At 44.7% G+C, this 274913-nt stretch overlaps 1 protein-coding gene and 1 long non-coding RNA gene across 4 annotated transcripts; one reads left to right on the plus strand and one right to left on the minus strand.

The window, feature by feature from the left end:
• Positions 1-111260: 111260 nt before the first annotated feature.
• LOC133342441 (latent-transforming growth factor beta-binding protein 1-like) lies at positions 111261-242719 on the plus strand. Of its 3 annotated transcripts, XM_061551630.1 has the most exons (35): positions 111262-112158; positions 114786-114856; positions 122106-122340; positions 142264-142547; positions 146379-146564; positions 151044-151244; positions 158183-158565; positions 161984-162086; positions 174899-174976; positions 181592-181714; positions 185297-185458; positions 186472-186687; positions 187940-187962; positions 189015-189060; positions 193406-193516; positions 198103-198228; positions 200327-200452; positions 203453-203584; positions 206778-206900; positions 208651-208770; positions 209284-209409; positions 209947-210063; positions 210514-210636; positions 213606-213731; positions 214971-215111; positions 215878-215961; positions 216709-216771; positions 218324-218509; positions 221755-221823; positions 224565-224693; positions 229714-229857; positions 230323-230475; positions 238988-239245; positions 240606-240755; positions 241488-242719. In XM_061551630.1, exons 1-35 carry the CDS (start codon positions 111806-111808, stop codon positions 241655-241657), a joined length of 5241 nt encoding a protein of 1746 aa, XP_061407614.1. In that variant the 5' UTR covers positions 111262-111805; the 3' UTR covers positions 241658-242719. The 3 variants fall into 3 exon arrangements, with proteins under 3 accessions (XP_061407616.1, XP_061407614.1, XP_061407617.1); XM_061551632.1 differs by lacking the exon at positions 216709-216771 and having other exon boundaries at positions 111261-112158; XM_061551633.1 differs by lacking the exons at positions 111262-112158; positions 114786-114856; positions 122106-122340 and adding an exon at positions 123145-123156.
• Positions 223586-238712, minus strand: LOC133342442 (uncharacterized). The gene is made up of 3 exons (XR_009755130.1): positions 238615-238712; positions 225899-226020; positions 223586-223722 (listed from the first exon to the last, which is right to left on the minus strand). It is a non-coding gene; the product is annotated as an uncharacterized LOC133342442 (long non-coding RNA).
• Positions 242720-274913: the final 32194 nt, after the last annotated feature.

Here is a 274913-nt window from a genome sequence, read left to right on the forward strand (position 1 = left end):
CGAAGCAAAAAAGGAATGACTTTGGATTGGGCCATCCGTTGCCAGCAGAACTCATCTGAAAAAGGTTTCAATTAATTTCAGGAACTCAAATAATTATTGAAAAAAAAATCGGTGATAATATTTCCTTTTTACAATGCCGTTTAACGTTTATTTTACCATGCTTATGGAAATTGAATTTCCATTAATTGTTTGTTATTAAATACTGTCTAAATTAAAGCCACTCTTTCATAAAAAAATGGTTTTTAAAAGTGTTGTAATAAAAAAAGTTTACTTAACTTTACGTATAAAGCAGTGCACATTTTTAAACGCTAAATTCATCTGTGGCAAAGATAAATGGTTCCTTAGAATTATCTGGCCTTTTAAGTTTTTTAAAGATTTTAAATAGCCCAGACTCAGAACTCCTGTAGGCTTCCTCAAACAAGCCACCGCTCTTGGCACAAAGCACATCCATCATATTTTGAAACCAAAAGGTCCCTTCGGCATCCATTGGGAGTTGGGGTGGCAAGGTTGGTCAGGGCACATCAGCTGTAATGCATGCTTTTCCTGGACCCTGGCCATTATTAACAAGGTCCCCTGGTGTAAAATATAAGTTCAAATAAGCTCTTTTCCCCACAGCCTCGCTTGTCTCCCAAGCAAATCCTGCATAAATGGGAAGGTATCCCTGCCCAGAAGGGGAGATTTCTTGTGACTGCATGACCACTCACTGCAAACACCCCCACGCCATTGCCCTACTGTGGGGATCCTAATGGGCGCCTTAATAATTTACGATTCGCAGTAAATGCCATTAATGGGAATGGATTGCCTCTGTCGCAGGGCAAATATTGCACAGCAATTATTCAGGTGTTGGCGATATATTACGACCCTGCTCAATCACCCCGTTATAAATGGAAAACAAAAGCGAGAGAAACAAACGGATTGGTTACAAATGTCGAGGAGCTGGAATGCAGACACTCGAACCGTTGCAACAAGAGATTGTGGGTGATGATTTAAAACGAATGCGTGAGCAATTTGCTTATAGAGCAGCTTTACCGTGAGGCGGCTTATTGTGCGAGCACTCGTTTATTAAAGGAACCGCAGAGGAGAATAGTGCTGAAGTCAGGCGCGTATCATGATGAGTCGGCCCTCCCGTAAATATACAAGGAATCCGCTTTGGCCCGGATGTGCCGCGATTCTATATTGCTGCGGGGATCCCCGTCCCAGCTGTTACGGGGCTCTGCTCCTCTGGAGTCGCACACAGTGCTTTATAGTTTTACGTGCCAATGGAATTATCTTTCATAATAGAGGTATTATTGGTTAGATCGCGTAAATATATAAATGTGTCGTTAAAACCCGCCACCACCCGACAAAGCCAACTAGTAAGGGTTGTCACGTCAATAGAACGTGGCCAATTCGTCACTGGTACAGCACTAGTGTATAGTGTAGTGTATAGTGTAGTGTGTAGTGTATAGTGTATAGTGTAGTGTATGGTGTAGTGTATAGTAGTGTAGTGTATAGTGTAGTGTATAGTAGTGTATAGTGTAGTGTATAGTGTAGTGTAGTAGTGTATAGTAGTGTAGTGTATAGTGTAGTGTATAGTGTAGTGTATAGTGTAGTACACTAGTACAGCACTACCGGTGTGTTGGAGAGCCAAGCCACAACATTTACAATCTGAGTTCGACGTTTCGCCAGTAATACAACTAGCTTCATCAGGCGACAGACAGATTTGTGGAGAAGTCTAACTGTTTCGTTCGTTATATCGAGGCGTAGATGTGGTGACCACCCTTCTGCGCTCTTGGCGGATTAATGAGTCAACGCACATTATGCATGTGCATTATGCGAGTCTTTCTCGCAATTCACTACGTTACACAAGTAAATATAAGGCAAAGTGCCGATAACCAGACTTGACCCACCGTGCACGCTTGAGTGGCATTTGCTTGTGTTTGTCTCAAACCCATTCGGATTTCTGCTTCGTCCTCAATGTGTGTGTAAATCCAATGCAGGAACTTGGGGTTGTGTGTGCAACGGGAACGCTTTACATCTCTTACATATTCCTTCTCTAACCTAGATAGGTGCCGTGTGCATTTGTGATCAGAGGGGCACACTGACTTGCGTAATGCTGTGCGGTCTGAATTTTGTGAAAGCCTCAAAGTCCAAAGCGCTGACTTCGAATAGAGCCACATCCCCATTTTAAGATGACTCTGCGGTGGAATATTACAGTATACGACGCCTTCAGTTAGCCAGCAAAGCTACCACAACGTGTGTCGCTAGAGCACAATGTGGCCACATTCTGAAGGCTGATGGGTACAGGAGACATCTAAACATATATCATGCGTGCCAAAACAAAAATTCAGCCATTCGCAATCCATCAATGGACGAATCCTTCCCATGCCATGTCGGTCCTGGGTTTTTTTTTACCATACTTCACCAAGCTGGTCAGTGCAGATTGGTGAAGTAGTGGTGGGGGAGGCTGGACCATTTCAGATATCACTGACCACTGATGTTAGCCGTAGCCAGGATTCAAACTCTGATTTCCGGAATCAAAGCAGAGCATGCTAATCACTGGACCACTGCTGCTCCCCTTTCATATATTTATTCCAATAAAACTTATTTTACGATTTGTCTGAAGAATACATTCTATTACTATTTTTTTTAAACACAACATTGTGAAATAATCTCACCAAGGACAGTTTAATAACAGTTATAACTTGCAGCCCTTTGTCAATTCAGTGCTAGGATGAAGGGTTGTCAATTTCCTGGTGTCAGTCATGAGGTTTATTTATTTATTCACTCACCATCTTGCTCCAAGCTGGGTTGGTGAGGGGTGGTGAAGGTTTGGAATGGGGGAGAGCGCTAGATCTGTCAAGGTATCGTTCGCTCGCCACTGATGTTAGCCGTGGATGGGAATCAAACTCAGATCGCCGCATTCTTCACACTGTGCGGAACTCGTCATTAGGACGCTGTCTTTCCGACAGCCATGTTCTTCACCTGAGGATGGCTGCTTGCGTTGTGGCCGAAACGTCGTGAGAATTAGATTGTATTATGTTTGGACGATCTAGCTACAAATCTATATATTTATTTATTTATTTTCCTTCTACGTGACATTACCGAAAGAACCAAGAATATGAATCCATGCAGTCACGAAAGCTTTAAATCGAAATCTGCCACTGTTTCCCAACAAACTCCAGTATAGGTCATTGCAACACATTCGAGTTGTTTCTCTCTGCTCTAAGGAATGGGCATCACCTGCAATGCTAACCTATTGTAGGCCAACATATTTTCCTGCGATAAAACAATGTTAACGATGATGAGGGTTAGTGTATTTATTAATGTAACATTACCTTTATTATGCTATTTGCATCTAAATTCAATGCATTTTGATGCGTTTGTAATGATTTTAACCTTTAGCCTAAATGTGTGCCTTGCCTTTTGGCAAATTTGCATGCACAGTAACGCATAGAGCACACAATTACTTCCACACACGGTCCATGGGTGTTGATCTCTGCAGATAATGAGGATAATATTAAAACTTGATGAACAATTTCTAATAGGTTTCTATATATACGGTGTACAGCAAGGGAGCTGCGCCGAACGGCTTGGGATGTTTCTTCCGCTACTCCTTAGATCAAATATGCAATTGACGAGAAAATCAAATCGTAACAGAAATGATAGCACGGGTTGAAAAACCGTGAGTTTAAAACAGGACCCCAACATGTGCAACATGAACACAGCGTATGTGCATACGCAAACAAAGAGAACTCATCAGCATTTCCTGAAGAATTGCATTGTGGTCCACTTGTCCTAAGGTCACCATCAGTATACATTTGAGCAAATATGACTGACAGACAGCAGCAGCAGCAGCGATAGACGACTGAGGCCTGGATTTGTCATAATTAGGACTCATCAGCATGGTCGAGTCACATCGGGACTTCACACATAAGGTTCCCCCAGTGGTAGACTCGGCAATGTTGAGCATTGGTGACTCAACTCTTCGCACTCAGCACGCCACTGGTATGGCGCTGTCGCGTGACAAACCCTCCCCTCTTATACTCTCGTGTAAAAATGGTAATTTTAAAATCATCATCTTTTTCTATTTGAAGCTCTCACATTTTGCAGCCAGAGGTAAATAGCTTTCGTGTTATAGAAACCATGCAAGTTGTAGATGTCCGGACAAATGAGAACAGCATCATCTCGAGTACAGTAAACACATCTCCCTGTGGGAGAAACTAAAAACGTGCTCACGTAATATGCAGGCATATATCTTTCTTCCAGCCCAAGGGACGTTTCAGAAGATGCATGGGGCTTTATTAAGATTGCTCAACTCTGCAGATTTTCCTGAATGAAATGCAGTCAATTAGCACGTACGATTGGAAGATGTCAAGAGTCAAAAGATTGCACGGCTATATTTGAAGCGTCACGTAGACAGAAGCCATCTCCGCAGATGCCTGTAAAATTGGATGTCTGTCCAATTAAAAATTACGTTTGACTTTTTCCCTCCTTTATAAATGTCTGGGTTTTTTTGGCTTTGCACAGCTGTGCATTCGTGGCTCTTATTGTAGATGCTCGAAAATGGGAGGCATAATGGGGAAAATGTAGCTCCCAATTTTTCGGTGACTCTTAACCCCCCGTTCTTTGGGGACCCCTGTAAGACAGCTCTCATTGTCAGCCGATGTGCTCCATATGTATCTCCATTAGGATGGGGGAGGACCGGTTACTGTGACGGGCATTGTGATGGTCCGCATGAGTGCGGCAACAAAGGGAAAGACCTGAGACCAGATGGTGGAAGACTGCCAGGGTAGATCTTCGGAGGTCGCGTGTCAACCGTGCGGCAGCTGCGGGGATTGGGGAGGTAGACGGCTTTGGCAACGAGGTGTTGTGGTGGCATCAATGGCTTGGCCATGATGACGCCTTGATCTTTATTCGGTTTGCTGTGTACCGAAATGAGGTTGTACGCCATTCAGAAAGAGAAATTGGTGTGTTCGTGGCCGTGTTTGGTACTGCTGCGTTGAAAATGCGAGGGGAGAGATCTGACACCTCCCCAGGCTCCTCCGTGCTGCCCTCGTTCCTTCAGGTATACTGCGCACGGCCCTCGCGCGTGTGCTGCTAATTGGTTATGTGAACACGACACGAAGCTTCATTAATCGCCATCGAAATTGTGTTGAAACATTGGTCGTCTTTCACCACGTTTCACACATTATATAAGCATTTATTTAAGAAAAACTTGTCAAATTTGCTATTGACACCGCCTTGTAGCTGGGGGAATAAAAATATATCATGCAAACTCTCGGGGCCCATGATCAAATTAAGCAGAATCCCATCCGATCTTGTCAGATCTTGGAGGCTAAGTGGGGGGAAGCCTGGACGGTGCTTGCATGGGTGACCACCAAGACGTCGGGTTGTCACAACACGGTGGGGCCACGTGTGGTTTGGAAGAGGGCAGCGCAGAAACCTACGTTGTTCTACTGTACTTCTATACGGCCCCGTCATCACTAAGCTGGTGAAGTATGGCCAAATGAGCCACATGGCCCACACGCTGTGGGGAGGCTCTCCTCCTCCCGCAGTACGTACACACGCACACCTCTTTGGCTCTCGGTCACGTGTCCTCCTTAATTAGTGTGCACCTGCCTTGTATTTGCCGCAATCAAACACTGCCGCTTGAAAAGTTGTTCCGAGTGACCATTAGCAGTGTGCTCACGGACGATTAACCACAGGGCTGTGTGCAATCTGTGCTTGCAAATCGGCATGATGGAGTGTTCGTCATCAGTGTATCAATTGTTTAGCATTCTGCCATGATATTTTATTTGAAGTCCGTCAGTCGCTCTGGACTCAACATTTCAGTCGTGTGGTATGTTTTTTTAAGACGACGACACATTGTAGTCATGTATTTATTCAATACATGATTTATTTATGAGCATACGGTTAAAACGATGACGTAAATATATGTAAAAATATATTAAATGTAAGGCAATAAACTAATTAACCTTTACCGTTAGTGTTTTTTTATTTGCTTGACTATTTTCGAAGGCAAATGATTCACACAAATAACGTGCAGCACTTTCATCGCAATGCATTGCAAACGAATATGCTCTCGCTTTCATATATCTCCGAGGTTTGCGTTTGGCGAGTATTGAAAGTAACAACGCGTTAGACGGTCGTCATCGCAGCCGTTCCCTTCGAACAGGGAAATCACGGATCGGCAAAGCATCACACGATAGCCGCATCGAATCGTTCTTGACGCGTCAAATCTCAGAAGCAAAGGGGAGGGGGGGGGGGTGAGCCTGGTCCGTGATTGTTTTGGCGACCACCAGCACGTGCCTGCCGGGTGCTGTAGGGCCCCGTGGGGCTGCGAGGTCTCCAGTGGATGCGAGGCCAGGAAGGGCCTCAAAGTCTACATACGGATGCAATGCTTTGAGTCCGTCTGTGGATTGAATGTATCTCCCGCGAGGCTTCGTGTGCTATATCCTCGCATGTCTGGGCTTTATCCGAGTGTCCCTGGGTTTCCTGTCGCACGCCAGGGTCCTTCCTGCATGGAGATGTTTGTCCAAAGGAATTAGCCGAACATTGCAATGCATTGGCCAAACTTCCATCCCCATAGCGTTGGTTTTGTTTGGACAAAAATGAGGCTCAACACTCGGTGAGACGTTCCTGGGTGAACAAATGGCATACGAATCGTCAGCAGAAAGGTCACCGCGTGTGCTCGGGCCATACACTCAAATGTGATACTCTTACAAAATGCATAGCAAACCAACTTTGTCGACGAGGCTCTAGTTATCAGGTGACATCTTATACGAGAAGCCCTCGCCATGCCAGCCATCACTGTATTACACTCCCACACTCCCATTCTATATTCAGAGGCGTATAATGAGGTTCACGTGATTACAGGGTGTTGACAGATAACATTAGCCCCCCCCCCCCTCCCGGTTATCGCAGTGGCATGATAAGGACTCGAGGCCTGTTTACGTTGTAGAAGTGTGGGCGTGTGCGCGTACCTATGTTTGTGGAGAGTGGTATAGCAGTGATTTCTCCACTGCTCTACGAACTTGGTAACCTGAGTTAGATTTCTGCTCATGGCCAATAACAGCGGTGCTTATTTGAATTGGTCCTGGGCATCCCTTAGATCGACTCAACCTTAAATGTATACCTGGTGCGGTGTGCAAACATCAGCACTGGGGAGACAAACGCGGCCGGGTATGGTGTTGGCCACCCACCCCCTCGTATGCTCTGCCACCCTTCATAGGTGCTTGCTAACAGCACTTGCCCCAACGGTCTGTTCAATGCTACATGGGGGATCTTTGTCTTTGTGTGTATATATTAAATGACAACTGATTTTGAATGAGGCAGCTTTCTTGTTGGCTAATAAATAAATTGAGTATAATGCATTCTGTGCCCGGATTGCTTAACTGCAAATGAAACTGCACGTGATTGTTATGCATAAATCAATATTGAAAACTCATATATATAAACTCATTTGTGAAATAAGTAAAGGAGAAAAAAATGGCCATCAAAATTCTATACCCAATGTCATTAGTTGGTTTATTAAATGATTTAATTTATTTTAAAAATATTGTGCCTTTGATACATAATTTAAAGCTGCGCACCAATCCATAATTGGCACACAGGAGGTTTTGTACATTCATCCTCTCTCGGTGGCGGTGGAGTAATTGGACTTATGAGTGGGTGCCGTCTTTAACATTTTTTACCAGGGAGTCAGGGAAGCCCGACACGACACACACAGACACATTTTGAATAAGTCAAATGGGAATGACAAAATATACCAACCTTATGGCGCGCGCTCCAGATTGGCTTTGCGTGCGTGCATGACCCGACGTTATTTACGTTAATTGGATACTTTATCCACCTGCAAGTATGCAGTGTAAGACTGTTGCGGACGACAGCAGCATTCATTCTCAATATCAGCTGCTGCCACCGAATCGATGTCTGTCCTCGGCGGACCGCTCCCCGAATGTCGCCGGCAGGTTAATTTGACGACGTCAACCGACGCGCGCTGGCAGCCTTTTTGTGGAGTTTATCGCGAGTGCTTTTTATCGCTCCTTTAATTGGCGGAGACATCAAACGAAAAAACAAGAAAACAACCTCCTCCGTTAGCTCTCTCTGGGGCACCGTTTCCCCGTGCGACACTCCACTTCCAAAAACATAATACAACGGCATCGTAGGTAGTCATCCGTTTGGGGACACCGGACCGCATGGCGACACTCCCGCGAGGACGACCTTCGTGGAGATGGAGCGACGAGACCGAGTTCCGTGTGCGGGAGCCACGTGGGCTGTTGCATCGTGAGTCCGTTAGGGGACGGTGAGCGGCTTTGGGAGGCCTTCATCCGGCATCGATCGTGGCATCACCTCGCACGGTGCTGTTGTCTTGGGCCTCTGCGGATGGCACAGGAGGCAGCGATGAGCGCACAGATGTTCACTTCAACATGGACATATATAAGCGGCGCTCCACATAAGCTGCATTCAAATTCAATCGGTAATAATGCAATTTGCAGATTTCCTGCACAGCTTGAGGAGTTCGCCAAACAGACTAAGTCTGATGCATGTGCGGTGAAGGAGTGGTCACATGATCCCCCCTGTTGCCCGTGAGGAGACGTTCGGCAAGGTGTACTCCAAAACTATAGTGCCTGGTTTCCGTTTATTTCAGAGTTAAAATAATTCTTTTTAAAAACGTAAACTTCTGAAGAACATTGCAGTTGAAATGCATATCCCTCGTGTTCGTAAACATGACTCGCATAGTCTCTAAATTGGAGGGTAACTGACTTAAAGAACTAAAACCCTTATCGAGGACTCTGGGTATATATAACCATGTAAGAGCTTTTTGAGACCTGAGGTCTTTTTTCAAACGGAGATCCGGGTTAAAATTCAAACACAGTCTCGAAAAAGGAAAAAAGACGTTGATCACATCGCAAACACTAACATGTGAAAATTAAACAAAACACATCGGAATTAACATATGCAATCAATAACCGACTCCAGATGTAAAAAAAAGATTACATTACAAAATGTGGGGGAGTGGTCGCATAAGTGTTCTCTGAACCCAGTCACCTGAGTTCAACTCCCAGCCGTGGCTGTCATCAGCGGTGATTGGTATCCGAATTGGCCCTTGGCGCACTTCTGCTTCACCAAACCGAACTCGCTTGGTGAAGTATGGTCAAACAACCCCCGTGACTGACACGAAGTGGGTGGGGCCTTTCTGCAGCAGTGGATTGACAAAGGGGTTTTTAAATGATATTTATAACAATAAAATATAAATAAAAGCAACATGAGATGAAATTTGGAAGTGAAACGAAGCAACAAAAGTTAAATACAATTAACATTTAAATGAGCAGCAATTTAACATTTGATTGCATTTTTAAATGAAGGCTATCTAAAAAATGTGAGCACTCATGTTGTCTGAGTTGTGAATATAGCAGGCAATTATACAATAGAAAGAAAGGTTTTTTTTGCGGGAAAAATCTGCAACATTATTGCAAGGTTACGGAGCATCGTGGAATAAAGGAAAATTACCAAAAATATTTGAGGCAATTTTTATTTAAAAAAAGTATCTTTTTACGGAGTCAAATAGATAAGATTTTATTATAATTAATTTATGAATGCCTTAAAGACAACCGTATTCCCATGCGTGTTCATCATTATTGACAGATGGAGGTACACAGTCGTATTATAAAGATCACACTGGAATAGTTATCATTAACAATAGAGCTTTGGGCAGAATGGGAAACCGTGCACAGTCCGTATACATATTTTGATGTGGCATCGTTAAAAATAATAATTTTAGTTAAATTCATTGGTTGACATGACATGGAGAGGGCGTCATTCCAGCAGTGGATTAACAAAGGGCTGTGTAAATAGAAGAAAGTGGGGTTTGGCTCATGTGTTGCCCCATGGAACAGGATTGCACCCTTTGCGGGTGTGCGTGACTTGGGGAAGCACACACACACAGGCAGCCTCTTCACCAGCGCGAGCACTTACCTGCAGCACGGACGCATCCTCCTGTTTAATGACAATTTCCCAACCGTCCACCTGGAACAAACATACAGATGTGCTACAACAACAACAACAACAAAACCCCATTCTAGCAAAGCCACATGCTGGCAACTCGACAAGGAATTTCATTGGTCAATTTTTTCGGGTTTAACCACAATCGGTGACCGCATAACAAAACGATGGGGAAAGTAGTTATATTGATTTAAAGCAAGTGCCGCTGTGATGTTTAATGAGTGTTATAAAAGCTGCACTCAAAACGTTGTTCTTTAATGCTCATGTAATGTTAGCTGTGGTGATTTGGAATAATGTTGCTATTTTTCTGAAAAATGTACCAATACATTTAAATGATGGCATGATTAAGATTTTTAAAGATGAACTTTTTTTTTGTTCATGCAACATAAATGCAATATAGAAGAAGCATGGAGTATATAAGAAGACTATTTAAATTGTGCATTAATTTAAACTGTAATTGTATAAGATTATTTATGGATTAGCAATGCAATTTAATAGACTTCTAGACTCCTGTAGGATATTTTAGGAATCACGTCCCATAGGCATTTTAGTTGCTGTAGGGTTGGTATAATTTATTTGTATGCTTGTGTTCAGGTCATGCAAGGTGAAAGCTTTGACATTTGAGAAATAATTCTGTTTAAAATGCTATGGTAGCCAGAATGAGTGCCTCATTATCAACTTTGTTACATTCTGTAATAAAGCCGCCGTTGCCAAACGTATAAGTCAAAGGGTTTTTTATGCTTCAAATGTAATTATACATTTTCTAATTATTTTAATTATGGCAACTCCGGTGGTAATTTTGTTACAATAAGATCGCCGTGAATTGGGGCAAATGTAAGGCAAGTAAGAGCAGCGCGAGCACTTGAGGCGAGGTCAGCTCTTGAATAATTGCTCCGAAAAGCCCAAGAGGAGGCGATGATTTTAACTCCCTCCTGCACATTTTTGCATGCCCCCTTGTCAAGCACAATACCCTATTATCACTATACCATTGTGTTCATTGCGTACGGAGGCTGTAGGTGTCTGAGCGCACTGGGTATGGGTATACGGGGGTTGGAGGGTGAAGATGTGGGTGAGGAACACGTGGGATTTTGGGAGTTATAGGATTACTTATGACAATTTATAATTCTCGCAAGAGCACCACTTTGTGGGATTAAACATCGGTTCTTCTGTGGAGAGACTCGCCTCACCGTGGTATTGTAACAATTCCACGACTGGCTCTTGGTTGCCAACAGAGATACGCACCATACATATTCTTGGCTCTTTCGGTAAAGTCACGTAAATAGAAAAAAAATACAATATAAATAATAACATAAAATATAAACAATAAATTGGAGAAAAAAAACCCATGACGCTTCGATCGCAACACAAGCGGTCTTCATCAGACAGAGAGAAAAACAGAAAAAAAGCACCATACAATTTAATAGATTTAACAACAATAAACATCGAATAGATATTTTCTGTTCTTCAATCTTATATATGGCTCACCTCGAGCAATACATGTTTTGATAGTGCAGTGTCTTTGTGCTGTTCGCCTTTTGGCGTTGTTCTCTGGACTGACACTGTTAGTGAGACGAGGCCCTCAAGATGGCTCTCTCTGGTGAAGACCAATCAGTTTCAAGGACAATGCACCATATACTATCAGAGCATGTTTGCATGTTCACCACAAGTATGTGTAGATAATGCAGACTTGATTCCTTGCAAAAGGTTTCTATTTGGTGTTGGAACATCTTAACACCTGTTTTATTGCCAGAAATGATAAAAACGACTCTTATTTTTTCATACTTTGATACTGGCAAAGAGGTCCCATGATGTATACTTATTGTTTCAAGATTTTAATTACTTAATTTCATTCAGTGAATGGGTATACAATACTTCCAATATAGTGAAAATAATTGGTCCTGGGCCTCACCTAGGTCGACTCACCTCAAATTAGTACCTGGCGGCCGGGCCTGTTGTTGGCCACCCACCTCCTCGTGTGCCGTGCCGGCCTTCATAGGTGCTCGCTAACTGCACTTGCCCCAACAGTCTGTTAAGGTTATACGGGAGATCTTTGTCTTTGTATGAATACGGTGTGCCTCAATACATTGTGATGAAGAACCATGGACTTGGGGTTCTTTTGTGAAGTTCACAGTGGTAAGAAATGCAATTTTAGACCACGACGACTAATTGTGTCCCCAAAACATTCTCGTTCTGCAAAATTTGCTGCACCTTGACAAGCTTCTTCATCTGAATTAAGATTTTGGGGTAAGTATATACATATTAATATTTTTCCATGGTGTTCACAGGGGTTTAGCACAACAAACTAAACACGAAACGCAGATTGGAGTGCACTCAACACTGTGCACTTCATGCAAAGGATATTTGCCGACATGTGGTTAACTACAGTATTTTGCAAGTCGTGCATTAGACTGTCTCCGAGTATATTTTATAGAGGATGATATTAAAAGTAAAGCATATTACTTTATACTATGGGGACCTCATTTGCCAGTAAAAATATGATAATTGGTTCTTTACCCTTCTATCTGGCAACAAAACTGACACCTTTTTGCAAGGAGTCATGTTTGCATAGACCGCAATACCTGCAGTCATAAATACAAACAAAAGACATAACTCTGATAATGTGCACTGTCCTTGAAGTTGATTGGTCCACACCCGAGACAGCTTTCCTTCGAGCCTAGTCTCATATGGGTTGGACCAGATGACGCCCAAAGGCGTCTCGGGTGTGGACCAATCAACTTCAAGGACAGTGCACATTATCAGAGTTATGTCTTTTGTTTGTATTTATGACTGCAGGTATTGCAAAAGGTGTCAGTTTTGTTGCCAGATAGAAGGGTAAAGAACCAATTATCATATTACTTTATGTTACAATATTTATCATTTTTTCCAATAAGATTGTTTAAACCTTTACGCAAAGCACCTGCAACAACGCACACTCCCCCCACACAGAGTAAGCCCGGCAGGCTGGAGCCTGCGGCACAATACAACAAGATCCACTCCTTCCACCTTCGCTCGCACTGACCAGCATGGTGAAGTGTGGCCAAAATAACCCTAAAGGTCCACACGGAGTGGGAAGGCTCTCATCTAGCAGTGAATTTATAATATTCGCTTCAAGCATTACAATAAATATATATGTAATAATATATATTTAAGTTTCCAGATCCTATTTTGTAATATTTAATACATTTCCATGGCTATAAATATTTCTTCCTTTGAAATCACTGGAAACAAATGCTGTATTTTAAGTGCAGAACTCCTTTGGGCGACGCGCATCCCGTTTCCCGAGTTATTAGACACCAGGTGGCTAATGGTCTTACGAGCTGCGCTCGCGTCCCCGAGCATGGAGCACGGCTTTCATAAAGCACGGAAGCGGCATTGGGGAATATAAACTCAGACTTAATGCGGACCTGATTGTATCAGCATTGATGCTTCGCCGGGTCACTAGCCACAGGTAAAGCTGTGGGGTGTGGTGCGGTCATTGATGAGCGGTGGGGCTTGACATATGTGATGCATGAGGGGCTGCATCGGAGAGGGCATTGTGGCGGACGCACCGTGAGTGCACTTGCTCGCCTATTTGCCTATTGTTCACGATCGGGGAGCCCTAGAAAATGTCCGTGCACAATTAGGTCTATCGGGATCGATCCTAAAGTAGGAATTTCCCAGGCCCCTGGTATTGTAGCCGTGCGCAAGTGTAGTGACATCGCGGATGTGACATCGCGGATGTCACTGTGTGGTGCCCGCCCTAGAGAGGCACGGCGTGCGATGTACTCACATCGAGGACACCACGTTTGTAGCGACATCGTGGATGTCACTGGGTAATGCCGGCTCTACGTTCTACGTCCGAGAAGAGCCACCAGCACGTGGACCTGGACCCAGGCTGGGGTCTGGTCAGTTGTAGCTATTCCAGTGTGCTTAGTGTAGCTTAGTGGGTGGTCCACCACCAGAGGTTGTTATCTGGTAAAGGGGCAGTTACCCCTTTGTGTGAATGTGTTGGTGTAAATAAATGTGTTGCCTCCAAGAAGTACGTCTGCGACTCAGTTGAATCCACTACACAAGTATCAGAAAGAATGGGAGGCTGCCACCGTGTGATGGTCAAGCGTACAGGACTCTCGATGCCAGAGGTCGCCAGTTTGATTCTATCTCCTGGCACGGGGGGCTCAAACGACGGTGCAAAAGTTTATTAAATCCTACCGCATCTGATCACCCGGCAGTATGACCGGGCATACATCGTAGTTAGCCAATCGGCAGGTTTTGTGTTGGTGGGGTAAAGTGAGGGTACTCTCACCTCTTCCAGGTGAAGGTAGATAAGTAGGAGACACTGTGTATACCCAGTAAAGGGCACCCCTATAAAGCTTGACTCAAAGCTTTCGTGACTGCAAGAATTCATATTCTTTGGGTCTTTCGGTAAAGTCACGTAGATCTCCGTGACTTTACCGAAAGTCCCTTCTGCCAGCAGTGACGTGAGCAAGACATTACAGAGCTTCACATTCATCCTTTCATAACGAAGACTTCATCCCGAGTGTTTATTTCAATGTGTGTAATGATCTCTGTATACTCCACTGTGAAGGATCTGTTAATGGATTTATCAAATGGCTATCAGCATTCTGCCTTAATGCTAGAATCCTCTATGGACTCACCAGGGGCACAAATTAGACTTCTTATATATCCCTGGCATTAAACGGCTCTGGTGTCTAGATATTTACTATCCATGCCAGGGCCCTACGTCATTGCTCTGTAGATGCACAAGTGCCATCGCATGCCATGCGTGGTAATGTTGATTTTTCTCTCCGTGGTCACGTGAATTTTTTTCTCCGGGTCCTCCGGTTTTTCCCTCCACATTTAGAAACGTGCATTTAGAGCATTTGGCTGCTGCTATAGATTTCCGCACGATAAGCCACTTCGGTGTGCCATCACTTCTGAACAAGAGCTACATCGCTCAGTGGGTCTTACCTGATTAAAACATAGTTTAGTCATAGTTTAGTTGAGTACAGATGCCTGTAGGGAAACAGAAGGTTGTCACGACACAGCAGGATTCCAGCATCTGGAAGGACAATGTCACAATGTGGTGATAAATACCTTGCATTATTAAGGCGTTTGCTTGTGAAGGATAGTGGGAACTTTAATTAATAAGGAATGCAGCTGCTGCCTCTGCTGATGTTGCATCATTCAGTGTGAGGTGTCCCCTCAGTGGGAGATTGCTCATTCTTCTCTGCTGCCCCCATGATGTAGAACTTCCGTTACCCAGACATCCGTGCTGTCAACTCTCTGTTGCTGTGCAAATCCAGGGTTCGTGACCTTGTTTCATCTGCCCATAACTGCCTGTCTCTTAGAAAATAAATGTGCCAGCTGTCTCTACGTCTAGAGATATGGTCACATTGAGATGCAATATACGTCCATATTTTATTGTATTTTAATGGTGGTGGTGGCAGTATTCCTGAGAGAGGTTTCGACATGATTGCATGTTATTTAAATGTCTAATTAGTATACATTATTACTGGTGGTGACAGAATTGTAATTTGCTTTGTAAAGAAATCGCCACCAGACTTCTCAGCCGAACTGATTCATGAGACCACCCCAACACTCACATCCCTCCAAGGGCTCTCAGTTTCTTCCTGGATACATTCAAAACCGCACCACTGCCTTCAACATCCTCCACGGACTCACCCCTGCCTACTTTTACCATATCATCTCACAGTACTCCCTCTCACCTGCAATATGTCTTCTTGGTTCTTTCGGTAAAGTCACGTAGAAGGGAAGTAATAAAATAATAAAAATAAAACATAATAAAACAATTCTCACGACGTTTCGGCCACAACGCAAGCAACCGTTGCACGGTGGATAGGTTGATCTTTCTCTGCTGCTGCTCCTACAGTTTAAATATATCTTCCTCCGGTTTTCTGAAATGCCGAGAGCTTAATTCTGCATATGAATGAGAGTGTGTCTGTATAAAGGGTCTTCATTCATACATCGACCATGATTTCATCTCAATGTCCTCACCTACCCAAAACACTCTGCCCTCTTTTCCTGCTCTCATAAAAACCCACCCTCAGTCTCTCTTGGTGCGCGATTCTCCGATTTATAAAGTGGATTTAAATGCACTCACACTTCGACGACTTATCTATATTGAAAAATGTATCACTCTAACTTTCATTGTCACCATTGTCACAAATCACGAATGAGGATTCTGCCTTTGTGTAAGTTATCCGATGGTTTTTTTCGTAAAAAAAACGAGCTCCAAGTAATTCATAATCTGTGATAACATTAGAAAAAAAATAACCTAATGCGAAACATAATCTTAGAACACATTATATTTGCGACGTCCATACCGTGCCTTTGGGAGGATAGGGCCACTCTTTAATAGTACTTTAGCTCGAGGTTGGTAAATTATTTAATGCAATACATATACACTATTCCATGTGGAAAATGGCTTGTCATGGTAGCATTTTATTTTATTTCAGCACTTGAAGAATGAATGGGCAAATGCGTTTTTTATGCATGGAGTTCACAAATCCATGATGCTGCCGGTGCTGCTAAAAGACGCATCTATGAAGGAGCATGGGTAAAAGGAGGCCACATTATTTATAAGAGTACAATGGAAAAACGTGACATTCATTATCATCTATACGTTATAATCATTGCAACGATGCATCCTTAAACGCTGCATTCCGTCTAGGAGTTTTTGATAACCTGGTCAGGTGGCGCGCTCAGCAAGTGAAAGGTTTCATGAACTCTGGTTGGGGGTGGACTCAGCTCTTTCATTCCATCGGGTTGATGGAAATGGGTACCACATTCTGGCAAACATAAAGACTCGCTGTCCTTTCAAAGGACTTGGCCACACATTAGGAATGTGGAATTTTCATCACTGGGTCATCTTATATCTTCTTATTTAGATTTATATAGCGCCTTATTCCAAGGAGCTTTATAACTACTGTTTTATAAAATTGTACATATGATAGTGGGTGGATCAAGGGGTTATTAAAAGTGGTGGTGGAGTTATGGTGACAGGAGAATAGGTGGGAGTGGTGCTCTTAAGAGTAGATGAATACCATCCCATGCACATTTACTGTAAGCATGAAACCACTGAGGTTAATTTGGTTGTTGATCCAAAAAAATGTTTGCAGATCAACGTGTACAGTGTTGACATGTACACTATTACATACGAGTTCACTTATTGGTTATCTTCGTTGCAAAACACAATATCTGTGATTTGTATCATGTATCACCGTCACTCATCATCTTTGGTTATCACCCATTCATCTCTGCACCAGTTAATACATCCCGGAATCCGTTCCAATGCTTCACATTTTAATCTGTGCATACAATATTAAACTCATGCAATTCCATAGAGCCGTGGTCCTAAAAGTGTTTGCTTGATCTCACTGAAAGAATGAGCATATACTTATATTATTGACTTTTTTTACACGTAGGTTTTCGCGACCAATATCATCCATAATAGAAGTTTTTTGGGCTAGAGTGCGTCAATATATAAATATATAAATGTATCGGGTGGTGGTGGGTTTTAAAGACACATTTATATATTTACGTGATCTAACCCCAAAAAACCTCTATTATGGATAATTGACGTTATTTGTGTACTTTTCTTGCTTATATGTACATTTTTTTGTTTACATTTATTTAATTTTTTTTGGTCTCTACCCCATTAGTATAAAACAGCACTGGCATGTGCGGGTTTTTAAAGGTTACATTTGGAGGGGCAGGATGACGCATGATGTGGGTTTGCCGGAAATCGGGACACACACTTTATTAGCAATCTGCTGAGCCTGCAGCAATATTGAAATGTTAAAGAGGACAACAACATTGAGATACCGTCCGTGTCCTATGTAAAATGCCTACGACGCACTTTACCAAAGATCCTTTTTTTGTATGATTCCTAAGTGACCAAAATAGGTGAGAGAAATATCAGGGCCTATACTAACGCTTATGTGCAGGGTTTAACTTCTCACTTGATATTTTCCAGAATGCTCCTGGGCTTGGCTTGGAGGAGGGATTATAGGTGTAAGGCACTACCACTAGAGTACAAGGTCCGCCATGATATCCGTACGTTATTACACCCTGTATATGCATGCCGCTACATTATCACGAGGACAACATTAGGTGAGATAAATGTGACGTGCCAACATTTTTCCCATAACAGCATTCTTGATGGTTCCGGCTGAAATTTAGCCCTACGTATGCCTAAATCTGATTATTATGCAACTGTCTCAATGTTTGTTTTGTTTTAGCTCAGTATATGAGGCCTGTATTTTCACTGTATTTTTTGCCGATTGATGGCCCAGGTCAATCTTGAAAAAGAGACTTGAAGCCTCAGTGGGCTCTCACCTGGTAAAATCAAAGTAATGGGCGACATTCGTGTACAATTTGGTTTCAGGCTTTTGCAACATTCCACAAATAAATTGTTCCTGCTTCACCTCTTTTTTTTCCTAAGTTTTATTTCAATTTACCTTCAATATTTGCCCACCTGCTGTGTTATCCAGTTATCCCTCCAAACTATTATATTTGTTCAGCAAACTAACACGAGTGTAAATATATCAGTAAACTAACACCAGTGTAAACACATCAGTAAACTAACACCAGTGTAAACCTATCGATGTGCTGCCTGATAAACAAAATGACAGTACACATTCTGAGCGCAAATCAGTGAATGTTAACAAGACAGAGACGAGATGAGGTGGAAGGCAATGATGAAAGCCATTTTATTTATGAATACATTTTTTTCTATATTATTTAAGTCTCAGAGAAAAGGTATTTGTAATTGGCTTTTTTAAAAGCTAGCCTCAAACATTTTAAAAACTAAAATTATTTACATCCCTCGGTCAATACACTGCTGGATGAAGGCCTTCCCATGCTGTGTTGGTCATGAAAACGGATTGACCATACTTCACCACGCTGGCCAAGTGCCGGTGAGTGAAACGCTCAGGACTGATCCACATGTCACTTGCCATGCTGTGTTCGCCATCGCTGGGAATGGGGCTCAGGTCGTCGGGTTCACCGTGCAATGCACTAACCACTGTGCCACCGCGCCTCTCCTCAAGATTTTAGACTTTCATAATCTGCGGACGGGCTGTTCCCGGCACTATAAATAAGATGTTCTATATCTCACTACTGTGTTGTGGCAGCCTTATTTGGCAGCTTCTTCCATTACTAATGAGCGCATCAGCATCTCGTTAGCTTGACATTTTGGCTTGGGTAGATTGGTGATGTGAGCTCTTTATTTCGTCTTTTTTTCTGCCGTTCTTGTTGACGCTCAACGTGGTGGTGGTGAAAGAGTCGCCTTGAATGCAATGAATGAATGAATGCAATGAATGAATGCAATGAATGAATGAATGCCAGAGCGAGTAAATATTTCTCCTTATACATAGACTTGCAAAAACAATAAAATGTCTTCAGCCAAATATTTGTCTGATGTGCCTCGTGTGCATTTACCTGTCCCGGACAGTAAAGACATTTATCAGGTAAACACAGGTCGCATTGTTTCCTATTAATTTTGTGAAATTATATATTTTTTAAATGAGGGGGGGGGGGGGAAGCAAAATTAAAAATGTATAATCTTTTCTCAAAATAATTGGCCACTATCATTACCCATTGGTGGTCCTCAGCCAGTGGTAGATTTTCCACAGTTTAATAGCAGGAGTACTACTTTCATAACATAACTGTTGATGCCTAGCCTGTAAGTGATATATATTTTATTCACCTCAGAGGGCTGATGGGCTGAATAAAAAAATAACAATTTAGTATATGAATGCATTTCGAACAGACAGGGTTTACAAGTTAATTCTGAGCACTTGAGTAGATAGGATGGCCTTTGTTTTCATGTCAGTTGGCCCCCACAATTTGGTTCACGTTGTACCATCGCTGTAATGTCCTGAGGCAAAGAAATGGACGTATTGTCCGTATACCGGTGCAGCGTAACACACCAGTCCTCATCAACCAGTCTGGCGATGTCGCTGTTGCCCTCGAGTGAGTTGCAGACTCTCCCCGTCAGAAGTTGCCTGAGATTCAGCTACTGCTTTCCCATTCGAACGTGTGGTGACACCATCATATGTTGATGCCACCGTCCACCAAGACATTATTCTGGAAATGAATCGAGGAAGCGTCCGACCAAGTCTCGGGCACGAGGAGTCGAGTTCGACCTTTGGAGCGTGGAGGCAGCCAAGCGTCACCAGGCCGGGTGCTGTGCGGTAACAGACTCTGAAGATTCGTGTTCAGCTGCCCCATAACGTTCGTCTTCCGACTGCTTCGACATCACGAGAAGTGATTTTGATGTACCAACCCGTAACGTTTTCTGGCCGGGGTTGCGAATCGCGGGGAAATAAAAAAAAATTCGCTTTTCTTTATACCGCCAACCATCGGTGTACTGCCAATACGTTCCAACGTCCATTCTGAACTGTCACTAAACAACCCATCAACTAGAAATAACAATAGAGGCCGAAAAACCACGAGTTGTTTGAAACGTCCAGAGATCTATCTTGCATTGCAATTACAAATACCAACTTACAATGATGTTCATGGTGCAGTGCAGACATTGGGCGACTGGGCTGAGCCACTGGAGAACCTGGTTTAGTCACGTGGTGTCTGGATTCGAACTCAGGATTTTAATGGCGTTCTAAGTCCCGGAGTTACCTGGCCACTTCAAGATGAATGACATGAACTGACAACCAGATATGAGTCCACTAATTGTGACCTAATGAAGGCATGCTATTTATTTGTTGATACTGTGTTGATCGTCATACACAGGCACACATACAAAACAACACACAATGTATTCATCGATAACATTGTGAGTCTTTAAAGGAAACATATATAAGAAGTGACGTTTCAAGAAATGGCCCTTGCTCATAGCACATACATTTCAATAAATGTTGTCCAATGAGGAAGGTCCATTGCCTGAAACGTTGTCTATTACATATTTTACTTTTAAGATAGTGTTGTTGGTGAATGTGCTGAGTTTTTTGGTAAAGGTAAAGGCTGGTTGTGAATGTACCTCAATTGTCCAGCATGTATGAGAGAACAGGTAGCCAACATTTATATTTTTACTATCCAAATCCAACTGGAATTTTTTCCTTAAATCTGGAACTGGTGTTGTATCTTTCATTGGAGCACTTGACATCATGGAGCAAGTTAGTGGAACAAACAAAATACCATATGTTATACATTCCACACAAACCTCTTAAATTTTCAATTTCATTTCAATTCCTGTCAGTTGTGTTATCCATTTAAGATGGACATTGCGGTACTCGCCTGTTATCTGGAACATTGCGGGTGAGGGTTTCTGGATCACACAGATTTGTGAAACTATGTACGTACGTATGTTGAACTTATTCCGCACCGTACGTAGCCAACCATGCGAATCGGAGGTGCGGGGGAAGGACAACAAACTCAACACAAAAAGCATTTTTTTAGAAATTGGTTTTCAATCTCGATAAAAAAAAACTACAAGCCCACTGAGTTTCCAGTTGGCTTAGAGATGGCAGAAGGTCAAAGGGGATTGAATCTATCTTTGCGTAGCTTTGGGAGTTATTCCCTCATCTGAGCGGGCTTCTCTGGGTACACCGTTTTCCTCCCACATGCACAAAATGACTTCATAGACTTGGCCAAATATCCCCATGAAGGAACTTCCTGAAAAAATAAGCTGAGATGAAGACGCTGGTTTTTAATTGACGCTGTGCCTTAAAGTTGCTTATTAAAGTCATTAATTAGTATTGGCTATGTAAACCTGCGTGTAATGTGTACCGGTGCTTATATAGAGGACACTCTTTGCTGATAAGTGTGGCACAAATTATTTCCTTGTGCAGCAAGGGAGTAAAGGTGTGGTTCTGTGAAAGTCCTGATGTGCTGTGCAGTACAACGATGCACGTGTGTACACCAGCATGCGATAACGGAGTTGGGCCTGTAGGGGGCTGGCGGGGTTATTGAAGAACCGCACTTGGACACCAGTCACGTGGTTAATGGCGACTCGGTTGAGGATTGCTGTGTGTGGCACACGTGCTGTTGCATCTTACAAATTAACTACAATAAATGTGTTTGCCCTCGATTCGGAGCACCTGCCCACGTCCTTCATTTTGAGTGTGCAACATGCTGTGCCTAGCGCTACGCGCCGTAGTGACCCATTCTATGTCACTACATATGTCATCCAGAAGAGAGTGAAATGTATGCTCAGGAACAACGGCGTTGCGCTTGCTCTACGTTTGCGCTTCCGCGGAGGAGAGAGAGAGAGGTCGTGTGTGAGAGAGAACAAAGCGATGAGAAGCACCCTTGATATCGCCAGCTCCACACTCTGCGACACTGAAACATTTCTCTTCGACGGAAAGTTGTTCAGGTGGATTGGCAAGCCACCCGAAATGTGATCGTAGCTGTCAACTCCATGTGCTGCTCCTGCCAGCGACATGTGGCTGCAGGGGAGACACGACGAGTTCCCTGCCTCCTCCCTCTGCCGCCGCCGCCATGGCAATCTTATCAACTCACCCATGGACAAAGCAGTTACATTTTTAATTATAAACCATGAAATTCTTAAAATGTCTCAATTTATAATGCGGTGCGCACGATTTAACACGGAGTGATGGTTCCTTAAGTAGTTGCCCAGAATGTTTTGTTCTATTTTTCAATGATTTTTTTAAATAAACTTGCTGAGCAACGCTGTTGCTCTGATGTTTCATTGATTACCTTCGCTCACATCCTATCTGTATATGAGAGGATCTTAACGTCATGGTATGTTTTGCCTCAAGGTAAACTCTTTCAACTCCGGGGTGTTTTTCTTTGTGGGTAATTGATTGATATAGTGGTTGTGTGCGTGCGTGCGGAGCCGTCGTGCAGCGGTCAGGGTGCTGCACAACAGATCCGGCGACTCGAGTTCGCGATCTAACCCAAAAAAAAAAACTCTTTTATGGATTATATCGCAGATCTTTGTCTGTTTTTTTTGCCAAGTATGTATGGGGCCACGAGGTGACGAGGAGATGGCAGTGCTGAGTATTACTGCCTCACATAATTGGTGCATTTTCTTCGGGACTCCGGTTCTCTCATTCATGTCAACATCCCCATGCGAGGTCCTCCTGGAAAATCTTTTGAGACTCATTGAGGCTTTCTCGGGTTTCATAATGGATTTTTGTACTCCTATTGTTACGATGCATGCATGTCAATTGTACTATGGTGAACACACAGAGCATGGCTTCTTGCCTTTGAAGTTCAAAGACCTTCAGAACACGCAGCGAACTCAAGAGCGGTTGGACAGCTAAAGCAATGTGTGTTACCCTGTGCCCCGTTACATTGTAATGCGAGTCCCATGGAAATGTGTAAACAGAATATTTGGCTTCTCAAATGCATTCTGGAACAGCTTTTGCTTTCAAGTACTGTATTAAGAATGGCTAAAAATAAACAAGGAAACTACTTAATACTCATTCGCCGTTTCGTTCCAAAAATCCACTTGAGATCTGATTTGACACCATAGTGTATTTGACGTTTGTATATAATTACTAGTTAATTGCGGTTGTGTTTTGTGTGTTTGGAGAATTGAGCTACATTGTTGCATAATTTCGTACCATGTGTGCGTCTCTAAATGTGACCACATATTGCTGTGTGTGTGTCTCCTCTGCGTGCCGCGTTCCCATTAGTGCAACAGCTTTGGTTGAAATGTGGCGTAGATTGCTGGCTTAGTTGACAATTTGAATGCGGATTTCTCATTACTGAATTTAAGGAGGACATTTGTAAGGGATATTTTCTATTCCTTACGTTGAGGTTTTGAGTGATTATTTTCTTAATAATATACTGCATTCTGAACAAAGGAAGCACATCAAACAGCTGACAAGAGCAAGTGTTATTATTCTCCGAGGGATGCAAAATAATGAAGCTCTTTACTTCAAGTTGACGGGGGCTTTTTTTCATGAACACCTCAACCCACGCGTTACAGCAGAATTAAAATTGACGCATTAGGAAAAGATTAGTCAATCATATTTTGTAAGGTTCTAATGCATTGCTAATGTATGATATCCATAAATATGCATACGTGCCATTAATATTGATGACAGTGGTTATGGTTTATGTATATTATTTATTTAGTTTTAATGGATTTTAGCGAGCGTATTCATTTATAAGTGTGGATTATTTCGATTTCAGTAGCTTTTCTTTGGAAGATACAATTATAGACATATGTGTACAGCAACAATTTTTAAGTAATTACCAAATAATCACAATTTTACATGTGTGCTTTACAACTCTACGTATTAACTTACGGTTTATTACTTTTTAAACGAGACTCTTTATTAAGTAAATATTTCTCAAGGCAGTTTTGTAAATAACATTACGGTGACCTCTAACCTCCGTGGCAAAATTCAGGACTTTAGTTTCTCCGTCAAAAAGGGCATATGTCACGATCGTGATCATCCCTCTCGTCTTTTAATCTACAACCGACAACTTGACCTCCACCGAAGGAAATGTTCATCATGAAAACGCAAGTGTTTACTCCCTTGAATGTGTCGTAGGATTTCTCAGGGTGTACCAGATTCCTTCCAAACACACTCCGTGAATGAATGGCATTGGCCGAACATCTCAGCGTGGGGGCCTTCCTGACAAAGGGTTGCGAGTAGCAGATGTATTCCTGATTTTTTTTTAAATTAAACTGAAAACAAATCTCCAAAATCGGGTCTCAAAACGAGATTTAGGATCATTTGGCTTTCATTTTTTTCATGATTCTGAAAATACGGCGAGAATGGGTGTAGGAATGCTGGGTAACTGCAGGTCCATACAGCAACACAAAGTGGCACATTGAAAAGGAAGTGATGGGAAAAATGGAGGAGGCAACGCATCATAAAGTACACCTGCCATCACATCACCAAAGAAAGTAAAAACTATGGAAAAATTAATTATTTTAATTTCACCAGTTAAGGCCCACTGAGCTATACAGTTCTTTTTCAGAAGCGACCTGGCCACAAATTATAGCTCAACGAAGTGGCTTATCAGGTGAAAATGTATAGCAGTCAAATACTGTAAACGCATGTTTCCAAATGTGGAGCGAATAACCGCAGGCCCTGAAGAAAAATCCACGCGACCACGGAGAGAACATGCAAACTCTAAATATACAGGTGTCAGGGTTGGGATCAAACCCTCGACCTCCTGTATACCAGGCTAGGCAGTTAATATCTCATCATAAGACAGTGCTTGGAGCGCAGTGTTGCCAGCAGACGGCACGAGTCCACAAAGAAGCATTGCCTTTTTGGGGCAAGTGCTGTTAGCGAGCACCTTTGAAAGCCAGTACGATACACGAGGGGGTGGGTGGCCATCACCACACCCGGTTGCCTTTGTCTCCCCAGTGGTGATGTTTACACATTGTACCAGGTATTCATTTGATGCTGAGTCAACATCAGGACCGGTTCAGATAATTATCACACGTTGTTGGTGGGATCATAGCGCAGCGTGCTAATCACGACACCACCGCTCCCCACGCGTGTGTCTCTCTTACGCTATCGGCGGCTGCTGTGTGCAGCTGCTGATGCCCATGCTCCAGACCAGTGTTCTTCACTAATTTCCAGTGTGAGTGAGTGCCACCACACATTTAAAACCATTGGGTTTGACAGCATGATGGAGTTCATAATAGAGGTGTCTGGGGTAGATCGTGTAAATATAAATGTGTCGTTAAACCCGCCACCACCCGATTCAGCTAATTAGTAAGGTATGTCACGTAAACAAAACATGCCAATTCGTTACTAGTTCAGCACACCGTTGTTTAGGATGATGTTAGTTGTAATTACGGTCGAAACGTCGTACTCGAATTGTAAATGTTGTGGGTTTATTCTCCAACACACCGGTTAGTGCTGAACTAGTAACGCATTGGCATGTTTGGTTTACGTGACGAACCTTACTAATTAGTTGGATCGGGTGGTGGCGGGTTTAACGACACATTTATATTTATACGATCTAACCCAAAAAACCTCTTCTGGATAACACTGATCGCGAAAGCCTGCTTGTTAAGCACAATGGGGCTGTTTTCACGTGTTGCGTGTTGTCTGGGGGGGCCGCACTAAAGACGACCAGGGGCTGCCAGGAGCTGCCCTCGAACGCGCCGTGAAGACGGCGGATGCTTCCGCGCGGCCGCAGTGCGCATCTCGGCAGGTGAGCGGTGACGTGGGGTACATCCCCACGGCCCATGGACATGCGAGATCTGTTTTGGTTTGTTGGTACCGATCTTTTGATTACACATACGGACATACATGGCAATGCATCTCTTGCCAAATAATCATCAGCATCATGACCTGCCATGATGTATTGACTGCTGCATATTGCCGCTGTAGTTACTATACACATGTACAACTATGAAATATGCTCTTCCGAGTCATTGCCATCCCTCATGGGCGCAATATGCAACAATCCATCTCGCTCCTGTACCTGAAACTAAAAGTGCAACTAACATTTTTTAGAAATAGTTAACTGAGCTATATAGCTGCTTTCATAAGCGATCTGGCCACAAACGGCGAGACGTGGGGGATTTGAAGGAGCCTGCACCATTATTTCAACCGCGGTGCGGGGAGTTTAAAACGAGGGCTAAAAGCGAACATCTTTCCCCCTGAAACGATGCTGTCTTAGCAATGCTCGCGCAAGGGCACACACAGAGCCGACGTGTCGCATCTCTTCGGGGTAGGGATGGGGTGGGAATGCTTGCACTCGGTGAGAACTTCATTACACATCGGATATCATGTTGTTTGTCGCCAAACGCAAAGCGTACGGACGCTGAAACAATCAGCGCGCTAATTGAAGCCACGGCGCTGTCCTTCGCATTAGGGAGCTCGCTTGGCAGGAATTGGCACTCGTGGGCGGCGCATGTGAAGGCAGAGGAGTTGTCACGCGGCCCGCGGCGACAACGCGGCCCGTGGCAGGTCACGGCGTTCCATGCCGATGGCACCGCGGCAGCGCAACGCTCTCGCTTGCACGTGGCCACGGTGAGCGTTCTCTGGCGCGCGCTCTGCGCTTCCTGCCGCCCAAGGGAAGCGGGGTTTGTGCCGCCGGATCAGGAGCGATGAGTGGAGGTATTTTACTTTTTAATGTTTTTACCTACGTGACTTTACCGAAAAAACCTAAGAATATGAGTGGAGGTGAGCCCCGCCCGATTGTCGTTTGGCAATGGTGGGCGAGACACTTTCCAATGTAGCGGTACACGGCTGTGTACACGGCTTGTCAAGCGATAAGGGAGGTGGAACGGTGGAGCACTTTGATATGAGCCCAGCGATCTGAGTTGAATTCCAGGCCATGGCTAACATCAGTGACAGGTAATATCTGACTGCTGTCACCAACCCACGCTCGCCAGCATAGCGAACCCACGTGACCGACACTGATGTTGGTGTTTAGTCGTCCTTCCACCGCACTTCTGATTAGCACAGTTGGCTACGTACGGTGCGGAAGAAGTTCAACATGCATGTGTACATCGGGGAGGCCTTTAACAAGCAGTGTCTGCGGCGCTGTTAATGATTACATATGTGCGACCTGAGCTGGCACGCGCCTCCAGTCTCGCACTGCGAGGGCGGAGGTTGGTGAATCACACGAATGTTGCGAAACGCCCTTCTTGTGGGCACGAGGTGCCATGTCCTGGCTTGCCAGGACATGGCAGTACAGCAAATGCGGACTTCAGCGGTTCCATCTGTCTGGGATAGAGTGTTGCCCTGTCGCACGCATGGATTTTCTTCGGGGACCGCGGTTTCCTCTCGCGAGGAGTAAACACTCGTCTGTTGGCCGAGAACACCTTCACATGTCGGGGACGGCAGAGCTTTGGTGCCGGCCCATCACGTGGCTGCTGCCATTCCCGCTCGTCTGTGGTTCCTCCTCGTGGCCTCTGCCCGATGGTGCGTTACAAGTTGATCTTATTCCTGTTGTTGTTGTACAAGAGTGCATTCTCTACTGTTGGGTAACAGAAGCCACAAAATGCAAACACTAAAGACACCTCAGTTCATTTTAATTTCGTGATTTAAGATCAGATTCCAGTTTATTGAGACCAGAAGTTTCTTGTTAAATAGAGACCTTGGTAAAATATAAATACATTTGAACAGCCATTGGTTGTTGGCTGCTTGACGTTTGAGTCTCTGCTCAGCAACTGAATAATAAAAACAACCCCATTATAACAGCAAACAGGTTTTAGTGTAACAAATTAGAATGTGAAACATAAAGACAACAAATTTCATTACAGCAAAAGGTTACAGAGTGAAATCAAAACACAAAGTTTAAACAGCAAACCTTTTGCAACAGTAAAGTGTTCTTTTGAGCTACATATGGAAATTCAGAATGAAACATCTTAAAGAAAAAAATATCATAATTATATAAAAAAAACAGGTTTCACAGTGCAATACATTCAAATTCAGAGTTGATCAAAGTAAAAACGGGCGCTGTAAAGTGAATTCTAATATACCGAGTAGCAACACAAACCAGGCGTTAATGAGAACAAAAACAGTGCAACATTACGGCTGAAACAAAATACACAGTGATGTCAAAAATAAGCCTTGAATTTATGAAGTGACTGAAGCTAAATTATATAAATGGGTTCTGTTATGTACATTGGTCGGATTGATTGGTTGGAGTGAAGTTTTTTTGGTGTGAGTGCTATAATAGCTCTTGACTTCAAAGCAGATGAGATATTTGTTTGTTTAATAATGCCATCTAGAATTGTCTCATTTAAAGTAAAATGCTGCAAATGCAATATGTGGACAGCTGCATTTTTTCAAAGTCTAGCGTTTGGTTGGTGGTTGCAGGTTTTATTTAAATATATGTTTAGAAATGTTTTCATTTGTTTGTAGAATAATATTTTAATGCAAATGTTACAATTCGCGATGGCAACCAATTGCACAACAATGTCGAGAGGATGTACAGTGGATCGTTTTTTATTTATACATCTTCTTTATTCAGCTCATTGTCATCTGACGTTGGCACGCTGCCATACGTCGCCCGTGACCTCTGTCAATCTTATCTCGGTCTTGTCTGCCTCCCAACTGTTCCCTAGTGGCTATCGCGAAATGTCGCGTAGCGCTCATTGCTCTGTGGAAAAACCCCTCGCCTTACGCTTCTGTCAAAAACATTGTAACACCATGGCCTCCACCCAACAAACAAGCATATGCAGCTGTGCTGACAAGTGAATACATTTACACTTTTACATTTATTATTTGACTTTCACATCGACGTGCAAAAGAAAGCACCCTCATTCGCGAACGTAAATTGTGCGTGAATATGCAGAATAACACTCGGAAAATGTGATGTCAACTTGACATGCAAAGCATGCTGGGATTATTGTAATGTTTAGCTGTAGAAGACACCTCTTTGCATATTTGTTATAGGTTGTCAGCCTTCAAACTAGATGTGGAACAATTGAGCCCTCTGGAGATTCAATGAATTGCTGCGATGGATGTCACGATTCGATCCTAGATTTGATTCTGCTTGATATTTAACTCCAATTACTTTCACTACCTGAGTGATGGCAACCAATTAAATATATCGTACACGAATTGAAACGAATATATTCTCCCACGTGCCAATCTGGGCATGCATCTTGTGCTCAATAATCATCATTAGCTGATGATTTGATGCATCATTCCATCTCTATTGTAAACATCTTGAAAAATTTAACAATTTTGTGATACTCTAGATAAGATCTCTAGCGCTCTTCGACCAGCAGTGGCGTGAGCCAGCAGTTGCAGGGCTGCACCTTTGCTTGTTCACATGTTGACACGGAGTGTAAAAGAACTATACGCATCCTTATAATCTCTTGTGAAAGAAATATTACCGTTCTAAGTCGTGATTTATTGATTTCCATATGAACAAAACATTTTGAGAGGCATCTGCTACATAGAGATGTCGAGGTACAATGATAAATATCGTGCGAAATACATACTAGGTTGTTGATATTGTGCTGCAATGATTAAAATACCGGTCCTGTATACCGAGCGCGGACAACTTTTAATTGGAGCGGAATAACAATGAACCGAGACGTTGTCTCGCAGAACGGAATAAAAGCCGAGAATTTGCGTTGGCCAGCGATGCAGCGATGCGTCGGTTTGTTTTTCAACTGGGAATCCCCAATCCAGTCTTGCTTTATAAAAAAAATATTAAATAATTTAGCCAGAAGGGCTATTTTTCAGGCCACTGTAATAAAATAAATAAAAACAAATGATTTATTTTTTATGTTTTATATGAACGTCCATAAAGAATAAATGATACGCATACACAGATCGGCCAGTGGGGATTTCAGGGCCATTATTGTAAAGCTCTGATCTTCAAATATGATGCTGAAGGTGGGAAGTCGGTGTACAGGAAGATACAGGGTTTGCTTTACAACAATATCAATCGTGTCATGTAGGTTAAGAAAATAAAAATATTCTATTTTTTAAATTAAATGATGGCCAAAGTGTAGGAATGAAATAATCAATATCCATTCACATTAAGAAAATATATTGCATGCTACTGTGTGCACGGCACTGCGAATGTTCTCATGGGATTCTTTGCGAATGATAATTTTGGTCACAATTCATTTAAAAATGTGTTCATTCTGCTGGTGACAGCCTAAACCCTCGGCAGAATATGAGACACTTCTTGTTTTTCCGTCTTCAGCGTTGCTCGTTGGCTTCAAATTCGGGCAAATATAAAAAAAAAACATCGCAGAGAAAGGCAGAGAGCAAATAAGAAAAACGTGGGAGAAATTGAATTAAATTGTGGAACGTGGAGGGGGATGGCGGTGTAGAGAGGTTGGAGTCGAAGAGGATGCGTCGGTTCTGGACAGTCGTGAGTGGGAGGAGACATCGCGGAGAGTTTGCCCGGGTTGGCTGGGTGGCGGTGGGGGGCAAGAGGGAAGGGGGTGGGGCGGTAGTGAGCGAGCGAGCGAGGATGGGAATCGAGGGGAGATAGGCAGACTTAATGAAAAGAAGTGGAGTGCTTGTGCTGAGCAACCGGAGGTTCCTTTGCTGTCACTCGCTGGTGATTTATTGTAACGGGAGCGAGCAATGCAAAATCAGCCGAGGGAGTACCCGCCTCCTCCTCCTCGGGGACTCGCGACACGTGGTGCGCCCGCCTCTTCTGCCCTTCACACGCAGGCTACACGCGCGCGCGCACGCACGCACGCGCGCAGACGCACGCGCACGCATGCACGCGCGCGGACGCACGCGCACGCACGCGGACGCACGCGCATGCACGCGCGCGCACCCCGGAATGAGCGGAGAGGCACACATGCGCCAGCTGTGGCAGTCATCCCTCTTCACCTAAAAATAAAAAAACCTCGAGCGATGGATTTTTTTCCACGTATTTTCGTCAGCGTTGACCACAGCCCCCCGAAACGGTCTCTCCTTGAAATCGGTACCACCATGGTATTTGTTGTTGTTGTTGGTGCGGGAAGTGTGGGGAGGAGATAACATTTGTGACTAACTCTCTCTCCCTGACCGCACCCCTCCCCTCTTAAAATAAATAACAATAGTAATTAACAATAGTCCTTAAAAAAACCATCCGAATCTTGATATCAGAACTTTCCATACCATTTCGCTTGTCTTTGATCTGACACGAATGGAAATCCTTTGATTTTTTTTCCTCGTCTTCTCAGCTGCCTCGCGGGAATGGTTTTTGCTGTCACCCCACACGCCGTTATGTGAAGTGTGGTGGATTTTTTTTCCCGCTTTTTTGTTGTTGTACCACCATCTATTGTTGGCATTGATGCACAACAGCGAGGAATACATCAACCTGAGCCAAAAGGATTTGTTGAACAATTACATTTTGCGATTTATTTCACCCTCCCCCCCATGCTATCGTCATCGTCAAGCAATATTCTCCAATAATATTCATTCTTTTATAGTTACAATTCCGACAATTTATTTTTCGATTCTTTCCTAAAACTTTTTTTAGATTCATCACAGCCTCGGATGTATCATATTTATATCCCGACGCTGTCTTGCTTTGCCCTGCTATGCCACACGGAAGGAACAAAACGTGGCAAAGGATTTTAAGGCATTGACTGGTGGAGGGAGCAGTAGCGCACGAGGGGGAGCGAGCACGCGGCCGCTTCTGGGATGTTGTCGTGATGCTTCCGTGGAGCTGCCGGCGCTCGGGCTGCAGAAGCTTCCTGCCGAAAACTTCTTCGTTCCGATGGAATCTGCCGCACGGTGATTGCAAGCCAAGTGATGAATAGCTTTCCACCCACAGTTATGTGGAATGCGGTAAGTGTCTTTTGCTGTCTGTGAAATATTTTGCTGGCGTTTTGTTTTTAATGTTGCACCTTTTGTTCTGAATGTGCGCGTTGTAAATTTGATTTGCAACACAAAATTTGATCGCAATAAATCGGAGCACTCGACGGTTTTTTTGCAGCGCTGCTGCTGCATACGTACGATGCTGTTTAATTCACGACCCAGTCGTCAATCATCATCCATTCGTATGATAGTAACTTTACATTAAATGTGTTTACTTCTGTGAGCAATGGATCTGCATTGAAAGTAAATGCCAAGCACATGAGTGCGATTTTAGCTGCAGTTCAACAAAAGGCTGCTGCTGCTGCTGCACGTATTGGCTCCATATGCGTTGCACTCACCCGTCCGAAATTGTTGTACTGTACTGTTTAAAGGTTACAGGTGCATCCCTGTAATTGCTTGCCCACGCTGGCGGACGCTCTCGAGAGACCCTCTAGACGCTAGAGGTTATTTGGCCTACTCTTCCACACTGGTCATATGCCTTGGAAAGAGGTACGCTCACTTTACCCCACCACACGTGATGACCGACTACTAATTGACTCGCTGTGCTGTTCTCATTTATGCTGCTGGGTGGACAGTTTCGGGGCGTGGGTTTAAGAAACTTGTTCAATGTTTAAACTGCCGCACCCGGAAATTGAACCAGTGACCCTCTGAAGCTGAGCTTCTTGGCGCTAACAATACAGCACGGCAGCTCCCATTGTTGTCGTGTTACCAGACCAGCGAATCTAATTAATGTCGTTTATGTTCAGATTGTTTGTTACGCATGGCTGTGGCTCGCAAAGAAAAACTTTGACTTTAAAGGGACTGATTTGTCAGAGTAACCGCATACGGACTTTATAATCCAGGTGCACAGAAAGATAACCAGGGCCGCCTGCATATATATTTACATTTTGTACATATAAATTAATAGACTGCAATGTATCCATGCCAAAAGATTGTAATAAAGTATTTCAGTGTCATTTTAATTTTAGTTAAGTGTGCCATATATCCATTGTTAATCTTTAATTTGATCATTTTAAACATTACATGTATTTTGTTCATTGGTTTAAACTTTGATACTATTCACATGATTGGTTAGCATCAATATTCATTTCCATTTACTGTAGAAGATATACACGTAAACTGTGAATAAGCAGCCAAAGGAAATGCAATTGAATTAGTGTTGTAATTTTCCGAGCATTGGCAGTGAAATCACATGTACCTAAATAAAGTTGAATAAAATCCAGCAAAATGTTAACATCAGTGTCTTAAAATTAGACGTGTTTAAATCATCACCTATGCCAGGAGCTTAGTACACAAACGACACGGACACGCTGCAATTAGAAAAAAAAATCCAATGCCGTTATAATTTGATAAATAAACATAGCTCAGTAGCTTTGAAGTCATGCTGGAGCAGCGCATGATATCAATGGCAATTCACATTCGTGTCGATACGCATCCACTTAATTATGGGTGCAATCAAACGTATTGTGATGAGAAGAACACTTGGATCGGCTGGTCGTTTTTCTCAGGCTGTCAAACATGAGAAGGTCGTGGTGTTCCCCCAAATGAGCTGGAATTTGACCTAGGGGAAGACCACTGTGTGAACAGAGAGTGGTCCTTGTTATTGTGTCAGCTTGGATACGAGATGTGGACGGCTTGTCTCAGAGATATCATTTCCAGCAGAGAGGGATTGATAATGCATAGATATCGTTGGACAATTGTGCCCCATGTGGTCTACAGGTCGTTATTAGGTTGATGACGAGGACAATGCTCACAAAAGCACAGATCCAATAATAAAGCTCTACCGAGTCACCATGGCGCTTATTATAATAATTTTGATCAGCGTAATGCCAAGGATTAATACAAATTATTGTTGGCGTTTGAGAATGTAATGAGATGTTGCAGCGACTGATGATGATGGAGATGTTCATGATGGTCATCATCTTGCCCATTGAGCCTATTAATCATCGCCATGCATCATGCTCACGATCATTGGAATTACTGGCACACAAGCTCAAGCCGAATGTTACACAGTGCGACTGGGCTCGTGTGGTAGAGGTGTAGTCGTAAGGGAATTACGCTATGAACTTGATCACCTGAGTTCGATTCCCGGCCATGGATTACATCATCCGTGTGGAGTGACTATCAGAATCAGTGCTGGGCACCCTTTCAACTGATCGCACTGATCAGCATTGGCGAAGTATGGTCAAGCAACCTCCATCCAGCAGTGTATTAATACACGGTTGTACCTTATATGCGTTTAATGTCTGTGCTGCTCATACATTTATACATTTGATATTTCTTTATGGGTATAATCCCGAGCAAATTTGAGATCGACTTCTTTTTCAATTGCACAGCTGCGCATATGGGTGTGGTTTGGCTGGCTGGCTGTAAGCAACATCAATGTGGGTCAACAAATAAACGATGAATGGTTCTTTGTGCTCACTAGCAATAACAACCTCCGGTATATTGAATATGTACTATTTGTCTGGATGGGTGTCACTGCGGAAGAGGGCCCGATTCAAATTTGTGAGGTTACGAGTTCAATTCCCGATTGGGCTATTTGGCTCAGCTCACGATCCTCTCGGGGTCAATAAAATGAACACAGTTTTGTGTTTAGTCAACAGAGCTTGTGTGCTATGGATAAACTGGCACACGGCATGGGAAGTGGACTTTGCGCCACTGGATGTCGGACATAAATGAGGATTAAAACCACTCCACACTCATTTGCACATGACGACACATTGATTTTGATTTGTGTAAAGACCACAGGGCATGATTAACGTGAGGAATCGTGTCGTAACAGGCGGTGGCTGAGTGGTTGAGGTCAGAGCGCTGAGTCGGCACTGATGAGATCCTGGTTTTGAATCCACGCATTTGCCGGTGATTAGTCTTTCGAGTGTAGGGAGTTGATGGTCTTAAGCCCAGTCACCAATGACTGCACGCAAAAAAAAACATCACATTCAATTTGGTTGGGCACTTAATTAATGTCCAGCTCTGAGAATTAAATATATGTTTGGCTGTTTTGCGATGAATATTCCTCGAATATGCACAGCAGAGGAGAAAGTGTTTTCCTCAACTGCATCGACATGTCCTTTGAAGAGATCTCAGAGGTAGCTTTGCCATATCTGCTTCTAAGGCCCATTCTCTAACTGAAAGATCTGCAATGCTCTTTGAGACATACGAATGGACACTTCATCTGATAACACCGATCGAAACAATCGGGATGACATGGGGGGGGGGGTACCCATAAAGTGCATCACAAACTCAAGACCTCGTGCCGTCACGTTGGCGGTCGTGTCGTCGATGTGCAGCAGGTCACAGGCAGGATGCCCCCAGACCGCTTGGGCACCAGAGAGGCGGACGCGACGGGGAACGCGAACACGGCCCCGCCGAGTGCCGCCGCCACCGCCTCCGCGGCCCACCACGCTCCCCTGCCGGCTCCCCACGCGGGCGCCGGGGCTCGCGTGGGGGAGGGAGATGGCAGGAGAGCGGAGGAGAGCAAAGAGGAGTCGATACTGGCCGCACTCGGGATTGTGGGCACCGTGCTCAACCTCCTGGTCATTGTCTTTGTCTACATCTACACTGCCACGTGAGGTTCTCCGCGCCTTCAGCCCCCGCGCTGTGGACGTACGGTACTGCGAGCGGTGGCCTCGCCTGGTCAGCTGCGACGTCTTTGGCGACGGAACGCTTCGGCTCCTTCAGCGCGTGGATTTGAAACTCCGTTTCAGAAGAGAGTCGGCAGTGCTTATAATGTGTATGCCTTCTTCGGCTTTCCCTGAAAGAAAAAACTCACGTTGTGTTTTTGTCCAAATTTTAGTTTTCCGATCTTTCTTTTGCTTTTTGTTGTTGTCTTTCATTTGAAATGTCAGGCCCTGTTTTGAGGCCAGGTGCATCAACCTACCGATTGCACTCAACACGGGAGCAAGTCCTCGTACGGTCAAATCATCGACAATTTACAAGCACAAAATGAGAAATGTTCCAATTTTTTTCTTGTTTCTGAAATGTATACAACGAGCCATTTGCCCCTCCATGCGCCTCGTAATTGCCTATTGTCGTGAAAACAGTTACAGGATCTCGGTCGTCGGCTTATCGTCCCGACACAAAGACGCTGTGCTCACACAGTCGCGCTTGCTGCACCACGAGGAGATTGCGCGCTTTAAAACAAATGTTCAGCAAATGTTTGGCAAACAGTTGTATTGTAAAATTTAAATCCGTACTATTTTATCAGTACAGAAATGAAGACGCAGTGTTAATGGTTCTGCTGCCAGTGAAACTGTGCTTAGGGCAGGGCCCAGAGCAAACGGGGGTTTTTTGCATCTTAAAATGTGATGATTTTGAACACAAAGTTTACAGAGCTGCCTTTATTGTTTCCATGGAGATGTGTGTCCATCACATGATCAGTCCGAAGTCATTTCCGCCGTAGCTGTGTGGAGCTTGTGAGGACACACTGTCAGCATACACCACGAGGAGTATGGAGCCATTTACGGAAGGTGGCTTTGTTCTTCAAGACCCCAATTAACGAAATGGAAATACTATTAAGATTTTTGTATATCATGTGGTGAAATGTAGCTTTAAATTAGTATCTAGTCTTTATATCCAGTTAATGTGTAATAGGACATTCATGAGAACAATTACTACGTTCATATTCGGTGGGAGACAGTTGTATGACATTGCTGTTTGAAATAAAACATTATGTTTGCTTAATAGCGTTTTTTTCTAATGCAGCCTCACATTTCCAGTGAAATACCAAGTGGCAGAATGCATTTTAACAACTTCACAAACCTTTCCCATGTCATTGTTACCTTCACCAGAAAATGACGTCATTGGATAATCATTAATGTCTGCGGTCATATGTTGTCAAATAAACTTACTTTGTAACGTCTTCTAAATTGAGGTTTCGTAAAAGAACAGACGACATTCAAATGAAAGTCCTTCCAGATGTTTAAGTCTCATGTTACCAGCTCCAGACAGAGGAGACTTTTGTTTTGGATGGGTGTTGTCTCCACTGATCTGAGGATGCACAGCTCACATAAATAAAAACGGGAAATAAATAAATAAATGCGTGCGGTAGAGCTGGGTAAAGTTGTCGATTAAAATGACGAATCTACGACAAAAGTATCATCGACTACGTTGGTTTGTGTTCGGCTATCAAGGCCCTTACAAGCCATGTCGAGCGCGATGCGGCCGATGATATCACCAAGCCCCGCAACTAACCTCCCGTCCAGTGGCACATGTGAGAAACAGGAGATTACACTCTTTCCAGATATTTCATGTTTTCCGATTAGTAACGCAATCGAACTGACAGTTGTGAGAGCAGTCCATTACTTGAATAACCCGAAAGCCCCGCTCTCCACTACGGTGCGTGCATGATGTTTCATTTGACTTTGTTCTTTGGTCGACAGCGTTAACATTCGCCACACGCTCATTATCTCTCAGCAGACACAGAGTGCAGAATATTGCGTTAGTTAGATGGGCCACCAGTCCAGCGTCATTAAACCCGGTGCTGTCTTCAAGTGATACAGACAAGGGCAGGGGTTGTGCGACAGTTCCCCGCCGGGCTTGGCATCCAATGCCCTGGGGCACGGTCCTCCTGGTATGGTGCTGAGAGGTCACCTCAGCTGTATTTATTCACTGGGATGTGAGCTGGTAAGAGAACACACATTTAAAAATTGTAGACGTTCATGAGGTAATTACAGCATCCAACAGTATGCGTCTGCCCATTTTCTCATAATGGAAGGGACAAAAGTGGACTTGGGTCTTTCAAGAAGTCGGCAATGTCCAACATGATTTCCGAAGGAAATTTTCCCAAATAATAGGACCTCTTCTTCCAAGGGTTGTATCGGTTACAAGCTTGATGTGGTGATGATATAATTCAGAGGTTCTAGTGCGATGAAAAAATGTGCATATTTTGGTAAATTAATTTCGACAAAAAAAGCTCTGACATCTGAGATGGGTTAATGGTCTCAAATTGAATACAGATTTAACCCGAAAAGAGATTCTTAGTAAAAAATACTTTGTGTCAATTTCCTGCAATTGAATGTGCCTATTAAAAGTTAGCGTGTATTCGTTAGTACTTAAAAAGAAAAGAAAATATATATTTACGGTTTCACCAAATGTATTATAAACAACATATTGTGCTTGATTAATCGGTGATAAAATATCTGAAGCCATAATACTTGAACGTGTTTATCATCGTCCTCGGCCTTGGTCAACCCACTGCTGGATGAAGGGCGCCCTCACGCCGCCGCCATCTCTCGTGATCCCGTGGTGTAACAATTGATCTCCCCTTGCGAAATAAACTGATTTCATTGCTGCATCAAACATTTATACGTTAGAATATATTTACAAAGAGTTAGAATGAGATTCACTGCATTCTATTCATTAGTGCTAATTAACTCCTGTGTAATTCTCATAGACGTGCGCGGCACTCATTTGAATTCAATATCAGTTCCGCTATTAAATATAAAATGCGCCGCTCACATGCACGCACACCGACGCGCTCGAGAACAAACACCGGCGGTCGGTTTTCATTGTCACTTTAAGAATGCGTGTTTTACATCGGTAATTAAAAACCGCACACGCTACTAATTTGAATGCAATTCCGCGCAGTGCGACATTCATGTTGGTCTTCTTCGCTTTCTACTCTTCCTAGACACGGAGCGGCCGCTTTGAAGGCGTCCTGCCCAGTCCACTCACCTCTGCCTGGCTCGGCTCCCTTTTTTTCGTGTTGTTCGTAAAACCCACTTGGGTGCAGCGTGTTGGCCTCTTGCTCTAACCCGAACCCTTTTATCCGTGGGTACAGACATGTTTGGGTATATTTTCTTTTACCGACGGGGGGGGGGGGGGGGATAGTGGAGGCTGTGCACTACTTCATTTCATTCTGGGAAAAACAACGGTGTGAACCCATCGACACTTCACTCGTTGCCGTGGCGGCTGAGTGCTCAATGGAGATGGCACGTGGCCACTTCCTCGGGCTCTCTCCATCCTCAAGGCTATTCCGCTCGAGGGCGAAGGCGCCGAGTGGCAGTGTTGCGCTTCCCAGGAATGCCACTCTCTGCCTCCGTTGCGCTGTGGACTTGCGTCGAATACTTAGATGACCATTGTGGTGGTCAACAGTTGTTGTTCTTTGGAGCAAGTGACTCCTGTCACGGGAATGTGGAATTTAATTGTGTTTTTGTTGTTGTCAGCATATAACTTTCCCGCTCCCATTTTGTTCCTTAAATTTTCGTATTCAGTGGTGGCCTCCGAACTCTGTGACGTCGTCTCGCTCGCTCCTGACTTCTCTTGCGCCGGCTTCCTCTGCTTCTCTCGCCTTCTCCCGGTCTCCACTCCGTAGTTAGTTGAATCTGTTATTCCTCGTCAGTTGTTTCAATTGTTCTCACGACGTGTCCCGCTCATTTCCACTTGATTTTTTTCGCTTTAACAAAAGCGTTCGTCTCCCCATCTCTTCACGTCTTAACCCGTCTCTTCAGCTTACTCCGCTCGGTGTGTGTGATACTATAAATCTGCTGGGCTCCGAGATGGCCAGGAGATTACAGTACAGAATGTAGTTTTTCACTCACGACATGTGTATTTTCTCTGGGTAATTTGCTCATTAATGAATCGGTCAAACAATCCCAATGCAAGCACCTGCTGCAAAGACCTTCCACACCCCCTGCCCCTGCCCGTGCCCCCCTTCGCACACCCCTCCCCCGCGCCCCCCACCACGCCCCCCTCCACCCCCTAACCCCCCCCAACCGTGCGCCCCCTACCTGCGCAAGGCGACCACCCATGACCCCTCCCTGTTCTGATTGGCTGGCCAGCGCGTGGCCTGCAACCAATCAAAAGTGTTTTGCTGGATGATCGGTTGATCGTTTAACTATTGTATATGTACAGTACTCGCCTTTTGCCAGTCCTAGGATGGGTGTATTGCACTAAATCTGAAACTTGCAAGCGAAAAGCAGATGTGATATTCATTGCATCCATTCGTGTGCAATTTGTAAGGGCGCGGTGACACAAACCTATTTCATTTTAAGGTTATAATCCCGTGTTCATCATGACGTCCTTTTTACTTCGATGTCTCAACAGCGTTACGGAGATCACGTGACGCGAGGGTTCTGCCTTTGTAGTGAGGGTTGTGAGTTGACGCCGAGGAGGGGGGAGGAGGCGCTTCGCCCCCCCCATGCAGAGTGACGTCACCCGCTAATTATTATTAATGGGGGGATCCATTTGGAGGACGTCACCTTATGATGATTATTAATGAGGGGGACTGTTCGACGTGGGGTGACGTCATGCGCGGTACACACAGACATTCTTGGCTTATATTGTACTCTTATTATATAGTACTCTATGGATTATTCTGCAATGAAGTCGCTGCTTCCATCTCCTGTCGTGGCAGTCGAAACAACGGTGGGCATTTCTTAACTTCCCACTGTCCATCGAGCGGTGTAAATAGGCACGCCGCAGTCAGTCGATTCGCAGGTCGCGAGTGGCGGGGGGCAATACGTGGCTCCTCCAGCCTCTTCCAAGACGTCTGGCGAGTGTGGAAGTGAGTCCAGATACCCCCGGGGAGCTGCTCGAGAGCTCACTTCAGTGGAAGCCCTTTTGCTAGCAGTGGCATGAGCAAGAATTGCAGGTCTGCACCTTCACCTTCTACCAAACTAATTGACAAGCGGGTGATGAATGGGGTAAACGATTGAACGGGTGAAGAACGAAACACATTTTCCCATTTCAGATGTGGATACTTACACATTGCAAAGGAAACAAATAAGCAACGGTGCTCAAACACTTATTTTTCATAAGAATCGATTCCAAAACCAATGCTCGTAAATTAGTTGGTAGCGCCACGCTGGTTGAAGGCATCTTTTTTTTTGCTCAAGATATTGATCCCGTAAGAAGAAACAAAGCCTTGACGAGGAGGGGTGGGCAGGGTGGGGGAGTGACCCTGGACGGGGGATCGCGAAGCAATGCGGCTTGAGAAATGGCTGTGGCAGGTGCGTCTTACATCTCCTCTGCACCGCAGGCTGATTTCTTGAGTTTGAAAAATGTGTGCTTACAATTCGGTCGGGAGCACTTACCTTTTTGGGTCGCGAATACACAAAGTGTGGGCGGTGTGGAAGTGATTGGAATTGTTTGGGGGGGAAAGGCACAGCTCTGACATGATATATTGCATCATTATATTATTTACTTATATATTTTTTTATGAGAGAGCCATGCTGTTGTTACACAAGATCATTGTGATTATTTCACCTTCAGGATGTTAATTATGTAATCCATCCTAAAGGAGAATGAATACGATTTATGAGTTGGCCAGTCAAGAACATTGAAATCCTAAAGGAATTATACCGACCGAATGTTATGCTTATTGAGAAGGCACGTTTCTAAGTACGGTGCAACTCCTCTAACCCGAGTCCCTTTAATCCACCGGCTTTATTTCACGTCCACCCTACACGAATCACGTCCACCTTACACGTCCACCCCACGTGATGCACATCCACCCGACACGTCCACCCCACGTGATGCACGTCTACCCGACACGTCCACCCCACGTGATGCACGTCCACCCGACACGTCCACCCCACGTGATGCACGTCCACCCGACACGTCCACCCTACGTGATTCACGTCCACCCCACGTGATTCACGGCACCTTCCCTATTAATATGCGTTCCATTATTCTGGTTATTCGAGACTTTGTGCGGATGTGACTCACGAATATCAGAAAATCCTCCCGGTTATCTGGAACAATCGTGCGGTTAACAGAAAGTGACCGAGACCTGTTGGAAACCCCTTTCTACGACGCACACTTATCCATGGCCAGGGAATGCCCAAAGTCACTGTTCGTGCATGGAACTCCGGAGAGTCCGAAATACGTCATCGCCAATGCGTGAAGTGCCGGCGTGGTCGTGGTGGCGATGATGATTATGACGATACTGCTGGTGATGGCAATAGTGGTGATGACGATGCTGGTGACGATGATGGTGACGACGATTGTGTTTGTGGCGATGATGACGATGGTGGTGTTGGTGATGATAATCATGATGATAGGTGGTGCTGGTGGGATTGCTCCACGGATTGGAGTCTCAATGAAGTTATTGCCATGGCATCGATGGCACAGCAATATGAAGGGGGTAAGGGGAGTAACCCAGAAATAGCGGAAAATTAATCCTATTGTCCGCATTGATCCTTGCCTCTTCATTGGATAATTTGAGTAAAATATGTGGATTAAAACACAGAAAACAGGATCAATGTACCACCTCCTCACATAAAATAATATAAGATGATTTATACTGTGTTATGTAATGTGTCGAGTGTTTTTTACAATTACTCTTGTGAATTTCATTACGTGCACAGCATGTATACTAGTGGTCTGAGTCTGTTGGAAATTCCACATGTCAGGTAACAATCTCTCCATAAGTGCAATCACTGGCTTCGAGATCACCAACAGGGATGACATCCACGATACACCCCTGTCTATTAGGTGGTGGGTGGAAAGACATTCAATTGAACTGTTAGTTAAAAGAACGTGACCAAGCATAGTTTGCAGGCACACTTATTTAAAATCAACAGTGAAATACTCCCTCTCCTAACAATGGTACGTTAAAATGCACTAATCCAATCATCCACCAGATTTGCAGCCAGTATTATTATTATTATTCCCACGTCCTCTGTACGTGGGTCAGGATAATTGTCTTGGGGGATTCGTAGCGTTCCCAAAGTGGCGCTGTTGGCGGTGCATGGTGCTTGACGTGATCGGAGGAAGGGGAGGTGGTGGGGGGCAGTGGGGGAGAGTCGGGGGGGAGTTCCCTTCAAGGCGATTTTACAATTCGGTACAAAGATTGCTCGACTTAGCCGCGCCGCAGCGACGTGATGCAACGGACACCCTCCATCACTCCCCGTTGATAAATCCTCTCCCTCGTTTGCCGGATGAGATGACGAGTTTTTTTTCTGGATGACAATCGATGACAGTGGAGTTAGGTTGTTTTTTTTAAACACAACGTGGCTCCCACATTTCACTGTGAGCGGCATCCGCTCTTTGGGAGCACTCGAAGGGATTGGGGAGCATTGTAATATTTATTTATTGGTGGAGCATTGTAATATTGATTTTGTAATATTTATTTTGTAATATTTATCTTTAAAGCCAATGGTCCACCGTTGGTACAAACGACAAAGGCAATGTGGGTAGCGATTTATTTATTTATTTTAAAAATATTTGTCTCCAGAGGCACCTCCGCACTTTCCTAGAATCCAGTCACAGCGTACAGTGTGGGCTCGATTATTTGACGTAAATGTTTTGGCACGACGCTGTATTATTTATCACGTGTTAAAAAATACCACACACACACACAAGTTGAAATGCAAATTGACTAAAGAAATATCTGTGTCTCCTCTTTACAATTAACGGATGCAATATGAGTTATGTTGACAATCTGCCTGCCTGTCTCTCTCTGTCTCTGGGAATGTCATTCACATTTGCTGCAGAATACATCCCCCCCCCCCCCCAATTTATTAGACTGAAGCCGACGCTATTCAGGATTTATTGTGATCCTTGTTCTTGCATTAATTTGTAATAGTGACAAAATAGCAGTGCAGACGACATTCGGTCATCTGAGATGGATGTTCCGCAAGAAGCTGTTGTTTTGGTGGCTTTTCCAGCTGGCTTTGGGAATCGGTCGTCACGCGAAGCCTTTCATCCTCTTTGAAGATCATTCGCTTTTCGAAATCATTAGCTGTTGTGACGCACATTTCACTGATCTGGTAAGCCTGAAAGTGTTCACAACATGCCGCCAGATGATTGGCACAAAGAAACCCAAGCTGAAGTTTGAGTTCAACAACAGGGCAGTTAAATACATGGCAGCAGCTCTGAGAGTCTTTCGTCCAGCAGTGGATGGGCCTGGGCTAATGATGATGATGAGCACGCATTATTAGCTGATCAGGTCACTTCATGCGACCCAAAGGCAAAACGATCAATGTACATAATAATAATTATGCATATATAGCAGTGATGAAGGCCAATACGTCTACATCATAGATGACATCACGTATGTATGGTGCAAGAAACAGATGAGCGTAAGAGAAGGGAAGTATCCGGTACGAGAAATGTTCAAGCTTTTGAGAGGACGTCTAATCATCCCAGGATCGTGGAAGATGACAGTGGCTTGGAGAGGTCTTCATCCAGCAGGAGACAGATCATGGCTGCTGCTTGATGATGATATTGGAAGTTTTCATGTTCATCACCAAATATGATCTCACCAATCATCCCCGGTATCAACCCCTATTCCAGAGCCATTCCAACGAGCTACCCCAGTCTGCTCTGGAATCGCATCGTTGATGCTCACAAAGACTCGGGGGGGGGGGGGGGGGGGGTGTGAGTGCTTCTCTCGATCACAGGTATGGTCAGTTTGAAACGCAACAGCTTGCCCCAATGCTGTGTGGGTCTGTCCAATGCCAAGCAACATCAATGTCATCACATTCCCTGCCACCAATCGTTTTGTTCACAAGTTGTTTCGTCATTAATTCTATAAGCCACGTTTTATGAATTGGATTTAGCAATACCAATTAATTAAGTTTGTATGCATATTCAAAATAATTTTCACAATGACATCCATGACTGCTGTAATGCATGAGCACACTTGTTTTTTGTAAACAGTGGGAGACTTATGTTGACACGCTGCTGTTAACAAACACACGCGTTGACTTATTAATCATTTGTCGTTGTGTTGATGCCTTGTTACTGTTGGCCACTTCATGTGACTTCTGCTTCACAGAGTTATAAATCATGCTGTTATGGTTCTACAAGGTAATTATTTTTTTGATATCTTGATTAACATAGCAATGATAGATAAACTTTAAATTGTAAACACAATGTTTTTTCATACACTATGTTAAGCCTCAGCCCGATGACCAGTGACGACACAACAACAACATCACAATCAATTTGTTTCCGAAATAAATTTTGGCTAAATTCCACTACTCAGAATTTAAATATAATTGTAACTGTCATGCTACATACATTCCTCTAATATGCAGAGCAGATGGCAAAGTTCTGCCCTCTACCGTGTTGACCAGTGGTGGCTAGTTAGACGGGTCTCAGAGGGAGCTCTGTGGTATCTACTTGTTGTGGGCCATTCTCTACTAACACGAAAGGTTGCACTGCTATACGAGAGATCCGAATGGATTGATGCTGATAGCAAAGTGTGTTATTGTATTGGGGGGAAATTGATATGTCAACACAAATATAAGCAATAAAACACCTGGGCGTCATCAGTTTTTGTTTGAGCTGCGATTTCATTACTTTTGAATATATTACAAATTGCATCAATATTAGAAAATTCAATGTAACGAATTGAAAGTAAGTTTATGATGGTTTGTAAACCACAGATGTGAATTTAAGACCCTAAAATTGGCTGAGTATGTAAGTATCTGACGCGCTTTGCTGCCATTCTCATGCCTTGCCCCCTTGGTCTCCTAAGCCTTTTCCACAGCTGATCAAAATCTTGCACTCGAATCCACAAGAGTTTGGGAGGAGAGACAACGCTGGCCAGGCATGGTGTTCAGCGACCGCCAGCTACTCCACCACACACAAGGTCAGGAAACAAATGCACACCAAGCACCAACTGCTCTGCCATGGTGGGCCCTTCGTGAATTTCTGCAGTGCGTGTGGGTGGCATGCTGAAGTGACGTGAATAATTTACAAGCGAACTTGTAAACAGCTGGCTTAGAGCTTCATAAATTCTGAGCATTTGACGTCAACATGATGTCACCGCCGATATGTGAAACTCCGTCGAGAATTGTCAAGAGTTCGTGTCCATGCAGGGCCGACTGGCGTAAATTCAGAACTTAATTAGCAACGCCAACGTTTATTCGCGCTTTGGGGGGAGTTTTTTTTTAAAACCATGAAACCAGCCTGACGATGTAGGTGAGAAAGACTGCTATTTTCTAACCCTGAGAAAACCTTTCCCAATCATTTGTGCGCGCAACCATCGAGCAACTAAAGCACGCCAATACGTCCGCCACTGCGTATGTTGTAATATTGACCAAATCGGTTTAAGGTATGAAAACCCTGATTTATATATACATATATAAAACCCTGTCACGCGATGATTAGCAGGGTGCATGAGGCTGTTTGTTTCCAATTAATATGATTTAACGTGGAGGGTTACAGAAAGCACAGTGCAGAACCCATGTTTCTCCCCCCCCTCACCCGTAGCATTTCTAAAATTTAATATAAATGCCCCCCCCCCCCGCAACTTAGAAGCTAAGGCAACCTAATGAGGCAGACTGACAATCCTGTGGCGTGGGTATTCGTTGCCCTTCCCTACATCAATGCAAGCGAGCTCATTTTAATCATTCCCCACGTGCAGCCCACTCATGGAATGGATGGGCGACTTGATAAGGTGTGACACAGGAAAAATTGTGGGCCATCTGGACAGTTTTGTGGCTGGCACATGAGATGATGGAACGCAAAGTACTTTCAAGTATCCGACTCGATGCAGACTCTACTGGGAGGTTTGAGTCCCACCTCTAGCCAGTCATGGTGTTGAACGTTATCAAAGTGGACTGCTGCAGAATTAAAAACCAAAAAAAAACTTCTGTGATGTAATTTGTCGTGAGTAGACCACTGTGTGCAAGTGAATTGACTCACGTTTGATTAAATATATTTTATTATCCACATTGGGTAATTTAAAAGTAATACGTTATACATCTTTGTGAAAGCAATGCTGGATGAAGTCCTTTGTTGGCTGTGGGGTTGTTTGACCATATTTCACGCCGGTCGGTGCTGGTGGGTGAAGTGGTTGCGAGGGGGGAAGGTGCGACTCAAATTTCACTCGCCGCTCACGTTCAGCTGTGACCTGGGATTGCAGTCAGTCCACGTGGGTTCGCTGCGCATAGCCCTAACCACTGCACCACCGTTCAACCCCGTTAATAAATACACATGACAGTCGTCTTTTCTGGGCATCGATTGGGTCATGGATAATAGGAGCATCAAATAATAAGGTCTCTATTAAGGGGAACTTCGTTGTGTATTATGTATATTCTATTCTTTGGCATAGACATTGATTTGCTGAGTAGGCTTTATGATATTAGTATAGAACATTTAATATTAGCTTTAATAATAAAACAATATATATTTATATTGTGTTTTATATTGAGGTCAACTTATTTTAACTGGAACTCCTAGCACAGTGCTCTGGAGTGCAGAGGCATCTGGCCATGGGTGCTATTTTGCTGTAGCTTATGTGATCTATGTATGGGTTGTTAACTACCTCTCTTGGTGTACAGGAGGTTGTCGGTTCGATCCCGACCCTGACGCCTGTATATTTGGAGTTCGCATGTTCTCCCCATGGTCGCGTGGATTTTTCTCCGGGTCCTCTGGTTTTTACCTCCACATTTAGAATCAACATGCCTTTAGAGTATTTGGCTGCTATAAATTTTCACGTGATAAGCCACTTCGTTGGGTTATCATTTGTGGCCAGGTTGCTTCTGAAAAAGAGCTATATAGCTCAGTGGGCCTTACCTGGTAAAATAAAAACGAGTTCAGTTTAGTTGTGCAGGCAAACAGGTGCTTGCGAACAACACTCACTCCAACAATGAAATAATATGTTCCTCAATTGTATGTTTATTTATTTAATTCTGGCATATAAGTAGTGCACACCTAGTGTCTGATCATGGCTGCTGAAGAGATGTTGGGCTTTCTGAAAAAGATCCGTGAAGATGGAGTTTTTGTCCTTTACCCAATGGAGGAGGGGGGGGGGGTCACCCTTTCTCACACTTTGCTATGAGATTTGTTTATTGCATTACAGTCCAACCCTCGATTGTGTGCGTCCGATGCTTTAGTTCAACGATTAAGGCGGATTATTACATGCTTGATTTATGCATAGAATAGTGCGTGTAAGAATCAATACAGTTCGGTTTGTATACACTATGGAAAGGAATTACTTCACACACAACTTGCAAGCTACGAAATAGTATTACACCTTTTTACCAAGGAATGCCTCACCGAGTCTCAAAACTCTTGCTGAGGGACCCTTTTCCAGCCCCCTCTCTCCGCCCGCGATGTTCGTTATCTGTCCCCTCATCCTCCCCTCCCAATCAAACTTTCATGTTCCCGCTTGTCGTCCCCTCTTGGATGGGGGCAGAGAGCCCCAATTCCCTCTCTCGTCACGTCCCTGGCACGCCAATCTTGGGCTGTTACTCGCCGAGTTTCTGCCCCCCCCCCCCGCCACCTCTTGTTCTGTGACCCGTGCTTTGTACTGGGCTCGTGTTGATTTGCTATTTAAAAATGAGGGTACTGCTAAGTTTTCGTAGTCCAGAGGGAGGGGGCGGTGGGGGTGGTGGTGGGACTTGCTATGTGCTTCCCAATGAAGTAATTTGCGAGCCCTTATTCAATTTCTGAAAATGTGGACCGTGACACCGGCACACAGGCTCTTCTTCTGATGCCGACATGGGATCTATACCATCTCTTATACGACGTGTACGTTGGAGTTGATACGAGCAAATTGTTATCCAGTGCAGCCTACTGGATTTGAACGGGGCACCTCTGCAACAAGCGGGGAACACACTACAGCTGGGCCATATCACTGCCCCAAAAAGATGCTATTTGTACCACAATGACAAACAATAGTGGACTCTTCAGTTGAATCGCAACCACATATTTGGGAAATGTTACGGTTAGCGAGGGGGGGGATTTAGTTACATTCCGCGTATGTACTGGACGTGAGTACGTGTGGATGCATGTATTCATTTATATATGTACTGCATTTTTAGATGTGTATGTGCGACTGTATTTAAAGACGGTGACATTTTGAAAATGATTTACAATATTCAAACAAAACGTCTCTAGATGCAGGACCCCTACGCTTAATCTATCCTGAGTTCTGTAATAGAGACAAAGGGTCGAAGGGAATTTGTTTTCTCATTAAATTCACGTCATGAACAGGACAGAAAATGTGTACTAAAATGCGTCTATATCTGGGGCACGGTTGCAGTGTGGATAATGATGATGATATAAAAAACTAAACAAGGAAAGGGAAATTATCAAAATTCTCCCTTTAATGCACGTAGACACACTTTGACGATGACATTATGTAAAGTGGTTTAAATAGCAGCTATCCAGTGTGGTATTATGTAAAATTCCATGACGACTTATTATAGAATATTACATAAAATAAATATTAACATTTCATCCATGGCATTGGGTGCTGCCTTGCAGGATGAACAATGTGACATTAGTGAATGCCCTTCCAGTAATTAGAAATGTCATTGTAATTAAAATAGTAATAATTAGTTTTTGATGCCATTGACTGCAAGCTTGGCAGAGACCATACAGCAATATTTTCCACGTCTCATTTCTTTCGAAAGCAATTGCAATATGAGGTGAAAGTTCATGCGGATGACTTCATCTGTCATCATTTAAACATAATTCTGATTACAGTTCGGCATAAATCAAATAACAATTGGGCCATGCCAATGTTGAGTGGAGCTTATGTTCTACAAATACTGATACAAAGATCGCCCGCATAGCTTCTACCAGACGATTGGGCGAGTGCTACAACAGCTCCTACCGTTGTTTGTCCGAACCGGAGACAACCTTAGGGTCAACTTTGCAGTCCCTTTCCCCCACTCCTCAAACGGCCTTTTGTGAGATGCCACAACACTACGGAGAAGGCTCTGGAGTAGACGATTGTGAATTGACGTTGATGTTTATTCATAGGAAGCCTGTAAAACAGACAGCAGATCGTCAGTAGCTTCCCTTTGTTCTCGTAACATCCACTCAGCCTCTCTGTTCAAATCGGTTTAGATAATCACTGATTCTAATAGTGGGGATCGAACTTAGGTCACCAGGCTCATATTTCAGTGTGCTCACAACTGTGCCACAGCTCCCTACTAGAATGACAGGCGACATGCAAATTCTCTCAGGTATTAACATGGTCAAAGTGTTAACTACATCGCCTGATATGCAGGAGGTTCGTGTGTTCGATCCCGACCCTGACGCCTGTATATTTGGAGTTTAAATGTTCTCCCCGTAGTTGCGTGGATTCTTCTCAGTGTCCTCAGGTGTTTCCCTGCATATTTAGAAATATGCGATTAGAGTAGTTTGGCTGCTATAAATTTCTACATGATCAGCCTCCTCATTGAGCTATAATTTGTGACCAGGTCTCCTCTGATCAAGAGCTACATCACTCAGTGGGCCTTAACTGCTAAAACAAAAAGTTTAGTTTTAGTTTGTAATTGAAGTTGAAAGTCAGGGAGTATCCATTCTTAAATCATTATTTGGTGGTGCTCCATTGGTGAACCACATCTAATGGTGTAAATTTCACATTCTTATGGATCGGGGCCAGTTCACGCGTCAAAAAAAGATCAGAGTTGACTTCCGTCACAGTCGCACCCATTTTACTTACCCCAGAGGAGTGGTGGGCTGAGTTGACTACAAGCAGGAATTGTACTCGCAACTTTCTCTATGATGAGTTTAGGGTTCTGCCGAAGCACCAATCACCAACAGGTCTAATCATCAATGAAGACCAGTGGTGTAAATGAAAATAATTCGTTTCCTCGCTTGCATATTGGACACTAGACTGTGTCACAGGATGGGGAGACAAAGCCATCTTGGGAAGTCCGTTGACAGTAACGGGGCTCTAGTGACCAAACTCCGGTGGCAGGGAAATGACAGCTGGGGGCTCAATCATAGCTCACCCTCTCTGTATAACCTGGCCAAACACCGTGGCGCTAACTATATATTATCAGTCTGGCATTGTTTGACAGGCGTGTATTATCGCGAGATCTTGCAATGAACTCAGTAGAGTAGATTCTTTGTTGAAACAGCTGTGGATGCAGATGCTGCTCTTGCTTTTGTTTCACTGCAGGCGCATACCCCGTGCTCCCCCCACGCTCGCCGCCCCCACATCAACCCAGCAACCCACAGCGCTAACCAACCCAAGAATCCAGCAGTGTGGTGCATGAGCCAGCTACTGTCTGCCAAGTTGGCTTGAGCTCCTGACACGAGAGGAAGCCAACTTGAGCCGTTGGGATTAATCCCAGAAAAATTAGAAATCACCTGGCATGCTCGATGAGCACGTTTAATTAACGCACGTGCTGTCTCGCTCATTGCCAATCAGGATGGGGGCATATTGCTGGGCACCGTTATTGGATAGGATCCATTATGGGTGGTTTCACACAAAATGTTCGGCAATGTAACTTTTTGTCGTGATGTGCGACGCAGTTTATTACTCTGCCATATTTTCGATTAGATTACTCAACTATTCAAACAAGACGAACATAGTTGAGGGAAAAAAAGTCTCGCTTTGGTTCCCATGTGTGCCGCTGGACGGGAGGTGATGGGCAGCCCTTGGTGACATCGACAGCCGGGTCACGCTGGGATTGGCTTGTTTAGGGGGTTTCCAGCCTTCGCGTGGGCAAAATGTTGCTTCTATGATATTCTGAGATTGAATTGACAAACAAGAAGGAAAGGTTAGCACTGCTCTGCGTGGCGATCCAAACTAAGTTCGATTCCCACTCACAGCCAACATCAGTGGTGAATATTTGAACCAGTCCTGGGCCTCCCCTAGGTCGACGCAGCCTTAAATGAGTGCCTGGCACGGTGTGCAATTATCAGCATCGGGGTGACAAAGGCGACTGGACGCAGTGTTGGCCACCCCCCTCTCCCCCTCGTGTGTGTTCGTGCCGACCTGCAGAGGTGATCGCTAACAACACTTGCCCCAACAGTCTGTGTAGGCTCCGTGGGGAATCGTTTTTTACGTGTGTGTGTGTGTGCTATTGAAACACCAGCACAGAAACTGTATCGACTGTGCTGAGGCATTAAAACATCAATTCTAGTTCAGGGGTCAGCAACCAAAGTAACAAGAAGAGCCATTTTTTTGAATTCGATAAAAAAGAATCAATATTTCAAGAACCGCAATGCAGGTGAATATGAGAAGGTGGTCCTTAATGAATAAAGTCATGAAGCAGTGCTTAAAGAGCCGCATGCAGGCACAGGTTGTCGATCTCCGTTCTAGTTAACATCATAGACAAACAACACCCTTGTTATCATTCGGGTGATATTCTCATGTACCTGTAAAGTGTACACATGTGGACACATTGGTTGTTTTGTGAATGGTTGGTTGTCATCATGAATGACAAATGGCATTACAGTTTTATGAGACTGTTCGTGCAAGTGGGTTTCTTGTCTACTTTATTGTCTGACTTTTGCCATCTCTCATACTAAAGAAACATCAACTTTTTATAGCTTTAAATGAAATCGAACACAAATAATGCGAATCTCTTCACAGCATGCAATTGAAAGGTGCCTTATCCAGTATATATACCATATATTTTATTTAAAAAGATAGAAGCACATTGAATGTGAAAATACTTGAAAGAATTCTGTCATTGATTTTCAAATTATCATATAAAACATAACAGGCCTCGTGTCACTGCACTGCTGGATGAAGTTTCCTCCCACGCTGTGTTGGTCATGGGGGTTATTTGGGCAAACTTCCTGCTGGTTACTGTTGGTTGTTGAAGGGGGGCCCAGGAGAGGTTCATAAATCACTCACCACTGATGTTAGCCTTGACCGCGGATACAACTCAAGTGGCCAAGTTCATAAAGCAGCGTGTTCTACTATTGCCACCACTGCCGTTTCCAAACATATACGCATACAAAATAATAATAATCCAATACGTGTATTATTACCTTAATAACTGCCATTAAGCAAAGATTAAGCGTTGCACATCTAGGATATCATGGGTGGTAATTCTGGGTAAATGCACCGTTGATGATATGCTTCATCACTCTGTCTTGTCGAACAATCATTTTATCGCTTTCATCAAAATTCCTTCACGTAAAAAAAACACATTTCTGTCCTGACATGTAGTGACATTGCTATAATGACCTGAAATGCCTTGCATCTCTAATGCAATTCATTCTAACATAACATTATTTACCATAGTGTGGAAAAATGTTTTTGGTGACACATCTTGAATATCTCTCCACTCTGTAATCACGTATGACCCTATTCTGCCACTTGTAACAGACTGTAAATGAGATTTTGCATGTCAGCTGTGCATCTGGCGATTTAATTTAAATAAACTGAAACATTTAATCCATATGGAAATAAATTCTGGAATAAAATTAGGCCAATAAATTAATGAAGCAATACGTGGTTTAAATGTAAAATAAAATGTTAAACATAAATAAATTGAAATTAATATATCAGTGAACAATGGCTATACACTCTTGGTTATTTCGGTAAAGTCACGTAGGTAAATAAAATAATAATAAAAATATAATTAAATCACGACGTTTAAATCACGAAAACTTCAAATCTAGAATGGCAATATATTTTAAATGTCACCGATGAGATGTGCTTTCACATATCATCTTATCAGGGTGGTGCCATGGTGTAACGGTGAGTGCATTGGACTTGCAATCCAGGAAGTCACCGGTACGATTCGACTTCCAACAGCGGCGGCTGAAACAACGGTGCAGGTTGTTTTAATCCCCCACGCCGCCTCTGTCCACCCGGCAGAGGACCGCCACAGTTAATCGGCAGGTCGCAACTGCGAAGGGGTAAATTCTTCGTACTCCCGCTTCTTCCAAGTCGTCTGGTCAGCGTGGAAGAGTAGGCCCAAGTGCCCTCGAATGTGGCTCTCTTTAGCTCCCTCTAGTGCATGCCCTTTTGTGGCGTGAGCAAGTAATTGCAGTGCTGCACTTTTACCATTATATTCTCATTTATAACTTTGGAACATGTATTAGAGTTGAGCAAAATTACTCTGGATGATGAATATGTATTGAAGGGCCTTTGTACAATGAATTCATCACTCGTGTACATAATTACAAATTCTTGTTAAGTTATCACCAATACACTCAGTAAATTGCAGTGACAAAAACGTATACTTTCAAAATTGGGTGGGTGTCTGCAAACATTTGTTTCTAATTTTTTTTCACAGCAGAGGTGTGGCTGATTCAGGAAATCGAAATGCACAATGTATGCAATGTATTCACAATGAATGCATTGACGATGTCTGGTGTTGGGGATGGCGTAAAAAAGCATCTTGCAAATTACTTTTTGTTGTTTGGAAATGGATTATAATAACAGCCCCATTGGAAAAATATCACGCACAGACCTGGAGGATAGGGTTGAAAGGTTTATTTTGTGTTTCCTGAGGTAAATGTGGTTTTTATTGACCGACACTTGCCTTTGAAAGTCACTAAATTTTCCAAACTCGCATTTTTGTCATGCAGTCGTTAGCACTGTGAATTATGTTGAAAGAAAAAAAATACTCATAAAGAGTATCCGATATAATTAATTTATTTCGTTAAGAGTATATACTGCAATCAATGAAGTGATTGTGTTTTCTATAACTTTGGCTGCTACAGGATGTTTTCCTCGTCGGGTATATTTACTTGCATTCACCGTGGCCCGTGCTCGACTCGGCTATTCAAGAAAGCTCTCAGTTCTTGTAGAAGAAAGGGCACACGTGTGGCGATGTTCGCAGTCTGCTCCATTCTAACTGCAGGAAGCCTCGCTTATAGTCAGTGTTTTTTGCATGTTAGAATGTTGGACTAGGATACTAATGTGTGAGCAAAATATTTTAGCAATGTCTTTCAAAGTTTAATGCAAAATGTCGGGTTTGTAGAGGAGCATAGATTGGGCATGGATTGGCATGAAACATTCTCAAGTAATGGAACTTCTCGATTTTTGTTTATTGTACCGCCTGTAATTCGGTACAAATGTCAATTTCAATGTACCTTGCTGTTGCCGCAAGAACATTCCAGCATGTGGAGTGAACCTGCGGACATCATACCCACAAAGTACAACCGAAAACACATTGGAGAGCCAAAGAACATCACCGCTGAAAACCTGCCGCATTTGTCCCTGCGGCAGTTCCTGATCTGTCTCTAAGAAAAGCACCCCCGTCTTCTACGAAGTGATGTTCAATAAATGATAAAAAAAAATTCCTGACCAATAAGAGATATGATAGGCTTTGTCAGATTAAACCGGCGGTAATTATGAGAAAAGTATTAATATACTTTGCTTTTACCGCACATTTGTTTAAATCAATGATTTCCCCGCTTACTATATTTAGCTCTGCTCTGTATAGTCCATTTGATTACCAAAATGAATATAACTATTGCCACTCTCGCTAATATGTCTGGAACATGAGACGCAGACAGTAGAAGGGGGGAAACAGAAACGAAATGTTTCCATTATAAATAAATGCAGATCCTCTGTAATCATGGTTTATTTAAATATTGATTGTCCTGGAGCGCGCAATAACAACCAAACACTCAACAACACCAAAGCTGTTGTGCAGGAAGGGATTGTTGACTGCATAGGTTGTGGCGGTCGTGCTGAATAGTGTTTACATCAGTGGAGATTTCCAGCTGCTCTGTTCGGTTCCTGACGAATGTCCCCGCACGTGGAGCAAGACGTGAGGCATAATGTCAAACAACATTGTGACACAACATGAAAATGCATCGTATAGCTATTGGAGGGAAAATGTTTCGACTAAACCCTTGCGTCATTTATATTCAGGTGGGGTTATCGCTAACAATGTATTGATTAATCGATTAATTTCTTACTATGCATGCATCGAATCGCATGTCTGAAATCATTCTTTCAGCCACAAGAGGCCGCTATTGCCATTGCACTTTTGGGACAAAAAGGATTTCTGAATCGCGACACTTGACCACCACCACATCGCCAGGGAGGTGAAGTGCTCCACCCCGAGCTGTTGCGGTCCACGCTGGCTGGGTGTGGAAGAGTCGCAGTGAAACATCAACGGGGAATGGTAAATCCGTGAGAGCCAGCAATAGGACATCCTCTCACAATTACCATCGATATTCATGCGATTGTAAAGTGTAAAACAAGCTTTCCGCACATCTGTTGAGTGCGTTGCTGGTTTGCGAACCGAGTAGTACAATTACTGTATGTGAGATTCCGTACATGCTGAAAGTTAATGGTTGCAACGACAACAAAGAAACATCTGCTCTGGAAAATCAAAGTTTTTTTTGTGTCAACGTCTCCCATACTGTGAGATTGTCGAAACACACCACCCCGTGTGATTGTAGTAACGTGACATGGCACACGATGTTAGTTGTGGAATTTTACACCCACACATGCACACAATGTGCCTACGATATGTTTAGTTGTGTTTTTTTTAATCCATGAAATATTGAGATGCGCATACTTACATGGACAATGCATTTTAAGCCTCCATTGTTCTTGTTTAGAAATCACAATACGGCATTGCTTTTTTCTCTCTCTTTCCATCCGTTAGGCTCACCATGCCAACCATCGTTTTCCTTAATGGGACAACCAACTAATCGACCAATCTAGCCGGATGAAGCAACCAGTGCAGAAGTAACAGTGAAGGTAGGTGCTTTTAATTCAAAGGAAAAATGGGCAGATGTGGTTTCACAAATGGCCAAATAAGCCGCCATACTCGAGCTAGAAGAGTCCTGCACGGCTCTTGTGTCAGTCCAGTGCAAGATGACGGCCTCGCCCGGTGCTGTGCGCATTGTGTGGGCTTATTTGACAATATTTTACATGCTGGTCTGTGTTGGTTGGTGGTGGGTAGCATAGATGCGTGAGCGCAAGTACAGTACAGCAATGGATTGTCATGTCCTGCCCTCTGCTGCCCACAAGGCAGTGTATCACTCTGTTGATTTTGTATCGTTGTGATTGTTCTTGACGTTGTACGTGTGTATGTGGAACTTCTTTCGCACCGCACGTAGCCTCATTATTCAGGACATTTTGCAGTCAGCCAATGTATCCAGGCAGAAGTTAAATTCCTGCATCCATCTGGTAAGCTATATCTGCATCACCAAATCTTGCCATTTACAGTGCACGTCGCATTAGAGACACGTGAACATTGAACTCTATAGTGGCCCCCTCTAGAGGGCACTTTGGCCTACTCTTCTGCGTAGGCCAAACGTCTTGGCAGAGGCGGGAGTTCCCATTGTTCTACTCCACCGAACGCCGCCCTGCCGATCGCATCACTGCGGTGCACCCACTGAGACCGCTAGCTGGCAAGTGGCCCAGGGGGACTGGAGAAACTTGCCTGCCCCTACGCCCTCGATGGACCCCTGACCTCGAGTGTGCATCACATCGAGGTTGTTACCCGTGATCTGTGGTTTTTCCCCCCTCTTTTTGAAATCTACTTTGTATTCTGGATTGTTTTCATGACAATACAAAATGACACACACATATAGATATAAACAACAACAACTTGCCCCCATTGTTGAAACTTTTGCGTCAGGAGATCAAATCGAAGTGGCTACCTCTGGAGTGCGAGTTCCGTGCCCTGGCAGCTACACGGCGGCAACGTCCCCTTGCACGCTCAAACAGATGAACATTATTCCGATTAAAAATGTTTTGCGTCATCGTTAGACTCTCTGGTGCAATGCACAAGAGCGTCGAGTAGAATCAGTAGCTCCTCCAAGTGGCTGTCTGGGGGTAACAGTCTGTGCCAGAAGAGTTCTAAATCGCTGTGCGATGCTGGATGGGGGGGGGGGGGGGCAGTAATCCTGAACTTTGGGGAAAGAAGAAAACACCACACAGATTAGGATATGGTGGAGCATGGCTAAATTGCTTCAATTATGCAATTAAACTTTTTTTTATTCCACCATGGCAGGGTAACACACTTACAACTTGAAATATTGTGCATTTATGAAGTAATTAGTTAATGGCCCTTATTTAGTCGTTGTTTATAAACTTATATTGCGTCGTAATGCATCAGAAAGTGTTTCCTCTGCCATCTGTCTGTGTGTATGTTGAACTTATTTCGCATCGTACGTAGCCAGCCGTGCTAATAAGCGGGTTGGGGGCAAGGACGGCAAACTAACCACAAAAAGCAGTTCTCAAGGAATGAGTTTTCAATCGAGATTGAATCGTGCATAGCTCCAGTGGCATCGGAAGGAAGAGCATTCTAGATGGCCGCAGAAGTACATCTGGAAGTGCGCGATGCAGTGACCATCTTTGTTCAATGGCTAGTCAAAATCTACTGCGAGGATGACCGGAGTTCATTCGCTGTATCCGGAAGTCTGAGACAGGTGCCACGTTGACCTGGAACGAGTGCAACAGGTCAGCGAGTACATCTGCAATTGATCTAAAAAAAATCTTCAGGTACTCACAGCCCCCCTATCAGAGCACTTCACAGCAGAGTAAATACACTTTGTTTACCTCCTCTGCTAACAATTCAACATGAACACTATCCACTTAGAAAGCCTGGCAATTCAACGTTGTGAGCATGCTTTTGTCTTAATAAGCTGTAACAAAAAAAACCTCAACCTTTGACCGGCTCATTTGTCCATTTGCTAATTATTTGACATGGAAATCCATCGTTAAAGACCAGATGCATTTGTCAGTGTGTATTTGGCAGACACTACCGTTGGGTGCCTGACAGAGCACCGCATTAGATGTAAGTCTCACTAAAGTATATCTAATCCTGTAGGAGTAAGAGTGGCATTGGCTTTACTTTGCATTTCCAGGTGGTGTTCAATGCTGGGTGCTGTTGAACTTACTTTTCTCTTTTCTTAGAATATTTCCCTTCTATAAAATGTTTTTTGTTTGTTTCGAGTGACTACCTCACTGGAATTGACTTGGCATGACAAATGATGTACCTATATTACAGGAACCATACGCGACTGCTACTCCTGCTTGATTTTAAAGCAATTATTCCAAACACTTATGAATAGAGATGGACCAGCATCCCAGTGTAGGACCCTCCTGTAATGAGTCTTGACAATTGGTGAACTCTTTGGTAAATAATTGGTATTAAAAGTACACATGATAGCACCGTTGGTCAGGAAAATAAACGTTCTTGTAATAATGATGATGTTGACGATGATGATCAAACACATTAACAACTTCTTTTGCCAAATGCGGACGAAACCACAGCACTTAATATCTCACCACACTTTAAATGAATGGACGTTCCAGGCAATGGGCCTTCTTGAGAGCAAAGAGCTATTATTCAGGACCCTTGGGGTCCATTCATAATCAACAACAAAAATATCACTGTGCTCAGAAGTAAACTAAAAGTTGCATGTGAATATATGTTAATATCACTTAATATCAGTTCCAGAAAATCAGCATGAAGATAAATGTTGTTGGTGCCGAGCATGCATCTTAGTGGTGACCCTGAACTATCACCAGGAGCGCATTATAAATGAGATGGCATGCCTTACTTTAATTAGGCTCGCTAAACAAACTCGCCTCGTAGATTTTAACCATTAACACCATCCGTGCCGGGGTTTCCATGCTAATTTATGAGTGCGCAACCCTCACATTCGGTGAGGCGACCCGTGATACGATGTGTCGAAGGTTGTCGTGACCCGCATACATTTTGCATGGCTTCATGGTCCCAGGAATATGATCAATTAATGAATAAATAAACCAACAAATTAGCACGGTCATTGCTTGCGGCGATGGGCAGAATAATTCTCGATGGTGATATTTGTCACCAGGCGGTAAAAAAATATAATTAGTTATTTTACTTAATAAATTACACAGTGTGCAAGGCGGAGGAGACGGTGGACTGATTGAAAGGCTGGTCAGTCTTTATGGGTGGTGTTTCTCTCCGCCTGATGAAGACTGCTTGTGTTGCGATCGAAACGTCGTGGGTTTTTTGCTTTTATTATTTTCAATGATATTATTTTAATTTTTAATTTAATTGTATTATTTTTATTTTATTTTCTATTCACGTGACTTTACCGTATGCCTAATAGTCCGTGACATTTATTAGCAAAGAAAAAAAATAGATTTTAACTTTGTTTGCACCGCTGTACAAGTATAAACCATTATCGTAAATACATTTTTTGTACGCAAAGTCATTTTAGTTGCCAAACATTCTACAGTTAGGTTGCTTTTCCTCTCAGTCTTACCAGTCAGCACTTCATACATCTCATTGATTTCCCACTCCCATTGTTATTTGGTGTTTGAAAGTTACTTTTGATTATTGATTTACTTCAACTACCTAACAGTGTTTGTGCAGCAAAGTGCTCACTGGCATTTTTGATGTAGTCATGTTTAAGCACTTCACCGCTGTGCCGAGCATGCGAGCCCCGGCAACTCATGTCCAACGTCGACGTTGCGCAATGTGCTCGCCAGAAAATGCAGGCTGTTTGTTGAATAGGCCGCTTTTGTTTTTAATAAGTTCACATGGACCAGAGTCCCACGTAGGCTTGCCTGTCATGCTGTAGTAGTAGCAGCAGTTTATAAGGGGAAAAAAATATATAACCAACAACACAAAGCGTTCAGTGTCACCTTAGAGTGGCAGGTATTGCCCTTAACCACCACTAATGAGTTACACGTGAACAATTTACCGCGTCCCAGCGAGGGCCTGTTTATCGCACAAGGCATTCTTGTTTTCCTGCAAAGAAAACCCCGTCCGCCGTGATGCAGCCGAAGGTCGTAAGGTTTGCGTCATAGAACACGCACATCAAAATGGGGGGGGGGGGATATTAAACAATACTTAAACTGGTTTTCAATACGGGCAGTGATATTCAGAAATGCGCAATCGTATAATGGTTGACAAAGAGACGTTGTGAAACCTTTCCTGCTGGGCGACACGTGGATGCGGTGGCTGCCATCACCCTTGTCAAGTGACACGTCGCCACTTTGTGTGAATTGTCTTGTGTCTTGACAAGTGACACGTCGCTACTTTGTGTGACTTTGTCTTGTGTCTTGTCAAGTGACACGTCGCTACTTTGTGTGAATTGTCTTGCATCTTTTGACTTCTCCGTGTCCAGTGCCTCTTCCTCTCCGGCTCTGTGCGCAGGAGATGCTGTGGCTGATGGCGAGAGCGTATTGCTACCCACGGACACCTCCCCCCACCCCCCCACAGAGAGATATGTGAGAACAACGTTTTTCTTTTTAAATTGGGGAGTGATTACGACCAACTTGTAAGGTAAAGTCATAAATGTCATAGTGTCTGCTTGCTCAAGTGATTCTTAGTAGGGGTGTAATGATGCATTTGTGTCGTCAATAACTGTTGGCGAGATGTTATCTCCCTCGCCTGATATGCAGGAGGTCGTGGGGTTGATCCCGACCCTGACGCCTGCTGTGTGTTTGGAGTTTGCGTGCTCTCCTCGCGGTCGTGTGGATTTTTCTCCAGGTCCTCCGGTTTTCCCTCCACATTTGGAAACATGCGATGCGAGTGTTTGGCTGCTACACATGTCACGTGATAAGTCACTTTGTTGACCTATCATTTGTGGCCAGGTCGCTTCTGAAATAGTGTAGCTCAGTGGGCCTTACCTGGTAAAATACGAAGTTCTGTTTCGTTAGCAATTGGCTTTGTCGGGTGGAGAAGGGTGGACGACACATTTATGTACACGACGACCTAACCCCACAACACAATTATGAATATTGGTAATGGTCGTGAAAGCCATCGTATGAAAGTAAGATGTTTTAATTTGAAAAGAAGAACCGGGCTCAGGGAAGGACTTATGAAACCTTAAGTTAGAGAGGGACTTATTGGCAAAGAAAACGTCCACAGAGACACAGAGCCAGCCATGCATGAACTCAGAACTACATTTTGAATGTTATATATTTTTTAGAAGTTAGAGCAACAATAAGAGAAAATGACAGCAGCATTTGCCCAAGCAAGAAATCTCTTGAGGGGGTTTGCATTTTGGGCTCTCACCAGCAATACCATGCTTGGAATGATTCTAGAAATTGCTTTCTTGAACGCATTCCGAGGTTAACACGATTCTTGAAGGCCAACAGACTAATACTCCCTCTATTCTGCTGTGGCGATGCAGAACGGGACACAACGACACTGCGGTTATTTATTAATACCATAACAATGCCGCAAATCGGTGCACGATGAGCCGCTATGCTCAGGTAGGGGAGTTCGGTGAGCAGATGGGCACACATTCGTCACTGCCATCGCCAGTGACGTGTAACAGAGTGGGGTACACCACGTGCTGGGGCAACCCTGCGTAGCGTGGAGCTCGGTGTGTACGCCCGTTGCCATGCGACGTGCTGCAGAAACTCGGCAACAATATGATCCCATTACCACTTTGCTGATGAGTGATGGCTCTGCCCGGCACCGTGTGATCCCTGCTCTCGGTTCGCTCTGCGGTTCCCTATGCCGGACGTCAGAACCCTGAGCAAGTCCCAATATATAATTTGGAGAAAAGTTGTTTGAATTAATAAATATATTCATTTCCTTGCCAGTAAAACAGTGCTGAAGACATTGAATGAGACTCGGGAACGATATATTGCGGATTCTCTATATGTGTCTGTGTGTATAGTTATATATGTAGACCAACAAAAACATCCCACGTATAGCCTGCACAGACTGTAGGGGCGAGTGATGTTGGCGAGCACGCCTTTGTCTCTCTAGTGGCAGTGTTAATACACCGCACCAGGTACTCAGTTGAGGCTGAGTTGACCTAGGAGAGGCCCAGGACCGGCTCAGACAATCGCCACTGGTGTTGGCCGTGAACGGAATCGAACTCGGGGTGCCCATACACATAGACAGTCTATACTCACGTGTGTAGTAAGCAATGAAGACAAATTGTGCACATGCATGGATTCTGTAACGCTTTCCAACATGCGTTTGTCTTCTGAAGCAATAACGGCAGCAACCATGCCAAGCACACAGGCATTCAGTTTACCTGTAGGTCGTTCTGAGCCTACGGGGCTCTGGTCGTGGCTCCGACTGGGGTCACGTGCCTTGACCTGCAGGTCCGGGATCCTGAGGCAGATACTTTTATCGCTGACCTGTTCCACAGCACTACATGCTGCACTGTCACACCTGGAGCAGCAGGGGAGCTATGTGCGGATGCTCTTCGTGGATTACAGTTCCGCGTTCAACACCATCCTCCCACACAAACTGGTGGAAAAACTGGGCGACCTGGGGATTCCACATTCCACCTGCATGTGGATATATAGTTTCCTCTCGGGCCGCAGACAGAGGGTCAGAGTGGGCCGTCATACATCCACAGCCCTGAGCCTCAGTACCGGCTCCCCCCAGGGCTGTGTACTGAGCCCCCTGCTCTACTCCCTCTACACACATGACTGTGCCGCCGTCCACCATAGCAACACCATTGTGAAGTTTGCTGATGACACCACAGTTGTGGGGCTCATCTCTGGGGGGGATGAGTCTGCCTACAGGGACGAGGTGGAGCGGCTGACAGCATACTGCAGGGGCAACAACCTGCTCCTTAACACCGCAAAGACCAAGGAGCTCATAATAGACTACAGGAGAAAGAAAACGGACACTCCACCACTAATCATCAGCGGGGACTGTGTGGAGAGGGTGGCAGACTTCTGCTTCCTGGGAGTCCACATTGGGGAGGGCCTGACCTGGAGCGCCAACAGCACTGAGCTTCTGAAAAAGGCCCAGCAGAGACTTTACTTCCTGAGAATTCTCAGGAATAATAACATCACACAGAAACTGCTGGTGTCCTTCTACCGAGCCTCCATCGAGAGCATTCTTACATACTGCATCTGTGTATGGTACACCAGCTGCACAGTGGCTCAGAGGAAAGCGCTCCAGAGGGTCATCAACACAGCCCAAAAGATCGCCGGCTGCCATCTCCCCACACTGGAAGAACTACACAGTTCACGTTGCATCAAAAAAGCACAGAACATTATAAAGGACTCTTCTCACCCTGGACACTCACTGTTTGAGCTGTTGCCATCAGGCAGACGATTCAGATCAGTCAAAACAAGGACAAACAGATTCAAACAGAGCTTTTATCCTACAGCGATCACCACACTCAATAATGCTAATTAATTATTAAGTAATAGCGTTTACAATTGACTGTGAAATAGAGATGTGCAATGACAAAATGTAACCTTATGTGGGTATGTGGGTATACTTGGGCTGTTTTTATATATAGTATAAATTGATTATCTTTCATTTAATTTTATTTTTATTTTCTTGTTTAATTTAATTTAAATTTATGAATGAGGCCCTGACTGGTGAGCATTTTAAATTTCGTTGTACTGGTGACAATGACAATAAACGATCTATCTATCTATCTAAGGTAAGGGCAAACCTTAGACTGATTTGACCAGTTTCCATATGGGTTTGTCTGTGAAAGCAACACAATGTTATACTAAAGTTTTCATAGGACTGGAGCACGTTTACGGGAGTTATCATGCCCCCATTTCCAGGGGCGGTTTCTTCATTAGGGCGATTGGGCGACGCACCACCAATGTCATTCAACCACAGAGTCACGCTAGCCGTCACTGTGCCTCTGGATATAGTCCAATCAGCGTCATGCTACGTTCTGTGGAGTACCGCCTCTTTTTGGGCGATTTCCCTCCAGCTGAGAATCGCCCCGAGTGGCGCCATAGACTTACATTCAAAGATGGTTTTTTTTCGTACGGGGGCGCTGCAATGCATTCTCTATGGCTTCCGGGAGGGCTCACCCTAACGTGCTTACGTCATCATACGTGCTTACGTCATCATACGTAAGCACGTTTCATCCAACAATATGATTTGTCGCCACCTAGTGGAATCTTTAATAAAAGAAACTTGAGTGGTTTGTTTTAATAGTGAGTATAGAAACAAACAAGATGTATTGTAAGAGTCACTTTATTTTTCATTAATATTAAAGAAGTGAAGTTGCCTTTACATGCTTAAGCTGTTAAATTATCGATTGCATGGGTGGACCGTATCCTTATCAATCGTCCAGACATTTGCCCCCCATGAGAGATTTTGCAGGAGCGGCCACTGCCCATTTCCCTGTTACAGACAGACAGAGATAATGGATAAACGCTTTCAAACCTTCGTTTAAAAGCGTAAAAAACCAAGGCATGGCTTATATTCCGAGTAACAAGCATTTGTCAAATGTAGTAGCGGCACTGAACTTCATGCAATGTACACTGATGCGTATGTGTACACTGTGCATTGGAGTGTATATGTGGCATGCACACAATTTTCTTATATCATGAAGCCAGCCTGGCAATGATTGTGAAAACGATTTTCTCCCCAACTTGATGGCCCCTCTGTGGGAATGAAAGCCAATTAGAGCTGGACTTGGCATTGGCCCAAAGTGGGATTTTCATTCTCAGCTTAATAGAGCTGTGCTTCAAAATGTATCCATGTAATCACTTTAAGCAAATACCTTTAACTTTATAATCTGGGGAGGCATCTTCAGAAATACTCCACTACCATCCATCGCCATGTTTTAAAATTGAATGGTAGAAATTATAATAGTTTCAGCATGGTTCACTGAAGCAGTTACATGTCCAGAGTCCATGATTATCATGTTTCTCTCGACTGGTACTGAGTGCTCTGGAATTCCATTCTTGGGGACACTTTGTCGGCATGCAGAACGTTTGCCCTGTTTCAGCTAAAGCATCTGTACATCTTTACTCTACTCTCATAAATTTGGGTCGAGCTGGGATATCTCATTTATATAATTAATCGCTTACGCTTCCAATTATCGGTTCCATTACTCGGCTAATTGAATGACATGAAATAGTTGGGGGAGAAACACGTCTGAGATTTCTTCCCGCGTGCGCTGCTGGACGGGAGGTGATAGACGAGGAGGCTTGGTGACATCACCGGCATCATTAGCTGTGGCATGCGAGTCGTGGCTTGTTAAAACAAAAACATTTGAAAAGTCACTACTGTTGGACCATTATTGTGATTGCTAAATGGACTCTGAGTTGGAAACTAAAGGGTTTAACAGTGCTTAGCAAAACTGTGATACAAACTTGATGACTTCAGTTCAATTCCCAATCGCAGCTAACAACAGTAGCAAGCGGTGTCAGAACGTGTCTTGGGTCTCTCCTAGATGAACTCACCCTTGATTGGCCGGCGACGTGGCCTTAGCACGCTCACCGCTTGCTGCGGAAGTTCACGGTTCGAATCCACCGGCCGCCCTAATTATAACTGCGGGTGTAATAGCCGTAGCAATACTATGACGAGCCGTCCGCTTCGCGGTGGACGTTAAAGACCCCCTGACGTCATTCACAAGAGTAAGGCCATTCATTATGTGCCGGCGTCAGGGTCCAAATTTGCCAAATTCGAAAATTACACCGCAAATTACTCAATTGGATTTACACATAGCATGCAGCGGTCCTGACTGGCAGACTAATTCCCTTTGCGGAGGCTAGGTGCTGAGTCGTGATGTGAAGTGTTCTGAGACGCCCTGGCGTACGGGGCACTGTATCAAAAACAATGCAAAGGCGACTGGGCGTGGTGCTCAACACACGACCCTCTCGGGCGCCGTGCTGGCCTTAACTGGCCGTAACGGCACTTTCTCCAACTGCCTATAAAGTAATTTCAGAGAATGTTTGTGTGCTTGAGCATGTGTGTGCACAACTGTGTTCAAAGAGAATTCTCAGACGTCACCATTATCACGCTCCTGGACATGCAATCTCTGGCTGTCATTGCAGAGCTCACGTCATGTGGTCTTAGGATGTTTATTTCAGAGTAATTTTTTAAAATATATTTTCCCAGCTAAATTTGACCTTTAGCCTAGGTCAGTAAACACTACGTTGAGCAGGTGTCCCTGCATGGCCCTATTATTCAAACACACTTCTGATGTCATTCGGATTTACATTTTTTTCCTAAAAATTATTCACATGACGCACTTTCACGCAAAAACACGCTCACATTTACAGGCAAGCTGATGAACGTACCAGGCGTTCAGCAACATCTTTACTTCAAAGTGGCGTGATGTTGAATTGTATCAATAATATTAATTGAACCAAATCTACCAACGATTCAATTACTTTTCCCCCAAAAATATTTGTTTTCACCCATTTTACTGGCCTCATGACAACAACCAACGTGAACGAACTAGAGTAGTGAATGATTGGACAACTTCACAATCTCGTGCTGCAAGTTGACCTCAACCTCACTATGAGCAAAACAAATGTAAATAAATAGCACGTTTGCTAATTAAAATACAATCATTATTTGGGCAAGGACACAACTGCTACAACGCAGTATATAATACTTACACCCGGGGCATTTGTTGATGGCAGATTGGGGATGGAAACAATGAATTGAAGACACAATCTAGCAAGAAAAGGGAGTGCTTTTGTGAAGCTGAAAGTGATCATTTTAAAAGCAGGATATCAACGTGTGTGAGGCCAAAAGTTTTCGGTCAGTGAGCACTGTCAACTATGTCATGGATCATCATCAATGACAGAGGAGTGAAACAAATCTGGGAAGGGCACAGAGTCGCGGGAAAAGATGCACACGAGGAATGACACCGCGTGGCACGACGACGATCACGTGGGCCAGGGGACAATTGCAAATCATATTGACGGCCAAGAAGGGTAAGTGGGCTTGCCCAGGAAAGGCTGAGTCAATTTAACAACAACAACAAAATAAATGTACAAATTCGTCAATGAGACAAATTACATCATCGGTGGCATTTCAGGCACTGGCCCATCTCCACTGCACAAAGAGAGTCCCTTACTTTTCCTTTTAAGGCCACGGTGTTATTGACGAATGTGTAGAGATGTGTTCTTGTTTGTGCTTGTGCACCACTGCCAATACAGCATCGCCAAAGAGTTAGCTCAAGTCAAATTAAGTTGCACTGTTTATTTATTTGCCAGAGTGCAAGGGTGACCATCAAAGGGACCACGAAGATGGACAAGGCACTCGACTGTTGATGGAATCGCAGCCAGAGGAGAGAGCATGTCAGGGATGACGGTCACCGTGACGATGGCGCGATCACTGGGGTTTGACGGACTGTTGGCATTGTCGACCATGGACGTGGTCACAGCGTCGGGAGACCTTCATTCAGCAAGAGGATACACAGTGAATGGTGATGATGATAACTGGCTTCATGGACAAACTTGCTCTACATATGATAGTTCATCATTTGTGTTGTTGTTTCATAGCAGTAACTGATTAAGTGAATGAGAGAAGAGCTCAGAAAGATACATAATAATGTTATTGATGGCATTGCTATCACTGACAGCACTTCATGGGGCACTCGCACATATCCATCCTGCAGAGTCAGCCAGAGGATTACTTCTCACAGTCCCACGACATTATTTCGGCCTTTACTGCAACTCTGGCCTCAGAGGAATCTGATTTTCCAAGAGACCCCTGCAATCCTCCAATAGATTCAATGGTGTCTGCCACCTCCACTCACTCGTGTACACTCCGCTAATGCGAGTGCCACATGTAGACGCTTTAATAGGTTTTAGCCAGGGGCATTGGCTTTTGCTTCAACCCAAACAAGTACACAGAACAAATACCAGATGTAGGCTGTTCTTCACAATTAATAACAGCTGATCGGCTGACCTCTGGCCTGTGTGCTGTCCGCATTTGGGATCAACTTAAGCTGTTAACTTTGTGAATCGCTTGACGGCGCTCACACACTGTTGCTGTTGCATCCGGGCGATGATTATTTTTTTGTGTGGATGATGCGTTCATTGTCCGTTCAACGTGTGGCTGGCTACCTCTCGACAATGTGGCTAAACTGTCAATTTGGAATGTTAGCTTTTGAAACTGGCCATTGCAAGAGTCTGTAATGTTGACGCATGTTTAAAACATTTAAAATAAAGTTTTCATTTGCTTGTTTTGGTAGGTTAGTGATCCAGGGGTGATAATAAGACTTGGGAACAGCTGTCATTTTCGCAGGCAACTTTTGGCACTCATGCTGTTGCACATGGATAAATATTTATTTGCTCTTAGCTCCAATTTTACACCATTAAGATCATTAAGGCTAAGGGCTTTAATTGATGTGATCTTTGCAGATAAAAAAAATGTTTGGCTACTGCATTTAAGACGATTCACACACTCTCTTGGAAATGACGTTGAGCCTAAAAGCCTGAGATTTAAAGCTCGAGATTTCAGCAATCTTTGGAAACTATCAATGTCTGCTGATGCTCAAGAACCTGGACCGTTTTCTTTATTTCACGTTGGCGGGGGGAAAGCACATGCACACACAAGTTTGAGTGATCTTTGTGCTCATGAGGACTCTATAATTTGTCCATGAATGTGAGTAAGATTTTTAAGCAGATACTTATTTAAACGGACTTAGGTTAACGTGTTCAGAACGTCAATGCCCACAAAGTGAACATGACATTTCAGGGAATGAAATACCATGAAGGTATGGTGAGACACTTTTACTAAAGAATCGAAGTTGTTCTGAACCGTTATAATAACAATCCTACATCATAAATAAGGGCTCTGCATAGCACTGGGATTTATAACTTTGATATACATATTGCTATAAATATAATAACATAATAACAGCTTCCAGCTCTTTATTAAATCCACTGCTGAATGTACTTTAGTCGAACTTGTTCACCGTACGTAGCCAACCGTGCTAATCGGAGGTGCGGAAGACGACTTCCCCATTCATTGTTGGTCATTGGTCTTGCCTGGCCACGCTTCACCACGCTGGGGGAGCTGGGAGTGGGGAGACCCGGGGCCGATGCACACATCGATCCACACTGATGTCAGCCATGGGGCAGGAATCAAACTCAGGTTGTCAGTATTGTGGCGCCATCACTCCACCCCTGCGCTAAGTGATAAATAATAAGAATGCAATTCATAATGCATATTCATTCTCTCACACTCACTCAGATGCACAACGTCTGTCCTAAAGGAATGTTTTCCTCCCTATAGGAAAAACTTGTTTATTAACAATTAATCTGGATGGGGAAATTTGGCCTGGCCAAATAATGTTTTGTATTGCTTTGAAATGAGATATGGCCCATGTCACTTTCTCTCGGCAGTACAGCTTGGCCTGGTAGGCTGTGCATCAAATGCAATAAGTGTGCACTTTGGTGGAAAAACAGCATCATCGTGTGGACCATGATTGTTGGGGGTCAGGGTTGGATCAAGGAGTCCCTGGAGGGGCAGTGGGAGTTGTACACCATAGTCCGGCCTCCAGCGTGAGTCTGTAAAACATGTGCTATCATGTGCGTGCAAAAGCAACCACACATTAGCCAAATGTTATGTACATAACACTATGGCACTAACATATGCAATCATTATCATCAGCAACTGTCAATCCACTGCTGGATTAAGGCCACCCCATGCTGCCGCCATCTGTCGTGATCCTGCGGAGTAATAATCCGACTAGCTCCTGCACACGAGCTGATTTCATGACTCCATCTCCTTGGATAATGTCCTGTTAGAAGCGTTCCATTGAGTGGCTGCCACTCCATCATTATTCTTGAACATTGGCCACCATCCCTTCTAGCAATCGTGTCCTACCCCAACCCACCTACTCTAATTCACAGTTTCAATGATGACATTAATCTGGATTTGTTCTTGAATTCCACGTGTTCCTCTTTGTCTTTCAATGTGTTTCCAGACGCGCATCTCTCCACACTTTTTTGTGCACTTTTCAGTTTTTGTTCAATTTTTTGCACGAGTGACTGTTTCTGAACTATGTGTCATAGCAGGTAATAGTTATTGATTCTGATAAATAAACGTTCTACTTTAGACATATCGGTGTGTTACTATTCACGACCAAAAGCACTCCAACGTGCTCTCGTTCTGCTATTTATTTAATAATTTAAATGTCAGTCTGCCTTCAATGGTTGCCCTCGGTACACATTCTCTCATGTATTTGCTATGTGTGTCCCTTCAACAGATATCTCCAATTGCTTGTAGAACTTATTCTACTGGAATTTATCTTGAGCCCAACTTTGCAGCCTTCTGTATTAAGTTATTTGAGCATTACCTGCAGTTAATTCCTGTTGCACGTCATTATGGACATTTTGTCAGACAATCTGAGATGGTTAATGCTTTGTGCCTCAAACATTTAGTCCTTTCTCCAATCTAAGTTTTGGAAAGCATCTTGTGTTGCTGTGAAAACTTTGGCAAACAACTTTGTTGGGTTCGCAATTAACGAGCATTTAGTACTCTCTTCGTGTAATCTTAGCACGGCTGTTCTGCTTAGTTAGGGATTGCATTCATTGGATGAGCCAAATGCTTGTGTATAATCTACCAAAGGCGAGGAACGTTGGTTATTTAAATGCATTTGGTGTTTACCCAAAAACATTAATAGTATGTGCATGGTCCATGTTAGAGAAATGTTTTCCTCAATCCTGCTCGCCCCCGTGGTTGGTTATGTTCCCAATGATCTTCGTGAACAATGTCTACATGCGCAACAAGAGGCTAATGGGTGTATGGTTCTCAAAGTGAGTTTAATTAGCTTACAAGTCTAGTCCCACTTCATGTGGCGATGGCCACATTTATACCATCTGGCTCAGGAGTTTTCCCTTTTTTATCCTGTAAAGAGTAGTGTTTTATTTGTTTAAATGTGACATTTGGAACTTCATCTGCATAGAAGAAATGGTCTTATTCCTGGGCTACGGCCATTTTTTTCCATAGAGGTCTGCACAAAATGCAAGTTTTTAGACGCTTACATTTTTATTGTAAGGGATGCTATTTGTGAAATACCAATCGTCAACATTTCTGTGTTCTATGATATCATTTCCTCATCAGTCAATTGCAACCCAATCAAAATAACATTTAGTTCATAGTTCCATAAGTTAAGTAAGATATAGCGGCCGAGAGTAGTTCACCTATCCATCAACTCTGTACGTATGTTGAACTTTTTTCACACCGTACGTATCCATCCTTTAACCACAGTGGTAGTGACGGTACCGCTTATGCCTTGGCTGTGACCCCTCCGCTTTTGCCCTGTCCCATCACTGTCCTTTGCCAGGTGCAGTAGTTCACTTGCCAGATATCTTTTGGACAGGGTTACCTGGCTCCACGGCAAGTCGATCAGTGGTAGGTGACTTGTGGTGGTGGGGTGACACGTGACGTGTGGGTGTACTCCGGCCTCTTCCAAGACGCCTGGCCAGTGTGTAAGAGTAGGCCAAGGGCTCTTTGGAGGGGCTCTCGAGAGCTCCCCCGAGTAGAGGCGCGTCCACCGACAAGCACGTGAGCAAGCAATTGCGAGGGCTGTACCTTTGTACCTTTGCCATGTACCTGTGGCTGCAGGTGTGGCGCAGGGTTATGTGCATGAAACTGGCAGGGGGTACGATTCACAAGACAAGGAAAGGGACCGTGCTGGGCAGCAGAGGAGCAGTGAAGCCAAATCCATTCTTGTACTGTACTGTAAAATCCCACCGCTTTAATAAATCCCGCACTGAACCAAAACGCGGTGAAGTATGGTCAAATAACCCCCACAATCCGCATGGTGTGGGGAGGGTCCCTCATCCAGCAGTGGATTGAAAACAGGGATGTATTTGTACACAAAGGCTATCGGCTCATCAAGACTCACTGTCGAGCAAGTTGATGAGCCAGGGTCGAGGTACATGGCTGTCGACTTCAGCGTTGTAGGAAAAAAGGCCATCTGTGACCCACTGCTGTATCCTGCAGCTCGCCATCATACCCTTGGTCCCAGGACATTGTTTGCTTAGGAATTAGAAAGCCATCTGCTGTAATTACTGTACGTTGGGCCAGTGTTGGCTTTAGATTTGCCTAATGGCAGCGAGAGTGCTTGGGCAGCCTGGTAATCATCACGTGGATGGATTAGTGCGGAACTAGCCAGTGTATACTTGTGATAGCGGACCCGAGTTTACCCCCACTGCCATACACTGGCACAATCTCTGCTCGGAGACTTCAGCCAAATGCACCTCCACCCCACTGTCCAGCGACGAAATTTTAAATATATATACTTCGCTAAAGAAAGTGAAGTTAAATATCATACACGTCGTCCGATTTATGCCACAGTCGTATGTATGGTGTTTTAAATACTCCTGGTGCTTCGAGCACTTACATGTTGACGCCCGCATGCAGGTTGATACATCATGAATAGAGTAACATAAATTGTCCACGTCTTCTCTCTAGTACCCTGCTGTGGAGAGTTCGGATTAACCTTTATCTTTTGTGTGCGATAGGACTCTCCTCGTCATATGGCCAGTGTTAAATATTGCACGCTGATGCATGATAAATAATTTCACTGTGACCATAATGATTTAATTAAGAACCCGTGCACGTGTTACTTGAATTGTTAATATGTTTAGATTGTAATTTGCCATTTCGGCCTCTTTTTTGGGAGGTCTTCACACGTAATTACTTTACTGCTTGTCACTGATGAGGTAGGTGTTTGTAGTCCAGAGTTTTTCAATTTGATTTATATTTTGCAACAGATTTTGCAAACTCTGTAAGTGGAAATTTGAAGCAGAGGAGAGATCGTGGTAGATTTTGGTGACAGGACTAGTGCTGTTGAAGAATGATATGGTATTATTGGTTGAAAAGGGCTCAATTAATTGGATGATCACTATTAAGTGATAAACATGCATAATCTACTCTGTAATAGGTAATTTCTATTCCTGTATGTTTACTCGTAAGAGTAGTTCAATTCGGTACATTTTAGTAAAAAACGCCTTGTAAATGCGATATGCTGTTGTATTCTGGTGTATGGCAATATGTTGAGGAACTCAATGCCAATGGCGAGTTCTGATTGCCACGACAGACATCGGGAGAGAGTGTGTCGTATTTTCCCGCATATAACCCGCGGAGTATACCACTTTTTACAAACAAAACAAGACCATGCGGGGTATGTGGAGGTGCGGGCTATCCCACAAATATTTTACACGTGTGAAATGTCATAACTCGTTTAATGTTTTCATGGTCGGACTATCCACTATGCAACACTTACCTTTCACTAAAGCACTGCTGAACAGTGGCGGCTCCTGCAAAATCTCTCAGGGGGGGCAAATGTCTGGATGATTGATAAGGATAAGGTCCACCCATGCAATGGATAAATTAACAGCTTAAGCATGTAAAGGCAACTTCACTTCTTTAATATTAATGAAAAATAAAGTGACTCTTACAATACATCTTGTTTGTTTCTATACTCACTATTAAAACAAACCACTCAAGTTTATTTTATTAAAGATTCCACTAGATTTTGATTTAAAACTTTCGTGGCTGCAGGGATTCATCTTCTTGGTTCTTTCGGTAAAGTCACGTAGAAGGGAAGTAATAAAATAATAAAAATAAAACATAATAAAATTATTCTCACGACGTTTCGGCCCCAACGCAAGCAGCCGTCCTCAGGTGAAAACCAGGTCCGTCGAGGCGACAGAGTCTGAATGAAACAGCACACGAGCTTGGAGCATATATATAAGCTGGGCGCCTTGACAAAGGAATTTGCATATCAAGAGGAATTTAGCATATTTATGGGAAATGCAGGAATGTGATTAGTACTGCATGTGCATGTGCATTATGCAGGATTAACAGCATCAAAGGGAGCTGCAGTTGCTGCTGCTGCTGCTGCAGTTGCTGCTGCTGCTGTAGTTGCTGCCTTATCCATTTTAATATAACACTATGTATTATTCTACCCACCCTAATGTGTATCACACTGCTATATATTTACTATACAATTACGACACCATACATTACTCTGCACACTGCACCATGCCAGTGAGTGGAAAGTTGTGGCCGAAACGTCGTGAGAATAACTTGCGTTGTGGCCGAAACGTCGTGAGAATAATTTTATTATGTTTTATTTTTATTATTTTATTACTTCCCTTCTACGTGACTTTACCGAAAGAACCAAGAAGAAGATTCCACAAGGTGGCGATAAATTAAATTGTTGGATGAAACGTGCTTACGTATGATGACGTTAGCACGTATGATGACGTAAGCATGTTAGTGCGAGCCCTCCCGGAAGCCATAGAGAATGCATTGGAGCGCCCCCGTTCGAAAAAAAAACATCTTTCAATGTAAGTCTATGGGGCCACTCGGGGCGATTCTCAGCCGGAGTGAAATCGCCCAAAAAGAGGCGGTACTCCACAGAACGTGACATGACGCTGATTGGACTATATCCAGAGGCTGACAGTGACGGCTAGCGTGACTCTGTGGTTCAATGACATTGGTGGTGCGTCGCCCAATCGCCCTAATGAAGAAACCGCCCCTGCTGCTGAATAAGCCACTCACACTAAAATTGCACATGTTATCACGTTTATTGGCGACTTGAGAGCTGGGGGGAGAGAAAGGTGGGGGGTTGGGGGGTGGGGGGCAGCTGGGGGGAGAAAGAGGTGGGGGTTGGGGGGTGGGGAGGGGGGCGAGGCAACGGCGTCACCGTAGTGCCGCTATTGTCTGCGCAGTGCGCAATCTACCAGTGCTAAAACTGTACTTATCTACCAGTTATGTGTTACTTATTTATTGGATATTTACCTTTGTTACTTATTTACTGTTTTAAGTTCACTCGTTTCCGGTTAGTTTGTTTTCTTTGTGCACGTTTTGATTTTAATGTTAACAATTGATAGTGGAATGTATTACAATGTAAACTTCGTATTAATATGATGGAATTAAGCTGCGGTAACGACGTTAAAGATATGAATGCATGCGGGGTATATGGATTTGCGGGAGATCTTAAATTTGTTTTACACAAAACGCTATTTTTGCGGTGGATATGCATCTGTGGGTTATATGCGTATGCAGGCCATATGCGGGAAAATACAGCTTACTCCAAGGTACTAAATGTACAATTATTTGTTTCCAATTGTTGTCACATGATCACAACACGGCAGCACCCTTACACAACGGCAATTTGGCAAAGCGTAAAGAAGTTATTTATTTTCGTTCTCTGAGGGTGTACAGTAGTGTAATGGCAGGGTGACACCTGTCGGCCTGCAGTGGTAATTGCGGTCATGGCTGTATTGCGCAATGCCTCATGACAAGGGGGGCGTATCTGGGGAAGCTCCGGGAACCGGCTCGAGGGTTCTGGAAGGGGCCGTGGCCAGAGGTGGAGCTTGGCCGCACCGGGGCGGATACAAGGGGGACCGAACAGCACCGAGGTTCGGGGCTGTTTGGAGTCCTGGCTGCGTCGCTGCTCGTCGTCGTCGTCTCTTCGTTCTCCGACCACGTGGCTGATCTGCTGCAAGGCCCTCTCCTGTCACTGCGCTAGTCGGACAGCTGCGTAGTTGTGTGCCGGCGATGGGGCTGTGAGTGTTAGGATCGCCTGTGCGTAGCTGTGTTACACAATGTGTCGCCCAGTGTGCTCTTAATAAGTAAGAAGTCGCTCACTATGGTAGTAAGCGAGATTTTTTTGGAAAAAAATTCATCTTCAAATATTATGAAAACTGTATGAATCGTGGGAATGTTTACACATTTGTGGAACAGCTGCAAATCAGGATGTAAGGAGACACCCGAGTATATTTGATCTGGCCAGGTGGCACTGTGGTAGAACACTTGACTCACACTTTGAAAACTGTGAGTTAAAATCCCCGTCAGGTATAGACTCGGTCCATCATCCCGTTGGAATATATTAAATAAATTAAACTTTATGGAACGTTAGCAGTGGTTATTTTCTAAGAGGTAAACATTTTGTTGGTAATTTGTTTTGCTAAGTAAGCTTCCCGATGAACTTTTAACTTGCCAGCAGTATTAACGAATGTAACGCATGTTCACGTGTGTGTCTGCTTATCAGAATATTTATTGACACTGGAGGAATTTATACGTTTGTATGGGGAGTGTCAGTGTCGTGGTTATTGAACTGCTCTTCAAGCACAGTAACCTGAGTTAAATTCTCAGTCCAGGCTGACATTAGTAGCTGGTTCATATTCCTAGGCTTCCCTTAGGGTTGACATGGCTTTAAATGAGTCTCTGGTGCGATGAGGAAACATGGTACTCAGGAGACAGATGCAGTTGGGTGCAGCGCTCGCCTCACCATCCCTTGTATTTAATGCGCTGGAGTTAATACGTGCTTGTAAACAGCATTTGCTCTCACAATATGTTAAATGCTACATACTAATGCATATCTCCTGTAAACCATAAACGAAAAATATCGCACTGGCGATGGGTGTATATTTGGTGATGGTGGCTGCGTCGATCTCGCTGCTGAAATGTAGAAGCTGGGGAAATCGAGTGACGATGACGAGTTGTCGCTGGGGGCTCTCGTCTTACAAGTTGTCATTCTTGGACCCTTGTGCAGAACAGCGACAGTTTCCAGATACACGGCGACCCAGTTAATCTGTGTTTGATGCCTTGAAATGTCGTAACAAAAATAAACATTAAAGAGCTTGTCCTTTGGAACGAGCCTGGAAATGTGTTGGTGTTAATTAAATGTTGCAAATGAGTTGCCCGGCTTGCTGAGTGGCATTGCCATTGTAATTATGTTAATAAGTCCACAACCGCCGGCATCTAAATAAGAAGCAGTGAGGCGAGCCTTGTGACATTTTGTACCGTGATGGGTTTATGTTTTGTTGTTTTTTGCATCACTGCTGCTGCAAATAAAATAAATGTATTTTGCAGGGAGAGAAAATTCGTGTCATTCACAAATATACAACAGCATTGCAATGTGTTTGGTATATTCAGGATTTGCATCATGTCCATCTCAGCTTGTGCGTAGTAATGTATCAATCTATGCTTTCCTCTTTACGCATATGTGAATATATGGGATTAAATGTTAAAATAATATGCTCCTTTTTAAGTAAAACGATATGAGAAAATATATAATTAATGAGTTTTTACATGGTATTTTTTAATAAACAAAAACAGAACTACATTTTTTGAAGTTTATCATATGTGCGATTGTTTTCCGTTCTATAACATTGCATCATCACAAATCATCCTAATTGTCATCTCAGGCATTGCATCTCTCATGATCCCATGGTGCAATGTAAAATAATAATCATAATAATGATTACTTATTTATCCAGGAAAGCCACACTGAGTCTAAGGACTATGTTTAACAAAGGTCCTGAATTGGGGTTTTATTTTAATATTTATTTCAGCTAATCTTTGGGTGCTTATACCATCTTTAGAATGCTCTTTTTGTAAAAAATTTAGTCCTTTCCCAGCAACCCCGATTATAATGGTTGGCTACGTACTGTGCGAAAGAAGTTCAACATGCATATAACATACATACATAGATGATACACGTGGGAGGAAACCAGAGCACCCAGAGCACCAAAACAAAACACCCAGAGCACCCAAAAACCACGTGTGTGCGAACGGGACAACACTCTATCCTCGTACAGATAGAAACAGATGGCGATGAGTCCATTTGCTGGCCTATCTTCTCCTTGTGAGCCAGGGTTCAGCACCTTAACTCCCATAAGAAGTGAGTTTCATAACATTTGTGTGGTCCACCAACTATCACCTCCATGGAGCTGTATTACAATTGTCGTGACATCACGGGATGTCACTGCGCACTGCCGGCCCTAGAGGGGCACGGCGTGCGGTGTAGCGACATCGCGGACACCGCAGTAGCGTGGGTGCAGTACCGGCCCCAGAGGGGCTCGGTGAGCGCTGAGTGACAGCGCTGGGTGGCACCACGCTCGGCGTGCGGTGCCAGCCCTGCAGGACAGGGTGTGGGAGTGCCGGGGTTACTAAAGGCCATGGCACTCTGGTTGACCCGAGAGGACACGTGCCCGGTTAAGTCTAGAAGGGGCCCCAAGTGGGGGCTAGGGGTGGTCACGTGGTCGGGGTCCAGATCCTGCTCGAGGATTCTGGAAGGTGATCGTGGCTAAGGGCGGAGCCGGCCACGCCGCAGAGGATATCAGCCGGGTCCCCAGAGGGACCGGGGTTGTTCATTCTGAAGAAACATTCGTCTACGTTCCACGTTCTACGTTCTCCGCTCAACGAGTCTCCAACACGTGGTCCTGGACCCGAGTAACTAGTGTAGTTAGCCTGGTGGTCACCACCATAGGTTGTTATTCTGTTCAGGGGTAGTTACCCTGTGTGTTGGTATTAAATAAATGTGTTGCCTCCAAGAGTACGTCTGCGACTCGGTTGAATCCACTACACAATCATTGCACTCCTACATTGCCTGGCTAAGTGGAGATAGAGGATGAAATATGCTCACTTGCAGGAGCAATATGGATTGTTGCATCACCGCAAATACTGACGTGAAACTGGCACCAGCGCTGCCCTCCACAAAAACACGTGGTGTCCTTTTTAAAGACGGCACAATGACTGCAGTCATGTCAGCAACTTGCTACCAAGTGAAACGTTGTGATTGCTTACAGAAGCTTACAACTTGGAAAACTGGGTCACAAACTGACAGCTGCTCTGTCAAGTTTAATAATCTGTGAACGAGACAGAACCACATGTTCGCTGCACAACTTTCCTTTAAGCAATAGCCCTTGCCTCCTCTGCGTCTCATACAAGCAAACGTTTGCGTAATCTATCTTCGTTTTATAATCCGTGACACTTTCTCGAATGAAGTTGCATACATTTAGGTTCTTTGATCATGAGACATTCCCCTTGAACCGTACTGATCTGCACGGTTCGAACCTGAACTCGACGATAATGATTTATTTTTCTTTGGCGGTTTAACCAGCAAACAGGAATGAGCGAGAGGATTTTTTCAAACAAATATTAATGGCAAATAATTGCCGCTAAAGGAACCCGTTGAGGCAACCGACAGAAGCTCACTGCTTATTTCATCGGTCACGCTGGGCTGAGAAATTGCGCGTCGTGCCGGTGACGCGGGTTGTCGGCGACTTGTGTCACTGCGTTGGAGATTGAAGACAAATATGCAGAAACCTGCGTCAGCGCCATCCACACTTATTTATACGAGGGAATTGTCTTTGCAATTAGAATTGGGCATGTCACATCTGTAGTAGAGCGCTGCGTGCTGAGCTGCCTTCCTGCTCTCTGCTTCTGCTGCTGGATGTAGGCTGCTGCGATGGTACAGTACTTTAGCTTTAAACGGTCTTTGACGGGTTAGAATTTCACAGCAGTGAAAACTAAAAAAAAACACCTGCGCATAGGTAGACTGTGAAATTGTAGGGCGATGAGAATGATGATGATGATGAAATAAATGCTCTTGCATGTGCCTGCTGACATTCTTTTTTAAAGTTTGACTTCTTGTATACAGCTCCACGAGTCCTCAGTTGGCCCCTGAGGTGCTTGGGTTCCCTTTCCCGCTAAACTGCATATTGCATGGAAATTTTTGCGACATCCATCAACATTTTCATCCTGGAGGATTGCATAAAGAGTTATTGTAGAAATGGCATAACATTGTAAACATTTCTACGAGGTGTGGGGCTGCGACATTGCCAGGAGATGGCATTACAACAATGAGTCAGTCCACATACTATAAAGATTTTATAAATGTGGGCTGTGGATTTAAGCTACCTGTGAGGAGCTCTGAGTAGTTCCTGAAGGAGGTCCTAGTAGTGTGGAGCGAATCGTCAGAGACATCAATTCAAAAAACATGTTGTACAACCATGGGAGCTTTAAATAGTATCCCCTCTTTTGCATAAGTTTTCAAACACTAGTTAATGCATTTGCCAAAACATCCAATGCAGGATGCTCCTAAAAAAGTGTTGCAGCTGATTGAGGCTCTCCTGTGTAAATAAATGACATTGTTCTTTTTAGTATTACATTCATAACATATATAAAGTATGATCGGATCTACACATACATACTGTCTTAATATCCCCACATACTATTGGAGCATCAACAGAACTTTGACATCAAATAGTTTTCCGTTATAGTACTCCGATGTAACACATACCACCTTGGCAAAAAATATACTGCGCTGTTTAAATGCCACCACATTAAATGTATTACAAGCTTAGTCTGATCCAGGTTAAGGCAGAGGAAAAGGTTAGATGTTATTTTGGTGCTTGCCAATCGGAAAGCAGGAGCGAGTCTAGACCTTACGTACTGCCACGTGGAACGTCACCTCATTTGGTTTGCTCCTTAAGTTAAAGATCTCTGCGATTGATGAATCTCTGCTGACACAGCTACATGTGCCGCGGACACGAACAGTTCGCTTTTTACGGAACGCCTTTCATTCCTTGGTCTGAGAGTTTGAGTTATTGGGTCACTTCTGGACCAGCAACCTAACTGATGCAGTGTACACATCTACAGGCAGTCGACAAAATATGCAGCGTGCACCGTTAAAATGTTTAGCATTCCTACGTTATTCCTGCATCCCGTGACTTACGGTTGCCACCTCCGACGTACAAAAAAAACCTGGGAAGTTTTAACGTGAAGAAGATCGTCACACGACTAGAAGAGTGGAGAACCACGTGTAGTGGTGTAAATGTACAGTGAGGGGCAAAAACTGGGACTTTTAACGTCCCAAAGACAGCTACCTCAACAAGAGGTGGCACAGTTGATGTGCGGTGATGCAGTGCCATTGCCTGAAACATCTCATCTACATTTTCTTCACTTTTAAGGCAGTGCTATGGGCGAATGTGTTGAGTTTGTCTTCGTTTTTGTTTGTGCTTGTGCACCAGTGACAACGCAGTGTCATCGAATATTACCCTCAAGGAGAGGAGGTCCCACAAAAAAAGCCACGACAGGTGGCAACGCCAGTCCACGCGCGTGCATCGCGTTTCATTATGAGACGAAGATTTTTACTCTTCGACATCAACCGAGCTGAATTTGCGGCAGCCAAGGAGGGGAAAAAATCATTTGCGCATTGTATGTTCCAGAATGCGTTACAACCGCAGAATGTGAATCTTGCTCTGCCCTGATGTTTGCACGTTGATCTGCAGGTTTTATTCCCATGGTTCACCCTTCTCCCTGGCAGTAACCTGTGCAATACTGGGAACTTTGTTCGCTCGTGAGCGTGGCGTCGTGAAATCCACAACATCCATTAGAAGTGCAGACACCCCAGTATTTTCACCTTGACCTTACCGTGTGAGCAGATTCGGCAAAACATACGCAGGGCAAGGGCCCTTTCAAGCCGCTGCCTAACCACAACACAAAAGCCATTTCAAGGTTGTTCTTCCACTCTGAACCAAAGCACACGTAATTGTAGTAATATTTTACAGCTTAAAATGAGTATTAAATAAATCAAATGCACAATCGCCAAACTCTACCTAATCGGGTCATTAGAGGAAAATATATATAAAATCAACTCCTTTGTGAGCTAATAAAAAATCTATTTCTGTGAACTATTACATCATGGACGTCACTGCCATCGCCCGTGGCTTCGTCGTAAGTCCTTTGGATAATAGTTCATGTCTTTTGGTCCATAGTTAACAACGTAGGGATAAAAATACGTTATCTGTCGGAAATTAATAGCAGCTGCCTTTGCAATCCTGTAGCTCCGATCTCGTATACTCAAATACTCATCATAAATTATTAATCATAATCATCAATCATTATGAAATATCATCTTAATAATGATTCCCTATGGATGAATAGTAAACTTTTAGAGATCATGTAAACTTTTGATACCCGGTAAAGAGCTTTGGAAGATTTAGTTTCCAAATATTGGAATGGCGCCACAACCGATCTTAATATTCTAAACTTACCGTCTCCAGCCATGCGCTTTAAGGCCATGCTGCAAGATGTCCTCTGCTACAATTGCAAATACTATAAGCTAAGCTCCATCATCTCTTGGGCTGTATGTATGGTTTATTCACATATGTCTGTGACGTGATTTTTGATACTGTTTTTTATTTGTTTTCCAGCACTGTGCATTGTTTGTCCTTTTCGCACTACGATTCGGCATGTATCGGATATTGTGCACGCATAGTGTGCATACATAATGTAGGTTGATTAGCATATGATTAACCCAACCGGTAATGGGTATCCATTGTAGGTTATATACATTCATTAACCTCCCCTCTGGCCTTTGCACCTGCTTGGCTCACGAGTGACGACATCACATGTATCCCTCTATTTAAGAACGAAACAGGAGGATTTATCCACAAATCTGGCTGTCGCCTGATGATGCTCGTTGCAATTACTGGCGAAACGTCGTACTTTAATCCAATTCTAAATGTTGTGGGTTTACTCTCCAACACACAGTTCAAGTTCTCGTAACGAATTGGAAAGTTTTCTTTAGGAGACAACCCTTACTAATTGGCTGTGTCGAGTGGTGGCGGGTTGAACGACACATTTATATTTACGCAATCTAACCCAAAAAAAACTCCTATGGATCAAATTGGTCGCGAAAGCCTACATGTACATTCTTTTTTAGTTTTTTGCTCTTTTTTAGTTTGAAGATTCTCATCCGACAGTCTGAGCCTCACTTAGGCTCATCTAAAATCGGATTCTCCTGTCTCAGTTTCAAAGATGTTTCCAAGGAACGAGTAAGAGTGGACAGTTGCTCACTAGATATCATCATCATAATTTTTCACCATCAATAATACTAATAATCATCAGCAGCTTAACTTTGTCAAGATATTTGAGTTCAATTAAGCAAAAGAAAATGCCTCTTATTATTGTATGGTCAACTCTTATGGATCGTTACTTTGATTTTGGTTGACTTTCATTTCATAAACATAGTTGAGATAGACGAAATAAAATAAAAACTCCCATTATTTAACCGGGGAATTCTCAATGAGTGTCAAGACTTTTGTTTAGACGGCCCTGCATTATAATATTCGATCATTTCATTGACTGAGTGTTTGTCATGTGGAGGAGTGGGGGTGGGGGGAGGTAGGCGGGAAAAGGGGGGCAAGTCCTTGGTGGTCAGCCTCCAAGTACCAACCAGGCTCCAACTTGCTTCGCTTTCCTAGATCCGTTTCGGGTGAATTGGTCGCAGGCTAATGAAGGGTTAGAAAAACGCAGTTGTCAATTGCAGTGCATCGTCATTAACTTTGGTCACTTGCAGCGAAGTGTATATATATGTGCAACGCAGTCCCCCAAGCAGAATGTTTATTTGGAGGTCACCTTACGTGACGTCGCGTGTGGGCGCGTGTGTTTGTTTAGACCCAAATACCGGACACCGAACCACCCAAGTCGTCTGTTGGTTTTCTCCGGCGTCCTAATCAGGCCGCGGCGTGATGAGAGCATCGTGTGGTCCTGGCACTGCTGCGCGTGCCGCGCCACAAACACGCTTCCTCCAGTAGGTGTCATCCAAGCCGTGCGGTCTTCCCCTGTGCGCTCGAAACGGAGCGTGCAGCGACACAACTGTCATCGTATGGACTGAGCGCATTGGCTTAAGCTATCGAGTGTGCAGGCAGTGCAACTGCACAAGGGCACCGCGGGCTGATGGGGGCCCTGGTGCCGGGGCTGTAACGAGGTGGGCGAGGTGGTGGGGAGTGGAATTATAACGGGGGGGGGGGGGGGGCAGTTCATTTCTATCACCGGGGCCCATGGCAAGCACGTGACGCCACTGGGTTCAGGGCGCTGTCGGACTCTCCGCACGTCGCTTCGGGGTTGTCCCGCGATGATTGTTGGGCGCGATGTGCGGCGCCTCCTGTGCTGGGAGCTTCTAATAACCACACGACGGAGAACTGGAGAGCACAGCCGTCAAACCCCACGCAACCTACAAAGTCGATATTTGGGCTTGAATGGCATCATAACTGACGTGACCATTCAAGTCACCACGACGATCGCTCATATTTCATGTCGTGACTTGCACGAGCACAGTGCCGAACAGAGCCATCTGCAAATACAACTACAGTGCTCCACTCACCGCTTCAGAACGGCAACTGGTCGCTGCGTGCACCTCCTCCACAAGTGGAGAATTCAAGGCAACCCACAGTGCCACTGCGGACACCTGAACCAGGCAATGGGCAACATTGCGAATGACTTGCATCCTCTGCCCGCTCTCCGGCGGACTGAGCAGTATTAGTCGCGCAACTTCCGAAGCTATCGCATGGCTCACAGACTTAAACTTGGACGTGTGGTTTGCGCAGACTTGCCGTACGCTAGAGAGAGAGAGTGCCCGAAATGCGTGTGGTTTTGTTTTGTTTGTAGCTGTTGAATGGAGGTAGCGACAGGTGAGACGTGTTCTGTGCGTGTGATCGAGGAGGGCAGTTTACCGAGACAGGAATTGGAGTGGCTCCCAGAGATCGGTGACCACGGGAAAGACCTGAAGGTGGGTGGAGGTACGGGCACCACAGAGGTTGGGTGTACATCTGTGATGTATCGCAGGAGGAAGGGAGTGAAGATGGCATCAATGGCAATGGGGTGGGTGTGGTGGCATCGACGACAATGAATTATTGACCTTGAGCCGTTGAGTTTTGTACACCACGGGGACTTAAGAAAGCCAACGGTAATAAGTAAATTCCATTTATTTATAACCAGTGAGAACACACTGAGACAATACTGTTTTTTTTTGCAAAGCAGGGCTGTCCCTGGTAGCGTGCCACGACCCATATCGATGGCAACCGTCACCTGCTCCTCTTGATTTCCTGCTCTTCGCCGTGGCTTGGCAGGTCGCAGTCAATCTGCGCGATGTGACAGCAAGTCCCCGTGCTTTCACATGACCCCCCGGCTCAGCATTGCATTTCTTTTGGCTATACTTTGAGGAACTTTCAAGTTAGAAGCGGGATATTTTTTCAATGCCATTTATGTATCTATTACTTTGTTGGCTTCTCTTGAAGTTAAATTATACGCATTTGCTATTAAATCATTAATACAGAATATATCTCATATTTCTAACAGCGCAGCGGCCAAAAGTGTGAGCAGGCTCTCATCCAGCAGTGGATATATATTTTCATGGATACACTGCTTGGAGTCATAAAATGTAGGCGTTGGTCACCTTTGGAAGACGAATGTTCTGTTCACAGTGGAAGGGTGCATTATGTTGATTTCAAAAACGAGGATAATACAATGTGTCTTAAAGTCTCAATGACATGAATGCACATCTGTGATAACACTATCCATTACATGGAACCAAATTGGCAACGACCTTTGTAGTTTATATGAGGTTTGATTATGGTTGCCATCTGTCCTGGTTTTCCGGGGTTCATCCTTTTGTTGAAGTGGCTGTCCTGGGAAATACAGTGACATTAAAAGCCTCTTCCTTGTCAGTTTCATCGTAATACACCACTCAAAACAATGTAATTTTACGTAGTTCTCTGATTATAATCTGGTATTGTGAGATATTGCTCTTCTTGCCATGATATGCCGCAATATGTTGTGCCCCAGAGGTGGTATCCCCCAGGATTCATGTGCCTTATTTGGATTGTTTTCATGAACATTCTATCTTGTTTTCTTGTTGTTCTCAACAACCAGAATGTCCCTGTTAATAAAAACATAAAAACTAAGTGGCAGTGGCGGTGGTGAAACACTTGAGACATCTGCATCACATTTCCCTTTCACCACTCTTCAAGTTTTTGCAACGTCGTTTTGTAAGCTTGTTAAACCCATGCAATTAAGAATGGTATTTAAAAAAAATCGTACACGAGTTCTTGCGTGTTATGGATCTGCCGGCATTCTTAAAATGTTACGTGGCTGTCGATGGCCTTAAAATCTTCAGCATGCAATGGTGTGCCATCTTGTTTCTATGCAATCTGTGCCATCTTGTTTCCATGCAATATGTGCCATCTTGTTTCCATGCAATATGTGCCATCTTGTTTCCATGCAATATGTGCCATCTTGTTTCCATGCAATATGTGCCATCTTGTTTCCATGCAATATGTGCCATCTTGTTTCCATGCAATATGTGCCATCTTGTTTCCATGCAATATGTGCCATCTTGTTTCCATGTTATATGTGCCATCTTGTTTCCATGCTATATGTGTCATCTTGTTTCCATGCTATATGTGCCATCTTGTTTCCATGCTATATGTGCCATCTTGTTTCCATGCTATATGTGCCATCTTGTTTCCATGCTATATGTGCCATCTTGTTTCCATGCTATATATGCCATCTTGTTTCCATGCTATATGTGCCATCTTGTTTCCATGCAATATGTGCCATCTTGTTTCCATGCTATATGTGCCATCTTGTTTCCATGCTATATGTGCCATCTTGTTTCCATGCTATATGTGCCATATTGTTGCCATGCTATAAGTGCCATCTTGTTTCCGTGCTATATGTGCCATCTTGTTTGCATGCTATATGTGCCATCTTGTTTCCATGCTATATGTGCCATCTTGTTTCCATGCAATGTGTGCCATATTGTTTCCATGCAATATGTGCCATCTTGTTTCCATGCACTGAAGAGGCACGGGCGATGGGATTATTTTTGCATTAATGCTCCGGCTTATGAACAATTAAAGTAATCTATTACACGTAGTTTATGGCAGGGTTTCCCACCATGCAATGTCTTTCCGTATTTGCCAATTCACTCCGCATTCAAATACAAATTCACTCGTTCCACGCTGCACGTGTACGGTGATTGTTAAACATGTCCCACAAGCCGATTCATATTCACAATCTTTATCCTGGAGAAATCCCATGAGCTATGAAGCTCTTTTCCAGTAGGGGCAGGCCAGTAAGTTACAACAAACAATATAAAAACACGATAGGAGTGCAAAGTATAGTACAGTATAGGAAAGATAAGCAATTTACAAAAAATAAAATAAATTCGATAAAAATACCTGTATATAAGTTCAAAATGAATAAGTACACCAATTCCATGTTTGGGTGAGGCAGAAAACAGCAAAAACAGTCCCAGACCACACCAAAACATCGCACAGTCCCTCAATAAATTTTTCACATTAAAATTGAACCATCGATACATGAGTTTGGATCAAAGCTATCAGTTACATTTGCAAAGGCAGTTGTGTTTCACAGTAATATTCTGCTTCAGGATGTTTTTTGAATGGAGACGTAGGATGATAAGGGAGGAAACAATGTCATTGGTGAAATACATCTCTGTGTGTGCATGTACGCGTGTTCCACGTGATGCAAAAAGCGTTAATTGCTTAGCGCGTCACGTGGGACGAGTTTAATAATCAAAGGACACGTGCAGCGTTCACTTGTATTTGAACGGGGAGTCATTTGGTAAATGCGGAAAGACAAAGCGTGGTGGGTCATGAGGACTGGGTTATGGTGATTTGACTTCACATACACCAAGTTACACTGAAGACGAATGGGAATAAATAGCAATCGATGAATCATGTTGCGTAAGCTCTTCACCTTGCCACCCTCACAGTACTGTGCTGCTTTCTTTGAAAGAAGATTTGCATTTAATTCCTTTCTCTGAACGCAAACAGCTTGACATTGACGACCAGAACCCACGTTAAACCTCTACCAACACCGTGTGTAAGCTGCTGCTCTTGCGTCAAATGTCTAATCTCTTCAATGCGCACTACTACAAGCCAGCACAGAGAACAGTCAACAAGACAAAACGTACGATTAAAAATGTTTTATTGCAAGACAGTAGAATTCCTCTCACCCTCAGTAATGTGGGGAACGAACAGCACAGATCCTGTGGTCCACGATGGCACATGGAGAACATTTGCACCATTTTGAATTGATGTGAATTTGCTCCATTTTTTCTTGAAAAAAAAACACGTGCTGATAAATAGATAATAGATATGCATTTGTTGACGAACTCCACATGTATGCAATTTGTTTTAGCACATGATGGGAGTTTTGACGTATTTGCCATAAGTGATTACCAATGGAAATGGCCGCTGAAGACCCGTGATTAACCTGCGTAGAATGGAAATGAACTTGCCATGCAATTCCACTTGCATACACAAAATCCTTTGCAGATAATAGGACGATGCTATTCCGCAATGCGGTTATGGAGAATCTGATGTTAGTTGCAGATACTAGGAATGATAAGAAGCGCAGGCAAAAGAAGTGTTTTCCCCACAAATTTTATATCTGATAGTTATGATAAACTGCAGATAATATTGCCATAAGAGGAGTTATACTGAATTCGTATTCTATCTGGAGAGGTATTTGAAGCCATTGCCAATGTTTGAAGGGAATCAATTATAAGGTGAGGTAACTTTTTACTTAAAATATTAAAACAGATGAATACATTTGTCCATTAAACAGAAGGGACAATTTTCACCCAACATTCCGAGATTGAGTGTAACTCTGTGTGCAGTTAATTGTCACAGGATGCGAACAGTCTGTTGGATATTTATTTGTTCAGATTTATGGCTCACATCCACTGATTACAGAGGGAGTTTGAGGTAGCACTTTGCGCTCTAATTCGGTTAAACGCATGTACAGATCTCAAACGCAACATTGTATCATCCAATACAGACTCCGTAGACTTATTTTGCGTGCTATTTGATCCATGTTTAATTTGGAATGTAAACCGTTTTTCACGACTCATATCATATTTGTTATTTTAAGATAAGGCAAGTTTCTGTTATCAGTGAACAGTATCAGAGTTTATGTCACCTTGTGTTTGTTTTAGAGTCGAGCAAAGATATTCTTGGGAAAATGTTTAATGACTTATCATTTACGTTTCCATGTATTGTTGTGCGTATTGGCAATTTCAGCTTCCTGACACGAAGCGTATCGTATATATACACACGCACTGATTAACATTCAATACTGTAACCGCTACACGATTTAGGTGAACACATGAATCTGTGCTGATTGGGCAGAGAGCAATGAGCATATCCAATGACAAACCTTTCCGAAGGCATCGCATGACAGGACCCGCAAGCTGAAACATTATCTTTCTCTGACAGTTGTTTTCCTTTGGCCACAGAAACCCTAAATGTGCCAGATCTCATCAGCCCTCTGAAGCTAAGCAGGCTTTAGCCTTGCTAGTACAGTACTTGGATCAGTGGCCGCTTGGGCTTGCCAGGTGCTGTAGGCATGGGGGCTGCAATGTATGTGCAGTTTTTCTCTGGACTCTTCAGTACCCTCTTGCATCAAGCCCAACACTCTTCGATGGTATTGGCCAAACTTGTCGATGTAGAGGCCACTCTTTTAACAAGAGTATCTTGAGAGTCCCGAGAGGGTTTCCTGGGTGAGTAAATTACAGCTTGCTGTTTTTTATAAATATAAACACATATATCAAACGATCGACATTATATAATGCATGCCGACATAACCCATCCGTGCATGCACACTCCATTGTGCATCATGACATGGTCATGTAGTAAACAGCCAGCAGTAAAAACATTGAGGATTAATGTGACTTTCTTGGGGGACCAGCCCTTTGACATGTCTGATTGATCCACATTCAGATTCGCAAAGCACGGTGGGTTGAGTGCTGTGGTTGATTGAGGAATGACGGGTCAGTTAGCTGCTGTGTAATGGGGATGCCTGCCCCTGCATGGGAAAAGCCCCCTCTCTCTCTCTCTCTGCAGCCACTCTCCGAATGTTTTTCATTTTCACAGCTGAGTTTTTTTCTTCAGCTCTCCAGAAATTAATGAGCCCTGCTGAGATTCTTGTGTGGCATGATTGCTAACATTTGGTTCCCGCTGCTGGTGGAAAAAGAAAATAATTGATGTACTACCCGTATGGGGTGACTCGAAACCAAGTTCGGGCCACCTTGCTTCTGCTATAGCTGCCTCCAAATTGTCATATTCGTAAAAGCTGTAGAATCAGAGGCTTTGTTAGCGCATAATAACAGATAATGCTCGTGTACAGCACTAGCTGGGGATGCTATTGTGGCGAAATGGTTATCACCCTGGACTTGCAATCCTGAGGTAGCTGGTTCGATACTTTGGCATGGCGGTTAAATTCCCCTGGCCCCCGTCCACCCAGTGGCACAAGTGGGCACACGACACAGTTAGTCGACTGGCAGGTCGCGTTTGATGGGGTAATGTGGGTATTCCAACCTCTTCCAAACAGTCTGACCAGCGTGGCAAGAATCGGGCAAATACCCTCTAGATGGACTCTCTAGAGCTCCCCGTAGTGGAGTTTTTCAGTCGTGTCGTAAGCAAGCACTTGCAGGGTTGCACCTTTACTTTGCAAATGGCTGACTCAATTCCGCCGTCCAAGTTGAGACTTAATTAAGTCCCCCTTCTTCACCTCTGCCAATTCCTGACCATTAACACCAATTCGTACCTTTGTAAATGTATATTGTTTTGTATTGCATTGTGCATCAAAGTATGCAAAGACGTAGGCGACAATTGTACAGATCACCGCACTGACCACTCTTCGTTACCTGGTTGGTGCACTTAATTAAGAACCCCGTTGGCCTGAGTTATGTTCCCAGCCATAGTCAACATTAGTGGTGCGTGATATCAGAACTGGTCTGGGAATGCCCTTTACTAATCTGCACTGATAAGTGTGTTGACAAATGGTGAAATAAATCCCATCATGAGCACGGCGTGGCAAGGCTTTTATCCAGCCGGTGTTTTCATCCAGCAAGGGAATTGACAAGAGTGTTGTAAATGAAGCTCTGTTAATAACAATTCTTTGCTTTCAAAGTTGCAGTATTTCCTACGTGATGATTATGATACGAAGACGTGAACATATTAAATTTCCACTAATGGGCTGTAAAAACACCAGCAAAGTACATCACAGGCACACAAATCACAAAACGTTTATTTAGTTTGAAAACTGGTTATGCTGAACACCTGCCAACTGCTATTGATCTACTTATTTGAATATTGGACTAATTGTTTCTTTCAGTTGCTAATACATAAGCCATGAAACTGGCCATTTGCGGCCAGTTTAATGGCTTATGACGAGGATTAAACAGCATTTCTGGACACTAAGCACATGCATTTACACTTAATGGATTGCATGACCTTAAATGTTTCACATTGTTTAAGATGCGTGACAGCCAAGCCTCATTGTTGCTGTGAACAGGTTTGAGTAATTGTGCAAAGAGAAGATATTGAATTTCTCTTGCGAAAACATTTCAATGTTTTTCTCCGTATTATTTTGCATGTAAAATATGACTTTAAAATAGAGTACTTTAAAGCCTCAAGCTGCTGTAGTACGATTATAGTTTGAAATACTACACCTGAAAGCAATGTGTGAAGACCCGAGTGGATTGGAGAAACATTCTATGAATAAAATATGTGGTGAATACATTTACCTGGAATTTGTGAAAAAAATTGAAATGTCGAAACAATTCTGTTGGACGATTAAACAGAATATGTCCCCTTCCACGTGCTAGGCCACATTTGCTGCTTGCTATATTTATGTGTGTCTCTCGATATTGCTTGTTTTTTAAACATGCATTTACTTTAATATCCTTAATGCTTTTAATAAAATAACTTACCCAGGTATTATTTTCAAGTATAAGGTTCAGCAGCAGACAATTTATCTAACTGACAAAAATAAAAATGGAAACCAGGCCTTAGCACGGAAAATAACGACCGAAAATGTGAACAATAAATGTTTATGTTTGTAGTGAGAGTTCTCCACGTGAAAACGTGCAGACGTTTCCTCCAAGAAGCTGGATTTAGCCAGGATGTAAAGTTCCTGCTTTACGGGCTAAAGCCTGTGTCTTAATAAGGACAATACATTTATAGGGCAGTTGAATGTCTCAGAATCTCAACGTGCCTTACATCAACTCTCAATCGTCGCAGTGTCCTGCTGCAGTTTAGCCAAGGGGACCCCCATTTCCAGCTCTCCTAGTGAGGTACAACAATGATTTATTATTATTATTATTATGCTTAAGCTTATATAGCCACGAAAGCCTCACTGAGTCTAGAGACTATTTTTCAGGAGGGTCCTGCCAATATTCGCAGTAGGTGGTGATATTTCTATGTGTGATCCCAAGTGGGTAATTTTCAAATATTTTTTTATTAGGATATTTGGCCAATATCGTCTACATGTTATATCTATGTTGTTTTCATCCATGGGAGGAAACAGAACAACCCAAAGAAAATCCATGCAGATCAAGGGGGTGAACATTCAAACTCCACACGGAAAGTTTCCCGAGTTGAGAGTCGAACCTAGCTCCGTCTTGCTGTGCCACCTGCATGGACGCAGAACCGGCCTGCCAATCGCACACGTGCTCCCCCCAGCGTGCTCCCCCCCAACCTGAGACGGTGCTGGCGCAACGCACTCGGCCTGGCGCGCCTGGCGTGCGGCGCGAGAGAGCAGGAGGCCGTGCTGCTGGGGCGCAGTGGCAGAGCAAGGGGCCGCAGTTAGACCCCTGAGGGGGGAAAGAAAAATAGTTGCAGCCAAATCTTCTCATTGTTTCCTTCACTGTAAATGTTATGGACTGACGTACGGCTGATTGCAGAATTTAAATACCGCCCTGTGTAGCATTACGCTTGCCCCCACTGCTGCCAAATTGAAAGCTCAGCACAGCACCACTTGGCAGAGAAGAGCGAAGCTGAAACTCACCTATCCTTCTTGTTGTAGCGGTTCAAGCTTCAGCAATCTCCACAATTGTGGAGAAACGTAACTGTGTTTTAAGAATGACAGTGTTTTACAACTTTTTTATGGTGAGAAAAAACCCAACAACCATTGCCATGACTCCGAAAGCAGCCTGCACTCCGGTGTGTCCAGGGTGGCGCATTGGATACACGACTTGCTCACCGTTTGTACGTTCTCCCCACTGTTCTCCATAGGTTTCCTCCAGGTAGTCTGGTTTCCTCACACAGCTAAAACATCCCAATGCTGAACAATTACCTGTACATCACTCAGTTGGGATTATCGACAGCAACACCCACCCCCTCCACTGAAAAAAACTTGGCACGACACCTAAACAAAGTCTTGAAACCCATGTGAGACTTTCCAGTTGCCACGCCACTCTACGGCCTCTCTCCACACTCCGAACCAAGTTCCCTGTCTCCCTCCAACAAAGCCTACCGGGTACTTTCAGGTGTCCTCTGGGGTACTTACCCCCCAAAGTAAAAACAATCTCTTTAATGCATAAAATCCTCTACCTCGTCTATTTTTTTCCTTTCCATATTAATAATGAATTTCTTCATTAATTAAACCTCTCCATTAATGTTTAATCTACGTACAAAGTTGTCTCCTCGCTGGTTTTTCCTGTTTACTAGAAATCGGGAAGCTTTTTCGGGGACTGAAGAAGTACCCAGCAAGTGGAGCGATGCGTCAAACATCACAGACGCCGAACAACAACACGTGGTCAAACCCAACATCACGTGGTCAGACCCAACATCACATGAGAAAGCCATACAGCATAACCATGGAAATCGACACCAATATGGTCTGTAATTACCCAACGATTCTTATTGGTTTACAGTAGAATGTTAAGAGCTGGTTTTCAACATTTCAAGATGAACCAAATGTGCATTAATCTGTGTCCGCTACAAAACGTGTGTCTATTTGCTGAAAAATCTATGAAAGCACATTCACCACACCATGTCTGCCTTGGGGATTGGATAAAAGTTTGTTTTTAGCAATGCAGTAAGCCCCACTTGCAAGGGTCACAGTCCATTTGTGAGCAGCCTTGCAGTATTTTTTTACTGTCTACAGTAACAAAAACATATCCTTGGGTGACAACTAATGTTTGTATTCTCTCATGAGTACCATGAATCTTCCTGAACTTGTTGGAATGAGCATGAATATTTTTTTTGTGTGCAAGGTATAAGCATGAATTCTGGGCAGAGCAACTGTGTGCTGTTATGAAGGGCATGCTTATGATGGCATGGCAGTTGCAAGGAGAATTACAAGCATACGTTAGCCAGTCCTTCTTTGTCTGAGAAAATCTGAAATTAGTGAGCGTCGAATTAAACCTTCTCTATCTTTCACGGTACTCCATTGTTCCACTACACATTTGTTCCCATTTTTGATGTAACAGCTTATTTCCAAATCATATACTTATTTTCGACACGTACACCATAATATATTTTTGGACATCTGCTTAAACATCCTCATATCTTTATTTTTACCAACTGATGTCGATTTTTTAAAATCTTTTACACCTCTCAAAACAATCATCTGTACGAGAGACACTTATTATCCAACTGTGCAGGTTACCTCCTGTTGGGTTTACATTCATTCTCCAACGCTATTCCACAGCACATGGCATCGTTTACATCTATCTTAGAAACACCCAGATTGCTTTGCACATCTGTGATGCCCCTTCCCGTAGGAGTTGCCAGATGTTGCCGCTACTTCTCCACAAACCTTCAGCAATGACCTGTCATCCTTCTATCATTTCTGAGACTACACGGTGCAGGTCAACATTGTAGAGGCCTCACATGTACACCCACACACAGTTAAGTATCCAGAGATGAAATTATTTTCAACTCCTGACCCAGGAAACATGGCAAATATATATTTTTTATATATTTTATGCGTTCTTTATGTAACATTAGTTTGCTTTTTCACATCTTTTTCTTTGCCTCAGAACTGCAAAAATAAAGATAAATAAAATATTGAAATAATCACATATATTATCTTTGCACACCATTACGTATGAAGCAAAGCACATTATGAACAAATTAAACACCGACACATTTCCTGACATGAAATAATTTTACTATTTCTGGTTGAGACATTTCGCTTGCCGTTCCAACAACATCAAAATTAACTTTAAACGCCCAATATTTCTGGCTATTTTGGAAAATGTCCTTATTTCAGCTGTTTTGTTTAACGAGTGGGCAAACCATCAGCATTGGCCTCATCATCTTGTAATAGCTCTTAAATGAAAGAAAGTATGCACTGCTCTCCACGCGATATAAGTATTCGAGGTGTGTGTGCGTGTGATATTTGTGCCATTCGCGTGTTACATGCGGAGGTTGCATGCTGCCAGTGTCTGCTTTATGGTTGGATGTCCTCATTGCACTTGCAAATATTTAATAATATATCACTAATTTCAATAATTTATTTTGCCAAGTGGAATGGCATTTCTGCCGACAGTGTGTGGCTGTCCTCGCTCTCAGTTCTTGGCATTGCGTGTTGGATTAGAGATTCGTCATGAAATTGGATTTAATTTCCCTCAATTTCAAAATGCATATGCATCTTTAAAAAAAATTGGCCTGGATTTCCTTTTAGTGCATTTTTTGAGTGAATAGTGAAAGGGGGCATAAAAAACTTACTTTTAAAAAATGCAGTGTGCTATCTGAACCAATTTATGCCCTCCCTTCCTTCTCCACCCCACACTGACCAGCATAGCGACATATACTCAAGCAGCACCCCATTGCAGACACGGCATGGGCATTTACAAAATTATTATTTACATTTATTAATGTTTATTGCAGGGTGATGATTGCATTGTTCGTGTACCTATAAATACCTTGGCAACACAAATACTCTTCAGCCAAGTGCTTCGTGTGTTACCAACTCGTGAAATGTTATCCCGTGACTTTTGACCGCAGCACATCCGTCCTCGTACTGATGTGGACCGATGGTCCAGACCTGCAATTGCTATTTTGAGCCAAGCACGTGTAGGTCTGTGCATGCGTGCGGGCGAGGAGATTTAGAGAGAAAGTGTGGCCCTCATCAGGACATTGATCCTCTCCCCTTGATACTGCCCAGTTCCACTCCCTTGATTAGCGCACGTAGTATGAATTCATGCTACAAGAATGTGTGTTTTGGCTTTTTGGCTACTGACTTTACGCACAATTGTTGCTGATCCAGTGAATACAGCCTGTCATCACAGCTGCCCGAATCGTGTTGGACTGTGCGAAAAGCAAAGTTTTCTTTTGGTAACTTGATTAAACTGGGAAACGGTCTGACTCGCAGCATCTCGTTTAAGTTCTTCATACAAATTTAATAGTCAACTTTACCATTCCGCACGTAAAATTAATTTTTCCACACACCGCTTTACGTACTGACTGCTGGCAGCAATGCGCGGCACAAGCGAATGTCAGCAAACACTTTAAATGTGACTGTAAAGGCATTTCGTGGGTTTAACGGCGCTATATACGTATGGAAAATGTCAAGCTGCCTTCAATGTTTTTACTCTGCGGCTCGCACTGGAAAGTGAGAGACCTGGTGATTGTTGGCGACATCGTGATCATGTCTAAAGGGTTTGTTTAGTTTGGCAAGTTGCAGGCAGCATATGTTACCTTGGGATCTCATTTACAATCAATAAACTTTCTAGTGGAAATTTTCTAACATTTTGATACCAAATAAAAAATATCACGGCATAGCATAAAAAAAAAAATCGAAATTACATTTTCCTCTTCCCTGTTTAAAGATTGTCTTAAACTTCAGAAAATGTTTTTTTGTCGTAAGCCATTTTAATCTCTGTGACAAATTAAGGTATGTTTAGTTAATGGTAAAATATTAAGGAATGCAATGCTTTAGCCAAGATTCTAATGTTAGGGCAAAACAAATGTTGGAAGTAATTGACTATGTGCTCACAAAAAAATGCTTTAATGTTTAAAAGAAGCAGCTTAAATGCTAATTTGCACTGTATATATATATATTTGTCTGAATTATAAACTCAACTCGAAGGATGTAATTACTACTGTACAAGCTTGCATTAGTTCGGATTTGTATACACGTTTAAAATATTCAAATAGGTGCAAAAAGGTCTCATGTGAATTTATAATGTTGAAACAAAAAAAAACATCTGGACTTAAGAATGTCTTACTTGATGTTCTGTCTTTGAAACCACAGTGGGTCTTTGTTGCGACGTTTTGTGTCGGAAGGCCTTTCCCCCCACGTCCCTTTGTGTCGATGCCGTTTGATGTACAGTGTGCTGGTTGCTTCTCTGTAGACGAAGGCTCTTATTGAGAAGGAAAGACACATCTTGTTTGGAGCAAATGATGGCCAGTGACACAGAGCAGGTGGGCAGATCAGAGGTGACTCTAAGGCTGGGGTTAGGGACGTGTCTTGAGAATGAGAAATGGTAGCAAAGGGGGTCTTTCGGGGTGGAGGGATGAGTTCGTTGAACTGCTCAGCGATTGATTTCTGCCCTTGACGTTTACATGCTTGTGCGATGGCTCAAGATTCAACGGTTATTATTTCCCCCCATGACCAAATCAACCTGAACGTGCCTGATGTTATCAGATCGTGGCATCTGGTTAGTGCTTGGTTAGGTGGCCATCAGGGCTCCCAGGCATTGCAGCATTGCAGGCATGGGGCTGTGAAGTGGTAGGGAGATGGCAGCGTTGGATACGTTGTTCTCTCGGGGGGTACTCTTGCCCCCCCCCCCCCAACACGTTAAATCTTACTTCGTGGAATCGGTCAAAGACCCTTGCAATGCAAGACCCTTCCAATAAAGCAGTCTTGAGATTAATTGAAGTTTTCCTGGGCAAAAATCTGGCATTTCGTGTTGGTAGAAGGTTGACATTTGCTTGATATTAGTTGCAACTTGGGTTTACAGCTGTTACATAGTCGTGTATTATATATGAGCACGATTAATTGTTTTCGTTTAGGTATTAATCTATTACAGTTCTTTTCCAGACATAACGGTATGTATATTTACGTGTAATAATTGTCATGGAAGCTCTTTATGCAATTGCAGCTTTGCATATCAGTGACCCATAAGGACTGTGTTGACGGTTGCGTGCAATAGAGACATAATTAAGCGTCACAAGGCATCTGTAGAGCTGCATCGTGGATTCAATGCGAGGAGGGTAGTGTGCAAATAGGGTCACCGTTCAACCATTCAGCATGAGCCCCCTTTGCAAGCCTGCCCCCACGATCCCAGACAACATAACTGCTGCCCTCTCCGATGAAAGAATGATTGACAAAGCGTCTCACAGAAGGCACTCTATACGGCTCCTCTCTCATCTCGACCACTTGAGGGTCACTCAAGTTGGCTGCTCCTGAAGTTTAACCTTGCGCTCTGACCTCCCCCCCCCCCCCTGTTTAATTATTTCCAAGTCTTCTTCTTCAATTTGGTTTCAATCACTTTCCTCTCCCTCCCCCATCCCCCGTCACACACCCTATGCCCACCACTGCCCCATGCTCTTCTTTAGATGACATGCTCGGGCAGACAAATTGGAATCGTTTTCATACTCTTGCTGCCCAGAATCACACGAGACCATGACGCACTGTGCCTCTGTTACAAGACCATGCCTGTTCTCCGTGGCCCCGGTTGGGAAATTGGGTCCAGCTGGGCTGAGGCCGCTCGCGTGAGCGAGGTGAGATGCAAAGCGTTGCCTCTGAGCGCGCTCCGCCACGCTGCACGTAACACGTCCGTGTGCGGGGGCGGCGGCACGGACATCCATCATGCTCAAACAAGCCCCCGCCGCTCCGACCGTATCTCCCCGTGTTGCTGACCCGCTCTGGCCAAAGATAAACAAATTGTGTTATTTAATGTCATCCTCATGGCACATTTCACCACTCGCTCATTGCCGATGCACTTAATTTATGTGCTCGCCGATGTCCATGCTCATTTGGGGAGGCGTGGGGACGCTGCCGCGGTGCACTGGTTCGTGCGCACTTCAACTGGCTGTCCCAGAGGTCGCCGATTCGTCTCTCACCATGACAGTTGACACAATTGGCGAAAGTTTATCAAATTTACCCGCACTCTTTGTCCAACCTGCAGTATATAAAAAAAATAGTGCGCTCGAGTTAGTCGATCGGCTGATCCTGTGTGGCGGCGTAAAGTGCGGGGACTCTCAATTCTTCCCGAATGTCTGGCAAGCCTGGAAGGGTCGGCCTAAATGCCGTGTTTGGCATCTGGTAGAGGCCCCTCCTGTCGGCAGTGTCGCGAGCAAGCAATTGCAGGGCTGCACATTAACCATCCTGAGCCATTGGTTGTGGTGAGAGTTCGTCAATTATTTTATCACGTTGAAAGGGTTCTTTAGGCGCTTCTGTCGAAGGAAAGCCGATGCGAGTGAAAGAGCGAAACAATTTATAACCACTACATAGACATCGACTACGTAGTAAAGACCTTTGTTCGCTACGAACTCCTGTTCTGGTTGACAAGGCACACAAGAGGCCAGCTGTACCATGTCCAGCAACCTTTGTCTTCCAAATGCTGGTGTTGACACACCTGCACCACCAGCTACTCACTCGTGGCAATGTTTACAAGCACCAGGGCCAGGCCAGGTGCCGCTTCGACCACTGTTGTGTATTGCGAGGAGTCAAGCCCAGGATTGTGGTACATTGCACCATCATTACCGATATACTCTCAATTCACAAATGTTTCTGCGCGGAATTTGTTGAATACAGATATGTTTCTGACCATTATAATCAAGTCCAATATCATTCCTAAATTCATCATATCAGCTTTTTGATGTCCATTAGCAAACTACGCTACACATTCATGGGTAGCACTGCGTAAAAACGTACGTGTATTTATTTATCAGGCTTTATTTAATCAGATTGAACTCTTTCACAGCAGAAAGAGGCAAAAAAAGAAGAAATCCATGCGACCTCCAGCTATGATCGAGGCTCCCAGTTTTTGTTTTATCAGTTTAGGAGGTGGCTCATTGTCCAAAACATAAACATTATATATATACACGTATTTTTTTCTATTTTAAGGCAGTGTTAATTACCAAGGTTGTAATATATGCTTAACAATTGTAATATAGTCAATGCTCGATTTTAACTTACGAATCGTAACGTCGACTGCCTGACATTTGGTTGACCAAAGAGAGTTTGACTCGATAAAGCACACACAACTAAATAAAAAACACACGAGTGTATTTCAAAAGTTAATACATTGCCTACCACAAATATGTTCACATCTTGACTGCAGCTGTTCTGCCCATCTAAACATTTGCACATTTTAATCCAGGGTTCACTTGTCTTCAAACCCTCGAAACACAAACCACGAAGAACCAGATCACTGCTCTTCTGCTTTACATTTGTGCAACGGCATCACGTGTATTTGATCATGCCACACGTCTGCCATCTAGTGGCAAAATCTGGAGAGAGAAAATCGCTAATACCAGGGTCATGACTCATTTACGGAGGCTCTCGTTTTAATTAAATGGCACAGCTGTGAGTTACAGAAGTATAAAACAATGTTTACTTAGAGATACACCTTTGTATGCAGGATTTTAGTCTATATCGTAAATAAGCTAACCGCAAGATTTAATATGTAAATAACTGGTTCCGAGTCATGGCAGTGGAAACTTTTGGCTAGTGTACGTAAAATATGCCATTGCCCCTGTCCACACAAGATTAAATGTTATCATACAATTTAGATTTATGCAGGGTATGAATACGATCATTTATCAAGACGTTGAGCAAATCAGTGGGCATATTTATGTTGTAGCGAGACAGTCAGTTATAGAGTAATTAAAGAAGATCTTGAGCCTGGTAGAGTAAAGAATAACCTAGTACTGAGCACCTCTTGCTTTTGAGAGGCATTCGGCACACGATAACACACTGGATGCGTTTTGGAGACTTAAATGTCCCAGTAACTCAAAGCGCTTGACATCTCATCTCAGTCATTCCAATGCCCAACTGTAGTTTTTCCTTTTTAGTCTCGGGGAACCCCTGATGATGGCTGTCCCTGGGCGACATCAGGTGATGCAGCGTCGGTCTGCCAAGTGGGCATTAGTTTGTTAGTAGGTTGTGATGTTGATGAAGTAATTTGCAAACATATCTTTCAAGGAGAGAGGATGCCAAAAATTAACCCACCTTTAAGTGATGCACAAAATGGCATGTATTTGGGGTATCGTGCAGCTACATATATTGAAAAATCAAACTGCAATATCAAGCTTTCCGTCCAAGCCACCAATAAAACATCGCTCAGGGAGGTCGCTCATTCTCGTCTGCTGCATAGAGACTGGAACACCTTGAGCCGAGCCATTGATGCTGTTGACTCCCTGCCCCCGTTTAAGTCCAAACTCAAGATATTCACATTTTCATCTGCCTTTGACTGGCTGCCTTTGTCTACAAAATATATTTGCACACTGCTTATATACAGTTTTGATAAGCAGACACATTTAGATTCTATATAAATTCAAATTACATTGTATAATCTTGATAATTAGACTCATTGCATGATTCATTTTTTTGCAGACTTGTTTGAAAAATTGTTTCCTAAATAGTTTCTAAAGTTACCTTTGCAATGTGTTTTATTGTGTTTAATGAAAGTCATAATACAAATTGGAACGGTATTTCTGGAGCAAAAAAAGAGATGCATTTTCTTTTGTTTGATCATTTGTTGGATAGGACAAAGTATGAGCTGCACTATCTCAACTTCAACAGTCCATGTGTTAGGCATTAGGGAGAATCCTGAGCAGAAGGAAATTTATGGAAGCAATATTACAGCTCTCCTGGGAAACATTTGTAATAAATCGCTATTAAAGCTTGGGACACGTGTTGAGACTCAGGTGTCCCGAGGTTTTATGGCTGGTATGGAGCGGAAAGCTAAACGGTTGTTCTACATCCACATTCTGGGTGGTGCTTGAGTTAAAATAAATAAATAATGCCGTAAAATGAGCAGTGAGAAACTTTTATGATTGCCTAGAGTGATGTATATTTTTCCTTGAATAAAGGTTTCGGTGATGAGGTGACGTTATTTGGTTTTCAGATGAAGGATGACTCGCCTCTAAATGACAGTATTTCAGCCTCAAGATTGCTCAAGTTGTCCTTTGTCATTCACACGTTTGGATGCTGTATGCATGTTGCTCGCAGTTCTCTTTAATTTCCACTTACTTTATGAAGACCAATTTTTTTCTAAATATTTTCATCTTCGTTGTTTATGTCAGCCGATATTTTTGTTGTTGTCTTCTTCCAGTAAACATTCGGCTTGAACGTAAACTAAACAAGAACCCAGCGCAAAAACTGCGGCAACCTGGCCATGACGCCAGCACACGCGACCGTCTCTCTCTCTCTCCGCACGGTTTCGTGTCGAGAAGACGGCAAGCGCGACGTGGACCTCCCACTGAAGCTCCGCGCCACCAGGGCCCCACACGTGGCAGCCGTGGCACGGCGCTGGATCGGCGACCTTTGGACCCAGGTGAACGCGTCACCGCGGAGCCACACGGCTGCTGCTGTTGTTGTTTTAGGTGTTTCCAAAATGCGGGGGTCACTGACATTAATGGATCATGGCCGACCGCATAATTTTAATGTTTTTGATTAATAGGGTGAGCTTTTAAACTTTCTCGAGTCACCAATGTTTTCCCGATCGGTGGTAAATCTGCTGCTTTGTCCTGGTGCTGATGTGAAGCCTCATCCAGTCAGGAAGGGAACGGGGAACCACCTCGATGCTGTGCTTCCATAGATACACCGACACTCGCTCGCCTGTGCATTTTAATGTTGTGGGGTGAAGAGATGGAGGGAGCCTTGAGTGGTGCACCTGAACTTGGGCAGAGAATTTAGGAGAAGAATACAATTTGCTTTTTTGTTTGGCCCACACTATAATCAGGGTCATACCTTTTTGACAAGGGTAAATATGCACCTTCGGGACAATGTAATACAAATCGAAGCACGTGTGCGCATGTGTGTGTATGTGTGTGTGGTTTATTTGCTCAAACAAACATATTTATGGCAATGATTTCTGTAACTTTTAAAATAAACAATGCACCTTCGGGTCGCATTGTGCGTTGCTCGGCATAACGTCCAACGTTTTGTGCCACATGCTGGAAGCTTTTTCAGCAACGTATTTCCTAGTATGCAGAACAAACTGTCAAGACAGCATGCCTTACAGGATGCGTGACAACTGAAAACACATCAGAGAGCCTGGCAATGCAATGTAAAAAAGCTACATAGTGGTATAACAATCATTGGGAAAATTTGAGAAAAATCAAATGTTGAGAGCAATGATGAGGACACTCTTTAGCCTGCACTTGACCATGGGAAGGGGTGAGAAGAGGTTTTCCCTTTTTTCTGGCAACAAAACAGGTGTTAAGATGTTAAAACACCAAACTGACACCTTTTCCAAGGAATCATGTCTGCATTAACCACAATACTTGTGGTCAGAATGTAAACAAAAACATACTCTGATAATATATGCATTGTCTTTGAAACTATTGTGGTTAATGCAGACATGATTCCTTGGAAAAGGTGTCAGTTTGGTGTTTTAACATCTCAACACCTGTTTTGTTGGCAGAAAAAAGGGGAAAACCTATTCTCATATTTTGGTACTGGCAAAGAAGGTCCCATGACATGGGAAGGGAGTTTGCAATGTGGGCTGGGTCCACAAGAGAGGTGTTAGATTTTGATACTTTCTTTTCTGCAACCATATAAACTAAGAATCCGTGAGCCACAGTGGAGTGGAACTCTCCAATTAAGCTAAACTAATGCTATTACACGAATACCATGTATCAGTTGACACGCAATTTAGGCAAAGCAGATATTCTATTCGTCGTAATTGCTTAGCACGGATACCCAGGCTGCTAATGGCTCGAGAGAGCTGCCTGTAATCATTACGATACTAACAATCCTGCCAACATGTTGGTGCCCACAGTAATGTGACACACACAAAATGTGTAAACACGAGACAGCGGGGGTGGGGGGGGGAGTTTTCTTTTGAATTCTGCATGAATTCCCCAGGAGATCATATAACTGTGGCTAAAGCAAGAATCAGCCCCGCTCACTGCTAATTTGATTATAGCAACAGGCTGCCAATGTCACTTCTTTGCCAAAGAAAATGCTGCGGATTCTAATGAGTAACATTGTTAGGACATTAAAGCCCTCTTTTGTTCCTTTCTCCATAGCCGTGCAGTTAACGGCGAGGCGTACGCTTTCGTTAATTCCTCGCAATTCATTTGTTTCCTCTTGTGGAAAAAGAGATCTAGGGCTATGTTAAATAAAGCAAACAACTGTGTTTTAACGAAAATAACGAGTTGATCTTTACGAGAAGTAAAGGTCGGTTTTCTCGTAAAAAACATGCTCATGCGATGCACATTTATATCGTAAAATGTGCTTTAGCATTGCTAACATTTTCCCATTCTAAGTACTTACTACATTGACCCCCTGCATATTGTTAAGTTGAACTTGTTTTGTAGATGTAATGGCGCCAGTCCCGAGAGAAGGGCGGCAACTGTCGGTGTGGAGTCTCTCTCGAGCACCGGGAGGAGCACGGAACGGGAGGGCCCCTGGGGGCCTGGCTCGGGTGACAGCGAGAGGGAGGTCGGGTGAGGACGCGGGAGTCTGGTGAACCCGAGCGGGCACGTGACCGCACGAGGTCGTCACGAGGGCCGCGGAGGAGGTGAGAGGGACACGTGATGTGGGCCCAGAGTCTCCGAGAAGGATCTAGAAGGGGGCGTGGCCAAGGGCGGAGCCTGGCCACGGGCCGCAGCCTTCAAGGCAGAGTCCCGAGAGCGAGCTGGGCTGCTCGTCTCTGGGAATGCAATCAGCCTGCTAAGCCTTTGGTCCTCACGCACGGCAGCGTGGGCCAGGCAGGGAGTTAGCTGACCTGGTATCAGTATATCGTCATTATCCCGTGGTGGTCACCACCCTAAGTCATTATCCCGTCGAGTGGTTATATGGCGACCCCGTGGTGTGAAGAATAAACGTGATGCCTCCAAGTTCGAGTGTAACACGACATATATACAGATTACGAATTATTGCTACATTATGTCCAACGTCTGTGCTGTGACCAGATGATTTTACAAATATACACACAAACACACACACAAACAAACACACATACACACAAACACACACAAACACACATACACACAAACACAGATACACACAAACAAACACACACACAAACACACACACAAACACATACACACAAACACACACACACAAACACACAAACACACATACACACAAACGCACACAAACACATACACACAAACACACAAACACATACACACAAACACACAAACACACATACACACAAACGCACACAAACACATACACACAAACACAGATACACACAAACACACACAAACAAACACATACACAAACACACAAACAAACACACACAAACACATACACACAAACACACCGGCGACACTACCCGTCGTCGGTTGCACATTCGTCGCTGGCCGTCGAGCGCCGTGACCTCGTGCACTTGAGGATCGTTGGAGGTACAAATCCGCGATGCGCGTGGGCGGACGCGGTGCGGTGGCGGCCACGCAGGCCAAGAACACGTGCTCATACCCACCGCCATTCAAAACAAAATACATTTCACTTAAATCCATTCAACACGCAGTCGGATTTATAAGCATTGGACTGCGACCAGCTGGTAAACGACTCTCGCAGCGTCGAAGGGACATGGACCTTTGACGATGTGTGGCTGTGTGTAAGCTGTGTGTAGCTGTAGCTGTGTGTAGCTGTAGCTGTGTGTAGAATTTTAGAGATATTTTTGGTCGTGACAAACATAAGATCCAAGTCCGATTCAGTACAGTACATAAAATCCGTGATCTAATTCCATCTGTGAAGGATGTCATCCCTGACTTGCAATACCCTGGAGTCTATAAACTGAGTTGCAGCTGTGGTGATTGTTACATTGGGGAAACGAAACGTCATGTCTCTGATCGTGTCCGCGAGCGCAAGTCAGATGTGAAACACGGCAAAATTGAGTCTTCCGCCGTTGCCGATCATTGCTACAACGCGGTGGGCTTTCATGATATTGTCTTTTCCGAGACCAAGGTGCTCTGCAAACCCTCTGGCTACCATCAAAGGTTTGTACACGAAGCCATCCAGATTTACAAATAGAGACATAATTTCAACCGTGATGATGGGTACAAACCGAGTAATCATTGGAAAGATGTTATTAACCATGCAAAAAAGATTTATCTACACATTTTTGGAGCATCTTATTTGACAGGCACTATTTTACTTTATCGAGTGTTAACATCCCCAGCGTTTAACAGTACTCTCCTTTTTGTATTTGATTGTCAACCAACACTGGGTAAAACAACATGGACATTTTCGTTCTCTTCTAATATGTGCACCAACAGGTGCACCAACAGTTCCACATTCACTCTCTTTTAGCCCCCCCCCCCTCCCAATACGTTCGATTCATTGGCTACCACATTCAGATGAGCCCCTCCCTCCCTCCTACCCCCTTAACTTGTATTTAAGAACTTGTATCTTGGAATCTTTGCCTCACTTGATACAGTAAATCTGGCTGTGACAGTCCCAGCTGATGACGTAGACTTGTGTTGCCTCCGAAACGTCGTGATTTATTATTTTATTTCTATTATTACTTTTAGTAATTTGTAATTTTATTTTTTACCTACGTGACTTTACCGAAAAAACTAAGAGTATGAATCCTTGCAGTCATTAAGCTTCAAATCTAGAATTAGCTGTGTGTAGCTGTGTGTAGCTGTGTGTAGCTGTGTGTGGCTGTGTGCGTGTGTTGTCTGCTGGCTGCTGTTCTTCTGCTGCTGTGGCAGACAGCCCGGGGCAGAACGCACCCCCATCCCACCCCACAAGTGGACCTCATTTTCATTTGAGAGAGAGGCCAGTTGGAGAGAAACGGGGGGGGGGGGGGGGGGGTATTGAGGACATTCATCAGCACGCATTAACATACACAGACAAAGCTCCCCCCGATAGCTGTGAACATACCATGGGGCAAGTGCTGTTCACGAGCAGCACCGTTCCCGGTCGGCCTTTGTCTCCCTGGTAGCGACGTGTACGCACCACACCAGGATACTTATTTGAGGCTGAGTCCACTTAGAGAAGGACCAGGGCCCATTCGGTTAAATCGTCACTGGTGTTGGTGGCCGTGAGCGGGAATTGAACTCGAGTAACGCAACGCGCTGACCGCTGCACTACCGCTCCCTAATTTCCTGTACCCACACAGAACTTTAACGCCGTCGCATTGGGATCAGTTTGATGGGTTGTACATCTCACGGGCGGAGTTTGCGAGGGGGGGGGGGGCACGGGTGGGCAACCCCCCCCCCAATACTGGACACCATTTATTTTCAGCACTTTACAATGACATTATATATAAATACACCCGTGATTCCTTATGCGAAGGACAATGCGAATCCCTGTCCACCCCCCCCACCAAAATATCGAAGTCAAACCCCGCCTTTGCAGTCGAAGTACAATTATAGTGCGGTAATAAATATAATAATAAATGTGCACGTGTCCAGACTCTTGTTTTCAGGAGGGGTGCTGCTTTTTGTGCGATGTCTGGGTCAACCGCAGCCATCGGGTGTGTGGCAAGTTGGAGGCAAGCCGAACACCCAGAGAAAAGCAGCGCATCACACACGGGGCTCAATACGCAGCAGGCTTCATGAGCCCGCTTGCTGTCCTGCCACCTCCTGGCTACCTTACAGCCCCCGGGGTGGCCAACCACGAGTGCTTTGCCCATCGCCACATCTATCGCCTCTTGTTGTAGCTGCTCTCTCGCTAGTTCAGCAGCTCCACTGCTGGATGAGATTGTTTCCGCCTGAGGACGACCGCTTGTGTTGCGATCGAAACGTCGTGATTTATTTTATACCTACGTGACTTTACCGAAAGAACCAAAGAGTTTGGATTACGTACCTTGAAACCCGTAACACTCACAAGCCCCACACTGATGCCTTGAGTCCATTGCTGCACTGAAATCTCCCGGACCACCGCGGAGTTGAGGGGGGGGGGGCGATGAGGTTGCAGTGGAATGCTCTCCCCGAGCTCACCCGGGCCACCCCGTCGCCACGTGGTCTGCAACTGTCTCTGCTCGTTCGCGTGAACCTGTAAGCTCGTGGCCTCGTCATGTGCCGCGTGAGCAATGAAACCCAAGACCGGGTAACGCTCCTGATCTGCGTCAGAGGCGCTTTAGCAAATCACTTATTGTATCCATCAGGCTGCTGGGACAAGGACGTCCGATGCGATATTGGGTCGCTCACTAAAGTCAAGGACAGCACGTGACGTGTTCACATTTATATTGAAGTCGTTTGCGTTGCGTGAACACGGCGCAAATAATAACTTGCAGCCGTCTGCCAGTTGCCCTTGCTGCGGGTGGAGGGCTCCTCACGTCGTTGTCGGCCCATGGGGTGGGTTGGGTTGGGGGTGTTTGAACATTCTGCGGCCAGTGCAAGATTGGTGGAGGAGGTTGTCCAGGACCAGTTCTGATATCACTCACCCGAAGGATGTTAGCCAAGGCTGGGAATTCTAATTCAAGCCACCCGGGTTTCGATGCGAAGTGTGTGAACCATCGTGCCACTACTACCCCCCATCGCTTGAATATTGGCTTTTCTAATTTGTGTGCGGGTCATATGAATGTGCTTTGAAAACATTGCTGCGCAAAAGAACACAACCTTTGGCACATGGGCATATATTGATGTGGACACAAATACGTACAGGTCTTGAGTCAATCGACTGCAGGACGAGGGCCTCCCCACTCCGTGCACGTCGGGGAGATTCCTGGGCTTATGCTTTGCCAAGCTGCTCAGTGCGGGTCTGTAAAGTTGGGTAGCAGAGATGTTACCATGTCCCAACAGCCACCTATCTTCTTTCATACGGGAGAGTAATGAGCAACTGTGTATGTTGATACTGAGGTTGGTGAGTCAGTTGAGGGCTGCGGGAGTGATGGTGGGAATGTTTGAGGCCCTGCCCAGGATTGAGTGAAGTGGGCATTTATGGACGATGCGATCCACAGTTTGGCTTTTACAGCCACAGTCCCAATGCAGAGGGCTGCTTTTCATCTTCCACCGGTGTAATAGTTGGCAGCACCTGCGGTTCAAAGGCGGACCGCGTCTTCAGCGACCTAAGGCAACTTATTCTACACATGGTGGTCACCCCTCGAAGCACTATTCATGCTCAATTCCTGATTTGCGTCTGAGATATGGCGGGATCAGACGCATTCCGGCTGATTCGGTCATACGTGGACTCATACACGTAGTGTATGTGTATAAATCATTTAATGTAAATAATATTTGAAATGCACAGCTGCAGTTTTATATACATCCTGTGCTAACAAGGCTATTCAAGATGATGACAAAAGGCTGTGTTTTTGGCTGTTGTCAAGCTAATTCTTTGTCTGAAAACACGCTCGTTAGGGTTACCTAATTGTACGAAATGAAATGTTGCCTTTGAAGTGAGAGTAGAGGAATTCCACGGTGAAGTCGTGTTTATCTTCAGCTCCATCCAGGCCTCACAAAGTGGACAAATGTATGGTTCATACCCCAATCTCAGCCCGGTGCGTGCGATGAAAATTCAAGCAATCGGAAAATAATCATCGTTGACCTTCACAAAGGATTGGATTCAAAATCAGCTGTCCCAGGCTAGGATAAAATTTCACACGATAACTTAAATCCCCTGAAACCCCAAAGCGGCCATGAGAACCCCTGCATAACGTGCCTGGGTCATGGTCAAGCCTGCTCTGTTGAATCTGCTGCTACAGCTTGTGAAAGTATGCCTACATGGCCCACACCTGCAAGGCTACACATCACAGTGGATACGCGCTTTGTTTAGGAAATCCCACACCGAGTTCCAAGACACTTTCTCGTGAGGATCCTACAATGAGACGTTTCACCGTTTCCATCTCATTAATGCAAGCTTGACATTGCCCTGATAGAAAGAGGGGCATGGATTTGAGAACAATGGCAGGTTAATGACATAATTCAAATTGTTAAGAAAAGTAAATGAAACGCATCAAAGTTCACCAAGGAGAGAGTGATTAAAATCATCGTGTTAGAAGGTCAGTTTAACACGTAGGCTTTCGCGGCCAATTTTATCCATAATAGAGGCTTTTGGGTTACAACGTATACATATAAATACGTCGTTAAACCGGCCACTACCCGACACAGCAAACTAGTAAGGTTTGTCTCGTAACAAAACATGCCAATTCGTTACTAGTTCAGCACACCGCTTGTGTGTAATTGTGAATGTTGTGGGTTTACTCTGCAACACACTGGTGTGCTGAGCGTGTTTTGTTTACGTGACAAACCTTACTAATTGGCTGTGTCGTGTGGTGGCGGATTTAACGACACGTTTATATTTACGCAATATAACCCACAAACCTCTATGGATTGTTATAAGATGCTCGCTACATAATAACATTGCATGATCGTGAGAGATGGTGATGGCAGTGCAATTATCATCCAGCAGTGGATCGACCATGGCTACCGATATTGATGAGTATCTTACATGTGGGAGGAAACTGGAGTACTCAAGAAAGACCTCAAGCATATGAGGTGAAAACACTGAACATCTGTACAGACAGGTCACAACCATTTGCTGTACTGCCATTTCCTGGCAACTTTTCAGCCCAGCAGCGTAAGGTTTTTCGCGCATTATGCAATGCCTTTTGTATTATATATTCTCTTTAAATGCTGCTGTCTCCCAAGATTCCGTTCAAACTGTAGGGCGAGCATCACAGGGAACCACTACAAACACGGATAACGCACACAAGCGAACACATATCCATGTTTATATTCGTAAGGTTCGGTATTGGCAGGAGGAAGACCTCGAGTCTCGACTGAGCAGGGAGGCAGGAGAGTCGACAACACGGAGGGCTGCTGGGAGGCAAGTTCCAGACTCAGTGTCAGCAGCAGCAGCAGAGATGGAGCGACCTCCCGGTGATAATTCATTTGTGTGACCCATCACTCCACAAGTTGCTGCATTGTAGGACGACGCTACCGAGTCGTACTGTAGTGTGTCAGACCAAGTACACACGCTGATGACTTGCCGAGTACGCTGACGAGCACACATCACGATCCGCAATGCACACCAGCGGACAATACTCTGAAGAGTTATTACGCAAATAAAACTCAGCGTCAAAAAAACCGTAGACAACGAGCCATGAGTTTGGAAGTATTTAATGCTCACGAAGCATGTCGTCCTCACCCCACGTCTAGCAAGGGGCTCAGATTTGGCGACGACTCTGGGGCGGGTTGAGCACCACTCGCCAAGTTCCACTCACCACCCCTGCACGCCAACTCCAAACCGAAGCCTCGTGTACCCCCACCCTTCATCCCCGCCACTCGCTCTCCCCGTTTTCCCTCTACCGTGCCTCTCCCCTCTCTGCCTGCCTCTCTCTTTTGTGCCAGCAGTTGCCTGTGCGTCATCATTCATTCAGCTGGGAGCCAAGTCCACGGGAGTTCAAGAGTGGAGGAGCGCAGAGCAACTTCATTGGCGCACCCCTTGCGCACCACGGGCGAACCGCTCCGCCTGAGAATTTACACCAAAAAAATCCTCGAGCTCACCCAACTACGCCCCAGCGAACTTATAGAGACACTCTAGGTAATTGACGTTTAGCAGAGTGAACGACGATATACTTGCAATCGTATAGGCGATGACAGTGACTTGAACCAGATTTGTTCATTTCAACTTGTGAACTGTAGCGCGAGATCACGCGTTCATCTTCCCCGCCGGCGTTTGCCAAACTTCGGTCACTTGTTTTGTTCGTCTAAAGAAGTCGCACCACCGCAGCTTTTCTCATTTGCGATTCGCGTTGTGAACTCTCAAATTGCATGCACGGCAATCGTCCCTAGCATATAGCCCCGCTCATCGCGCAGCGAGCACGTCCACGCCTGCATTGCATTAAGCCGGCCTCGCCGCCGGCTTGCAGACATGGCCCGCGCGCTGCTGCTGCTGAGCAGCGTGGTGCTGGTGCTGGCGGCTCTCGTGCTGTCCACGTTGCCGTCCGCGGCATCTCACCGACCCTACCGGAGGCTGGCGGCGGCGCACAGAGCCGCATCTGCAGGACGGGCGGCCGCGAGCCAGAGAGCTGCGGGCACCGGGGCCGGGACTGCGACCGGCTCGAGGGGAGGACCCCAGAGTCAGGCGAACCCGGCCGGCGGCGGAAGGGCGCCGGGGACGGCCGGGCGAGGGGTGGCGACGGCGCGCAGGGCGGCGCCGCAGGGAGCGCACGGGAACGCAAAGCGGAACGCTGCCGCGCCGCACGTGGCCCCTCCACTCACTGGGTAGGGCGCGTGAGCGGTGTCTCTGTGTGTGCAGCAAGGGGGAGCGGTGTCTCTGTGTGTGTAGCAAGGGGGGGCGGTGTCTCTGTGTGTGTAGCAAGGGAGAGCGGTGTCTCTGTGTGTGTAGCAAGGGGGAGCGGTGTCTCTGTGTGTGTAGAAAGGGAGAGCGGTGTCTCTGTGTTTGTAGCAAGGGGGAGCGGTGTCTCTCTCTCTCTGTGTGTAGCAAGGGGGAGCGGTGTCTCTGTGTGTGTAGCAAGGGGGAGCGGTGTCTCTGTGTGTGTAGCAAGGGGGAGCGGTGTCTCTGTGTTGTAGCAAGGGGGAGCGGTGTCTCTTTGTGTATGTGTGTAGCAAGGGGGAGCGGTGTCTCTGTGTGTGTGTAGCAAGGGGGAGCGGTGTCTCTGTGTGTGTAGCAAGGGGGAGCGGTGTCTCTGTGTGTGTAGCAAGGGGGAGCGGTGTCTCTGTGTGTGTAGCAAGGGGGAGCGGTGTCTCTCTCTCTCTGTGTAGCAAGGGGGAGCGGTGTCTCTGTGTGTGTAGCATGGGGGAGCGGTGTCTCTCTCTCTCTCTCTGTGTAGCAAGGGGGAGCGGTGTCTCTGTGTGTGTAGCAAGGGGGGGCGGTGGTGTAGCGGTCAGCGCGCCGCGCTACGAACCGGGCGGCCACCCGAGTTCGTGTCCCGCTCACGGTGCGCCAACACCGGTTACGATTATCTAAATCGGTCCTGGGTCTCCTCCCCTAGGTCGACTCAGCCTCAAATGAGTACCTGGTGTGGCGTGCAAACATCGCCACTTGGGAGACAAAGGCGGCCGGGCGTGGTGCTGGCCACCCACCCCCTCGTGTGCCATGCCCCAACAGTCTGCTCAAGCTATAGGGGTAGCAGCGGGGGGGGGGGGTCTTTGTATTTGTGCAGCGTGGTGTCTATACGTGCGCGTTAAGGGAATGTTGTTGTTGGCGGTGTCGTCGTGTGTGTGTGTGGTGGCACGATTTGTTTAGACCGCGCCGCGCACTTCTGATTGTGCCACATTACGCCCGAGCCGTTCACCCCCCCCCCCCTTTCTTTAAATTTACAATCGCTGGTGGTGATGTACACGGGATTTTAACTCGCGAGGGGGGCTCGCTGTGGTCTGCAGATAGGACGACTCGGTGGGGGGTGGGGTAATGATTCGAGAGGAGCGAGAGAAAGTTGCGGCGTGAAAAGTTTCGCCCGAGAGAGACCGCTGCGGGCACGTGCGCGCTTCGCGGAACTGCGCGCGCGATGTTTAACCCTCAAACAGCAGAGACAATCAGCGATGCATTGAATGCGACGTACTCGCGTACGTTTAGCCCCATGCGCTTAATTTGTGCATGCATGTAAAACACACGCATATATATACACACAGTATATAATTTACACACAACGTAAGTGCACAGTATCGTTGTGCGCGCAATGCAAACTTGGTTTACAAACAGCCTCGAGCCTGCAAGCGTTGCACGAGGCTGGCGGGGAAGGTGTGGACCACGCGTGCGACACAGCCCATGTGCTCACAGCAGCAGCCGTCCGTGTCGACGTGATGGCTACACGGGTGCGATAAACGCGCGCGCAGCCCCTGCAATTTCCTCTCTCGCGTCACTGCTGGCGGAAGGGCCTCCACTTGAGTGTGTATGGCCCACTCACTGTTCCGCGTTGTGCAGACGTTGTTAGAAGACACGGGGGGTAACCCCGCACTTTACCCCAACGCACGCGACCTCTCCGATCGGCGAACGGAGAAAGTCGCCCATTTACAACCCCAAGGCCGAGAGAGGCGGGGAGAGATTTAAGGAAGTTTCCCAATGTTCAAACTGCCGAGTCCGTACAGCGTATTGATGTGGACTGTATTTAAGTGCATTAAGGATACGGTACGTGCTGATTTGATGAGACGCGCGTGATTACGTTTGTAAACGTGGTGTGTGTGAGTGCTGATGTGATGACACCGTGTGTGGGTGTGGATGCAGTGTGTGATGATGATATGCTAACACGCGTGTGTTGCGAGAAAGACGGTGAGCGGTGGTGCAGTGGTTAGTGCACTGCGCTACGAACCCGACGGCCCGATGCCGATTCCCATTCACAAACCATCATTGGTGACGATAATCTGAACAGGTCTTGGGCCTTACCTAGGTTGACTCAGCCTAAAATGCGTACCAGCACTGGGGAGACAAAGACGGCCGGGCGTGGTTGCTGTCCACAGCTCCCCCTCGTTTGCCGTGTCGGCCTCCATATAGGTGCTCGCTAACAAGACTTGCCCCGAGTCTGTTACGGACTGTGTGCATGTTGAACCTTTTTCGCACCTTACGTAGCCAACCGTGCTAATCGGAGGTGCGGGGGAAGGACAACAAACTAAACACAAAACGCAGTTCTAGAGAAGTGAGTTTTCAATCGAGATGATGGGAAAGTGCGTGGCTCCAGTGGCTCCAGTGGATCCAGTGGCTTCGCAATGTCGCAAGGAGGAGCGCTCCAGGCAGCCGCAGAAGCGCGTCTGAAAGCGCGTGGGGCCAGTGGCCGTCTCTGTTCCATGGTGCTCCAGAAGCCGCTGCGAGGATGACCGGGAGTCTGCGTGACGCTCTGCAAAAAAAGATGCTCGACATGGGAATCTTTGCTTTTGGTTTGGATGTGCGACAGAGCGAACGTGTGCGGTGGGCAGTGCTGTCCGGGATGGACGCTCAACGCCGCTCTGCACAAGTGCAACAAACGTGAGTGGAACGCTCGTTTCGTGACCATACATCTTCGGACCTCGGTAGCTTTTCAGAAATTGAGCCTGGTCACTACTTGCCTGGGAATACAATACCAGATGTTGCTGTGGGGTTTGCGGTGTGAAGTGGCCAGCACGCCAATGGATCAGTGACTCTGTATGTGCGGATATTAGGTGGGCTTTCTCCCGGTCACGATTGTTTCCTCTGACAAACGAAAGAACAAACATCCGAATGCAGGTTTCCTCCAGAAAAATACGTAAATATTGAGTCTCATTGAACCGTTCACGAGTCAATACACTATAATATTGAGTTTACTTAAACCTTTCATGATTAAATGCATGATATTGTTATGTAGTTAAACGTAAAAAACAATGTATAGGCGCAGCCCTGAAATCGCTTTCTCACGTCATTGCTGATAGAAGGGTCTCCTCCACTGGCGGGTTAAAGCAATGCTAAGATACACAACCTCCCTTCACTATTCATGTAAGCGTGGTTTATATAAGGAAAGGTCGCTTGACCGCACACGCTGATGTCATCTTTGAACGTTAAATTACATCAGTTTACAGAGCGCGCAGTGAGCGCAACCCACCAAATCCCACAGAATTTAAAATATGTCCTGGAGGATTGTGCGGCGCGGTTAGAGTCACGTGTTGAATGAGCCACGCTCGCTTGCAGTTCCACGGCTGCGTTTGAACGTGACCACGATCATTGCATCTATAGCAACAATAACGACATAATGATTTTGAGACCTTTGCCAATATACTGCTGGATGGATGCCTCTCCCCCACAATCTTCGTTCATAGAGCTTTTTTTTTGTTACCATACTTCACCACGCTGGTCCGTGCGAGATTGGTGAAAGAGGGGGGGGGGGTCAAGACAGGTTCAGACAAAGCATCACTCGTAATTTGATGTCTATAGTTAGCCATGGCCGGGAATCGAACACAGGGATTCAAGTTGGCAACGCAGATGGCTGACTATTGTACTACCGCTCCACCCTAACGCGCAACAATGGAGAGAGGTTTATTGCATATCCAGTGATACACATAAGGCGAGTCGTACACGTAACAAATGTGTGTCTGACCTGTGATCTCATCGCTATGGTGCGTGTGTATTTTCATTCACGTGGGGTACACAGCGTGGTTCCATGGTATAAGCATCAAGTCGAACACGAATACTCTCACACATTGCGTTGACATTACCCAGTACATACCATCAATCTCTGGGCGAGACAAACATATTTCCTTATTTGAAATGCAGGCATAGTACATGCCTCGCTTTTAAAACTTCGCTTATATATTACTCGTGTGCATTTGTGTGACTTATAATTAAATAATGATGATGATTATAACTTGCATGGAGGCCACGCCGGCATGTCAACAGTGGTTGTCCTATGGAAAGACTGAGCCCCGCCCTAGGAACGTGGAATGACTTAGAATTGGCTCAGGGCCCTACACGAGATATGAGCACGGTTTCAATCTCTGCTCATTGCGTGTCTTTCGGTGTGACGTTCGGCCGACGCATATTCACATACACGGATTAATTGCTGCCTCATTATGGCCCTCACAGCTCGCAAGCTAAGCAGGTTGGGCCTGGACAGGGCTCGTAAGGGCGCCGTGGCCACCTTGCACAGCCGAGTTGTCACAGGCGGCGGCGAGTCGCGCTGTGGCAGCAGGTGGCACTGCGACAAACACAGTTGCCCTACGAGGCCGGACTTCTATACTCACGCATCTCTGCTCCCCCGCCTTCACATACCCGTACGGCAGTGACCAGCGTAGTGAAGTATGAGGCCGTCCATAAATGACGTCACGCACCTAGTGGGGGGGGGGGGGGGGAGTCAGACATTTGTGACGATGTGTGACGGGGGGAGGGGGTGAGAAATGTGACGTCACATAAAAAGTGCGCAACTTTAAATAAATATAGACATGTTCTACTTAATTAAATAGACTTTTTGATCAATGTTTTCTCCTACAACATCAGAGTGCAGCGGCACATTAAATACGCACTACAATGACAATAGTTTAAAGCGATTTGAAGCATGTTTTATTTTGTGGGGGGGGGGGGGGGCAGAGCTTTGTGACGTCATATTTGAGGGGGGGGTCTGACTTTTTGTGACGCCGTGTGACGAAGGGGGGGGGGGTCAAAAATCGTCCAAAATCGCGTGACGTCATTTATGGACGGCCCCTTTGGTCAAACAACTTCCACGGAGGTGCACTGCGTGGGGAAGCTCTCATAGCGGCGGCTGATTTTGCAAAAGGGCTCTTGATGGCACCGCGCATAAACAATCTTGTCTTGTAGAAAGAAAAAGACACGAAAGTGTTACGATCCGCATCATCTTCACAGGGGTTCCACTGGTCACATTTTCGAGGCTGGACTCCCGTTGAGAGTTGACACGCATCGGGCGCCTGATTTGGGGCGCGCGTTGAACCCCGCGGAGCTGCGCTGTTGACGCTGCGCTCAGCGACTCGCGTGCTGGGGTTTGGTCGCAATGGACACTCGCTCCCGTGGCGCTGCTCCCCCGCGGTCTGTCATTCCTTTGTTGTTGTTGTTTTTGTTATGATCATTACCCCTGCTACTATTATTACCGTGAGTCACGCACGTGATTTGGTGACACCGCTAAAGTTGGCGAGCGGCGCACGAATAACACGCACACACATTCGTCGGTAACACTGCCGTAGGCGACGTTTCAGGCAATGGCCCGTCATCGTAGCACGTAGCCAGAGAGGAGGGGTAATTGCCCCAAACGCCGCCTATGATATACTCTTTGAAGGCAGTGTTAATGACGAGTCTGATGAGTATCTGCCTTGCCACGAGAAAAGGCACAATTCAGACGCCACGTTCAGTGTGCACTGTGCTTCCTCGAGTCCAGCTGGTGGCGCCGTGAGAGATATTATAAAATGCCCTCTGTGCATTGTGGTTGCCTTTATGAGTGTAGGGATAAATAACCCTTCCATGAACACATGTGCTTAACACAATTAGAACACGATACTGTGTATATGCAGCTGGGATAGCTAATGTTAACATATAACCGTGTTTTTTTTATCAGACAGATTATTTATTTATAACCATGAGAGGCCATATGACGCTTAAAAGCCCCTTTCTTTTGGGTGGCCTGGTAAAATGCTTAACCAAACCAATCGCTGTTATAATTATTGTTTCCCAAGACGAGCTTCATTGGGTCTCAAGGCACACGTTCGCGGGAGGGTCCTGCATTGGGCTGTTTGGCGAATAGCAATAATTAGTGGTATTCGCCAAACAAATCATGATAATGAGTGTTTCGCGCGTGGGAGGTGAACCAGAGCCCCAGGTTAAAACTGACGCATGCTGAGGGTGGAACACTCAGCACAGCCATCTCTCGGCCACCTCGTAGCCAATGGCAAGACCTGATGGTCACCCGCTAAGGAATGTCTCACTAGGGTCATGCTTGCTTAGAGCTCGTGAGATTTGAGAATATTGGAAGCGATAATTGTTTTTTTACCCTTCTATCTGGCAACAAAACTGACACCTTTTTTTTTACAAGGAGTCATGTTTACATAGACCACAATACCTGCGGTCATAATGCAAACAAAAAACATAACTCTGATCATGTGCACTGTCCTTGAAGTTGATTGGTCCACACCCGAGACAGCTTTCCTTAGAGCCTAGTCTCACATGGGTTGCATTATGATCGCAGGTATTGTGGTCTATGTAAACATGACTCCTTGTAAAAAAAAGGTGTCATTTTTGTTGCCAGATAGAAGGGTAAAAAAAACCAATTATCATATTTTTTACTGGCAAATGAGGTTCCAATGGTGTAAATGTTGGAAGCATTTTGGGGAGATTTGGTTGGAGGGACATTGTTCTTAAAAAATGTCCTTCAAAAAAGTTTTTTTAATCCAATCATGCATGCCCCCCGATTTTGTTGTTTTTACATATATATTAATGTGGTTACAACTGGCATACATGCACTTAAGTAATTAAGCAATTAAAATCTTCGTCTTATAAATAATACGTAATATGTTTTTGGCCTTTGCTGTGTACATGTCTAACATTCATTAAAGCTGTACCATGCATGTATAAATATACATATGTGTGCCTACGTAGACACTACAGATAATCCTCTGCTTAGCCTTATAGACCACGAGGACAAGTGTTCTTGGCAAACACACACTGACATATAAAAACAAAGACAGAGATCCCCAGTTTAATCATATAAACCCCGGGGGCAAGTTCCGTGAGTTAGCACCTATTTTGTCTGCTATTGCACAAGATGGGGTCGCATGGTCAGTCCCAAAGCCTGACTACACACCATATCAGGTCGTATTTAAGGGTGAGTCGACCTTGGGGACACCCAGGATAGGATTAATGTAATTGTGCCTAAAAGTCAAGCTCAAGCCACTGGGTCCATAGGCCAGTGCACTCCATAAAAGACGAAGACCCCCGTATTGCCTACGAACAGAGAGCTTTAAATCAAGATCAAGTCAAGATATGAACAGACTGTTGGGGCAAGTGCTGTTTGCGAGCACTTATGCAGGTCGGCACGGCACACGCGGGGGTGGGTGGCCAGCACCACGCCCGGTCGCCCTTGTCTCCCCAGTGGCGATGTTTACACATCACACCAGGTACTCATTTGACGCTGAGTCGTCCTTGGAGAGGCCCATGACCGGCTCAGATAATCGTCACCGGTGTTGGCCGTGAGCGAGAATGGAACTCGGGTCGCCGGGTTCGTAGCGAGGTGCGCTGACCGCTAAACCACTGCTCCCTAACACAAAATATCCCCCGTACAGCCTCAAACAAACCACACACGCACAGTGACACGTTGGGTATGTCCGTTGCAAATGTGTGTGCCCAATTTAACTGCATACCGTGGGTTTACCAAATTCTCCACCATCTTTTCTGAGAGAATGTGGCTCGGTGCATTCCGTTGAAATGTAGCTTTTGTTGAAAGAAGGGCTGCTGTTGGGACAACCATGCCTCGGGTTGCTAATCTAAAGGCCGTGTGAGTTACTAGTAGATTGTGGAAAGAGAGAAAGAGAGAGAGAAAAGATACGTATTACAACCTTGCTATTTGAATATTAATAATATCAAATATCAGCCCTTTGTAAAGCCACAGTTGGATAACGGCTCTCTTATGTCGTACTGATTGTGCGCGTTGTTTGGACTCGCTCACCCTGGTCAGTGGCAGGTTGGGGAAGGGAGGGGAGACCACGACTCGTCCATGTATCGCTCGCGGGGAATCGAACTCGGGTCACTGGGTTCAAGGTTTTCATCCTCTTGGTTCTTTCGGTAAAGTCACGTAGAAGGGAAGTAATAAAATAATACAAATAAAACATAATAAAAAGAAAACATAATAAAAAAATGGGTTCAAGGTGTAGTGTGCTAACCCTTGTGCCACCACTCCCCTGCTATTTATATATCATCACTTAGGGTTTTGTTGTCTGAGCCATACAGAATATACAACGTTCCTTGTGTCATACTAACAAAAGGGAATTGTTGTAAAACTGTATCTGAAAAGCAATACTTAGGCAGACACAGTACAGTACAATGTTTTAAAAGACTCAATCTTCAAGGTACGTTATTTAAAATACAGTAATTCACAGTTCTTGATATTCAGTCTAATGCACAAAAGCATAGCAGCTATAGTTTTGGCTTCACAATAAATGTAGGAAAGCCAAAACAGCTGAAATATTGTTGGAATCTATCAATGGGTAGAATGGTGGCTGAGCGGTTTGCATGCTGCGCTATGAACCCGGCGACCTGAGTCAGATGCCCGGCCATGGATAACGTCAGTGGCGAGTGATATCCGATCTGGTCCTGGGACTTTGCTTCACCAATACACACTCACCAGCCTGGTGAGGCATGGCAGAACAACCCCCGTGACCAACTCAGACAAATGAAGACTTTCATCCAGCAGTGGATTGACAAAGGACTGCGAGATGTATGGCCGAGTAGAGTGGTGGTGCAGTGGATAATGTGGCACGCTAACCACTGCGTTTGGAGCCAGGTGTTCGGAGTTCAATTCCCCGCCAAGGCAGATGTCAGTGGCGAGTGATAACCGATCTGGTCTTGGGACCTTCCCTCACCAACCCGCAGCTCCCTGTGTAGTGGCGAATAATGAAACAACCCCCATGACTGGCGTGGCACGGAGACGTCTTCATACAGCGGTGCATTGACAACGCGCTCTGAATTGTTATTATAAACATGTACAGCCCGGTGCCGTAATAATGCAAGCGCTTGGCGTGATGCGGAGGTTCCTTTATATCGCGAATGCTTCTATTAGAGAGGACAGCTGGCCCCGTAATTTCCAATGGGAGTTAAATAAGCAAGAAGCCCCACGTGGTGGACCTTTGAAAGTAATACTGTACACTTGGGGCGCTTGTATAATTGCCTGCCCTCTGCAGTGTTTTCCTGTTTGAAAATGGGATGAAAGGAAATTGCTTCGTACGCAGGGCAAACAAAAAGCAGGCCCACCGTTTTTAACCTTTTTCGTTGCCCAGGATAAAATTTTCATATAAAAACCTGAAAGTTATACAGTGTAATTCGCAAGCTGCAGTCACTGTCTACGAAGTGCCAGGAGTACACTGCTGGATTAGAAATTAGGTTTTGGCTCGGAGCGCAGACCATCTACACTTGCGATTTTTGGAATTTCCGAATGAGGTCTAATTATTGGAAAATGATTGGCCAGAATGGATCCGCGGAATCTACGTTGGCATTGAGTCTCGAGTCTGCAGGGCGAGAGTCCTTGTTTTAACGCAGCGGTATGCACTGCTCTGTTGAGTCCACTGCCACTTTTAAAGGTATCTTGTACTGCCGTTTTCGTCAACATTGAGATGTTCGGGGTCTGCCAGCAGATTTAACTGTTGTCACATGCAGTCAGAGAGCGACATGGTCGGAGAGTTTATTTACCCAGGTAAGAACTTGAGCCTACGTAGAATATGTTTACTGTCCCCCCTGTATGTACATGAAGGCGGAACAGCAGTAAAGTGAATTGTTCACGGCACTACGAATCTTGCAACCTGAGTTCAATTCATGAGTGGCGAATTATATCGGAGTCGATCCTGCCCCCCCAACCTCTCCCCATCCAAGGACCTGCGTCACCAGTGTGGTGAAATATTGTCCAGCAGCCCCAATGACTGATTCGGCATGGGGGAACCTTCATCCACAAGTTTGTTGATACAAGGGAGAGATAATTATTCAAAGATGCACAGATATTCAAGATGCCTTACAACCATTTGAAGATACGTAACCATGTCCTTGTGCTCTGCCTGCACAGCGGTGTGCGCGCCTCCGTGCCAGAACGACGGGATGTGCCTCCGGCCGCAGCTGTGCCTCTGCAGGCCGGGCTTCCATGGCCAGAGCTGCGAGGTGGCCAACCTGTCCCCGTCCCGCGGTGGCCACCCACGTGCCCCAGCCAACTCGGTGCCCGCCGCCCCCGCCGCGTCCGTCCTGCTGCCCGGGAAACAGGAGCCCCGCGCAGCTCCTCACGGCACACACCTGCCCAAGACGCAGTAAGTGTGGAGGGTTTATGTGTCTCACTCACACCTGCCCAAGATGCAGTAAGTGTGGAGGGTGCATGTGTCTCACTCACACCTGCCCAAGACGCAGTAAGTGTGGAGGGTGAATGTGTCTCACTCACACCTGCCCAAGATGCAGTAAGTGTGGAGGGTGAATGTGTCTCACTCACACCTGCCCAAGACCCAGTAAGTGTGGAGGGTTTATGTGTCTCACTCACACCTGCCCAAGACGCAGTAAGTGTGGAGGGTGAATGTGTCTCACTCACACCTGCCCAAGACGCAGTAAGTGTGGAGGGTGAATGTGTCTCACTCACACCTGCCCAAGACGCAGTAAGTGTGGAGGGTTTATGTGTCTCACTCACACCTGCCCAAGACGCAGTAAGTGTGGAGGGTGAATGTGTCTCACTCACACCTGCCCAAGACGCAGTAAGTGTGGAGGGTGAATGTGTCTCACTCACACCTGCCCAAGACGCAGTAAGTGTGGAGGGTGAATGTGTCTCACTCACACCTGCCCAAGACGCAGTAAGTGTGGAGGGTGAATGTGTCTCACTCACACCTGCCCAAGACGCAGTAAGTGTGGAGGGTGCATGAGTCTCACTCACACCTGCCCAAGACCCAGTAAGTGTGGAGGGTGCATGAGTCTCACTCACACCTGCCCAAGACCCAGTAAGTGTGGAGGGTGAATGTGTCTCACTCACACCTGCCCAAGACGCAGTAAGTGTGGAGGGTGCATGAGTCTCACTCACATCTGCCCAAGACCCAGTAAGTGTGGAGGGTGCATGTGTCTCACTCACACCTGCCCAAGACGCAGTAAGTGTGGAGGGTGAATGTGTCTCACTCACACCTGCCCAAGATGCAGTAAGTGTGGAGGGTGAATGAGTCTCACTCACACCTTACAAATAGGAAAATAACACACACTTGTAACCTAGGCACAGGCTTGTTTTTGTTCACCTTTGTGGGCTGCAAATTAACAGTGGGGATGTAGTAGGAAGCAGATAAAAGCCTTGCTTTGCGTTGGCCGTATAAAGTGACACTGACATTTTGTGTGAAACATCAAGTACAGCAATTTGGAAATATGAGAGCATTGATCTGTTTCATTTGAAAGTTCGCTACAGTGATATCACAAATAATGATAAAAAAAGATAATGTACTGCCGATTATTCTTTGGGTCTTTCGGTAAAGTCACGTAGACAGAACAATAAAATAATACAAATCTAGATGAAAATAAAGTTAATAAAAAATAAATATCACGATGTTTCGATCGCAACACAAGTACGGTAATCGTTTCACCTGATGACCATTGCTTGTGTTGCGATCCAAACGTCGTGAGAATTGTATTATTTTGTATTATTATTTTTTATTCACTTTATTTTCATTTTTATTATTTAATTGTTCTATCTACGTAACTTTACCGAAAGACCCAAAGAATATGAATTCCTGCAGTCACGAAAGCTATAAGTCAAGATTTACAGCCGATGGTCAATTCAACTGCTGGGTGAAGGCCTCCCCACGCCGTCTTGGCCAAGGAGGCTGTTTGTCCTTGCTTCACCACACTGGTTGCCAAAGAAGGTTTGTAAGGAGGGTTTCAAAATCACTCATAACTCATGTTAGCCTCCATAGCCGGGAATCAAATTCAGTTGTCTGGGTTCATAGTGCAGTTCTCTCCCATTGCCCAGATATGCCCGATATAAAATATAAATCCACCCATTTGGTTGTCATCAGAGGCATGCGTTTAATCCCTAAATTTATCATACCGTTTCTCCTTTGGGTTATTAACTCGAGTCGGACCATTGTTGGAATGTGACGTTCTCCTTGAGAAGTATTTCCACGTGGAAAAGCTTCTTTCCTTTTAACCGCTCAAGTGATTTTTACTCAATAGTTCACACTGCTTGCAAAAAAGAGAGGAAAATGTATGCGGAGGGAGAAGAAAGCCTCGCGTCGTTTGCACAAAATTCAATTGCAATGTGACGCGTGTGAAAAGTAAAAAAAATCAAATAGCTGTACGAGCACTGCAACCTGCACCGAGCCTCGACACTGCAGTGCCAATTTCTAAAGGTGTCCCGCTTCTAAGGGCTGTTGAAATGCCGGCGGGGGGGAGTGAAGTATCATCACTCCTGAACTTCTCATAACTCTTTTCTTGCCCCGGAACGCCTCATGACGGCAGTGGAATTGTTCGTGCTAGGGACCGTGACAGGCAAAAAGGGGCCTTTTTAATGAATACCAAAACTTCCAAACCCCTTTGATGTATATTTATTTGCTGGCTGTACATTCCTTTGTTAAATATTTTTTTTACAGATTTTATTACAAAATATATTTCTCCTGTATGCGGACGGGTGGCGCTGTAAGAGAGAGCCCTTGAGTACAACCAACAAGAAGGACGCCAGTTCACATCCCTGTCAAGGCCACGGCTAGCATCGGTGGGGAGTGAAATCCTGAATCGTTGCTGCCCTCCCCCCCACCACCAGGTTTCACCAACATGAAGTTACCGGCATGGGGAAGTATGGTCAAGCATCCCCCCCGTGACCGACACCGAGTGGGGAGCCCATTACCCAGCATTTGAATAGACATGACTCGACTAACGGTCAGCAAATTGAGATTTTAAATCCCATTCAGAGATTCACCCAGCAGCAATATCAGCACTGCTTCATGCAGAGTGAAACGTGGCTGAATAAAATAAGAATATGAACAACGTGGTTGTTGTATGGAGAAACTGAACTTATATCACTGGCTCTTGACTCACCATGAGAGATGAGCCTTGATCCTCTTGACTCGATACCACACACGGTTGGCACCGTACCATACATACATGTGCTCTCGGAGGCGTTGTTTTTCCGTTCGTTTAATTCCCCGATAACAGCAGAGAGACTGCACGCAGTGGTGTGACCCCCCCCGCCCCGCAATAGACATCAGAGCGTTGTCTCTGGCACATCTTCATGAGGTCTGAAAAAGACGACCAAAAATTAGGTCAGTGTGTGTCCGCGGTGGTGTGCAGACAGCGTTAATAAAGTCACTCCCAGCGTTAATCTGCCTTGTGACGGAAAATTTGAGAAAACCATTGGGTAGGCTGTAATTTTGGGCAATGTTCCTGTTTTAGAGTCGAAAGAGGAATTATGGTTAGGCCTGCTTTCACCCACATTCCACATCCAATCAATGCACATGTCATCATTAGAGTAAGCATGCTCCACTTAAATTCTAAAATTAACCGTGTTCATTGGAAATTCTTACGCGGGGGCTATCAGGCCCACTGCACTTGAGAACTTCCAGGGATATAAACCCATCCACTTGTCTGTGGCGACTCAATGCTCTGGCAGCCCGCTGAGCCAGCCACCTGCGTTACCTACAATCATAATTGTACATACGACCCCTTTGTCGATCCATTGCCGGATGACGCTCTCTCCCCACGCTGTTGTCGACCCATGGGGATTCGTGATGAAGCAGGGGGGGGGGAGTGGGTGGGGGAGCCGCTACCGGTTCAGATATCACTCGACACTGAATCAAAGTCGGGTCGACGGGTTCATAGCGCAGGAGGTGAACTACTGCACCGCACTGCGTCGTCCCCAGCGGTATCAGCCTACAGTTTACAATGACGCACGTCTAGAGCCAGATTGTCAATCTGTTGCTGGATGTGGTCGTCCCGACGCCTTGTGGGTCCTGAGGGTTTTTTGACCATAGCTCACCACGCTTGCCAGCGCAGTGCGGTGAACGTCGGGGGAGTACAGAACGGCATTTCACTACCGTAGCGACACATTCATATCAACGGGATACACATTTCTAATAATAATAACATAATCGCGTATTTTTAACTCTCTGCGTGTACACCGTATTCTCATACTGTATACATATGGTAGCGAGATGTGAACTACCTCGCCTGGTCTACAGGAGGTCGTGGGTTCGATCCCGACCCTGACGCCTGCTGTATATTCCGATTCTGCACGCTCTCCCCGTAGTTGCGTGGATTTTTTTTCTCCGGGTCCTCCGGTTTTTCCCTCCACGTTAAGAATCAACGTGCGTTTTAGAGTATTGGACTGCTGTAAATTTCCACATGATGATGAGCCACTTCGTTAACCTATCATTTGTGTGGCCAGATGGCTTCTGCAAAAGAGCTATATAGCTCAGTGGGTCTTACATGGTACAAAATAAAAGTCGTATTTTTTTGTTGCGTTTTTTAATACGACCCATGCCTTTTTTGCGTCCACATCCTCTCGCCTTAAATACCGGCGGCGCTTTGCTCCTGGCCAGCTGTCAAACGGCTGAAGAGCGTTGAGCGTGGCGAATGTGCGAGTCACACGCTTGCCTCTGCTGCTTAGTCCCGCTCGGAGAATGAAAGTGGAGCTGTGAGCCTGCCTTGCGATGGGTCCATGTGCTCCAAGCCTGCAGAGTCAATGATGGATGGGCATGTTCTCAGCATCACGTATACCCACCCCGCCCACCCTCACCCCCCCCCCCCCACCCATTGCAACTTTTCCGACAGAAGGCACTCATGTCGAAAAAAAATTCAGGATGAAGCATTCCTTCTACTTTAAGACGCCTAAAGATCTGGCAAAAATAAAGTCAACGCCTCTCCCACGCCGCGCCGTTCATGGAGGTTGTTGTTGTTTGACCAAACTTCACCAACCTGGTCAATGCGGATTGCTGAAGGGGCAGGGGACTCTTGATTGGTGACGGGGAAGAGTGCCCGGTTCATATATCGCTCGCTGCTGATGTTAACCATGGACAGGGATTCAACTCAGGTCCAGAGGTGCATAGCTATGCACACTCAGGCATAGAGCATAATGTGTGCGAGCAGAGCACAGTACAACAATTGATTTTACTGCAATGCCCTCTGCGGAACACAACATCGCCTCTGTCACCGGTGTTATGGATGGTGGTCACCTTTTCAAACACTCTCTGGGCTCAACTCTGCTTAGCTTATGAGATCTGATATCCGGAGCATTTCCGTGAGATATGGTCATAGGTGCTGGTATCGTGCTCACATCCTGAATGGGATATCATGAGAGCATGAAAGACAACACGCAGAAACACTTGACTTGCTTGGTCTCTCTGGCAAGTCGTCGGTTGTTTTGGTTAAACATCGCCTCCTCTTGACATCGCAGTGCGCAGAAGTGATACCTGGTGTCGTCTTTGTCATACCTGCCCTCGGAAGAGCGAAAGGTGAGCTTTACCCGTACATTAACACCTGTCATTGCTTCTTACAATGACCAGCATTTGAGTTGACACAGCCAAGCTGAATGATTTGCAAAAAAAAGCTTTTTATTTTTAGCAGCTTCCTCCAACACAAACAGGTGCAATAATAATGAACACTAACGCCGTAATAATAATAATAATTTATATTTGTAAAGGTGAAGTTCATCGGAAGATCCTAGTGTGCCACTGCGTATGGAGCGCAGGAAATAAACAGACCCGGCAGGGTAAACAGCCTGAACTCGGCGGTAAAGGTCAGTTTAAGGAGGTGAGTTTTCAAGACGGACTGAAATATCTCTAACGACTCTAATTGTCTCATAACCAAAGCCTGCCGTAGTCTAGGAGCTGCACCGAGAGAAATAATTGAGCAGTTCCTGCAAATATTGTGGAGCTAGCTCATGTGGAGCCTTGTAGGTCAGCAGAAGGATCTTGTAATCCACTCGATACTCTCCATAATATTCAATGCGGTAGGGGGAAGCTTTGCATGAACCACCAGCTTATAATTTAGTCGATTGCAAGATATTAAACACGCCATCACCGTTCTGCGCCTCTTTATGAATTTTATTAAGGACATTTGTTAAAGTTCAAAAACACTTCCTTATTATTTATATTGTATCTGTGTGGTGTTTAAATATGTCCGCTTTGTTTATTTCACTTGTATTTCTTGTGACTGCAAAATACCTTGCACTTATTATATTTTCCCTGGCCATGTAAACATGCCTTCAGAGTTTATATGCGAGTAGCTCACCGTGATGGTTGCGGGTCTGCACAGTATGGGTACAAATGCGTGCGGTCACAGTTTTTATTTTCCCGCTAAGAAGCGTAAACCTGTCTTAACTTTTAAATTCACCAGGTGAGACCTGTTTTATAGGAAGGGAGAGAAAAAAAATACCTCAACATATGAGTACGCTGCAAGTGACAGAATGATATACACAATGATGTCAGTGGCTACGGAATTGTTTGAGTGTCCATCCGACCTGTGTGTGTGTGTGTGCGCTGGGAGTTCGGCAATGGACGAGGCGTGCCAGTGCGCTGTTGGGAGTGCGGTGTGCATCGGTACACGCGGATTTTCGCGTCCGTCATCGCAAAAGGCACTTGGGAGGGGAGGGTGGCTGACGTGCTGTCATTCACATTGCAAAGTTGACAGATATTTTCGAGAGATATTGCGGTAAGAGAGAAGCAAATGCAAACAGCTGGGCAGCAGGTGTACAGTTGCCTCCCTCATACTTTCTCTCCAATTGTTCACGCTTTTGAGCAGAACTTATTTGTAATCCCTGAAGAGTGAAGGATACAAAAAACGGGTCAGTTTTGCACGGTGCTCAGACGAGCACAAGGTGATGCTCAATTCCTTGTCGGTGGCCCAGAGACAGTTGTGGAAATTCCACATTCCTATGTTGGGAAGCAGTGTCCTCATAGGACAACAAAGACAGCTGCTTGTGACTTCCAGAAAAGTGGTACGATGCAACGCCTGTTAGCTATTACGTCTATTCATACTCTTTGGTTCTTTCGGTAAAGTCACGTAGGTATAAAACAATTTGTGATTTATTTTATTTTATATCTACGTGACTTTACTGAAAGAACCAAAACGTATGGATCCCTGCAGCCACGAAAGCTTCAAATCAAGATTACGTCTATTTGCTGTGCTCCTGAATCAATCCACAGAAAATCATATTTTATTATCCGCGCCACAATTATGCATGTTATTCACGCATATCCACAAATAAGTGGAGTAACTTGAAAGCAGTGGTATATGTGTCCTATCATCCGCGCTATTATGTGGATAAGGAGTTACTGGAAATTGTCTTCCGGAAGCACCACATCAATCCGAAGAATCCATTTATGTTGGTAGGTAAGAGTCGTGACCCAGAAGTGACAACAATCATCATCCTATAATCTGCCTTCATCTGCACACAGCTGCACGGATCAATAGGAGGGTATATTCATAGAGTAAGGATCTGCTAATATTGCCCAGAACATGACCACATTTCCGCAGAAGAGAGAATATCCATTGCAGAGTACTTGATTTCTCTAACCCCAGAGTGACGATAGACTGAGCCAAGCGCTTTGCTGACAACTCTACGTAACCATATTGCAGACTGAAATATTTTTAACTCGGCAGTTATGGAACACACGTACATACACACTTCGCTTCAAAACCTTGTTCCTTTGGCTAATAAGGTCCCGTGCACAATTTCGTGCCTAATTTATATTTTCCACTTTCAGTTCCAAGTGCCCTGGTAAGGAGCCAACCGTCATATTTCAAACCTAAAGTCTGTCTTGACATGAACACACTCGAGCGACTGGGCGCTCTCCAACGAAGACATAATTATTTTGTCAGCCATGAAATTTATTTATATTCCTTATTCGCTCGCTGAAAAAGAAGTCTCGACGTATCTCGTAACAAAACGGTCGTTTATCTTAGGTTTTCCAAAATATTTAACATTTCGATTTGCAGATATTTCCTTTGAACGTGTGATGATCCGGTAAATATTTGCCGCTCATATTTGCTTCGTTTTCTTCGGATGTTTAAATGGTTGTGTTTTTTTGCTGTGCACTTTTGTCTAAGTTGTAATGATACAATGCAAGCATATGTCATTGCAGAACAGTGATTGAAATCTGTTAATTTTTTTATAACAGTATTAACTATAACATTATCAACCCCTTTTATTTTCGATCGTGTTGAAATCTGTGTATTATTCTCCTAATTTTCAAAAAACTGGGCGAATGCCATGAACATGAATCCACATTAAAAGCCACAATTTATCGACATGTCTCTTTGGGGTGTAACGATTTGGCCGTAACAATATCTGAAGGCCTCCCTGCCCCGTATCGGTGATGGAGGGTTTTTTAAACGAGGCTCCATCACGCTGGTCAGTGCGGGCAAGGATTGTTGAGATAGTTCTCGCCACAACCCAAACTAATATATATTATCTGTTTATTTATTAACGTTTCGTGCGTGGTTAACACAGAGAGAGAGAGAGAGTTCTAACGACCTTCCCAGTGGAGCGATACCTTTACCCTGTAGATAAATGATTTGGATTCAATCTTTGAGTTTACTGTCCTCCCTCGAGCCACTGCTGGATGAAGGCCTCTCCACAGTGTGTGTGTTGGCCACGGGGGTTATCTTACTTTACTTCACCACACTGGTCAATGTGAGCTGATGAAGGGTCTGGCGCGGTGCCCCAGGACCGCGTGAGATATAAATTGCCACTGATGTTAACTGTGGCCGGCGGCAATCAGAGTCAAGCTAGCGGGCTCCGAGCCCAGTATGCTAACCACTCCTCCTCCACCGTGACACCTCATGCGTTCAGACAACCCGTGGATGGGAAATGTCCTATTGCCTTTTTTTTGTTTGAAAATTTGCAGTGGAATTTTGTTTTGCATACTTGGACGTTCTGCGAGGTATGTAGTTTAGCTTAATTGTTCAATTTCAGTCAAACAAAATAGTGAGCTGTTCAATGTCAGAATTGGTACAGATTCTGCATGAGCGTTTACCCGACGCACACTCGCGAAAAAGGCAATTGCTGAGAGCTGGCAATTCAGCGCAGATGAAGTAAAACAAGCACACGTTTCGCGCAGGTGGCAAATACGAATCAATGTATTTCCATATAAAATAATGCACGTCCAATGTGATTCGTCCTGCGCTTTACGAGTGACTCAATTTGTCCGTGTGCATATTAAATGACACTTTGTCATTTATTCTCGCAATATGGCTTCCCTCCCCACCTTCCCCCACCCCCTCGCATTCCCTGGCTTCTTGAACGTGCCCATAGCACGCAGGTGACGTGTTTCTGTGCAGCAGTGCACGAGGCTTGGCGTGCTCATTCTGCCAGACGGTTCCAACCGGCTCTTGTGCTGCCACTCTCTTCAGTGGCCCCTGCCGACTCGTGCTGGGCCTCACGGATGCCGACGATGCTCACAATCGAAGCTTTGTTTCACCAATTGCAGGGGGCTATGTGGCAGTGGAGAGTGGGGGGGGGGGGGTTCCATTCCTCTTGTCCAGAGCAGAGATTGAGCAAGGGAGAGAGGAACAGAGAGAGAGCGTGAGAAGGAGGTGGAGAAAGACTGCTGGAGAGAGAGAGAGACTGAAAGAGATTGAGGAAGAGACAACCAAGAATGACAGTAAGGAGCAGTTGAGAGAGAGGGAGCAGGGAGAGAGAGTGAGAGAGAGAGAGCCGATTGACTGAGAGAGAGAAAAGGGAGAGCACGTTGCATCTCGTGTCCACAGGCTGCAACTACGCGATCTCGATGGAATTTGTTTCCGTTGAGGGGTGATGTGACCCACGTGATACAGATGATCACATGAATACTATGACCATGGAGGCCCCGCCGGATCATACTGGGGCCCCACAAGAAATGTTTATACACTGCATTCTGTAAAGCCATTTCAACAATCTGGTAAGAATGTGGTCCTCCCCTGTTATTTGCAAGTCCTGTATTTTACTGGAAAATTTTCCAAGATAAATATGTAAATAATAATCATAAACTCTGTAGTGCTTGACAAAAAAAATTGAGTCAATAAAAGGGCATTCCCATTGGCTTGGAGATTTACTTAGTTTATGAACCTTATTACAGTTGCAGTAGATGTTGGGCCATGTTAAATGTATGTTTTCAACATGCTATACATACTGTCACGACGGTTTAACAAACAATACACTTACAGTTTAATGCATGTACATTCTTTATTGAGTGTATAAAATGTCCGTTGATTTTCCCCTCACCTTCCCCGGCTCGTGTTGAAGTTCACAATTCCAACGAGAAGAATTCAGTTGCCAACGAGCATCTTTTGATTTTTGCCAGGATTTGAATGCCTGACTGTTTTGAGCCTGAATGTGTTACTGGAGAAGCCACAAAGAAAACCAGTTTTATTTGTTAAAGAATGGCTAAGAACTTGGCCGACTAAGCAGTCAGCTGCTTAAGATTACATTGTTTTACATCTGTAAGTTTTACCTGTCGGAAAAGAGAACGCAATCCTCTTGCGTAACGTAGATTATCAGGCGAAACAGCGTTTCGCATTTTTGTGGTGCACAGTTTAATTGTTTTTACGAAACTTATCGGATATTTAATAATTTAGCTTTGTTACCAATAGTGCCGTTTTTTAACAACGACAAAGAGACTTTTATGATTGTTAGATTATGTTAAAGCTTACATGCTCGTTTGTCTTTGTGTGCAGAAAATCACGTGCCATTCTTTAGTGGCCTAGGCTTGATTCCCGGCCATGCACAACAGTGACCATTGGTTTTCTGAACCCGGCCTGAATCTCTTTTGTTTTAACTTGGCAGAAAAATTGTAAAAGTATCGGTGTGATAAAGACTGAGGCAAGCAGTGTGTATGTGTGTATTCTAGTCCTGCCTTCCTTAATAGGTGCTTCCTAACAGCGCGTTCCTAACCAGTCTAGACAGAGTGTTTGTGCCTCTGAGTATCGGCTAGCCTTATGAAACTTCAGGCGCCGTTAGCAATCACCAATTTGCCTAGGATTTGGCAAGACTGAGAGAGAGAGTATTGCGTGGAAGCCCACATGATACACACTGGGTTTAATGCAAACACAATCTATGCCTTCTCTATAACAGTTTAAAATCGGCTCACAACATCTGGGTATAATAAAATAAATAAGCAAACAATATGTCTACTTCACATATCCTTCTCTCCACATGAAAATAAAAGTATGTCTTGCACAACCCATCAGCCCACACACCTTTCTGGGAGCGCATCATTTCACCAGCATTGTTTCAAGGCAAGCCTAACTTTGGTCCGGTTTCGACATGCAATGCCTCATCAGCAATCGGCCTTTCTTGAATCATTGCTGGTGAACTGCCGGCCGTACAGGCATGAACCATCCACTTACGCTATGGGACCCCGTAGGATTAGGATAATTACATCGTGCTCATTCTATTAATCCAGACAAAAAAAACCCAAGATCCGTCTATCTTCCATGTAATGATATAGCTGTTAAACTGATAAGAACTGTTAGAGGTTCAGGGGAAGGAAAACACGTTGAGCAATTTTAAATTATAATCACTTCCGCTCTTTGTTACTTTGAAACTGTAGGAGAGTGTTCGCATGTGCTGTGAAAGTGACAGATCAGGATTAAGTTGTTCGTACTTTGCAATTTATCTGCACAGCTTTTCCGTGGCAATTAAGCGACCAGACAAAACAATGTGGGTTGTCGTGGGCTTTGCATCTGTTGTCTTGAATTGCCACTGGTCTCTTTTGCGTTGAAACTCGAGTCTGTCGGTTTTAGTGTCTGCTCTGTGCTGTGGCGAGTTGTTGTTTGGTTCGTGAATATGTGTTCGAGATAAGTGTGTTAAAGAACTCCCGCAACAAGCAATTTAACTCCCCAACCTTGTGTTTGTGAAGCCAGCTCCCTGGCATATCACCATGCAAAATAATACGTTACTTCTCTATAGTAAAAAAATGTAAACAAATAATCGGACATTACATTTCCACGCATGCAACGAAGCATTGATTCAACGACTAAACCACATTATTGCACTATGAGACCTCCTTTACCAGTGGCAAAATATAGTAGTAGGTTTTTACCCTTTAAACTGGTACAAAACTGACACCTTTATACAAGGCATCATACTACCACATCATTGCACTTAACCGTTCGTGTAATTGAGAACGTATAACTTACACGAGTTTATGCAAATCAAATGTCAAGAGTATAAATGTCAATCAAGATAGCTGAAGGCAACTAACCTAATGCTGTAACCAAGACAGGACATATAGAAATCATCTACAAATGAGATAAAGACACAGGACAAAAACCAGCAGCAATTCTTTAATCGGATCACAATGCCAAATTGTGATGATTCATCAAATGACGGAGGGGTTAATTGGTACACGCCTGTAGAATGGTCCGTTTGACTCACTGACAAATACCGCCTAGTCGCTTGGCTCACGGGGCCTTCAAGAAAGGCTTTATTCCCCCCCCCAAATTTCTCTCCAGCGTTTCTATTGGCATCAAATCACGAGACGTCGTTATTCATTGGGAACTCGAGAAGAGTGCGAGCATCGTCCCCTGTTGGAGAAGAGCCCCTGCGGGAAGTTGAGATCTCAAAACCCCTGTCACGTGACCCCTTCTGTCCACACCCGGGGGGTGCTTGCCCACAGGCCTTTCTCCAGATATATATATGAACGTGATATTTTTAGGTCTGATAAATGTTATTTTGATAACTTATGAAAAACGCCAAATACAACATCGATGGGTTTGTTGGTGCAGAGAGCTGGGGCAATCAGCTGCACCCGGTTTAATCACAGGTAGCTGAAACTCAGATTCGAACCAAGGAACTCAGTAGCATTGGCATAGTCTCTGACCTCTGAGCAACCCATTTCACATACGTACATACAGTAATACCTCGATATGCGATATTCGCATATTGAAACTTCGTATATAGAATAACTTAGAACATTACTGTGAGGATGCATTCCCAGCCTTGGTAACTTACCATTTCATACTATAAACACGTCATTATCATTTTATGACAAATTACATATTTGACATGGTATACACACACATATACATATCAACACACCACTGGATGAAGGCCTCCCCAAGCCAGGTTGGGTCATGGGGTTGTTTTGATGAATGACTGCCGAGTGTCACCGCTTCTCCGCCCGTGTTGTTGATGAGAATCGCTGCCTTTCGTCACGCCACTTGAAGGGACTCTGCATTAGCTGCTGTGGAAGGCAATGATCTGCATTTTAATTCTGTAGCGGTGCGGGCGGTGGTTCTAATAATTAATTCATTACCCTGCTGGGGCTGTCAACACAGCCTGCAAAATGCATTCATTCATGGAGTCAGGTGTCTGCAAGAACCTGGAACATTCCCATTCTGCTGGCCTGTCAGTGGGTGGGTTGTCGTTGCATTCCTTCGGTGTCCCAATCGTGCGATGTAAAAGCAGGTGGTGGTGAGCTGGTGGCCACTGGTGTGATGGTTGCATGCCTCTGTTTGTTCACCACAAGTCACGTTTTTATAGTCAAATCCTCTGCCGCAATGCTAGTAACTACATACTGCTGCAACTACATACTGCTGCAACTACATACTGCTGTTGTATACAGTCGCGAAGTTGATATGCGGAACGTGAAAACAATACTTTCCCGAAATGTCGTCGCAAACGCAATCGGCTCTGGTCTTGTTGTAACAGTCTTGCTTGTGTGCGTTACGTTTTTGTTGGCGATTGCGACATTCGAATTGCAAAATTGCATCACGCACTGCGGCGGGAGCATAACGCAAACACGTGGGGGGGGGGGGGGGCACACGAGGGTGAATGGCTGTCCCGTCACCCAGTTGTGCTGACGCCGAATAGGAACTAACGGCAGACTGCTCGGGGAGTGAAGCAAGCGTTGTTTGTACGATGCTCAGACATGCCGTTTAAGCCTCGCAGCATTCACAAGGGCATTGCCACGGGATAGAGCACGGGGTTGAGCAAATGTCTTCATTCACTTTTTCACCTTAGTAACAAAAAAAACAAGCTACTTATACGACTCTGTCCATAAAGCACACCTGTTCTTTGAACTTCCATCGTCTAAATGTTGATACTTTTTTTCTTTATACCAACGTGTTATTAATTGCAAGACCCTAGGATCAGCGGTTATAGAGTTTACATTAACAATCCTCTATGTCAATCCACTTCTGGATGAGGCATCTTCCAGGCTGGCGAGTGTGCGTTTGGTGAAGGCATGCAGACGTAAAAATGATCACCTCTTGGACAAAAAAATATGCAAAAGCAACTTTGGTGATAATTCATGCACAGCTTTGCAAGTGATTAGCTGCGTAAATAAATATGACAGTTTATAGCGCGCACATCTTGACGAAAACTTTAAGGATAATTCCAGTCGCGACTCGGAGGTGCGGGGTCGACTTCAAGGTTCCCCACGCGCCCGACGGCAACAGCCGCCCAGCCCGCAGCCGCCCAGCCCGCAGCCGCCCAGCCCGCAGCCGCCCAGCCCGCAGCCGCCCAGCCCGCAGCCGCCCAGCCCGCAGCCGCCCAGCCCACAGCCGCCCAGCCCACAGCCGCCCAGCCCACAGCCAGCGTCCCTCCGCAGTGGCGCTGGACTTGCCGCTGCGTGCGTGTGGCGGGATGCGGGTCCAAACGATTAGAGCAGCCACGGAGCAGCGTTGCCTTTTTTATTACAATGCGTAAAAGTGGCGCCTTTTCAGCGGTTTTTTGGCTGTCTCCCACACAAAATATGCTACATTGTTTCTGTGGGAGATTGTTAAAGATAGCGTCAATAAATTGTTTCGCAGATGCTAGAATAGTGTGCGCGCGTGATATAATCTGCCTCTGGCGTGTGATGCACGGCGCTGAGTCTTGCGCAGAAATCGACGTGGCATCCATTCCCCGGCCTTTCCTGTGCAGACTTGAGTTTTATTTCAGGAAAAATAATTAACTTCAATTGACTCGCTCACAGGAGCTGCCATCATGGCTGATTGTATTGGAAAGTATTAATTCTCGGTGCCAGGTGTATGTTTGTGCATATCCATGCACACGTGTACATGCACAAACATATGCACTCACTTATGCACACTTCACCCACGCATATAATCTAATGATATAAATCACGGTTGCATTTTATTATTTTGCATGTTTATACGTGAGAATATTTATGTTCATCCAAGCTTATTATTTTCGTGCATAATCACTGAACATTACAAATAGGTAATATTTTAAAGTAATCAAATACCATTCGTGTTTTGGTAATACTAGATTGGTAGTGGTGCACAAGCACAAGAAACAAAATAACTCAACACATTTGTCAATAGCACTCTGGCCTTAAAAGGAAAAAGTATATCGAAGGTGCCGTGTCAGGCAATGGACCTTCTTCACAGCACGCAGGCCAGAGAAATAGAGTGGATACGAGTGGGACACGGCACTTGGAAAAAATATGTGTTTTAGCAAAAGTGTCAAACCTGTGTCATTGTAAAATTGTCTTATCAGACTATTCTGTTTGCACTTTCATCACCAGCCATTATATTCTTGAGTAAAGGCCACTCTAAGTCATCTCCACCGCTCACAGTCCTAATCGTGTTGTTGTGCTGCTGCTGCTGTTGTAACGTTCTGACCCGCCCCTACTGGACATCTGTGCAAAAGAGCTTAACAGCTCCTCGGGTTTCTCCAGGAAAAATACATATTCGGATTCTGTTTGCACAAAGGTGAAAAGTGCATAGACTGGCATGTGCATGTTTGTAATCCCAGTACACTGATAGAAGAACGAGGAGCATATGGATAACAGAGAGCATACACAAGTCAGAGAGACGTAATATGGGCCGTTCGAAAAAGTGAGTTTGGAAAGCACACATTGGTCGTGGTTGATTGCCAACAGAAGAGATTGGTGATTCTGCGGAGATTATCCCAATGGAGATGAAGTAATGAGATCAGCTCGATGTGCAGGAGCAAGATGGATCGTAGCACCGTAGGACCATGAAGGCTGACTGTGATGTAGAGAACCCTCCATTCAGCAGTGAATAGGTAATTACTGCTAATGATTCAACTTTGCCATGAAAATTCTGAAAACACTTTGTACTCACACGATGAGTATTTATCAATTGAAAATAGGGCACACGTTTAATAGCATCGCATTATATTTCTGACTTTGCACAACCCACCCACCCACGCACCTACCCACGCACGCACCCACGCACGCACCCACGCACACACACACGTACCCACACACGCACGCACGGATCCACCCACGCACGCACGCACGTACCCACACACACACGCACGCACCCACGCACGCACTCACGCACACACACACGTACCCACACACGCACGCACGGATCCACCCACGCACGCACGCACGTACCCACACGCACGCACGTACCCACACACGCACGCACGTACCCACACACACACGCACGCACCCACGCACTTTCCCATCGGACATTCCAAATGTGCGCATGCAGCGCGAGCATCAAAACCCAAAAATCCGGCTGACAAACGTGCGAATAAATAAATAAGCGGACATATAAATAAATAACGTCGATTTCACATGGCGTCACCATTAGCATGCTTCCTGTTTTCAGCACAATTAGACGCGCCAAGTCATTGGCGCGAGTGTCTGGCTGTGTGAATGCGATCTCCAAGCAGGAACTTCTCCCTGCACCCCTCTACCCTCCTCCTCCTCCTCTCCCCCCATGCCTCCATGCCGCTCCGTTACTCAAGGGAACAGCCACGGCTGGTGGCCGCGGACCGGCCGAGACGTGATGGTGGCGTTGGTCCTGATGAGTGCCCAGCTGCAGCTTCTTAATTAAACATCGTTTTCCCCCTGCTGCCGCTTGGCAGCCAGAACTGTACGTTTATTTTTCTATTATTTTGTTTAATCTAGCTTACGTGTCTTTCTTTCTGCTTATGCTGCGCATTTATATATGGTGTCATTCAGTGGCGGCTGGTGATATTTATTTTTGGGGGGGCGCATTTTTTTTATTTTATTGAGGGGGGCAAATAAATATAAAGCAGTACCAAAAACCATTTTGACTACTTGAATATAAATTTTGATGATCTTTATTTACATTTCAGACCAAAAGAAGTACCAAAAAGCATGTTTCCTACTTGAACATAAATGTTTCTCTTTTATATACATTTCAGACCAAAGTACCAAAAAGCATGTTTCCTACTTGAACATAAATGTTTCTCTTTTATATACATTTCAGACCAAAGTACCAAAAAGCATGTTTCTTACTTGAACATAAAAACGTTAGTTTCATGCTATTATCAATATGGCTGCGGCTACTTTCATGACGTTTGCATTTGTCAGAGAGATGTTTGAGGTCTCTTACCCCCGTCGTTGTCCACAAAACTTCAGTGCCGACACTTTGAAATAAAAGACAGGGAAAACAAAAAAGAGAATTGCTAACATCACATCCAGCCAGCCACCTCCGTTTCTCATAACAAGCGCGGGTGAAGCTTCGTGTGTAGCTTCGTCCTCTGTCACTGGCCTGCTGCTGGATTTGTAAATCGGGTTGGTCCGGTCCGAGATCCTTTATCTTTTTTATTTCTTCCAGCGAAAGCCTTGTGAAAGGGTTTTTTTGTAAATAAATTACAGAATTTGGATGAACTGCTGCCATTGTTTACACAAAAAATTTGATCAGCCTAGCAAGTGTCAAAGTGGTGTCGCCTTCGCACTCGCAGTAGTGGCCTACAGCGTAAATTTGAATGACAGGTGACGAGAACCAATCAGATTGGATAAAATAACATGTATCCAATTCTGATTGGCCAGGGACGCAACGACTTGCGCCCCGAGGAGAATCTTTAAGAAACCAATTAGAGACCAGCTTCAGGTCACATGCTGTCCGAAAATGTAAAGTCTCACATAGACATCCATTTGTCCGGCGCCCCGCATGAAACACATTGAAAAACATAGAAAATAGTTGACCGATTAAAGCCAGTTTTTATTAAATGCTGATGCTTTTCTTACTACCAGCCGGCACATCGTATGAAAAAAATATTTTATTTATGTATTTTTATATAAATTTTGCATATGTATATTTCTTGAATATTGATGGGGGCGGCGCCCCTGCGCCCTCTATTGACGAGCCGCCACTGGTGTCATTACGGTTTCTAAAAAAATCCTTAAACTACAATCGTGTTAACGTTTATTTTAAAGAGAAATTGTCTACATATTGGCTGCTACTCATTGACGCTTTTTTTGGATGTTAGATATTTTTCTGATTAATGTATGTTCATTCAGTTACAATTTGTGTCTTTTGCTATTGGGTTTTCGTATCTGCTGTCATTGTAGTTTATTAAAATGAAGCTGCAATAGTAAAAAAAAAACAATATAAAGGTTAAGTGTCTAGACATGCTTTTTATAAGTACTGGCTGGTACTCATCAAGGGTTTATGTTGAAGTCCCCAGTAAACCTTTGCAAAGTGGGAGGTCACTCCTTTCCCTCTGCTGCCCGTCTCGTGTAAATCCCTCTTCCTAAGTCATCTGTGCTGGCGACTCCCTGCGCCTGTTAAGTCCAGGCGCAGTATATTCTTCTCTGCTTGTGGCTTGCTGTCCCTTCAGCAAAAAAACCCTCTATATTTGTACAGATCCCCCCCATCCCCCATCTCTATAAGCCACAAGTCCCACTGCTTTGCACAGCATCTTGACATGCAATTTTGGTTGCATTTAAACACTGCAAATCAAAGCGTATTTTATTATACCTCCTTTGGCAGTCCTGAACTGACGGTGGAACTTCAGTATTTCTCTGGTAGCAGCCTTACAGGAGTTGAAAACGTTTCGTGGAATTTATTTTCGTGGTGTAAATGTGTTTCATAGCTTGTAGAGCTTAGGCTGTGTCCTCCCCCCCCCGATCTTGGGAAAATCTGAGAGTGCCAAACAGATGGAAGACGACATTTGACATGTGTGTGAGAAAATGTATAGTGCACTCATACATACACACATACCTCCCTATTCTATTTGACATCGTCGTCCTTGACATCATATGGTCGTTGCGTTTTGTTTGCTTGACCTAAAACAAACGTATATATTTGAATCTTGTGAAAAAAACTTCTTTGGGAAGTAAAAACAAAGAAGAGAGCTGTTGGCAGTCTGATATTATTATACTCAGTACTGTAGCATTACATGTAAGTATGTTGTACAATATATACTGCTCTCGATTTATGTGGATTGTGCAATTTCGCGGCTAACATATTTCTACCCAAAACTCGCTACGTGCGGGTTTAACTCACTGCTTTGCGGCTATGCGGTCGGACGTGGGACACGATTGTGGGCACTGCACTGGATGCGCGACTCTGCAAGCAGCTGTCCCGTGCGGTGCAATCTCGCTTTGTGCGCCCTCATTTTGTGTAACTCATCTCCCGCATAAAGCGAGGGAAACCTGTACTCTCATTTTTATTGCGTGCACACGAGAGCCTCGAGTGAGATTCGAGACTCGCTCAGGAGCGTTCCGCATTGGACATTTTTTAATTCCATCAGTGAGTGTTCGTGGCTTTGCGTGAAAGAAAAACAGAGTTAATGGTGGAAACGAGGAGGTTGACACTGGGTCCTGCTATTCGCAGGGCCACCTCGTACACCCCACGTGACACCTGGCGTGCCCTGGTGGTCACCAATACAAAACGTCATATTAGGTGAACTCAACTATTTCTTGTATTGTATAAAAAAAGCCATCGCACATTTAACCCAGGAAAAACATTGAGTGTGGAGCCGTTTTTTTCCGAATGGTTCTACGATGCAAAGTTTGTCAAGTTTAATTGGAAGTGTTGAGGATGTTGGAGGGCGCTGTATTACCCAGAGGAATGCTCATGAATGCACGAGTGTAACATGCAAATCTCTGCACTGATATGTTGAAGAGTGTAGCATGCAAATCTCTGCACTGATATGTTGACGAGTCCATGACTTCCCCACTTACATCTTCATCTCCCCCCTGTACGGGGTCCCCACTTGGCTGGAGCAGCGGCCCTATATCCCCCCCCCCCCCCCCCGTTGTGTGCTCACGTCGTACCGAATTGTATTAGACGGCGTGATGTACCGGGGCTCACGTTATGTTGCAATAAAAACATATACCTACAAAAATAATTCATCACTATGCTGCCATCTCCTAGCCACCTCAGTAAAATGCATATTGTGTGAGAGCATCAAGACAGGCCGAAGGGTCCGGCACACACACCAAAGGAGGGGAATATGTTTGTAATCAGAGAGGGCTTGACCGTTAAACTTACGTAACAATTCTACTCACATCATTCCCACTTTCTTCCATCTCTCCCCTTCCTCGCCCCCACAGCAACGTGGCGCGTGTGTCTCTGGCGCCGGGCGGTTCCGCGCAGACATCGGCACAAGCGCGGAGCCAGCAGCCGAGGCCACGCATCACAGGGCGCGACGCCCCCGCCCAGCAAGTGCACCGCCAGGCGCAGCCCCACATCCAGGCCCGTCCGGGGGCCCAGGCCCAGCAGGCCCAGCAGGCCCTGCCCCAATCCGGGCCTCGAGTGTTGGCGGTGACCCCCGGGAAATCCTCGGCTGGGCAGGCGCCGCAAAACGATCAGCCAATGGACGCCACCGCAAGCAACGGTGAGAGTAGCAAAGTCGAGCGTAAAGGTGCAGCCCAGAAATGTACTGGCTCGCTTTCACCACTGGAAGAAGGGCCTCGTTTAGAGGGAGCTCAAGCGCGTATTTGACCGAGTCGTCCGCGATGGCCAATAATCCATCGTGGGAGGAGTTGGGAGTGCTCACACTTCACCCCCCACCACACGGCACTTGCCAATTGACTGACGTTCCCATTCGTGATATCGCTGGGTGGATAGAAGCAGAAGTTCTGACCAAGTGTGGCCGTCGTTTCGACTGCAGCACTGGGAGATTGGATCGAACGTTCAATGTCCGCATTTTAAGTCCAGTGCTCTAACCATAACACCACAGCAGTGTCCCTGTACAAAAGCACATGAGGATAAAAAAAATAATTTTCACTGTCATTCATGCAGTGGTAGAAAAGTACTGTGTTTTTGCCAATCTTTGGCAAAAAAAGTGCAAGGTTGCCTCTTTTTCTCCCGAATGGGTGGTCTTTAGTGTTGATCAGTGTTAAATGGGGTTCTACACACAATAACCAGACTGTATTTGGTACAGACACAATGCTGAGGTTGCCAGGTAAGTCAGGGGATTCATGATCGTATCTCAAGAACACTGAGATGTACCGCAGACAACGTGCATTGCCTTGAGTTGTACCTCTTCAAGTACTCCCGAGATCACCGTTCACCATCTCTGCAAGTTTGTATTTGATGAGTGTGTATCCTGAGAAATCTCACATGTTGCTGATGTTCGGGTACGTGACCTTTCTTGAAGCTGCTCACCTTGGACCATTTGCAACCTCGCTTTTGAAAAAGTTAATGGAAACATTTGACACGGGACCAATGTTCTGAGGCCTGTTGCTCGTCATCAGCTCTATTACATTGGCAAGCTAAGGCATTGGACAATCTGAATGTAGATCCATAACACACACAATGTCATCCACTTCTTAAAGGCGTAACCTTGTCAGGAATCTGAACCTAAATTACGTAGTTGGGATTAAACATCGCAATTGCCACCCCTGCTGTTAAACTAATGCTCCAGGTCATGCTTGAAAATGAGAGTATCTTGGTCTCTTGAGTTCTGCCCTGGTTGAACAAATAGACTTAGTTAGAACTAGAACCTATGTCTTATTGTGTCACAGATCTTCCTCACCCTATGCAATTATTATCACTATGCTTGTTTAACCAGGAAAGCCTCAGTAAGTATTAAGACACTTTATTCAGGAGGGTCTTGTGAAGTCTTGGCTTTAGAGGGAGGGATGTTGCTATGTGTAGTCCAAATGTAGTAATTTTCAGATATTTTTCCAGCATTGGGATGTTTGGCAAATCCCAGTTGCACTGCATGGTTTTTATTTTGTAGCTATGGCAGGAAACCAGAGAACCCAAATGAAACCCACACGTGACAGGGAGAAAACACAAACGCCGCACTGGAAGGTGCCCGCGTCACGCATCGAGCCCAGGTCCGCTTTGCTGCGAGGCACGACGGGTGTCAGCTCTGCGCCATCCTGTCGCCCAAATACGTCTGGCTCTGGTGCACCAGGGAAAAAAGAGCAACAAAGAACTCTGGGCACTCGCGTCATTGTAACCCACGTGCCCCTGCTTCTCTGCCACAGGGCACGTTACGTAAGCGCCACTGCCATTCACGCCCGCCAAATTGAGTCCCATCCAGCTTCCACCGCTGCCACAGAGAAAGACGTTATTTTGTTCAAAACACCAAAGCATTTGGAAACATTTACTATTTCCAGTTCAGTGTATTTTGTTGAGCAATATATCATTTGTTAACATTGTTCAGGTCGCTAACAGAGCCTGCAAGGGATTTATAATTACAGTTGCTAGCTTGAACCTTTTCTGCGAAAAAGAAGTGCATGAGGTACATCTTGTTGCAATACATTATAATTGCTGTCCTAAAAATAATAAGATAATAGTTTTCTCCCACTGAGGCATTGATTTCCACTTTGTGTCATAATTAATCCCATGTAGTTCGTAATCGACTCCAGCGGTTTTGATCACTGTGTTCTTTCATCTTCGGATGAGCTCACAATTGGCCTGTCCACACACAATAAACCCGCACATTGTTGCACATTATGGCGGGATTTAGGAAGATTACATATCCACGGACAGCTTAAGCGTTAAAAATTTCCACGCGGGGGAGGCGAAAGTCACGTGACTTGGCGAGGATGTTGCCCATTAAAGTGTCCAATGGCACCGTAAATCTAACGCCCTTTCAAAGCGACTTGAAATTCTTCGAGGTGAGGCTGCCGATAGCAACGGAACTGGGAGTCGCGAGCTCTGGCCACGTGTGGACAGCAGGCCTGGCACCTTATCGAGATGACAGGATCAGCAATTGGGCAGAGGCATCTCGATGTGAATTTGGCACGGCAAGTGATTGCCAATTGGCTACTTATGAAGCATCCAGGCCTAACAATGTGGTAGATCCGTAATCTGTTCTGTGTGTCAGCGGATCTATGCTGAAGGGAATGACTGTTTGGAAAAAACATTGTAAGATTACCCAGTTGCAAGTTGACCTTAAGCATTATGATCATGAACAGTACCTGCCACGTCGATAGAAAATAATAAATAAATAATGGCGATATCACGAATTCCTGAAGTCACGGAAGCTTTAAGTCAAGTACATACCAATTTGGCTAAAGATGAAAGATTTTAGCCAATGTGATTTACCTGCCGTGACATATGATCAGAAACATGGCCATTAACAAAAGAGAGTGGACACAGCTGAATGAAGGAAAGATAAGGGTAAAGTACTACTATTTAAATAATTAATTGCTATTTCTTTTTGTCTATGCATGTAAATGAACGTCTGATCACGTGAAGATATTACTGCATACTCTTATCTAAAATAGCTACCCAACTGGTAGCATGAATACGTATGAAGACATAGTCATTATTTTTGACATAAAACTCTTTAGAATGCAATACACAGCAGAGTTCTAAATAATTAAGCATGTTATGGATCACTGCAAAGTTGCCTAATTAAAACTGACATGTTAATGATTCTTAGTATCCTGTGGAAACACGGAAGACATAGACCCAAACTAAGTCTTATTCTGAAACTGGAGCATTCAGTGGAAATGCCCAAGACTCGATGAACCGTGGCAAATCATATTTGGCGTTCGTAGAATTCTGCGGAAACACCCAAGCGTCAGAGCCAAGCTAAGTCATCTTGAGCATTTGTAGAATTCGGAAAGAAACACTTCATAGTAAAGGGATGCTGCCGCCACAGTAGTGTCGTGATAGGTGCCGCTGGACTCGCAGCACAGAGGCTTCCGGTTCAACTCAACCCCTGACGCAGCAGTCTCGACAATGGCCACGTGGGATCATCCCGCCTCTGTGCCGCCAGCAGCATAAATGGGTTAACCACAATCTAGACTAGAAGATTTGATGACGGTCGCTTGCGTTGCGATCGAAACGTTGCGATTTAATTTATTTTATTTTATACCTACGTGACTTTAGCGAAAGAACCAAAGAAAATGGGTTAACCACAGTTAGTCGGTCAGTCGGTGGCATTTGGTTGGGTCAAGTGCGGGTACCCCGACTCCTGCAAGCCTTCTGGCCAGTGTGGAAAAGCGGACAAGCACTTTACCTTCTAGAGAGGTACCCAAGAGGGCTTGTCGAGAGCTCCTCTTAGTGGAGGCTCTTCTGCCAGCAATGGCACGAGCAAGAAATTGCGGGGCTGCGCCCTCACATTAAATCAAGAGGACCAGAGGCAAACCTCAGACGATCTCCGGGAAAAACAAAAGTCCTGTTTGACTGAAGCACTCGCAGCCAGTGTCTGCTCGAGCCTCGCTCCGATTGTAACGGCGTGCGGCTCTGCGCGGTGTAGGAGACCTCACGATGGGTGCCGCGCCAGTCCCGCAGCGCATCAAGGTGGTGTTCACGCCCACCATCTGCACGCTGGACTGCTCGCGCGGAGAATGCCGCCACAGCTGCTCCAAGGGCAATGTGACCACCCTCATCAGCGAGCACGGGCGCATGATCTACCCTCCACACGGCTCCAGGTTCCGCATTGGTGAGCCAGCGACGGGCGGGCTGTCGGCATGGATATTTTCTGATGTGTCTGACTTGAGTATCTGTTGTCCGTATGCCCACTTATCTATCTGTCCATACATGTGTTGGTCATACGCATCTGTCTGTCCATTAATGTCTTGTCTATTTTTGTCTGTCTCTCGGTCTGCATTTGCCTTCTGTTTGTTTGTCTGTTCATCCGTCCATCCACCATCTGTCTGTTTGTCAGTATGTCTACCTATCCGTCTATCTATCTGTTTGTCCATCTGTTCATATGTTTGTATTGGTGGACCCTTGAGGGTCTTCTCCTTGTCTGTCTGTGCCTGCCCGTGCGGGTCCGTCCACCCATCCCATTTTATCTGGGCATCCGTCCACCCGTCGGTGCCTCTATCTCTCTGCGAGTGTAGCCCGTCAGTGACTTACGCCGGAGGCTACAAAAACCTTGAGGCTGCCCCCTTAATTTGGGGCGTCTCATCGTCGGGCGCGTTTTGTGCGATTGTCATGCGCAGCATGGCTAGGCCCCCGGAGTGGAAGGAGGATCGTTTTGGCAAACAAACATGAACACTTTTTGCCGTCCTGGGCGCTGTTGCACGTGTCACGTATGTGTCACGTATGTGTCACGCGGGAACACCACTTGCGTCATTCAGCGCCAGCCGATTTAAAAGTACAGGTCGCCTTCAAACTCGCGCTCGTCGCCACCAGCTACATTTAGGGAAACGCAAACCGTGCTCGCACAAAGGGGTCCCTGTGTCCACAAGAGCCGAATTGGTTATTGCTGCAGTCGGCCCAGGCGCATTTACTCTGTGCTATTATTTAGACTTTTTTTAGGAATGTTCGTCAAAAGTGGCAACCCCCATTTGTCACGATGGTTAGGCCTCACTTAGTGAGGAATGGAAAAGCGTTCACCTTAAGAGGCTTTTGAAAGCCCCCGAGATCCTTTGTCAGCGTAGAAAAATGAGGCCGCTACAGTGGTCTCAAGGTCTCGTAAGTGTGGTATGCATACGCATGCCTATTACCCTAATTTAGAACATTTATTGACCGAAAAGTCAAGGTCTCATACCTCGTTTCTCTACGTGTTTGTGCGCACACACAAAGATGCGTTTTTTTCCCATGAACGTGGCCAAATTGTGAATGGGTGAAAGTTAAGCGCATTCCTATAACTCGGTGCCCTTTGAGAATTATGGAGCTAATTTTCTGAGGCATATGCCTGCTAACTTTACTATGCCAACAAACCGGCGAGCATTAAATTCAAACCAACTAAACCTTTGGCCCCTGCGTTCTTTGTTTATTATTAATTGCCTGAGCACACACCGGCAATGAGCATTTTGACAGGCACCGTGACAAAAGCTTAAACCTTTTGCTCCTCTCTGGGAGACTTTCGTTCTCTCAGCCCCCAAGCTGCGAGTTGATGTGCCACCAATACTTCGTGTCCAGGAAGATGAAATGAGAGCTCTCGCTCGACAGAGGTGACTGATGTTTATATCCAAAGAGGGGCAGTCAAAAAATGTATGGTGATCAAGATATGAATAGCACGTGCGGCTTACGGGATTAGCTTTACAATTGAATGCAGTACTATATGATGTAGGAGTAGTGTGACGTTACATTATTTGTACAAAAATGGGGATTCTTTATGATATTGTGACTCTTTTCTTTTCACGTTTCATCTCAAAAACATTCTTAATGCAGTGTCCTGGTTCACATCGGAATGTTTTTAACATTCATTTGTATTTTATAAACCTGTTGAGAAGTCATAATTGGTCTTAAGGAGAGAATGGTCCCCGCCTTAGCAATACACAATTACCATCACTGACTTAAACTCGGCCCACCAAAGGTGACAAACACCACCCAATGATCGTTTAAGCATGAGAACACTCAGTTCCTGAAGGTGCTGCCAACATATGGAGCGAAATGTCGGACATCAAACCGAACAACTTGCGGTGCAACACTTAAACTGTTCACTTTGAAGGGAATATTGCAGAGACCTACGAATACATTTTGTCCCTCTCACAAATGTAAATTCGCCGCCGATGGGCTTGCAGCGTTCCTCCACCCCGCTGGCCACAGGCATTTCACCTGGCACAGCACTCGCGGCTTGTGAGAGACAGCAGGTCACCACGGCGTGCCCCCGCAGTGGGCCACACTCCGCCTGTGCCAAGCAAGCCGCTAAGAGCACGCGCGGCGCGCCTGATGAATCGCCTGTTGACACGGGGAAGGCTGCGGTTTCCTGACGTCGCTTCAGCCCTCCGCAGCGAGGGCTTGTAGCTGTCTTGTAGCGGTGATTTAGAGCGGCACTTTCACGGGAAGGTGAACCCACGTGAGGCGAGAGGAGGGAGGCAATATTGCTGCCAAAGAGGCAGCCGGGCCCGTCGTTGCTCTTCCGCGCTGTCGAGGGATAGATGGGTCATAGCCCAATAGGTATCTCATTCGTTTTATGTCGCGTCTTTGCCATCATTCAAACCGTGAGGAAAAGTAAGTCGGCTTGGGCGTGACGCGTAGCTCAAAGGGATTATGATTGATGGTCTAAAATAATTTGGCAGCCAAGGAATGGAAAGCATCCAAGGGAGCGATCGAGTGATGAAATCAATTCCTGAGTCGGTGCTCGGGGCATCATTGTGCCACAGGAGAGGAAGAGATTGCGAAGGCTTGGGGAGGCCTTCATTGATCATGGTTGATAACGACTGCGTGTTTTTGTAGCAAGGCCTTTGTTAATTACGAATGGTGTGTGTTTTGTTAGCACAAGTATATCACTGTCAAAAAAGTGTCCAATATGGAAACCCTGAAATAAACATTCGTTAAATAATAAAGTTGTTGTTTTTAAAGTTTTAAAATAAAACTTGAGCTAATTTAAACTATTGTGGGTAATATTGATGCGTCGGTGTTCACAGTTGTGCTGCATACAAGCTTCGTGTTGACGTCACCGCCACTTAGTGGCGAATGGCGGTTGTTGTTGTTGTTGCTGTTGTTGTTGCTGTATACATCCCTCCAGTGTGTGTCCCTCGTCGTACCGCGTGTTGTTTAGCAGCGTGATGGGGCAGGCCTTTCGCCCCAACGTACTGACTGACGGCTGTAAACCGACTTCAGTTTCTGAACAAGCAGAATTTCAGTTCAATTTTCAAAGGAGCCCTCCCGGCATGTGGAGTGCAACGTCGGACATCATGCCAAACAGCACGTGGTACAACTTGAAAGTTTGAGTTTATTTTATTTGTTATAACGAAATGGGTCCTGTTTAGCCAGTTGCCCAGCTATTTTACAATTGAGATCCGTGGTGCTGCCGTGAGCACAGCAACAACCGAATGAAGGCAGACACATCGACATTGCGCAGAGGGAGTACAGGCTCCACAAGGAGTATTGCACCGGTAACAAATGAAGTATGTAAGGGTTGTAAAAACGGAACACGCGAATAAAAAAACTGTATAAATATAATTTGAGAGCAAGAGACACCAGTAAAAGTTAGGTGCATGTGAAAGTAAATTCAATATTTTAGTCTAACAGTGAAATGAACACACGTGAACCGAAAGAGACTGTGCAAAAAAAATATTTAGAGCTACATTGCTGGTAATGTTGATGAAGTTGATAGCTGAACATTCAAAACCATCACCTGGAGATGATTAATGTGGATTCCCCAGTGCTTTAAGGTATACAGCAAAACGTCGTCTGCAGCATGAAAGGGCATTCTTAGAAGAGATAGGTTTACCTTGATTTGCCTCTGTTTAAGACATTCCTCGACTAATGTGCCTCTGTGCTGTCTTTGGGCTCTGGGTCAGGTCTCAGTTGTTTCTTTGTAAACCAACAACTGACAGCAAAACCTTCCACAAATGCATGACTTGCAAGCAGTTTTCATTAGGAATTTAGACAAACAATCTTAAAAAAACATGCAATTGTAGGAAATTATCTCACGTAATCCAGACTTACGTGAAGTGCCTTGTAAGCCCAGTATTATTTTTAACTTGGCCCTTGTTAAGTCTCAACACAGGACATTGATTGATTGATGCACACATACTTTCTTTGCCAAAATAACCTTCAAACCCCTTCACCATGATGGGTTTCCTGTTTTAGTTTAACTTACACATTCTAATTCATATTCTTCAAATGCTGAACAATATTATTGCACCAAGCCACTTAATTATTTCATAACAAGAATCATGACAATGTACAAACCTTCATCAGTCCGTTGCTGGATGAATACCTCCTCGTGCCACGTCGGTCTTGGACGTTTTTGACCATACTTCACCGTTCTGGTCAATGCAGATTGGCAAAAAGGAGGCAAGGGCCAGTTTCAGATATAGTTCACCAGCGAATACTAATCCGGTTGTCAGAATGATTGTGTCGTTTTCTGACCACTGCGCAGCTTTAGCAAACTGTGTGCGTACACGCTTGAGACATTGAGACAATTGTGTGTGACATGGTGTACCGTTATTTTCATATTTGGCTTCACTCTAATGTGTGTTTTTGTTTGTCTTTGTTGTTTTTGTTTACCACACAGTGGTATGCTCAATCCCGTGTCAAAATGGGGGGCACTGCATAACCAAGGAAAAGTGCTTTTGCAAGCCCGGATACACGGGCAAGTTCTGCCACCTTGCCGCTGACCCCAACTCAACGGAAGTGGCTGACGCGGGCAGTAACGGGTGGAAGGGCTCTTCCACATTCACCTTTCCGCTGTCCACTCTCGGAAATTTCTCCCAAGGTAAATATGTGTGCATGTGTACTGCGTCATGTGGGATGGAGCTTGCGGTGCAGTGGTTAGTGCACTGCACCACTAATCCAGCAATCCGAGTTTGATTCACGTCCATGGCTAAGATCAGTCCCGATTGGTATCAGAATAAACCCTGAGTCTCCCCTAGGTAGACTCAGTCTTAAATTAGTATCTATTCAAGTGGTGTGTGCAAACATTAGCACAGGGGAGCCAAAGATGGCCAGGTGTGTTGCTGGCTACACCATCCTGCCCCATGTATGTGCCCACTGACAGCACTTGCAGCAACACTCTACGAAGGCTACATGGGGGAATGTTAGTGTTTGTTTAGGGTTGACCCACACCATCTGCGTCTGTCCTGTGAGCCTGCCATGCCAATAAGCATTCACCAATCTATATGGCCTCAAAGAGCACGACATGGCGATGTCACAGCAGCCTACAGGCACATTTTAGCAGCCTTTGTTGCTGTGGAACCTTGTGAGTGTAAGGAGTGGTGGCATAATGGTTGAATCACCAGAAGACAATCCTAATGACCTGGGTTTGAATTCTGTCTAGGTACCATTGCCATCATCTGGCCTCTGTATTTGTAATTATTTCCTCAAGGTCAACTTTACCATCAAGATACATAATAATAAAATTTATCATGCAGGTTCCCCCTTATAGGACTGGAGTGGATACATCTGCCCAGATGGTGTGTTTTGGTTTTAATATATTATCCAAATTTATCCGTATTTCATTTGAGGCGTAATTATTGCGTGCTAGCCCATTGTGGATGGTCTCTATAATCTTTAAAGTTTCCTCCGTATTATTTGCATATAAATCGTTGTTCTTGTATAGCACCTTGAGATGCTGTCTGAAGGATTAAGACGCTATATATAAATCAAGATTATAATTGTTGTTATGATTAATAATAATCATAGTTTTACAAAACAAATTCAATACCAAAAACTGTCCAAAGGTGATTATATCTCGAGATGCTATACACATAGGGGACGACATTTCATGATGTGGTGGAGGGTTAATGACAAGAATTTGGCATAAAACTACTACGTGGCCTGCCACACGATTAAATATGGGTAATTGATCAGCAGTGTTCCTGTAATGATAATAATTTAAATTTATACAGCGCCCTTAAGCAATCGTTCTCAGGGCACTGTTATCGAGGCTCGTGATCGAGTCAGTGGATAGATTCAGGAGTCGCCTCCTGGTAAATGTCTAAAATGCTGCGGGGGATGGTTTCACGAAGGCTGTGCGTTATTGTGTGGTCTATTGGTTTGAGGGTTGGTGGCTGCACAGGTGAAATGGGAAAGCCGGGTGCTTGGGAATATAATGTCGGTGCTGATTGAGACATTTGGCGAGATGTATATGGCCAACATTTGTCTTTGAAACAAACTCTTTGCTTACATTGTTTGAGAATCGATTAAGATTACAACTATTGATATTACAATGATATCAATGAAGATATGGGTTTAAAAAGCAAACTATAAAAGCAGGTACCGCAAGTGCAGTGCAACGATTACGAAGCAAATAAAGTTATCAACCCATGGTTAAATCCTTTCAAACAAACTACCTACAGTCAGTCCTAGGAATAGGAAAACACGAAGGCCTTTAAGAGGCATTTGCAGCAGATCGTCGGACATCATGCCGAAAAATACGCGGGACAACCCAACAACACCGTGGAGACACGGCACAAGCTGTAGAAGAGGAAGGTCTAAAGCCACACTCCGACAGGGGTATATCGTCAGCAGTGCAGATGGGATGGAGCCAGGGATCAGTTCCAAACAGTATGGGGCATCAGCACAGAAGGTGGGATCACCCACTGAATGGAAGTTGATTGGAGGCTTTGACAGGTGGCCTTGGTTTGCTGCAGTGAAGAGCATGTGGCAGAGAGTCTTAACGATTTTCTCAGGAGGATTCTGACGGAATATGTGGAATGAAGCAACAACAGTAAATGTGTGCGTCCAAATCACACAACGCATGTTTGTTGTAGGGGAAAGGCTATTGCTGCCGCTGTCAAAACTTAAACAGTTCTGTTTGGAAAGTCCTCAGTTGCTGTGCTGAGATGTGGACAGAAAGGCTGTCTAACTGTCTATTTAACTTACATTAATCGCTTTTAATTTAAGGATATTTTTTTAATCACTCCACGTGTTTAGCCCCAGAGGAGAGAAACCAAACTCTAAAACTATAATTTTCCTAATTTTCTCTCCTCGAAGGAAGTGGCACATACTTGGGCCATCTGTGGTGCCATCGCGTTACATTTGACGCCTGTGTGGTCCTCTTAGCCTTGCAGGCCAACTGTCCGCTGCCGTGTGCGGCATATCATGTTTCTCCCGCTGTATGCCAGAAGCAATTTATACAACTTGCAGCTGCCACACAGCTTACTGCGCATTGGAAACAGACACCCCATCACCAGTGTCTGATGGCTCTGGTATTTGAAGATGAAATGACTAAGAGTGATGGCAATTGCAGACTCTAATGTCACACAGTATTCAGCAGAGAATGAAAGAAACAACCACACACTACAACATGAGTTGTATAGGAATCTAAACCCCATGGGCTCGTGAGCTCCCTATGAGTGTGCAAATGCGCTTATAGATTCTGTGATTAATATGGCTGTATCACTGGACAAAATCCCAACAGTGGCTAGAGTATTTTTTAAAGTTGATGTTTATGCATGTCAAATTCCTTTCAAGCAAAAGATGAGTTTCACCACATATGGTAAAACATAGATACATCTTTCAAAAATACTTGGACAGAAATACTTGGGCAGACCAAGAAATCATATTTTTTTGGCTCCAAAACTGGAGTAACCTATCGAATTGCACGTGCATTGAATAAAATAAAATTAATTATCCACGTTTAAAGCAGGTAACAGTGAGTGGAGATGCTTGATCTGTTTGCAAGGGGAATCTCGCTGATCATTGTATTCCTGACGCGAGGGTAATGTGATGATGGGTAACATTTCAGTTTGGCACGTGGACTCTGCCACGAGTACACGGGGCCAAACTCAGCTAAATGGGCACCTGCGGCTGTCCTCGTTGTGGGGGCCCTCTGTCTATATTCGGTTCCTTCCCTTGACGTTTTTTTTCCACTTCCCACGACCATTTTCAAACACTCCATTGTTATTCGCCTTAGATATTTTAGCTCCAGCATTTAAATGTGATGTACAAATTGTAAAACTGATTGCAAATAAAAGCAACAAAAGTATTTCAATTGGGGTCTATATCGAGTCACAATGCGATGACTTTAATGGCCGAATCGCCATCAGCATTCATCACGGTGCTACTGAATTGCATTTTCACCATTATAAAGCAGTCCACGTATTTTCAGTCACCCCTCAGACTGTGAGGGCCCCAGGGTCCTGCTTGAATCTGGCCCCGCGGCCGGTACACAGCAGCCTGATCTCGCAAATGACATCAGCGACACTCAGGAACGCTTTCCCTACTCACTGGTAATCTCGATCAAGATCCAGACATGGCACCTCCTGGCTTGGACCTTCCTATAGGACACCGGTAAACCATCAAGCGCATCAGAACATCAATGACAGTGCCAATGTGGCCATTCAACGCCATTAACCACGTGGCATAGCGCCCTAGTCTGCGCTCCTTCGACAGAGGAGGAATATCCAACCCACATGAACTCTCTCCTGAAGTCCTCCCGTGGCGAGCAGACCTCGACATTGGCATTTAGCTCCTGAACATATTGCCATGCGCGAGCAGAGAACACTGACTCTGTGTGCACACTCACTATGAGGTCATCCAGCCCCCTCGATAGGCTGATAATTAATACATATTGGAATTTATGTTTTACCAACCAGAATATTCTCTTATTCGTATTATTCTTAAGTTCTCTGGCCCAACAGTAGGTTTATGGTTCAAGTTGCCTCTTCCCTATCCCATTCAGCTCCCCACTCCTCAACTCCGTCCAATACTTTCTGAGCGATAACTGGAGAAGGAAAGAGACACTGATGGTTTCCACTGGCCTTCTTCAACAGTGGTTCTTTTTAGGTGACATCATCGCTGGATGAAATTTAACATCATACCCACGATAATAATAAAAAATAACTAACACCTGATCAAAATGTAGCAGAAATCTTGACTTGAAGCTGTGACAATTGCTTGTATTGCGATCGAAACGTAGTAGTTTTTCGATTTAAAGCTTTCGTGACTGCAGGGATTCATCAAGAAGGTAGTAGTTTTTGATAAAAAAAAATGTTCTATGTGACTTTACCGAAAGACCCAAAGAATGAAATTGGAGCCGGTTAACGTATTCCTCAAACTTTCATGTAGGAATCCACTGAGATGAACATTTATTTTGCAAGCGTACTTTGGCAACATTTACACACACACACATCCATGAAGTGTGTTTATATCTGAACAGCGGTGTATTTTGCATGTTGAAGAAGTGTTGAGTGGAACAGTAATGATAGGATCTACAATTTTGACATATAACAACTCATATGGCTGGAGACAAAAACCGCAAAAATTCTGACAGTTTGCCAATTCTGTATGCTGTCTTAACATAGCAAATGTCACCCACGTCAGTTGAGCAGCTACAACTTTTTACTGTGTGGATTGTGGAGTCGGCATCACTCCTATTGGTATTGCAATAGTCAGGGCTTAATTCCTCATGGAATATTTCCTGGGGGGCCTCAACGTGTATCCCCTCCCCCACCTGCGACGTTGCCCCACACCACCAGACACTGGGAGGAGGAGGCGGGGTCAGAGCAGGGACATATTTTCCGGAGCTCAGCCCTGGACAACTCGCTTCGATTAAGCCCACAGAAGCAATTCTTGAACTGCACCTCATCCCATTAGGCACAGATGCCTAATGGGATGGCGGTGGTGGGGGGGCGGGGGTCACTACGTAGACTGGTGTGCCAGCTTTATGTTTTTCTTTTCTTTGATGCGGCTGATGCTTTTAAACCCCTCTCGGTGCAAATTTGCCATGAAGCTTAAGAGGTCACACATTTGACCGTAAAAAATAAAAATCCTTGCACCGAAGCATATTTTATTTCTCTCTCTCTTTTTTCCTGAATCAACCTCTAAATTTTCCAGTGATTCTATTTCGGCGATCCATATGGAAACCATTTCAGTTATATATTTTTTTTGCTTGGGAGAGATCATATTTGGTGACAGCTGCCTTGGTGGATGGGACCTATCACACAGTTCTTTTAATTGATAGCTGCGGTGACCACACTCAAGGCTGTGTTTTATTTCAGCAGTTTCGTTCTTGCTTATTCTTGGAACTGGAATCTGCACTTTGTCATGCTTGATAATAGTTACCGCATTAACCTTTCCCTTTCCAAAACACTGGCTTTGTGGTACCTTTGCTCGATGTGTTTTTTTTTTGGAAGCAACTACTTAAATATCTGAACTCACAAACACAGTTTAAGGTTCCTGGAAATTAATTGCCGGGGATCCAAATGAGAGCAGGCGTGTGCTAGGAGAGATTTCTGGGAAATCTCTCTGCCTTCCATTGCACCTATCAGTTATATTATATTCTTCATTTTTAAATCAACATTTGAGAGATTCGGTATAAATATGGAACACAATTTGGCATGCTGGTTTTTTAATTGACCACGAGAATGTAGATCCATTTCCACGAAGTCACTATGATACAGGAATTGTAAGTGTTGTGGCTTGCAATGGAATTGCTTGCTTATGCCACTGCACTGCTGGTGGGTGGGGGCCTACATGAGAAGGAGCTCTAGAGAGTCCCGCCAGAGAGTATTTGTCCCACACTGACACAACGTCTTGTAAGCGGTATGAGCTACCCACACTTTACCCCAACACACACGACACGATTATCGACGAACTGTGGCGTCTCCATTTATTTTGATGGATGTACAGAGGTTGTGTCGGGGGACGTGCATTTAAGATACTTGCCACCATCGTTTCAACTGCCGCGCCTCGAGATCGAACCGGCGGCCTTTGGATTGCGAGTCTGGCGTGCGAACAATTACAGCGTGGCAGCATCCCCTGTGTTTTGCATAGCTTGACACAGTTATAAGTGTAGGATGATAGTTTATTTTTACCATACATGTATCCTCACACAATCGAGCAGCCTTGCAGCACCACTGGGGAACTGTTCATCGCACTCTGAGAGTGATGCCAGTGCTTGTGGGAGACTTATGGCCTACCCCACCGATTCGGCATGAAGCTGATCTTTTTAAATAATGTCCGCGTTGACCCACTTTACATTATGGCATGGTGCCTTAGCACATTCCAAAATCTGTGTTTTAGCGCAATACATAGACGTGACCGCGTATGGAAACGCTTTCAGTTATTCAATTGGTGGTTGTAGAAGCATTATTTTGACACCAAATAAACAAGGACAAATATACGTTCAGTGTATATCAAATTTAATTTAATTCAATTACATTTTGTTTCATATAGCGCCGTTTGAAAATGACCATCTTACGTCAATTTACAAGGTCCGCAGATGAAGCTGGTTGTAATTACTGGCGAAACGTCGTATTCAGATTGTAAATGTTGTGGCTTGGCTCTCCAACACACCGGTGTGCTGTACTAGTATACTACACTATACACTACACTACTATACACTACACTATACACTACACACTAGTGCTGTACTAGTGACGAATTGGCACGTTCTGTTTACGTGACAACCCTTACTAGTTGTCTGTGTCGGGTGGTGGCGGGTTTTAACGACACACTTATATATTTATGCGATCTAACCCCAAAAACCTCTATTATGAATCAGGCGAGCGATATGTAAACCCGTTTTGTTCCTCCATATTCACCAACCTGCACTGATCAGAGTGGTGAAGTATGGTCAATCAAACTGCTATGACTGACCACGGTGTGGGGAGGCATTCGTCCAGGAGTAGATTCACACGGGGGAATGTTTTACGTATGCATTCAAATTTGCAAACTGACGTTTGGGCCCATCCTGTGTTCACGTCCAAGCCTCCCTGGCCAATCATCCGGACCTGGTGAAGGTGCACGTGAAGCACCCTTCGGAGGCGTCGGTGCAGATCCACCAGGTGGCCCGCTTCTCCGAGGACGTCACGCTACAGCAGCTGCTGGCCGACAAGGCGCCTCACCCCGAGCCGCACGCGCCCCAGCCGCAGCCTCGGCAGCAGCCGCCGCAGTTCCCCCGCGTGGCGCACCACCAGCCCATCCTGCGCCAGGAGCCGCCGCCGCAGCAGCCACACATCCAGTACGTGCAGGACAAGAGCGTTGGCGAGCTGGACAACCAGGCGTTCCACCTGCCGGGCTACGAGCAGCCCAGGATCCCCGCGGCCACGCCGCCGCTGGGAAGGTGCTTCCGCGAGTTCAGCGGCGACCAGGTGACGGGGTGTGGGGGGAACAGCGGGGGCTTTGTTATTGTGGGGGAGCAGCCGGCTGGGCTCTTGCCACGTTCCTTATTGTCGTGGGTTCGCACTTTCAGTTGTTGCGGTTGTTTTGCCGCATCAACATTCAAGATGCACGTTGCTTCTTGTTGATAATGTCGGTTGTGGACCCAGGAGGGCTTCAATGAGTCGCACGTTTCTTGCTCAGCAGGCGGGTTCTGAATTCGATGTGTGAATGATACTATTGACGAGTGCTTGCTTGGCTCCATGCGTGAGGAAGCCAGAGTATTCAGAGAAAACCTACAGACGTGAACACTCAGAATTGCGATATCCTGGCCACCTTTACAGCCCCATGACCACAACACCTGAAAAGCCCTGGTGGTCACCCATCCAAGCACATACTCATCAGATTTAATCCTGCTTAATATCCGAGATCTGATGGGATCAAATGCATGCAGCGTGACATGATCATGTGCTTCTCTGCGAGTTTCCTAGATGTTTTAACTTGTTCTTCTTCCAAATGTTATTTTATTACGATATCAGCATACTGCTACGAGGTGACATATACATTGGGAGCCATCTCGGAGTGGTGCATCAAACCTTGCTAGAAAACAACTAAAGGAAGAAAATATTACAAAATTACTTCTGAGACTCATATAAGTGGCATAATTTATCCACACACTTGTGGGTGGAATTCCCACCTACCCGACTGTAGATTTACATAATATGACAACGCCATAGTATTTGAGCTTGGGTGTGTTCAAATAACGTAAAAAAAATTGCTTGATAGTTTTTTATATTGTGTGCAGCCGCTGATGACCACTACGATTGGTTACCTGGATTATTCATGGGCAGATACTTCCATTCAAACCCAAGATCTCAGCAGTGCCAGCTGAGGGGTCAGAGTTGAGGGGTCAGAGTTCTGACCCCTCAGGCATCTGGCTACTTCCTTGAGTCGACCTTTTATAACCAGGACGTTGCCAGCTACAACTGAAGGAAATATTGTGTGTCTGTGGAAAACATAACTCGGGACCATTCGCATTTATTCAGGGGATCATTGCCAGGTGGATCCCAAAGCAACACATTTTGGATTAGAATCAGGCATGTGTTTACTTCTTAAGGAAACTTTAACATTCGCTGAGGTGGGTGTAGGAAACTTTTCGCTTTAATTTGTTCCTCTGTGTCCACCGGGGGTGGCCGATTGTCTCATAAGATGCTACTTTGAGTGTGAACATGACCTTCATGTGGTCGTCTGGTAATAACGGAAGCGGTACCCAGAGGATCCCTTTCTATCAGTAATCCGTAGAAGGAGATTGAACCTTTGAAGAGATGAGCGAGCACCCAGGAGAGTTTGGGATACTTTAATAAATTGGGCATGTGTGACACTGCCTGGGGATTTGCGCTGCATTTGAAATATCGGTCCCAGAATGTGCTCTGCATCACCAGTATACATTACTGTTGTCAGTAGATACTCATTCATAATGCGTTTAAGTCCACGGTGATGATCATAACAAACCATGGTGCTATTGGGAAACCGGCCAGGCAAACCGTTTCCTTGTTCTGGTACTTGGATCGCGCAAATGTGATGTTAATAATGTTTTTTGTGTGTGGAACATATGTATACGTGGTGTTTTGGAGACGCAGTGGCTATCACACTGCGGCTATGAACCCAGTGACCCGAATATGAATCCCAGCCATGGCTAACATTGGTGGTAACTTATATGTGAGCTGGTCCTGGGTTCTCTCTCACTAACCAGCACTGACCAGCATGCTGAAGTGCAGTTAAGTAATTATATTATTGGTTATTTCGGTACAGTCACGTAGAAGGGAAATAATAAAATGATAAGAATAAAGAATAACATTCTCACGAGGTTTCGATTGCAACACAAGCAATCATCATCAGGTGTAAAAACAACAGCAAGAAAAAAATGTCTTGCTGTGGTTACCAAAAGAAGCAAGAATTTGAATCCCTGCAGTCACGAAATCTTTTAATCGAATGGAAGGTAAGTAAATTACACGAGTGGCAATTGTATGCCGAAAACACTCTGTCCAGCAATGGATTTCACAAACAGCTGTAAATTATCGCTTGTTAATTTGCATCAATATCTACCTGTACTTTTGGCTGTTTCAAAAGCTTAAACATTTTGCTGGGTTTTCTTGAGTAAAGTCAAACCTCAAACTAAAGTCGCTATCAGTATTTGTTGTCTCTTTGTGCAATTCATTGTGAATTAAACATCTTTAAAGATTCCATCCAACTCGCACATTTTTGCATTCCTCGACTCTTGATCTCTCCACTCCAGCCAAAGTAAATAACACAGGAGTGTAAAAACAATAATGATGTTTATTTTTCCACAAGAGCTTTGTTGATTCTTAAGACTTTCAGGAGGGCTCTGCATTGGGATATTTAGCCAATCTTTTAATAGGTACTTAGCGATTCATCTATCATATGAACGCACTATACTGTGCTAGATATTAGTTGTAGTGGGGGTGATTTTAAGAATCTATTTTTTGTTCCGATTAACATTCCATTTCATGGTCGCACCTCTAGTGGCTGCAGGGGTTACGTGAACCCACTGCTGACAGCACATGCAAATAGAAACACATTGACGTGTACACGTGCCATCCTGTGCATGTGTTGTGTCCTTCAGAATGAATATTAATCAATGAATCAACGTGTCGTTTACACACCTCAATTAATATCATAAAATAGTGTCGCGCATTAGATATGAATGCATGCACATCCTGCACAAAGCTTCAAACTCATGCTAACTGCTGCAACCGTGAATACATATTGGTGTGAATACATATTGGTGTTTTATCAGGAGTTAGTGATGTGTCAGTCTCCGTGTGAGTTGAGGTTTGTTGTATACCCGTTCCTTGTATTGCTCCCCATGAGCAGGTACCACTCATTGCGAGCCAGCGTCCATGCAGTCAGCATTGTGTGTGCTGCAGGGACATTCTTATGCCCCTATTCTTAGCAATGGCTTGGCTCAGGCGTGGCTGTGTCTCAAATGAGCCGACTCAACTCAAGTCGTCTCGAGCATAGTTCCAGCCATGCGCAGGATTTCCACGAGCTCAGCCTGAACCAAATCTGGGCTCAGTCACTCTTGACGTCTTTGCAAGCAACTGAGCGACTCAAGCCTGAGCTGAGCCGTAACTCTAAATATGGCCCTTCGTCTCGTCGACGGCGCTGCTGAAGTCTCAGTGTGCGGATCCTGTTCAGTTATTCTCTCAGGCTGGTGAGGCCAAGTGGCGGCTGATGTGGGGCTGGGTGGTGGAGATCGATTGCTTTGTCCACGCATCGTAGTTGTTGTTGAATATTCGCATCGCTAACCTCAAGAGAAGTGCCACTGTTGTGAACACTCGAGCCTCACGGAGCGTGCACGTGTGTGGCGGTGCGCGCGTGCGGCTGCAGTGTCTGAAGCCGCTGCTCGGGTTGACGAGGCAGGACGACTGCTGCGGAAGCATCGGAGCTGCGTGGGGAAGCAACGCCTGCACACGGTGCCCTCCCAAGGCTGGTGAGTGGTTTGTGATGTTCGAATGCACGAGTGGATGAGTGGATTCCGTCGTGGTAAAATATTTATTTAAGGGCAGACCAGTGTGTACCACTATTAACATTATCTTCATCATCAGCCATGATCAGTCCACTGCTGGATGAAAGCCTCCCCGACCCACCATAATCTCTCTTGATTCTGCTACTATATGGAAATTGCAACATATCTGCATTGTGTAAACGATTTTGCGAAAATTTCACCATTAAATCATGCCAACATTCAGTTATGGAAATCCATATTTTTGTTTGGATTTCGTCCAACGTTTATCCCTAGGGCCAACACTCCTCTTCAGCAGAAGCTTTGTGGCTCCCAGCAACCATTGTTGATGGCTCAGACATTCTGTGGGCCTGACAAACTCTGCCAAGCCTGAAAAACGAGATGTTGGCAACTCCCAAACAGCATGGTCAGCACGGCCGCCTGTTGCCACGTTCCACCAAAAGCCATGAGAGAGAAAGCGCCACACACTAGGAATCTATACGCACGCTGAGGTGGTGAAAGGAATGATGGCAAATGCTTCAACCGTCGAGGCAACCTCGACAGCCCATCCCCAGGCAAGCGTTGGGAACAAAAACTTTGCGTTTGTCGTCAAAAGCACATCGCAAGCCACGCACGCTCCTCACACTGAATAAGAGCTGGCATGTGACGGCACATTTGGCTGTTGGCATCTCCTGTCTTTGCTGAGAGCTTCTTTCATTGCTGGCATCTCTGGACATTGGCAACGTGTAAGAAACTCATTCGAATTCAAGTGTCTCTAAGTGTCTGCCTGTTTCTTGGATCGACTCAGTACAATGTCAATCTGTCGTGAACATCGCCAATTGGTTTCCTGCATTCATCGTGGATGTATTTAAATGAATGTGTGCACAGCAATTATATAAGACCTGTATTCGCAAAAAATATTATTCTAACAATATCACTGTCGGCCATGTTCTATCCACTATTGGATGAAGGCCTCCTGATGTCATGCCCCACAGTTCCACGGTGCCTTTCTTCATTTAGATTTGAATCTAGATTTTAAGTTTTCGTGACTGCAGGAATCCATACTCTTTGGTTCTTTCGGTAAAGTCACGTAGGTATAAAATAAAATAAATCACGACGTTTCGATTGCAACACAAGCAATCATCATCAGGTGGAAAACCACACCAATTTTTTTTTTTGCTGAAGTGGGAGAGAGATGCCGGGGTAAGAGGTTACATAGGTAAGAGAGTAGGGAGGGGCAAGGGGGGAGAGAGAGGGGAGGGGAGGGGAGCGCTGCGTGGACGCTAGGAGAGGGACGTGAAGCTGGACGGGGGGAAGTGGGCGGGGCTGGAAGTGGGAGGCCGAGAGAGCTGGGGATGCGGGGGGGGCGGGGGGGTTAACTCGAACCAATAGGCCAGTACCCGCACCCGGCAGATATGATAAAAAGCAGTTAGGGTTTCACCTGGTTAAAAACATCCTTCCAATGATTGCTCAATTTGTATCCATCTTCTCGGTTTAAGTTATGTCTATGTTTATATATCTGGATGGCTTCATGAACAAACCTTTGATAGTAGCCCGAACGTTTGCAGAGTGCCTTGGTCTCGGAAAACACAATATCATGCAAGCCCACAGCGTTATAACAATGGGCAGCTACGGCAGAGGTATTGGTTCTGCCGTGTTTCAGATCTTCCTTGTGTTCGCGGACACGGTCCGAGACATGTCGTTTCGTTTCCCCGATGTAACTGCTGCCGCCAGGTACAGCTCAGTTTGTAACTCCAGGATATTGCATGTCAGCAATGACATCCTTTACAGATGGCATTAGATCACGGATTTTGTGTACTGTATTGAATCGGGCCTGGATCTTGTGTTTGTTTAAGATTTTGGAAATATTTTTGGTAACATCTACTATGTATGGTAACATGATGGTTTTGATTGGCCTCTCAGGGGGTTGTTTCTCCATAGTTGGGGAGTGAATTGTTACAACCCTATTGGATATGTATTGGTGAGAATGTGTGTATACACAAGCCACAGAGATCCCATATATACGAGTAGCTGACAGAGGCTGTTTGGGAAAGTGCTCTCAGCGAGCACCTATTCAGTCTAACAATGTGCACCAAGGGGTAGTGTACCAGCACCATGCCCAGCCACCTTTGTCTCCCCTATGATGATGCTCACACACCACACGAGGTACTCGACAAAGGCTGAGTTAACTTTTAGGGACCCAGGACTGCTTCTGATAGCACTCACTACTGACCTTAGCCATGGCTGAGTAGACTGCACAGTGTATATATACACACTGTCTACACTGCACAGTATATATATACTGCACAGTGTACACAGTATATACATACTGTGCAGTGTACACGGTGTAGACTGCACAGAATGTATATATATATCAGCATATAGACATGCAAAGTCCAGGCAACGCTTCTCCCACAAGCCTTCAACCGACTGTGGGGCTCAGCGCGATCCGGGGGCACCGGTGAAGGCCGCACACTGCGGGAGATGGCGGCTGGCCAATACGACCCCATCCGCCTTTGTCTCCCGAGTGCTGATGTTTCCACACTGCAGCAAGTACGCAGTTAATGCCCAGTCGACCTAGGCGAGGCCCAGGACCAGTTAAGTTAATAGCACATGCACTAAGAACTGTATCACCGCTTCCCACAACATAGACAAAAGACAAAGATCCCCCGTATAGCCTGTGACAGACTGTTGGGGCAAGTGCTGTTTGCGAGCACCTATGAAGGCCGGCACGTCTACACGAGGGGGTCAGTGGCCAACACCTTTGTCTCCTAAGTGGCGAAGTCTACGCACCACACTAGGTACAAATTTGAGGCTGAGTTCACCTAAGGAAGGTGCAGAACCGGTTCAGATAACCGTTACTGGTGCTGGCCATGAGCGGGAATCGAACTCGTGTCGCCGGGTTCGTAGCGTAGTGCGCTAACCGCTGTATCACCACTCCTTACATTACAGACGGACACGCATACACACACATCAGCTGAGTGTAACATCAACATCAACAATTCAGCTACACTTATTCATATGACTTCATTTATCTTGGATTAAAATTAAACACGTGTTCAATTCTCACTTTTATTAGTTTTTCCTTAAACTTGCTTGTTACTTTTACTGCAGCCAACGAGTCACATTAGGACACTCAGCATTGGATGCGTTTTTTTAATTCAGATGGAATTCCGTAACAACAAAAAAATCCCCCTCTGCTTCTTTCATCCAACAAGCGCTCTGCATTGTTTCCATTCTCGTGGTCACCACTGACGACCCCCCCCCCATCATTGGCTAAAGAGCAGGGCCCTCAATGCTGGCATATGGTAATTGCCTTCGTACCTGAAGCCAAAAGTACAGGCGCCTAAATTCCGCACAGCGGGAGGTTCTGGAGACGTGAAACCCTTTCCATCTGTGGGGACCACCCCCTCTCTGGCCAACGTTACATTGAGGCTATGGGTAACTCCGCCTTACGTAATGCCATACCTCCTGCTGCCACGGAAATCCCACAAGAGCTGTTAGCGAGCACCTATTGAGGCCACTGTGCCTGGCCACACTTTTCTACCCCCCGCGGTGGTGATGTGAATACATTACACCAGGTCCTCATTTAAGTCTAGGTGAGGGCTTGCAACAGGAGTAAAATACTATTTGACACTGATGGATTGTGTGGCCAGAAATTGGACCCGGGTTTTTAGGACCGTAGCTTATTACTATCGGCTACCATCTACGATTGATATGCACGTGTACACGTACTCGCACGGCAATTTTAATGCACATGCATACATTGACACATACACAGTAACAAGAACAAAGACAAACATCTCCCAATAGCCTCATAGACTGCTGGGACAAGGGATGTTATTGAGCACCGATTTAGGTCAGCCACTGTGAATAAGGAGGTAGTGTGGCCAGCACCACGCCTTTGTCGCTTTGGTGCTGACTTTTACACACAGAATGTCGACACACTGCACCAGATACTAATTTAAAGTTGGTTCATATATCACTTGCCACTGATTTTAGCAATGGCTAGGAATCACACTCAGTGCAGTGTGTTAATCACCGTACCATCCGACATGTCAGCACACACATATACACCGACGCAAACACAGACCAAAGTTAACTGCTAATTATTGGCCTTTTGTTTGGAAGTTCAAATTTTTTGTCGACAACATTGTCTTCATTTTAAACTAGGCAAGACCTACAAGTCTGAGTAATTGCACAGTCTCATCGTGTTCTTAGTGTGTTCTATACAAACCCCTATCCCTACACAAACCCCTATCCCTATGCAAACCCCTATCCCTATGCAAACCCCTATCCCTATGCAAACCCCTATCCCTATGCAAAGCAAATCGGCGGAGCAGAAGTTTCAGTGCATTATTTGTGAGACGTCCATTCTTTTTCGATTGACATAAATGTGACGCATCGCGTGTAAATCTATCCACATTACTTCTTTTATTCACTCCGCACTTCGGGAAAGGAGCCTGTACAATGATAAGGGCTTTCAATGGAAATCCTCTTTTCCAATTTTAGGCTTTTTTTCAGCCTGACATGTCGACGACTTTAGCAGCAGATTCTTGCTTCAGGTTCACTGTCTTCATCTGCTAGTTATGTTTCATCCCCGTGCTCAATTTTGATGGTTCGGCCAAAATTAAGATGGAAATCTGATCCAAAGAGTAATGGTCGGCTTAGCATGCTATTTGAAGTGCATTGCATAGATATGTACGAAAGCATTTGGAATAAATGACATGGGGACTGGTGTTTGTATAGTGGCCCGGTGGTTTTGTCAAACTGCTTGGATTTCAGTAAAATACTCTGCTTTGGTTTTGAAGGCAAGCACAAAACTTGCATTAGTTGTGGCTCTTTGGGTGCTGTCACAACTCATGATTAGAATCAGCTGTTAAAATGGAGAATTTCAAAGATTACAAATGGCGCGTTTGGAATGTTGTGTTTTTCGTTATTTGATTTGAGGCACGGTGGCGCTCTCCAGTCATCAAGGATCAGTGGATCACATCGATTGTTAGACTACCAGACTATACATCTGTGTGAATCTCCTCCGATGAAATAAGAATGTGTGTCCATCACAGACTCATTTTCACCCATCGTTCAGTAAAGAGTTATGTACTTCACTCAGTTTGCTTCAATCGTTAGAGAGAAAGCTGCAATAACGCAGATGTTCATGACTACACGTTTGTGGGTGCTGGCATGGTTTAATGGTCAGCTCGCGAGACTTGAAGAGGCCACCAGTCCTATTTGACCTACCAAGCTGAGCAATTAGAACAAACGGGTGAGTTTCTACCCCCCCCCTCACCTCCTCTGTATACCCATCAGTACAAATGGTTATATCACACTTATTTGATTGGCTGGCTGTGTGTAGTGAGATACAGTATGGGTACTCCCACCCTCTTCCAAGACATCTGGCCAACATAGAGTATCCCTAAATACATGGGCGCTATGGTGGCGAGATGTTGCCTTCCTCGCCTGGTATACAGGAGGTCGTCGGTTCGATCCCGACCTTGACGCCTGTATATTTGGAGTTTGCACGTTCTCCCCGTGGTCAAGTGGATTTTTCTCCAGGTCTTCCGGTTTTTCCCTCCACATTTAGAAACACGCGTCTAATAGTATTTGGCTGCTATACATTTCCACACGATAAGCCGCATTGTTGAGCTACCATTTGTGGCCAGGTCGCTTCGGAAGAACAGTGATATAGCTCAGTGGGGCCTTGTCTTGTAAAATAAATAATAAAATACCCTTTCGAGGATGTCGCCAGAGCTCCCTCTAAGTGGGAGCTACTCTACGAACAGAGCTGCGTGAGCGAGCAATGGCAGAGCTGCATCTCGTTACGTTTTTTGCACCACTATTATTTCGCGATGCAAACTGCTCTGTTTTCCCCGGGTCGAAGCTCGTGGCAAAGTACCTGCTAAAAACATCCGCGCGTGCCGCTCCTTTCCTGGGGGACGGATAACGCGTTCGCCTCATTGTGTGGCGGACGGTGGGATATTTGTCAGAAAGATTTAGTTTACAGCAGCTTTCCCCAGTGAAATGCTTAGTGGAGGGGTCACTGCAAGGTTGTGTGCAGCCACCGCTCGGCATGGCCACGTAAACAAGCCACGGGCAGACGCGTTCACTGGGCTCTGTTTTTCTCGCTATTGCCGTGATATACAGCGCACCTGGGCACTTCTTCATGGATGCCGGTGTGACTGGAAAGCTGGATTTGCACCGTTCATTGTCCCCGAGGACGCGAAGCCGGCGGTACGGGTTATCTTCCGGCAGCGATGCGGATTTTCAAGGTTCAGTGAAACACACGTGACAAACGGCGAAGGATATTGTGCTCCTGCAAGCCGCAGGGACGCCGCCGTGGTGTAACGGTTAGCGCGCTAGACGTGTAAACCAAGAATTCGCTGGTTCTATTCCATATCCCGGCTTCACTGTCCATCCATCAGTATAAATGAGAATATCACAGTGAATCCGTCTGCAGGTGACATGTGGTGTGGTGACGTGTGGGGAACGTCCACTCCTACCAAGATGTCTGGCCAACGTGAAAAAGTAGGCCAACGTACCCACGGGAGCGGCTCTCTAAAGTTCTCCCGAACCTCATGGCGGTGCCCTGGGGTCACCATAGCACCCCGGCTCTCGCACAATGTCCGTGATGCAGTCATTCTTAGTCTCTTGATGGTCGTCGATGCGGCAATCGACTCCTCTCGACGAGCTGTACACGATGCACTATTAAGTTGCATTTTTCGATAGCGGATTTTTTTTATGCTGTTTGGCGTTCCGACATCGCAGAGTAGCACTGATGTCGGATTGATTGGTACCCCAGTCGCGGAGTGAAGTACACCCCTAGAAAAAATAGTGTCCCAGAAATAAAACATTTAATTGCCTCGGCCAGTTTGTGTTATTTGGTACCCGGGGTACCGCCACAAGGACTACTGTGCAAAGATGATTGTTGGTGCACTGGCCTCTGCTGCCCACTGCATAGCACCGTTACTCCTATAACAACCTGTTTGTGCACTTTACAACAAAAACTCGACACACTCGTCGGAGGAAAACAATTTATATTGTAGGCGACGGCCTTCTTCACAGTGCTTCGAGAAGCCAAAGGGGTAGAGTGACAAAGAGTTGGAGACATCACTTCATTTGTTTGTGTACATTTGTCACCCATCCAAGCAGTGTCCAGGCTCAGACTTACTTAGCTTTTGAGATCTGGGTGATTTGGCCAGAGATTATTTGTGTCCTTTTCGCCAGATGTAAATTCACATGTGTGTACTTCGCCACGTGAACCTCTCTAAACGAGCATTGTTTTTTTTAAAACAAGTGCTGCTTAAGAGGTCCCATGACAGTGGTGTCTTCAAATAACAACAACAAGATTCTATCGCTTATTGTCAATGCCATTATCATGGCACAAAGCCCCCTTTAACCTCCTTGCTCACTCCCAAGATCAGCTTGCATTGGCCCACTTTTTGGAATCTGCGTCGATGTTTACTCATTTCTGTTTTTCTCTGCTTCTCTTCCACACACGTGCAAAACACAACTTTTTAATATTACTGGAAACACTTTAGAATTATTTCTGGGAATAGATTAACCAGACTCTGCACGTAAAATGTAGAGAAAGAGAGGCACTTGGAGGAGACTAACTATTTCCAGTGCTTGAAACAGTTGGACTGGGTAACGAGCTGTGGAGCTACGTCATCATTACCGGCTGCGTAGATGTCATGTACATTTTCTGTGGATTTAACAGGCAAATTAAAATGGTTAAATGGCCCATCGATGGTAGCTTATATTTCGTTGAAACAAGTCAAAAGTTTGTTTCTCTTTTGTCAAACCAAAATAGGCAAGGTCCATGTTCATTGGGTGGTCCTGGATCAGTGTTGAACATTTTAGATTTCTATGACTTTACACGAAGTTTTACTAATTGTATTGCTCTTTGAGAGATGATGGACTGGATGGATCTGCATCATGAATTTGAACTCACAACCTTCAGATGTTGTGCATTCTCACTAGATGTCACTCAAACACATCTGGTAGCTATATGATTAAATAACAGAGGGTCTTTAAATAAATACATATTTATACCTGTGTGTTTTTTTCTGTTCCTTTGTCCATGAACATTATTACGCGGCGTGATCTCACCAGTGCGTGGATGTGTCTCCGGGCCCTCTGATTCCCCCCTCCCCCCACATTTAGAAACACACCTTTAGAGTATTTGGCCGCTATAAATTTCCACACGATAAGCCACTTTTTTAGTTATAATTTGTGGCCAGGTGGCTTCTGAACAATAAGTTAATACCTCAGTGGGCTTTACCTGGTAAAATAAAAATATTTTATAGTTTAAATAAAAATAGTGTAATCGTGTGCATATGATGATGGGCTCCCCAGACTATTGCTGTCCTTTACGATCTCACGATGCCATCATTCATTGCAGTCTTGCACAAGAACCATTCTCATCGCTCAATCTCTGTGGAGGGTATTCTCTTGGGCATATTCCGTCTTTGGCTACCACTCTGTTGTTAACCTTGACCATCAGCCACTGTCCTAATGCATGAAGTAGTTAATTTGCTAAATGGTTAGCTTTTTGGATGTTTTTATTTCTACCATATTTTTTTTCATAACAACATGAAGAAACATTTCATCTGTAGGCACCGACAGGGCGACAAACAAATTCGATGTGCGATGCAGTCGTAACAGCACTTTGTGGTCATCCATCAATTATACAACAAATTGAGTTGTCTTGCAGAAGGGAGGAAGGGACGGTTAGGTACAATAGGCGAAGTAATAATATTGAGAGGAATAAATTCCAGTGGATCTGCAAACGAAGTGTTTTCTTTCCAAATGCGCTTAAGGACTAAAAGCAACACCCATCTCAGTTGTAGGACTTCACGGGGATTGAGTTTTGTGCGTCTCGCGCTTGCACTCAGGTTCATGTGTACTATTTATTTATTTACTCGTTTAAGGCTCTTAAGAGGAAGAGCTTAAATCATAAAAGGAAAAGCCGTGATCAAAGAAATGTAAGAAAAATACGTGGATCATGGTCCATAATAAATATATCACCGTGCGATAAATATCAATGTTTGGTGACAGCATACAGTATTGAGCGTCGTTGTTTAACTCCATAACCATTAACAAAACTGAATAATAATAGTCTTTTGGCTTGTATGGTTCATAAACTTGTCAAATCAAATGGTAACAACTCATATAAAAGGTGGCTTCTAGGATGATTAACAACAGTATAATATTTTTCACACCTTTACTTAAAAACAACACGCTGGCTCAGTACAGTGTGTAATAGGTTCTCACATTCCATTGTTTGCATACAAAGTGGGGTGCAGTGGTGGTGCAGTGGTGAGCACGTGCTGTTATGAACATGGCAATCTGAGTTAAATTCCCAGCCAGGGCTAACATCAGTGGCAAATTACATCTGAACTGGTCCTGGGCTACTCCTTCTTCATAAACCTGCATAAACCTGCATGGACCTGCATGGACCTGCGTAGTGAAATAGGGTCAAATAACCCTGACGCCGAGCGTGGCATGGGGAGGCTCCCTCATCCAACGGTGGATTGACAAACGACCACTTTGCATGTACCCACACACATGCATGTACCCACACACATGCATTTACCCACACACATGCATGTACCTACACACATGCATGTATCTACCCACATGCATGTACCTACACACATGCATGTACCTATACACATATTAATGTATGTGTACTGCTGGGGAGTGGTGGTGTAGTGGTTAGCGCCCTGCGCTATGAACCAAACGCCTGAGTTTGATTCCCGCTCACAGCCGACACGAATGATAATTAACCGAACCGGTCCTGGGCCTCCCCTAGGTCGACTCAGCCTCAAATGAGTACCTGGTGCGATGCGTAAATATCGCCACTTTGAAACAAAGGCGGCCGGGCGTGGTGCTGGCCCCCCACCACCTCGTGTACCACAGTGCCGGCCTTCATAGGTGCCACTCGCTAACAGCACTCGCCCCAACAGTCTGTTAGGGGTACACGGTGGATCTTTGTCTTTGTCTCTTTGTGTACTTACATATACGTATGCACACATACATACCAAGTGCTGAATGATTTTTTGTTCCTCCATGAAGTTGTCATCTTTTGAAACCATACAAGCCATCAAGAACTGTCCCTCTCTCGCAATGCGTGAAGCTTGCTGGCTCCCCGGCCCATGCCACTGTGCTCTCGCCTGCGATGCACCGAGACGTTGGGTCGCACTGCCTGTGCACGTCAAGAGGTCCCCGCGAGTGTGGCTGTCTTCAAGACAAATCTAAAGGCTCATTCTTTCACGTTCGCTTTTCAGGGATGAATCACGTTTCATTGCACGATAATGTTACGTTGTTTCATTGCTTTAGTGTTTCAGCACATGTGATGAAATTGTAGTTTGCCATCTTTAAACAATTTAAACTTCGGTCTGCCAATCCGCTAACTGTGGCATGTATCAATGTATACTGCTCGTGGGGGATTTGATCAACTTGCACCATTGCTTCGTCTGCCACGCCAAGAGTTCGAATCGAATCAGCAGCCGCTGGATTCTTGAGAATACGTTATGATACTGTATTCTCATATGTTTGACATTGTTAACAACCTGTAGCTTTATCTGCACTGGAGGCGGCGGGTCTGTGACACGCTCACCATGAGCAATGCGCAAGACAATGCTCAGATCTGGGACGTGGTTTGACATTCCGCAGCGCCCAGGGGCTTCGCTTGAAACGTGACTTTCGCTCGCCACACTGACTCTTGCAACACACTTGAGCAATTCCCACCTTGCTAAGGAAACAGAGCATCAGCCCCGCCATGTATGTGTATACATATGCAAACACTGCATGGGTCTTTTCGAATGCTCCTCCGTCAAATGTATTTACACTTCAACATTACACACACACACATATATACTCAATGCAAGTGGGGCAATGCTGTTAGTAAACACCTATGATGGCTACAACTGCATAGAATAGGGTGGTGTGGCCCACACCGCCCGGCTGCTTTTGTATGCCTGGTTATGACGTTTACATACTGCAACACGCACTCATTTAAGCATTAGCTAATCTAAAAGAGGCCCATGACAACTTCCAATAGCACCTTGCCACTGATGTTATGTATCCTTGCCAGGAGGCAACCCCAGCTCATACAGCATTCAAGTGCAGTTTGCGAACCGCTGCTCTGGCGGTGACCAAATACACACTGACACCGACTATTTTTCGGGGGTCAGTTACACACGGATTTTAAGAAAAGGCTGATTTGTCTTTGCTGCTTATGATGAAAAGAAAGGTAGTCGATGTCGAAAGGTCATGCAGAAGTGTGATTTGAGATTGCAATCAACGCATGACAACATGTCACAATCCTCAGCAGTGATCTGTCCACTCCTGGAAGAAGTCCTCCTCGAGCCCTGAGCGTCCTGCAGGGTCGAGAGACACACAACTACTCCATGTAGCTCCTGCACACGAGACGTTCGAATTGCTCCATTTCCAAGGTGGATGTCCTCTTGGGCACGTGTTTCCTCCCTGTGCTTTCCTTTACTGTGATCGTTGATTTTCATCGACGGACCAGTTCAGTAAAACACTCGACACTGATTTTAGCCAATGCAGGGATATACACTCGTAGGGTTCATAGTGCAGAGCGCTCACTTCTTCTCCCTTCCTGTCCAGTTAGTATATCAACTAAACACGTTATGTAAACAGACAGGCAACAAAGCGTATGTCACATGCATGAAACTAAATACGCGTATTTGTTTGAGCACATTTCTTATAGTCCTCTTGTTAGTTCAGGTCAGATGAGGTCACCTTGACAGCAGTAGCACGCCTGGGCTAAACAGTGACATCGCCACTCACACTGTGTGTAGTGGCCTGACTTCACCCGACAGTTGTGTGTGTAAACACGCTGTCAGTGACCTGCTTGTCCTCACAGCTAATGTAATTTTCCTTTTCACGAGAGGTTAGCAGGTTCAGAGAGTGTTTGCTGCTTTGAGCAGGAAATTGTGCGTCACCACACATCCCCCCCCCACCAGCCCCTTGCACAATAGGAATGTCTCCACTTTAATCCTAGAAAGTGGCCTGGATGCGGTGCGGTGAGTCAAGCCACCGCGTGGCCCGCGGTTGTGAGCTCCAAGCTCGTGCACGGTTAACTGAGCCCATCGTTTCTCTGGGGTTGGTAAAATGAGTCCACCATCTGGAGGGTGGACCTCTTAGTCCGCGTCACCAAATGGTTCTCCCGTGGAGTAGCTGGGTTCCGAGTGAGCGTGCAACGAGCAGAGCAATTCATGGATTAAAACCATTGCCTCCGCCTACGATGCGTGCACCAAACCCTGCCCGTGAGACGTCACACACGAGATGTGTCTCCTGCTGACGCAATTCATATGCTGCTCTGCACCGTTATCGTCATCATAAGCCATGGTCAATCCACTGCTGGATGAAGGCATCCCCAAGGCGCCGTCACCTCTCATGATCCCGACACGGTAACAATCCGCCACCTGCTGATCTTACGTTAAAGATAATGGAGCAAACGGGACTGTACAGGCAGGAGAGTACGATAAGGACAATGCAAATTTAGTGCAAAAAATGTGCCGATAAAAAACTATTATTGAGCCGTATTGTGACAATTTATAAAAAAATCACCACATGCCCAGCCTTCTAATAAAGGAATATTGAATTCCAACCACAACTCATGCCTGCAACGTAGCATTTGTTTGACACTGACCTTTTGACCTTGGAATCCATAAGAATGTGTCTGTTTCGTCTAATTTACAGGAGTGATGTGTGACTAGTTGCTTGCTCGAGTTCATAAATTAATGCATAATTCAACTTTCTTGTAACAGAACATCCTGTCATGATGGATGGGGAAGTCTTGGAGTGTCCCCAAGGCTTCAGAAAGGAAAACTCAACTCACTGCAGAGGTAAACACTCACACGCCGGTCAAGTTTATGGTACACACGGAAATTCGTTTTTATTTTCACTCATTTCATCACAATTTGCACTCTCTCTCTGCCTGACATTTGTAACACACACACACCACGTTAAGAGCATGCTAAATACATGGATTTATGTGATCATTTACATGGGCTCTGTTACATGTGTGTGTCGTTGAATATTTCATTATTGCACGGTAAGTAACTAACTTGTGATCATTTGTTGTAGTTTCTATGGGTGCAAAAAATTAGTCTATTGGTTCATGAATACCCTTTTTCTAAACTGACAATACATGCCATGCACCGCGTGCACAACAATCAATATTCTTGATTCATATACATGATATGTAACTTTGTCACGTGACAATTCCAGCTGCTAGTAGACAATGCATTCGCTTCAACGTTAAACTTGACATCGATTCTTGAATGGAATCATCTCCCTGGATCGTGGTAATTGAGAGTAATTGGGATGGTGGCAGAGGGGGCCGAGGTGAATCGTCACACCCCCAGGAGTTGTCGTGGGTCCGATCCCGACCCTAACGCCTGTATATTTAGAGTTAATATCTTTTCTGGTTTTTCCCTCCACAATTAGAAACAATCGTTTCGAGTATTTGACTGCCAAAGGTTTCCACGTGATAAGCCACTTCTCTATGGCCAGGTCGCTTATGAAAAGAGCTACATAGCTCAGTGGGCCTTCCCTGGTAGAATAAAGATAGTAGAAGTAGTCGTCGTTGTTTTGGCCAGGTGACTTCAGCAGCAGAGCGAGCAGTGAACAATGTGAAGGCTACGAGATCCAGTCGTGGTTGGGGGTTGACTCAGCCCACCACCCCTCTGCGGTGAACAAAACGAGTCCCACTATGTGGAGATGTAAACTCCGGGTCCCATGGATAGACTTGCCTGCCGCACCCACCGTGATGAGACATTCACACCACTGGCTCAGGGCTGTACACGGGAGATGAGCCCTGCCTCAGTGTTCAATTGAGTAGGAAATCACGTTGACTCTGGGCTATTTAGGGTGAACACCGCTCACGCAACTGTGCCATTACCGAAATGTTGTTGTTATTTTTTTGTGTGGCCCCGACTAAGCTGCCCAATAAATTCAGCGTAATCGGCAATTGTCGGGTCAACAGCGATGAGTGGAACAAACAGACTCTCGGGCTATGAGATTCCCTTCAGAGGTACAGAGCATTTTAATTTACATCTCCACGTGGAGGCCAAAATCGTGAGAGTCCAGGGCAGCCGACTCAGTCACCTGACACGGGCACATTACCCCCTGAGCAGCCTGTCACCTCTCATTGACTCTTGAATGTATAAAATAATAAAATCAACAATGTTGCGGAGTGGAGCCAGAGGATGTATACACACTGTGGTGTAACGGGGTCAACCTTGATTAAGTGCAAAAATCAGATTTCAACTCAAGCTAGGGACACGTACAAATAAAAATATTGCGAGAGTTTCAGTGGGATCAGAAATGGAATGGCTGTTGACATTATGCAACGCGGGACAAGTTGCAGTATCTGGGACGTGCCTTCGTCGATGGGGGTGAGCTTCTTGGTAACAGCAAGAATCCATCTTCGTCACTCTACACACAGAAGCCCGTTTGTATTCGAGAGAGAAAGGTTAATGGCATAGCTTGAGTGTTTCTGTTTCAATCGCCAGGGGAGCTGAAAGGCAATATGATAAAAAAAACATGAGGTTTTTCTTAAGCTCCTATGACTTACTTTACACATGAAGGTTCTTCACGGATAAAACTGAGCGTGCGCTCGATTCAGCTTACAGGGAGAGAGATAAAGGTCCCTCGCTCGGATCAGTTGGAGCAATTTAGGCGTAAGCGGACACCGTGGGCGCGGAACGAGCTATGCTGATTGTTTTCGGCCACTGCTCGAGGCCGCGAACTCGTGCCCCACCTTGTCAATCCGATGGTGGTGGTGACGACGCGACACGAGCCGGGGCACAGCGTGGCTGGATCCAAGGAGCTGTTCACGCCAGACTCCACCATGCCCCCCCCCCGCCAACCCCTCCCGCCTGCTCCCTCCCATTAACCCCCCCCCCCCCCCCCCATTTCCTGCTGCCCCCAGCGTCTTACGCTGCCCCAATCCCTCCCCACCCTCTTCTCAATGTTGCACATGCGCTCGCTTGATGCAGTACAGTACCTCTAAAATACCTCACTGACATTCATTTGTATTCCCTCACACTTGGATAAAGCCAGAGTCAAAGTGTCAGCATCTCTCTTGAGTTATCTGCCTCAGCGTCAGGGCCTTCGTTCAACTTTCCTCCATGCTCTCTCCTATATTACACTTTTCAATTGTATTTATGCTGAACTTCTTTCGCACCATACGTAGCCCCCCCCCTCCCCACTACCATTCCTCTTTTTTTTCCAAGAGTCCTCTTAGAGCGTCGTTCCGGAACCCTTCCCCGCTGACATTATGCCCAATCCAGATATTTTCCCTCGTCTCAATTGTTCCAATCATTGTCCCTACTCCTTCCTTCTAGAGCTTCTTTCAGCAGGCTTTCTCCTCTGACAATGTGTCCAATCTGGATGTTCTACCCATCCCGGAATTGTTCCAGTCAGACTTCACATTGTTGTTATTGGGCATGAAGCAGTGCGTGAGGATTCCATTCGACAGAGGTGTTGTGCTGGGGAAGCCAGGGGAGGCGTTGTAGAGGCAAGAGGTCATCGGCTCGCCGAGCTTATTTGGCTTCCGGTTGCCGAACGGATATGTTACGAGGTCGCACTTATTACGCACAAAGTGCTTGCCACAAATGAGCCACAATACCTTGCTGATCTCGTCAAGGAGCATAAACCATCACGTCCACTCCGATCATGATCACAGCAGCGGCGTTTGGCTGGCCATCGAACAAAGACGGCCACCGCATCACTCGCTTTCAGATGCGGCCGCTTAAAACGCTCTTCCTCGATTTAAAACGAATTTATTTAGAGCTGATTTTTGTGTTTAGTTTGTTGTCCTTCTCCCGCGCCTCTAATTATCACGGTTGGCTACGTACGGTGATGAATAAGTTTAAGATACATGCATACAAGGTAGGTGGATTGGGATCGCAGGAATTGGAAGAGGGGGTCGTTTTTTTTTTACCTCAGGCCGCACAGCTTTCTTAACCTTTCACCCCACACAGAGGGGCGTCTCGAAAAGCCACGGAGTCGTGTGGTAATAGCATTATGAGATGTTTGGGGATCAATGCAGGTTGCTTTAGTTTAATACCTCTGACCAGTCACGAATTTAGCATTCAGTGATATTATCCAAATTAGGAAATGGGTTATGATTAAAGCTACGTGATGATTGACAGAATATGTATGATCACAAAGGGCTCGCCATGAGCTAGATTCTAACGACTGCTGTATGTTGGACAATGTCTGTGGGCGTCACACAAGACGAAGACCACCGACATGGAAGTAACAAAAGACGAGTGATGGACAAAGCACGATCGTAGTAAAACTTGGCAAACTACGTGTGCTAAGCCACAGGTAATTGAAAAACAAGTTCTCGAGATGAACAGAGAAAGCGCTATTGATTATGGGAGTGGGTCACTTGTACAGCCCCTTGTACAAGGGTCATTACTTCGAGAGGCATTGCTTCTTTTTATGGAGGACTTCGCATTTTTGTCACAATTCCAGCTGTTAGCTGTGCTCATCTTTGTGTGGCTTAGTGATGGAAATAAATGTGCGCTCATACATACCATGAAAAATGCTCACTTGTTTAGCCAGTTCAGTTACATAATTTGCATTTGTTCAAATGGATTTTTTCTTCTTTGGTTTCCACACCCAAAATGCTATGGTCGTGCAACCAGTCTTAAATGAATCTTGGCAACGACAACGACGTCGTCCTTTACAGAACACAGCCGTAGCTTGTCTGAAAAAGACCCGCCTGAAGCCCGGACACAGGCCACTGGGATTTTGGTATTCTCTGGCGAAGACTTTGTACACAAGCCGATCGTGTCTGGCCTGAAGCCATTAACAACGTGAGCAAGGGCCCTTACAACGCCGCTCAATCAGCGTGGGACAGAAGCAAAGAATCCGTGCTACCATGGGCTCATCAGCCACATTTCGGGCGAGATCCATAATTCATTATGTTATAGCAACGATGGTGATCTTATAAGGTCCGGAATTTATTTTTAAATATGATACCGCGTTGGCAAGGGTGCACAAGCACCAATAACAGCAAGTCTTCACATTGATCAATAACACTGCCCGAAGCAGATACAAAATCCGTAATAGGTGACGTTTTGAGCAATGGCCCTTCTTCATAGCGGAGAGGTAATGTCGCTGTTTATTATAATGGTTCTGTTAAGAAGTCCCAACCAGAGCAACACTTTTGTACACGCGTTAACAATTCCTGCGCACCTTTAAAGTCTCAAGCCCACGACTTTTTTTGTTACTCACAAAAGATGCGTTCACTTTACGTTTACGAGTCGTGTTCTTTTAATCCTGCAACTCTTAAACGCAAGTTGCCTCGCTTACGTTGACAAACGTTATGCCCCTGCGACGGATCCCACCTCCGCAAGTGCCATCCCCTGCGGGCGTACATTAAGTTAATGCTTGCGGTTCGGCATCGGCACGCCTTCACCTTTGAAGTTGCCGTTGCGGCCGTCGTGATTTTCAAGCGCACGGCACCGTTGGCTTCCTCGCAAATGTTTTCGGTTAAACGCTGGGTCTATAATTCAGAATCTAGACCATAACTGTCACTAAATAACCATTTCGCGAGCCCGCAAGGCTGCGCTAAAGCCCCCAAGATGAAAGAAGAGGCACGTGGGGGAGCGTCCCGTTTGAAAGCTACTGCATGCTCTTTCCTAAGCCCTCCTGTGTTGTACGAATCTTAAAATAGATCGTTATGTGCTCGCAAAAGCAGCTTCATAGCTGCGGGAAGAGTCATTTGCCGCCCTAATGAATACGTGTCTGCATTCGTTAAGTCTGTTCATGCTTTGGAAGTTCTCGGGTACGTGATTGCCGCAAGCGCACGCTGGAAGCAATGAATACACTTACATTCGCAAACTACTATGTGGAACATGTAGTGGTGTTGTTGTGTGCAAAGTATTAACAAGCCACGACCGTCACATCCGCTTAGTCTACAAATTGCGGCAAGCACCGTCATCTTTGGACACGTTCAATCGAGCACGCATTAATGTTTGATTAATTTTCGGAAATGTCATCTTCAGCTTAGGGTCGTATAATATGTAACTAGATTTGCTATGTAATGTTTGTCGAAAGTTTGTTTTTCTGTCGAGATATGCAGGCCTACTTTGTCCTTCTCTTATGAAGGACGCTAGGAAGATTGCAGATGACTTCCCTCCAGCATCGCTAAAACTAAGTGCCATTTTGCGGGATTTAAACAGTGGCTGTCAAACGGAAGGACGAGCCCCCTGCCATGGGAATGTAGAAATTCCACCACTGACCGCATAATACGCGCAAGACTCATTGTTTTTTTCAGCATGTAAACACTTACAAATGTTTTATATATGTAAAAAAGTATTTTTTTTAATAAGCGTGCACCGTTCATTTTAAGCCGGGTGGTGGTGCACGCCTGCATTCTAGTACTGTGGAGCCAGTGAGGGTTTGTGGATCGCACCAGGGGCGGTTTCTTCATTAGGGCGATTGGGCGACGCACCACCAATGTCATTCAACCACAGAGTCACGCTAGCCGTCACTGTCAGCCTCTGGATATAGTCCAATCAGCGTCATGTCACGTTCTGTGGAGTACCGCCTCTTTTGGGGCGATTTCACTACGGCTGAGAATCGCCCCGAGTGGCCCCATAGACTTAGATTCAAAGATGTTTTTTTTCGAACGGGGGCGCTCCAATGCATTCTCTATGGCTTCCGGGAGGGCATGCACTAACGTGCTTACGTCATCATACGTGCTAACGTCATCATACGTAAGCACGTTTCATCCAACAATATAATGTATCGCTACCTAGTGGAATCTTTAATAAAATAAACTTGAGTGGTTTGTTTTAATAGTGAGTATATAAACAAACAAGATGTATTGTAAGAGTCACTTTATTTTTCATTAATATTAAAGAAGTGAAGTTGCCTTTACATGCTTAAGCTGTTAATTTATTCATTGCATGGGTGGACCTTATCCTTATCAATCATCCAGACATTTGCCCCCCCTGAGAGATTTTGCAGGAGCCGCCACTGGATCGCACAAAAGTTTTTTAACTCCCTTCCTGTGGGTGTCGAGGTGCAATACCCCTGGCTTTCCAGGAAAATTCAGTGCATAAAAAATGTGGACTCCACCTGTTCCGACTGTATGGGATTGAGTTTTTCCCCCTTGCACGCCTAGAGTTTCTCCAGGTCCTCTGGTTTCCTCCCACACGTGAAACACTCGTTAATTGGTCACAAACACCGTCATATATGGAGGACCGAAGAGCTTGGGAAATGTTTTGGCGCCAGCTCACCGATTGGCTGCCTTCCTGCCTCTCTGTGATTCCTCCCCGCACCTCTGCGTCATTCTCTTTCTTCGAGAGCGAGCGAATACTGTGGCATGTTTCGTGTTGAACTTATTATTATTGTTCTTGCAACCATTTACATTGATTAGTACGGACCTGTTTCGTGCTGCTTGCTCACGCGACACGTGCGTTTGTGCTCCGCAGACATCAACGAGTGCCAGTTCCGCGGCATCTGTCCCAACGGCACGTGCATCAACCAGCAAGGCAGCTTCAGATGCAGCTGCATGGAAGGGTACCTGTGGGACTCCTTTGGCCAGGAATGCATGTGTAAGCCGCGCCACATCACAATTGCCACTTTATCTGGGGCATGCTCGCTTATTCTCTGAGGTTTCAATTTCTATCGTTGCTTGTTTCTACATGCGAGCAGAATTGTTCCCTTCCGATAGAACTGTTGGAATTAACATTCCTCAAACACACAGGTGCATACCTTCAACTGCATCGGAACATCAGCAGGCTGATTGGCACATCTGCTGCATAAACAAGCCACGGTGCGATTTGTGGCCATGCAACACTCTGGACCATATAGTAAGCCACCAAAATCTGCACTCGTTCGACGGAGGAGCAATTGCAAAACGTCATGAACTCTCTGTGGAAGAAGCCCTCTCGTCATGAGCAGACCTCGACGTTGCACCTAGCCCCTGAACATATTACGATACGCAAGAATAGAATAGGAATTATTGACATTTTAGACATTTTACCAAACAACTAAAATGAGCAGCTCAGCACACATCTCCCTTTGCACACCAGGGAAATGTTAGCCAACTTCAGAGAGGTCCATTGATTTATTATATAATTCGAGTTGGGTGAATTTACAGGTGGGTGACAGGAAATGTTGGTTTTAGATTGCAGTGTTTAAGTAGTTATTAAGGTGTATATTTCCCAAGGGAAATTTAATTCAGGATTATTTAAACAAACGTTTGTGGCGTTTTCAGCCCAGGTGGCAAAGAGGGAGGCATGTAAATCTTAAGGGCTAATAACAATTGTCAGTTAAAGTGGCTTAAACAGATTAACTTCATATGTATACTTACAATATAAGACTGAATAAACCTTCGAATCGCGTCATACTTGGCGACAGAGTCAAATGAAGACGTACAGACAGATTTGCTGATTCTAAATTAGATTATAGACTGTTTTAGGGGGACTGATATGTTATGCTGCACCAGTGTACCGCCAATACGTCCACATGTTGTTTTTGAATGGAGACGATTGCCAAACGTGGAAAGGCGGACGGCGGTGGCTACGGGCACTGGAGTGTTGGAGACCCCCTCGCCTACAGCAAACCATGGAGCAAACCATGGGCCCTGAAACGACACACGATAGGTGCACATGCTACTACTTAAGCAGCCGCCAACCAAACAAAAAAATCCCCCCTCCCCCCCATACAATTGCTGTACCTATGAGCAGAGTTCAAATTAGGGGCGTCACCGGGAGGACGGTGGAGCCTATAACTTAGCTACCCCGTGCAGGCGGGATGATTCACCTCTAATTGCTCCCAGCTGCCCACCGCCCAACGGCACCGCAGGTGCGTCCACTTAACGGTTTGTGCAAACGCCCCCCCCATCCCCTCCACACTTTGCTGTTTTTAGTGTCAAGCGGAGGGAGTTCTGGTGAGGCGCCCCAGTTCAGGGTCAGGTCACCGAGTCGTCACCGCCGTAGTCGGGAGGTGCCACAGTGAATCTGGCTCAGCTAGGGCAGTGGAGTTGGGTGACTCTCACGATGGCATTATTCATGATTCACAATGGGATCGTTCGGATTGGTGGAATTGTTGAAACCACAGGATTCATCAATTCAGGAATCTCCAAGCTTCAGTTAGTTCCAGCTATGTTGGTCATCAGAGTTGTTTAACTATACTTCACCACACTGGACATTGTGGGCTGGTGAAGGGGGGGTGGGGGACAGGACCGGTGTAGATATTCCTCACACTGTGAGCGGATGCTTGGAAATCAAATGTCGGTGAATGTCACAGCGACCCATTCTTCATGAAGACGAGGCTGTGTATCCCCATCGGCAGTCTTTAACCATCGTTGGATATTCCACATCCCATCCCGGTGGAGAGGCCAGTGTCTTCATATATCGGCCGTGAGCGACTCCTGAGAAAGTATTACCCATTCCAGTGACCATCGAAGGGTGTTGAACCCTGATGGGCGAGGTAGAGGCCCTTCCTGAGGGTATAGAGAGGGAGAGCACGAAATTTGCCTGGCTCAGAGTTGGAGATTGCCACTTTGCACACTGTGCGACCCAGAGAAATCCGGTAACATTTTAAAAGTATCAAAAAACAAAAGCACAAATGAAAAAAAAGTTTTTTGAATTAACGTAAGATCACTTTTCCGTTAGTAGACATATACTATCAATCACACCCTAAGACAGTAAGAACAATATTGATGTGCACAATTAAATTTGCATTAAAATTTAAATGATCTAATTTAATTGGTAGAGTGCACCATGGGAAGTATGAGCTTTGTTGTCTTTCCCCGCACCTCCGAGTCGCACGGTTGGCTACGTACGGTGCGGAAGAAGTTCAACGCCAATACAACGTGCATGAGTCAGGGTATTTGTTCCAGATTAACTCAGCTATAGGTTTGCATTTTTCTGTTAAATCTAGTCACCAATATTTGTTTATTGCCCCAGAATTGAACAAAAATCAGCAATCAACTTTGTAACGTGAGGGCTTTATAACCCGTGCTTGTCACCTCACCCAATCCCAACCACAAGAGGAAAAAAAATACAATCTCAACGCGGCTCCATTGCTCAAATTCCAATAACAATTGAGCCCATTATTACTGTACCGTATTTAATCAACGTTAAAACACGCAGGAGTGAGACACGGCATGGGCGGGTGGACGGGCACGGCAGAGCGTGCCACAAAACCCAGCCGAGTCGTAAGCAGTGAACACAATCGAGAAACAGTTGGCTCTGTGTTCCACTGACCTGCCCGCCCGTTCACCGCAGGCACGGGTGGCGCGACGGCTCCAGGGGACGCCGCTTGACCCCGCGGCCCGGAGAAATTAGAATTGGGCGCGGTTTAGCAGCCGTGGGGTGGTGCCAGGGACCCCGGGGGAGCAATGATTGCACGAGCGTGCAGCTAACTGCCTGCAGCTGGGATATCGGTCACGTTATGGTCAAGGTGAATTAAATATTGTTTTACCTGGGTGCGGCATCGGCCGGCCCGTTGGGAAGCAATGGCCTCACGCGCTTTTCCACGTGGGTTTATTAGGACGCGGTAATAGAGATGCGGGATGTACCATGTGCACTACTTGCTGCGACATGTGACCCAAAGAAAAATGGTCATTGACGAAGAAAGATATGGAACACGATATGAATGCGCACAAGCAAGCGGGGAGCAAAAGGAACGCGTTGATTTACATCGCGAGACGTAAAGAGGAAGACACCGATTCGAGATCACGTGCAAGAATTGCCAACGTCGAGGGGGTGGCAGTTGAACACGCAGCAGGCTTTCGCGACCAGTATTATTCATAATAAAGGTTTTTGGGTTAAATCGCGTAAGTATACATGTGTCGCAACCCTCCACCACCCGACATGGCCAATCAGTAAGAAATGTGTCACGTTGACAAAAGACAAATAGTTCACTACTTTAGCCCACATTTACAATTTGAGTAGTACGGCGTTTCAATGGTAATTACATCCAGCATCTTCGGGCGATTTGCCAGAATAGTGGGGTGGGAGTTCCCCGGCCACAAGGTAAACATCATTGGCAAATAATATCTGAAGCGGTCCGGTGCCCCAACCCTTCCCCAAGCCACACTGACCAGCGTGGTGAAGTATGGTCAAACAACAATTGTATCTAAATGACACCCTCATGATGGCCTCTCTCTCTGTCTCTCTCGTCAGCGGACATGGTGTTATCGTCCAAGATCGACATGTGCTACCGAGCCATGGACGGGCAAGAGTGCGTTCTGCCGATACCACTGCCGCTGACAAAGCATATCTGCTGCTGCAGCGTCGGCAAGGCCTGGGGCAAGAACTGTGAAAAGTGCCCACCGCAGGGCCTATGTGAGTGCATGTGCACTCATACACACATACACACATACACTCATACACACATACACGCATACACTCATACACTCATACACACATACATACAAACATACACTCATACACACATACATACAAACATACACTCATACAAGGGGTAATGCTCAAACTTCCTCATAGATGAAGTTAAGATTCAGTTTCTGCATTGCCATGTCCTGAAAACCTTGCAGCTCAGGCCGACAATGCCTGGTGTCCCCAGGCAGTCTCCCATCCAAGTATTAATGCAGCCTCAACCCATTAGCTTAGCAAACGAAAGCTGACTGCGATCGGCCTAATTTTTATTTTGTTATCACAAGCAATTAATGTATATTTTTTTCGATTTAAAGCTTTGTGACTTATTTTATTATTTCCCTTCTACGTGACTTTACCGAAATAACCAAGAAGAACAATTAATGTATGTATGTTACAGTATGTTGAACTTCTTTCGCAACGTACGTCGACAACTGTGCGAGTCGGAGGCGTGGATCATAGACGTTTTATGCGTCCCTCATCACTGCTGCTAATTACCCGCCCCAACTTAAAACCAGCCAATAAAGACAGTCACCTTGTCACACCAATATAGCCACCCAACCAAGCAGCAATCAGCATTAATTGTTACACCGGCTCATCTGCAGGGCTGGCCTGATGATGTTATGGCACCTACTTAAGGAGCCAAATCAGCAAGCTCTTTTACAGGAGAGTTGAGATTCGCCAACGCCGGAAGATGCTGGACGCAATCTCCAGCGAAACCATCACGAACTATTGTCACCATTATGCTTGCTTCTCAACAGTCTGGTTTGCTGAAAAAAGCAAATCAATGTCGGAAGGTGGAAGGTTATCGTAAAAAAGCGAAAACTACACCTCCACATTCCAACCTAAAATAAACTAATCATGAATCCTAATGATGCATAATGTTAAACCATTTGCATGTGACTGATGCAAGGCAACACGATGGACTGACATGCCTTCTTGTTTTCAAATGTAAAAAAAAGCCTCCTTCAAAGAAACGTGCCCGGCTGGGATGGGCTACCACTTCCCTTCGTCTGAGATGAAGCTCAACGTGCGGAAGCTGACGGACGTGGAGCAAATGCAGATAACGCCGGAGCGACCGGCCAAGGCAGCGGCCGCCGTGGACCCAGGGAGAGGGGACGCGCTCCCTGGGGCCCCGCGCCTACCCCAGCACCACGCGCCTCCCAAGATCGACGTCTGTAAGGTCACACGCATGCATGCCCCCCCCCCCCCCCCAAACAAAGACAAAGATCCTCCGTATAGCCTTAACTGACCGTGGGCAAGTGCTGTTAGCGAGCAGTGACGATGTTTACACACCGCACTAGGGACTCATTTAGGGCTGAGTCGAACCAGGTGGAGGCCCAGAACCGGTTCAGATAATCGTCACTGGTGTTGGCCGTGAGCTGGAATGGAACTCGGGTCGCTGGACTCAGTGCAGTGTGCTGTGTGTGTATATGTGTTGGACTTATTTCGCATTGTATGTAGCGAACCGTACTAATTGGAGGTGCGCTAACCGCTACACTCCCCAACACACACTTTAAGATGCAAATCCTCCGCTGGAGAAGAGTCTTCCCCATACTAATTGGCTACTGGGAATCGTTCGATTATATTATTCTTCACCGTGCCGGTCGCTCCTCGATGTTGAAGGCAGATCGCGTGGACGAGGGGGCGTGGTGCAAATGGTGACGTTTTCCATAGTGCTACATCGTAGGGTCACTACATAAATGGTGAACCACGGTGGCGAGATGTTAACTACCTCGCCTGGTACACAGGAGGTCGTGGGTTTCATCCCGACCCTGACGCCTGCATATTTGGAGTTTGCATGTTTCTCTCCCCGTGGTCACGTGGATTTTTCTCTCGGTCCTCCGCATTTAGAGTATTTGGCTACTATCAATTTCCACGCGATAAGCCGCTTCGTTGAGCTATCGTTTGTGGCCAGGTCGCTTCTATAGCTCAGTGGGCCTTAGCTGGTAAAATAAAAATAGTAAATAGTTACAATTTGTAGAAGTAATTAAGATTGACAGGAGAGCAGTGGCGCAGGGGTGAGCGCACGTTGGGTGCGACGAACCCGGCAAAGTTGGTTCATATTCTTCGGTTCTTTCGGTGAAGTCACGTCGATATAAAATAAAATTAAAAATGTAATAAAATTTAAATTAAATTTTAAAATAAAAGCATGAAACCCACGACGTTAATTAATTATTTGGTTTTCTCGTTTCTGTTTCTTTCTCACTGGTATTGTTTTCCGAGGTATTATCATGGCAACAATGCAAATTGTATGCGTGAAAAGCAATCCAATTGGATTCTTGAAGATACATATATATTTTTTAATCTGCCACTAAATTCTCAGATTTTCCCTTTGTACCACGTGTGCTTGACTTTGCATCGAGCTATTTAACAATGTCACGCGTTTAACTTCAGCATATTTTTTTTACCTTTTGTGTTGTATTTCAGATTCAAGTCTTGATGGCGAACCGGTAAGAAAATATCGTTCGTGTAAAATATTCAGAAACTCGTGAGAGAGGAGGTGGCCTCGTGGCTAATTATCTTCGAGGTTGAATGTCGTGTCACGAAACTGAAGACGGACCGCTGTGATCCTTGGGTTTAAATCTGAGCAGACATCCGTGACTGGCACAGCGGAAACACTCGTTCCTCACAGCAAGAAGGACTTGGGTTTGATTCCAAACTCGGGTGTCTTTTTTCATGGGTTTGCTCCGGGTTCTCTGGATTACTCCCATGGAAAACCAAAGAACCCTTTGCAATGTAACTGATTGCAAGGCCAAACTTCCCAGTTATGAAATATTACCTGCAAATTACTAAATTTGGATGACGCATTGTAAAATCACTCCCCTGCTGCAAGTACATGGCAGGACCCTCCTGAAACGGAGTCTGGAGACTCAGTGACGCTTTTCTGGGTAAAGAAGCATCATAATAACTAATTTATTAAACCGAATTGTCAACGTGTTAACGTGTTAATGGTCTGAGCCCCATCAGCAGACTACAAATGTTTTTACTTTAGATTATTTCCTTGCTTGAACATATTCTAGCTCTGCGAATTCTTGGTGACTCACATCTAACATGTATAGAAGATGCATCTCGGGAGTTGAGAGGTCTATTGAAGTAACTTCCAAAGTAGTTCTATTACTTTTTTTCTGGGAACATTCTCTGAGACAGGGTTGTAGTACACGGAATGGAAAGTTAATTGTCTCGTGATATTACACCAAGAGCACAGTTGTGATAATAATTGGGAAAATATGGAGAGAGAAAAAGCAAAGGTGACAAGACATGTGGGAAAAGCAGCATCCCCTTTATCATTATTCTACTTGGTTTCTGTTTTCAATTCCACCAATCAGTATCTTAACATATTAATAAACATGGAATATTTCGTAAAGCTAACATTCATATTCTTAAAACGAATAACTGCTCGTATTTGTTTAAGCATGTCTATTATTTGTATGCCATATATCGTCATGGAAGTGAAATCTTAACGTCCTGTACAATTACATTCCTACGTGTTATGTTGTGACAGGTGATAACAGCTCCAAGCACCGATAACGCCAAAAAAACTATCACAGGTTCGTATGTATGCTTTTATTTGTACGGGACAAACTAACAAAGAATGCACAGAATCAATGAGAGACGGAGGCTTTTGCACAGAGGAACGCTTGGATTAGAGAAAATATGCATGGCAGAGGGACATCGCATAGATTGTGATTAAATATGAACGGGCTTTATCGGGACGCGTCGCTCAAAGGGATGAATGGTTGGTGGTCGAGGCTATTGATGGAAAGGCAACCACGTGACGGAGAATTCCATCCGGGACTGAGTCTCCCTGCTTGGGTGCAGCGACGCCGTCTGCTCGTGCGCAGCAGCAACGATGGATCGTCGCATCGCCAGACAATGAGAGATGGCAACGGCTTGCGGAGGTTTCCATTCACAGTGGTGGATTGCACTTGGCTGATGATGATGACGAGTGATACTCATTGATCCTTCATATGCAGTAGCATTGCATGTGTACATGTTCATGCATTAGTAAAGTCCCTATGCTGACAGGTTTGCCCAATAGCAAAGACTTCCCTTGGCCATTTCACTGATGGTAATTTACCAACTGTGCACCAATGGGCATTGAAGACATGTTGTGAATGTATTGTTAAACGCATGCCTGTAGTCAACACCGACCTCTTTATAGCTCGACTGTTCACTCATTTGGTTGCCACTTCATAGAGAGTCGTCGATAGGGCATGGAGATTTTGTAAGTTGAGCTCTTGGACATCTTCCCTCAGAGGTTAATAAAATAAGCACTATCTCCTGAGATATTAACTACTTTGTTTATGTTGCTTTGGGAGTTGTGTACAAGCACTGACCACAAAAACTCAGTTTACCACGTAGGCTTTCGCGACCAATATCCATAATAGAGGTGTTTGGATTACATCACGTAAATACAAATATAATATAAAAGTAACTCGTCAATAACACGACCAATAAATGCTAAGAAGATAGGTGCTATTGCCAGAAACGTTGCCTGCTATATCGTCTTCCTTGCAAGGCCACAGCGGAGTGTGTGTGGACCGATTATCTCCTAAGAAGTTAGCGGCGGCTATCCGATGAAGAGGCCGATCCTTGCCGTTTGGAATTTCCAGCACTGACACTGGCCAATGCTCATGTCAGCTTGGAGACACACGGTGCCGTGAGTTCACCGGTGTGTCATCGTCGCGCAAAGGCGTCGTCTTTCCACAGCGCACGCGCCGCCTCCACCCCAGCAGGTGTTCCCGTCGTGCTCGTCGCGTGGGCCGGCGTGTGCAGTCACGATGAGCGGCGTGTGCAGTCACGATGAGCGGCGTGTGCAGTCACGATGAGCGGCGTGTGCAGTCACGATGAGCGGCGTGTGCAGTCACGATGAGCGGCGTGTGCAGTCACGATGAGCGGCGTGTGCAGTCACGATGAGCGGCGTGTGCAGTCACGATGAGCGGCGTGTGCAGTCACGATGAGCGGCGTGTGCAGTCACGATGAGCGGCGTTGCGTCACGTGCCTCTGCTCACGAGGCCGGGCAACGGAATAGCTCACGGGGCCCATCTTTAGAAGATCGCCGATGAGGCGACGTGTTTCTAATTTTCGAAAAGGAATGTGCTCGTGAATTGGCGGGTAATTGCACGCAGTTAGAAATTGTTTGACATGGGAAGGTGAGTTTTGTGCAGGTGTGTTCTAGCTCACATCCTGTGTATTTATACACCATGTTTAACCCTTAAATATTATCTTTTAACGTATCTACGGTTGCTTATGTCATCATCATCATCATCAGATGTTGTCTATGATTGGCTGAATGAAGGCTTCCTCAAGTTGTTTCTTTTTCTCCTGGTTCCGCGTTGCCTTGATCCATCTTGCTCCTGCAGGCGACCTCACCTCTTCGCCCCACCTCATCTCTCAACCTACTTCCTCGTTCCACTTTGTTCTCTGATTCACGTGGTCCTCTCTCTGTCTCGGCGTAATTCCAAACACGTTTCCCTTCACGCTGCTTCGTGTACTCTGCACATTTAGACTTATTTTCTTTGTAATTGTGCATTTTTCCGATCCATTTGACAAAGCAGCTATTAAGCACTGATTGAAGGCGTACTTCTATCGGCATTTTTTTGCCTTGCATTTTTTAATGAAATGTCTTTTTTCTTAAGTAGTACCACCTGCTACCGATCACCTCTTCATTTCATCATTTTGATCTCGACCCACCTTCAAGACTCATGCACTGTGCCCGAGGTGCACATGCTCTGCATAAAAGTCGTGGCCAGATGATACTGCCATGTGCTGGTGCTTGCTAAGAAAAGGAAACAAACTGAATTAGACGGCACGCTTTGAGAATTATGCCCCATTCATACCTATGGTCACGCATTCTGGAACAAAGCATCCAATCATCAATTAATTTCGAGTTTTAAGCTCGCGTTAAATGCATACAATTGCAGAAATTAAAAATCAACGTTTTTGTTATTCGTGCGTGTGACACCCACAGCCACTGAGGTGCCGACCATTCATCGCAGTGTCGGAATAAAAGTGTTGTTTATTAAAGCAAATCGCGACTCTGACTCGCAGCATTTTGCCCGATCACTGGTTGGGGGTGGATGTCAATTGTCCACCCTTAATGGTGATGTATATTTGTAATCACAGTGTAAATTCAATATTCTTCACTTAAACAGTTGCATATATATAAACGTACACACGCACGCACGCGAATGACTGCCGGTTTGTGAAGCACGTTCAACATAACGCACGACTTAAAACAATCGCACAGCAGATACTTCTTTCCAGCGATAATTTGATACAGTTGCCACACTCAAAATCATTTCCAGGTGAGTCCTGGAAAGACCTCGTGGGAACATGAGACCCACTCTCGCAAAGCCGAGCATGAAAAATGTATCTCCCTCTGGCAAGGGCACTTATGCTCTCTACGGCAGTGAGCAAGACCCGCGATTAAAAACTCGTGGTGCCGTGCGCCGATAATCCAGCTGTTCGGACAGGAGACGTGGTGATTGATGTGCAGTTACCCGGCCTGGAGCGCTATGATGTGGTCAGTGCTTGGTAGGATACCAAGAAGGGTTTATGACCTACGAGTACAGTAAAGCCTCTCTATCTGCGAGGGTTACGTTCCTGAAAATGCTCGTGAATGCAGAGTTAGCGAATGCAGAAGCCTTGTTAAACGGAGGGAAAAAAAGGGGTTATGTTCTTGTTACGAGTGAACATGGGGGGGGGGGGGGAGAATTTTAAATATTTAATAAAAAAAATTACAAAAAATATGTAATAAAGTTTAAAGAACCATGTGCTTTTTTAAATTAACTTTGACGATGATGATTTGACGGCAATGCAGGTGAAAGTGGTGATGATGGTGAGGAATTCAGGAGGATGACTCCGCGGGGAAATGCAGGTGTTTGATAACAAGGCACAGTGGTTATAGTGAGGACGAAGCAGGCAGCCGAGGGGGCGTGCCGAATCGTCACGGACATGTCCCAATGGAATCTGGCGCGACGGACACTCCTGAGTGCTGGAGTCCGGCGAGTCGCGAATCGGGAATTGGAATGCATTTAGTAACTCGTGGACATGCGGAACTGGCGAATCTCGAACTCGCACATAGTGAGAGTTTACTGTACATTTTTTACAGCGATTTACGAGTATACCAGTTGCATCCAATGTGCACAATTACTCAACAAAGAATAAACATTATCCCAGGAGTGAGCTCCCCAGCTAATGCTGTCCATGCTAAATAAAATACCCCATTAAATATAAATGGAATTATTTTTAAAACCTTGTTTCAAGGAGCATGATCAAATCCATCACCTATAATGTAATGCACATTATACACATAGTTAATGAACGTAACAACGAATCCTTGCCCACGAACAGAAGTTGACTATGATTTCATTATTTTACTAAAGTAGTCTAAATGTGTCCAATTCATGACTTTTGAGTGACCCATCATTTGATCAGCCATTTTGTCAGTGATCAGCAAAAGCTTTTATAGATGAAAGACCAAAATAGGTCTTTCAAATTATTGTATTTTTCTTTATCTTGATGGTTAATGTCCAAAAAACAAGAAAGCACAAGGTTTCCTCTCTCTCGCAGAGGACACGGTAGACTGATGCGTAAGGTGATCCCTGTGCCCTCGTGCGTGTGTCACTCTACCACACGTTCTACCTGTGGCATCCTTGTGTTGTCCAGGTTTTTCATTGGAATTCGTATGTACGGTGCTTCTTTTATGTATGAGGCCGTGCGGAAACGACGCAATGACATTAAGCGTACGAGCCCTGTGCCCCTGTACCATTCCCGTTCTGTTGTAATGTGAACTAATGCGTACTTTATTGAGGAGAGCGATATTAGCATGTAAAATGAAGATGAATTGATTGAGAGGTGAGGTCCCTGACGGCTGCACTCTTCCCGCAGGCACGGACGTTCACGAGACCTCGGCCCTTCAGACTCCACGGCGCACTTCTCTCCCGGCCTCCAGCATCGTCGTGAGCCAAACTGAGGCCCTCTCCGTCGTGAAGGCCACCGGTAAGACACCGCACGGCGTGGGACACAGCATGGCCAAGCAATCACGAATATTATCTTGGCATAGGCCGAAATAAATTTGCCCTTCTCTCTGCTGTCTCCCACTGAAAATCCTCCACAATTTTGTCCCCCTCCTATCTATCCTCTTTCATCTGTCCCGATACCCCCTCTCGGCATGTCCCGTCCTCTGACCAATGCCTGCTAGCAAGACCTCAATTTTACCTAAAATCCCTCGTCACTCCGTTTCCCATTCTGTCCCCTCGGTTTGGAATTCCCTCCCTCTCTGTACTCATCGAATTGATGCCCTCCCATTGTTCAAATCTCATCTTGAGACCATCACGTGCTTCTCACTGGTTTTTAAAGCATTGCCGCTCACTGTGCTGGAGTCGGCTTTCCCCTGCCCAGGTCCCCGGGAACCTCGCAGTCTCTCATTGCTTATCCCCACCTTTGTCTCCCCCACCACCCCAACTCTCTTCACCTTCCTTTGAACTTATCTCCCATCCCCCACCTCTTTTGCCGTTGTAATTTAAACTAAACTATAAACTATTTTTTATTTTACCAGGCCAGTCCCATTAGCTATATAGATCGTTTTCAGAAGTGAGCTAGCTGCAAATGATAGCCCAACGAGAAGTGGCTTATCACGTGAAAATGTATAGCAGCCAAATACTCTTAAACGCACGTTGGTTCCAAACGTGGAGGGAAAAACCGGAGGACCCGGAGAAAAATCCACGCGACCACGGGGAGAACGTGCAAACTCCACATATACAGGCGTCAAGGTAGGGATAGAAGCCATGACCTCCTGTATACCAGGCAAGGGAGTTAACATCTCGCCACCGCGGTAATAAACATCCCCCCTCCACCCTCCCCCCTCTCCCTCCTCGTCATCAGAAGGATCTCCTCCCCTCTTATCCCGAGACGTCCTTCTCACCTCCTTTCCTGCCCGTGTCTTCACCTCTCCTCCTCACTCCTTTATTGTGGCCGGTTGATATTTATTTATTTAACCCGCCATCTCTGAAAGCTATTTTTAATCTATTCTTAAAATCGTGTTTTAAATGAGTGATGTTTTATTGCGTGTAAAGCGTACTGAGATGCCCTGACGTGAAGGGTGCACTATCAAGACCAATTTGTTATAATCACTTAACCATGGACATGTTACATTTTACAATTTGCATTATTCATGCACTCACACGTTGAATTAAACCGTACGTGCAAAGTATAAGTTGTTTAGTGTCTAACTGCGCGGTGCCAATGGAGCTCTCGAAAACCGTGAATGTAGAGGCCACTCGTGCCTGTCGGGTCCTGGTGAACCCAGCATCTATGACGTGCAAATCACACCTCAGCAATATACACGTCATGAAACCGCTAGCGTGTACTGTGCAGAAAGGGCATTAATATATATATAATATATGTATACGTGTATGGGGCTGTATTTGGGCAAAAAATGCCATTGCTGGGTGGCTCAAGTCTCTTGATTGGCTGGTAGCAGGGCCCCTTTCAGGGAGGAGTGGGGTTGGATTGTATTTTGGAGGACATCGATATGTAACTCGTATCGTTCAAACAAGCGCTTTTCCATTCAGCTCCAAATGGAGCGACAATCAAAATGCCTCCTTCAACGTCTCTATAAAAGCGACCGCTGGAAATCAATGAAAACTTGGCCTCGCGTGAGCCTCGCGTGAGCCATATTCCATGAAGAACCGATGATGATTTTGGAACTAAAGGTCATGGTTATGGGAACAAACAAACAAACATAAAATTGGCATCTGGGGGTCTAGCAGGAAATCTATTCCAGAGGAATTGTAGATCATTAGGATTGTTTGGCTGCAAGTGCTCCAGAGACAGAATCCGTTAACTCATGTAACAAGCAATTGGACTTGTTCTCGGTAAATAAGGTGTTTGGAGGAAACGAGTGAAATATTTAGGGTAGGGGAATGGGAAATTTACGTCTTCTGGGAATGTAAAGCAGTGTTGGGAAAGGGCGTCGATCATAGAGATGAGCCAGACGGGCCACACGGCTTCTCTTCCCATTACAGAATGGTTTGTGTTCTTATTTGACTGAAATTGAAATGTAACCATGTGACTTCCTCTCCCTGACCTCTGTGCTTCTCCAGTGCTGCTTCTATCTCCTCTGTTAGTGCTTTGCAGAGTGGACACTTTGCACAGGGCTCAGTGACCACTCTGCACCATAATAGCCGACGCAAATGCGCTCGCTGCATGCCACATTGGTATTAGGTGCATTTCCAATTGTGCCTGAACTCTGTTTCTTGGCCTGTCACGTGCCTAACAAGAGCACGTCTTCCACGTGTGCCAAGACAAAAAGAATCAAAACAAATTAATCAATATAACCCGCCAAAGCCCCACGCGCTGTAATGAAGGCTATTAATCATTAGTGGGTATGTGTCCTGAATTAGCTGTAAATTCTGCTGGAGACTGGCTCATGTAGTGCACTGGTGATAATGTGAATTTATTGGAGGGCTTTCTACGATGCAACGCTATTGCGGAAAGTGTTTCTTCCTTAGAACAACCGTAATGGGAATAAGAAGACAGAAGTTGATATTGGCCAAGAGGTAGTTAGCCAAGATTATGATTGTTATTATTTGGCTTAGCTATATGGCTGAGCCAAGCCCTTCATCCTCTGGTTATTGTTTCTTGAAGGAGATAAAACAACCGAAAGAACCAAAGAATAAGATAAAACAATAATTTGACACTTTAATATACAAAAATGTAAGGATCTTATGAGTAGGAGAGAATCAACATCTCCAATGTATTAATTTAATTCAAGTTTACCCATATATGTTTAACCTTTCATTTTGATGTAATTTTCCTGTGAGCCAGCTGAGAGAAATTTTGTGTCGGGGAGTTGGACATTAAAGTAAAGAACAAAACATCAGATGCCAGAACTGCCAAGCGTCTCATTTTGCAATAAAATCTCTGAGACTTGCACAATGGTATGCTTCGGTTGAACATGTACACAGCCCTCCCGGTGTGGCTCACACAAAGCTGTTTGTTCAAACTCTGTCTAGAGGCTGTAACCAGAAGCCCTGTTAGGCGCTGGCATTAACGCTGTTTATTGTTTTTGTTCAAAAGAGGCTTGTAGCCATGGTTAGCACGCTCGTTGTTCATTTGACACATTATGGGAAAGTCTGCGTTTCGAGTCCCATCGGTGAGGAATGTGAATTAACAGTGGATTACACCAGGGCACAGCGATCAGCTCACTGCAGGAACGTTCACCCCGTTAGCCATTCACTCGCACGCATGTGCGCTGGCGTGGCGCGGTGTTTACACAATTGCGCCGGGACGAGTTCTTTTGGCAGCGGCGTAGGTTGGCCGGCCTGATTTGCCAGCTCCGGTAATTCATTATGTCGGGAGGATTTTCCCCCCGGGACCGGCGCGGATGTGGGGCTTCGCAGATGCCCTGCCACCTCGATTGTTTGGTTACGCCGGGTTGATGTATGTCTCTCTGGCTCTTCCCCGAGCCAGGCCCATCCGTGGATTATTTTTCCCTCTGAGCACTTACTTGTCGTCATGAGCTCCATATGAGCAAGTGGCCCACAACAGTCAGTCTGGACGGGGGTGGAAGGAGATTAATAATGTGGAGTTATTAAGTCTCGCTAGCATGGACACGGCTGCATAGTTTAGTTTGTGTGGAAGTCTCAGACGAGCCAACACGTTCGCGATTTTCGTCGGAGTGCTTTTGCGCAAAAAAAAAGTAAAAATCAACAAAATGATTGCTGTATTGCTCCGAATTGCACATTATGCCATTTACTAAAATAAACACCGCAGACTGATACAACATATATTATTTTAGTTTGAAAGGATTCTTAGGATATGATACAACAATTGGTGCAACCTATTTTGCATTTCACATGCATGAATATCGAGGGGCGTGGTGGTATGTTGGATTATGAATTGCACTGTGAGGCATTACGTGCCCTTGATTTCGATTCCCAACAATGGAAACATCAGTGGTGAGTGATATCTGATCCAGTCCTAATTCCCTAGGGGTTGTAATTTACAATAAAAATTACGTACGAATGTTACTGAAATCAGCACACTGCATGTAGCTAAACACACGCTGTGTTTTTGTTTCATAATATCACACAAGATAAGTACATCGTATTCATGCAGTAAATCATTTATTTGTTAAACACTGCCTAGATTTTCCCAGCATGTCAGTTGAAACAATGGGACAAGTTTCTTGAATCCCCACACTTCTGTCCACCCGGCAGTGCCAATGGGCTCACCACAGTTAGTCGATCGGCGGGTCGCGTGTGGCGGGGTAGAGCGTGGGTACTCCCCTCTCGTCCCAGACGTGGGCTCCTCTATATGGGGCTGTCGAGAGCATCTTCTATCGGAGGCCCTTCTGCGAGTCTCGGGGTGATCAATCAATCGCATGGCTGCACCTTTAACTTTAGCTGCTATAAATTACCACATGATAAAGCACTTCATTGGGCTATCATTTGTGGACAGGCCACCTCTGAGAAAGAGTTATATAGCTCAGTGGGTCTTATCTGGTAAAATAAAAAATAAAATACTTTTCCTCTTACAAGTTTTTTGCAATGTTTGTGTTACAATGTGTGTCTTTGGTCCAGTGGTGAACACCTGCCTACAGAACCCGGACATCTGCGGACACGGCGAGTGTGTTCACCTGGACCGTGGGCACACGTGTGTGTGCAGTGCCGGCTACAAGCTCAACCCATCGCTCACTCACTGCATCGGTGCGTTCAGTCGACTTCGACTTCAGGCCGGTGGCCGTTTCTCACCAACAGCCGTTTCATTTCTAGGATTGGAAGGAGACGGGGAGGGTAAAACAAATGGCTAAGATCTGAAAAGTCTCACGAACCATCTGTGGCCAATAGATTTAATTGAAGGCTGATTGCGTTTGTTTTGAAATTCATAGTCTATTTGAAGAGCAAAGTAAGCGTGCACGCTTAACATCGGCCACTTCGAAAACAAACCTAAGCATGAACGCCCCAATTATTTCTCTTGACCGCAGGTAATTTATTAAAAGTGATTTTAATTGCAATGATATGTAATTGATATGTACTCAAGCAGTACAGTGACTTTAAAGATACGGCTCTGATTTTACTGCTGTGTTTATGGATTTTATTTAATGACACGGTAGAGTTATACTGCGATTCAGAAAACCCCTGGTTTTTTTTATCCAAGTGTCTTAAGCGTTTAATCCACCAGAGGTGTAATTAACATGCATTTAGTGATTGAGCCTGCTTCAGTTTGATGACTTGTTACGATTCGGTCTTGTGATTTGATTCAGGAAACTCGTTCTCAATGTTTTTGCCAGTGTGGTGAATATATTGCCTCTCATCACTGCAGGGCTTATGTGACTTCCATTATATACAACATATCATCACCATTAGCCATGACCAATCCACTGCTGGATGCAGGCCTCGGCAAGCTGCTTACACCTGTAATGATGATGCGATGAAACAATACATCCATCACTGATCTCATCCCTCTATCTCCTTGGTGGATGTCCTTTAAGACGCATTCCATTGCTGATCATTCCATTAGACCAGTGGTTCTTCACCTGGGGTGCACGCACCCCATGGGGGTGCGAGATGCACTTTCTGGGGGTGCGAGGCATGCCAATTTATTTTCTTTAGAAGGTAAATCATCGAAACACAAATTGAGCACGGGCATGTAAGTACAACTAGTTTGTTTCATCAACACCTATGTATTTATTATCAACGGGGAGCAAGGCTACATTAAAAGTGAATAACCACAGCATTAGACAGAGATCGAGCTTTAAGTAGAGCGAGTTGGTTAAGAGGCAACATCAACTTTTAATTTCTACTTCACAGCAAATGGGGCAGGGGGTACCTTACACCCTGCATCATTACCGGCTGGCTACATGAATTAAACCACTATTCACGCAAAGTTCCTACATTTTTTCTTAACGAAGCGAAGAATAGAGAAAGAGTTAAAGGGGAGGGGGGCGGAGAATGCAAGCATGGCTGGATGATAGACTCAAGTGGCGATTAGTTCAGTGATCCATTTTTTTGTTGCACATGTTTTCCTTGGCCACTGCCTCCCCCATTGCAGGAAAAACGATCCTTTGAAAACGCTGCCTAAATTAGAGCCGCATGAAGCGCAGGAGCAATATTCCCACGTGTAGCCATTCCCGAACACACCATTCTCTCAAGCAACATTATTTACGCCAAATATCGCTCTTTGCAATCCCGTCTAATAAAACAGGGTTCTTGCATCCAGGCTAATCTGCATTCGTATATTATGAAATTGCACCATTTTCTGTTTCAAAATTGCACGTTGTTATTTATAACGCCTACGATGTACTCCAGTGAAACTTTAATTCATTCCAAGTTATGCTCAGCAGTCGCAAACAATTTTCCTGTTTCGTCTTAAAGAACTAAACACGAGACAATGCCTTTTGGTTTCTGCTAGAACTCTGTTCTCCCCCTGCTTCTTGAGTTATCTACCTCAGGGTAGTTTCTTGGTTCACGTTTCCTCCATTGTATCGGATTATTTTTACGCAACTTCCCTCCTCCTGTGTTTTAAAGGAAAACGCCACGGCGGCTGCGTCTCGTAATCTCGCAGGACTGTGTGTGCGTGTGCGCCCAGGTTTGTATAACTTTATTTACATCCTAATTTCCGGGGGTGTCGCAGTCTGGAGATTATCGTAATTGTACTTCCAGAATTAAAGATGGGAGGTGGGGGCTGTGCCCTGCCCCCTGCCCCCCTCCCGCCGACGCTGTGGGACTGCGTGTCGCTGTGAGCGTGTCGCTACAGCGTGCGAGGCTGCGGGATGTAAATCTCTGCATGTCGCTGCGCGTGCAGACGTGGACGAGTGCGCGCGGAGCCCGGCGCCCTGCCCCGGGGGCCGCTGCGAGAACACGAGGGGCGGCTACCGCTGCGTCTGTTCGCAGGGCTACGCGGCCGCTCGAGGAGGAACCGAGTGCATCGGTCAGTTGGCGGCGCTTGCTGCCGTGTTCGCGTGTCCTGTGGGAGGTGTTTCCGCACGCGCGTTGTACGCACGATGCACTTACACCGCGGCGTACGTAGCCAGCCGCGCTGATCGGAGGTGCGGGGGAAGGACAACAAAAACTCAACACAATAAATCAGTTCCAAAGGAATGAGTTTTCAAAATATATTTAAAAGTGCTTATCTCTAGTGGCTTCTTAATATCGGAAGGAAGAGCGTTCCAGACGGCTGCAGAAGCGCATCTGTTATTGTTGTTCTGGTTATTGTCTCCCGCCAGTGCATGCTCGCTGCCCACACAGCAGGGGGTCGTCTGCGCGTCCCCTCGTGCGACACGAGCACGTGACCGCCACACTGCACAGTACTCGCAGCCTTGTCGAGACCACCAACTCAACAGGGTCGAGAGCGTGATCGTCTCCTAGCCTGTGGCGTGTGCAGAGAGCCGCGAGATCGCACGGCGTCTCTCCGGCGATGTTGAAGCCACCGAAATGCTGTTCCTTTTGTCGTTAAATATTCACGGAAATGAGGAGTCGATTCGGAAATCCATCTAATTATCTGAAATGTATTTTTCTGCAGATAAGCAGAGTAAAATTAAGCATATTAGGTAAAAATATGGGTGTGGGTGGAATGATTTTTTGTGGATAATGTGAGTTATGGGTAATGGAGTTGTGGATACGTGATGTTCTGCTGTCTTGTTTATTACTACTCTGGCTGAGTATAACATGCCTCAGTAGTAATCTGATTTTACTGCTTACTAATACAATAACCATGCCCAAACATACAAAACTAAAGTCGCTGCATTCATCAATAACACCGCATAACAACATCAGAATGTATTATAAATAGGCTGACATTTATAGAAATGACCCGTATTCAGAGCAAAGAGGGCGATGCTGCTGAGAGATTGGCTTTGTAGTCGGGAGATTGGATTTTACAATGTGGGGCACGAGAAATCTGGAACATTTTAGGCGGATTTACAAATGATTAGGTTTTTTTTAAACTAGGCATATTAACATTTAGAGACATCGTGTATTAATGGACGATCTTTAAAAGTAAAAATAAACAAAGTCACTTATATTGAAAGCAACATTATAACATTTCTCTGTAACAGCAACAAAAGCTTAAGTATGCTTTGTTGTATACATACATAAAATCGTTATATAAAAGTAATATAAAATATTAATGCAGCGCTGGATCATGGTGATTGTTGCACTGAGGCAGACTCCTTTATTATGCTGAGTATGATTGCCATGATACTGTGATACTTTAATATTTCGCACGATAAAAGGTCCACAATAATGGTCGTTTCTGTTTCGTCATATAAATGTTTGTCATATTTTACGTCCTGACAAAATCTACGTAAAATGATTAGAGCACAGTAACTAAAGTTCTAACTGGATAGCTATTAGCCATTAAAGTTTGTGCTTTGTAAAGTTTGCCCAAATAATTGACGGCTTGGTGGTGATGTGACTTCATCAGTTTTGTAGTTTGTGTAATTGTTCAAAGGTTTATTGTGTAACTGTCAACATGAGCATTATAAGTGTTATATTTTGCAATGTTGCAATGATTATAAGCCTTCTGGCAGGCTTAGACCATTCAACTGCTGTTGCAGAACTTTTAAGTAAACCTTTATTTGTTCTGGAAGTATAGCAAAGCACATAAACGATGCAATGAAACTAAGACGTACAACCACAACGTTACGGGAAACTGATATTCGATAATCATAATTTCGTGAAATTAATATTGTATCATGAAAAGTAATTTCGTGGCAAGCTAGAAAACAACTATTTCCCATGTGAAGCCATACCAATTATAAATATTCGAGTATGTGTGAACAAGTCTGCCTTAGCAGTTACCTAAACCCTTACAGTGTATGCGAAAGGACTGAGGAATTTAGAAAATGTGAAAATGTTCACACATTTCATGTAGTTTAGCATTCACAAATAGATTTCACTGAGAAAGCAAATGGACTATGTGTGCTGATGTACTCCACTGAGTTACACGACGCACACGTGCAAAGGAATGGTGCTATATGCTCCCCAACGATGCACAAACATGCTCACTTTATTGAAAACACAAGTCCTGCAAGACGCACAGTTGTTGTTTTTTGCCAGTGGACGTAGATGTTTAGGCCGTGACATAATCGGGCAGGAGCACTTTTTGTCGCCCGTTAAAGCGGTTTGTGGTTGGAGCCCAGTGGCAGCCCTGGTTAGTGCAGCCAACGGGGTTTGCATTGATGAATACATCAGTGAAACACTCGGCTTGTTTCGCAGTCAGGTGTTTAACGATCCCGTGACATTGTCTGCAAAATATCAGGCCACGTATTTCAGCGTCACAGTCCAAATTTTCATTTTTTTTTTAATCACTCGTTGATCACTTAATTGGCTAAAACCACAGTACACACGCTGCCCCGTACTGGGAGGCTATGCTCACTTGTGAAACATAGCGCCTTCACGATAGCCTTGTGCTCCTACAAGAATGGTGTGAATATCTAATGTACACAACTGTCATTCTTATTAGCTGCTGCAAGTGTGCTGCTGCTGCTGTGAGTGAGGAGGGATGGACAAAGTAAAGAAATCACATGGGAGCCCCATGAAGCCTGAATGTGATCCAATCACGTGGCTCAGAGTGGCTGCCCACTCTCCCTATGGCCACGATGCTTCAACGTTATTTGGAAGAGATCATCGGTATTTTTTTGATTAAATGTAATTCTTTAAATATGTGGAATGTCAATTTGATTTTTTATATTCTATCCGGCACAGTTTTGCACGAGTCTCCCCCAACTACCCCCAAAGTAAATACATTCGATGCGCTTTGCGTTAATTTATCTGCATGTTACATCTCAAACCACATTTCTTGGGGGGTGGGGAACGGTGGGGGGCAGGGTGCAATGGCTAAAACTCCAGACACAGACACACACACGCGTGTAAAGTGATACTACTGCGTCCTCTGTCCATTCCTGGCACCATCCCTCTCCCCCTCCAGACGTGGACGAGTGCGAGAGGGCGGACGCGTGTGATGGCAACGGGCGTTGCGTCAACACGGCAGGGGGCTACGCGTGCCACTGCCACCGAGGGTACTCGCTGTCCACCGACAAGGGCAGGAAGACGTGTCACGGTTCGCCCCCCGCCCCCACCGCACGCCGCCCGCGTGCACCACGCGTGGCCACCACCGCTCGCGACTGCCTCAGAAACAAACCCCAAAGCCGTCTCTTTGTTCTTTTTATCGCGTGCAATTCACATTTCACTTTATTTGTACTCTCCTCCAAAACAACGGGTACCGTATTTGCACTTCTCCCAACACGTGTTATTTGTGATACTGCATCTTGCCGTAGTTGATAAAATACTTTTCGCGATTTGCGAAGTCCACAAAAGTCACTTTGAGGAAGAGACTCGCCACTCCGAACTGGATGTGGAATGTATACCACTGGCCTTCAGCGCTTCAAACAGAGATGGCCACCGTTCCATAACCTTTGAGCAGAAGAAACTTTTTTGTTTATTTCTATATACTAATTTAATGGCTAGGTGAGACTCAAATAAACGTTGTGTTTCGTTTGCAAGGAAGAATTGATCAATATAAGTACAAGACCAACACTCGTGACTACGATATCACCACCCTTTGTCAATCCACCACTGGCTGAATGCATCCCCATGCCATTTCGGTGACGTGGATTGTTGGCCCATACTTCACCACTCTAGTAAATGTGGGTTCATATTCTTGGTTCTTTCGGTAAAGTCACGTAGATACAAAAACATTTGAAAATTAGAAAGCAAAAAATCGCCACTCTTTTATTTCACGTTAACATGCTAATCTCTCACATTAACACAGCCACTTCCGTGCCCTCGTCGAGGAGGCTGCTCTCCTATCTTACAGTTACATGATAATTTCTCACATTAACATCACTAGCCCCGGCCACTTCTTTATGACCCTTGGGCTACACCCATTTCAAACCTTTTAAAACAGTCTGCCTCAGCAGCAGGCCATGCTTTCCCACTTGATGACGGACGCTTGTGTTGGGGCCGAAACGTCGTGATTTATTTCATTTTATACCTATGTGACTTTACCGAAAGAACCAAGAATATGAATTCCTGCAGTCACGAAAGTTTTAGTCAAAATTCAGTGTGGGTTGTTGGGAGGCCGTTCAGACATCACCCACCAGTGATGTCAGCTGTCGCCGGGCATCAGACTGGCAGCCAGGTTCACAGTGCGGTGCGCAAGCCACTGTGTGCCATCTTGTTTGTCTGTCTCATTTGTGACTTGGTGCGCGTGACTTCTTGGTTGCGCAGTCCACGTCATGACATTGCACACTTAATTCACATTTGCATGCAACAACGAACCAATTCTACATCCACACGTCCCCAAAACATCCACAATTCATCTCAAGTCACGGTTGGACGATTGTCAATCCGTGTTGGACCGTGCACCACCATGGCATGCATCTAGATTCCTTTCGTAATTGTGATTCATATTTGCGTAACTCGTAAAATAAAAAAATCGTCGTGGCTTTCCTAAAAATTTAATTATTTTTTTTCAACGGGCTCGCGATGCATTTTTCGTTCTGACAAGAGCGATGGCTATAGATGCGCTCCATTCATGTGTGTAGCGTTAGTCAGCGGAGCTGACAAACAAATCCACCTCACTGGCGCCACAAACTTGGGTCTCTGGCGCCGCGGAGCAAGAGCTTAGTGGAAAGCAGTGGGGGGGGGGGGGGGGGGTAATTTCAATGTAGTGGCACGCTCACCCTTTGGCATTGCCGAGGTGTGCTTCGAGAAAGGCGAGGCCGTGCGGCCGTGCATGTGTTTGGAACGATGACCAAACGTTTCAGATGAATTGAATTGCGATTTTTTTTCACCGTTTTTTGACGTGCCTGATGATTCTCGGGGGCACTGGCCCATCTCAAGGCAAAAAACATGATGCTTTAGCTCCCACATATGCTTGTTATTTCCTACATTTTTGATGTATGTGAAAAAATTTCAGCGTCTTTGTGCACCGTTGCACAAAAAATGTTTGGTGCAATGTTGCGTTTTTGAGAAATTTTACTTATGCCAGAGGAATGTGAAATTTCTTACCAATGGCCCAACAGATGTACAATCTAAATTCGAAACAAGGAAGGGAATTTCTGAATCCATTTTAAACGTGCATTTGTCTTCAGAATAATGTTTTATATGAATGTGTACAACTTGCTGTGACATATGAATCATAAACGTGGACATTTATGAAAAAAATAGAAGAACAACTAAAAGGTGTTTTATAAAGCAAGGTGCTTCCTGGGAGTTACTCACGGATTGCTTTGCGTTTAGCGATGGGGGTTCTTTAAAAAAAGTTTTGGATAGCCCTGTGCATGAATGTATCCGGTTTACTCATGGCTAAGTTCCAAATATACACAACTTTATTGTAAAATGTTATTTCTATTGGGTTATTATTACAATAGCTATCGTGATCCCTACCCTGCCAGACAGATAGACAGAGCTAATGCATTCATGTTTTAAACCTTAGTTGGAAACGTTTAAAGATAAATACAAACGATCAAAACAACATAAACATGGAACACAAGGTGTCCACTAACGAGGTGGAGAGTACTCATGACTTAAAGGAGTTATTTCTTTTTATCTTAAGCATGTTTTAACCTAGGTGGTTATCAGATCGGAAAACTCTAATATCCATTCCTTGTTGTTTTAAATTCCAATGTCAAATATCTACTCAGGTGGCCTGAGTGTTTCACCTGTACAGTGTAGTGCTTATCACTTCCCAAGAGAGGATTTCCTAGTTGAGAAGCTGCCTGAAAATTGGATACGATTGTGGTCCCAAAATATTAAATGCAATGCTATATGGTCTTCATTTAATAATAGTAACTGACATTGGGCTTTGTATGCTTTCCATTGACTTAAGATAAATAAAATGTTTAATGATAATATGGTGTTAGTCATGGGTTATGCTTCCTTGAAGCTAGTGTGGAAGAGTAGCCGGAAACCCTCAAATTTTATGGGAAAATCTTAGGTTTTCCGAGTATAAAATCTGATGTCATATTTGATTTCGGCACCCGTAAACACCTCCACACATACAACCTTTCCTGCGCCTATAAAGCCATACGCACTTTATTTGTGCTTAATTTCAGACCTTCACTCATCATAAGACGTTACAACAGTTACTCATTCACTCCCTAGTGGCCACTTTGGGAAATACAGACATCAAATGTTTGATAGTATAACTGATAACCTCGAAAACTGAAATGATATGTATTTGTGCACATGTTTATGGGCATTTGTTTCTTGCACTCTTTATTTTCTGTTCTCCTCTTCCCGTTCTGTAGATGTAAATGAATGTGAGAACACCATCCTGTGCCCCGGGGGACGCTGCGTCAATCTGCCAGGTTCACACAGGTGTGAATTCTGCGATCCTGGCTATCAGATGAGTCGCAGGAAAGAGTGTGAAGGTTGGTTTTCAGTTGTACATATACTTATGTTGAACTTCTTTCGCACCATACGCAGCCAACTGTGCTAATCGGGGTTGTGGGGGAAGAACAACAAACTAAATGTATGTTTGACATGTTCTTGGAAAACACACGAGGTTATTATTTAGACACGTCTCACACATCTATACTAATACACGATACATGTATGAGGATGACACAAGCAACATTTTCAGAGCCAGATGTTGCAATCAAACGAATCTGTCCAGTGGGTGAAAACCCATCATCACATCCAGCTCAGAACTGCACATGTCCAAGAGCGAGTGCCAGCAAGCTAGGGAATATGTCCAGTGGGCAAAACTTGGACGGTGCAGCTGGTAAGACTTTGCACATTCCTGGAAGGAGAGCCAGCAAGCATGTGAGTCTGTCTAGGGCAACATTTATCTACTCTGCTCATCGTGATGCCCACACCCCCCCCCCCCCCGTACAGCTTTCCTTAATTACCAATCATCAGAGTACCTTGGTAACCTGATTTGCCAATGCAAATAAAACAAATTATGTGGTGACACTGCGTTGGCAGTGGTTCGCAAAGCACAAGTAACTAACACAAAAACCCGTAGGACTTATGTCAATAACACTGCGACCTTAAAAGGAAAACGTATGTAGAATGGGCGACGTTTTGGGTAATTTCACGGCTTCACAGCACATGGAGAGGACAAACAGGTGGAGTGGATAAGAGAAGGAGACTGCGTACTCTTTTGTTCTTTCGGTAAAGTCACGTAGGTAGAAAACATAATAGATCACGACGTTTCGATCACAACACAAGTAATTGTCTGCAGGTGAAAAAGAGGGGGAAATCTGCGGAGGCAGGCTGTTTATAAAGGTTTAGAGATGGGAGCGGCAGCTAATGTTAAATGTAAGCTCGGCTAGGGCCAAGCTCGGCTAGGCTTGGAAATATGAGAGTCGACTAATATTGGCAGGTAGCAAGTGAACATCAAAGCAGTTAAAACTGTACCTGGTTGATCACGTCCTTCCAATGATTGCTTAATTTGGATGGTAAATACCAGCCAGACCTAAAATGAGACAGCTTTTGCATTTGTAGGAATTATCAGCAAAAGTCGCCATTAGCCATTATCTCCCACCCAAAATGACCATAAATAAATCTACCATTGAGTTGTAAATTGTGCCCATTATATGTGTATATGTGTACAAGGTATATTATGGAAAAGGATCATTGTAGTTGGTTAATCGTAATGTGGCCTGACCCAGGGAAGATGCCCGTAAAAAATATATGGATTTAGCTCTGTCCAGAGGAGCATAAGAGACACTGTTGGGAATTGGGAGTTATTGCAGGAAATTGGTTTGTCATTTAGAAAGCCAAAAGCAAAATCTAATTGAATAAATCACGGATCGGAAATGAATTGACTAGAGAATGTGATATCGTGCAATATCCGTGCACAACTACTTGACGAATATATTTGAATAGTGTGCAGTGGCATGTGCAACATGCAAACGGCATGCCGAAGACTTTTGTGACAATTTGCCAATGCCAAAGCAATTTGAAAATAGGGGGAAAACAAAAACACAGAAAAGAACATAATAACACAAGTATCTGTGTATATAAAAGAACAGATGAGCTCATCTCAGGGAACGGAGCAGGAAATGAGCTCAGAGGGAAAAGAACAAAAGTATATGTGTATATATAACAACAAATGCCCTCAACTACATCGCCCCCCTTTCCCCCCCCCCCCCCATCTCAACCTTATTGCTGCAGATATTGACGAATGTCAGGATCCCCAAGCTTGCGTTAATAAGAGGTGCGTGAACATTCCTGGGGCGTTCGAATGCGTCCCGTGCCCGAGTGGCTTCAAGGCGGCTGGAACAAAATGCGAAGGTACGCCAACTTTTGTGCAAACAGAAAGATTTATTATTTTATTTGTTTACACACTTATATATTTGTTTTCAGTGGGGGTTATTTTATTATAGTTGCTTACTTTAGTTGGCCTTTAACATTTGTTTTAAACAAACACACACAATTGGCAAAAATACATTTACGCACAAAGATAAATAGTGGCGGATTTTGTTTTGTATAAATGTATCATTGTTCCAACTTCACTGTGTTTGTGATTCGTTTGGTTAACCGAGTTAGCGAGATGCATGCTTGGCAGGGGAGCGTCGCGTTGCGATGGCTGGGGCACAGTGCTCACACTGAAGTCCAGCTTTTGTGTCCAGAAAAATTCTCCTCTAGGTAAACTTACTTTGGTGGAATTGGGAGTTCTGTTACGGCCGCAGCATCTACATCGGATATTCGATCACGTGGACACGCACCGTTGATGCGCGAGCTTGTGTATGAAAGGCGTATTGCCCAGATTAACAAAAACATCTTCCTGCTCATTCGCCGCGGCAGATGTGAACGAGTGTCTGAACAGCATGGCGGTCTGCAGGGACGGTCGCTGCATCGACCTGCAAGGGTCTTACAGGTGTTCCTGCAACCCGGGCTTCACTCCGTCCGGAAATGGAAAGCGCTGCGATGGTACGCAATTCATCCGTGCGGACACCGCACGCACGACAGACATCTGTGAAAAAGAGCTTCGGATGAGCTCATCGGACTCCTCCAGGATAAATACAAAGAAATCTGATCCTGACACGCACACACATACATACGTACGTACACACAACTCGTGCGTAATTTTTCCTTACATCAATGCTCCAGAAATATCTCCAGGTCTCGAATTTAAAATAAAAAAAACACCACAAAAGGAGCAATATAAATCTTAAGTGAAAGGGATTTTTTAATGTCACATGGTGACCCTTATAAAAATGAGTAATTTGTGTATATATATAGACTATCCCCCACCATTGTAATTAACAACCGTACTTGGATACACACAAAAGTACGAGGAAAGAGAGGAGTATTGGAAGACAGGAATTCCGGTGACGAAAGATCACCCTGGCAGAGGATTGTTTTGGCCCTATTGCCGCTAATGAGCTGATGGAAGGGACAGATTACGACGATGTCTTCTCGTGCGTGCAACACGGGATTCACGTGCACATCTACGTGTCGACGCAGACGTGGACGAGTGTGCCGAGCGCCCGTGCCAGAACGGCGAGTGCGTGAACACGCCCGGCTCGTTCAAGTGCTCCTGCCCACCCGGCTTCCAGCTCAGCGACGGCACCAACTGTCGAGGTGAAACAGCCTCCGGCACGCTCACGCGTTTCATGTTGCAAGGGGGGGGGGGGGGGGGTAAGAGGACAAATGGTGTGTCCCTGAAATTGATTGCTCACACAATCACTGCCGGCAGAAGGGCCTCCATTCGAGAGACGCACAGGTGGGCCTCTCGAGAGGCTATTTTGGCCTACTCTTCCACGCTGGGCTACACATCTTGGAATAGGTGGGAATACGCACACTTTAGCCCAGCACCACCCACCAGATTCGTGTTTGATTATTTTATGGGGAGATATTTTGAGCTTTTGATACATGTTATTAATATATACATTACAGTTGCATTTAAAAATGCACCAGCAGTGGCAGGAGCAATCAATTAGAGGGCTGCACTTTACCTCTTACCCAGGCAATGAGCAACATACAGGGGTGACAAGTGGTAGTGATTTTCCATCACTTGCTCGCCTTGTTTAGATATCGATGAGTGCAAGACGGGCAACGAGTGTGAAGGCGGCACCTGCATCAACACGGTGGGATCGTTCCAGTGTGGATGTCAGCCGGGCTTTGCAGCCCTCCCCGGCACAGACTTGTGTGCAGGTACCACTGCGGTGCCCCTGGCACATTATCTTCACCAGAATTGTGCTTGAGATTGAATCACATATTATCACGTGTCTCCCGGAATTTTTTCGTGTCATCATATCTGGAAGAATAAAAAAAAAATCTGCATTTAATGCTACATTTTTTTACATTTCCTATTCATCCCCATGTGGGTGGTAAGCCCCTTTACAACAGGATGTTGGCACGTTCATATCCGAAACGAAATGATTGTTACATGAGTGTGATGCTTTAGGACTTACACTGGTTGAATAAGCTATGTGTCAGCACCCCAGCTTTTTTGCATGCTTTACAGTCCAATTAGCATCGTGTGTGTGAGTCTGTTTTTTATTATAGCATGTCTTGATCATGTTTTTTGCCAAAATGAGCTGGTTCATTGCTTTATGGCTTTTGGGCACTGGCATTTTCACTTGCACTTCAAAGTGCATGTTGTTTGAATTGAAGATGTATAACCTCACTAAGAGCCATTTCCCAGGTTTCAGGGTCTGAATTAGCTTGGCCTTGAGGGTGTTGACAGCTATATTTGGGGCCCTGTTTACAATTTTAAATGGCATTGCTTTCATGTTGTTCAGAGTGGTTTGACAAAAAAAAACATTCCATGTTTCCCTTCTAGTATTTTTTTCTTCTTCTAAATATCAGAACAAAGCAAACTTCTCTCTCTTTGGCTGGGGCATCTGGTCCTAATTGTGGCTAATGTTCCCTATTTGGGGCTTAATTTTTCAGGGTGCTTACACGTAAAATGCATTCAACTGCTCTGTTTTCTTGATACTGATTCACATATAATTGCAGGATGTGGCTTTTTGAGATTAATAATTTTGTTCGACTGTCATAAACGTGCTAGGATTATATTTTAAACAAATTGCTAAATGCTTGTTCCTGTGTCCCATTAGGTTATTTGTTTTATATGGTTTGTGCAATCGGTTTGGGAGTGTCGGTGCCCGTTTAATAATTTAAATGTGCAGCCACTGCATTGTACTGCATTCTTTGTACATCGTGTTAGCGGAGTCTCACTTTGTTGTATTGTTAAAAAACTATTCTGATGATGCAGTATTTGTATGAATCGCTCGCGAAAATATCAAAGCTTAATTTTCAGGAGCATAAGTGCATGTTGTTTGAATTTAAGCTGCATTCTCTTACTGATAACCGTTTCCCAGGTTTCAATGTCTGAATTAGCCTGGCCATAAGGGTGTTGACAGCTACATTTGTAGGTAGCTACCTTTGGGCAGAGTATGAACGAAGACCTCTTACGGGTTCTAGGCCATTCACTTTGATTGTTATTACATGCGGGAATTGGAATGCCCGGAGAAAACACACACACGCACGCAGAATGGAAAATACTCGAGCTTCTGCACAAACGGGTCAGCAACCTGCTTCTTTTGTTACCTGTTGAGAGAACATACAGGTTGTGACTGCACTTCTAATCTTTCCAAAGTCAGATCGATATCGGCCGGTGATCGTTGATCCTCTTGAGAGCAGCCTTCCGGCCTCGTGCAGGCTGTTCGTCACACCGTGACTCTCTCCGGCTGCGTGACCCAGGGCGCATTCCTGCACACTGACTGCAAGTCCGCCCCCTCTCAGTGGAGGAAAGAGGAGGGGAAGGGCCTTCTTATACTTCGTTTTTTATTCCGTTTGTTAACACATCAAAGCGGCGGAGACTTGCCATTTCCCAAAACGGGTTCAAAAACACAGACATTGCTCCTCCGAAGACTGGAACACCAAATAAGAGGGAACAAAAACATTGTGGCAGACGTGACGCAATTCCAAGCAGAACAGCTGCGCGGGGTGAACATACGCGCCAGCGCCCACTGCTCGCTTGCACATTAATTTGCGTATTTAGTCTTCAGGATTTCATCTGCCACATTGTTTACATGCTCGCATGTAAAGCCGTGTTCATTGCTTTCTTTATTACTTTTTTTGCTTTTTAGCTGCTTCTATATGTACTAGTCATACACAACAAGTGCATTGATGTTTGGGGAAGCGGTGGTGCAATGATTAGGCCACTGCTCTCAACCCCACTAAACTAACCTGACTTGCCCAGTGTGTTGAAGTATCATCAACCGACCCTTATGACCCATACAGAATGGGGAAGCCTTCGTCCAGCTCTGGGCTAAACAGCGGCTATACATTACGATTATTATTTATGTCAGCGGTCAATCGCCTTAAGACATGAGTGGAAGGCACCTTAAAAATAAATGTAAATGATTAATATTAATGAATTGAATATGATGTGTTATTCTTTATATACATTTAACGCTTCATCTTCAAAATGTATCGTTCACATTTGCCGTATCTGGTATGTTGAGAAAGTTGAACAAATTAAGCCCTTTGCTCTGGGTATATGAGCATTAATTATATTCTTAAGCTGAGCGAGTGCATCAATAGCCAGTTGTGAGATGTGTTCATCCCGAAGTGGAGCAAGACTGCACCCACCTCTCTTTTATCCACAAGAACTCATAAACACTTCTATTCTTCCCTGCGCTGACCTCACATTTGTTCATTTTGTCCCTCAATGTTGTTGCAATTAGGAGATTTGAACTCACAGTACAGTATTTCTTTACAGTGTTACATGCAAATTTACAATATGCTTTAATTATTAGTGTAACAATGGGGTGTAACAATGCTTCCGTTTTTGTTGAGCCGTAACACATTTCATAACACTGATCGTATGGGCATTTAAACACAGCGCATTATTGTGTTCCGACTTACGAACAGTTCGATTACGAACAAATATCCGGAACAAATTAGGTTCGTAACCCGGGGACTGCCCATGTTAACTTTACGTATATTTATTTTGGTATTTTCTTACTTGTCCTCTATACTTTAAACTTCTCTAGCATTCTTTTGCATTGTTGTTGTAACTTTCTGACCCGCCCTCCCTTACTGGAGATCCGAGAAAAAAAACAAGCTTCTCCAGGATAAATCATGATTCTGATTCTGGTGTTGCTCAGCAGATGTGGACGAGTGTGAGAATGCGAGCGCGTGCAGCGAGCACCAGTACTGCATTAACGCGATGGGGTCGTTCCAGTGCCACTGCGACCAAGGATACCAGACCGCGAAGGAGGGACTTGGCTGTGTGGGTACGTAGGCCACACAAGACGCCAAGAAGGCACGCGTCACCCACAGCTGCCTCTGTCACAAATGCGCTTTGATGATCGGTGCTCCATGGTGCTTTTGCGCGCAGTTATTCGTTATTAAAGTTGAGTTAATGGACTACCCATACCCAGTGCGGTGTGTGTGCATGAAGTAACTGTCATATCCGACCTTTTCACATATCCACCTGTAAGTCAGTGCCCACTGAGTCTGGTATGCGATATTGTACAGTTTTAGAAATACGAATTCTAAAAATGATTCACACTGCCAACCACCTTACCCTGTTTAAGTCGAGGCTCAAGACCTTCCTTATTTATTTTGCTCAGTGCTAATGGTCTTTTCCAAATAAAACGTCTTCAGTCGTACCTTATCTCATTCTCTTTATGTTTATGCGTCTAACTTGTACAACAATAAAGCATCTGTGCAGTCCTTTGTCAAGCCACTCCACTGCTCGCTAGATTGAGGCCTTCCCATACCGTCTTGGAGTCACGGTGTATGCTTTACCCTGACTCCACCACGCTGGTCAGTGCGGGTTGGCGATGGCAGAGGCCCAGGTCTGGTTCAGATATGGCTCACCGCTGATGTTAGCCATGGCCAGACGTTTAATTTCGGTAGCTAGGTTCACAGCATAGTGAGAAAACTACTGTGCTGCAGCTCCACCAAAACGTAGTTGTATCACCATGACATTCTACTGTGTAAACCATCATCACATCTCATCCACAGAGGCAATGCACAGATGAGAGCTTAGCCTGACTAGGTTCTGTTTTATCTAAAACTCACCGCAACTTTGTCCTGTCAACTGAAATACCAATTGATGAGCAGACAATATGTCCCTCTCATGAATCTGTTTCTCGATGTACAACATTAAAGTTAACTTTTCACAACCCATCAGCTCGCAATGATGCGAATTCTTACTTTGCATTCGTAGATCAATGATGTCAACAGAACAGGAACTTAATGTGGACTCACACCTCTCCACCCAACCAAGTCACCTACCCCTGCCTTCTTCCCAGCGAACCCTATCCTACCCCGTAATTGTTTACTATATGGGGGAAAAAAGTTGGAAAGGAATTTCATTTATTTGATGAACGCAGATGATTAAACAGAAAGCACACCTGGGCAGGTTTCTCCAGTACATTTTTTTTATTATCACCGAACTACAAACGAATCCTTCAACGAGATAAACTCATCCCGACAATGACGCTTCCCCCGTCCTCTCGTGGCAGATATCAACGAGTGTGAGACGATCACCGAAGTGTGCGGCTCGGAATTGTGCGACAACGAGGAGGGCACCTTCCTGTGCATCTGCCCGTACGACTATCAGGAGTTCGACTCGCAGCTCGGCAAGTGTGTGCCGGAGCCCACTGGTGAGAAGCAACCTTCTTTCCCACGAACAGCGTCCGGCACAAGCCGCACAGCCCATGGCACGGCTTCTCAATTGCATACGGGCTCTTGTCACAGTCGTAAGATCCTGATCGATCTACTAGGCGCTCATTGGCTTAACCCAACTCAATGAGATAGCACCACAATACTCGCAGGAAGTGAGATCGATTTTTACACTCCAGCAAGGTCCCTGAGAACTTCAGATCGCCTTCTTGTCAGCACTCCAAGGTCAAGGCTAATTTCCTGGGGTGATCGGGCTCTTACCAGAGCAGCTCCCCCCAAGCTTTGGAGCGATGCTTGGCCTTTGCTAATGAGACAATCGGAGTCGTTGGAGTTATTGAAGTCTGTCTTGAAAACTCACCTCTTTAAACTGGCCTTTACCCCCCACTAGTTCTGGCCGTTGACCCCGCAGGCTCTGTTTAATTCCTGCTTTCCATACATGGTGGCGCATTGGGATCCACGGATGAAATTCGCCTCACAATGTAAATTATTGTTCTTATTACGTCCTTAATTTTCACAGGACAGCCTCACTGTGTCTCTAGACTTTTATTAAACAGAGTTTCATGTGGGAGGAAACCAGTGTAAGCGAAGTAAAACTGTCGCTTACGAGGGTGAACACTTAACAAAGTCATCTCCACCTTAGAGCCCCACGCCTACAACACCTGGGAGTTCTTGTGGTGCTAAATGTTGAGAATTGATTGCGTGGCAACTGCCAATTCTGTCACATGTGCATTGCATGTTTATCCTCAGCTGTCTACGGGATCCCCTCCACTCCTCAACCACAACCTCTGCAGGCTGGAATCCACAACTTCCCAGGATACTCAAGATACCCAGGTAGATCTTCTTTCGTATGGCTGTTGTAGATGCAGAGCCCCAACTACAAGTTCACGCTGAGGTGGTAAAGCCAGACAACCGCGTCGGTATCGCCGTAACGTCGCCTTCGCATTTGTGAATCGGGCAGTGCATCGTTATATGTCGTATGCTCTGTTCTGGATGACCACAGTCGCACATTGGAGAGTTTTTCATTTTCCACGTGTGCATCAAGTATTCGCATCTGTCATGGTTTGTGCGAATGCGGTGATTTGCTGTTAGGTGAGGAAAAGGGATATTAAAAGCAACGCTCTTTATTTATCCAGCAGAGCCTCACTGAGTCCCAAGACTCTTTCACGAGTGCCCTGCACTTGCACGTTTTGCCAATTCTAGATTTTCCAATACCATTAATTAATTCCAGTGTTTTGCAAGTGAGAGGAAACAGGAGGACTTGGCAAAAACTTGCCCGTACAAGGGAAAACACACGCAGAGCTCCACACAGATGGATGAAAGAATCGAAATATCTGTACCATTTGTTGTGGCTACCTCACAAGCCCAGCAGATTCGAGAGTTGTGTGTGATCTGCGAACCCTTGCTGCTTGCAAAGTGCTGGATCACGGGCGTGCACAGCCAACGTGCCTGGCTGCGTGAAAATTATCTCGCTGCATTCGTTCACACTTACATGGCAAATGTTAGTCACTGTGAACATTATAAGGGCATAGTTTAAATTATGTTGCTCAATGTAAAACCTTGGCCTTGTTTCACTCCCAGAATTTGTGGACTCATCAGAGCACTATCCACAGCATCCATATGGACAAGAGCCCAGACTGCGTGGTAAATACTCAAACCACATACCTTAATCTGCAGAACACCTGTAATCTGATGATACCTAAGCCCAAATGTAAATTGTGATAGACATCACGTGTCCTACACAGATGATACATATGTAATAAAAGGACTCGGATGCTTCTCTCTGACTCCGTGTCCTTTATTTGGGGTTCGCGTTCTCCTTCCCACACGGCACTCCTCCTGAGACTCTCTCCCTGGCAGCCCCACATCTGCCTTCGCTCCCGTAGCCTTCCACGCTCCTGCAGCTCCGCTGCAGGCTCTTGGTGCAGCCCTCCGGCTGCCCCCACAGCAGCTCCATCGCTGCTCCCTGTTCCTCCGTGCGTGGCGATCTCGCCACCTCCCAACGTCAGCCCTTCGTGGCCTCTATGGCTATCTCGCCATTTCCTACCTCAGCCCTTCGTGGCCTCTGTGGCTATCTCGCCACTTCCTACCTCAGCCCCTCGTGGCCTCTGTGGCTATCTCGCCATCTCCAACCTCAATCCTCCACTCTCTCTTCCACCCCGCTGGCTGGCGCCGTCATGAGCCCCTCAGCCACCAGGCTGAGGCACGGCGACCACCCAACGTGTTCACCACCCTTCACTCCCCCGACTGACCCAGATAGCTTCCTGTCTCCCCGCTATAACTTCTCCCCCACGTCACCCTGACTCCTCCCTCTCGGATCGTCATATCCGCCCCGCCCATTTACGCCCGCATTACACATAGATACCACAGACTGAAGTTACAATTTGCACAGCAGTCTAATGATAGTACTTGCTATTGAGCGAGATTTTAAAGGAGGTGATGGATCTGACCTCTCTGGCAATGTAATGAATTGTCATAATTCGAGGTTGCTATTTAGTTCAAGAATATACATTTTTTGTCTTGTTTTTACGGCCTTTTTTATTTCTTTATATTTATTTCTGCCTCATTTTCAGTTGTATTTTCTCTTTCAGCTTAAATGAATAGGATTTTCGTCTGCATATACTTTTCATGTATCAAACATTATTAATTCTCTCTTGCACAGCTCAATACATGCAAAGCATAGGAATACATGTAAATCAATGAATTTCTACATCATTTCATGCCAAATGAATACAATTATGTATTAGTTCCAAGTAAAAACACATTATGCAAAAATAATAGCAAGCATTACTTTAGGGCTTTCTATTGTCATTGAATAGAATGATTATTTTGGTTGATCTATTTAATTTATTTGAGCAAAATGGCTCGTTCCCATATTTGTTTCTCTACAACCCATCGGCCTTCAGGGGACTGCATCCTATCAGCAAAACTGGTTCAGTAGAAGCAGAACTGTGGACCATGAATAAAAATGACATTTCCACATGATAAGCCATTTCGTTCAGCTATCCTTTGTGTCCGTGTCACTTCAGAAAAAGACCTAGACAGCTCAGTGGGCCTTACCTGGTTTAAAAAAAAAGTTTGAATGTAGTTTTAAAATGCGTCGTGTGATGCTTGCTTCGCGATTATTTTGGGTTGAAGTGGAGGTGAACCATCATCATCATCATCGTCGTCGCATGCTTCCCCATTGTCCCGGCAGAGCCGGTGGGCGTGCCTGCAGCCCACGTACCGGCCGAGAGACGCGAGTGCTACTTCAACCTCAATGACGAGAACGTCTGCCGGAACGTCCTGGGGCGCAACGTGACGCGCGACGAGTGCTGCTGCACCGTCGGCGCCGGCTGGGGCACCGACTGCGAGCCCGCGCCCTGCCCGCTGGAAGGGACCGGTAAGGATTAGGGCACAGGCACGAGCCTGCACCTGCCCTGGTTTTTACCAGGATCCATAGAGTTAGACACGGTGGCAAGATGATGTTAACTATCTCGCCTGGTATACAGGAGGTCGTGTGTTCGATCCCATTCCTGGCACCTGTATATTTGGACTGTGCATGTTCTCTCCATGGTCGTGCAGATTGTTTTCGGGGTCTTACGGTTTTTCCCTCCACGTTTAGAAACATGCGTTCAGAGTATTTGGCTGATATAAATTTCCACATTGTGCTATCTTTGCGGCCAGGTCACTTCCAAAAACGAGTTGTATAGCTCAGTGGGCCTTACCTGGTAAAATAAAAAATCATTTAGCTTTTAGGCATCCGTGGTGAAGGTGTCATCGTTCCTCACCCCCTCCCGTCTCCCCCACCTCATGCCACCCCCAAGATAGATACATCACCACCACCACCCCTTCCAGAAAGTGGAACCACCGGCCGCCAATGCTTGCTTCGTTTCCATCACTTGGGCTGCCGCGTTCTGCAGGCGCCCCCTGTGGGCGGGGGGCTCGGGGCAGACGCCCCCCTCCGCCCCCACCCCCACCCGCTGCCAGGGCAATGGATCACTGGTTCTCTTCCTGAGGCAGCTGTCCCGAGACATCCGTTATTCCTCCATGGACACTGAAAGTCCACGCTGTTTGTCAGTTGTGTGACATTACACCACTCGGGACTATTCGCATGTGTTCGTAGTTCTCCCGGAACTGTGAGATATTCTTACCACGATAATGTCCTGGTCATTTTGTACCTCAGAGGTGGCAACCCTGTGTTTACCCCTTACAACAACAAAGAGAAATTGCCAAAACGTAATCAAAGGACGAGGCTTCATCGAGCAGTGGATTGATTAAAGGGCCGTAAAAAGCAAAGAAGGCAATCCCAGTGACAAGCGCGCTAATGTTGTTGATACGCACCTGGGCTACGTGCCACGGGCTATCTGACCCGAGTTTGAAGCTTTGTTCATGAGAATATTAATTTATTTAAATCTACAGCCAGGTACCTCATTATTGTGTTTAGTTGTATCACTTCTACGGCACTCAGGCCTTGCAATACACGAGTGCAGTGGCGTCCCTAGAGAGCTATCATTCAGCACCTGAACGTATTCAACTGAATTTGGACTTCCTCGGACACAGCTTAGGTACGTATATACAAAGTAAGAACTAATTTACGTGTGGTGTTGTGTTTTTCTTTAAGCCACAATCATGTTCCCTTAAAATCCTGCCTCGTAACGAATTGATCCCATTGAAAACCGCTGTCATATATCGGATGGAGCTTCCAGGAAATGTCTGAGTGCGGTCCCGGTTCTGTTTAACAGCATCTGGTGTAAAGCTGTAGCCCCGACTGATTATTCCGTCTTCAGATACACTGGTCGCTTCCTCTCCAGTCTGTTGCCCCTTTCTTTCTCTTCTATTGCGAGTATAATTGTCACTTCTCTAAAGAACTCTGAGAAGACTGTCTAGGTCGACTGTAAACTTCTGCACTGTGTGCGTTTGTCTCAATATGGGACAAGCATCAATCTTTCCTCTTTCCTGTCACAGATGAACTCTGAAACTCACGAAAGCGTCTCCCTGTACTGGTTAACTCTGATGACTGAAGTATCACGTCAACTGCCACCTACACTCCTGGCGCTGCTTATCGTGAAGAACGGCTGATTTGTGTTTATAGGTCTAGGGCCTCTGCATATCAAATGTAACAATGCAAAAGGAATTAGCCACTGTTGAGAAGCATTAACCCATTTGAAACATATTGGTCTATTTAAAACAAAGCTGCCTATCTTGTTGCTTTTGACATACCTATCCACACGGCTGGATTAAGACTGTTTTCAAGATGGGTAGCAGCAGGGAGCGACCATGTAGGATTTTGAAGCATTTCTTTCTGTAAGATCCCTTCTTCCGCAATTTGTTATGCTGACATAGCATCGCCTCCAGATCCCTACACAATTCTGTTTTCGCTTTCTCAGAAAATTCTAAGGAAGAATAAAAAAAAACCATTCGCACTTTTTACAAAAGGATTATGGGTTTTTTTGCTATAAAAGTTTACGCGCCCCCTTTCTCAGTTTACAGGGAGCACAGATTAAGAGCACATGGGTGGCTCACAGCAATGAGCAGGACCTCAGAATTACAGCCACGATCAAGTTTGGCGCTCAGACATTCTGTGGCTCGGTAAAGAAAGCACAGTAATGTTTGATATAAATGACCCAGAGAGATACTTGCTCTGGAATGCAATTACACCACCTCGGTTGAAATATTTGCATTATAATGTACAGAGGCATTGCAAATCCACTGCTGGATGAAGACCATCTAACGTTGCGTGTTTGACTGTGGGAGTTGTTTCACCATCACCCAGCACCTAGCCACGCTGGCTCAGTGCGGGTTGGTGAAGGGGTGGCCCCAACTGTGGTTGGATGTCGCAACTCGGGTAGCTGATTTCATGGCGCAGTGTGTTAGCCACTGTGCTACCACGCCCCCCCCCCCCCCATCGGGATTGAGTATATTGAATGTGACTGTTTGAAGCATTTGACTTCTAATATTGAATGCATTGCTTTAGTCACTGGACTATCTCACCGGTAGAGTGGCTTTTGAGCTTATTTGGAATAAAGCGCATGCTGTACTGAGGAACATACAAACCTGTGCTTGTAAAATAAATAGAGGTTAAATGTTTGAAAAATGTATGGCCTCTTCAATAAACACCAGCTCGAATGTACAGGATAAATTAAGTCTGTTTGGTGGAAGAATATACACCCAGAAATTACAGCACGGGGAGCCGTGTCAGAGCACTGCGCAGCGGAATCTCGCGTTCACATCACTGCCGTTGACAGCCGGCCAGCCAAGCGATCTGTGAGTTTTGTACTTTCCAGAGAGTTTATTTCCAAGCTGATCTGACTTGCCGCAGTGGTACATGTAAACCCTCGACGTTGAAAAGAAAATTGCCCTCATCTCTTCCTAACAAGTAGCTTGCCCGGACGCTGCCGGGATTTTCTGGCATTACGTTGTCTGTGGTTTTGAACTGGAAAGAAATAGTTTTTATTATTATATATTTCTTATTTTACTCTCGCTGCAGCCAACTGCCAGCTGTTACAACTACCAGCTGCCCTTGCTTTAGATACGTAACATCAAGGCGCCCATTGTTAATGGGCAGTTACCCTCGTAATGACAGTGTGTGTTCCACATCGTTGCAAGCCCATATGGCTTTGCGTTGTTTGTTGTTGAATCTTGCAGGGGAGTTTAACGAACTTTGCCCAGAAGGAAGAGGACTCGTCCCAAGCCCCAACGGGAGAGGATATCGAGGTTGGTATTGAGTTTGATTTTGAAATGTTGTGCAATGTGGACTGGCATCATCATACTCACTATCACCACCACCACCACCATTTATCACCTTAAACCTCATCAGCACCCAACATTTAGAGGTGGTTATTGCACCTTTGTCATTTCAGTCAGCAATTCGCTCGCGTCGCCTGTACCTCATCGCGAGGCCTATGATTCGGTAACTTTTCATAATTAGGCATCACAATTCAAGAACGGATTTTTTAAATGTAACCCATTACGTGCAACAAATTAATCCCAGAGTGATCCATTCTTTCGCGCACAATTCCATGCATTTATTGTGGTCGTAACATATCAATCGATGGATCGTTGCTTGCCTACTTGTTAACATCTTTATGATCACATTGCCGCTCTATTAACTGAAGGGAAACGTACAGGAGTCTCAATATTCTTGCTAGGGGGCTCCCACGTGGGCAGTTTGGCAAAAATCCGTATTGAATGCCTCTGGCCTGCTGTCATCATGGGCATCATTGTCATTGAGCATATCTTCATTGACAGACACCTACCACCAGGCATCAATTGAAGCCCATCAATCTAAGATCTGTCATCATTGTCATACACCTGACTCCACTGTCAAACGGTGGAATGCTGTGTTTACATTTTGGCTTGGAAATATGCCTTTGTACTTCTAACTTCTAAGGGGAGGAATGTGCTCAAATTGGCCAGCACTGCCTGCCGTGTTGAGCTGATATGGCACACGCAGTTATGAGTTTGTGGGAAGCATCAAAAAGATGAATGCGCAAAGTGTATCGAAAAGAATAAACTTTGCCAGGCCTGTATAAAAAAACATCCCTTTGAAGATGAACCATGTTGTACTCGAGTTACAATTCATTTCAAAAGATCATCCTTACTGTTTGTCTTTTAGTGATGAAAAATGTTCGTCATAGGTACAGTGCTTTATTGACAGAGCAGATAAAAGCAGCATTATGATGTATGTTTTGTTGTTAATCAAAAACAATGCGAGAAACACTCACACGAATTCGCTGTCATTTTAATTGTGCCAAATTCTACATTGTCTTCATGCATTATATTATCGTATTGTCAAGATGATAAGAGAGACTGTCCCCCTCCCCAGTATTATAAATCAAACGATGGGGGATTTCCTCTTATGATCTAATATGTCTGTGTGTGTCACAAGAATTGTATAACTTTATTGACACTTCACACGTTTGTGGTGCATTTTTCACTATTGTGCTTCTGTGACATCATCCATTATGGCTTGTCCTCTCTTTGACAACTTAATTAATTTCCCTTTTTCGTGAAACGCTACGAACGGCACAGGTGTGTCTGTGCAAAGTACACGTAACGGTGGTGTCCTGGACCCAACTTCTTGAACTTCTTGTCAGTTCGCCTCCGAGCGATGGCTCATTTGGCCTTCCGAGCACGGGTTGTTTTCTTTGCAACCTAAGAACTCAATATTTAGCAGTGGTCGTACTTGGGGCAACCGAAGGTTAGGGTCCTGCATGCAGGCTTCCTTTAGCTTTGGTGCAACTAAAATAGATACTGTACTCTCCATTCCCTTTGGCCCCGCAAACCGCAGGCTAATTGCCGAGAAATGGAAAAGAAAAATATTTTGGGTTGAGGTTACTGACCACGGTAATGCACGCACATGTCTCGTGAGCGCGTGCGCTCACACACAGATGCACAGAATGCACTCTGTAAGAAAGTGCAATATTGTAGTCATTTTACAAGTTGCTTTGCTTGTTTGATGTATGTTCTTTGACTGCTTAGGTGTGGTCAAAAACCAGCAACACCAAAATATCCATCAAACGAGAATAAGATGTTGTCTTCAGATGATATGGTCTGGGAGCTGTTGAAAGGGCTTACCTGCATCAAGTAAAAGCTTGGCCTTCTCTGGTGAATCTGTAAGCCAGCAATAAACAAACCATGCAAAAGTCCGTTACAAACTGAAGGTTGGCCAGATCGAAGCCACATTATGCCGCTGAAACTTATTTTAGTTTACGCAAATGCCCAGCGCATTAAAGCATTGTAGCACGTACGATATACAGCAAATGATCTGATGCATGAGTGGAGCACTATCCACAATGTGCCATACGTACAGACGCATCACTGGTCACAATCATTATCTGAAACAATGTCGTATCTTGTTTGTCAAGAGAGATGAACGCTGGTCCACTGTCGTGAGAGAAAGACGATGCTTGGAACTTGGCTTGTCTGATGTATACTTACTGCACTATGCATGATGCAAGTGGCTCACAACAGCAGGCAGGAGCTGGTTGGCTGCCTCACATACGATGGAGAACTTTTAGATTACAACTCAACTTTCTTCGTGAGAAAGCTTGATCCGGTTCGAGTGGCCTCAATTTGTAACACAACCTGAGCCAATCAGAAAGAAGTAAGGGCAGCAGGAACTGATGCAATCTCCAGAATTTGCTAAATCTCCATAACTTGTACCCACATTTAAAGTCCCCAAAAAAACAAACAAAACTAAATTATGATTAAACAAAGGGGGGTATGGATTGTTTGGCGAAAGATTATGGATGATTATTGGGGGAAATAACCCAAAGTAAAACGTTTTTGTTCTCATTTAAATCACAATTTCTTATTGTTTTAAACTTGAAACTTAAAGGCAATAATCGTTTGTGAACTGTTTCAAATAGCTAAATTAAACAGAATTATGTGAAGGAATGGACATAGCAATTGATCTGATAACACCGTATGTGGGGTTTTTTTTTTGCCAACAGATGCCGATGAGTGCACACTCTTTAGCCAGGAGTTGTGCCGAGACAGCCTCTGTGTGAACACGCAGGCTGACTACGAGTGCTACTGCCGCACCGGGTACTTGTACGACCGGCGCAGGCTGCACTGCGTGGGTGAGTCACATCACCAGCCGATGTCGCGCAACTGTGCTTTTATTTCTCATTATACACTGCCTCCCCCTCCGTGTGTTCAAGGTCTCCTCACAATCAATGATATTGTCGGCTCTCATGTTTTAGACACTGGGAGTTGAAAGATGGTTTGTGGTCTGAGCAGTAATGAATGCACACGTACCTATCCTAAATAGAACCCCGATCAGAGCACTGTTGAATGCCAGCAGACAATGGGCAAACGTGATTCAACGTGTGCTTTCATGGGTAAATGGCATTAGTATTTAATGTACACGCAGATATTAGCACAGTGAGTCGTGCATTGAGCTATGAATCCAGTGACCTTAGTTTGGGAAGGCCTTGATCCAACCGTGGATTGACAAAGGCCTGCAAATTACGTATGAGCCCAGTTAAGATTAATAAAGGCCTGTGAATTAATTACTTACTATTGATGAAGAGCTGTAATTATTATTATGATCATTATGCGTACTCTAGACAGTGTACTCTACATTGTAAACAGAGATATGTGCCCTTGGCCCTCTGGAAAAGTCATACACTAAAAAAAGGAAGCTTAAGAAAATTTGAAAAATGCCCAAAGGTTATTTAAGAAGCGTTGCAATTATAGAAGGGTTAACAAGATCACGTTGGTGGTCATGGAAATGTTCTACTTCAGTGCCCCCTTGGTGTGTGTGTCCATTTTTACAAGTCGGTTCTGGCCCATCTGGTGTGTACTTATCCCCTCCCCCCCCCCCCCAGACTTTGCCCTGGCTGTTGAGTGCGCTGTTAATTTGGAAAAAGAAATTCACCTAAATGTTAGGGCGTGTGGAATTTAACCCAAAAGTGGCCCAGCCACTGATTTATTCAATGACGGCTGTGTTCATCTGTGGCTGCCATTGGCCATGATACGCGATACTGACTATTGTATTCGTGAATATGCGTGCCTAACAAAAAAATTCGATTGCAGAATGCAAGGAATTGTAAGCACAATTAAGGGCCAATTAAAGACAAATTAAAGCCATGTGGATGAAAGCTTTCTCATATCTGTGGATATTGCTGTATAGTCATAAAATACCCTGTGGGATTTTTGCATGAAAATGTTCAACATTTTAAATCATTATCAGCCATGCGAAAGAAGTTCAACATCTATGCTCAATCCACTGCAGGATGGCTTTTCCAAGCCTCTGCCACATCTCACGATCCTAATAATCCACCTCGTATCGGATTTCATAACTCCTTCTCTTTGGTTGGCGTCCTCTCTGGCACGTTCCAATACCCTGGCTGCCGCTCCATTATTGTTCTTGACCATCAGCCACGATCCCATGCAGCGAAGTGTCTGCCAATGGTCAGGAAAAAACATATTAAAATATGATTGCTTTAATTTGTGTGTTGATTTGGCTTTTCAGCAATTCGAGATTCAATTTAGTTTTCCCCTTACACGATATAATCATTCAAGCATGGTAAGTCGGAGTGTGCATGCGAGTGTTTTGTAATTAGTTTACACAACCCATGCGGTCACTCGAGGTGCTGCATTGCACCATGATGTAAACAAGAAAAGGAATTGACTTTTTTATCGGATTTATGAAAATCATTGAGATGACGAAGGGGATGGGAAATCGCTGTGGACCCATTACAAGATGCAACCCTGTAATTGCTTGCTCACACGATTGCTGCCAGAAAGGCCTCCAATGTGTAGAGCTCTGAAGAGCCCCGCTGGGGAGTATCAAGAGGGGTGCATCATTACAGGCCGAGTGGTACGATTCCCTTTGTCTGTTTGTAGATTATGTAAAAAAAAATTACGTGGACAAAAAATGCAGATAAAAATTCACTACCAGTCATATTGTAGACACAAAAACACGAAACATCTTGGTCAGCTTCAGTTTTGGAGCATCTTATTATCCTTCAGGGTGGAGCGGTGGCACAGTGGTTAGCACACTGCGCTGTGAACTCGGTGACAAGAGTTTACTTTCTGGCCACGACTAATACGAGTGGCGAGTGATATCTGAACTGGAAGCTCCCCCCTCCCACCACTTCACCAATGTGAACTGACCAGTTTGGTGAAGTTTGGTCAAACAACCCCCACGTGGATTGACAAAGGGCTGTACGTTATAATTTGTTAATTATTGACCGGCACCCATGAGAGAATGATTTAATGCAATGTCTCTTGGACAAAGTGTTTATATATGAGAAATGAGGACATTTGCGTGGTGATCCACGTCATATGCCACTTGCGTTCGTCATCGGCAATTTTCACAGAACAGCTGTCAACACCCAAACTGCAATCGAAGGGACACGTGTGGCAACCTCGAGGTAGAATCCCAGTGTTAACAACAGTAAATTCACGTTTAAAATCTTGTGGATATGTGTGCGTGCACACTGTGAACCCGGTGACCCGAGTTTGATTCCCGTTCATGGCCAGCACCAGTGACGGTTATCTGAACCGGCCAAGGGCCTGCCCTAGGTCGGCGCAGCCTGAAATTAATACCTAGTGCAGTGTGTAAACATCGCCACTGGGGAGACAAAGGCGGTCGGGCGTGGTGCTGGCCCCCCACACCCTCGTGTGCTGTGCCGGCCTTCATAGGTGCTCGCTAACAACACTTGCCCCAACAGTCTGTTGAGGCTGTACGGGAGATCTTTGTCTTCGGTTGACACCTTAGGAGTGCATCTGGGTATGTCCCGTGACCTGCCAGAAAGCCTTGACACTTCACGTGGCCTCAAATTATTACAATAATTAATTATAAATGAACAAGCACTGCATTGACGTCACCGCCACTTTGTGACGCACAGCAGCAGCAGCAGCTGTTGTTGTTGTTGTTGGTTGACAGCTTTACTTCTCTGAGTTCCCCACTTCATGTGTCAAGAAAAGTCCTTGTGGGTGTGTTCAACACAGGCCGACAAGGATTAACAGTGTCCAACCATCTGACCAATCTAATTCTGGATCGTCGGCTGCAGGATTTAAAGATTACTTTGGGAGGGCATCGCATTTGATTTGCCACTGTTTGTTATTCACCATTCCCCTTGGCGAGAGGTGCTCCATTATGAAGTCTGTAGCCATACGCATCTTGTTTGTCAGACGTTGAACAGGGTAGTTGCTCACTTGCAGTAATTGGTCCCAAGGAAGTGTGCCTGCACGCCTGCTTTATTTCACTGGTCGGTTGGCATCCACAGCTCAATAAACGGCCTCTCATGAAGAAGCCCCTCTACCCTGTTGGAAAGAAAGTGACCGTGGCCCTCGTGCTTATTTATACTCACACACGCGCATCGTCTGATTTATTTCGATGAAGGTGCTCTGTGTTTAAACTCTCAAATTCAATGCAATCTTTCTTTACTGGCGTGAGGTTATGCGTTTTTTATCGCATGTCACATTATACAATAGAAATTCGTGATAATAATAAATTCTAGAGAGCTAAACAATAACATTCAGGCTTTCATCTAAGCATCATACATTTGCTTATCTCATGAAGATGTTATAAGGGGCCACCCTGTGCTTGATCTCCTGTAAGCACTTAATTATTTTAGCAGAAGTTACCATCAAAGGCTGGCTTAGAATGCCGCTTCATAGGATCCAGGAGGAGATTGTGATCGTGTAACAGATTGGAGGAGCATGCAGCATTGGTTGGCAAAGTCTATAGCAGTTTAAGACCAACAGCATCACATTCTCCCTGAGGCTCAATAGAGGCCATGCGTTCCCACTACACAGCAGGGAGCGGTGGTGCAGTGGTGAGTACATTCCGCTGTTAAACCGGTGACCTGAGTTCAATTCCTGGTCCTTGCCCTTCCCTAATTTGTACTGGTCTACATGGTGAAATAAAAGTCAAATAAACTAGACTATTTTTATTTGACCAGGTTAGGCCATCTGAATTTCATTTTTAAAAAATCAAAAGCGCCCTGGCTGCAAATGATAGCTCGATGAAGTGGCTCATCACGTGGGAGGGAGAAGCCGGAGGACCCCGAGAAAAATCCACACGACCACGCGGAGAACTTGCAGACTCCAAACACACAGCAGGCGGCAGGGTCAGAATGGAACGCACGACCTCCTGCATGCCAGGCCAAGTAGTTAAAATCTCGCCACCGTGGAAACCAAATGCTCCCATGACCCCACAAAGTGAGGAGGCCTGAATCCAATGAGTGAATTGCCTGTTGCTAAAATTTTATTTAACTAATTTTAGTAATTTGTATAAGGTCCGATAGGTGCTAGGTAAAGTCTCTACCAGATGTTGATAGAGAGTGAGTATTTAGTGTACACTGTTTACCTAAATGTTTGATGTTGGGAAGCCATCTTCCAGTAGTGGCTTGGCAAAGGGCTATACATGAATTATTATTATTCAATTTAAGAAACATAAGAATAGGCACTTCACAATGTACCACCCCCGCTGGGAGTGACTCATCCTCTTTCCAGACTTGAATCAAGTTTTGATGGATTTTTGTCTCGTTTTGGCTTTCTCATTTTTATTGTTTCTTGTATCCATATATGTTGAACTTTCACACTGTACGTAGACAACCATCCGAATGGAGGTGCGGTGGAAGGACAACAAACAAATCACAAAAAGTAGTAGTTGTTGCTGCGCGTATTCTCAAGAATTATTTCTCGTTTGTACCGCTGCAAACTAATTAAGTCTGGATTCATGAACATGAATATTTATTATGCATTAAGTTCTTTCAGAAATCTGTCACTGAATACTCAGCCTGTACCAATCTTTATGCTTAGAAGAGCTGGGATTTGTAGCCATATTAACCTTGTGATCCATAAATTATAATATTTATGAAAAAAACAATATTATTTTGAGTGTTATGAGTCAAAAGCAGCAACTCTCCCTCCTCCCCAAAAGCAGCCATATAAATAATGCCATAAATGTGTCGCAAAAAATAAATAAATAAAAACATCTATGATTTATATTGGTCACGAAAGCCTACGCGTTAAACTAGATAATACCAGTCTCCCGCAGTGGAGATGATGCACGAGGGGGGCACAAATGTTGTGAACACACTGGCGGTTTTTAACGAGAGCCCATCGCCATCTGTGCCTCAGACGTGGACGAGTGTGAGAACAGCCAGAGCTGTGTGGACGGGCAGTGCTACAACAGCGAGGGCAGCTACAGCTGCTACTGCAGCGCACCGCTCACGCTCGACCACACTGGCCGGCGCTGCGTCAACCGCACGGCTTCCTCCTCGGGTGACGATCTCCTTTCTCGTCGTCAAGTTCATTGTTGCCATCGCAGTCGTCGTCGTCACCATCATCGGCATTAGCAGCGTCATCATCAGCAGGAGCAGCATCATGATTAGCAGCTCGTGCAGTAGCATCATCAGTAGCATCGTCATCATCATCAGCAGCAACAACAGCAGTAGTAACAGCATCTGCATTGATATAATAGTCTTCATCAACGTCAATGTTGTCATCATAATTGTCTCATCATTATCATGACCATTGTCATCAACAACATCAGCATCAACAGCAGCAGCAACATTTGCATATTTCTTATATGATCATTGCCCTTCTCCGGATTACATTCAAACTTGCTGAGTGCAAGCGAGCGAATGAGATTCACGGCTCTTTGGTGTGTGTTTTATATCCGCTCTCATGTCGATGTCCCATTCGCCTGTCAACTCGTTGCTGCTCCGATGATATCTCTCCGTGCAGATGTCTTTTTGGACATCTGCTGGAAGGAGGTGTCCCAGGGAGTGATGTGCAGCAAGCCCGTCGCGGGCCGCCAGACCACCTACACCGAGTGCTGCTGCCTCTACGGCGAGGCCTGGGGGCCCGAATGTGCCTTCTGCCCACCCAAAACGTCCGGTGAGCCTCACAACTATTCACTCGTTCCACATCAGCTCAGAGTGTGTTGCTTCCGTTATTTTTCGCACTCATTACACACAGAGTTCTTACAACAAACGAACCACCGATTCCTTGCTGGTCTCGTCGAGGAACATAAACCATCGCGCAAGCCTCTGCTCAAGGAACGCTTTGTATGTATGTATGTTGAATCTTGACTGCAGGAATTCATATTCTTTGGGTCTTTCGGTAAAGTCACGTAGATAGAAGAAAAAATAATAACAATAATATAATAAAAATGAAAATAAAGTGATTAAAAAAGATTATTTACAAAATTATATTATTTTTTATTCACTTTATTGAAAATTGTATTTTCATTATTTATTGTAATTATTTTTTCTATCTACTTTACTTTACTGAAAGACCCAAAGCATTTGTACGTTGAACTTCTTTCGCCCCATACGTAGCCGACCGTGCTAATCAGAGGTGCGGGGGCAGGACAACAAGCTAAACACTAAAAACCGTTCTCAAGAAATTAAATTTCAATCGAGATGATTTAAAAGTGCATAGTTTCAGTGGCTTTTTAATATCGGAAGGAAGAGCGTTCCAGACGGCCGCAGAAGCTCATCTGAATCCACACGATGCAGTGATCGTCTTTGTTCGATGGCCAGCCAAAAGCCGCTGCTGTTGCTGCGAGGATGAGCGGAGTTCGCGTGATGGTTCATTGCTTCTGTTCGGTCAGAGTAGATAGCTTCCGTTAATTTTTGCAATCATTACACACAAAGTACTTGCAACAAATGAAACACAATATCTTTCTGATCTCGTCAAGGAGCGTAAACCATCGCGCAAACCATTTTGAGGTGGAGATGCATAACGGGCAATTTGATTTATTTATTTACATTCACAAGTGGTTTAGCTGAGCATGGAAGTTTCCTCTTGATAGCAAGAAGCCTGCATAGCAGTCTACTTTGCAAGAATAGCTGGCCCTAAGTTCACTTTGGAAGAACAAATGACAGCAGGTTGGGCTTTAACCCATGATGTTTGACTATGCTCACCCTACTTTGTGTGTGTGGTTAAAGGCAGCATTAGGTTTCAGTCTCATTAATTCTGAATGGTGAATCAACACTGCACGATGGAGCGTTTGACCTTCAATCGATCTTGCTAAGTAGACAATCACAGCAGACGGGTTTAACAAATGTCTGCACTTCATTACAGACAGAATATACAAGTGTTCTCTATGTGAGTAAGAAAATAGAGACATTCTATTGGCCTGGCCAGAAAGTCACAAATCATTGAAGTGTCCCTTTAATAAATATTGTTACAATGCCTGTGGCTTTCAACTCCGCATTTGCTTATCGTGTAGATATCACAAAAACATCCGTATGGTTCGCGTATATATCATAACAATACTACTAATCTACAACCCTTTTAATAAAATCCACTGCTGGCTGCAGATTTGCGCACACTGTGTCAGTTATGGGATTTTTTTTTTTTTATTTCGCAAACGCTACCACACTGTCCAGTGTGTAGGATGCAGGCGCTGGGTGGGTGGCCTTGGACCAGTTCAGTGATCGCTCGCCACAGACAACATCTGTGGCTGAGAAGTTAACTCATGTCGCTGTGCCGCCGCCACTGCGTGAACAGTTAAATATGTCGGATAAAAAAACTCTTTTCATCTCAATTGAACATGGGGTGTTCGTTGTCCTCCCAGTTGTGTGAGCCAGTGGCATAGTTCCCACATTAATTTGGTGGCAGTGAGTCAATCCATTGAGCAACCTTTCTCAACTCCCAAAATGTGTTAAAAGAACCGTAAGAAATAAGGCATGCCTAATGCGTACACATTTGTAGAAAACAATATTGAAATCTTGCATTAAATGTTTATCTATATGTGTACAATCATTGCATAACTAGATACTGTACATTAAAATGGAATGCTGTACGGATTTTTAAGGATTCTACATTTCTAATTTAAGATGATATTCTGAACAACGGAGAAAGGTCTAAACTTGGGATGCGAATGTTGCACTTGGATGAATGACCCGGTGGTGGGAAGGGAGTGACAGAAAGAACAGCTCAATAAACATCAGGTAAGCTTCAAGATTGAGAGGATGGTCAGTCACAGGCTGAGAAGAAGGGAATGTCTTCATCCTCTTTTTGTCAGAGACAAATATGGGAAAACTGAACCACTGGAGACTTCAACTGAAAAAAAATGTCAATCGATTTTCCATTTTTTAAGAGCTGCGCACAAACGTGAAGTGCCCCGTCAAAGCAAATAATAAAGCCTGCTTCCATTGTGTGATGTTTAAAAATTGTGTCTAAACATTTGCAAGCCCCTCTCTGCATCTGGCCTGCTCAATAGTAAGTCATGGTGATTAATGGCGTGTACTTTGCGAAAGTGATTTTTAAGTGATTCAAGGAAGCTCAATCCGACTCCAAGGAGATGTTTCCGCGCACGGCAGATGCACGGGAACTGTATGAGCATTTGTAAAGATGTTCTTGAATTTTAACAACGGGGGAAAAAAAAATCAGGATTCAAGCTTGTCACTTGATTTCGTAACAACTATTGTTCGACATCAGGATACTCGTTGGATGCATTGCACTTTTAAATGTTTAGTAGAAGTTCTATATTGTGTGGGTGAAGCGGCAGGACAGTGCACTTTATAATGAACATGGTGACCTAGGTTTGATTCCTGCCCATGCCCAAAATCAGTGGAAAGTGTTGTTTGAACAAGTACTGACCCCGCACTGACCAGTGTGGTGAGGTTTAGTGAAACAGCTCCCATGGCCGAATCGGCATTGGGGAGGCCTTCATCCAGCAGTTAATTGACAAAGAGGTGTAAAATATTTAATTTCTAGATTTGCATGTTTAGTTATGATTAAATATTGGAAACGATCGTGTTATAATGAAGAAAATGTATAATAATTCATGATTTTTTGTATTCCAACATCTCTAACAATTACAGAATTGATTTTGTCATTGGTTGAACTTGTAGTCATCGGATGTTGAAATAAAGTGGTGCCCTAAGCCGTATATTTCCACAATAATTGATTACCATGTCGACTTACAAAAATAAAATCGACCCATCACAGGATTCCCACATACCGAGCACAATAAGCAATTGTGTTGAGTTCGGGCGATGTCTAAGAAACAGACGTGTCTTCAGGAATGTTAAGTAAATAATAAAATAGAAAGAAAAACACTGTGATTTGGGTGTTTGCGTTGTTGAGTGGCCAGTCAGGACCTGTCCTATCAAAACTTGGAGGGGTGTAGATATGAAAGTGAGACTGTGTGACCTTTGTGTGTGCACCATGTGCAAAAAAAGGCAAGCCAAGTCTTCACTCCCAACAAAGCTCCATGGTCTTGCCTCTTGTAACTGCACGTAATTACGCGCGCACGCAAAAAGAGAGAGCTTTGTGCGAAAAGCTGGAAACGGTTAATTTTTTTTTATCCTTTAGCCGGTTTCATTTGTTCTAGCTTTCTTGTAGGTTGTCTGCCATCACAGTGCTTTTTAATTGCAGGATATTTTGCACCCTGTAAAAAACTAAGATTAGCACTTGACTGTGGCAGAGAGGTGGGCCACCGTGGGCTCTGACGTGACTTCACAAAATTGAACACGGCGGTTGTTTGCGAGTCCCTCCCACGTGCCTATGCCGAGCGGGCGGTGTGGTGGATTGTTTGGACTATCCGTGTAGAGTTAGTTTAAATGTCCTCCAAAGCAATGGAGCCCTGAAACAACTAAGACTTCGAAGAAATTAACCATTTTGCCATGCATACTCTACCATATATACTATACTCGAGGCCATGTTTACTATACTGCATCACACGCTTTCAGATGCACTTCTGCGGCCGTCTGGAATGCTCTTCCTTTCGATATTTGAAAGCCACTGCAGCTGTGCACTTTTGAATCTAGATTGAAAACTCCTTTCATTCGAACTGCTTTCTGTGTTTCGTTTGCTGTCCTTCCCCGCACCTCTGATTAGTATGGTTGGCTACATACGGTGCGAAAGAAGTTTAACATACATACATACGATGCTCTAATGTGAATACTGTCACCGTGTAATGTTTAGCTCATGTGACTTGAAATCCAGAGAAAAATGGTTCAATTCAAAGTCCATTGCATGGCAGTTGAAACAATGGGTGCATGTTTTAAGTCCACCCTCCTCTGTCTACCCAAAAGTATAAAGGAGTACATCAGATTTAGTAAATCAACGGGTCGTATGTGGTGGGGTAAAGTGTGACTAGCCACTCCCCAACCTTCCCACTTCCAATATGTTTGGCGAGCGTGGAAGAGTAGACCAAGAGACTATCTTACACGCATCACATCAAGAGTGGCGTAAGCACTTGCAGGGCTGTGCCTTGACCTTGTAGGCACTGTAGTTGGGGTCAGGCTCACGCTTTTGCTGAAACAGCCATTGGCACATGAGTGCAAAAAAACAATGACAAGGGAAAATGTTTCCGAGATTGAGACCTAGATCTTAAAATCCCAGTCATAAAAATAGACTGTGATATTTGATTTGCAAAGTCCGGTCTTATATCATGCAAAGTACAGCCTCGGATGTTACATGTGTCCGACACATGTAACATCCGTATCTTAAAACAGCTTGTCACAAGATAATATGGCTTGGTGATTTTCATAAATACTTTCGGGTGGTTGGGTATGCGTGAAATTATTTTTTTATGTAGCGTGGTTCAATAAAACATTTTAGCACCATGACTCAACAGGTTGTTTCTACAGTGATTAATAAAGCAAGTGCCACTTCGCGGAAAGTTGACAGTCATTGACATACTGGCCCCACCATAATAATGTGGAATTTCCAGCATTGGCTAAGAGCCATAGACAGAGAAAAGCATCAGCCAATTGTTCGTTTTGGCATAGCGACTCTCACACATGTTTTGACTGGTATCTCCACGCCGACCGTCGAACTCAGCAAAGTGTTGGATCGCGCAGAGCCTGTACAATTGCAGCTCCACACATCTGTGCAGTAAAGCGTTCACACATGTTTGCCATTCCTTGCCGCGTTGGGATGGCGCATGTCAAACCGGACGCGGCACTTGACGAGTATTTACCGGAATTCTTTTGCGCTGCGCGTTATCCGTTTTGCAAGGGGGGTGGGGGGGCGTTTGGAGGGCTGGTAAAAGGTGTGGACAGTTGACTTCCAGTGAACTGACGGATCGTTTAAAAAACAGAGCCATTCATATGAAGACAAATGCTCCACGGAGCCACCAGAGTTGTTGCTCCAGGACTGAGTAAATGGAGTGCTGAAAAGAATGCATCATCTCCAGTGAGCTGCCGCATTATGTAAGCACTGAGCAACGGGCCTCCTGCAGAACTCAATCTGTGGGTCATGTCCACTGACCTAGAGTTGTATGTGTACACACACAGCTCGTGTTTGTACAAATGTGTATTTTAGTAGGATGTCTTAGACGTTTTGTATTGCTCCGATCAGCAGCACTGCAAGGCTTGTTGGCGTATTGCCATGCCTCCCCTCCTGTTTGCCCAACCCTTGACAATTACCCACAAATAGACATCATAAATTTGGAAACACAAATACATGTGTTCTGATTAGATTCCAAGTCAATCTTTGTAGGGAAGTGTACAATCTATTGCAGATGATAACGCAAAACGTTCAAAAGCTACTTTTCAAGATGTTTAAAAGAATAAAATGTATTTGCACTGCCAATTCAAGTGTTCCATACTCGAGCGTTCATGAACCAGTACGTACTGTAGTGGAAATTCCATATTCATATGACAGGAACCAGTCTATCCATTTAAAACCCACTGTTAACTTATCACAAAGTTGTAATAATTTTATTTACCCTAACCCCTGGGAAATGAACCCACAACCTGATGGAGACTGTATCAGGTGGAGTGTTTGCATGTTTTATAATTGTTAGGCAGCATTGTGACGTATTATTTACAGTGTTTAGTTAGAGTATCTTAGGGCAAACAGGGTCATGCAGTGGTGACAATTGTGATTCACAGCAAGAAGGCCCTGGGTTCGATTCCTGTCCTGGGTGCCCTTCCGCATGGAGTTTGTGTATTCCCTCCCTGCTCAGCATGGGTTTCATCTAGCTTCTCTGGTTTTCCCTCGTAGCTAAAATAAACCAATGTAACTAGTATTGGCCAGACATCCCAATGCATATAAATTACCTGCAATTTATTGAATTTAGATTACACTTAACAACGACAGAATATATCAGCACCCTTCTGAATTGTCAGAAACTCAATGAGGCCTTGTTGGGTTACAAAAAATGCAATAATTATCATGATAAAAATCATTGATCTTTAATCGACTCAAGAGCTTCCTTTTTTCTGCCGATGTCTATTTCCACCATCCCAAATTGTGTGCTTCATTGGAGACGTCATCTTATCCCCGCGCCCTCTACTACCTAACCAGCTGCTTCCCCTTAAACATTAAAACGTGTCCTTTTTCAACCATTGTGCACATCGCCCTCAGGTTCTTGTTAAATTCCTTATCGCCAGATTGTATGGTGTAGCCTTTTGAGAGCGAGTGGCATTCTAACAAAAGTTTTCAAGAAGATGGAACAAACGTTGAAAATTACGTAAACTGGCATTCACAGATGCATGCTGGAAATTATACAGAAAGAGGAACTCATACTGACCCATAGTGGTGCTTGAGCATGACGCAGCGCTAGAATGGACGATGTTGGATGGATGAGGGACTCGTGATGGAATTACAGCCGAAGGAGGGAATGTGCAACATGCCCAACAAGACGACTACTCTGGAGATGGAGCAATGGAATCGGTGTGTGTCATCCCTTCTTTAGGGTGCTTGCTCCATTGTTAGTCTCAAGCACCGGCCTTCATCTAGCCATGTGCCCTGCTCAATCTCACATCTCTTAACAAACAATTGGATGATCGTTGTGTTACGATTGCTCATGTTGATTTCGCGCTTGCTTTAGCACTCACAGCGAGAGGTCTGCAGATGTATTCATGTTCAGTGACTCGTGACCATACACTGCTCCGATTGTGCATCTGTTAATTTAATTGCCCTTGTTTATACACTTTAGTTACATTGTCGAACTTGTGTTATTGTTGTAGTCGTATTTTATTATTATTGTTTTTAAAGAGATGGTTAGCCCATCTTCGAATGTCTTTTCTCGAATTCTGACGGTAATGTTTGCCAAGAGAAATAAAGCCTCGCGAGGAAATTTTGGATGCAGGAAAAACCAAGAGGGACCGTCTGAGAAACGCAATACGACAGGATGTATTCAGAGGGGTCTAAAAATCAACGCAAATACAGAGAACAGATTTTACTCGGAGTGGACATGTAGAACCTCATGTGTAACATTTCAAGCTGGCTCGCTGCAGTGGCCTGTATTTCACACAATGCAAAGTGCGCTTTGCCTTTCGGAACTTTTACAAATGAATGCGAAGGGAACATCGCTCGAAGATCTGCTCGGACAGGTCAGAGACCGATTACCCCGACGACCATCGCTTGGCAAACCTTGCGACTTGGCAATTTCACAGCAAATTCTGAATTATGCACAAGTCACCGACCCTGCCTCTCCAAAGTGTTCATTGACAAGGTGCGCGCAGCCATACCTGGCAAGACAACATATATGCTTCATATTTAATTTAGCCTTTTCCTCAATTTTATTACATTGTTTTGCTTTCATATTCACGTCATGAGAGCCAGCATCCATGTGGAACTTTGATAGAGCAACGTGTCGCCTCACATGGTGTTCGAGAATAACCTCTGCAAGAAGGAGATATCACAAAAGTATCACTGCATTCCTTCAAATAGTAGTCAAACTGATACGTTTGTTTTTCTCACAGCTGGAATTTATCCAAACTAAGTGAAAAAACAAATGTTATATGATGGGATTTTTTTCATAGTTATTGGAATCCAGGCTAAGCCCATCAACTCATACACTTGAAAACTTGGCTGGGTTAGCACCCTAGAGATTTCACAGAGGAATGAGTATTTACCAGGTGGTGCCTAAATAAGCTACCAGCAGGATTAGTCAGACATTGTGCGGATAAGCACGGTTGGCTATGTACGGGGAAAAGAAGTACTACATACATACGTCACCACACTGCTTGTGCCAGGCCAGGTGCACTCTGAGGCTATGCAAAGTGTTGAAGGCTTGTTGTGACAGGTCACGGGACAGACCCAAGGTGCCATGTGTTGACTAACCGAGATGTCTGGCAGATGCACCAGCTGTGCCCCCTACTTGCGCCAATTCGCTGCATTTTCGCCGCCCGGCGCTCCGCTCGTTGTTGCGTGACGTCACTCCTCTCATGCCAAATAACACACGGCACAACCCGCAAACACGTCGGAGAGATTTTCAACTGCAACCGCAACCGCGAAAACCGACAGTAATATATCCTAGAGTTCCGTCACCTTGGTCACAATAACGAAAAACGACTTTCATCCTGAATAATTCGGCGATCGTTCCAAGCAAGTGCGGCGTTGGATTCACATGAACGTTTTTTTTCTCCCTGTGTCTCTCTCTCGCTCCCTCCCGTGACCTCGGCCCGCCGCCCCCCTCTCTCACCCTTTGCTGCAGACGACTACCTCACGCTGTGCAACATCCGCATGCGCGCCGAGGCGCAGACCTTCGAGGAGCCTCACTTCGGCGAGCAGTACCCGTTCGAGCCTCACCTCCTGCCGGACGAGCGTGGGGATTTCCCGCCCCAGACCGGGGCGCTGGGCCACCTGCCCTTCCGCGGGCTCACGGAGGTGCAGCCGTACCCCCCCGGGCAGCAGGAGAACGCCGGCCACGACCTGATGCCCGGCATCTTGCCGCTCTACTCCACTGACGATTGTGAGTGCCGCTGTACATATATATATATACCACCAAATATACACATATATACCATGCATATACATATATACACGGTATTCCCTCGTTATTTGCGAGGGTTACATTCCGGAGATGCTCGTGAATTGCAAATTTCGCGGATAATGATATTGGCCTACGAAAACCTATCTTTTAAATTAATTACCTTATTTAAATACGTAATTAAGGTATTAAATACATGAAAATGATCTCATTATATCTCATCTCTCAACACATTCATCTCATCACTGGACATCATTACTTTCTCACATCACATTCTCTCTCATCACTTACCTTCTCACGCCTCTCTCAATTCAGTTGTGTCGAGTTCGAGATGCGATTCGTGGATAGCCAAATTCGCGGATAGCAAGGTCGTGAATAAGGAGGGAAGACTGGAAACAGAAATACTGGACGTCATCGTGTTCCTGCAGCGTCAATAAAGATTATGATTATGACATACACATGTCGTGAGTTCAACTGAGTCGCAGACGTACTCTTGGAGGCAACACATTTATTTAAATCTTGACTTAAAGCTTTCGTGACTGCAGGAATTCATACTAAGATAATACATTATTATATTATTTTTCTATCTACGTGACTTTACTGAAAGACCCAAAGAGTATACATTTATTCAGCACTAACTCACAGGGTAACTACCCCTTAACAGAATAACAACCTATGGTGGTGACCACCAGGCTAACTACACTAATTACATCGTAACTGGTACGTTTTCCAAAACTGCTCACCCAATCATGCGCACGCTCACCTCTTAGTGTTGTCAATAAGTGGGAATGTGGGTGCAGTCCACGCCTGGGTGGACTTAGCCTTGAAAAGTATGAAAGACACAGCCTAATGATGTCAGTGTTGGGGAAGTCACACGTGGTACCGACCATAATCATCCTTTCACTCCTTGTTTGTAACGCCGGCTTTCGTGGACTGATCGTGAACAGTAGTAGCCTCTTTTATTTTAAGCATGGTCGTGATTCTTATAAATCCTTACCTGAGTCGCACTCCGATGGGTATTTGGGTTGTACCTTGTTTTGGTGAATTGAGTTCCTGAAGAAGCTCACAGGAGCGACACGTCGAGCATTGTGCCTAACAGAATCAGAATCTTTATTCCGACTGGAGAAACGCGATGATCTATGGAGCTCTTTCCCACAGATGTCCGGTAGGGACGGGTCAGCAGGTTCACAACACCGCAGTGCAACCCGAAAACACATCGGAGAGCCGCACAACACAACCGTGAACACCTTCCATTTTACTCTCTCAGAAGGAGTTGTTTCATGACGAGCACTGGCTTCCTCTTTGTCTTGACACATCCTCTTGTCGGCCCGCGAACCCACAGACAAGTACAACCGATACGAGGGGCTGCAGGCGGAGGAGTGCGGCATCGCCCACGGCTGCGAGAACGGGCGCTGCGTGCGCGTGCCTGAGGGGTTCACGTGCGACTGCTACGAGGGCTACCGCCTCGACACCTTGAGCGTCGTTTGTGTCGGTGAGCCATGGACATTCATATTTGATTCATATTTTATTCATATTTTATTCATATTTAACAGTGAACATTTATTGAGTGTTTTTTTATGAATGTAGGACCTTATTTAATAAGCTTGAGGTTTCATAACAACCACTGCCTCCCCCTCTTGGATGTTTCCACATCATGCACCATTCTCACTTTCATCATCATTATCATTAATTTAACATTGCCATCATTATTATCATCAAACAAAAGCCGCCATTGTTATCATCGAGATGAAACTGTCGTAATTGTTACCGTAGTTCTTATTGTTGTCATCATCCTTGTTGTCATTGTCACATTCATTATCGTTAAACCAACATCATTGTCTTTGTCATCGTTAAACTGAATGTTGCCATCATCACCTTCATAAAACAACATCCTCATTGTCCATAATTATAATCATCATCATCACCATAATCACATGACCAACGTGATCACCATCATCATCGGTGTCCTTGCATGTGTGTTAAAGAAAGATCTGAAACTAGCCCAGAAGATCTTTTTAAAATATATTTAACCAATTACGAGTGATGACAAGGATTGCAACATTTTTGAGGACAGCGACAACGGATCTACCAAGTCCGGTACACATTGAGAGAAGGCACGCCAGCAGCGATTGAGCGTCATTTTAGCCGAGCGATAACTTTTGACTTTGACGTGCCGTTCACTTCCCGCTCTCTCGCGTCAACCTGCTCCTCCTGTGACCTTCAGATGTCGACGAATGCGAGGAGCAGAATCCTCGAGCACAGCTCTGCAGCAACGGTCACTGCGTGAACACGGACGGCTCGTACCGCTGCGTGTGCCGTCCGGGATACGCCGCCCTGCCCCAGCAGCCCAACGCGTGCGTGCCCGTGCTGCGGCACCCGCTCCCGTTCCAGTAGGCCGCTGGTCGTCTCCTCTTCCGGCCACCGAGCCCCGACGGGAACCCGCCGGCTTGCCAGACAGCTTAGATCAGTTTGGCAAGCTGGCCAGCCAGTGAGCCCGTGAGCTAGCCAGCTACGCAGTTGGCACCCCATGCTAGGCAGACTGATAGACAGACGTTCTGTCTGCAAGTAATTCGGCGGTCTCGCCAGGAGACCTGCAGGTAAGCCAGGCTGCGAGCCAACCTGTCAACCGGCCACATGCAAAGCAGTGTTTCATGTTCAGATTCATTGGGGAGGGTAGGGGGGGAGGCAGGGGGAGGGCTTGGTTTGAGGATGCTGGTCGTGGGGTTTATTGGGCAAGGGAACTTGTGGCAGTATCAACGCAGTCAGTGTTCTACATTTATTGTATATAATTATTAAAATGTGCATCTCTATAGTTACAAATTCCAACAGTTTATATTTGAGCTCGGGAAAAGGGGCAGTGCTTAAAATGTACTTGGCCGAAATGCTGTTGATGCGTACTAATGGCCGAGATGCTAATAGCAAGCGAGTCCCTTTTGGGATTTAATTTGGTCCATTTCGCGTTTTCCAGTTCATCAAGAAGGTCTGCTTCATGGCATAATTTAAATGCGAGCAGCGTTACGTTGCGAATTAACAGCGCTCGCCGATAATGCAGAAAACGCGTTGTGGACTACGCTACCTATTATGGTGTGAAATCGCTGCAGACCCACAGGCAGGCACCGGTAAAGTAACGATATAGTCAGCAATGAAGACCCAAAGTCATCTGTCATCGGTTTCGTACAACTGGTATTACAAAAAGTAAAACAACAACAACAACAACAGCAAGATACCTGGATGTTCCTGTGAACATACCATTACATGTTTTTTTATCAGCAGGAGTCAGTGAGGACTTTTAATATTATTGACATGAAGCACAGAAACAAGCTTTTACGAACAGTGATTAAGTAACTTGGGGATTATATCACATACAACCGCTTTACACGTTAAGAACATTTTAAAGGCATAGGTCAATGAATGTTTATTGTGATCTGTTCGTGACATGTCAAAACAAGATCAAAACACATTGACTATTATAATGCCAGAAAAATTAGTTTTTACAAAATGAATATCAGAGCTATTTTGTTTGTATAGAAGCTTTATAATGAGACACTGTAAATATATTCTAAATATCACAGGGACATCATCAGGGTTTATTGCATAATGATGGTAATTTTAATATTTTCATGAATACTGATTTCATGTTTTGTCAGCAAATAATTTGGTTCCATTGGAGTATATTATATCGCCCCCATCTTAAGTAACCATGATAATGTTATTGTTACTAAAAAAATAAAGTATATATCATTCAAATAGACTTAATGTATTTTCAGTTTAAGTAGCTTAGGGCCATTGAACATTGAATTTCATCTCAAAATTCAACACGTCAAATTATTTTCTCAAAACAATGGATAAAGCATTTTTTTACGTACTCGCAAATTAACCTTTTCCCATTCCGATACGTCTGCAAGTTACAGGGTGGGTCCCGTTAGCATTAATTTTACTTAGAAAGGCATAGTACTCACCACAGAGAACTGTAGCGACACAACCACACTCTATAAAAGCTAGCGCCAAACTGTGCCACACCACCTCCCTCATGGCCTTTTACTTCCGATTCCGTACACGTCCGAAGACGTCATCGGAATGGAATTGGAAGAAAAAATGATGACATGACGTGTACATCATTCGAATGGGAAAGGATTAAGAACCTATATTTGATTTCCGTGCATCATCTTCCTTTTTAGTTCTCTCCCATCGTCGTTTCGAGATGATGGGGCTCGAATAAGATCTCACCACCTGCTCCTGTCTCCCACCAGCTTCACGGCTTCCTTTACTTGTCACCCGCTTTGTGTCAGAGACAATTTACCACCGAGTCAATTCAGTGCATTTTATTTTTTGCCATTCATTATGTTGTATTACCTTGCTGATCTCGTCTTGGAGCATAGACCATCACGAAAACTTCGGTCATCCTGCACCTCCGATAAGCATGCTTGGCTACATTCGGTGCAAAAAAAGTTCAACATACATACATCCTCGCAGCAGTGGCTAGCCATCGAACAAAGACAGTCACTGCATCGCGCGCTTACAGATGCGCTTCTACGGCCGTCTGGAACGCTCTTCCTTCCAACATGAGGAAATTTTTAAATCTGTTTTTAAAACGAATTTCTTGAGAACAGATTTTTGTGTTTAGTTTGTTGGCCTTCCCAATCATCTTCGATTAGCACGGTTGGTTACGTACGGTTCAAAATAAGTTAAACGTACATACGTATACTCTAAATCCATGTATGGCATTCTATATGGATCTATTCTAGACCATGTGGCCAAATCACTCGAGTCGTTCTACCTTGGAGCTTCTCAATCCGTGTAAACCCCTGTCCCATTCCTTCTCGTCTTGCTCTGTGTCTCATTATCTGTAGTCTAGACACTCTCAGCGTTCTTCTCTGTTAGCAGCGTATTCCCACAGTTGTTTTCTATTCGTCAGAAGTTCTGATTCTCCAGCGTTTAGAGACGTACATGAATGTCGGCATGCAACTGGTTTCACACACTTAGATTTTTGCTTTTAAGCATAATTTGTACTAAACCAGTTATTTTCTTGGTATTGACATATTGAATATTTGTTAATAAAGGGATGAACATGCATACGATGATCTTCAATTAAACTTAAACACTAGTTTTACAGCAGTATAGAGGATGAGAATATGATTGCAAAATGAGATTGTTTCCTAAGTTTAAATTACAATTGAACATTTACACACGAGAGCAACATTTATCGCAGTCTTGTGAGCATATGAACATACCTTTTCAAACAATGTAAATTTTTTTGTTGTATTCAGTTATCACTTAAACAACCTTGTTTGCAGTGTTTCTGCAATTTATGACAGCTGCACGATGCTACAAAATCCGTAGATTTGCAGGTGATGCCACCAAACACGTGAACAAGGTGAAGGCGCAGCCATGCAGTTGCTTGCTCACACCGCAGATTGTGGAAGGGCCTCCACGAGACGGAGCCCGAGAGTGCCCCTCTCTGGATGGCATTTGGCTTCCTCTTCGTGCTTTGCCTCACCGCACGTGACCTACCAGTAGACTGACCGTGGTATGACCCAGTTAGACTGCCGGGCGGGGCGGAAGCGACGGGGATTTAAGAAACTCGCATCATTGTGTCCACGGCCACCCCGGGAGATTGAATGGAATCGGCGACTTCTGGATTGCAAGTCCACTGCGTGAACCATTGCCACCGCCATGGTAGCCATGGTAGCCATGCCTGCCAAGTGCACGATCCCCTCACCATTCGCGAGGGATGCGTTCCGGAGATGCTCGTGAATTGTAGGTTACGCGGATAATGATATTGGCCTATGAAAGCCTATTTTTTTATGAATTGCATTTAAAACGTAAATAAGCTATTAAATACGTAACAATTATAATGAAACGAAAAATAGTAATTGGTTATAATAAACAAAGTAAATAAAAATAAATATGAACGTATTAAATAATAGTTAATACAATAACTTACCCAAATTTATGATGATGATGATGATGCTATGCATCATCACTGTCTCATCACGTTCTTTCTTCACCTCTCGATGCAGTTGTGTAGAGTTGCAGATGCGATTGGCGGATAGCCAACATCGCGGATAGCAAATTCGTGATTAACTTTGCAGTAGAAGGCCGCTTGCAGTCTCTGTATTGTCTTTGAATTCGTGGCGCTCTGTTCTTCTGGTAAGGCCGACAGTCACAAGTGGGCAGGTGCATTCTGATGGGAATTCCTCTGGAGTGAAAACAATGTTCTGTTCACAAGTATGGTGGTGTGTGCTATGGTGTCTGCAATTGTTTTCTTTTAATATAGAGAATGTGTTGTAAAACAAGGCAAAATAAGTCGAGGAAAGCTACTTTCCAATGTTTTGATTTTGTAAGACGACATTTGAAATACAGCTGTGGCAATAGAATGTACAATACCAATCATTACAATAAACCCATATTGAAAGCAAATTTAGCATCCTTTAATTATCTGAAAACAAAAATTCCCATTCGTACATAACACAACGTGACATTTAGGACTGCATATTTTATATTGTTGCTTAAACTACATCAACATAATCTGTTGTGGTGTTTTATGTCAGAGAATATGGCTTGAATCGACATCAGCTGTGCTATTTTGTAAATGAATCAGTTTAGTTTGTCATGGTCTTAACAACACTGAGTCTTAATAGAAAGTGCATTCTACTCTGGATTATCTATTGCATATAAATGGTGCCTTAATGACCTCTGCTTCGAATATGAAAAAAATGCTACAGATACATTTCGAGAAACAGCAGGTTAAATGATCCCCCTTTTTAATTTGACAATGAAACGATGTTATTGAAATGTTGTGTGTTGAGTGCTGGTCTGTAAATTACGTGTCTATTTGCATCTCATAGTATGTATTAATTTGCCTAAATAAAGCCAAACTATTAAAATACAATTGCAAGAGTGCACATTATTTTCAGTTGCTCTGTCATCATTGTTTATATGCCAGCAGTGTACATACTATACGTAGCAGGGTTGTTCAAGGTTAACTTGTACTTAAAAAAATAAATGTGAAACTGAATAAACCTCATCTTATCTTTCCTGGTATTCCCCCACTACACACACAGATTTGTCCCATCGGTATAATAATACCTTCATGCCAGAATGAACGCAGCCGTTTTTGGACATCTGCTTTCAAATTACTCGCCACTTTTTACTGACTCGCATCGATGTCAAGCCATTTGCACCATTCACACTTCCACGTGACAGCCCGTGTCACATTTTTCTTTGCCAGCAATTGCATTACAACACGTTGGTCTTATGTGTTTAGGACAAATTATGCTTACCAACAAAAATCAAAGTGAAATCTTTTAGTCGCGTGCCGATTTCATATATGGCTCCAAATGCTGGAGAATGAGAAAATTCGATTAACAAAAAGTACATCAACTGCAAAAATGAGCAGCTTGAAAAGAGCACTGAGAGCGTCGACTTCAGAAAACGAGACACGGAGATAATGAATGGGACGAGGGTGTACACGGGCATTGCAGATCCCCAGACTGCTTTGCGAAGCTGTGACGCCATGATGTTGCTGCCACTATCGCTGCTAATTGTTAGTGATCATTCATTATGTTATTATTATCTAGATTCTAGAACATACATGAAGTGCAGGTCAAGCTGGGATCTGTATCTGACATTACAAAGCAGTCTTAAGAAATCAATGATGAGACAAATTATATTCCTCCCTTGATGAAGTGAAGGATTGTTAAGCATAGCAAATAATGATACGTTTCACATCACATTATTCTCATGTTGAAAGGCGCACGATGTGTTGCAATTTACAAGTTATGCTGCAGCTGAGTGTTCACTTTGCATGGGTTTCACTCGCAGGAGTGGCTCTGGCCAAATGGTGCTGTTAGGTTGCATTGCTTCGAAGTCACTTCAGGACGAGTCCCCCGTGGGTCTAGACTTCAGCCTAGCAGCTGTCTACAGTGGCTTTGTTCCCAAACTCCTTCCAGAGAGTGCATCTGGCGTTTGATGTTGAAGGAATGGGCACACGTCCCACCTCATTATATTGGGCTCAGCACTTCTGCTTACACGGAGATTATCTATTTGAAACGTTTGCCTGGTATCCATAGCTTAAATACTTCCCATTTATCGATACGGTAATAATCGCTTACATACCTTTATCAATCCACTGGTGGATTAAGGGCTCCACATGCTGTGGCAGTTATAGAGGGTTGTTTGACCATACTTTATCTTACTGGTTAGTGTGGGTTTCTAAAGATGGGCGCCCTGCACCGGTGCAGATATCCCTTCGCCACTGTTGTGAGCTGTGGCCAAAAACTAAACTGAGATCAGTGCACTAACCACTGCGCTACCACTCTCCCAATTAATTACGATTATGACTACAGATATTGTGCTAAATATAAAGCCTAATTCTTGTCCAGCTATAATGAATCCATTCATGTTATCAGTGAGTATATTACAGGTATTATGTTCTCATGTTATTGGCCCAATTTGTGGGTGGTCAGTTAGATTTAACTTTTTAAGTAATACAAACCAGAGTCAAATGCATCGCTGGAGCATACGACATGTTTATCTTTGTGATATGTACTGGAACATTAAAACACATTTTTGAGAATATACACCATCTATTCAATAACGTTTGCATTTGCTTTTTGTTAATCTCACTGGCGAACAGAAAAGTACGAAGTGAAAAAAATGGTAATTAAATGAAGCTGTGGAATGTCTACAGCTGTGCACTCGTGCTTTAGTGACCGACTGCAATGTTCGCTCCAGCCAGCAAAGGTGACGCTTCGAATCCGCGATCGTGTGCTCCACCTGCGGACGAAGGAAGCGCAGTGTTTGTCTGTGGCGGTGACATCACGGTCCGCTTTACATTGAGGAAACCCAGGGCAGGTCTGATGTCAGCCCTTCCAAATACACAAACACACGCTTTTGGAATCATTACCTCTTTAAAAAAAATAATCTATACACAGTATGTGTCCGCTGCTTAGAACGGAGGTTGCCTCCTCTTGCTCACCCTGAATACGTCGCAGTGTGTCTAATCTCAGAAGCTAGGCTTTCTCGAGCCCGGTTCGTTCTTGAATGGGTCACTTGCCTGAGACTATCAGATGTTGTTGGCTTGACCTGTAGGGAGCTTTGAGGAGTATTCTCTTGGAGGTAAAGGTGTTCTGACGTTACCAAACTCTCATTAATGGGATTAGTGAAACATTCCATCCTCCGAAAAATAGTTTAGGCTCAGTTGAGGTTTATCTGGATAACAAACTCAGCATTTATGTAACAACTGGTCCTTGACATATAAACGTGAAAAGTTCACATTTCTATCTTTCCACCAATCCATCAGGACCACGACAGAGACTGAACACTCCTTGCTTTTGCTGACAATCCCTCGGTATGCAAACTTTGTTGTTCACCCAGGGCACCGTATATGTTAATCTTGGCTCTGGACTACGAATAAGATTAGCATTGCCAAGGATAACTTGATGACTTAGAAACCCATGCATTTTTGACTCCAGTACTTGTGATTTTTTTTCACACCAAGAGAAATATACAACTGCCTTCCTTTATGCATCGACCGCGCGTTCACACCTTTTATCTACATTTCCTCTCAAACTGAAAGAAGAGTCCTAATTTATACAAAGTAAACATCATGGTTGAGGGACATCTTACCTCGGATTGCTTTTTTCAGTTCGCGGGGAGAGGGGAGGATTGGGGAGCAAATGTCAATGTCACAGCTGTTCAGGAATCCTTCTAGCAAAAGCTTTCAGACTGTGCTTTGATAACATCAAAGCCTCGCTTGGCTCACACCAATTGGACATTTTTTAAAAGCAGCCCATAGTCAATGGGGCTGGAGTGGTTGGCACATGACGTTTGCAATCCAGAGGTTGCTGGCACGGCAGTTTACAGACTTCAAAACAAATGGCTCTTCTTGTTATATTGGTTGCCTAGCCCTGCTCTAGATAGAGGCTCTCTCCGTATGTATGTTGAACGTCTTTCGCACCGTACGTAGCCAACCGTGCTAATCGGAGGAGCGCCCCCTAGCGAAAGCCCTTCTGCCAGCAGCGGCATGAGCAAGCAATTACAGGGCTGTACCTTTACCTTCACCGAGTCAATAAGACCGGTTAACGTTAGTATAAAAGTTATACATGCTAGACCAGTGGGTAAGGGCGCGCGTTTGTATGTCATCACTTTGGTGATTCACTAACAGAGTATTTGTTTCAAAAAAATGTAACTGCGAACAGTTTATCATGAAATGATTGCCACCATATGGGTGAAAATGCAGTTAGTAACTGTGTGTCAGCAGCTGAGTGAGTTATGGGTGGCTAAGGTGTTGACACAAAGGAATGCATCCTGGATTGCATGTGCAAATAAAGTAATGATAATAATACTACACAATAACTCATAGGGCTTAGTCAGTCCACTGCTGGATGACGACCTCCACGTGCTATGTTGGTCATGGGGTCTTTTTTTGTTTACCATACCGACCCAAATGTGTCACTGCCGTTTGGTGAAGGAGGGTGAGGACTGGTTCTGATATCAGTCACCACTGATGCTAGCCGTGTCCGGGAATCAAAATCAGGTCAGCGGGTTCATCGAGCAGTGTGCTAACAAAAGCGCCACGACTCCCCCGCTTATGAAAAGAAGCTCAACCATGCATTATGTGGTGGCAGCATGCACTTATAGTCCAGGAATGTTAAATATTTGGTTAACTCATCCATTTCATGATTTTACATCTGCCCCATCATCTACTATTCATATCATTACCGTTATCCCATATTACCGTTTTTACAGAAATTTTACCTTTCCTCCACATAAGTCACATACGTGCATTTAGAATTAGCAAATGATTTGCTCATGATGTCCTTATTGTACCTCACAGTGAAATTTGAATACATTGGGCGTGGTATAGACGTGTGTTCTTGCACTATGACATCACCAAATGTTTTTTTTAGTTCCAACACGAACGTTTAATTAACTGTAAGCTAAATTGCGTGAGACCTTCCGACTAATTACCCTGCTGCAATGCGTCACAACGGATATTGAACCGAGTGCATTATCAGGCAGAAAAAAATGGCCTTGCGGCATTGCGCTCCGACTTTAATGCAAACTTAGGAATGAGCCACATGAAACAAAATTGCAGGACATAGCCGTGATGAATGTGGGTTCATACCACCAGTCACGATTCTTCAATGTCTCACAATCGCGAGTTGAGCTCAATGAAATGGTTGCATCACGTATGAACCTACCAACTTCAGTCTAAGAGTTCAAGACACCCTCATTTATTATTGAAGACTTCACACCAGGCCTTTTTGCAGCAACATGTGGAACTGACTACATTGTTTTCTCTCCCCACAGAGCGCAATTTTGAAATGTTATTTGGAAATATTACGGCAGCACTCAAATCGTTTTTTTTATGAATGCGCTCCATGTAACAGATCGTTGGTTGCTACAATAAAATGTTCTACGATTACTATTTGAGCAATTCGGTAATGGAAAGTGAGGAACATTTTCCCAAGCAGGGCTGTCAAGACCCAGAGAAACGTTTCAAGTAGAGAACATTCTCCAATAAACATTCTCCTCGACACACTAAAGGTTTGCAAGCACTCTGGTTTATTGCATCAACCTGCAAACGCTGTGGCCTCCACGAGAATGGAGAAACTGGGAAATGCTTTGGCGATAGATTTGCCCGACAGCTTCCGTCAGCTTGCCGGATAGACACGTCCAAGCAGGTGGCTCATCACTTTGCCAGTGGGGACCGGAGTCGCAGTGATTCATGTCGGCACGTGACCTTGTCTTGAATGAGACCAGAAAAGGTACAGAAGGTTGACTCAAATTCACACTGAAAACCGTTGAGCCGGAACGACTGAATGAACACCTCACCTTCACTTAAAGTGTAGTTTTATTATTGAGCACTAGATACAACCTCGTACCTTATTCGATTAATATATAGTGCACCGTCTCTTGAAACACATTTATGACGTAACACATTTGATTTATCAGTTAAATTGGACAATTTTTTTTTTACTTGCTTCCTCCACCCTGCCTGCAATCTTCAGGAATTTAAGTCCCTTTGATACGTTTGATCCTTAAATTTTTTGAGAGCTTCCCTAACCCTATTGAAATGAGGATTGTGCGCTGGAATCTATGATTAAGTGGATTTGCTCATTATGGTTTCATAATTATGGTTTCGCACCTCCGTTTAGCATGGTTGGCTATGTAGGTGTGAAAAAAGTTCAAAATACACACACATTGACCACCCTATTGCAGTCCTACCCATCATGCAATGTGCCAGTGACATCTTAAGTTTTACTTTTAATAAAAATTAGTTTATTCAGTTATACATTTTGACTATTGAAGGGCTTGTCCATTCCTCAATAGCCACTAATCATATGCCAATTCAAAACCTCTTAATCGGGAAACATTCTTAAAGTTACATTCTTATCGTTCCCCAACTCCACTCCACTCTGTCTCTCTGGCCTTTATTTATGTGCAATGAAGAAGAGCCATTACACAGACCGTTGCCTATTACGTATTCTTTCCTTTTCAGGCCACAGAGTTAGTGGCAAGTGTTCAGCCTTTATAACGGCGTGCGCATTAATGCGGACAAAGATGAGGAATCGGTATGTCTATGCCACATGGCAAGTCAATACTCTGGCAGCCATGGGAGGGAGCACATTCAAGAAGGTGACCACCGTGGAAATTGAGCGATGAGGCTCTGCTCATGTGCAGGAGATTCATGTTGACATCGCGGGACCGTGGCGGATGGTGGCAACTCAGGGAGGCCTTCATCCACACGTGGCTGATCGTGGATGATGATGCAGATAGTGTTCTGTTTGTATGCCACGTAGGCTTGATTATGAGAAGTGTCAGTTGAACGAAAAACAAACTTAACAATGCAAACGACTGTAGTGAGAACCACTGCACAGTTTATCTAATGTGTTACACTTGGTGTTACTGATTCATGCAGGGCTGATTTCAGCAACGGATGGCTAAATTAGCCAGAGGAAGGGCACGGCAGGAAATGTTGTAATAATTTTTTTTATGTAACTCTTTCAGACGTTTTGTTAATGCGTAGCAAATGCAGGCATAAAGTGTAACATTAAATTGGCAAAGACAAATACCGTAATTCTCACAATTTAGCACCTAAATAACGATATGCTAACAATTGCTCTATAAGCATTGACTTTTGAAATACAAGACAGTACGAACAAAAATGCACAGTAAAGCATTGCGGTTGTGTGCAAGTCAACCAACATTGTGACATACAATTATAAACCATAAAGAGCGACCACCTAGAACAACAACAAACAACAACAACAACAAACAACAACAACAGGTGCAGTCGACGTTGTGGGTCACACAGGACAGTGCATCGACATCGACTGTTGCCCCGAGGTACCCCGTCTTCACAGACCCTCACTCACTGACCAATGCGGTGAAGTATGGTTAAACATTTAAATTTCGATTTAAAGCTTTCGTGACTGCAGGAATTCTCGTCTTCTTGGTTCTTTCGGTAAAGTCACGTAGAAGGGAAATAATAAAATAATAAAAATAAGACATAATAACATACATAACAAAATTGTATTTTATTATGTTTTATTTTAATAATAAAATAATAATAAAACATTATTAAATACTATTTTATTATGTATTTTATTATGTTTTATTTTTATTATTTTATTATTTCCCTTCTATATGGTTAAACGACCCTCAAGACGGGTGACCCTCATCCAGTAGTAGACTGACCAATGAACACCTTAGAGATAAAGTCGGTTGTTTGTTGCTTGGGAGTACAGTATATTGAAATAGCTCGGCTACTTACTAACATCTAACGCCACGACATTGAATGCAAACTAAGACTGTGAGGGGTTGCCCACAGTTAAGACTCTGGGACAGGCATTTGAAAGTATGGATTTACATGTATCATCGTTTTTATTTTTAAAACAGTAACCCTGTTTAAAAAATTAAAAGACAAAACGCATGAACATGTCCAATGTAAATATCTCAACATTACAGAATTTCATAAAAAAAACACGACTTTATTATGAGGAGCAGAAAGAAGCCAGTACAATCATGGATACACGACAGGAGGTCCTTATTAAAATACCCACAGACCAGCACCACCCTCTCACATGTAGCCACTTACAAAGGGTGGGGCCTTACAGAAACCAGACAGGGAGGTTTGTAAAACTGGGCAAATGAGGCACTTAGTTTGGCTGGTGGCCACGAAATATTATTGAACGAACATGCTGCAAACATTCACATTCCTTTGCCATGTGTGTAGCTTTAAGTGTGTGTATGTGTGTGTGTTATTTTTGTATTAAATATGCCAGTGGAGTGTTTTGAACTTGAAAGACATCGGTCCCAAAAGGTTTTGAATGTTTTGTGTGTGAAGAACTGCAAACTTCACTGATGAGTATTATTATGGCTTTTTGTGCTGTTAAGTACTTGGTAGTCAAGTGAAACCTTTTGAATCGAGCATTTGTTTCCCGAGTTGTGATGATTAAAGTTCCGTTGATCAGCTGCCGTGGTGTTTGTCTGATAATGCAAGGTCACAAGTCTGATACCACATCTCAGCATATGTGTTTAAATGTTATTGCGTGTGTTGTAAAGGGTGGTGCATTTACAAATACTGTAGTAAAAAAGAAGAAATCATATTGTTATAAATTGTGGTTGAGGGCTGTTAACAAGTGGAGTCATGTACAAGTAACACTTTCCCTTCAGTGGCTACATTTTCCCCCCTCTGGCTTTCTTCACATTTTGAATACAACTTGTGTTACAGAATTTGCGATGCAATTTTGTAAATAATTCCTTTTTGGTGGCACCTGCCCACATATCTCCCTGGAATGGATATTGTGTTTGTGTCACAGATCTGTAAATCTCCAATCATGTCACCACCTTCCTTCTCTGCAGGCGATAGAGCCAACATCTTACTTAATATTCAAATCAGCTGTTAAGAAGCAAGAGTAGTCATAAGTCAGCTGTGTATCTGAAAATCTATCAACCGATATTATTACTGTAAATACCTTGCACATGAAACTAAACTACTTTATCTTACCGAGTAAAGGCCACTGAGCGATTAGCTCGTTTCAGAGGCGATGTGGCCACAGATGATAGCTCATAAAAGTGGCCTATATCTTAAGTGGGAATTTATAACCAAAATCATCTGAACACATGTTTCTCTGATGCGTAGGGCAAAATCCACGCGACCACGGGGAGATAAAACTCCAAATATTCAGGCATCAGGGTCGGGGTCGGGATCGAACCCACGACTCCATCGTACCAAGCAAGGCTGTTAACACCTCGCCACATTGGCACCTCTCAAACTTCACCACCTCGGCGGGTACAAAATCCCCGTCCACTTGAGACGTTTGTTCATCAGACTCACGGTGTATATTAAACAACACACTGAGACCTTGTTGAAAGGCTTTCAAAACCAGGCCTTATGGGGCCATGTGTATGCATTTTCACCTCGGCTAAAGTGTTCTCCATGATAAAATGGGTGAAGAACGTGGAATGGAGTCGTGATATTTTCCAACCCAACCAAAAAAAGCGTGAGGCAGCCGATAACAAAAAAAGATGTACTGATTTTCCAATGCTAATCATAACGCCACTTTAAAATTGTTGCATAAAACATTTTCGCATATTTTTGGTTTTAAAAATCTGTCGTGCGTTAAAAGGGTGTAGAAACCAGCATTTGGTCAAGTTTGGCATTGATAAATGAGCTGTGTTTTGCCCACAGAGTTTGTAGGTGCTAGTTCCCGCCTTAATGGCATGCAACAATACACCGGTAATGTTTAATTTCCGATGCATTGTGCATGGAGTGTCGCGTATAAACACGCTGTGTATTGTCGATGCCGCTGCACATATTGTTATGCTGATTACATTCATAATCCTTATATTAGTAGATTTCCCCCAAATATGATCTTGATTGTGCTATTGGTGCCTTCTCACGAGACGAAACATCCATTAGGATTTCTCACAGAGGAGTGGAAATCTTTGTCAGAGAAGAGAGGTGACTCAGTGGAAGTGGATATCACAGAGCTAAATCTGAGATGCCTCCAAGTGACCATTGGTCCAAACAATAGGGGAGGGGGGCATTTTCCCACCCACCCTGCAACCACAATGGTAATCAAAGCAATATTTTTGTAATTCCCAGAGCTGGAATTTATTGTGATAGTTTTTGTAGCGCAGTCAATGGTGACTAGGCTGAGACCAGCAGATTTGCTACATTTGCGAACCTGGTTTAATCACAGGGAGCTGTCTGGATTCAGCACTCTGAGTCACCTGGGCAAGCGAGTGATCATTTCTCATTATTTCTGAGTCACTGTTGCTGAGTCGAGGTACGAAGTCATTGTGGGCATTGCTTCAGCAGTCATTTCCCGCAATGCTTATTTTATATAGTCTCGAGTGCAGTTACTCAGTCCTGAAGTCAGTTGCATAACACATCTTAAGTGATATTTTACTTTAGTTCTCAATTGGTAGCAAATGTGGGCAAAGATACATTTTCATGAAAGGAATGTTATGCAACAGGTCACTCACTGCACTCTGGCCACTGCTTTCATTGATAACCCCCACCCCCCTCTCTCTCTCTGAGTTACGTCCCCATAACTCCCATGTGTGAAGTAAAAAAATATATATACTTACAATACTGCATAGCAGTAAATCAGCAATAAACTACATTAGTATGGGCTTGACCACAGACAACCCTTCAAGTAAAATGTTTTTAAGATATTGTGGTGGTATCCCATAATACCCTGACAACACAACGGAGTGCATTGGTTGCTCGTTACAACGTGCAATCGAAAGGGTCGCTGCTCTGCCTAAAGATGATCGAGAGTGGAATGTCACAAGTGCAAGTGGGAATGGGCAGGCAGTTAGTTGCGCCGTCCATCCCATTGACCCGCAACATCTATAGAAGGCGGTGGTGGGTGCCGCCCTGCGATTGCGTGCTCGCACCATGTCTGGCAGAAGTGCCTCCACGATGAGGAGCTCGAGGAGAGCGCCTCCTCCAGGAAATGTTGGCCTACTCTTCCAAACTGGCCGGACACCTCGAAAGAGATGGGAACGCTCATGGTGTACCCCACAGCACGTGACCTGCCGATGCGATTTTCTTTGGTGTCGCCGTTCACAGAGGGGACACCACCGGTAGTGGCTTTTAATTCCTCCAAACCCACCGCGGCCACAACCATCACACAATGCAATGCTTCCAAACCACACCTTGGCAGTGGCTTCCGCCAGACACTCCTTACCGTTTATAAGTTTAAATATTTTATCCACACGTAGAAAACTTGCGCCAATATGCATTTTCTGAATTACCAGTGCGCATGTGTATTCAATCCCATGCGTCAAATTATGATTAACTGACACTCCTGACGTGGCCACTCTACGTTCGTGCTGCGAAAAGGTTTAAAGCGTAACACACAATGCAGTTTAATGCAAATTATGAGGTGATGCTGCGTCGGAAGTGGTGCACACGCACAATTCCCCAACACACTCAACGCATTCATCAAGACAATCCTTCCACGCTGTCGACAAATGTGTTGAGTTTTATAAAAAACGTAGAGTCCTTTTCACTCTTCTGGCGAAAAAAGGCCCTCTGCATGCCATGTATTTTGCTGGGGGTGTGTAACAATAAATCACCATCCTACCTACTGCAGATTGGTGAAGGGGGGTCTAGGACTGGTTAATTTATGACTCACCATTGATGTTAGCCAAGGCTTGGATTCTAATTTGGGTCACAGGGTCCATAGTGCATTGCGCTAACCACTGTGTCACCACTCTACTAGACTCAGAGCTTACTTTCGGTTGGAACCACCCTGGGTCTAAGCGCTGGGAAATTTCATCCAACAGTCGAGAGATCATGACTGCTGATGACAATGATGATTGGGAGCCTTTGTGCACTTCCCCAGCCGAGCTACATCCCAACTTCCAGACACATTAGTAATACGAAAGTGCCAAAAACCACCCCCTGCATGCGTTTAACATTTTCCCATGCAGCAGTGGGTGGTGGAAACCGCACATGAACCTCGACTTGAACAGCGGTTTGCTGGACTCTACCCAGCGGCTGAGATGCCCTCTCTCGAGACGCCTGGCGCGGCGGCTGCCCCGGGGCTACGCCCTGTGTCGAGCTGTCCCTTTAAAACACACAGACCGGACGGCACTTGACCCCTGGGTGGCGGCAGGATCATGAGAACACATGTTGGATGTGAACCACCGTTTCCTGGTACCCCTTGAAGCCTTGGTGTTACAGCCTCTGAATCATTTCACGTAAACAGCAGCATTGACGAGTCTAACTGTTCTCTTACATTAACAGCAGATGTACAAAAAAGAACTACATAGCGTGTATGTTTTCCGCAAACAGAAATTTAGTTATGTTTTTCCACTCCTTGTACTTCTTGAACACGTGAACGTGTTTTAAACTATAAAGTTGTTGAATTCAATGCGATACATTGTCTAAACGTTATTCTATACTTTCACGAGTTGCTTTTTGGAAATGTACGATGAGAGGAAGGGACGCCGCTGTGGTGTAATGGTTCACTCACACACCAATCCAGGGTTCGCAGGTTCAATTTCATCTCCTAGTGCGGCAGCTGATGAAATAATGGGACATTTCTTTAATCCCCCAGGCCGAAAATATTTGCCCAGTATTTTAAATAGGTACAACACAGTCAGATAATACTCACAACTGATATTAGGCTTGGACAGAAATCGAACTCGGGTTTCCAGAGACATCGTAGAGTGTGCGAACCATTCCACCACTGCTTCCTTCCCGCAAAACAAGTATTCCCTCGTTCACGAGGGATACGTTCCGGAGTTCAAGTTCAAGTTCATTTATTAAGTTCATTTATTAGGTATAGCCCTGTGAGCCATTCGGCTCTTGAATCGGGTGCAACCGCAACAAACAAAAAACAAAAACATGAACAAAAAAACATCTTAAAGTGAATATGTGACTGAGTGCAAACAGAAAATCCAAGAACAGACAGCAAAATATTGCAGGAAAAACACCGTACACCAACGCTGTGTGCAAAAATCCCAGTGAGTTCCTCATGAAGAGCACATTTTACGGATCACACACAAGCTATTGAATACATGAAAATTATAATCACACAAAAATAAGTTAAAATCAACGTAAAGCAACTGAAAATAAAAATGTAAATATTAAATTATTGTTTATAAATTAAATTACCTTCATCTCATCACGTTAGCTCTCCTTACTTCAGGTAATCACTTTCATCCAGCACATTTTCTCTCATCACTTTCTCTCGATGCAGTCGTGAAGAGTTCCAGATTCGATTCATGGATAGCCAAAATCGCGGATAGCAAGTTCGTGAATAACGAGGGAATACTGCACCAGTACATCGTCATAATCAGCCATGATCAAGCCACTGCTGGATGCAGGCCTCACAAAGCCGTCACCATATCACGATGCTGCAAGGTAATAATTCACCTAGCACCTGCACTCGAGTTGATTTCATCGGTAAACATCATCTCAGACGTTAATTCTAAACCATTTTTATTTTTCCAGGTAAGGCCCACTAAGCTATATAGCTCGTTTTCAGAAGCGACCTGGCCATAAATGATAGCTCAACAAAGTGGCTTATCGTGTGGAAATGTGTAGCAACCGAATAATCTAAGCGCATGTTTCTAAATGTGGAAGGAAAACCCCGTGGACCCGGACAAATATCCACGCGACCACAGGGAGAACATTCAAACTCGAAACATACAGCAGGCGTCAGGGTCGGCAGCGAACCCACGACCTCCTGCATACCAGGCGAGGGAGTTGACATCTCCTAGCCACCGCGGCTTCCTCGTGTATGGTGACGTCATCCTAAATCAATATCCCGCTGCTGGCTGAGCTTTACTTTCTCGCTTCTGCAGATTCTCAAAATAACCATCTCCTTTAAGACCCGTGATATACACAGTGAGCATTATAACGGGTCTACTCGGTGACATTATCTTCTATACAAAATGAATACGTGGAATAGCTCATATATATATTTTGTTTTAGTTGTTGACCATTAAATTGTGTTATATTGGCCAGATCCTGACATTAGCTGTTGGCTACATGTGACCGGACCGGTCAGACATGGGAATTAAGGATTTTCCCTACCATTCAGTCACTTCCTCCTCCTGCTGCCTTGTCTTGTTAACCAAAAACAACTTGGATGATATCTGAGTGCTTAGTGTCTTTGTGTTATTTTTAAACATCTGCTTGCAATTGTGCAATTGCCATTGGCAGGCCAAACAGCCATCACCAAGTCATATGACTGTTCTTCAGCTCGGCTATAATTCAACGTTTGTCACCAGCTCGTGCACAAAGATGCTCTCATTGTGAGAAGCACAGCGTGGCTTTAAAGGTGGCGTTTCTAACTTATACATGTGAAACAACAGGGCGACCGTGGATACAATTGATTTAAGCCTCAGTACCGTTGGGAAGGGATTCCCTCAGGATTGAGTTGTCCTGAAATGAATGCCAGAAAGGGCCTTCTTGTTAGCAGTCTCATCGCCCTCAATGAGCAGCTTCTAATTCTGCGACAGCTCAATGGAAAGGAGTACAGCCTTCCCTGGCCACGTGACCGTCCACAAAGTGCGTGGTGTAACCGTCATTCTCTGTAGATGTTCACATATCTGACCTTTGCACACATCCGCCTACAACTTAAGCCCCAGAGAGTTGGATATGTGCCATTGCAATGTACAAGGTGCAGGTGTATAAGGTACAACAGCTCTTTCTTTGCAGATCCTTCCCCACTAGATGCTGTATTATGCACAAGAAGAAAGTCATACATCGCAATAATTATTTTTGTTGCTGAGAGGTAAGACGTTGAACGATAAAAACATATATTCGACATGTCTTTCCTCTCAATAGCACTCATGAAGCCCTAATCATCCACTTACCGATTGTGTAAGTTCAGCACCCGAAGTTCAGCAGCAGAAACTTTTTAGCTCTTGTATAAACCGCCAGCGTGTTTGCTCAATAGATAGTGAGGGCTCGATTGCACTGTGTAACACGATGTTTGTCCCTGGGTAGTAAGTGTTCTTTTAAAGTGCTTATGCATAAAAAGTATAGAAAATGGCTATTATTCCCCACAAACTTTGCTTTTATTGAAAATAGGTACATTTAAAAATATCAAAGTCCTGGTTACAAAAGCAAAGTTTGTGGGGAATAATAGCCATATCTGTACTTTTGAGGCATAAACAATGAGGAAATAACACTTACTGCTCAGGAACAATGCATATTTTGTTATACAGATCGCAGGGGGTTCCATGCAAATGAACACTCACAAAATCCAGGTAGTCAGTGGCAGTGTTTTCCCACTGAGGGCACTAAGTAGAAATATTTTTTGGGAATCTCCCTTTTAAATTTTAACTATTTCTAATATGCTAGTGAGATGACGAGAGACAAGAGATGAAGTGAGGTAAGAGAAATGTCGACAACGTTCGATATGTCGTGAGATACGCGGGCAGATTCAGACAAGATAGAGATGATAGGTATGAATTGGTTATTTATTGTGGCCAATGCACTGCTTTATTTCACGAGGCTCTAGACAGATAGGTCTGAAGCTGTCTCTCGGATTTGATGAGATTAGGCCGGATTTGTGGCGAGAGTGGAGGCCTTTCCTGCTTGAACGAGGAGGTCAACTGAGGACTCTTGGGGAATGTCTCGAGTTTCTTGAGAGAAGATGGATTTTATTTGGTAATCGTGTGAAACGGCTTAGGAGTGTGCAAAAGTTCACAAGTAATGTTGTTAGCAAGAATTAGAATGTTCCTGCTTAATTAAATATCAACCTCCAGCGAGTTATTAATTACAGTTTCTGGGTAATGTGTACATTGACTGCCTTGTATTACATGCGAGCGCTCAGATAACGCACACGAGTACCTCACACACCAAGCTCATCGCACCAATCGTGCATCAGTGGAGCCCGAATACTAGCGACGCCCGGACTAACTGGATGTACCGCTTTAACCAGAACACAATCCAGTCCCTGAACATCAAGCCAGTTTGTGTGTGCGGCGTTCCTGGCCATAAGAAGTGTAAATTTAGGACACGGAGTCATTTTGGTGGAATGGGATGAAAGCCCAAAAAAATGAAAGGGAACATGTACGCCATTCTTCGTGGGGATGATGTGAGTTATTTACAAGCGGGCAAACATGCAGGAAATGCGTGCAGTCTATGACACACGCGAAAATGTACAAGTCTCAGATGTGGACCAGATACCCGATGTTCTGCCGCATTCTCTTAACACGCATCGCAAATGGCGTATTCGTAATAATAATACGCACAATAGTACCCTGGAGTGAGTTGGCAAAGTGTAGCGGAATATTTTAGAGTAATGTCAGGAATAATCTGTGCAAAATAACGCAACTGGTGGTGATGTACATTTTTCTGAGTTATAATCAGAGAGGTTAACTCATACCAGACTTTAGCAAATGGTTGTTTGAGTATTATTGGTCATTTCGTGACGTTACACTTAGTCTCTATCGTGTACCATGATTTGTCACACTAAAGTGGATACAAAATGGTGAGATTAACCAAGCATCAGCACGTCATAGCAGTCTAATAATTTGAAAATGAGATATGATTCTGCTCACGTTACTTTATAATACATGAACATTTAACTTTTTTGTCAAACCTTCGCCAGTATCCATATGCTATTCTTCTGTATATAACTATGTTTAATAGTGGAATTCCAAATATGAATTCCATTGCAATGGTTCAACCTTTTAGTGTTTCCTTATCAGCCTTTAGGCTGTAGCTCATATATACACATGCAGTGTTTATTTTAATTAATGTACTGTCATTAGTTCTAACAAATGAAGTAGCATTTGGATGGAATGTTCGTGAATGTTTTTCATCTGCACTTGTTCGTGTTCAATGTATTTATTTTAACAGCAGTTCGTTCCTTTGAGACAAAGAAGAAGGCATGATTGGTACCCAGGTCAGTCAGGAGTGCGACCCATCTCAGTGGACTCAGAAGGCTCGGACATGTAAAAGGAAAGAAAAACCAGCTGACGAACATGGAAATGTGAGCGTCGAGCCCGAGAGGCAGGCTGAGAACGAGGGGATTAAGTGGCGAGGCAGGATATGAAGGACTGTGGAAATGATGTGCAGAGATGGCCCAGGACAGGAATAAATGGAGAAAGATCTCGGAAGGCAGGCCCTCAAATAAGTGGTAAAAATGCTAAGCAGTTAGATTTTTTGGTATTTTCTTCACATTTTTTTTTAATATAACACATTCCTGCGGAGGGAGCTGGTAGGAACGTTGGGTTGCTCGGTCAATGGCCAAGGTCAACGGCGGCGTGTTGTATTCCGCAAATATGCCCCACTGTGAGGGCGGGCACAAGCCGGCGTGAGTAGGTTAAACGTTGAGTTTTATAAGGGCACCACGGGGTAACCAGCCCTTCCCCACCCAGCCCCACCCCTCCCACCCCCCACCCAGCCCCTTCCTACCGACCCAGACCCTCCCCACCTTCCCCACCCTCCCCACCCTGTCCCTGCCCACCCTCCCCTCCCCACCCAGCCCCAGCCAGCCCCACCCAGCCCCACCCTCCCCACCCAGCCCCACCCCTCCCACCCCCACCCTCCCCTCTCCACCCTGCCCCACCCCTCTCATTTTTGGATGGACGACGGACGGACGGACACAATAATCCCCTGTGGGTTGGTGTAACCAGGAGGTTCCTACCAGTATAACAGGCTACGTAGCCAAACTGCAGTGCAGTTCGCTGAGGGAATTAATGTTTTGACTTTATTTCAAATGATCTGCCTCGCCAACTCCCCTCCAGCTCGAGAAGCCATCATAGTTATGAGCGTTTACCTTCTTTCGTGCGGTGACGAGTTGATCAGAAGAAACAATTTCATCTTCGTATGCAGATAGGTGAGTGAACCAGTGGACAGCTTCAGGAATAGGCCGCCGAATATCTGAAAATACGCCAGCAAATGATCCACGTGGTTTGTGGTGTTACCGAGTGCTCCGTGGTTTGAGATTGGTGACCCCAGTCACACTGCGAGCTGTCCTTAATTGCACATTTGTGTCGGAGATTTTCCACATCTGCCGTTCGATGTGCTGATGCGGTTCAATACAGAACATTGTTCACGGGGTATGAGAGGGCATGGGTGTCACGGGCAGGACTCCTTGGGGTGGGGTTAAAAGAGCACTGGGAGGCACGCCTGTCTGAGCAGCCCTTGTAGGGTTTGTAATTTATGTTCCACAAGAAACTCGTTCTCATGTTCAACGCATGAAATAGAAGCCAGTTTTTTTTGGTCTACTAAATTATTAACACTGGCGTGGTATCCAGACCCAATCAAGCAATCACTTTAGAGTCTGCTGAGCACGGAACGTGCCAAGAAAACAACGTCAAGAATGGGCAAGTGCCCCAAAAATGAACGTTTCACGAATACTCTCGTCCTGCATGCACGTGTGTGTGTGTGTGTGGGGGGAGCGGTGGTGTGGCGGTTAGCGCTACGCTGCGCTACGAACCCGACGGCCAGAGTTTGATTCCCGCTCACGGTCAACACCAGTGATCATTATTTGTACCAGTCCTGGACCTCCCCTAGGTCGACTCAGCCTTAAATCAGTACCTTGTGTGGTGTGTAAACATCGCTACTAGGGAGACAAAAGCGGCCGGGCGTGGTGCTGGCCATCCACCCCCTCGTGTACCGTTTCGGCCTTCTTAGGTGCTCGCTAACAGCACTTGCCCCAACAATCTGTTCAGGCTATACGGGGGATATTTGTCTTTTTGCGGGGAGCAGGTGCAAAATTGTTTGCACGCTGCCTTACAAACTTGATGACCCGAGTTTGATTCCCGCTCACGGCAAACATCAGTGGTAATTATTATCTGATCTGGTGCTGTACCTCCCTTTTTTCTACTCAGCCTTAATTAAGTACTTGGTATGATGTGTAAAGATGAGTACGAGGGAGACAAGGGCGGTCAGCGTGGTGTTGTAACACCACCCCCTCGTGTTCCGTGCATCCCTTCATAGGTGCTCGCTAACAGCCCCAGAAGGCTTTAAACAGACTATGAAAGGGATATTGCGGTTGTGTTTGTGTCCAGTTTAGCTGGATGCTGTTCGAGGTTGCACAGGTCAGACTTAGTTAAATTCCACCTGTTCACACCACTGGTTTTTCTCTCAAAATAGCGGGTTTTTCAGATGAAATCCTGGGAGAATGTAACTCTGGGTTTTCTTTGGCATTAAAATTGTACATTTAATTAGCCTTAACCGAAACAAGTCTCCTCGACAATGCAATTACAAGACCCTACACGCTTTGCACGCATTCATTGTAATCGTCCAAGTTGAGTAATCATTTGTTTTGCAGAATGGTTGATTATAAAATTATATTTGTTCAGCCTTTCACTGTATGGTGAATTTTCAGACATTTGAGATTATTTGAAGCATTTGCAAAGTGGTCGATTTCTAATAAAAAAAAATGTTTGATGACTAACATTCTCACCGGCGTTTTCCGATTTTCCCAAGAAGCTCTGCTAGTAGTGACCCCTGGTGGACACAATACAGAGCTACAGGCTAAATGGTCAAGGGAATATAAAAAATGTAGTCGTTTCTCTACCTTTTTGGTATTGCAGCCCCTCACCCAGTTGCGGGATTATCCTCGTAGCAAAAGTAGCTACAAATGCTACCGGCCCCGCACTTTCAAGCTATCAATTCCGGTTCAGTGATTCTGCACTTGCTCTATTACTATAGTACTATAACGCCTTCAACTTTTATGAACGACTGGGTGTTTAAGGTTAGCGATTTGTCGTATTATCTGGCTGTATAGCAAATGAAAAGATATAATTACTTTACTATGCAGGTAAAAAAAATTGTTTTAATATTGATGTTTTTATTTTATTTAGGGCCCCTTGATAACATCATATGCTACAGGCCCCGCACTCGCTTGATCCGGCACTGCCCTCACCCCCTATCAAGACTCGTGATGATCCACGTGCCCCCCTCACCACCCCTGCGCCCCCTCAGCCGCTGAGTCGCCCAGGTTACCAAATAATCTCGCTTGCCCACGCCTGTGGTCTGTGCGGCGTTCTATGGCACTTGTCCCATGCTATGTATCACATTACCGACGTGTGTTTAGCCATCACAACTTGGTGCTGACGCTCACCATGCACATTCAATCATTTCTCCTGCGCGGTATCCATGCTGCAGCCTGTACCTCTCCCACACCCACCACTGAACATAGGGGGTGATTGATAAGCACTGGGATAAGGGCAATGCTTGTATTTGGGTGACATCATGTCCATGTGCCTTACCCACGTTTATCTGCAAATAAGTGTCATCTAGAAGTGGTCTCTTCGAAGCATCATATTTCACATTTTTTTGGCAGATACAAGTGACCCACAAGTGGTAGAAAATCGATCCCTTATCAGTGTTGATTCACGAACAATGATCATTTACATTTGTACGGTGCATTTCATCCGTAGATCCTCGATAAGCATGAAATATAATATCTCATCAATGCGGACAAGAGGAGTTTCAAATTCAGCTGCTTTATTAAATGGCGTGCATGTGTCATGTTACAGTCGCTAAGCTAACAGAGTCATATATCCACTTCACTTGTAAATCCATTTATCGATATGGGAAGATGAACAGTCTGACTTAGTCTGATCATGTTGCTCATCACTGTAATAACCTGGAACATTGAACACAAAGTGGGTTACACCCTTTATCCTATACGGTATTAGTGGCTTGAACCTTAGATACTAGGGCAGGCTGCATGTCAAACTTAAGACGTTTGGCATTCCCACCACGGACTCGGAGCAGCTTGCCCTGGGCCATCTGTCCATGGTGCAGACAAGATAGTGCATCAACAAGTGGAGTTCGTGGGGGATAAGAAGCCTGCGCCAGTCAGAAATAGAAAGGAGCCTCAGGAAACATCAAACATTATCATCTGAGCAGTCCTCCATGGAGACGCATGAGTGTCAGAGTTTTGGGAAGGATCGACTATTGGTCGAGGATTGGGCTGCTCAGCCACCAACGTGAGCACCTCCTGACATACTGGTCAACGGAGATGGAGCAATCATCATCGAATAAGATGGACAGTGACGATGAGTGGAATGAAGATGAATTAAACAAAAAATTGTGGTTACAGTCTGTAGCCACCGATCTTCTCATAATTGCCTCTCTTCTCCTGTGTGACCCATACTGTAGTAAATGCGTGACATCAAAATGGCGACCATCTTACTAAAAGTTCTATATCTTCATCACAATCGCATTGGTGAAGGAGGTCTGTTGCACTAACCAGTGTCCATATCCACCTCCTGCGAGGCTTCGCAGGTGTCTCGTCAAATCCGACAAACCCACGAGTCCCTTGGACTGCCGACCGAATGGTACCGTGATTGAGACGGGTGGAGAGACACTCTTCATTGAGGATGACAGCAACCACTCTCTGCCTACTGGATGTGTTTAATATTACCGACACATCGTGTGGCACTTTAATGAAATCACGCATTTGGGACATCTCGCTTCAGTGCGCTTGCATGATTAATATAATGGCCAACTTTCCCGGTGTAATTCAATCATCATCTTGCTAAGGAAAGAAGCAAATGCAACTCTAGACATACCATCTCGTGGAGGAGTGAGGTGGGTGTGTATTTAAACAAAGCTGGAGAGTGGTGTCATCATCCTAAACAAACAAAACACATTGGCAGACGAGGTAAAAGTTGCGTCAAAGCGTGCGAGCTTATCAGAAGTCGACAAACAATGTAGGTTCCACCACGAAAACACTTCTTGGGAGCACAAGTGTTAGACTCAGGAGATACATTGGTGCTACTTGCAGCGTTCAGACCTCACCCTTGCCTGGATCTGCCTGAGAGGTGCCCAAGTGGCGAGATGTCATCTCTCCCTTGTCTGATGTGCAGGGGGACATGGGTTCGTTCTTGACCCTGACGCCTGCTGTACATTTGAAGTGGAGTTTGCATGTCTCTCTCCCCGTGGTCGCGTGGATATTTCTCCAGGTCCTACAGTTTTGCCCTCCACATTTAGAAACGTGCGTTTAGATTATTTGGCTCCTGTAAATTCCGACACATGATGGTATAAGCCACTGCAATGAGTTAAACTGTATGGCCAGGTCGCCTCTGGAAAAAGCTTAATAGCTCAGTGGGTTTCACCTCGTAAATAAAATAGATAAAGGATAAGAAAAAAAATGGACATGGGGAGAGAGCAACATCGTCAGCTACCTTGCGAGCTCAACCTCGTCGCTTGTCTGAGCAACCCTTCACCTCGAATCCCGAAAGTTCAACCTCTTCACTCGTCCGAGCGGCCCTGTGTCGCGCCCCAGAGGTATTCCCTCCAGCAGTGGAGAATCTGGCATCCAATTGAAATCCGTTTAGAGCCCACCAATCAGAGCTTCGCAGCATGCAAGTACTTTTTTGTGTGAGTCATGCTGCTGGGCTCTGAATTGTGCGGAAGACGGCACCCTGCACGTATTTTTAAATGGAACAATGTTCATCTTTTTAACACGTAGGTTTTCGCGACCAATAGTATTCATAATAAACGTTTTTGGGTTAGATCGCGTTAATTTATAAATGTGTCGTAACCCTCCACAACCCGACACGGCCAATCAGCTAAAAAGTGTCACGTTGACAAAAGACAAAAAGTTCACTACTTTAGCCCGCCGGTGTGTTGAAGAGTGAAACCACACCATTTACAATTTTTGAGTAGCGCGACGTTTCGCTGGTAATTGCATCCAGCATCATCGGGCAATTCGCCAGAATGGTGAGGCTCTGCTCTTGCTCCCGGTCTTAATTTCATGGTGTTGTCCGCAAGACAATCTCAACACCAAGACAAACACATATATATTGGCCATAATACAAGTTTCTTTGGTTAGGGGCCATCCATTGAGTAGGTACGCAAAAATCTGTAAAAACTTGACCCCTCCCCCCTCCCTGTACGCACGCGGACTTCTTACCCCCCCCCCCCTACCGAGTAGGTTCAACTGACGCACCCCCCCCCCCCCGAATCCTATAGAACGGCCGATATTTAATCCACGCAGAAACGATCAAGGATTAATGATATTAACGTGTTTAAGCAAACAGATAGTCCACTGCCGGCTACATTAAGGAATTAAGTTGCGTACCTTGGCCACTTATTTTGCTGAGCTGCGTGATAGCTGCAGTCAGGGGCACGGTGGCACACGAGTGACACCTCTCCCAGAGTCCCACCTCTCCCGACAGGGCTTGTTGTCTGATAGCTGAAGACACTGAACTGTGGTTCATTTGAAGGCCAATGTAGACAAATTATTATCGAGGCTTCACCCCCCCCCGTCTCGTTTCCTAAGCGTACATTGTCAGTAGACCCCCATACGCAAGCGGTACGCATTGGGTTAACCCCCCTCCATGCGTACGGACTGAATGGATGGCCCCTTAGATCGCGTAAATATACACATGTGTCGTTAAACCCAGCACCACCCGACACAGCCAACTAGCGAGAAACAGGAGGACTTCTCCACAAATCTGGTTGTCGCCTGATGAAGCTAGTTGTAATTACCGGCGAAACGTCGTACTCAGATCGTAAATGTTGTGGCTTGGCTCTCCAACACACCGGTGTGCTGTACTAGTATACTATACTATACACGACACTATACACTACTATACTATACACTACTACACTATACACTACACTATACACTACTACACCCTACACTATACTACACAATACACTATACACTTGTGCTGTACTAGTGACGAATTGGCCACGTTCTGTTTACGTGACAACCCTTACTAGTTGGCTGTGTCGGGTGGTGGCGGGTTTTAACGACACATTTATATATTTACGCGATCGAACCCAAAAACCTCTAATATGGATGATATTGGTCGCGAAAGCCGACTACGTTTCTCAGCCTGATGAAGACTGCTTGCGTTGCGATCGAAACGTCGTAGTTTTTTTGTTATTTTGTTATTTTCTTTGAACCTATCTACGAGACTTTACCGAAAGACCCAAAGAATATGAATTCCTGCAGTCACGAAATCTTTAAATCAAGATAGAATAGATTGACATCGTCTGTCAACATACTTTTGTTATAAGCATGTAATTTGAAGATACACCGGTAGGTGGCAGTAAAAACCTGTAAGAATTACAGCAAGGCACCATGTCGAATACTCGTGTGTATCTGTTGGGGCAACTACTTGGAGGCCAAAGGAGGTAACACTTTTGTAATTTTCAAAGCTGTAAGGAGAGAGGAAGCAATTACTGTACAGTGCTGTAAATTAGGATACGTGTAGGAGTGAGATTGATTACAGCTGCATTGGACCAGACTAAATTGTTACAGCATGACAATAAGCGCTTATGCATTTATTTACTCGAGCAGTGGATAGATAATGACTGCTGTTGAGTAGCATTGCGTTGTGTTCAATAATGCACATATTGCATGTATCTTCCTTTTTTAAATATATTTAATTACTAATTTATATTTCTCTAATTTGCTTCGGTTTTCATTAACTATTTGGTGATTACGATATATTCCAGTTTGTTGAATGCATACACGTATTCTTTTTTGCAAAGGTTTTTTCCGTCACTTTATCCCAAATGTACTTTCTGCATCATACGATAAACCCATTCAGATCTATTGGCGGGGTAGTGCCAACCCCTCGTGTTCAAGCGAACATCACAGCAGCCAGATCTGTGAGATCCCTTCACGTTGTTCATGAAGTCGACCTCTTTACCACAACGAAGAAAAAGTGGCACTCACCCACCCATCCTGCATTTGAAATCAATGTTCGTCGTGTGACAGCCAAACCAACATGTTGTAATTCTCAGTGCTAGAATTTAGCCAATTAAAGTACGAACTAAGATTAAAGGGAATAGGTGAGTTTGTTGTGCAGTCATTGGCCAACCTGAGACCATAAACTCACCACACTGGAGAACCCGGTTTCATGACAGGCGTGTGCCTGGATTTGCACATTTTAGTACTCTTATCACAAGCATAGATGTAGTCGGTTACATAATACTGTTACTGTACAGTACTTTAGTTTATGTCGTTGAACCAGATCACAACAAGAGACCAGGATTGCCTAATTAGCAAGAGTAACCTGGGTCACGGAAATTACAAGCCATAAAGGATACTGTATATCAGAACAAGAACAAAATAAACTATTACCTTGTTAAATACTGCGGATAAATGTGGAGTTTTAGAATGGCTGTTTTAAAATTGTATAAATCGGTCTGTCAACTTATATTTGCCAACGAGCAAACACATTGCACACATCGATTTAAAGCTTTCGTGACTGCAGGGATTCATCTTCTTGGTTCTTTCGGTAAAGTCACGTAGAAGGGAAGTCATAAAATAATAAAAATAAAACATAATAAAATAATTCTCACGACGTTTCGGCCACAACGCAAGCAGCCGTCCTCAGGTGAAGACCAGGTCTGTTGGGGAGACAGCGTCTGAATGGACGCGTTGTGGCCGAAACGTCGTGAGAATTATTTTATTATGTTTTATTTTTCGATTTAAAGCTTTCGTGACTGCAGGGATTCATCTTCTTGGTTCTTTCGGTAAAGTCACGTAGAAGGGAAGTAATAAAATAATAAAAATAAAACATAATAAAATGTAGCCGAAACGTCGTGAGAATTATTTTATTATGTTCTTAGTCAGTGCTTGTAATTCATTGAGATTAATTTGCATTCCATTATAATTAATGTTTCATACCTCTTTACATTTAAATCAGAAACCGTTACCAACTTCTAACGTCTAATTATTTTGTTGAGGCTCATTTATTTTCATAAAACTCTTTGGCACGTCAGCTTGCAAGGGAAAGGTTGGCTGAAAGAATCCCATTTTTTTAAGTTGGCAAGTCAATAACTTCACTTTTTCTTTTTATCGTTGAATTCTTCAGCTTGTATCGCCTGGATACACACGCCGGCGTTGCGGCTGTATGGGGCCACGTTTGTGGCGCGCCTCCTGGCAGGGTGGCACGCGTGAATGACAAATGTGCCAACTTCCGTCACCAGATTTTGGGAGGGCATCACGGCTGGCACCAACTTGCGCACAACATCAGGCTGGGAAATTTGTCTTCATCAGCCGTTGCAGCCGGTTGAGCAAAGTGCAATTAGGAAGTTTCATTTCTCCACTCTCCCAGGCCTGATAACCTTTTTTTTCTTTGCTCTGGGAGTTTTTCATCCCTGAACAAGCCTGGACTGTAAGGGGCCGATGTTAACCAGTGCTGAGCTTTCTGCAATCATTAAACATTTATCAATCCTTTTGCCCCGTCGATGTAAGGTTCACAGATTTGCCCCCGTCCTTGTATAACATTAACCTTAATGTTTAAATTAATTTGAACCTCAAATAAATGCATTATTTGATTCCATGCTTCACAAGGAATAGGTGCAATCGAGTGGAACTGCCTCTTTCTTATCCGCGGTGATGTAGGGGATGAGCATCATGGATCCTACTATCCACGCTGTTTTGCGCAAATGTACTCATCTGTGAAAAATGTTCAGATAGTTGTGATTAACAGAAAAAATGTGGGCATGGATAATAGTTGTCAATGTCCCTATGGGTCCTGTGGAAAATAGGAATATTGGGTAATAGGGCCATGGATAAGAAGAGTTGTGTATTACTTTGAGGTACAGTCGTATACAGAGGTACATTTGATTATGTTTTAATTATTATGTAAATGTTCACTTTAATGAGCCTGGGCGCATACATTATGCGAGTACAAGTTTTGCTATTATTCTACTTGATTTGTTTTATACATACACATTGTGTAAAGTCATAGTGATCATAATACAGGTTTTTGGGTTAGATCGCGTAAGTATAAATGTGTCGTAACTCTCCACCATCCGACAATTAGTAAGGGATTTGTCACGTGAACAAAACGCGCCAACTAGTGTACTACTGCAGCCCGCCGGTTGTGTGTTGGAGAGAGAATCCACAACATCTACACTCTGAGTACCGTGACGTTTCGCTGGTAATTACATCCAGCGTCACCGTGCGACTTGTGGTGGAGGGTTACCACACATTTATACTTACGCGATCTAACCCAAAAACCTTTATTATGAATAATATTGGTCGCGAAAGCCTTCTACGTGTTATAGTTTATCAGTTAAAGTTATTGCTACATAGTGGAGTGTAGCAAAACACACCCATGAGCATGAAGAGGCCTTCCACCGTAGCTTGGCAAAAGGCTGCAAGGTGTCATATTGTCATTATCTATATTAGGACACGGACGAGGGGAGGACCATCCTGAGTGTTTTACTGAGCTGAATGGGAAATCAACACACCCCCATCCCAAACCCATCAACTTTTGAGTTGCTAATCAATAGGCGCAAAGCAATGCGGCAGTACACAAATGATGCACGTGAGGATTGATTCGTAAAGCTGCTAAGTGTGATTGACGTGAATTCGCGTGGTAACTTCACTACGCACAAAATTGCAGGAACAATAAAACCAAAGTGAAAAAAAACACGTGATTGTTGAAACCAAGCGTGGCCACGTGGCAATTCATTGAATCACTTGGACGAAGCCGATATGGACAGTGGTAAAAGTAGCTGCGAATACATTGAACCACAGCGCAGGAAAGAATCAAAGTCGGTGAATGAAAAACAGCGTTAATCGACAAGTGGGTCGGACGCTCTCGTTAGATCCATAAATTGGAGGGTGTATTGCGTCGAGTTTGTTACACGTTATCTAATGTCCCCCCCCCCGCCCCGTTATTTTTGAAATCCACATTGTTTTCTGGATTATTTAATGATAATGTTTTTGCTTGATAGAAAGAGACAAGTGGGAGTTGAGCGAGCGACAGTTCTGGGAGGGAGACATGCATGTAGCCACGTGCCCTCGAGGCAACCCAAAGAAAAAAAGTCACGGACAAACAAATGGCTTCACACCTAGACTAATTGTCCCATTAATACTAATTTTACTGGAACAGATGGGTGTAATTGTCAGGGCCAACGGAGGCAGATTGCCGAATCCTCTGGTGCAGGGCCTGGAGAGACGAAATGTTGGCCACAGATGTTCGTAGTCAAAGCTCAAATATGAAGCGAGTGCTTTGGCTTTGTTACTTGTGGGGGGAGCGTAGAGGGCCCCTCCGTTTCTTGGTGGGGGAGGGGGAAGCTTTGGAAAACGGGAATTCAACAAGGCACAAAAACAAAGTGTCCGCAGATGGTTATGTAGCCACACTGTGCCTAGCCCTCGACAGTAAATAGCACTACCCATTATATAGAGAGAGGGAAACTGGCAGAGAAAGCGTGGCCTTCACTTGGAATGTGCTGTATCTGGAATCCATCTGCCTCTATCCCATTGCATCCTATTGGTGTCCTTTCTCTACCCATCAATTGCCATAAATGTCTGCGGTGACCACCAGTTGTAGGAACGCCCCGCATAATGTGGCCCTCGATTGTTTTGCTTGTTTGTAGATGGAATATGCTCCTACTTCTGTTTGTTTTGTTGTTGTTGTAATAAACACAAATCAATGGAGACTGCAAAGGCCTTGGTGGGGGAAAAAAGCATGCTCAAGTACATTGGGGACAACACGCTCTGACAAAACTGAATGTTAATTAAATTCTGGTCTTTATTCTTTACAGACCACAGAGCATGCAATTTGTCAGCCAGTGGGGCAGGAATGTGCATTACTGTCCATGCAAATGCATGGGATATATAAAATGACAGTCGTGTGGGTATTACATTGCATACCCAATGATTGACTCATTTTTAATATTTTACATTTAACATTATTCTATCATTGTCATCGCAGTTTGACCATAAAACCCGGGATTTAAAATCTTATTTAGGATTATCCACCGATGTTATGTTTAAGGTCACTGGGGAAAGTGGGAACTGTGCGTCTTGAGCCTCTCTCTGGCATCAGGGGAGGCATGGCGTGGAAGCGGGCCCTAGGGGGCACGGTTCTGGTGGTGGTCAGAGAAAGAGAAAGTAAGGACGTGACAGCCTGGGTGAATCCGAGAGGGCACGTGACCGGGACAGGGTAGCGAGGGGCCCCAAAGGGTGGCTTGAGGGACACGTGATGCTTGGTCGAGAACCTTCTGGTGAGATCCAGAAGGGGGCGAGGCCGAGGGCGGAGCGAGGCCACGCCTCTCGGGAGCATAAAGGAGAGGTCCCGAGAGCGACCGCGGCTGTCTGCTGGAATGGAACCCTCGGTGCTACATCTCTTCGGTCTTCAGTCGTCAAGTCTCGGCTTCGTGGGTCAGGCAGTGTGTTGCTGACCTGACCCGTGTATGTAGTTACCCTGTTGGGGTGTCAAGTGTGTGCCTCCGTAGCACCCACTACAAAGGTACAGGCTTGCACTCTCTTGCCAATGGCACTGCTGGCAAGAAGGCCCTCCTACTAAAAGAGAGCTCCAGAGAGCTCTTGTAGATAGTATTTTCGTCCTCTTTCACACCGGCCCAGATATCTTGGAAGGGTTGGGAGTCCCTCCACATTACCTCAACATGTGACCTACCAATAGACTTACCGTGGTGTACCCATTCGTACCGCTGGGTGGTCAAAGGCGGGGAGCTTGGCCCAGCGTTTCAACTGCCACGCCAGGAGATGGAACCGGCGACCTTTTGGCTATAACGGTGACGTGTGCTGTGCAATTTTGACAAGTGCTGTGCATAGCATTTATTATGAATGACATTCCAATTTTATTTATTTAGAAGATATACCAGAGTACTGTTTTGGCATAACTTAGTCAAGGTTTTTATTTTTTATTTCGCTAAACCGATGTTTTCACAGAGTTATCAATT

This window comes from Lethenteron reissneri, chromosome 14, assembly GCF_015708825.2.
Source record: "Lethenteron reissneri isolate LAM-NWPU_2019-01 chromosome 14, ASM1570882v1, whole genome shotgun sequence".
Taxonomy (NCBI): domain Eukaryota; kingdom Metazoa; phylum Chordata; class Hyperoartia; order Petromyzontiformes; family Petromyzontidae; genus Lethenteron; species Lethenteron reissneri.

Coding starts and splice junctions, on each gene's coding strand:
- LOC133342441 (XM_061551630.1), top strand. CDS start 111,806: ATGGCCCGCGCGCTGCTGCTGCTGAGCAGCGTGGTGCTGGTGCTGGCG. Junction 112,159..114,785: donor GTGGCCCCTCCACTCACTGG/GTAGGGCGCGTG, acceptor GATGTGCGACAG/AGCGAACGTGTGCGGTGGGC. Junction 206,901..208,650: donor TCGCAGGAAAGAGTGTGAAG/GTTGGTTTTCAG, acceptor TTATTGCTGCAG/ATATTGACGAATGTCAGGAT.